The sequence below is a fragment of the Spea bombifrons genome, chromosome 7 (assembly GCF_027358695.1).
Source record: "Spea bombifrons isolate aSpeBom1 chromosome 7, aSpeBom1.2.pri, whole genome shotgun sequence".
Taxonomy (NCBI): Eukaryota; Metazoa; Chordata; class Amphibia; order Anura; family Pelobatidae; genus Spea; species Spea bombifrons.
The window spans coordinates 38,983,763-39,192,789 of NC_071093.1; the positions used below are offsets into that span (position 1 = coordinate 38,983,763).

At 39.0% G+C, this 209,027-nt stretch overlaps 3 protein-coding genes across 7 annotated transcripts; 1 reads left to right on the top strand and 2 right to left on the bottom strand.

The window, feature by feature from the left end:
* Positions 1-73,273: 73,273 nt before the first annotated feature.
* PDGFA (platelet derived growth factor subunit A) lies at positions 73,274-96,758 on the bottom strand. Of its 3 annotated transcripts, XM_053470449.1 has the most exons (7): positions 96,091-96,758; positions 92,910-93,006; positions 85,805-85,915; positions 84,717-84,904; positions 78,662-78,785; positions 77,378-77,496; positions 73,274-75,030 (listed from the first exon to the last, which is right to left on the bottom strand). In XM_053470449.1, exons 1-6 carry the CDS (start codon positions 96,151-96,153, stop codon positions 77,408-77,410), a joined length of 672 nt encoding a protein of 223 aa, XP_053326424.1. In that variant the 5' UTR covers positions 96,154-96,758; the 3' UTR covers positions 73,274-75,030; positions 77,378-77,407. The 3 variants fall into 3 exon arrangements, with proteins under 3 accessions (XP_053326424.1, XP_053326426.1, XP_053326425.1); XM_053470451.1 differs by lacking the exon at positions 77,378-77,496 and having other exon boundaries at positions 73,274-74,895; positions 78,658-78,785; XM_053470450.1 differs by lacking the exon at positions 77,378-77,496 and having other exon boundaries at positions 96,091-96,753.
* Positions 96,759-115,601: 18,843 nt separating this feature from the next.
* Positions 115,602-179,630, bottom strand: PRKAR1B (protein kinase cAMP-dependent type I regulatory subunit beta). Of its 3 annotated transcripts, none has more exons than XM_053470921.1 (11): positions 179,405-179,626; positions 175,957-176,159; positions 171,127-171,297; positions 168,947-169,038; positions 146,870-146,931; positions 144,851-144,897; positions 135,266-135,424; positions 131,154-131,214; positions 127,490-127,611; positions 116,999-117,080; positions 115,602-116,664 (listed from the first exon to the last, which is right to left on the bottom strand). In XM_053470921.1, the coding sequence occupies exons 2-11, from the start codon at positions 176,128-176,130 to the stop codon at positions 116,492-116,494; spliced, it is 1,143 nt and encodes a 380-aa protein (XP_053326896.1). In that variant the 5' UTR covers positions 176,131-176,159; positions 179,405-179,626; the 3' UTR covers positions 115,602-116,491. The 3 variants fall into 3 exon arrangements, with proteins under 3 accessions (XP_053326896.1, XP_053326895.1, XP_053326897.1); XM_053470920.1 differs by having other exon boundaries at positions 179,334-179,626; XM_053470922.1 differs by lacking the exons at positions 115,602-116,664; positions 116,999-117,080 and adding an exon at positions 122,926-123,246 and having other exon boundaries at positions 179,334-179,630.
* A 1,429-nt stretch (positions 179,631-181,059) lies between these two features.
* DNAAF5 (dynein axonemal assembly factor 5) lies at positions 181,060-196,630 on the top strand. The gene is made up of 13 exons (XM_053471190.1): positions 181,060-182,034; positions 182,437-182,621; positions 184,843-184,967; positions 185,699-185,817; positions 185,939-186,171; positions 187,087-187,299; positions 189,622-189,765; positions 190,015-190,183; positions 193,050-193,197; positions 194,643-194,793; positions 195,441-195,597; positions 196,056-196,247; positions 196,420-196,630. Exons 1-13 carry the CDS (start codon positions 181,338-181,340, stop codon positions 196,569-196,571), a joined length of 2,685 nt encoding a protein of 894 aa, XP_053327165.1. The 5' UTR covers positions 181,060-181,337; the 3' UTR covers positions 196,572-196,630.
* Positions 196,631-209,027: the final 12,397 nt, after the last annotated feature.

Genomic DNA, 209,027 nt, shown 5'->3' on the forward strand with positions numbered 1-209,027 from the left:
AAAAGGGGTTATTAGTGAATCCCTTGGAGATTTCACGATGACATGATCATAGGTTCCCTCTAGTTTTGAGAAATCCCTGGGGTCTTATGACTTCAAAAACAAAAAAAAAGTTTTAAATAGGTAGAAATTACAAAAAAAAAGGAAAACTAAATGGTGCAATTGGTTCTTGACCATATTCAAGACCATGGCGCAAAAGCAGTGAGGGTACTAATTAATAAATTTAGTTATTTGAAACTATTTCTTGGGAATTTTTCCACTTAGTTCCTCATTGTGAAACTAGACAATATACTTAAAAAAACACACAGAGAGATTTTGCCAGCTTTGTTCACTTCCGATCTACAATAAATGTCCTCTGTGAAGGCCGGGTTGTAGAATGTATTGTGGCGATAAGAACATTCTTTAGTATCTTGAGGACATTACTCCTCAAGGGACTTTATTGTTATGCAAATCTTAAAAGCCACAATAAAACCACGCTTTAATTTACGCTCTCTGTTGTACAGTAAACATGTTTAGGGTATTTACCGTGCCAGATTTTAATATTGCGTAGCAACAAGAGCATTTCATCAAACGACCACCGAATCATAAATTATGAGTATGTGCATGTAAAAAAGAATTATGAGTTTAATATTTATAAGGGCAGGACAGATGTGATTAACAGAACATAATCATCACTAGGCCAGGTGGCAGCGTTGGATATCTGCCAACAATATCTGGTGCATTATTGAAAACGTGGAACCTTGGGTATATGAGATCTCCAGCCGGTGACATTGTTCCGCTACATTAAAGGAGCAATGTTTATTTCTCCCACTTGCATAAATGTCCATGTAATGACCAATCGAATTTGGCAGATAAACCCTCATCTGTTCTTCTAGTCCATCGATCATGGAAAAATGGAGGTCATGCTGGAAGTCTTCCTGTTGTGCCAGGCAACAAAAGAAAGTCTGATAGATACCCTGTAAGCTTCGATCATGCGTCTGCGGGATATGTCTCTAAAAAGACTACAAGCATTCCATGTTTCAGAATGTAGAAGCACAGACAATCTTTTGTTGACATTAAGTCAACCGTCTAGTGGCCCATATAGCACTCCAACGGAGAATGTAAGCACTTAAACCCTAAAAAATAATAAAATCACTTACTTTAGCTTAAGGAGAAGCTGCAACTCCAGCCCTTTTTGGTTTTACATCTTGGCCAGTCTTGGTTGTATCATGCAGAGTGTCTCATAAGACTCTTTGGAGCTCTTGCCCGAACCAGCGCTGAAGCTGGCCGGCAGTGACCATAGTATGAATGCTCAGTGGCAACGAAATGTGGTCTGATGAGCCCATCTTTTGCAAGGCATTGAGCGGGGGGTGGGGGTTAAAAAGGCAAATGTATAGGGGGGAATTTTGTTGAATCCCTTCTTCCAGGGGAATAAATGATCATTTAAAAAGGGGGCACGGCTACCACAAGCATTAACATGCATATGAAAAAAATAATAATAATAAAAAATAATAATAAAATATATATATATATATATATATATATATAGATATATATATATATATCTATATATATATATATATATATATATATATATATATATATATATATATATATAGATAGATATATAGAGATATATAAGACATGAGCAAATGGACCAAAAGTGGTTTGGACAAATATTTTGGTTCGTTTTTGGCTCATTAGTTTTACAATAATGTTTTGGAATATCAGGACTGTCCCAATAACCTTTGGGGGCTATCCAATGAATGTTGTACCAGCTGACTTTTTTTTTTAATTAGACATATTGTCCTTTCTGGCTTAAAAAAATCAACTTAAGTGCAACAGGGGGTTAGAGAACAGAATAGTACAGTTTAGTTAACGTGGACCAAAAGTTATAGTATATAAGCCTGACATCAACAAATGGGAAACGTAGAAAATGCCATTATTTATTATTCTCCTCCATACCACACATCTGTTTTGTTCAACTAGTCCAACTCACAATGCACAAATTGAAAAAGAAAACTAACTCAACCCTAAAAGAAGTGAAATCACAAAAAGCGAACATCTCCATACGTCCAAAAGACACTTTCTTTGATTACATCTGCTTTTAGGTTGATCTTTTAATTCCATGCATTATTTCAATTGCACATTGAGTTTTACTTTAAAAGTGCTCTAAATATGTACAGTTTTATAAAAAGACAAATTTTCAAAGAAAACCGAGTCCGAAGCATTGTTCTTTCAGACAGCGCGGCTTTAGCTGTGGATTTTGTGATGCTTTATAAATTAATTGATAAGCTTTTAAAGGCTCAGTGTCAGATTAAATGTTTAAAACCAGTTTTTTCCCCCAAGATTGAAACTAAACTCTGTGTCTTGTTATGAAGGCCTGAGGCTTAGACTTTTCCTGGATTACTCAAGATTTAGATAACATTTTCTGATTGACTTACTTCTTTTCTGCAAACCGCAGCACTAAGGAACCAGATTTTGTCTGAAAAGGACATCTCTGCAGCTTAATCTTATAAGAGGAATTTCATTTTATACAGCAGCCAAAGAGCAAGGTTTCATGATACATGGACCCGCTATTCGGTACATGCAGAGCCGGCCTTGGGCGTTGTGGCGCCCTGTGCGGACTACTCCTCTGGCGTAGAAGACGTTGATGACCTATATATATATGCGTTTATGTGATAATATAAATCAAAATAACCAAATTTTAACATTGTCCCTGCAGAATTAAACGTTAGTGGGATCGAGTCCAGTGCCTATGCTTCTCCTTGCCCTATTTCTTGCTTGAGCGGAGGGCTTTTGTCGCTTTTTTGCCCACCGTAAGTATATCATGTGCTGCTTTGAGAAGTGTCAAAGTTTAAAGCCAGGACAGCGAGACAATATTACCCCATGCTGCTTCGGATTAAAGCTTGCTTAGAACTCTGTGCTCCTATGGGTCTATATATATATACCATACGACAAATGGGCTCCCCACATATAGAAAGCAAAGCAACTATTGCCCAGACAAAATCATGGGACCCTAACCTAAGGAGATTCTCTGAAGGAGCGTTTGCAAGCGAGCCTTATGTCATCATCATTATACAGCCAAGAAAACCTAGGGCTAAAAAATATGTTATTCTTATAACCCGTATTAATGCATGGCTTTTTAAATTATAGATATGTATTTAACCGCTCCAAGAAATATAATCTGGCAGCTAACGAAAGAAACTAATAATATTTCTACTGGATTTTTCGTTTGAAGAGGGGAACATTTATGGTCAAGGTTGAAAGGGTGATGGATCTATACCAAACTTGGCATGAAAACACTGCAGATAAAAACAGAACAAGATAGATTGTTCTATTGACTAAATTATTAATATTTTGGTTCTGAAATCGCCTTTAGAGCCACCATCTGCATTTCTTCGACTCATTGATCCAGCGTGGCACGGTGCGTCTCTTGCTGATTGAAAGGGGCCGTGTGTGTCGTTCAGCGCACAAAATAAATAGTCGTACCTCGGGCTAGGGATGTACTTAACAAAAAAAAGGCAGATTCGAGAAGCCAAGTGGGAACCGTCTAGAATGCATTAACCCATTACAAGGTCCCTGGAAACACGTGCTCTAGAACCGTTTATTTGAAACAAAAAAGTGAAGTATTCACCATTTCAACCCTGTTGGTCCAGCTGTGAACAATTTGCGCAACGTAATGAATTAGAGTAACAACACACAAAAGCTTCATATACTAGAATGTGCCGATTGCCTAAACAGTGCATGTTCCTTGTTTAATTTATTTTGATGTGTTAAGATCCCTCAAACGTATCTTAGAGGAAATAACATGATAATATAAGAATAGGTCTTATCTGGAATATAATAGATTGTTTCCTTGGCGTATGTGGTCATCTCAGTCCAAGAGGACAAAAATGTCACACAAAAACCACACAGAAATTTGTAAGAGGCAATATATTAGTAATTTCTATGGGAACAGCCTATCCGTGCCTGCCTTTGTGTCACATGACAATTAAGTGGCCCAGGCACAATTTGTGTTTCATGTACTAGGATTGATGTTTCTGATGGTACAGTTAGTTACAAAAGGGTTAAATTCCACCTAGGGTACCTCATACATTAAGACCAAATAAGTGCTGTATCATGTAAGGTAAAAGAAGTCCGTCTGTCATTTTATTTTTTCTTCAATGCGCCCTGTCACTTAAAATGTGTGTAAAAAGGTTTATTGAGATACGCGGGGTGCTTAGAAACCGAGTCCTGTCATTCTTCCAAAGCCCTCGTCTGTGTATTACATCACAGCAGTCTGACGGCCTACAGCCTCTCCCAGCCCCGTTTAAAGTTGAAGACGTTCAAGCAAATGCCCTTTTCTATGATGTCAGAAATTGGCAGCCAGAGCAGAGGGAACAACGAAGAGGCCCCCTTTTTGAACAAAAAAACTACAAAAACCATCTTAAAACAGTAGTATATTTTTTTTACATGTATACGAGAGCAGTATATAATAATTTAATTATTTAGGAAAGTTTGGGGGAAAACAGTATCTTTCAAAGTCCAAAACCAAGTGATTTCTCTATGAGGACTACACCAGGACTATTCGTTACTTGTAAGAACCAGATTTGAGTAAATGGGCGTTTTTTTAACGAATATGAAAACTCCAGGATATAAACCATGCCTCGTCTTATTAAATAAAAGAAGTAACTTTCATATGTGATTGTAGACAAAACATTTAAAACACCCCGAACTTGATTTAAGACTCCCCTCTGTCATTCCTCCTGACATATTTGAAGGAAACCTACAGTTACATAGGTTTTTACAGTAATTTCTACCTCCCAACATGTCAAGGGAAATAAAAGATTTCATATTAAATCTTTGAAGGCGTTGGACCAAACGAGCAGGAGAGGAAATATAAAACTCAAATAATTTTCTCGAAAAGTCTTGACTGACAAGAAAAGGCAATTCAAGTTGTGATAATGTTAGTGGTTTGAAAGGCAGAGGTTGGGTGGACATGCTGGAACAAGCAGGTTCCTTAGCAGATCTTTAAGTTCTTCAACACTAGGGAAAACCCAGCAATTTATTTTCAGGCTTATCATTCCTCACATCAGATTTATGTATTATTTCATCCCCTGCACAAAGAGACGTCTTGTCTTCTTCTGTACGTCTTACAGGAAACATTTATTTAATCCTTACAAATGTTTTATTAGGTGTGTGAATGTTTCTTGAAGACAAATATATTCATTTTGCAGATGACCATTATTGGCAAAAAAAAGGTTTCTTCTTACTAAATAAACAGTTCTATCTCAGAAGAAGCAAGTTGGGGGGATATTGTAATAGGAGGTAATGTTTCAAATGTTCCATAATGTCATTTTTCCAGGGTCATAGAATTGAAAACATTCATGATTACCAAATAACTGTGGGGGGATTTCAAATAGCTGCAGTCTCATGCTTTCATCCGTAAAATGAAGTGCAAGGTAATTAGGGCTTTGGAATATTCAGTGTCACTGATCCGTGTGAATCAGGAAGGGGCAGTAAAAATAATATGGGGGCCCTCGGACAACAAATCCCGTGAGTACCTGGCTTGAATACAATACAACTATACCCCCGCTGGTAAGCAACTACTGACATTTTACACCGTAGACCCTGCCGGGACCTACAGTTGGTGGCCTGTAGATGGACTAGAGCCTTTCTAACCATCTGGTCCAGATCCGAGAGGCTGGCTGAATGTATCTAAAGTCATAAGGTCTTTAGTCATGCCCAATATAATGGCACTATATGAATCAATAATAATAATAATAATAATAATAGTCTAGAGGATGTTATTCTCACCAAAGTGTCATTCTTCCTGTTGATAATTCTGCATCACACAAGACCACGTCCAACCCTACCACTATTTTTATTCAGCCATAGGAAAAAATATATCTAATGTACAATATACTTTCAGGTTCTGTCCCGCTGTTTCGGGTATCTGCCCTACTGTCCTGCTTTTGTGGGCCCTGGGAATCAAGAGTCACTTGAGGATATCCCATCATCCACATGGCTAGCCCAGGGAGGTCTGTGCTATTGCACCCACATGGCCCCCTCGAAGCCCTTTGCACAATATGGCTCCTTAGATAAGGTGGATGGGTGGCCACGTTTCTGTCCACTCCTGCCTACAGCTCTACTCGCTCCCCTAGCTATACCCCAAAATACGTGTCCCAGTTTGGACACCTAAAATGTTAGGGGTCATGTTATTATGTATGGATTCAATTTTTCTTCTTCTTCTTTTTATTGGAAAATTGGTTGAATTATACTTAACAGCAGCTTATATTACACGGGTGAAAGCGCAGAAACCTTTTTATCTACCTATGGATTCAAACGTGTCAATATCAGAGTCTACAATGTTTTATTCTGCGAGATTTGTCCATGCTGTTTCAGGAATTATTATCTTTGCAATGTGATGAGACTGCATTGGCAATACATCCCATTGTGACCATGGCTAACAAAACATTCTTCTTATTTGGGGATGATCTCATTCAAACTCAACTAAGAAAATGCTTTGATACACATCGTAGTCTCATTCGCAGTTGAAGTTTCATTTCACCAAATCCAGAAAAGATGCTTTACATGAAACACTAATCATCGCCATAAAGATCCAAGGCATGCCAAGAATTATATATACGCACCCTATTAAATTATATGTATCATTGAACTGGAGTGCAATTAGCAGGACTCTTTGAGCCATCGTGTTTATTGTAACATGAGTACTGAGTGTTGGAAAGAGATTAAAAGAAAATGTATTAAGGACAAGCTAGCTTTGTGTGTCCATTGCCAAGATCCAACAAGACTAAGGGATATACCCATCCACCTTTGTGAACCATTGACAGCACTTACAAAAACAACTTAGTGAACCACTTGGAGATGTCAAGACTAAAAAGTCCAAAAATTCCAGATATTTTTCAGTTCAAGGCACAGGAGCATGAAGGAAATCCTGGTTTTGTCCCGCACAAAGCTTTTATGGCTTAGTTTAATCTGTCTGGTAGTGATTAACACCTTCGAGACTGATATTTTTACTACATTTTTGTTTTCGCTGTTAAAGTGAACATGTAATCCGAAATGAAACCTTTAGATGAATCAATGAGGCATAAATAGCTGTCTATATTTTGTGTTAATATTTATGAATGGTGAACAGTCGTTAAGACCTTTTAACGAATCATTTGTTTTAAGTTGTCTTCCATCTCATTGGTTGCCAATATTGTATATTTTTATATCTTCATATCATGAAAACTGATGCTGGAATCAGGAGAATTAAGTTAAAAAGGAATTTATGATCGGTTAAAAACTAATGAGACCCAGCCCCCCCCAGTGGGCTGCCCCTCCAGTCTAATAATGTCTGAGTATGAGGGGGCAGAAGTTTGTACATCATAGATCTCTCCGCTAACACTTATTTTTTTGGGATGTTTTCATGCCACTTTCTGAGCATCCTGCGGTGGGGGTGTTCTCATTAGGCCCCCGAAAATATCACATTAGCCAGCACCAGAGCACTGGGATAGGGGTAAGGGGAAGCTCAGGATAGGGTCTGTGCCTCCTGGACATGACATCGGACCCGGCATTCCCCAAAGGCTGATCATTTGATGCTGGCAGTCATGGCATCTGCCGTTAATGAACGTCAGAATTATTTATACCAGACATGTGTTTGTTTCCATATATCTGAGTTCTGATCTCAAACATGTGGATTGACTGATTGAGAGATGCAGGCGCTCAGATCCACAATCTGACAAATACAAGGAGAAGGAAGCCCCTCAACACTGTTTTCAAGGGGGCTCAACATTTTGTGTCTCACCTCTGGTTCCTCCCATAGGGTAGTTAATTCTAAATTAACCCCTTAAGTGGGTGAGGGGTTATAGTTGGAGCCTACACTCCCCAGGGCTCATTTTATTACCTTCTGCCCCTCTATATATATGGGATGGAGAAAAAGAGGGCGACTATAACCCCTCTTTATATAGAAAAATGTGCTTTCCTTTTTTAAAAAAATAAAATATATATATATATATATATATATATATATATATATATGTACCACCTCACCTGACTATTATGACTGACAAGGCTTTTATATATAGGATATACAGAAATCACCTCTTAAAGTAAATATTTCTTTACAATGTTGTATTTGGTACATGTGCACTGATTTCCAAATATTTCATTGCAAGTGTTAAAATAAGTTAATAGTTAAGGGATAAAAATGTCAGAATTGGATATGCCCAGTTCAGCGGTATCTACTATTGGACCTTAAGAACAAAGAAAGGGCAACCTTCGACTTGGAACACATTGTACACTAAACTCCATGCGGTCTCATCTGAGCTTCGCTGTGATGTGACTTCAAACAAAATCTTCCTTGATTATAACTGAATTTTTGTTACTAAACACGAGTACCTGTTCTTGTTCAAGGACCCATTGTACCTAGTTTTTGTAAACACTAAATTCTAATATATGGAATATCTGAGTGTTCTAAGAAGAACCATCACATCTGAGACAGAAATATCACTGAATCCAGTGCTAAAAATCAACTACTGTTCTTTTTGTGAATTTTTTCCAGCTCTGACGTCATATCTGCCTCCTCTGAAGGTAATGCCAAGGTATTTCATGCAAATGTTCTGCCATTTCCCATGATGCCTCTGTAAACATTGCAAATGTTCTAGGACCTATCTGCTCAGATGGTGCATGAGGCTAAAGCGGTTTGTTGAGATTATTTACTCACATGCTGTCATTATCACAAGTATTTCAGGGCAAGGCAGCAATCTTGAGAACCGAGATAAAATATAGAATGAGAAAAAAATATAATAATAATAATGATAATAATGATAATATATAGTATATAATAATATATATATATATATATATATATATATATAAATATAATAATAATAATGTATTGTTATATTTAATTGAAAAGAATAAAGCAATATGATTTATATATATATATATATATATATATATATATATATATATATATGCAAGAATTGGGACTGACAATACTCTGGAATATGATTATTCTCTGTTAATATTTACTTAACACTTTGTAACTGCACCAACAATTCATACAATGGATGCCCAATACTTAGTTCTTATCATGAAGTTAGGCTTGATCCTTATGTTGGATTGCCATTTCTTTAAACCAGACACCCTACCTAATATGATTGTGAGCTCTTTAGGCACACTGCATGTCACTGAGCTCACTTTATAAATGCTGGGCTTGCATTTGGGCACACAATTATGCCCAGTCAGTCCACTTCTATATTTAACATGCGGCTTCCGGTTCCAAACTAAAAAAAGGTTATAAATGTGTCATCCCTTCTCTCGTTTCATCCCCTGGCCAAACCTGGTCCTTCTCGCGCTTATGTCAGCTTCTAACATCACAGAGCCTACCAGTGTCATATCTACGTGATAAATTGCTTCAAAAATGATGCTATCAACAGGACGTATCCAGGAGCTTATTCGGTTTAATTACAGGAAGGAAGGAAAGTGTGTTCGCTGCATGCTGATATCAAGAGACCCATCAAGCAGAAACAAATCTGGAATTATACCGATGACTTCCGAACTTCTGGAGACAGTATTTAAAAATATTAGCACAAGAACACCTACCTTACCTGCTGCATCTTGTCAGACGAGAGACAGATAAGAACGAACGCTGTATAGACACCAAAAAAAAAAAAACTTTGTCATGTTTATGTAAATAAAATCAAAGTCAGTTCTGCGCCGGTGAAAACCCCTTTCCTTTTGTGGTTAACTGGGAGATTAGCGTTAATGTAAACGGTAAAAGAGCCTTACAATGAAGAGTAATAACCAAAGCTTTCAGAAGTTACTGCTCAGTAAAAAAAGTGATTTCCAACAGGGGTTTCAGGTTTTTACGTGTTGCGAGGGGAATTCCATGTATCAGGATTCAAGTTTAAATGCACAGTCAACGATAACATTACAGCAATCTGGATTTTGCACGACCTGGGGCTCTCAAGTTATACATTATAGTTTGTGGGGTGTCCGTCACTTCACGACAGCCAATCAGGTGCCTCTGTTACAGTTTTAAAGGGACACTTCAGCCATAATATGCACTCTATTGGATATAGCTGAGAGGTTCTTTTACATTTTGGTGGTGTGGATTCTGTAGAATCCCCCCAATACAGGTCCAGATTAGCCATCTGGAATACTAGGGCAAACGCCCCGTGGGCCGCTGGCCAACAGCTCCCTATACTCACCCGATCTGCCACTCCAGCAGATTACACCATTTGAAAGCTGCTGGCCTTAATGCCATATGTTTCTTCTCAGTGAATTCTATCCAGAATTCTGAATGATGTCATATTTACCCTCTGTCACCTGATGAGGCACTTCCTACTTGGAAACTGTGCCAAGAGCCAACCTACCAAACTATAAGACACAGTTCACCAGTTCAACCAACTTTTTAGCAATAGGTGTGTTACAAAACTTAATGAATTTTCCAAAACATGACATTTGATGTCGTGTAATTAGAGAGGAACCAGTTTAAGTGTTCCCTAGCATTTCCTGTAATTGTGATATAAAATAGCGAGTTCAGCAATGCTTTCCTTCTCATTACTCCGCTGGACAACCGGTAGGGTTTCTGGTTGCTTATTCATGTTATGGAATGGCACGGAGTCAATAGGGTCCAACCAAGTATTTTAAGGAGATTATACCTCAATCTCTTTTAGCATACCTTAGTATTCAGTAAATGAAAGGGATCTTTCCAAACAGAGTGTCAAGGTGAGGAAATATGCCACAGGAATTTCTCCCAGGATTCCTCATGAATGGAAACAGCCCTTAGTGGTGGTATTTAGACATTGAACGATGTCAGAACATTTCATCAGCCTCTTGTCCTTTGAAGCCGCGCTGCTGCTTACCAAGAACCTCTAAGTTGACCACAAAGTACATCCTTCTATTCCGATAATATACACCTAGAAAAAACATCCTCGCAGACATTTCTGTGAACCCTCCACTTTAAGAGCACTTGTTTTCTCCTTAAAATCTTCCCGTGATGTTCCCAAACGTAATGGTCTGGAGGAATCCCCAGGCTTGTAATGGAAACATGAATTTTACGGAATAGTATTTCCTAGAAAAAGAGCTACTTTTTGGACACCAAGAAAGAGTAAAACTCCGGCATGGGTGAATAGATACCACTAGTGTATGTAGTTGGGGGAATTATATATATATATATATATATATATATATATATATATACAGGTATATATACTCCCATTCAAAATTTGGGCCGTTAAAATAACATGAAATGGATCAGAAATCCAGCGCAGATGGGGTTAATGCTGTAAATGACTATTGTAGCTGGAAACGGCTGATTTTAATGGAATATCTTCATAGGTGTACAGAGAACTTTTAGCACTCCCATCACCCCTGTGTTCTAATGGCATATTGTGTTCACTAATCTAAGTTTAAGTTTAAAAGGCTAATTCGAAGACCTTTTAGCAAATATGTAAATTAAAAATTACAAATGTCCTTGCTTTCATCTGTTTACATATCTACAATATATAAACCTTTTCTTATCATGTTAATTGGCTTGTTTCTAGTTTCAGTCAAGGTGTTACATACAAAAACAAGATGACTGCTCCTAGGGACCTTTCTTAATTAATTTATGTATAGAAATAGACCATACTTAAAAATCAAAAAGGTAATACTTTTCTTTAATAAACGCATTTTTGGCTACCTCTTGACGATGTGAATTTAATTTCCATAACTACTGAAGGGTTCCATTTTGCCTGTGAACGGTCAAAGTGCAATTTCACAATAGCTGAGCGTGCAGACATCATCATATCTGAAATGTGGATATACAGCCAAAATCCACATTAATACACAAATATAAAGGGTTTATAAAGTCGGCCTCCCTCAAACAATTAACAATGCTCATATTCTTATTGCAAAAAAATGTTCTATCCCCCCATTGATTTACTATTGAATTAATACTTGCCTTGGCTAATGGCCTTTCAAGATGTCTGCAGGAGGAAGCTGGCATAAATGCATTTTCCATACGGCGGGCTTTCTCACATAACTCACATATCACAGGTTTAATATATTTGTGATCAAGTATGATGTCATGCAAGGAAATGAAACAGATATGTAAGCTCATGCTGTTAACATGTTCCCCCAGATCCATAATACATCTGTCCAGAGTAGTGAATAGACATTACAGCGCAATCCTACGCAAAGAAATAACCTATTCTGTGTGAACGGGCTTTTCAATGAAATCACGATGTAATGAAAGAGTGATGACTGCTTTCCGTTCAATACTGAAAAAAATCTACAAGCTAAATATGCTATCGTATTTTTTTTAAGCCTTTGCTGAAATTTGCCACTTTAGTTTTTTTTTTTTAAATGTTTGCACAAGTTTGTCTGTAAAGTCATAAAAAGATCTTGGGGCCCCCGAGGATAAACCATTTTAAAAGGCACACCCCAGTCCTATTATAATGCTGAATGTTTATAGGAGTCAATTTTGTATGAACTTCAGTGCGTTTTACTGCATCCAAATCTATGCAGGCATTCTGTAGATATTGACTTCTGAAAATTAGACTTTTGTCTCATTTAGCTCCTCCCCCAGCTGCCTTTAATGAAAGCAGGGAGCATACATCAGTACACTTTGTTCATACTCAGCCAATCAAACGTATCCTATACTATACGGGGACGGGGATCTTAGAGACGCACCCCGTAGGGCTTACTTGGGCTAAAAAGAAGGCTATGAAAGTCTCATCCGACCCATCCTGGTATCTAGCTTTGGTCTGACTACGATTCAGTTTGATCTCATGTAAGAAAACAAGGTAGCTCTGTCCCTAAAGTTCCACAGCTACGTATCCCATTTGATTGAAGAAGCGTCCCAGTTATGTGAGGAACTACCCTCTCTTTATTTTGAAGAAAGGAGCTTTACGACACTTATTCTGCTGTTCTAATCATTAGCGTGAAGACCTGCTCATTTTGTGAATGCAAACAGTTCTTCCTAAGTTGTCATCTCAGGTATCTTGCACATTCCAACACTCTTGGCTGCTGTCAATTATTAGTAACAAGCCAGTGGCGAAACAATTAGCAGAAGATCCCAGGATTACCTAATTGCCTTCATTTCTAAAGAAAATCTTTTTTTGGGGGGGGGTTTAAAAAACTGCAAAAAAAGGTTAAATTGTTCACTAGCCTTTGCCATTGTGGTGAAAACCACATCTTCTATCCAATAAGTGTTGTGATCCAGAACTTAAATTAAAATGTTTTAAGTTAATGTCTTAAAGTAAATGTTTTAAGGAATTGTCATGTCTTTTTTGAATTGACTCTAATATTTTAATATTGAAAATGCATGTAGGCTAAATAATGGTAGGAAAAGCACTTTTTTGGCTCAGAAAACCCCTTTTTTTAGTATGTGAAAAGGGATTACATATGTATATTCTTTATGTTACTGAGAGGGTGATACATAAGTCAAACAGCCTCCCAGCAGAACATGTATGGGATAGGTATATCCTGAATCTAAGATGAGATCCAGGACTGATTAAGGTCTTTTAAGTCTTTACATCAGGAACAATGGACTGACTAGATGGGCCGAATAGTTCTGCTGTCAAAATCTGTGTTTCTAGTTTCTCTGTTACCATTTATTTCTAATATAAATACTGTTTTGAATCCACTTTTGATCCTGATCTTGATTTGCCAAAAGTCTCTGATTAGAATCAGAACCACCAACAGTTAATAAGTTCAGCCAGGATTCATATGGGATTTCCAAGAAAAAAAAAGCCTCCTTCTCGAACCGGGTTTGTTTAACTTATTAACAGAAATGTAATATAATGGTCTTGGCTAACAATTTTGTGTCACCTCCCATACAACGCAGACATAACAGCGTAAATTTGTAGACGTTGCTATAGTTTTGTTCCACTTAATAAGCATTAATTGGGCAAATGCCACTGACGGACCACTGGCCATACTTACCCAATCTTCCACTCCACCAGTGTGCAGCCACCAGATGGATGGACGTAATGTGAGGCCACGCCTATCCAGCCGGCTGCCGCACGTCCAATATTTGGCGGCCGCTGGCCTTAAAGTGCCAGGGACCCCTAGGCTTCTTTAGCTCTGCTTTCTTTAACATGTTAAGGAATTAAACATAAGCAGAAGCTTTTGCTGTTCATGACAACAATGTATCACTGCCGAATTGTGTGTCTCATGACAATGAAATATTTCATGCATTATGAACGAGGCAAATCTTAATATGATATTAACCCCTTAATGACAAAGCCCGTACATGTACGGGCTCAAAATGCATTGTTTTCAATGGTTTAGGGACCACCCATTGTCCTTAAGGGGTTAAAACCGAGGGCATTTGGCATTCGGTAGTAATAAGGATGACAGTTCGAATGCTACATTTGCTTACAAAAGGGTTAAATTCAGCAGAGCACACAGAACAGTGCCTTTAACCCGATCATTACTGGAACACTCATAGATTACTGGTATTAGAAATGAAGTAACTATTAGCAGAAAAAAACATGCGCATTTTCAGGCATAGGCAATTTCTGGCCCAAAAAAAAGAGGGGCAGTAGAAGGCCTCATTGCCTGGCATACTCTGGGTTTTATATCCAATTACAACTGTGAAATTCTTTTCCGAAAGATTACACAGATACTACTTTGCCAAACCAAAATATGAAACTGTTCTTTAAAATGTGTTGAAAAATAGAACTGCGTCATTGTTTTTTTTTGTTGGTTTTTTTCTTTTGAAAGTTCCAGTAATCTCAGTTTAGCTCATAATGATGCAATCACCAATTTTCTTTAGAACTTACTGCATATTTATTTAATTGTTGGGTGCAAGTTTAACATGAAGCTGAAGACATCAAAACACAAATAACATGAGGAGTGAATTGCAAGACTCACCATGCTTTATCTTAATAATGACTGTTACCAAACAGCCATATTCAATTAAAGTATTATCTATTTGCATATAAGGTTGCATTCATATGTCCTTTAAAAGTTTTCTTTTGTTTTGTGTTCCTTTATCGATATATGTGTTACTGGTTTTAAAAGTATTGGATTTGTATATACAGTGGCAAGAAAAAGTAAAGGAACCCCTTGGAATTACCTGTTTTTCTGAATGTATTGTTTATAAAATGTGATCAGATCCACATCTAAGTCACAAGGATAGCCAAACACAATGTGTTTAAGCTAATAACACACAAAGAATGATAATTTTTCATGTCTCTATTTAACATTCACAGTGCTGGTGGAAAAAGTAAGTGAACCCTTGGTGTGTGTAAGCATGGATGTTTATGTGTGTGTACGTGAGCATGAATGTGTATGTGTGTGTATGTTTATGTGTGTAAGTGTGGATTTATATGTGTGTTTGAGCATGAATGTGCATGGGTGTGGGTTTGAACATGGATGTGTATGTGAGCATGGATGTGTAAGTGTTTGTGTGTGAGTATGAATGTGTATGTGTGAGCATGGATGTTTATGTGTAAGTGTGTGTGAGAGGCAGTATCTGTGTTACCGTGAGTGTGTATAAAAGTGTGCCAGTGTGTAAGAGGCCAGGTTCACGGAGAAGAAGACAAAAAAAGAAGACACAGGGAGAAGCGGACAAAGAAAGAAGACGGAAGAAGACAAACAGTTGTGTTATTTAGAGAACGTTGGCTGTAAAATGTATTTGCAAATATGTTGACAATGAACCTGTAGGAATTTAATTCCACAAATATTACTTTATAAAACATAGAACATGATGTGACAAAGAACTCATATAAAAAGCTGTTGTATGTCACTGTTAAAGCCATTTGTATGTCTATTTAACGGCGCAAAGTATTGGCAGCTAAGTCCTCTTAATACTCTCACTGCAGTGCAGTGGCCCGCTCAATGGCATTAGAAAAGTTCAAACAATCACGGAAAAATTTAGTGGGTTTGGTCCTTTAAGTAAAGTCTATCTTTACTACACTTGTATTCACAAAGCCTTATTTCCAGTTACGCATTTCCCTTTAACATAAACCTATGTAAAATGATATCCACAGCGTCTTTCCCATTATTTAATCGCTTTGGAATCCCTTGAAATAATGTATAATGCACAATGTGGCTACAGTGTGAGTAACATTGTGCCAGATATATACAGTAGCTGCAGACAGGAAAGAATTTCAGATCTATGAAGTCTTAACAACACGTATGAAAGACTTACATGCAGCTCCAAGAAAAGTGAATTATATCTCTAAAACAGTGCAAAATAACATTAGGGTTGCCAAGACTGGTTCCAGGTGTCAAGGTGACCGATGTAAAACTTGATGACCTCATAACACGCATGTACAATGGGAATAAAGATGAGGTCAAGCATGAAATCAATTCTTCAAAGTGTTAACTTAAAGGTACACTTAATAGGGGTGGTTAACTTGAAGCTCTCAGTCTGTTCTTGGGCTGAAAGTTCATCTTGTGCTATATATTTTTTAGGTAAGAAGATGATCAGAGAGTCAAGATATTCAGATACTTAACAAAGCTCTAATACCTGTTGCATTTTAATCATTGACCTTGACATGGTGTATTTTTCACACAAAAAAACACAGGTTGGCACACCCTACCCAAGAATTAGAGTTCATTGAACAGGGAAAAGTGGTCGTAGCTCCTGCTGGTTCAAAAACAAATGGGTAAGCAGGCTGGCACTACCAATTTATGCCACTTTTGTGAAATATCCTTGGTGCTCTGATGTCACAAAATATCACAATGTTTTGTTCAGCCATGGAAACGTGTTTTTTCCTACTGTTTTTTTCCATGGATATCTGTGAATCTTCTCACCTCGGTCTACCAAAAATCCTTTGCTCGGGGGTATAGCATAGGACCAGCATTTTTGTTTGGCGATATAACTGTTTGTTTGGCAATATGCATTTGTGGTTACGTTTATTACATTACAAGCTATTTTCTATAAGAAAATTTGAAAAACTGCGTCCAAGAAACAGGAATTAGAGAAGGCAATTGCCAAGCCTGCTTTTCATTTAATACAGAATAAAGCCTGGGGTTTAAAAGTCTGTTAAGCACATTAAATACATGTTGAAGTTAGGACTATAGGGTGTTATACCGCTAATTGTTGCCACTTCATTGAGGTCTTTTTAAGTGTTAGATAAGTGCATTGACTCAAATGTTTTTAAGGAAATGCTACTGTTGTTTGTGATCTAAGAGTCTCACTTGACAAACCCCCCCCCCCAACAAAATACCCATGCATATGACATGTTTAATAGACTCTTTTGTTGTTATAAAAAATGAACATATGTTGTGTAGAACAATACCTTTGATGTTTGATATGTATAGAAATAATAACCTTGAAAATGTATTGGCCCTGTGAATCTCAAGCTGTGTTAGTGTTCCAAAGCCTGGCATTAGTAGCCCAGCGTCCATCCAAAATTAAATGCCTCGAGCCAAAACCAGAGTTAAGCCAGAACCCAGCCCGGTTTGTGGAGCCCTGAAATGAAACAAATCCCAAGAAGTGGTCATGAGAACAGATGTTTTAAGCTAGATCCGACACTCTATTACCCCTATAGCCGAGCTTTTCTCATGCAAGCGATGGAAGGCGGCTTGCAAAACTAACCACATCTTCTTCTGGAATCCTGTATGACTGACCTTTGTTCTAGCCTTAATCCTTCTCTAATCTGACAAACCCAGTCTGTGGATCCCTGAACCATAAGAAGTCCAAGCAAGTGACTAAAAGGATGCTATGAGGAGGAGGAAGGCATGTTTTAAGCTAGATCTGGCTCACTGTACTACCCCTATTGCCAAGCTGGTCTCAGACAGGTAAATAACTTGCCCTCCTATTCATACACGCGGTGGAAGGAGGCTTCTAAAACCAACCACTTCTGAATATCCTTCCGGAATCCTGTACAACTGACCCTTGTTTTAGCCTTAATCCTTCTCTACTGACTATATAAATGACTTATTCCCACTGTAATTATGTGCCTCTGTTCTCATAATCAACAAATTTGATATTCTCAATAATTATACTCAACATTGCGCTCCTGGCGGCCATGTTGGCATTTATTCTTCCATGTGAACTGAAATTCTGGAGTTTGTCCGAAAAAAGAACATACTGCAAAGTAGCGGGGCGTTTTTTTTTTTTGCTATGTCTTTTAAGTAGCTGGAGAACATCTTTCCCAAATTTAGAAGCCCCGAAGGATCACACTGGGCTCTGTACAATGCCGACAATCCTTTGGCTGACATTAAGCTACTGAAAAATCCTGCATTCTCCTCTCAACCAAAGCAGCTGCACCATATGGGTCTCAAATACTGAAGAATATGTCTGAGAAGAGGTGCAAAGAATTCCTTGGCTCAATAATCACAGATATCTGATTAAAAACAATTTAGAGTGTACTTTTCATGAACCGGCAGGGAAATCTCGCTCCAGTCAGATGAGACGCTAGGTAACTGCTAATATATGTGGTCTGTTGATGCGCATTTGCCAAATCTCATTAATTTCATTTACCAGTCCCCTTAATCAGCCCGCAAGAATACAAGCCTTTTGGAAATTACCTTTGTACGGCCCTCTCATAATCCCACAGTAAAAACCTGCCAGGACCAATATCAGAGAAACCATTCTGTGAAATATTTCTTAAATGGCTCATTAAAATAGTTTCAAATTATTGCATTTTTTCTGGATTACGTTATGATTTGGCGTTACCAATGGCTACAAGAGCACTATATATATATACACCCAAGACCCCCAAAAGTATTGTATAGACAGGAAGGCGTGGGTCACACTTTCTGCCTCCCATTGATCCCTAATAATACTATAAAGATCAATATGTTAATGTTTCACCATAAAAATATTCAGTATATTGGTCGTTATTAATATTTTCCAACTGTGACAACCAGAGGCAGGGGTATGGGAAGGTCAGTAATTAATTAGCCACATGATAATTAATGTAATCTTCGTCATGATGACGTTCTACTAACTTTATAGCGTCATGGGGTGCTTTATGGGGTGCTGCTGATGCGTTGTAGCGTGTGAACACATGAATTCCGTCATCAACAAGTGTTTATGAATGACGCTTATCATTCATAAACATACACATCGTTAGGTACCTGCTATCGGCATCTCCAGAAGCAGAACGGTCAGAGGAATACTCGGAAGGCAGTTATCTGTCTTTCCTCTAATTAGAGCAATGTGTCGTTCCAATTCACAGTTTAACATTCTGGGAACATTAGAAGTCTCAGAATAAATTAAATTAACAGGTGTAACACATATTTGGCATGCAGAGATGCTCTATATGGTAAATCAGTTCTACGGGATATTTGAGACATTCTTTTTTCTGCCCCAGACTGCTGAGTCTTCACATTGTGTTCGTGTGTACACAGATGTCAATGGATTTTAGGAAAAGTAAAAATACAAATCACTGTCATGGAAAAAACGTAGCCTGAAACTGTGCTACCCCACCTATAGAAAGAATAACTGAATGTTTTAGACTTTAAAGAAAAGAAGTTAATATTTAAGGAAATTTCCCTGCTGCTATGGCAATAAAGCATGTCAGCCTACCAGTGCTTTTTTCCTTGTGTCATACAAATATACACTAGAACAAGCCTGGACAGGACATCTCACTTATCTTTACTGCTCATGCGTCAGATTTGGTCTTACTGAACATACATGGCCACACACTGCAAGAGTGGAACAGCATGGGATGTGGCCATGTGCAGTGGCGTATTCAGGCCTAGAGCAACTAGGCTCAGGCCTAGGGTGCCGAGACAGCACAGCCTACATACATTCCTTTAAAAGGCACTTTGTGCCTCTAAGTCACAGAAGTGTAGAATATGACCCAAGACGATGGCAGCCATTGGTGGCGCCTGGGGGATTCTGCTCTGGGTCAGGCCTAGGACAGTGCCGGGGTAAATACATCACATGGTGATATCAGGGAATTCGAATCATGTAAGAAGGGCTAAGCTGTTCCGGTATAATCCATTGTTTAATCAGGATATTTTCTCTCCCACATGATAATGCAGAGCTTCTTACAAACCAACCTCACTGGGCTTTGTCCTTGATAATTAAAAGTGATATTATGTTATTGACATGTTCAATTTACCTTAAAACCACATCTTTAGTGAATATGTCAAAACAAACGTAAACAAATGTAAGCTATGCAAGTGGCTAGCATGATGTATGCATCAGCTTTGCTTTCTGAATTGTTACCACCCTCACTATCTTTGCATTTAAAGTTAACTTCATGAAGGTGTAACTAGTACCACTGGAATGTACAAAAAGTGGATGACAATTCAACATAGACGCATTCCACGGAAGATAAGGACCATCGGCCCACCAAGTCTGCCTATTTTTCCTAATGTAGACACTCAAACCTTGATGAGTGCTTGGTCTTATGTATGAAGAGAACTCCAACAAGAGAACCAGTAGGCAGATATTGCTGAAACTATGAAAAGATGAGTAAGGAGTTGGGGCCAGTTATAAGCCTTTCCTCTACTATTTTTTCTGTATTTTAATATTATTGAAGCCAGCTCAGACTCCTCCATTTTTTTTGGGTCATACACTCCATAGGACTTCCCATATGTAGCTGGAAAATCATAACCAACATATGGCCATATGAGGTCACCTAGTATGTATGGCACTGGTGGGTTCCTTAACCTCTAGGTGCAAACGCTGGACCTGGGAATGGTAAACGTCAGGGTTAATCCTCTAATAGTACAAAGGAAATACATTGTTCAAATCCCGAGAAACATTATAAGTATGTTTCACCTTTAAGTGGCTAATGAGCCGTACAACCTCATAAAGCAGTGATATCAGTTGAGACTAATGCATTATTAGTGGGCTGTATGTAATTAAACCACCATGAAGCTAGTACTATTGCGTTTTAATTAAGTTTGGATGTGATGTATTCAGCAGCTTCTCAACATCAGCCCGTACAGAATCATTCTCCAAAGAGTTTCAAATGTTCGAGAATGCCAAAAAATACAGTAGTGATTCCCTGGAGTTTTCAGTAAATATAAAACATATTTCAGAAGTTTCAGGAATCAAAAGTATAATTAACCGGTACAAGTTTTTATACTGATCCCTGGCGCCTTTCAAAAAGAAGGCATCTGATTTTCCGGACCCCCATGATGCATGGCCAGGCAAGGGGCCTTTCTTTAAAGGGATAACAAAGTTTTATTAAATAACTGAATAAGCATACTTGGGAACTCTTGATGAGTTTTAAGGTTGTCACCCTATACGTAGAGTCTTGCAGTAAATAGACATGTTCCCAGGGTACCGGTCTGGGGCTGCTTCTTTAATATTCTACTAGGCATCCCAGTTGGTGCTTTTTGCCCTTCTTGTATCACCATCAAAGTCCCTTCTTCAATAAGGTGACCATATGTTCCCAAAATTTCCGTCCTTCCAAATCATCCCCTAAAATGTTCATTAGTCTAAAGGTAAATTATATTTCAAAGCCAATCATTTTTTATTTTAATGATGTTAAAGGCGTTTACCACATTAGTTATGTCTAACTCTCAGACAAAACACATTTAATTTTGTTATAGTTCCTTATTTTTTTAATTATTTTTTTTTTAATACTCCATTGCCTATAATGTCTTAAAGTCATATAAATAAATCATTGAAAATTTCACTGGAGTTCATTTTAAAAAATTAATTAATTTAGAATAGCTTTACCTCCTGACAAGTAATGATTTTCTTAAGAACCGCTATTAGAATAATTTAGTTTCCACCATTAGAGAATTTCTACAATAGAAACAGAGTTATGGTTTCTTAAAGGGTTAATTTTCGAGAAATCTCATGGTTAACTTGTTTCTAATGGTCCCGGGTATGGGAATAGAGTACAAAATTATCTGATAATTAAATATAATGCTATCTAGTGCTTATAAATCAAGGAAATGCTATAAATTCATTCTATTCATTTAATAATATACAAGCTGTTAAAGCTGCAAACGAGGGACCAACTACATATCTATGTATTCAGAATGCGATGTCATAAAAGTTTCTGTTGGTGTAATGGTCAGGTGTCCCAATACTTTTGTCCATATAAAGTTCTTTGGCATGCTGGGGGAAGTTATTTTGTGTTACACTCACGTGAGCAACCAGAAACCTTACAAGGCTGCCTTCTTCTGCTTAAAAACAGCTTACACAATTTCAAGTTTCTCAACGTCTTTCAAGGTACGGGAACTGCTGTGTATGTATTTATTATGAATATTGCAAAATGTTCTATCACGATGGACCAACACTGCTTACCTAAAGACCTGCTTTAAAATCTGAAACAAATCACCTTGTTGCCTTATACAGTAATAGGAATTAATAAAAAAGGATATTCCATTACAAAGTCATTTAAGGCAATATGAAATGTTCCAGTGCTAGTTAAACATTATCCACCTGCATATAAGCATTTTCTCATTATAAATGTCAAAGAATCCAAACAAAAAAGCTAAATCAAAATATTTTTTTATGTTTAAACATTTTTTATAGTTCACAAATTATAGAAAATACTGAAAATTACAAGAAGAGAAGTTCCGTTCAGCTCGATACATTGCACAAGGAACATTTCACATCATTCATAATTAAGGAAATATATGTCATCCATGCAGTGAGCTCCAAAGAGTTGAGCAATATTCGTACTGTCCAGCAGTGAGCGGATCAGAGCCATCCGTAAAGACAAACAAGCGGAAAAAATAAAAAAAATACTTCATTAAACTTGACGTCAATTTCGAATGGAAGGTCAAGATTGGCTCCCGTTCTCAAAAGAGCTATTTTTACATATAAATGAGTGTAATTCAATTAGAACATATTTCATATAATGGTTATCACCAATGGTATGGCTAATATCCAGCTTTCTTCTACATAGAAGCGTAGGAATTTAGAACAATACACCAGTTCGGAATCCCATCAGAAGGTGTAAGGTGGAGTTAGCACTTTGTATCTTGGGAAACCAAATAATTTTATCATTATGGACTTTTGTAGGCTGTTTGGAGAGTTTACACTCCAGTGCAGTCTGCTCCTTAATAGACAACATGCTTTAAGGCATTCTCCTTGAAACTAGAGATAACTAAATAAGTAGTCAAGTCCACCCAACACCCAAGTGAAAATCCCAGTAAGTCATTCCCAGCCTTAAGAAAGCAATCAGCGTCCGAGAATTCAAAGAAAACGCATTGGAATTATAAGCTTTAGAGTTCCTCGGTACAGAAACTGGTGAATGTACTTTTCAGCAGTTGCTTGAGTGGGACAAAGACTAACCTACACTCCAATCGCTCCGAGGAATTTAGCTTGAACTTTGACAAGGTTTGAGAATGGAAAGAGTGAAGGTTGGAGCTGTTAAGAGACATTGACTAGACATTCAAAAACTTTAGCTTGCGCCAACGCTGCTGGTCACAAAGAGATTGTGTCTTTAAGGGACGTACCGGTTTTGTTAATGCCATTGTTTTGTACTCTTCCATTGTAAGTAATAAAAAAAAAAACACTGTCGAAATAGTAGCTCCGAAGTAGTAGTCAACCTGAAATCTAACACATTTGTTAAGCCCAGCCACTGCCCTGTAGGTTAAGTTTGTGAAGGTTCAAAGCAAATGTTTTATGGCTTTTAATGCCAACAAAACATTAAGCTCCAGCTCAAAACCCCCACAGTAAATAAATCCGATTGATATTTAAGTAGGTACTCGTTTGGCCTTTATGGGTCTACAATAAATGTCTACTCCAAAGAACATCTTGAGAATGTGATTTGATCTGTGGATTTAGCATGAAAACAGGTGGTGAATATTCTTCCCTTATTATGCTATCTGAAACTATGTTATATGAATGCTTCCCTTGCTGAGATGGAGGATGCGGAAACCTGAGACGGGATCGGAAAGGTAGGGAAAGTGTTAACAGTCCGAGGAGTCAGGAAATATTACTTACAACGTCCTTCTCATTTACAAAGTGATCTGATATCCGAAGCGGAGGGGTGGTACGTGTTCTCGAAACAAAAAAGTAGATTTATACAATTAAAATCATCAAAAGTAAAATTCGGCTGCAAATAGCAAGTATCCGGCCCGTCTAGTCTGCCCATTTTTCCTGATATAAAGACTCAGCCCTTAATCAGTCATTGGTCGTGTCTTAGATTCAGGATAGGCATATGTCCATCTTATGCATGTCTGAATTCCCTCACTGTGTTAACCTCTACCCCTTCTGCTGGGAGACCGTTCCACTTATCTACCACTCTCTCAGTAAAGTAAAACATTCTACATCGAAACTCCGGACCCTTTTAAAAAGTCTAGTCTATGTACAGTAGGAACCAAATAAAAATTTGCTTTGATGAGCTACGTTCATGTCTAAATTACAGCAATTCTGCTTTTTTGTTCATATTAATTAATAGGTTCATTCTTCTCCAGCCGGACGTGCGCATGTATTCACCTCTGGAATTAGCGAAAGGATTTTTCTGGACATATTCCCAACTTTTTTGTTGTTTTTTTTTGTTTTTTTTTGCCCCTGTGGTTACCATGTCAAATAATATCACAAACCCACGGGCTGTGGGTTGAGGCCAGCTCCATCCAAGCATCATATCTCTCGAGAAGACTGAGATCATCTGGCATCATGGCGCGTATAGGTGTTATAGTTAGATTAACGGTTATTATCAACGCTCAGCGTGAAATAGACTGCTAGGCTACAAAATATTACACTGTTGCTATGGAACTAAGATTCCTAAAATGGCTGTTAATATCATGATACCCGGAAAAATTGGTATTTCCCACTTAACATCATCCTCTCCCAGGGACCCAACACAACAGATGTATATCCAACATAACTCGATGCAAATGGCTGTTTAATACGCTAATCATTCAAAACTGTGTCCTGCTTAGATGTGGGGGTCACAGTTGCTTTTAGTTATTTTTTTTTCCAAGAATCTCTGATTAGAGCCTACAAACCAGCTTGAAGATTTAATTTTCTTTGTTGTTAATTCTATTTCTTATTAGTTTGCCAGGCTTGTATACGTTTTCAAAATGCCACATACATAATGTAAGGGATCTAACAAAAACAAAAAGCATTATTTCTGTTTTTTTTCACCAGTTGCTGGATTCTGTTTTGTTGAAAACCCGGGACTAGATTGAATCAGCGCATTAAGGCTGTTAATAAAATAATTAGAAGGCATCTGTGTCTTTAAGCAGCAAAGTTGGACTCTTCGGAATCCGGTGTTGAAAAGTAAGTCACCTATTGTCACATCATCATTAATATTAGAATATTTCCAAAATATTAGAATATTTTCACCTTATAGTTTGGGGAAGCATGGCCTTGGCCAGTCCGGCCCTGGGTATAGGGTGTAAAAATGATTGTGATCAGAGAAATCAGTAACTCACACCATGATTCTGTTGATAAGGCAGTGTGCTGCCAGATCATGTTGTGTGCAGGAAAGAGAGGGCCCATGTTGTATCTATGGAGGAGAGAGGCCTCCTCTATGGAGTAGTGTGCAGGAGGGGCTGCCGTTTAGTGTCGTGTGCAGGGAAGAGAGGGACTCCCCAATTGTGTGGAGGGAGGAGAGGGGCTCCCTGATGGTGTTAATTGTGAGAGAGGCTGCTGCATACTGTAGCAGGGAAAGTCACCTAAAATATCTCATGAATGACAACACTGGCAGCCTTTAGGTCTGCAAAGAAAGGAAGTTTATCAAACAAAATTAGACAAAACTAGGTTTTTTGTCCATGCAAAACTACAATATACAGCACCGTGTGGAAAAAATATTTTCCATGGGACTTTCTCTTTAACGGACAATATTTTATATAACCTTGAAAAAAAATGTATGCTTTTGCTACTTTATTAGTTTACTGCTGACTTGGTTGGCAGCGAGCAGGTGAAGATTAAAAGTCAATTTGTGGGCATTTCATGTTGTCTGCCTGACAACATCCAGCAGAGCAGAGCTCGCTTTATCAGCATGATGCAGGGAAGAGGTCTAATTCATGTTACATTGCACTTGGGAGCCCAGCATGTTCTGAGCTTTGCAGAGATTAAAATCCCTTCACTGTGCTAACATGACTACAAAAACATTTTATGAAACATACGACGTATAGGATTTTAAAAAAAAAACTCCATATGTAGCAGAAGAAAAAGGTTAAACTGTACATGGGCATCCACAGTAAGGGGCAATAAGAGGCACTTGCCCCTACCCCCCCACCCCTGTAAATTCCCTGACAATGCCATCCCTTTTTGTCGATGTCCCATGTCTTGGATGGGCTAACATTTTGACCCCGCCAACGAGGGAACTAAATCCCATGAACCTATACTTTGGGATTTTGATGCTAAATGGTGTTTGAACCAATCAGCAACTTAACGATACGGGAGACATATTTACTTTATTATTTAATTTCAAGGCTAGAATGTCTCGCTTCATCTTATTATGTGTAATACAGACTTTCCATAGAGTACACATTACAGCGTTAATTCCTGAGCATACCTGGGAACTTCCCAAAGGAAGCTGCCGGAGCTCTTCTTCTGGGGGGAGTGGCTTATTGAGAGGGCCGGGGTTAACTGGTCACGTGAGGCTAGCACTGCATGGGGCAAGACTTGTTCCAACCAGAATTTAGTAGGAGGAAAAGTGGGTGGGGAGAGTAGTCATGGCTCAACACCTTTCCCTACACTGAGAGAAAGTGACCCAGAGACCCAGGGAAGCAGCGCCTCACCTGGAGACTCCAGTTCAAACCCAAAGATATCCCATGTCTGTTCCTGGGGTTCTGGACGGTGGTAGTTTTAAAACAAAATATGAGGTTTCCAAAGCCCATTGTGTCTACTACAGACATAATGATGCATATTACACAAAACAAAAAAAAATCCCCAAATGCTTAATGAATTTTGTTAAAGGAAAGATATGCTCAATTCACAAGAGCACGGAGAAAGAGTCTGTATTAATTTGCCAGACAGCTTTGAGATAAGAAAGGTAATACTTCAAACAGAAAAGATGGAGAAATAAACTAAACAACTTTCATGGTTGAGAACAAAGATGAACTGGAGCAATACCAAAAAAAAAAAGAAGAACAGGCCAAAAATATGGAGAGTTTATTCTCCGTGGAAATTAAACGGGATGGTTCATTTAAGTAATAAAGTCTCAAAGATTAAAACCACAGACAACGTGCTTCCTCTGTTCTGCAGTTTTAATAAAAGGGTGACATAAAGAAAGTGATTTTTTTTCCTGAGCAAAGGCATGAAACTGTCACATATGAAAAATACTATCTCTCTCCTTCTGCTTCTGTACGAGCATGATCTTGTTGTCCGTAGATCAATTAAATCTTTGGGCGCCAGAGGATGCACTGTTGCACGGGCTTCTAGCACTCAGAGGATTAAGAAAATAATATTGTTTCTTAAAGGCCGAAATCTTCCTCTTTAACCCCTTTTTTATTTCAATCCTTGTTTATAGAACTTTGTACATCAAAGGGAGTTGTGTAGCATCCACACGTTCTGAACTCTAGAAATGAGATTGAAGTGGTGCCATCGTTTCACAGATACAGTCTGCTGCCTTGCTCTTAATAATAAAATGGGAGTTACACACAATCATTATATTGTTGATTATACTAAAAAAACTTACTGCTAAATTCAGCCTTGGCAATAATATAATATTCATAGACTGGTGAAATATTAGGGAAGCCATGATGAAGATTCCTGAATGAGATGACACCAAGAACCCTAGAATGCTGGAACTGGTCACTTAATTATTATTTAATAATATAATTATTATATACATTTTTGGCAATAACTTTTTTGGGGGATTTTGGCTCATAGATTTTTCTTGTCTTGATGATCATGAAATTGCTAGTCTTCATTTTTTTTGTGTGCAGAATTTCCTTTGCGATAACCAATTGCCTTAGCCGATGCAATAGTTGCTGGGGGGCCCCATTGAAATGGACAAATTACCTTTTCAAGAAGCAAGAAACTTGATTCCCATATGATTCCCATAAAACTTATCCTACTTCTGAGATCAAGTCATTAAGAGACCAAGAGCAGTTTTGTATTGCCACTTATCTTTTCATGTAAAATAATTTTTTTAACATTTTTTTTATATTTTCACCAGAAATGATTAATCAAATTATGTCAATCTTGTTCCATTAATATATTATTATTATTATTTATTAATTAAACATTTAAATGGAACACAAAGTTATAATTTACATTTAAGTGCATATGGCAGTTAAACTCTGCAACTGCTTTACTGCAAAAGGCTGGTTGCAAGAAATGTTTAGGCTCCATATATCAACACATTCCATCCAGAATTTTACTTACAAATGAAAGCTTTCCATTGAAACATTAACTTCCATTTCTTCGGCGTGAATTACAGACGGAGACAAAGTATAAACCCACTGCAGCCATTTTTCAACGCCCGTAGGCATCAGTTCTAATAAATATGCCATTGGGTTTCTTATTCATTTCATGGTAGGATATGTATCGTGTGTAGCCACAGTGCCCCAAGCGAGGTCTAACGTACCACAGACTAATAATTCTGATGGACATAAAGGGGAACTCGAACCAACCGCTTTCATTACTAATGTCAGATAAACACAACCATTCAAAAGTTTGGGGTCACTTACAAATTGCCTTGTTTTTGGAAAAAAATTTATTTTTTTTTGTCCACTAAAATAACATGAAATGGATGAGAAATCCAGTGCAGACGGTGATAATGTTGTAATTGACTATTGTAATTGGAAACGGCTGATTTTTTATAGAATATCTCCATAGGCATACAGAGGCCCTTTATCACTCCCATCACTCCTGTGTTCCAATGTTGTGTTCGCTAATCCAAGTTTAAGATTAAAAGGATAGTTAGAAAACCCTTTTGCAATTATGTTACAGCTAGAAACATCATTGTTTTCAATGAAAACAGCTAAATATTGAGTGCTGAAAAACGTGCCATTTTCGTGTTTAAAATAGTACTAGTTTTTACGTAATACAATCCTTTCAGGCAGCTGCATATTAGATGATGTATGTATTGTAGTTATGTTATCTTGGCCTAGTCTACTAGACAAACATTGGCTCTTTACGATATTTTTCCATTGGAATTCCCTGTTAACAAAACGGTCGCACTTGTAACACTTGTATGAAAACGTTCAAGCAGCAGATTCATGCGATGTTGAGACTATTATTATTATTTATTGTTTTATATAGCACCATCATATTGCAAAGCCCTGTGTGGTTTTGTGAATATATGATCGCTGTCGGTGCTCCATGCCTTAAATCTTTTGGTGCATATTTTTTATACTTGGACCAATAAATTTGCGCGTTATTGTATTTATTGTGGAAACGCCTCGAGCAGAATTTTTATTTTACGGCTACCATTTCGCCACACATACTTGTCACTTGGGACTTCCTTCTAAAATGATCAATCGAAGTGTAAAAAAATACTTTTAACATCTTATTGTCAAACATTTTGGCCTGGGCTTGTTCTTCTATGATGCTCACTGGATGCCTGAATAATGGGGCGTTATTCTACAGGCATTGCAAGGGGCAAGTGGGCTTTGGTGAATAGTAAGCTGTTGGCCCCCTATTAATTTGGGAGCGAGGGGGCAGTGTCTGCAGTGTTTATATCATACGTGAGCTATAACCATTCCTGGGAACTCTTGGGGTTTAGCCCGGATACTCTGGGTGAAGAGATGCTTCTCAGGGTCACGGGAGCGTTGTTGCAGCATCTCCCAAAACCCATCTATAAGTGTGAAAGGCACAATGCATGAACATTTCAAGAGTCCAAATTGAGACACCAGTGTTGGGGTTGTGATAAGATGTGGGGTGCGGAGGGTTAGATTCATGGTCACCCACCTGCCTTACCCTAATAGCCACCTAACGATACTAGATCAGAGGATTTCCCCAACAAGCAGATTTTCCCGATTGCGTGTAAAACCAGTGGGGAAGCTATCAGGAACCGCAGGACGGCGCCCAAAAATTATGACTGTCCTGCAAAAAACAGAACTGTTGGGAAGTATTATATTATATATTAAATATAAATGTGACAGATTAACCAGTGATCATTATCACTGCTGACTACCCTACTTTCTTTTGTAAATTAACTCAAACACATGTAAAGAGTATTGTTCAATGACATGACCATAACTCACATCTAGAACAAGCTCTTCTATAGAGCCAGCTTTTTAGATCCTTTGCGGCTTTATATGTTTTACTTGTGGTCCATTTTGTCAGATTAAATCATTCTTAGTTTTTTTCTTACTTTGTTGAAATCTTTCAATTTCATTTTCACATTAGTATCATATTCCAGATTCATTTAAATAACGCAAAAGGTAGCAGAGGCAAACCAGCCCGTATACCGGTCCTATGGAATACCTTGGAAATGTATACAGCCCCCAAAGCTTTCACTTTTTTATATGGAAGCCTTTCAGGGCGGAATGGGAAGTTTGGTCATGAAATGAGCTGCATTGGAAGCAAAACCGGTAAAACGAGGTGGGGAGAAGGTGAGCCTGAACATGACTCCCCATGTCCATATGTCAAAGGTTTACTCCACAGCTACCATACCCAATTAACTAACACCAAACACTAACACACACACACAATCACACTAACTCCATACACTAACACACACTCTAACTAAATACATTAACACACACACAGACACTCTAACATACACCCATGACTCACAGTAAGCCTACCCTCAGAGCAGCTTGTACTTGCATTACGTGACCCTGTAAGGCACCTTTTTATCGGGGTTTGTAAGAAAATATATATAGGGCCAATACAAACTTCAAGTAATTGGATCACATATAAATGTATGTGCGTCAAAAATAGGCAGAGTCACTTAGATGCAAACAAAGGTAAAACATTTAATACGAACAAAAATAAAAGAAGAATATAAAAAGAAGATAACAAAAATAATACGAAACAAGTCTTACAAAACCTTGGAAAGGAATTTAGTTGATGACATCTGTCCTATGCATTCCTGAGGATGGAGGGAGGGAGTGTTGGGACAAGAAGAGTCTGTGGATGGCAAGTACATCTCTCCTCTACCTCTCCTCCCATGCCTCTCTTACACCAAGCTTATATACCATTTGAAAATGATGTCAGTCTATTGGTCTTCACCTAATTAGGTGTTCAAACATGTTCACTTAGGTCTTACACGCCCAAACCCTATTTTAGGTGGTCGCTGTACGTATATTGTAATGCCCTTTTAGAGTTACAACTATACCATGCATTAGCAAGCTACTATCCTATCTATAGACTGCATGTTCAGCAAATCCTTCACTCCATATTTAAGGTCAAGGAAACCTTGAAACATATTAATATATCTTAATTATCATTTATTTATGCCCAATAATTACATATCTTGCCTATACTAATAATTATATATCTTTGACTATTGCCTATACTAATAATTATATATGGTCCATTTCTTAATTGAGGTTAGAAAATGTATTAGAATATTTTACAGGGTTCAAGGAAGCCATGCACATGGCCCTGCTCAACATATTTCATTTATTTAGCTTTTTTGTCTAGCTATCAGACACTCACTGAACTTTCTTCCCAGAATCCTTTACCACACAGGCTTCACTTCCAAACTATTCTGCGTGTGTCAGTTCAATAATGTTGTAATGTATTGCCTACCTCGGGGGTCCATATTTTTAATTGCGGTTCAGAGGATCACCAGCTGTTTCTGCCGCATGGAGAATGAATTTGCCCATAAGATATTAGTATGTTCTGTCACTTTTAATCATATCTGTTCCCCGAGCGTCGGGTGAACGCCTAGCAATATGTTTATCACACATCCCAAGACGATGGAATTAGTGAGTTTTGACGAGCTAGAAAGCATAGACACTGACATTGAAGTCTACCCACCGGGCACAGTGTTATGGAGGTCTTACAAACAACAAAGACAAGTTTTGAAGGCAATCTGTTTGCTTCTGTTCTCATGTGACTTCATTCATGTCTTTTCCTTAGCTGACCTCCCCTACTTCTTTATTTAAACATATTTAATCAGATTTTTTATAGTAAAGATGAAACTTATCAAAAGAGTTTTTAAAATAGTGTCCTCTGCTGTCTTCTAAACAATCATTTATGTTGGGATTCAACACCAAGCCCTGGTGGTCCACCTTAAGACTGGCTAAGAATACCTCTACATCATAAATCGGGTGTAAAACGGTGGCCAGGAGGTTTAAACGAATGTTAAGATGGGAAACTTCATTGCAGACCTTACAGAACTGTTATAATGTAACACTGGTCTGCTTGTGTGTCTGTCTCTACTTCACATCAGAGAGATAAAGCCAGTGGCTATTTTCTATCCAGGGCCACTCCTAGACCAAATGGCACCCCAGGCAAGAATATTCTTTGGTTCCCCATTTTATGTTTTTACACAATTATTGTGCATTTACACAATTTACTTAACACTTTTCTGCTTTGTCTTGCTGCTTTATCGAGACATTATTGTAATGTTGAACGCTGTGATAAACTCAGGAGATACCCAGGAGACATTCTGACCTCTGAGAATGTAGGGCCATCAGTGGAGGACAGAGAGACAGATACAGGAATCTTGGTCTCAGTAGAGTGTTTCGCGGACCGCTACCAATTCAGACCTATCTTCCAAGGAAGAATACACCACTGCCCTGTGTCCCCATGATTCAGGTACCCCAGACAGCTGGCCCTTGTCATAACGTCCCTGATCACTGTGATAACCAACTATATTAATCTACCACCCACCAAGCCGAAACAAGGGTTTTATTGTTGGTGTCACACACAAAATAATAAGATAGTATACTATTTTCTCATTAATAATTATCCAGATTCTATATATCTTGCATTAACACCCATGACTACTACATGTTAGTAGACATGTGAATTGACATGCTAATTTAATGTAACACATAACCAAGGGCAATATTCACAAATGAGACAGTAATTTTGGATCACCACCAGGATACTAGATTGGGACGACTGCCGGTTATGTACTGTAAATTAAAATAATCATCAATACATATTAATTAGTCTGTCAATAGAATCATTAAGGCAAAGGTTCCTTCATAAGATTTAAAGTACTTTATCACACGCCTATTTTCAGCTATTTTGTTTAATTTAGTAGATTGTTTCTTTACGGTCCAAAATACTTCCAGAAGATGAATGAATCAAATAACATCCGCTTTAATATTTTTACCATGCACTAAATAGAATTTCTGGCACTTTTGACCACCTTTCTTAAAGCCAAAACATTTGTGTCGAATGTAACATGTGGGTGATGAATTTGAAACATCGCTAGTAGCCAAACCTTTGAGACCTCTTTGATTGAAAGGGCAGCCAAAATTCAAATAAAAGCTACTCCTCGCAATGCTTTTTGTCGTTAAAGGGAGACATAGTTGAAATAATGTCAAGGAACCTGCGCATGGCTGATTAAAACAACAACAAAAAAACCTCTGTATTGAGAAAGTTCTATTTCTTCAATGTGTTTTCCTATCTGTTCCATTTCCTTTTATTCTTTGAGAGAAATGGTTATATAGAGAATTATCCTGCTTTATCTGTCAGAAGAATTTAGATTAAAAAAACATATTATATATTATAACATATTATAACATAGTGTTCATAGAAATATATTGCAAAGAATGTATTAAAAAATATAAAATGACAGGCTATAAAACTGAATAGGCTCAATTCTTAATATGAATTAAGGATCTGATACACAATGTCCAAGTCATACAGAAATGATGATGTTTAAACACCTGATGTAAGGTAGGATGAGTTTCAATAATATGGAATATGACTATACATAGTTAATTTATTAATATCACACATTATAAAAGACAATGCACTGCACCTTCGGGTTTTAATCTGTTCCAGTGACATCACTATGACATCACATATACCTCCCTATAATAACTTCCTGTGATTGGTTGATTATGCAGATCATGATTAAAGATTGTTATCTGAGATGACCTTAGCACCAACAGCCAACTCATGAACATAAGTATATGAAGCTTATTTCCTCCCATTGTAGAGCTTGGATCATTTTGACCACTTAAGTCCGTCATTTGTCAGAACCTGTAATAAAGCTTAACTATGTCTTTAATGATTGCAGGTTATAGGCAATTGGTCCATCTTTCCTGTCAGTTAGCCACCTAAGAAGTACAGCATCGATGTCTCACTTTGTTGACCCTTCCCATTGTATTTGCACCAATAAGCTTTTAAAATGGATCCGTACACTAAGAGGTTTTTGTTTCCATTTGTTGTCACCAAATAGAACAGAGTATTAGAAACAGAAGAAGCAAAGCCCCAGTTAATAATGGAGACTTCTAAATGACTCAGTCGCTAGTGACCTTGTGTGTCACCTTGTAATTATCTCAGGGGTCCCATCATTTACAGTTGCTGTTTAATCATGAAAGTGGGACTTTGCCATTAATGAATGTCATTGACAGTCAACATAATGTGTTTTTCTGGTCATTACTCAGAGGAGAAGCTGCAGCTCCCACTAAATCACTGTAAGTGAAGCATTTAGGTTTTAATTTAAATGCAATAACACAACATAGATCATCACAAATATGGTATACATATGCCTTAATTCTATATGCAGCTAATGGAACAGTTTTGCTGTTTTTTTTGTTTTTTTTTATCTTTAAACAGAAGAGTCCATGCTTAAAAACAATATTGGGAAAAGGCACACAAACATTTTAGCACACAATAGCACATTAGGAAAATAATCTTTTTATTTGCTGGCGATGCCAATGTCAATATCCATATGAATGTTCCATACTGTAAAATAGTTTTACATAATAATACACAGTAAATATATAGCTCTACCTGGATTTTTTTAATTAAACAGTCAGTTATAGGTGGGTTGCAGGTAGATTAAAAATCATTTAACAAATGTAGGCTAACATTATTCTATATCTATACATTCAATGCCATACTACAATGAAGGATTTTTTTCCGATCTAAACCAAAAGTTGGCTGCAGTAAACTTGTTATGGAATTGAAGTAGGCACCCATTATTTGGATGAACAAACTCAAGCTGTACTCTCAGGATGTACCTAAGTTTTTCCCAGGGCCGTACCTAGAGTATTTGGCACCATGGTGGGTACTAAATTTGGCACCCCTCCCCCACTTGAAAATGTGAAAATACAACGTTTGCGAGAATGGATTCACCTGCTTTATTCCAGCATATCTCTTCCCTTTCTGCACTCCTAGGACTCGTTTACTTGTTCTCTGGTGTAATTAATGAATGTAATTAAAAAAAAACCTTTCCGTCTATCACCATTAATGAGACATTACCTAAAACATAGACTTGGTAAAGGGTTCATAGCACTTTCATAACCACTTCACACCAGTGACAGATCTGTTAACTTTATGTAAGTCCACAGGTGATAAATCTGGTTTTAGCTGGCATTCCAGGCAAAGGCTTGGTGGGCCGGTGGGCCGGTGGCCCATAGCACCCCATACTTGCCCTTACTGTTGCTTCTGAGGCAGATCAGGAACTGCCGGCTAAATGCATGCGGCTGAGCGCTGCCAGGGTATAAAGCATATAGCACATAACCAGCCAGCGGCCAGACGTACATCTTTTAGCGACAGCTGGCCATAAAGTCATCCCCAGTCTGGCCATCCTTATGACTTCATCAAGAATGATAGCAGCAAGTCTATGTGTTGTACAAACATAATCAGTACATTTGGTGATCTAATGTTCGAAAGAAAAGGCACATTAGCGTTGGCTTGGTGTCAGCCTTCAGCTGCTAAATATATAAGAAAATTAGGTCAATGGTTTCAAAGACTGGGTAAGAGGAGATGGGAAGGGCATGTTACCTGCTATATTGTTTACATATTTTCTCCATAATGAGATCACTGACATACTGACTTATTTTTTTTTTTGCGCCTGTCTAATATCCTTGGGGTTATTTGTTCAGTGAGGTTGTCAGATCACATCCACTCGCCTTCGTGCAGCTGGAAATTCATATCTTTTAATAGGTTATTAACACCTGCCTCCTTTCTCTAAGCTAATCCACGTCTATTAAACAAAGGAAGTGAAGCTTCGGAGGTTCTCATAATATTAGTCCATTTACTGTGAAAATCTAGCTCGCCCATGAAATAGCAGTGGGGTTCCGTCATAGAACTTCACTGGAAGAGATTAAACACGGACAGGCAACTTCAGACACGGCAGCTGCTGTAGACTACAAGTCACATCATACTCAACCAACCTTGGCTTTCATATAAAGATGCCAAAAGACGACTGTGAAACATTTCATTCTTATCTTAAAGAAAAAGGGTTTTTGGTGAGGATGAGAACTCCTTTGTGACCTGGGGCAACTGTCCTTTTTGGCCTTGTTTCATAGCTGCTATGGTCTTAATTGGTGATGCTGACTGTAGGTTTCCACTATACCTGGGTATGGCAGGTGACCTCCAACAGACCTCCAACAGATAAGTATAATAGGAATTGGATAACTGTGTATATTAAAAGGCTTTGAATCATTCCTTACAATGCATTCTTCGCCATATACCCGGTAATGGTTAAAAGCACCTAGCAACCTTAAATCTTCAGATTCATCTGTGAGAACCTCAAAGAAGAGAAAAAGCACTTCTTTCAAAGCGAGGCAGTAGATTTACCTTTCATGGCTGAAGGATGAATGTGTTTTCCGGATCAGTCTTACAGGACTAGGATCTTAATTCAGGAAGGATGTATCACTAATGTACGAGTGTTCAGGCAGGTCAAGAGCAGATATAAATTACGACTGTGCTTTTATTATTTCAGACCTGCCGCTAAAGAATATATTTACATTGATTTTTCAAGTTGATTCTATTGAGCCTTCTAAAAATAAACCAACGCGAAGTAAAAAAAACCCTTAGCACTTAATGCTCACCATTTTTCAACTACCAATCATTGACCTCTGTCTTAAATTTTGAAGAAGCTAACCCATAAAATGAGATTAAGTTGTAAGCCTTGTCAAGAGCGGTCACATTGCAGGTGTTAGAGATACAATGTTAACGTAAAGTTTCCTTTACAAGAATAAACTGATGCAACCCACAACTGATTTAAATACATTACCAAGCATTTTTTAATGTATTTATCTTTCATATATAGTCTAGCATGGGTTCTAAGAAGGGTGACATTTTGCATACAGGACACTATCATTAGGAATGTGGTAGAGGTGGCCAGGTGTGTAGTTAAAGGACATGGTGGGATGACCATACATTTATCTTACTCCCTCACATCACATTGAAGCGGAATGGCGAGATATGGTGTCATGTACTGGCGAGCAGTTTCATTATGTCAAGAGGAGGTCATGTAGGAGGTGTGAACCCATTTTATAGCTCAGATGGCTGGTCAGAGGAGATCTTCTGATCTACCTAGTCAGCCATGATTCACAGGCACCACAGTGGGACAGTGGCCAAAAATCTGGACTATCCTGGGTAAATTAGGATGGTTGGCAGGTATGAATTTTGTTTGGTTAAATTATAATTCAGTTGGATTATGTTATCCATTGTTAATATTTGATGGTTTACACAAAAAAACCCGTCTGCTTCTGCTGATCTGTAACAATTACGATAGTTTTAGTAGGCTGCAACCTACTAAAAACAGACAAGACAATTGAATAAGGCGACAGAATCTATACCAAAATTCTGGGCCCCATAAATGTCTTTAAAAAAGTAATATGACAACCAGGGGTCTTATCTCACATAGATGTGTGGACAGATGTGGCTTAAGAAGAGAAGTTCCACAGTATGTAAAAAATATAAACATTCTTTTTCAGAAGTGTTGAATATTATTACACCGAGCTGCTAGTTATAATATTTCATAATAACGCAATATACATCCCGAGGCAATAAAATAACTCCCTGCTTTATGTAACAGGCAACACCAGCTGTTTTTTATTATTGAAAATCTTATGCTTAAAAAAATGCCTTAGTAAGCTGTACACATACAGCAATAAAACTTGGTGCCTTTAAAATGTATTTCATTTCTGTTTTATTTAAATAATTGTTTCCCTTTAACACATCGATTATGATGTCATCGTCCTCTTGGAGACAGCTGCCAATCTCATTACAGTTTTCTATTTCACATACTCGACACTGTAGACAGTACCTTTTTGTTACATTCGTAAATCCCTACCGTGTACTTGAAGCGAAGGCCACAGGGAAGATGTACAAAGAGTTGAAACATTGCAGAGAAAACCAGAGCAAAAGCTCAACTCAAGAGATCAACTCAAGAGATCAACTCAAGAGATCAACTCAAGAGTCCAAGTTGGGCTTTGATTTTCCTCCATGTTGAGCTACCCGGTGGAGTTTTGAAAGCATCTTGTGGCGACCTTGGTATAGAACCTGTTACTGGGGAATCCCACCGAGTTAATTTGGGGCTGATATTATTTCACCCACATTCAGGAGTTTTTGAGTAAAATAAAGGGAGCCATAAAACGCACTTTAATGTGTATTTCCCTTTCATTTTTTTGTGGTGTCCCCCTGTCAAATGTATGGGGGGGAATCTGTAGAATATGTCCATTTTTTAATTTGCCGCTTTCCCAAAACCCTAGCTTTTTACCATGCAGGAGACATGCTCAGCCAATAGTGCTCCAGTACTGGCTTGGGAAGTGGGGTCTAACTAGAGCCCCGCATGAAAACATGGAAATCACTCACATTTATTTCAATGGAAGCACTTTCCTGCCACTGATTGGCTGCTTCAAGTGAGAATCATCAGAGGGGGGGTAGCAGCTGCAGTTGTGGATCTGCAGCTTCTCCTTAAGGTAAGTAAATTATTTTAACTTTTAAAGAATGCAGGTTAACATACTTATAAAATCCTTTAATATTAATTCATAAATTAGCCAAGTCGGGGGCAGTCAATCTACTTTGCAGGATAAGGGCAAACGTTACAAGTAAACAAGAAATTCATGGTGCCATACAAAATGGCCACAGAAGGCTTGCAATCTAGATGAAGTGTTTTGTTGCATCAGCCAGCTTCGAGTTTTAGAAGCAGTGCGCCAAACATATTTCAACAAGCACCAAAAATGTTAAATATGTTTGCATACAATTTAAAATTATTATTTCATGAAAATACATTGGTTGTATGTGATCACAACAGAAATCGAGTGATCAAGACCGTATTTACTTACACAAAATACCTCAAATATTTCCCTCTGTGACGCCAACATTCGTCAGATATTATTTACACAACATTTTTATGTTATATCTAAATCAAATACTCATATTGAAAAATAAGAAGAAGAGGAAGGTTTCAGTAAAAGCATGGTCGGCTAACGCGGTTCATGGTTTGCTTCCCTTCTACTGCCCACGCACATACTGTAACCTGTGAACTGCGTTACCACAGCAACCCAAGCACCTTGTCAACATCCCAATTGAAGAATGGTGATTTATTTAGAATTCTGAAAAATAAAAGCATAGGTGGCTGTAGCACGCCATCGGCTTAAAGCTGAAGACAATAATAATAATAATAAAAGTCACGTTTCAGTTATAAAATCAAGGTCAAATGCAAAATGTTTTTTTTTTCTGATTTGGCCACTATTCGAACTACTGCCCAATTAATGAGAAATTAGAAATGTAAGAACAAGAGGTTATAACCCAAAACTAGAGCGTGCTAAACTCCAGCCGAATTGGTAGAGGCTAAACGGCAAGGGGATTTAAGCATGCGTGGGACAGGCATAGGACTCCAAAATCTAAGAGGACACCAAGGACTGATTAAGGTCGGAGTCTTTATATGGGGAAAAATGGGCAGACTAGACGGGTCGAATGGTTCTTATCTCCTGTCAAATTCTATGATTCTATGTTTAATAGACTTTCATCAATGTGGGTGGTTCATTACATGTAGCATGCGCAGGGTGACAAGCAATATAGCTGACATGACACCCACAGAGATCATAAACAGTAGCCCAGAATGACCTGTGGTCGATGCCCTTGCGGAAGCAGAATAATCATTATTGGTGTGCCGTAGAAGCCGTGCTTTCTCAGTGCTGTCACTAACACGTAACTGTCTGCACAAATGATGAACGAGGCTACAGCGATATCTTAATATAAAGAAAATGTAGTATATACAAGCTTGACAAGGATCACTTACAGAAATGCATCATCACTCACTTCCAGCCTCTCTTCAGTCATTCTCACTTACTCATTCTGTAGCTGAAGTCAGAATTAGTCAATTAAGCTGTCAGTTAAAGTACCACAACGCCCCAAATCTCACACTTCTAGTCATGATTTATTTTTCGAAAATGTAGGGAGCTTTTGCCTACAATAAATGAACTAAAAAAACAAAAAATGTCATTCTATTAATGTGTGCTTGTGCTGTACACATTGCCCAGTGGGCTTCTCTCAGACCATTCGATAATATAGCATTACTTTGTAGAAGATTTTACATTCAGTTACACTCACTTTAGATCAATGGCCTGATTAGAAGGCATTTGCAGTCATGGGAGTCAGCAGGATTTTTTCCAGCGGAGAGCAACATATCCTCCCCTCCTTTCCTCTTTCCCTTTTTTACCCCTATTTCCATAGTTTTACTTACTAGCACCACTTGTTTGCTTTCCCAGAAGTTGCTACCTGTCTTCGGCCAGATCTTTTGCAGGGTGCACAGCCATTTGAAGCTTGTATTCCCAAGCTACGTATCCATTCCTTGTAGGACTGAACCCAGTTAAGTACCCTGTGTGCCAGAAATGGCTACCATGCCAAATGACGAATAGGGGCCGAAGCCAAATGACTCTGCATAGTTCATGGTAGAGGCAAGGACATTATTTTTTTGAACTGGTTATCTCAGCATCCAGACAGACTTGATCTGTGGGGGCAGTGGCATTTTTAATTCGACCTAGGGAGGCAGTTCCAGGGGGGTCAGTTTAGCTAACAAGTTCATTGTAGAGCCAATACTCAATGGGAAAGTTAGAAGGCAGATCACTGATATCCCCATCCAGCCCATTAACACTATGGGGGACTGTGCTAAATTGGCACAGCCTCCATACCTTACTCTGGCCTGGCGCCACACCAGGCCTAGAGCCCTACCAATAATATAGTACTAATGTAGTGTAAGGGGTGTCTCAGCGGAATCCCTTCCACAGGTATACACTCCCTTGGTTCTCTTTCGTCTGTGTGCCCCCGTGTATGGCTAGTCCTTGCCCCCCCCCCCATTATAAAGCAGGAGGGGAATATAATTTAGTAAACTAAATTGAAACATTTTTAAATATGCTTATTGGGAAAATATCCCAGAGATATCAGCACCTATTTCTAACCCTTTATGGCATTAATTAATCTTCCCATTAGTACTTAAGGTGGTACATGCTTCAAATGAAGAACTCTTAACTCTTTTTGTACCACTAAGTTTAGCATGTTCCTTAGGCCCTAGACTTTATACCAGTTTATCCATCAAAATGCAGTGTTGGACGACTGCCATGATCCCTTAGTTCCAGTTGCCTTATTTCAAGAGTTGAGCTTAAAAGAGAGTGTGACTGATTACATTTCCCACATGCTGCGGTGCATATTTTGGTGAGGTATGAAGTTTCAAGAGTGAGCGGCTTTGCCGAGATTAAAGTTTAGAGCAAACGGACTCCGTCCATTGAAAATAACTCTATTCGCTGTGTCAATTTGAAGGTCTGTGGGAAAATGACTTTCCTGGAAAAGAGGAATGGTGATGACAACCAAACTCACATCGTATAGGAAATCTGGAACACTCTCCGTGTATAATCGGTATTCAGCTGGTATTAGCGCCAGTTATGGATATAGGGCACGCGTTTGTCACAGCTGTCCTCCAGGCATTTCAGATATCAGTGTGCAACATGTGCATGGTCCAAGATTTTAGGAGGAATTTCCAAAGAGCTGGCGACTAACAAAACCATGAAATAAGAGTGTATACCGGTCGTATACTTTTATTGCAGTGTGATGGATTTCAAAAAGATACATTTACAATGTCTTCAGTTAGATTGTAAAGTATGTATCCCCGAAGTTCCCTTATATATGTATGTTATGTTTCAAGAGATATTCCAAAGAGAAGCCTGTTTCATAAGGTCTTTATGATTAATCTTCAATTCTATAGCAAGTTATATATTAGTTATATGCAGATATGGTTCACTGTTACCGAAGTATGTATTATACTCCAAAGCCTTGCTATAATCTGTTCCCCGGTGGACCTTTAAGAGCATGTGCAGAAGAATAGGTTGAAGCTACATACCAGAGCAAAAGAGTTCATTCACAAATAAGTCTATATGCAAAGGAGACATAGTTTGCCCTAGATAGCTAGAAACCCTAAGACTGGCACTGGTTGGGATTTCAGAGAGGCATACTGGTTATCAGTGGTTCCTCCTATTTGTGGTTTGAAGGGGATTTAGGGTTTATGATCCATCCACCAATGTAAATATTTATTTGGTCTGAAATATGATGTTCAAGATTAAACATAACTTTACACCCATACATGTGCCAGCCAAAGTTACCCTCTAAAAAAGTGAAACATTGTTATTTTAAGATCTATTAACATATGTGGAAACTGCCAAGATTTGCCCCAAGTCTTGGTATTTTCTATACCAGTCTAAGGGTCTCAGAGTGAATGTGTAGAGTATTAGGGTCACACAGTCTGGGGCTAACTCCTTTACGTTCTTTACTGACTTTATGATATCTGATTATTACAGCTGGTTTGTTTCTCATAAGTCATTGTTTTCATAACCATTATTAGAACTATTTGGCTGCCAATAGTATCTAGATTGACAAGAACCTCTCAGACTTGGTTATTCACTTTTTAGGAATGATTAAGGTCCACAAAGTAAAAAAAATGGCCCTTAATATGATCACAACACCTGATTATTGGCAGACTGTTAATATTATAATCAGACTATTTTAAAAGAAACATTTAACAAAGTGTTTTTTATCCTGCTAACTGTTTAATAAAAGTTGATCTTAGATAATAGGCTTATTTTAATGCTTCTCTGTCCCCCACTAACTTTATGAGGTTGTTAGTATAACTAATGTCTTGGAAATTTTCCCTTACTTTTGGAAGTTTTTGGAACAACTCATTAATTTGTAATTCCACAAATCAATTTAAGGATTTACGTAAATGTGGATTTTTCCTCCGTGACATTTTGTTTCACTTAGATTTACAATCCTTCCCTAGATTAATGTCACAAAGGTGGAAAGTTCCAAGACTAATCTTGTTATCGAAAACAAAGACAGTTATTTATTTTTTACTGAGATACATATATAAAAAGAGTAGAGTGTTGCAGCTAATTTAGGGGTTTGAAAACTCCAGGGAATTATTTATTAAACTGGTATTCATAGCTTTTCCAGGTCACCCGCTGACTCCTGTCTTTTGGGGCGTCTGGAAGTACCCTAAAAAATCGCAGTACCAGTTTGTTATTGTGCGTGACTTTGAATTATTCCAACGATTGTAACAGCGCTACAAAATTTGCCAACCACCCATAAGTTTAAACCAACATCTACAACATAAGGGTGCCTAGACATTCCAAATACAATACATTTTAATAAAGAAAAGTAGAATGTAAGTTCACCAATGTCACCAACAGCCTGTTCTAACACAATCATCACCCAATGTGAGCAGACTGTTAGACACTGTGTTTAAATATTAGGACATTCACAAAAAAGATTTATCATTGTAAGCAATCCAAGACCATAAAACTACTATGAAAGTCATGTAAAAACACCAAAAACTGTTGGTACATACATGAATTATATAGATGGACAGAAAGACTATACTACTTATAATAATAATTTTCTGCTGTTAAAAATCACATTTTCGAATACCTTGAATTTGTTTTATATGTTTAATATTGTTTTATATGTTGACTAATACCTTGAATTTGTTTTATATGTTTAATATTGTTTTATATGTTGACTAATACCTTGAATTTGTTTTATATGTTTAATATTGTTTTATATGTTGACTAATACCTTGAATTTGTTTTATATGTTTCTCTAGACTCACAATACTTTTTATATCTTAGTTATCATTACCCTTTGAAGACATAATATTTTCCAAGCTGAGCCACGAGTATAAATTATTTCATTAAAGCTTACATCTAAACATCTGCACAGTATAATAAATGTGTTATTTTTCCATTAAAGTAACAAGCAAGACATTTATGCCTTCTCTTGAATATTTGTATGAAGGTCACACAGCCCAAAATAGCAACCTACCATCAATTCACCACACTTGACCCAAAGTAAACCCAGTTGTATATTGATCAACAACAACTCCTTAGCCCCTGTGCTGTGCATTACTCTGCAGGTTTCCTGGCAGAATTTCAGAGAGCTGTGCCCTTTCCTCTTTTCATTTCTACTAATCAGATCATTGCCAGGAAACCCAATTATACCTCCTGGAGAGAGACAGCGCAAGAGAACCTTTTGAAAATAAGACTTGCTAAAGATGTTATAAGGTTTGTACGTCTGTGATGTGTATCAGCAGTGCACCGAAATGTCCTTTTAACGTGTCCCCATGTATGAGAATCACATTTTTCATTGCACTTAATAAAGTCACATGGTCTTTCTAGTTTCCTGCTTTATAAAATGTGTTAAGAACAGTTCGGACCATCTATCGTCCACTCATTTTTCCTGCTGTAAAGACCCTACACCTTATTTGGCCCGTAGTCTCGTCTTAAATTTAGTATGGCCGTATTCTGCGGCATTTCTGCACTTCTTTTCCTCCAAGAATCCATCTTGAATATTCTGGCCTCTTGAAGTACTTCCACAAAAGGGCGTGTACCACTGATACAGCCTCTCCCCTGTTTCTCCAATCGGGGGAGAGGGTGTGCGCAGAGGCTCCGCCCTTTTGAGGAAGTGTATAGTGTTAGAGTGAATGTGTGTTTTAGGATGGTGTTAGAGTAAATGGGAGTCTAAAGGTTTGGGACACAATCATCACAACCAAACTCTCTGGGTTTGACTCAGAGCCTCTGGGTGAAGTGCTGCTTTCCCTAAATCTCCGGGTCACCTCTCTCTTTCCCCTGGCAGGGAAGCAACATTTAGCCACACCTACTCCCCACCTACTATCCCTCCTACTCAACAAATACTTAAATAGCCCTGCCCCCTCCACAAAGCCACTTCTCCTGAAGATGGAAAGCAGTGAGGAAGCTCCCAGATATGATAATCACACGCATATGTATGCTATATTGTCAGTAGAGCTGTATCAGTACCAATGTGGAGAGTGCTCAGCTTTCACGATTTTAACTTTTTTGAGGGGGGGTTCACATGGATATGTATAACGTAAGCTCTGACAAGTTTAAATAATTTATTTTTCCAAATATATCACCTAATATTTTGCACCTAGTGAGCTGACCCTGCATTAGATATAGCATGTTTACCTTAAACCACAAACTAATGTTTAAATATGGGATATTTGCGTGGTCAGCCAGACGCTGGGGCAGAGAAGTTGGAAAAATGATAAAGTTGGCAGATACTCACCTATGGGCGGACCTTGCAGAGATCTAAAATAGCCACACTGTTAAACGACATGATTATATGCCTTCCAAATGAACGCCTTTAATTTTCTCTCCAATAAATTACTGCAAGAGAACATCTCGGGTGAAATATGGTATAGGAAAGAAAAATTTTAAGAAGAAACCCTGCTGAAGAAGGGGAAAAAGAATTAGGCGTTTACTCAATGAAAGTGAAATAGAAAACCTCTGTTAAGCTCTGTGGCTAGATTCCCAAGGAATGAACATTAGGTACAAAACAAGGAACAATACATAGTTTAACCAGGAGTCTGCTCTGTTAGAATTTCCAGCTTAACAGCTTCCAATTCTAGTAAGTACACAAAGAATGAAAGAGTTGCCATGCTTGCCAGCACTGTGCACTTCACAAATCTTATACCAGTTCCACCGTTCCAGTGTTCTGCATAATATACTACTATTAAACCTACTCTATCAAATATTTTAATGATATCCAGGAAAATAAGTTGCACAGATCAAATGGGGTGCATGGTCCCTCAATGGGCAACACGTGCCTCTTTTACCCACCGTCAGTTACTGGGTGATAAACAGAAGAGGGATATTTTCTTGGTTAACTTAAAAAGTTTGTATGATGTAACTAAGGAAATAATTTGGAGTTTGCCATCAGTTTTATAGTCTATGGGCCTACTCAGAAGAGCTTATGGAGGAGACAGAAGTTCTGTCCAGGAAGTCTGATTCAGCTATAACTAATATAATGTAAACACCACAAGGTCCATTGTCTACATTGAATAAGTATTTAATACAGTTTCATTGTGGAATATACTGTAGATGAGAACTAATGTTATAGGATCCCACATTGATGGAATACGGTCAACAATGGGAAGGTCTGGTGAGAGCTACCTATAGGAGCCTCACCGCTTGCTTCCCACATTGGATCTTAAAAAATGGAATCACTGCTGTGTTCCAATGGCACATAGTGTTCTCTCATCCAAGTTTAAGTTTCAAAAGCTAATTGATCGAAAAATCTAATTGATCCTTAGAAAAAACATTTTGCAATTTTGTTAGCACGGCTAGAAATGTCCTTGATTACCATTAAAAAAAAAACAGCTAAGTGACCCCAAACTTTTGAATGGTAGTGTATAGTGAGATGGACATTAAAATGGCAGATATTGGTAAATGAAGCTTTTAATGATAATGAGTTTTTCTTATATTCAGTTCTTTGTACTGGGAAACAGGCAGAATAGATGGGCGAATGGGTCTTATCTGCCATCAAATCACAGGGTGTCTTACAATATATCATATTATTACTACAACATTCATCAAAATCACATGGAAAGGAAAATCATTATAAATCATATTTCACCGTATAATTTAACTTCGGTTTTCTTGGGACACTCCTCCCTAGGTATTGTATAGCAAAGCACTTTAAAAAGTAAAATGTCTTTTTAAATGCAGGTCACACACAGTTCAGGTCTGTAATCTATTATTGCAAAAAAGGTGCAGCATTTCAATGAACGTCTTGCCGAAAAACTTGACACAGTACACTGTGCACCGAAGGTCTTCTTAAGAGCCCTCATGAGGGTCCATAAGTAGAATTTGAATCTGTGCGTCTTGTAGGATAGTTAATCATTGGTGAGTTTCTCTTTTTAGACAAAGAATGCAAGGCAGTATTTCACCGTGTTTTGTTCTTCCCATGATATCTGTCATTAGGAACATGAAATCAGATACTTTTTGTTAAATGTTCAGCTCAATTTGTGGTTCATTCTGAATTATCTGACGTTGACAGCAGAGAGTATACTTTGAGAGTTTATCTTGATTGGATTTTTTTTTAAATCTAAATGAATCTCAGTGCAATAATCAGGTGTTATGATGGCGCCAATATTTTATATTATTTTGTGCACAATTCAATTTTTTCTTAGTCTAGTGATTTCATGACATAATGTCTTGGCATGTCCTTTTCAAAATACCAAGACATTTTGGACAATGCTCTGCTTCCAACTTTGTGGGAACAGTTTGTGGAAAGGCACTTTTGTCTCCCAGCATTACTGCGCCCCAGCTTACAAAGTAAGGTCCATAAAGATTGGATGAGTTTGGTGTGGAAGAACTTGACCGACTGACCTCAACCCCATCGCACACCTTTGGGAAGAACTAGAACAGATGCGAAGCCATCAAAGTCCCTGTTGGTATAATGGTCAGGTGTCCCAATACTCTTGTCAATATATCAATAAAATCTCGCAAATATCCAACAATTCCAGTCCATTCCATCACTGCAATGATTCCAAAGATATATTGTATAACGATGGTTTATATGTCTAACTAGTATTTTAATAGGTATTGCTTATTTGTAAATAAAACATTGAATATCATTTCTATTATACTGTTTTATGACCAAGCTCACCATTTTGCAGGTGTTGATATTAGGAAGACCACACTGGTCATTTTTATTTTCCCAGGGCATACATAAAAAAAAAAGTGTAATAGAAATCAATTACTACTTTACAAATCCCACGTATTGAAGGGTAGCACTTTCCACGTACCTGTCAACCTGTAGATTGTTAGCTCATTTGAGCAGGACCCACCTGTCTCATATAGAAGCCCTAGATAGTATCATTTCCAGGTAGGCATAGGCTAGGTACCACTGGTATCATACTAAACCCAGCCACAAACAGTTAAATATGCATAGCGCACACTTTTGGCTATCCCAAATATAAGACAAGAGACTGTCTTTACAGCAGAAATAATAGTCTGACTAGTTCTTACGTCCGATCAGATTCTATGTTTCTATGGATGCATAATTCCATCGCCTGTACATGCACCTGTGATTTCAGGTTAATCCAGAGCTCCTGCAACGCTTAGTTAAAGAGGCAGCTTCGACGCAAGTAATCGATGTTTCTCGCTGAAACTCGGTTTCTACAGGAAAGTGAAGCAAACTGAGCGTGCTGCACTAATACCTGGAAACAATGCGAGCTTTATTGTCCTTTAAACACAAAATACCTATAAACGCTAATGAAAAGTGTTAACGTGATATCAAAAAAGCAATTTTATAGGACAGTAATACTGTTAAAAAGATTACAGAAATGTGGATACATCACATCGCAGAACAATAAGTAACCTACATGGATTCACTTGTGTATGGAATAATCTCCATATTGTAAATTCTCCTAAATATTCCCCTGGTGCCGTCTCCCTACAAAAAAAAAAAAACCGAGATGCTGTTGCTGAGAATTTGTAATCTTGCAACTAAATAGTATGTTGCCATGGTAATGTTTGAGCTGCCATAAATAAAGGTATCACAATGTTACAAGGTCTACCAGAGAACTGGAACATAGTTGAGCGAGGTTAAAATGTCAGGCTGCTGTGAAGTTAGTGGAAAATAACCTTTTTTTTTTATCTTTTTAACAGCCATAAACATTGTAACATTCTTGGTACTTTTTTTTCAAATCCTGATGATGGAAAAAACAAATTCAATATAGGTACCAAAGGTTTGTATTTGACTGTATTTTAGAGATATTTAGTATGTCCTTATTCATCTAATTTAATTAATAATAATTAAAGCATGTTAGGACATCTCCTGTGTTATTTTGTTCTCCAAACAGATTATGTTTTAGATACGCATTTTGCGTTTGTTAAAAACCCTACAATTCTGATTTCTGGCTGTACTCCTGTGAGACCTTGCAAGATGACACCCATTATACACAAGATATCTATATCTACCAGGGGTACCTGCTCTATAAAAAATAAATAAAGGGGCTGGCATACAGCCTTAAAACATTTTAATCTGGTTTGCGCGATGGTAGGAATGGTAAAATCCTTTCAAATGTACTGGATTATGCCATTTAAAAAAAAATTATATATATATATATATATAACCAACTCATTGCAACCCCTTTAATGTATAAAACAACATTCTGAGGTTTTCTGGGCTTTTTCTTAGGAAATTGAGCCACTTTTTTCTAACTGAGCACTTACTTTGCCACTTAATTGTGACATAATCAGTATCTGTGGCATCATCAGTGACATCATCCCTATAAAGCTGCAGGTCACTCCCCTCTCTACTCAGTGGGCGCTCAATGCTTTGAAGTTGTTAACTCACATCAGCCTTGAAGTATTGTTACCTGTTACATAAACTACTTTGGTGAATGAGAAGAAAACCCCACCAAGCACTATGGAGGGGTTTTGTCTCTTTGCGGGACTAAGGTGCTGTGTAAGGAAATGCTGCCCCACAAAAGTACATAACTTTTTCCAAAGGGTAAAAATATTTTCTTAAATGCTGTTAGATTGAGAAGTACAGATGAAAATAGGGAGGATTTGGCTAATACAGTCTTAGCAGAAAAGAGAACAAAGGAGAGGAGCAGTACAGAGGAAGAGAGAGTGGAAGAGTGCAAGAGAAGAAGACTAACTGCTAATGAGAGGCTGCAGCGGTCAAAATCATCCATTCTTCCAGAAAATCAAAACACCACCTGAAAAATCTCCAAGTCCTGGCTAAATCTCTCTAGAAAGAGTAACCAATAAAAATATGAAAACATAATAAATAATTGTGCTTGGTAATTATTTCCTCCATGTTGTATAACTATAGATGTTCATTTCACAGGGACAAGGTAAGTGACTATGACCTCACAATACCGCTTCTGCTTTGTAAAATTCTATACATATACAGCCAAAAAAGACAGAAAAAAAATATAAAATAAATATACTCTCCTATAAATGTGAACAAAATGGAAAATGTCACCATCCACTAAATCACACGATATGGACAAGGTGTCTTCTCCCAGACTCAGGTATACATGTGAGGGGTGAAAGTATAGCATAACTCTATGTAATACCCAATCTAAATTTATTAAACTAAACTAATAAAATGTCCAGAGAGAATCAGCTGAAGGGAAATAAACGTTTCGGATGTATGTTACCAGTTGCCGGAGATGTTCCACACCTACAGTGGGCCATCATCCTCCAGGTTAGTACAACAGATGGTTCTCAGTGCACGTTTATTTTAATACACTTTGAAAATTCATATTCAAAGGTAACTTCTTACCAAAAATGTATTTTTAGAGCTCAGAGTGGGTTTCTAAAGATATTAACGGATTTCCTTTCTGTATGAACGTTCCTCCCTTGGCCTCCCGAAAATATCAGCGAAATTCTTCAGAGATCACCCACATTGCTCTCACAATAAATCTCTGTGCCTACTGAGGGTCAACCAGACTATTCCTAACAATGACAAGATCCTGCCAATAGCCTCCAAGGAAGTATCGAGGCTCTGCAGTATATCATGTTAATGAACTGGGAAAATATGCAAGGTCAAAGTTCTATGTCAAATAATTGATTGTAAGGTGTTTTTACGAGCTTATGGTGCAAGCAAAACCTTTCTGTTGTATATCATGAGCTTAGGTAATTTTGTAACATCGTGTATATCTCGAAAGATTCCAGAAGACTTGGGCTGTGAGAGATATTTGGTTTTATTTTCTGATGTTACTAAATTTTAAATGTTTAAAAAAAAATACTCTGTCTGACAATGAAACACACAACTATTTGAAGGCAATGCTGGTTCTACTTTTCTGAAATTTTAAGAAAAATAAAAAACTAAAATATGTACCTTGTAGAAGTATTCAACCCATGTGTTCTATAATCCCACCGTTTATCCACATGAAAGAAATTGCACTAATGAGAATAAAATTACCTTACTGCTGACCTGCACCTGTAAAACATTAACGTTAATGTCAGATCTCCGGGATAAAAAACCTACACTGTTGGAGGATCATTGCTCAGGCTGTGGATCTGAAGGCAAACAAAGACCAGCAAGGATTTCACTGAGGTTAGCTACACAAAAATATAGGAAAGGTAAATAGGTAAGTAGCTTTCGTCAGGACCATCATGCCTCAAGCTCAAGGTTTAAGAAGAATTGGAGTGGCTGAAGAACAAAAAGGCGAATGCACTAGAGTGGCCGCGTCAAGGCCCTGATTTCCAAATGTGAAACCATCAGGAGAAAATCTACAAAGAATAATGTGTGCAAAGCTGCTACATTATTACTTAAAAAAACTGTTATGGCAGTGAAAGTTGTCTTTACCAACTACTAATGAGTGGTGGCTAAATACGTGGAAGTCATATATTTCAGATTCTATTTTTAATAACGTTTTTACCAAAATAAAATCAATGTCACCATACAGTCGGAGGTCTACTCTATGGCCTTTTCATGATGGCTTCCAAATAGTGGATAGTGAATCTCCATGACTTGAAAGTAAATAAAATAGTGACCTCACTGTACACTATTAAAAAGCTTTGCTATATTATCAATGGCAAACTTGAAGGACCAATCATCTTAGTTTACTGATAACATTGCTTGTGAAGGAATGTATCAACAGGGTCATCAATTATTTCTCTTAGATAAGTGTTTACACAGAGCTTAACAAACAACATTATCACAAGAAGGGAACAATTGGTTTATTCTAACATATGATAGTAGTGTTCAAACTACCTCCATACCTTCCAAATGTCCCTCTTTAACAGACCCCATCTCCAGAAGGATATTGACATTTTGGAGAGAGTTCAGAGGAAGGCTACTCAAATGCTAAATGGTCTGCAGGATAAAAATTATCAGGAAAGGCTTAATGATCTCGTTAGGTTTAGCTCGGAGAAAAGAAGAGAGAGGAGATGCAACAGAAACATTTAAATAGTTGAAGAGATTTAACAAGGTACATGAGGGGCATTTATTTCAAAGGAGGAGAAGTGTTAGAACAAGTGACCGTAATCTAAAACTAGAAGGTCGGAGGATTAGATGTAATGTAAGGGAGTTTTAATTCACTGAGAGGGTGGAAGATAAATCAAACAGCCTTCCAGCAGGAGTGGTAGAGGCTAATATAGTTGAGGGTATTGGAACAGGCAAATGGCTATTCTGAAGCTAAGATGAGACCAATGACTGATTAAGGACTGATGAGGAGTCTCTACATGAGGAAAATAGACTAGATGGATCGAATGGTTCTTATCTGCCATTATAGTCTATGTTTGCATTTTCATCTTAGAATGTTTGTTGGGTTTGAGTGTTCTATGGTACGAGCGGCATCAAAGGCACAGTGAGACTTTGTGGGGCAAGTGAATTGTTGTGTGTGTGTGTGTGTATGTCTGTTAGTGTATGTAAGTGTGTGTTTGCCTTTATTTTAGTGTCTGTCTGGACATGTATGCTAGTGTCCGTCTGTCTGGGTATGCATGTTAGTGTGTGTGTATGTCTGGATATGTATGTTAGTGTCTGCCTGGGTATGCTAGTGTGTATTTGGGTATTTTAGTATGTGAACATGTGTCTTTGGGCATGTAAGTATAGGTGTCTGTGTATGTTAGCATGTGTACCTCGGTATGTTAGTTTAAGTGTGCGTATGTTAGTGTGTAAACGTGTCCTTCTGTGTGTTAGTGAAAGTGTGTCTGGGTATGTTAGTGTGTGTAGGTATTTTACTTTGTGAACATGTGTCTTTGAGTATGGTAGCTTATGTATCTGACTATGTTAGGGAAAATGTGTGTTTGGGTATCTGATCCCACCACAGGACCACAGCAAGGTAAGAGGAGATAGTAAGAACATGGAGAGATGAAGAGGAAGATATAGGGGAGAAATATTGGGGAGAAATGGGAGATATAGTAAGAAGGGGGAATGATGAGAAAGAAGAGGTAACAAAGGGAAGAGATAAAGAGGAAGAAGAGGTATTGATATAGAGGCAAGGTAGAGAAACACGATAGATATAGAGAGAGAGAGAGAGGAGAGATGTGATGAGGAGAAGAGAAGAGTTAATGAGAAACGGGGGGAAATTAAAAAGAAAGTGGGGTAGAGAGAAAAGGGAGAACAAGAGTAAAAGAGATAAAGAGAACCAGCAGGAGTGATAAACAGAAAGAAGGGGAGAGATAAACCGAAAGGGGAGACATAGGGAAAAAGTGTGATGTAGAAAGAAGGAGGAGGAAAAATAAAGATAAAGGAGGGAAGAGAAAAATGAGGAGACAAAGGGTGGGGGTAAAGAGAGATAAAAAGGGGAGATACTGAGAAGGGTGATCAAAGGGAAGGGTGAGAAATAAAGAGAAAGAGGAGAGAGGGAGAAAAGGGAGAGATACAAAGAAAGAAGAGATAACACCCAAGGGGAGATAAATAGGAATAAAGGGATGGTGAGAAAAGTGAGAGAAGGAAGTAGAGTGGGGTAAAGTGTATGTGTGTATTTTGACAGTGTTTTCATTGTTGCTATTGTCTTGGGTGTAAAGGGTATAGAATGAATAAAGGGTTCACCTGAGCCAGTCTGAGAGGGGCCCTGACTGAGAGGAGACCCGAGACTCTGAGAGGAGGCCACTGTGGGTGCAATCTGGGTGCTGGGCCAATCCTGTCGATGCAATCTGGGTAAATCCTGTGTGTAATCTAGGTGGTGGGGCAAATTCTGTTTATTCAATCTGTGCAAGTTCTGTGTTATGTGTGCAATCTGGGTGCTGGGCAACACATTTGGCGGCAACCTGGGTGCGAGATTTGGAGCAAGCTCGGAATTTTCATGGCAATTGCTGCTAATGTAAGCCTCAGAACTGCTCCAGACTTACCTTGATGGCTACGCTCCATTGAACGCTACAACTATGCAAATAGAATAATGCCTTTATTATTCCTTTATTATTAGCTTCCTGGGGTTATTGGAACATCTGGAAACCCCAAATAATGATTTAACTCCACCTGGTAGTGAAAGCATTTAGCTACATAATGTTTATATAATATTTTTTAGATGTTTCTGAAGGTGCGTGAACGCGTATGACATTCCAAAGCCATGAAACGTAGCAGGAGCTGCCAGGCATGCAGAATATGGCAGGTTACAATGAGCGAAATATAACAGCTGTATTGTGCAGCTCCACAACAGATCCTAAACATCAGTGGGGACGGCTTCCCAGGGATCTCCCAGAGGTCAGAGGTTAACCAGACTGTTATCAGTTAAGATACAATACAAAAACAGGCAATGTGTGAGGTACAGAATGAGCTTACAAGCGTTTTTTTCTTCCAAAAAAAAAAATCACTTTATAACACATTGTCTCTCAGATATTAGCCAAATATTTACAAGCATAAGAAATATGACACCATTAAACACAGCTCACATTTACACAAAACTTACTGGATTTTCAGTCTAAAACAGATTTAAATTCTCTAACGCAGCATTAAGGGAAAAATACAAAAAAATCTAAAATGTAAATTGGCATCTATCTATCAATCTATCTGTCTATATATATATATTTTATTTTCTATTTTTTTTTATTATTATTATTATTTTTAATTTGATTTTTTTATTTTTATTCTCAAAGTTAACTATGCTATATTTTCAGAAATATAAATTCCCCCTATACTCTTTATAGCCCTTATTAAATGCTAATAAAAATTCCGAATGAACTACTAAATATTATACTTGTAATTAAATAATGCATTTATTATGTAATTATTAAACTTTATTATAATGTATGCATTAATTTAACTTATTGTTTTCATTAATAAAAATGTAAATGATAATTGGTAAAAAGTATTAACGATAATCAGGCAAGGGCTAGGCTGGGCCACTGGCTGAAGGCACTAAGCGCCTATCATTTAATGTAAAATGTTTTTATTATTATAAATTAATATTAATAATATTAGTCTTTAAAAACTAACTTTTCTTGGGGTTTGTAGCCCGCACATATCAGTTCTGGATTATGACTTTGCTGCAGTAGAGATTTAAGAAAACAAAATTTCCATTTGCTAAGACGGGTACCACCAATGCCTTTAAAAACCGAATTAACAAAAAAGGATAAAGTAGGTGACACATCGAGAATCCAGTGGATATGCTTTAAAGTAGTATTTTCCAAATCTTAAATATTTGGAAAGTTGATATTTAAAGAGCACGTGTCACCTTTTTCCTATTCTACAATTCTGTACGTTAAATAAACACACATAATGGCGTGTTTACAGAGTAAATTAAGCAATATATGTGTATAACATTACATACAGATTGCATGCTTTAATCTGTAAACATAGTTACATGGGTTTATTTAGTGTGTTGAGCTGGAAAAAAATAGAAATTTAGGAAAAGTGGTACATCCATTTCATGTTACCACAAAGTTTAGATACTTAGCTCTATGGGTTTAGTAAATGGCCATTAGGAAGGTATAGTATCCTCCAGAAGCATAAAAGAAGACTTCAGACTCTAGAGTCATGTAATCCATGAATTCTAGATTGCATTGAGTAGAATGTGACATTACCAATGCAATGGAAGCCGATGGTGATGATGGGGGGCGGCTTGACCTTAAGAAACAAAGGTACGTAGGGAGTTTTAAACAAAAATAAACTAGCCACTGATTAGCTAAATCGTGGCGGTGTCATTTTCAGACTCTGGCTACCATGCAAATGAAGCCTTGGGAGAAAGAAATAAGACATCTGTATTCACTCTTTCAAACAGTGGCTATAAGAAAAAAAAACAACACTTTTAAATACCCCTCCACCCTCTAATCACTCTATCCACCCTGGGAATAAAAAGAAAACTTCAATATTTTCCACGGAGTTGTCTGCGTTTATGTGAAAAGACCTATTGCTCTGCTTTTCCCTCCAGTATATTGAAATACTTTTAGTGTGCGCAGATATTTCCAGAGTTCCAAAAATGAGCGAGAAGTCGCAGGCACAAAGGACGCGTCTGAAGAAATATATGAGATTTCCACAGCTCCATAAGTAAAAATAATTTTGAAAGAAGGGTTTCCACAGAGCATGTAGTCTTCTTTCAAACATATGTCTCAATCTGACTGGAGTGTAACTGGCCTCTTCTGAGAAGACTTATGAGGGCAAGACCTTAGCACACATAGATCTAAGCTATACTATTTTGGAGGTAAATAGAATATTCTTTATGGGTATAAAATAGTAGAGTATATTCACTAAGCCTTTGAGGAGCTTAATGATAAAAACAGATCACACTAAGTCCTACTGTGGGGAGTCCTGGCTTCTGGAGGACTTTAGTTTTCTACTAAACCTGGTAGGATCTTAGCAAGAAGTTGGCCAGATCCAAGTTCTGATCAAGTTCACTCTTCATCGTTCCAAAGACTTAACATTGAACTTGGGATGCTTTGATTCAAGAATCTCTGTGTGTTGTGTGTATGGTCCGTTACTGTCACGAAATATCAAAGTGTGATATTTTCGGGACTGCTAAACAAAAAAGGGGGCTTTATTAAAGATCAAGGCCCATGGGAAAAATATTCTCCATGAGCATTAGTCACTAGGTTAGTATTGACAAAAAAAACTGTTTTTGTCTCATTTTGCTCCAATATACTTTATCTGCAGACCTGGAGGCCGCCATTGTTGTCATTCTTGTGATATTTGGAGTGACGTTCCATACTGAAATACCACACTGAGCTGATTCTTTATGGCAATGCTAATAAGTCCATTCCTACATAGTCTTTCATTAGTCAGAGTGTCCGGCTGGGTGATTATGATTGAGCCATTCTGTTGTTTATCCCAGGCTATATGATCAGGAGTCAGGGTGTTTGTCTAGTAACAGAGCGATAACACATACAAATTATGCAACAACAGTTTGAAACAAAGAAAACAACACAATATGGTTTTTTATCCCTATTTTTAATCTGACATTAGTAATAGCGGGAGTTCCCATTTAAGAATACATAACTGTAAAATATAGATTTACCTGAAAAAAGCTCTACTTTAAATATTTTACAAACTAAAATATTGATTGATTAATACATATTTTTGACATTTAAATGTGACTGGTTACTTATAAAAATGTCCCTACTTTAGATTTATTGTTTATAAGAATGTTTTCAAAAACTTACAATAAATTATCTATTTTTCATCAATTTATCAATAATGTTTTCTTCGCATATTTTCTTTCTGCGGCTTCATATCACGTAACTAGGTAATATTTAAGGTTTCGTTGAAGACTTAAGAGACGTCACTGGAAACTTTCAACTTTCTGCCATCGGGGGTAAACTTTTGAATACCTTGTGAAGGGTGGATCTTTTTGTTTGAAGTTACCTGATAAACAAAATGGAATGTACTTGGAATGTAGATAACTAGGAAATTATTAATCCGCCAGGAAAGTTCGTTTCCTTATACTCTGCAGAACGGCCACCAAGGAGGAGAAGTTTGCCGGCTCGACAAAAAAGCACAGAAGGACAGGGAGCATTTTGTGTCGTATTTTTTATAGGGCAACGTGGTACAAAGTTCTAAATGTGGAGTAATCACCATGGAAACTAACAAAATCTTTGTGCAGATTGCCTCATACATAGCGCTTTGCACTAAAAGTGCTCCAAAGAAATATAACTTTTTTTTGTTGTTTTAATGAATAGAAAGTATAGATCTGAGATGAGCTGTTAAGTCTGCTCTTTCTGATGTACGGCTTTTTGAAGTCTCCTTTGTCACTCCCTAATGTTATGGTGCGTTCCGTTGTTCTGGTCACCCTCTTTAAATGTGTTTAATCCCTAAAGAGTTTTATGGCAGATAAGATCTAATTGGCCTATTTTGACTGCCCAATCCCTAAGTGAAACAGCACAACGGTTTCAAACCTGCATTAACAAACCTGAACAGCTGTGTGGCTATTCCTGAAAAACCTACACATTATTAACCCCCCCCCAAGCCACCTATGCTGGGAGGCTATGCCACTCATTAACAACTCCTCTTTCTAAATGAGTGTGAGGATACAGTAACCTTTCCGAAATCCTGCCTGGGGTACAGAATTTCATCTGGCCACAGTATTAAACATTATACAATTTATACTAGGGGCAAAACTTTTTTTTGTGACTTTGTGGGCTATTGATGTAATGGAATATAGGATTTAGTAGAAAAATATGATTCTAGAATTATTTCTGGGATGGATTGGGGTATTCATCAGGACTAAGAATGTTGTTTCCAAGGCCGTCGTTAGTTACAAAAGAGTTAAATTTAGAAGAGTGGGAGGAACTGCGCCTTTAGTATAATATAATTTAACCAAAAAATTGTCAATAGAGTACAGTAAATACCGTCCGATCCGGTATTTTCCAGACCACCGATTGATTTTTTTTTTCTTCTAACAAATTTTGATTTTAACCAGATAGTCAAACCATTTGCTGTTGGCTATGTGAAGAATCTACTGTCACGTAGAACTCATTTTTCAGTAGGAACATGGGGAAGCGGCGTGGAATGTGGAAGACTAAATTCACGAATCGCGAGCAGGTTCCGACAGGCTAAGCTAAACAACGTTCGAAGCTAAGGCCTGTTGGGCACTGATTGTATTCATCCAAGTCACTAATGCAAACAGCAGATCTGCCAACATTTCAGAAGGCAACACAGAATGGGCATACATCACAGTCATCTCCTCGGATATCTTTATTTGGTTGATGCAAACTCGTGAGTATGTTCAGACCTGTCCAAAAAAGAGAATTAGACACCTTTTTGCACGTGTCTTCACAAAAGCAACACTACTTTTGTTTGCATAGATGTGAACGAGAGCATTTGGTGTATGTGATAACTGTAATACTACATGTTATGGATACTAAAATACATCCTGATTAAGGTATTATAAGTACAATTAACAAAATAAAAATATTGCTGCGGAGTTTCCATGTCACTACGGCCGGTAACTGATAATTTTGAGATTTTCAGAATATGGGAAGGACATCGCAATTTGTATGTATATTCATTTATAGGATCCTGAGGATCCTGGTGCTTTTGGTCAACTGCCATGTGATGCCACTTTTAGTCTGGACAACTATTATTGGACATTGATTATTAATTTCATAGTTATCAAAATAGTTGATCCAAAAAAACATTTAAATATTATTGAGGATATTAACCTATAGCGGACTTTTTAAAGTGGAAGTCTAGGATTAAATCAGTTTATTTAATGTATTTTCTTATGGTTCCTCGGCGTAACCTATAATGTAACATCAGTAAAGGAACATGAGAGAGTATCTTCAGATGTGCATAATGGAAACAGATTACACATTCTCACTCAAATTTCCATGTATTCCGGCTACAGGTTTGCCTTAAAAAACCACATTTGTCTTAAAGGGAATGTCATAATGAAAGAGTAACAATGGGACAGCGTATGACGTCATCAAGATCAAAGTTCTTGTCAAATTAGTCTGCATTTTATATTCCTTAGCACAGGCCCTGAAGAATGTAGACAGACATAAAAATAGAATTAAAATTACAGATTAGCTGATGTGACAATGTCTAGATGTGTTATATCACAAGTTAAGTTGGCAGACTCAGAAGAAACAAGCCTTTTGAGGATTATCATCTTAAAAACTCTCTTGAACAAAGGGTAAAAGAAAAGAAAAAAAGAAGCAAAAAACATGCCCTGTGGAAAAAAAAAAAAGGATTTCGTCAGTTATGATACCAGAGGGTCAGGGAAGTGTAAAATGTTCCTTAGTAGTAAGAGATTACAACTTTCCTTCTTTTAAAGTTGCTACTTGTAACAGATGGGAATTGAAGTGTTTCGGGTAGATATACAAGCTGCTGCAGGTCTCTGAGCATAAAAATGCAGGCCCGTGTAAATAAGTGGACACCACTGCCTATTATGAGAACATTATTCTGCTACTTTGTAAGTAAAATCTTAAACTCATTTTTAAAATAGGATTAATTTAAGAATATGCTTTACTTTACTCAGTGGGTGGTAGATAAATAGAACAGCCTCCACTCAGAAGTGGTAGGGGCTAATACAGTGAGGGAATTTAAACATGCATCGGATAGGAAGACCAAGGACCGATAAAGGTCTGAATCTCTACATCAGGAAAACGGGAAGATTAGACGGGCCGAATGGTTGCCGTGACTGGACCACCTAACTGTGAAGAGCGCTGTAAACTAGGAACATCTAACTAGGAAGATCTTCTTGCTAAATGTAGGATTTCTTACCCCAGTATTATCAACATTAATCTTCCTCTTTAATATTTGTGTGGAACATCAGTCTTGCCTGATGGATACCATATCTGCCGAACGGTGGCTTCCACAACTTGGGCGAGAACTTGAGGGAAGGTGGGTTCAAACCCGTCAGATCTTTTTATTGTAAGTAATTTAATGTATTTAAACTATCTGGAGGTTGTGTAGCTTTTCCATTTGTCAATCTGTTTTTGTTTGGAAGATACAAAAAGTCCCTGAATTACATGGATCTTTCCGCAACTCTACGCCTAAACCTTTCATTGCCATTTTGTTTTGTAAATGCTGTACATTTTTGTGCATGTTGGAAATATGTTATGTACGTCCAGATCTACGTATGTAGGAGCATTTAGTTTACCTTTTTATGTCATGGAAGCGGGAGACCAGCTGCAGTTAGTGGCAGGATCAGCCTTATTTAATAAATCTCCTGTCCTGATGTTCTCTCTTTTCTTTTCATCTCGTCTTTACAAAGGTTGCCTAAATCAATCAACAATTACCAAGGTAACAAAGCTGAGATAAACCTACTAATCCAAAGATAAAAAAGGTACCAAAGGATATCAACTTCAAAAAATAACACACTAACATTCAAGATAATCATTCTTCTTGAAAATTCTAATGACAGTTCCTTGAGTCAAGATGGAAAATATAAGCAATTAGGTTCTGCCTAGCCACGGACGGTTATGAGACTAGCTCCAAAAAATTCATAAGACCTATCTGCCGGCTGAGGATTTGGGGTTAATTGCACGCAAAACAAGTATAGGAACAGCTGCATTAAGCACAGACAGCAAATGAACAGGCTGCGCTATGCTGGATATAAAATGCAACCCACTGACGAGGCTCCCGATGCTATGCCATGCAATGCACCATTTTTCGTATGCTCCCTGTACCTAAAATGACCTAGCCTATGGCTGGTGGGTGGAGGAGAAGTTTAAAGACACCAGCCATGTGGTTTGGGGTTAATTTTCTGACACTGGGTTTCAGTCTCTGCAGAATGCCGCGGTGGAACCAGGTCCTTGGGGATTTGTTTTTTTGTGACATCCCTCCTTGAAGACTTCAGTGGGTCCCCCCTCCTGGTCTAGGAGGGAAGGAAGGCACTTCACATCCCCTTGTGTGTGGGTCCCAGAAAGTGAAGATTGCTGACCTGGTACTCACTGTGTACCCTACACCTTGGAGCACTAAGGTCACAATTTCCATCAATGAAGTGAAAACACAAGGCACCTTGAGAAAACAAAAAGTGTCCTGAGTTACCTTTTTGGATAAGATCAAGTGAGTACTCGCGAGGGAGGGAGAGCCTGGTCCTCTAGCCTTAAGGCCTGGTATGCACAAAATCTGTGGTGTCTACATGGAGCCCCCAGGTTAGGTTCACCTGTCACCTTCTTCACGAGGCAAAGAAAGCACAGCACCTCAGGCTTTGAAGACTAAATATCGTGTGTCTGGGGTTGCTGCTTTCCTTATGTAGAATAAATATGACTTGTGTTTTGGTTCTGGGTTCCGCTTGCGGGCAGCATCAAACCGATATGTCAATGGTGATTTTTCCTTTTTAATGGTGCAAGTGAGCTAGAACCTAATATGCACCAGAACAGGGTTGCACCATAAGGCAGGCTATTAGGTTGGTATTTGTTCTCAGTTGAGTTGTTCCCAAATCTTTTTGTATGCAGATAGGGCTAATTACCCTTAAGCATAACTTTGCATGAGGTTGTGGTTTCATCAAAAAGCCTTCATTATGTATTTAAAAGGGGCAGTCCTTATGGTACCTAGGGAGCTACCATACCGTCATATATTTTTGTTATCGCCATATGGTTGTAAGGAATATTTATGTGATATTAGGTTGAAAGAAGTTACAAACCTTCTACTGTTTAAGAAGCTGACTCTCAGAACCTGGAACACTCTTGGAGCTTGGAACACAGTGCAACCCTGACAGACCCTTCCCCACCCTGGACCGGGCATACTTCTGTGCCAGAGAGCCTCGATCCCTCACTCCCTGCATGCTGAGGGCCGGCAAGCGATGTCATTTCAGACATAGACAGTGCATGAGGGCCATAAGGGAGCCAAAAGAGCTCTCACCGGCTGGTGGTCAACAAAGGTTGGCGTAGGGGGTTGTTGGGTGTGTGTGCACGTAGGTATGTTACTGTGTGTATAGATATGTTAGTGTGTTTGTGTGTGACAGAGGAGCTTGGGGGCCACAAACACAAGTCTTGCATTTTTGTTTATGCCACAGATTAAATTACATGCATTAACACTATTAATTTGAAATTAAACAGGTTCAAAAGTACCCCCAGTACCAAACAGAAATACCAACAGGAGCACATTTTACACAGGTTGGGAAATGATGCCCAGATGTTCCATAACTCCATGTCCTGTCTGGATCTGCAGGCCATGATGACGCTTTTGCTGGAAGTCTCAATTATTCACATATGTGAATGCTGACTACCAATCCTATATGAATAAAACTATACCAGACCACTCTCTTCTCCAAGCAGAAAGCTTCATAGACATATTGTCATCTACTGGCACACTAAATAAAAAAAGGTCTGCATCCAACCCTATAAACAAATGAACCGTCGCATGTCTCCAGGGACCCGCCGTACCTGCTTCTTACAGGCCTCTCAACTCAGCAAAAACATGATTTCATTCTCAAAGTGTTCATTATACTCTTAACTCTTATCAGGTCTGGCTCTGTACTTCCCAAGAGTTTCTGGTGCGATATCAGCATAGCCATCCTGTCCCTCCCTGATCTTTGGCTTGCTTCCACAAGCCCTCCTATACCTAATTAGCAGGATAATTGAAGCTGGCAGGTAACCATAGCGAGTCTGCGATATCTCAGATATTGGCACACGTCCCATTTATACTTCTCTGAAACCCGCATTCAGCTCTTAATGGCTGATTCGAGTCAAAGAGCAACAGGAAGTGGACAGCTTTGATATGTGTTTGCATAATGGTGAAGCAGTATGAATTTCAGCCAAAAGATACATTGTATTGTGTGATTTTTGTCGTGAGGCCGCAGCGTGGTGATATGTGAGCCTGACGTAACTAAAATCTGAACAGGAAAAATACTCTCGCAATGTTTTCGTTTGAAGACGTTGTTCCACTTACTAGCTTTCTAATATATCAAGCAAATAAACTCTCAAGCAGATCTGTTTCATTCTTTCATCCGAAGGCCTAATCGTATTAACAACACAGATGTTTAGGAAACGTTTTTGGTTTCCATGAGCAACCTATCATTGTCTGCTTTTATGTCACATGACAATTACTCATTCCCAAAACAAATTATGAACGAGGCAAACATTTACTTGTTTAAAGATTCTGGGAAGGATCGGAGCGTTCAACAGCACCAGGAATGGTATTTCTAATGCTAACAATAGTATTCAGAGGAAGAAAGAAAGGGAAAGTAAGCACGTTGTGCAAGGGTGAGGGCAATTAGGATAAATGCTAAAGAGGGGGTAAAAAAAAGGCGGTATAGAAGGAAATATATAAGCGGGCCACCCTGTTTCCTTTTTGGTCGACGTTTTAAATGGCCAAGGTTAGACCCTATTGATTGAAAGTGTGTGGTCAAATACATGACTAAGGGACGGGCTTTTACACATGTTATTACTTAGGTAATTAGATGAATCATAATAAGAAATTATTTTATATTATATTTATTTACTATTTTACGCAAAATACTTTTAGCTCCAAGAAAAGTGGAACATCAAGGGAGGAAAAGATAGAGGGATTTGGGTCTTTCTCTAGGGCAAGTTAAGATTTTTTATAAATAATGTCATAGCCAAATAGTGTGGTGTGTAGAATAAACTGGCTATACTTCATTTAAGAATGCGCAGAATAGAATATAATTGGGAATATAATAAGTGATTCTGGTGGAAAGTTTTAAAGTCTACTGACTGGTCCATTCTATAGGCTGCAAAGCTGTTAAAGAGATTTTATCAACTTGGACCCGAATTCATTTCTGTACATAACCTTCAATGTTTGGAATCCACAAAGTTATCAAAACAATTGTATTCAGCGCTGCAAGAAGCAGCGAAAGTTAAGTGCGAAGACGCATAGTGAAGTCAGCATACCTGGGAACCCTCTGGCTCCAGGTCAGGGAGACTGTTCCTACTCCTCGCCCACTTCTCCTCCTACTCTCCGCCCACATTTGGGGCTAGACACGCCCCACATCTGGCTAACCACACCTCCACACACAGCTAGCCCAACTCGTCATGGCGCAGCTCCACCAGAAGAGGGCGATCAACCTTGGGAAGTCAGCAAATGTTCAACTCCCCTGCAAATTGAGGTGAATACACCTCAATAATATCATTCTTCATTAGGCATATGGGAAAAATGTAAACTTCTATAGGTTTTTTTTTAGTATCACTCACCTGCCATGGTATAAATGCGCCAACTGTCGTTATAGTCAGGGTAGCGTTTCCCTAGCCATGAATAAACTTCAATACTAAAAGGCACCCATCCGTATCTGGAACTTATCCTCTCAATCAGTCAATACAGCCTCCTTTAGTACTAAATTACACATTTTTATTGACTTCACTGTACAAAAACAAAAAAAAAGTTTTCCTTTGCTGACAATGAAACATCCTTTTGTTTAACCTCAAGTGGTGACCTTGTATTTTCTGTACAGTCTGCATGTGGGATGAAACTTTCCCCTGAGAAATCTTCGCAGTGGCATTGAAAATATTTGTATAAAGTAATCAACCTTAAACACGTTGTATTAGTTGTCTAATGTTTCCTTCAAGCTCGACTGTTAAAAACGAGCCTGTATATTTTAGGTTACCCTTAACGAACTTGCTAAAATGCAGACTAGGATCATGGTGGGTCATTGTTTTATAATTTAGAATCTGTATCCTTTTATGTTTTATAAGTTATTTTTTTTGTACTGCAATAAAAAAAAACATGTGGCATGTTGTGTCTGTGAACTACCATTTGCACTGGGGTGCCACTGCCAGTAAGTAGCCCCTATACCTTTCATATTGCCCCTAATGACTAGCATGAGTAGGCATGGCCAAAGGCCATACTTACTGGTAATGCGACCAAGGTGGGGAGCCACGGCAATGAACCGTGTACTGTACTATCTTAAAAACAGATATCATGTCCTCCTACTCAAACACCAGATATTCGGTTCAAGGGGGTGCAGAGCTGTCTTGCCCCTAGGCATTTAGGGCCATATAAAAGCTACCTTCCCCTGGATGACCCCAATTACTTACATAGAAAATGCTGAGATCAAGAATTTCCGATTAAACAGCAATTATGTCTCTGAAATGACTATCTCCTCTACTGCAGAGCACATTGATCTTCTCAACCAGTAAACTCAATAAAGTGTAAATAGTATATTTGTCTTTCTCACGCGCAGAGACTATGGACCGCAGAGGCTAGTCGTGGTGGTCATTTTTAATCCAGTAAATGCCTTTGAAGTCGTATGTTTATGTACGTGAAATTTGAGCCAGGACTCAATTTCCTAACCGCAACCAATCTCGAGGCACATTCATGACCAGTGAGCACGTTTCCAGAACACGGAACACCCTTCTAATTTTCAAGAAAGTATTTCCCGCGCTTGTGATGAACTTACACAGGAAGCATCTCCCAAATACAAGGGCATGACGCCTGTAACAACACATTTAATATCCATCCTATAAACCGAAGATAGATTTTTTGGTCACTGTTCTTTATACTCAAGCAGATGTGGGCCACGGATCACATCACGCCGTGCAAAATTCTTGGCCACCATTCTTATTGAGAAGTTCCAACTCTTGTTAGCACAATGAAGAACATAGCTGCTAACAGCCCTGACAGCCAGGCATTTGCCACCACTAACTATTGTGTGGCTTTGGATTATTTATGTCCACCAGTAAAATCAGTATCTCTAGGATTAGCTACACATTAGCTTTACCCCAATTTCTTTGGTTTCATGGACTCTGAACCAACTAAACTTTGTATTTCCTATCAAAAGCTCCATGGATATAGGACTTCTAAACAGTTAACCAAACGTGTTATACATAAAAGGGCTTGGAAAGGCAAGAGGACCTTTTTCTATATAATTTTTTTCTACTTTTTATATTTTTTCTTCTTGTTAGTGGAAAGCCTCAATGTTGTGTTGGACACACAATTTCCCTAACATAATATTACAGAGCATTACGGATGAATCACAAATGATAATATTCATTATCCAAACCTATAGTTACATTCTACTTGAGAAAAGAATAAACCCCTTTAATAATAGTCCAGATTTGCAGCCAATGGTTTAGACATTTTCTTGGAAGGAAAACCAAATAAAGCCTTGAGGGGGAAAAAAGAGTGGAATAGTAAAATGGATTTGAGTGAACGTAAATAGATCATTAACAATTTAATCAAATTTTTATATACATATACAGGAGGATTCAAAAAGTAAAGCAGTGACACTGATTCAACTCAATAGTATGCAATATAGAAATGTTGGGATTAGAAAGAACTTGCCAAGATTAGGGTATTTTGATATTCACAGCTATGTTTAAACTGAGCTCATTTATCTAGATGTGTAGAAAACTCTAATTTATCTATATCTATAATAATTTATGTAAAAAAATAGAATATTTATTATGTAATTTCTCTATAAATATTCTATATCCAATTCTGCAGACTGTCATTTAATGCAACTGGAAAGCTTAGATTTTGAGTACTAGTGGACATTAAATACTATTTACTATTCAATATTATATGTCCTCACCTTTATGTTGCACCAAATAATAAATTAAATCAATTAAACAAAACATCTCCAAATCTGACCTTATTATAGTATTATTGGGTCATCTATACTTGGGCAACAAAGTGTCTTTTTTAGGCAAAAGTCCTCTAAATGAGACTTCTGTCTATTCTCACTATGCAATTTATTTCGTTGAAAATCACCTTTAAATAATATATCAACAATATACAATTTGATCATTATTGTATAGTTGCCAGCTGTCCTAATTGTCCTAATGTGATCAGAGCATGACACAAAGTATCAATATTTATTACTGATATCATTGCGGAAAACATCCTTCAGATTTCCTTAAAACGCCTGGTCATCCTAATTGGCAGTCGCAATGCCCAATATTATTGTGAATGAAGAAGAAGGATGCAAGAAACAGGATGGCTCCATTGGAACCTTAAACCAGCCCTTGGATAAATCAGTGTTTTGTTAGACACCACTCCTTGGGGCCAAATACAAGCCAGGATTTCTGATATCTCTGCATAAATGTAGATTCCTTAATCATGGATTATTCAATGACTTTCTCATTGATCCACCTGTGCTGATGGCAGAGATATCCCTAATGCTTGTCCTGTTCTGTGCCCTGGGGAGTGGAGACAGGGCTACAACCTAAAGCATAAATAAATATTTGAGAACCTAGAAATTAAATCAAGACTAAACAAAATCTATATGGACAACTTTGGTGGTTTATGTAATCTTTTTAATTCTATATATATATATATATATATATATCATGGAGGTCCATACTATCAAAACATTGTATCAAACATTCTACATAATTATTAGAGATGTATCCAATCAGAGCAAAGGATTTATTTGAGACAAGTTTCATCCTCCTAGTGATTTATAATTTATTGAAACTAAATAACGAGATCTCGTCAGTCTTCATTATATGACACTTTTTTGATGACCTATTTGTTAGCTTGACAACATGTCCCTGTATTGGGGGGATAATAGTCTGAAGGACCTCTCTCTGATTACTGGACCCTTAAAACATCTCCCTCTCAAGTATGGAGTGGAGGACCATGTAGATAACATTAATCATCATGGAATGACAAATGTAGTCTGTAAAATGCCCACAGGGAATTTATATTTATAACCATCTTTCAACAATTCCAATGATTTTGGATGTAGGTAAGCTAGAAATATATTGTTATGCTATTTACTGAAATTTTTTTCATATATCGTCTCATAGAAACATGATTGGTGTCAGCTCATTGAGGCCAAAACCAAAATACTGTATTTACCAAAACTAATGACATGGCCAGGTTTAGTGTACTAGTGAACTAGAGGGTTCCAAAGATGAACCTCTGGATCTTTTTGCTTAGGGGTTATATAAGCCTAGAACTGGACCTTGCCGTACATAAATGCATTTGAGTTTGTAATCTAAATGCACACCAGGCCATAGGAGACGAGTAAAGGTGGAATATCTGTGTTAAAGAAGGACTGCTGTTTGAAAGCAGAGAAGTATGTAAACCTTGATGATTGCAGTCTAATTGAAGTCTTAAATATAATCTGAGCTAATTTTTTTCCAGATCAAGTGTAAAGGACTTCTGTTCCTCAAACTTCATAATCCAACCAGAGTTATAGGATTTCTCTAATTATTCTGTAATCATCTAGTTAATATTTACAGTGTGGGTGGGGGGAGTCTGCTGAAGTCTAGCACCCTTGCCATAATACTTTCCTCAATAAATGGTTCTTTGATGGATATTTTCATTAATCAAAGGGAATTTCGTCTTAGGAAGGCCACTGTTTACCGTGTTTTGACTGACAGAGATAAAATTATTGGTAAATAAATTGAGAATTCAGATGAACTGCGGTTAGTGAAAGTAACACTGTTTTTAGGCCGAAAAAAATAACCTGCAATAAATACATATCTATGTATGTTGGTATTTTCTTTTAATAGGCTGCCATTTCTAGGAATCATGTACAGGGCATGCCTAATTGAAATAAAACAGGGCCTTAGTTTTTTTTTTTTTTACAAACGCTGCATTGCTTGCTACGTCCACGCTGAAATATGTGTTTATTTCAGAGGATTTGTACATGCTTACAATGGGGTATTGTTAGACTGAGTAGATGGACAGCAACTTCAAGATAACTGCATCTCAAGAAATAGGATGTGCCGTCGCCAGCGTGGAATGTTACAATAAACCTGTTCTGACCTAAATTATCCTGGATACATTCTCATGGGAAAATGTCCTTTTTTTTTCATGCTTGGTAACCATGAGTGATTCCAGCCAAGGACAGGTGACTCCGGACATCACGCAGATGTTTTATTTGAAGATTAAATTTTCTAAACCATTTAAAAATTATTAAGGTATCCAAGCATGACAGCCCAAAGAGCACGCTTGTCTGGGAAAAAAAGAGAGAGAGAGAAACTAGATAGTTTTACGTACACACAAGAAAGTTCTGATGAGGAGACCAGGAGAAATCTGCATTACTATTAACCCGTTCAATCATGGCAGCTAATCATCGAGCTCGTAAAATTAATGCTCTCCAGATGTGCGTGGCTTTCACCTGGAACTTTGTAGCAAGCGTGGTTTATTTATGAAGGCATGAGTTTCTTTGATCACCCACTGACTTATCACTTGCACGTTGTACATCAGTGATATTTCCGATACATCAGACACACCGGTCAAATTTATTATGTATTGTACATTTTCACTAGGAGGGGGCTGATAGCCACATAACAAGCGTTAATTCAGCTACTTTGTGCTCCTCTTAATCCCTTCAAAAGCCCAGATGACCCGCAAGACTGTGTATCCGAAACTCACAAAGAACTAAAGCGGTTCAGTTAAAAATTAGGGATTAAACAAAGGGGAAAGCATAAAATCAGCCTCTTCATGTGGCCTTCAAGAAAAATACCATTAAATTTCCGCGGGAAGGATGTGCTCCCAAAAGATGGCCTTTACTTATGCCTCAATGTCACATCTCTGTCCAAAATCTAGGGGAAAAATGTAATTTTGGTCATGGGATCTGTAATGGGACTTCCAAAGGGAGCAGAAATAAGTAAATCTTTAGTCTGAAGTTGACTCATTCTTGGCTCGCATAGTCAAACCAAATCCCCCAGCTCCTGCTTGTTTGTGTCTCTGTCTGAGACACTACTGGATTTCTCACTTTGAAAAGAGCCCTTTCAATCGACCATTCTCATTTTTCGTTTGAAGCCGTATTAAATCCATATGATGCATTCTGTTGCTTACATATTTTGCCTATTTCATCAACCCGTCTTAAGCGGGAGAACAGTACCTTACATGACCCGCTGACTTTACTATCAGGAATTCTGCCAACGCTGCTATCAGATGATTAGGAGATAGGACTGGTCACAGAGATCAGAGCCATGCGCTTATAGTGGATCGGTAGATCTACCATCAGACCCTGCCCCATTTGTCTTTGTGTAGCCACTAAAAACCTGAAGATGGGATTTACCCACTAAACCATATGTTTGCAGGTGAGATGATGGCGTCTTTAGTCGAAATTGATACCTATTATTGAGCCAACTTGGAAAACAGATGTAAAGTCACATAAGCTTTCGGGACCTCAGAGGTCTCTTCCTCAAGTGGTCTCTTCTTTGGATAGAGGAGACCTCCTGAAAAGTTTATGTGGCTTGACATCTTTTGTACTCCAACATCTCTTGGGCTAACACAACAATATTCCTTCGATATTCGACTTCAATATGCGTTACGAAGGTGCAACCCTTACAAGTTTCTCATTGGAGAAGAGCAGACTTAAGTCATGGTAACTTATCAATGAGATTCCTTAGGTATAATCTTATATAATTAACTATGCATTAGGTGGAGGCAGCTTGCAGAAGTGGCTCTGTAGGGGTTGGGTTTGCTTTTCACGATAACAAAAAATAAAAACTGTCTGAGCTTCTCACCCTAATAAAGTGGGCAACGAATATATGAACATAATATAAATGAGAGGTTTTGGTTGTATGAATTGGTCAAAGCATAATTAAGCTCACCCGCCATGTCAAGGCACACTCTCAATAGGGTGAGAACCAACTCTCACCTCCTACATAGTGGGCACACAAAGCAGTTTATTCTGCTACCAAAACCTTATTGATTTGTATTATTTGACATTTTTCTTTGGTTTTTCACGATAAAATGTTTCAACTTAATGCAACCCACCTAAAAATGTACTATAGCGAACCGTGGAATACATTGATGTTTTGGTACAGTGTACTAACGCAAGACCATAGATCTAACTACACAAAGAGTAAGAGGGTTTGAATTGTTCAAAATGCTGCAGTCACAAAATACTTCTATAATCATTTTAATGGGTATACAAAGCCTTTTTTCATAATATATCTTTTAGGCATTAAACAAACTGAGCAACATAACGGGCATCCCACCGAAACATAAATATATAAATTACACCTTTATACATTTATTTTGTTGTTGTAGTTTTTTCTTTTTTTTTTTTGTTTTTACGCAGACACGGACATTCATATGCATATCATTATGAATTGTACACTTAACTGCAGAAGAGCACACACGATTTAATACACACACTTCCAGTTCTGGAGCAGAATATAAGTTAGGAGAGAAAATTGTGATGTATGGGCTCACAGAATTTAACAAATTGCATGGGTTTTTCTGACTAGGGTAGGGTGGGGGGAGGGGGAATACATCCATAATATATCAACAGGATTATGGAGATGTACGAAAAAGGTTTTTCATAAGAAAAAAAAATTAGTGTTTTATTATATTAACTGTCCCATTATACAGCCCTGTGTAATATGACGGTGCTAATATATCAATAAATGGTAAGAATAATGATGCTGTGGCCTACCTGCAATATTGGCAAAAAAATCATAACCTAGAAACGTGTCAACTTGAGACTTTGAGAGCCAAAACTAGCATTTTTTCCTAATTACATGGCATAAGGTATCAGTGCTGTTCCAATTAGACATAACAGTAACTGCGCTTTCTACACAATCTTTTAAGAAGTTTTTTTTCAGTTTCCATGGCAACAGCCTATTGGTACCTGCCTTTGTGTCACATGACAATTAAGCGTTTTCCAAAAAATATTATGAACATGACTATTTTGCATGTTTGAATAATCATTTTCTGGGAAGGGTGTGGGGCTTAAATGGTGCTGCAAATGAGGCGTTTAATGTGGCATTTGGTTACAAAAAGCAATAAATTAGGTAAAGTGGGTGGAAGAGCACATTTAAGTGCACGACTAAATGGCAACCAGAAATCCAGAGTGTTTGAGGCCTTCAAGGCCTTCAAGTTCCCGAAACATAAAAGGTTTCTGACAGAATCTCTGCACATGAGCCAATCTAAATATTATTAACTCAAGTGGATCTATTTCGATCAAAAACTCCTGATAACTGGTATCTTCGATTAATATGATCAGATTTTGGGTATATCCCAAGGGCCGGGTTAGAAAGTAGAAGCTCTCACGGAGACACCTTCAGCTTTACATTTCAGATACGTTTGATTTTATACATATATATCAGACATTCCGCTAATTAGTTAATTTCATATTTTAAGATGAATTAAGTGGCTACACATTGATATTGAGGTGCACAAATTAGGAAACTCCGTCCTTCTGAAAGCCAAAGCTCGCCATATCACTACATTGGCGTAAACGTGACAGACATTGGCCTTTTTAACTAAACTCAAAAGATAGCTCGGCTCTAATAACTTTAGCGCCTTGGAAAAAAATTATAAATAAAGGGCAGCTATTGAGTACAGTTCTCTCATCTGAATGATGTAAACATCCCTCGCTCAAAGTCAAATCTTGCTACCCTTAAAAAATTAAGACGCATTACCTCACCCCAAAAAAATGGGGGAACTTCAGTAGTGCCTTAAAAGGAGAATATAAATTGTGGTATTTTAACTTGAATTCATTCTCCAATGTAAATACTGATAAAAAGAAGTAGCAGTTTTTTCCGACAATTATTTAATTAACTTCTAACTTGAGTTTGATGCATATGTTTAGATAATTATGGAAGAAAAATAACAGCTAATACCCACAGATGCTAGGAGAGAGATCCTACTATGGGATATAACAAAAGAGATGGTTATAATTAATAAATATTGGCTATTATGGGGGTTTACAACAAGAGTCGGGGAGGGGAGATGCCAAATAGGCAAGGTAGAACCTGTTTTTTTTGCCTTTTTAAATTATTTATAACTAATTCCCATATCGGCTGTTTTTTTTTTTCAATCTGCACAGTGAATCTGGAAAGCTCAAAATAGTTTTGAATCTATGCCATGCTCAATGGCGTTTAAAGGACGTCTATTTTGTGAAGAATTGCGTAAGGGCGACTTTGGTTTTATATTTATACCTTATCAGGGGGAATACATTTTGGGAAAGACATTAGTGAAACTTATAACAGTAAGACATAGGATATCAGACAGCTTGTGCTCATTTATGCATCTTAACAGCTATAGCAAAAAATATTTGTATGTTTTGGACATGGTGCTACAAAAATATGACCACAGAATGTATTTTTTTTTTGGTTCAAGAAAACATAGCAGGCCTTCTTACTTATATAAAAATGTTAATTTTAGATAAAAATACAAACTTCAACTTTACAAAAAAAAGAACACATTTCTGTTGAATACACATAAGCATACTTTTTTTTTTTTTATACCAAAAATAAAGAATTTAGAATTTGTTGAAATACACGTAGCAAATATTCTCCTTGCTACAGTGTTACTGTACAATGCAATTACAAGAATAGAATGTCCATTTCACACTTTCTGGCAATGTGAAAAAAGTTGTGTATGATAAAATAATAAAATTGCAAGAAAAAAAAATATTAGCACTATTAGGCAAGTGGCACAAGTTTGACGTCGTACAGATATCCCATGATTTATTAATATACAATATTTTATTTAAAATTATTTAAATTATGCAGACACATTTGAAATGAAAGTTGAGGAAATATGGACTTGATATACCTTTGTTTCTTTTTATTTGAATACAGTTCATTAGCTTGCATCCCTACAAGAGGAAATTCTATAGAGTTATAGCGTTTTTTGTATATGCATTCTCTGCAATAAATCTCTACTGGATGATAAAAAAATCAGTTAATATCTGAGGCAGGGCTATCCATAGTGAATTCACTCTTGCATTCATGTAAAATTACTCTTCATATATCATCCTCAATGTATAATCAGATTTTTAAAGTATATATAGATTTTTGTTTAATATTTTACTATTATTAACATTAAAGAGATATGCATTCTTGGTGGCATTTTCAACCTTCTCTTCATCATAGGATTTTAAAAAATAAAATCTCGGGGCCACATTCATCGGAGAATATTTTTCATTAAGCAGCCTTTACTTTTGCATGTTTGACATACAGTTCACGGGAGTATAATTTTCAGGTTCCCCAAATGGAAAAATGTTAACGAGTAGAATGTCTACTTTTCTTACAAAAAATATTTGGAGGAAAAAAAATAAAAAAAAAATTATGTCACTAGCAAGAGTGAATGCACCTAAAATAAAAATGTTAAAAAAAAAAACAAACAAAACAAAAATCAAACACCATGAAGGTCTCTGCTGAAAAATGAGTCTGTTCACGCTCAGCATCTACTGACTCATTTTGAAGCAGTTGTCTTCCAAGTGCTAACAGAATATAGCCATATTTAAATTACCCCCACAACTTAATTATTTAATGGAGTAAAAATGAAAAATAAAATAAAATAGAGTCCTCCTTAAGGCTTCCCAGGTTTTTTTTGTTTTGTTTTATTTTTTGAAGACTTTAAACACCACTGAGCAAGGATGTATTGTTTTTCGGTAGCTTCTGCGTAGACACTTGTTAATTTGATACATTCCTGTTTTTTGTGCCATGTGTCTACCAATGACCGTCCATCTTCATCAGTAAAAGCAGGCACATCTCTTGACATAAAGCACCATTGCCTTGACATTAGTCATCAATTCACTTGCTACGTTTGCAGTACTTTTTTTTTTTTTAAATATATCCTTTTTTTTCCATTCGCCATCTTGCTGTACTTTTCTGACAAGGGAAGCGTCTCTTCTCTGTAAGAGTGCTACAATACTTGCTTTGATGTCACATTAAACAAATGTACATTGTCCCTTTGTTCTCACAGAGTGTCCTTTGAACCGCTTTATTTTATTTTTTTTCTTTTTCAGTCTTTCCGCACAAGAGAACAAAAAACATAACTTAGTTCAATCAATAAAGCACCATACGTAGAAGATTCAGGAATGTAACAAAATTGTGTACATCCGAGTCCCAGATGAAACAGTCTAGCTTATTTTCACCTCACATCTGCAAAAGAAATTGAAGGAAAGCAAAATAATTAGTAAAACGAAACAAAAACAAAAAAAAATTTCAAAAAGAAAACGAAAAAATATGGAAATGGCAAAAGGTAAACATATAACTTAATCGGTCCACAAAGTAAAGATTTTTTACAATAATTAAAATAGAGACAATATTTTTGTAGTGTTTGGGGGACCACAAAAATTCTATTCAGATTTCGGTAGAAAAATGTTGATTATAATCCATATCTAGAAGAGGTTTTATTACAGATAAACCACGTAAAATAATGGGAAAAAAATAATCTTTGATTTGTGTGGCCAAATGTAAATAGTCAATGAAATTGTTGATGAAATTGTTCTTGCAACGCTAGATGGCCCATCGCATTTCGCTACTTACTGAATGTTTGAGTGATTAGTTCAGTGAGACAACACATAGTTTCTGAGTTTATGTTTGACTGACCCAAATACTTGTTTCATACTAAATCCCATCATTTTTCACGATTAAAGTGCAAAATTCTCACACTGCCCGTCATATGACTTCTAAAGTAAATCCATATTTAATTTGGGCTTTGTCACAACTTCAGGCCTCATTAGCTTCGAGATCAAGGGATTTGTTAAAGAAAAAAAAGGTTTTTATAGCACACACACACATATTCCTCCTTGCGCTTGACTAGAGGCCTTTCTTTCCTTCTTGCTCTAAAACAAATATTTGATCGTCTCGTAACAAAAGCCTTGCACTGCAAAACTCGGATCATTTTGTGTTTTTCAATGACCAGTTCCGCTTCTGCTCAAGAAATACAAAAAGAAAGACTCAAAGACCAATCGAACGTAAATAAATTTACCGAAGTGTAGTGGTTTTTTTTTTATATTTTTTCAACAAATGCAAGTGTAAACTTTCCGCTGATACAGGAAGTTGTATGAAACAAAGTTCAAGTGTTTTCTATGCAGTTAAATAAGGGTTATTAAAATCTGGAACTACAGATGCCAGAAGATTACAATACCCGTTAACCTCTGCAGTCCAACAGCTGGAGGTCCATGCTGGAATCACCCTACGATCAAGTGGTCTATTCACTAAAGACGGTAAAAGCTCCCCAACATGTAACTGTTCCATCACGTGGTCTGATTCTCAGACATAATCTCATCTGTTCCTTTGGCCTTTCTTGAATTCAATCCATCAACAATAAAAAATACCCTCATTTTAGAGAGTGTTTTTTTCTCTTTTCTAGTCTCAAGCCACAGACCTTCACAATTACTGTCATCTTGAACAAATTCCTTGAACGAATAGAAGCCGGGTACTCTATAAATTATAGAATCCCTGAGGTTTGAACACTACAGCTGGTGTATTCATGGTTGAGATAACCCAATTAGTTAAAGCTCACATCTCATCTAGTAAACCATTGAACTCATTCACCACACATTAAAAGAAACCAAGACCTTCCTCTTCAATTTGCAAATCTGAGTTGAACATACAAAGCACACACAAATGTACAACTAAAATATTCCCAATAATCAGCACCTTAAACTTTTTTGAACATCCAAGAGCATTAAGTCAAGCTTATTCCAAAAATTCTAAACCTCTTCTTGCTTCTTCTTCCTCTCTAATATATATATATATATATATATTCTAATAAATATTTTTTGGAAATTTGGATTTATTTATTTAGATAATTTATATAGGTATTATTCCATGGCATTCTGTCAACTAATGTCCTCCACTATTTAAAGATGAAAATGTATCTAACGTTATTTAATGGTAAAGGTTTCTAAACAGTAGCAAATACGGTAGATTTTTCTATAAAGAAAATATTTTTTCAGCAGTTCAACTGTTATTTTTTTTTTTTACGTAGAGAAGTGAAAAAGTGGGATGATAACGAATATGAAAAACAGAAAAAAATAAATATTTCATGGACAGATTAAGTTGAAAATTGTTCCAAGACCTTTTTCCAGTTCCCGCCTATAAATCCTGGAACCTTTCGCACACAACAAAAATATATTAAAGGTTTGAGATCCAATCATGCACGGTGACCCCACAAATCAGCCGCAATGACAAATTATATGGAAAATTCCAGATTAGAACAAAAATGCAGAAGCGAAAGAAAAGTGAGTTAGAAGACAAAAAAAAAAAAAGCAGCCGTGGAATGCAAACTGCTTACGGGTGCCGTGTAGCTCACAGAAAAATGCCAGCAGGTAGAATTATCAAAGCCAATCATATCTAATCTGTTTGCAGCCCAAGGTAACAAAAAGTGTCAGGATTAAGTGATTGTGCCTTTGTGATACGCAGTTGATTAAGACGTTTTATATTTTATTTTTTTGCCTCATTGTCCGGTGCGGTTATTTACCGTTTTCAGGGTTCCTACCTGCCGAGCAAATTAATTTCCATCTGGTAATTAGGTCGGCTTTAATTTTTTTCTCTTCCGTTTTTTACCTGTTTCCCTAGTCCTTCCTGTTAACACAAGGGCTGGGCTGCTGAAAAGGCCTAAGAAAATGTATTTGTGGTTCAGTAACAAGATGAGAAAAAAAAAAACTCTTAAAGGATCTATGCTTAAACGTATCAAGCTAATGGGTAAGCAATCATTCTTGGTAAGACGCCTACCAAAGAAACATTCATAACACGCAAGCAGGAGTCCCTTGAGGAAATCATTTGAAGATCATATTTATCACTCGCAAGAAATTGAATAAAATGTAATATATTTAGAAGCGTTTTGTATTTACAAACAGAGACGGTAACCGTGTTACTTGGCCTAATATTCCTTAGCCGGAGGCTGAATGGGCTTCGTAATCAGTGCTGTGTTAACAGGAACAACCTTGAAGTTATGAATCAGATGTGTGCTCTAGATGTCTCGTGTTTTTTGTGATTATCGGTATGTAAACAGTTCGTTCATATTTCCGAAAGAACACTACAGCTTTAAAAATAAGATTAGTCCATTCATAAAAAAAAAAAATGACCCATGGCTTCGCCGTGCCTGGGATGGGGAGGTTTAGAAGAAATTAGTTAATGAGTAAGGAAAAAGGATACAGGATTATCAATCGGTATAAAACCAGTTGGGAGGAAGGCAGTAAAGTCACGTAAAGTTTAGGAAGGAGGTGGTTCTGACATATTCTAATTGCGTCCATAAACAGGATGCAGTTTCCTCAACTTCCTGTCTGTTTTGCGGTTAACAGTATGGGAACTCTTCAATTCAGCTTTAAAAGCTTTAAAAGTCAGACACACTTCTTTTTATACGAAACGGGCCTGGGGGTCAACCAAATCTGGGGTGGGAGAGGCTTTCAATAAGGTTCGTAACGAGGAAGACGCAACTGTACAGGAATAGCTGTTGGTTGATAAGAGATTTATAAGAAGGAAGGCGGCCGAGTACAGTTACGAGGGATGGGGTGGTCTCTTATTTTATATGCGTGTCTGTAAACAGGATGTTCTTTCCTCTGCTTCCTGTCTGCCTTCCCATGTGGTCACAATTGTGGATTTTCCAATGCTTGTAAAACAGTTCCTCTGAGATGCAGCTGTTTTGGGATGATAACGGAAGTGTCCACCAAGGTGTCCCCACACCTGACAAATTTAGGATCTGGTGCTTATTTTGGCCATGTGCAACGTTATCTACCAATCTCACTGATAAGTCAATATGACATCATAAAGACACACTCACCAGTTTCCTCTTCTCGGTAATCTGAATTAGAATTTGCTGTACAAGTGCATTCCAGATGCTCCTCTAACCTCACCAGAACTTCTTTTAATTTGGGCTTTTTCCTTACATATTCTACTTTCGCCACCTGTGATCAAATAAAAAAAAATATATATATTAAAAAATATAAAATGCATTACTAGATTACAAATTGTTGTATGTATATTTCTTATCATAGCGTGAATTCAAAACATCACATGTAAGGATGAATGAGAACTTGTACCTTTAGTAAAGAAATCTGTATTTGTATCAGGACAACCCTGTAAGTATCTAGTTCTGAACGATATAAAGAGATATACAGTATGCGTAATCTGTGCTAAATATGCTATATGGCAGAATTTTTAACCCTTTCTTCTACTAGACACCAGTAAAAAAAAAAAAAAACATTATATATATATATATATATATATATATATATATATACTTTCTTAAAAAAATAAATAATAATCTAAATCCAAATTCTCATTTGGTAGGAGACATATATTCCACTCCTGTGTCCTGAGGTTAATGAAAAAAAAAGAATTGGTTTCAGTCACTGCCCTTTTTGTCAACAGGACATGGAGCCTGCTTTAACTAGTCTTGCAAACAAAAGTACTATAGTCAGACAGTAGCAAAATAGAAAAAAAAGGCCCAACTTCAGGACATTTTCCAAGCCTGTCAGATTTCCATTCAATAAGTCAAAGCTGTCTGTGACAGGCAAGAATGCTTTGAGAGAAGGGTCAACTTTGGGTCGAAGTAATATGTATTATTTTTTCTTTCTTTAAGTTTTCCCTGTTAATGCTTTTCAAGACTTTGGATAAATTTGACTCATCTGGCATGAAAGAACGGACCATGCTTAAGACTCCCGAAAAAAAAGAAAAAAAAAGATCAAAATGGTGATTAAGACTTATAGCTACAGATACAGTCTTCTCCAGCAGATCTGTTATTACAAGTCTGATCTTTGAAGCCAGTCAGCTGAATTATGAAGATGTGGAAAGTCCCTTTCCAGCATGGGGAAAGCAGATTCTATGCTTGTTACATTTAAATTAGATAAAATTAAAAAAAAGGGAGGAAAAGTGGAAATTCACACTGCACAGGAAGCATCACTCTTAGTAAATCTGAGACCTGTCTTAAATTTTTCCTTCCATATTTACCATGAACCTCTTTTTTGTTTTTTTGTTGTTTTTTTTTTTAACATACCACTTGTGGTTAGGAGCCAAGTCCAAACCAGTCACCATAAAAGGTGCTTTCAAGAAAAAAAGACCATAAATAATTTATTGAATTTGATATGAAATATATTTTCCTTTTCTATCTACATTTTGTCCGATTTTATTCCCTCTGCCTACCCCTCCCCCTTTTCAAAAATATATGAGTAAATAGGGGAGGGACATTCCCAACTATAGTAAAAAGTGTGTGTTGACTAGAGAAAAGTCCAACAATATGGCTAGTTCAATCAATATACACAACTACGAATACACTCTGCCCTCTTCTGATGCCCTTTAACCCCTTCCAAATACCAACAGATAAAGACCTTTTGTGGAAGACTAGTGTGCCCTTGGTAACGTCTGTGATAAAAAGGGCAGCAGGCTGGGTACAACAATGAGAACACTAGAGAAGGGCCTTTGCTCTCTTTCTCTTGAGTTCTTTAAAACAAAATATATGGTGTTATGATGTTTGGTGTCTCCAAAGCAGATCATGCTAGTTTCAAATTCTGCTAAAGGAATATGGTATTATAATACAACACATTGGCTTCTACAAAAATCAGGAAATGTACACCTGATTGCAAGCCACATGGGCACTAATTATTTGGCTATATTTAGTTATTGGGCTGCAAAACACAAAGAAGTGTTCTCACAGAGAAGGAACATGGGGCAATGCAAGAAGGGAGAATAAAAGCCTAGAACATAGGTAGGGAGTCATGTTAAAATACCTACTTACATACAAATCAGCTACAATACAGAGGAACATAGCAGGTACGTGACCGGGCACGTGGACATCTTTGGCAAATCTAGACACTATATTTAAAGGTCCACGTTAAAGACCAGTAATGGACGAGAGTCTGTGTCTGTTCCGCTATTCTAAAGTAGTGTTATGGTTATCTGACTTTGGAGAGTTGTCCAATCTCATGTATACGCACATACATGTATGGAGTTAGGGTCCCTTCTGTAGACTTACTGTGAAACAGCCTTGTAAAGCTGGCTGGTAAATAAAAGCAGCTTCTAAAAGCATGAGCCACTTTCTCAGAAGTCTGAGAAAAAAAAAGCATACACACATTTGTATTGATTTTTAGACCTGAACTCATTAATCATGAGACAATTTTGGACCAGGAACTAATGCAGTAGGCCACATAACCCATGAGAAAATATAGTCGAAGCATGCATGGTTTTGCAATATGCTATATCCACACCCCTCAGGCACTTAAGGGTTAACACTAAAGTTTTGAGAGAACCTTCAAAAATCCAGAGGGAATGGTGCAAAGTTCATTCTTACTCTTACAACATTAAAGCCACATTATCTTGCTCAGAAGTGGTCTTCCCCGAGTAAAAAAAACCTTTGGTGGGAATGCAGCCAAATCATGCAGCTCAGGAGAAACTGTAACAGAGGACGCGATCTGCACGAAATTAGAACAGAACTTTAGGGGCCCGGAATTAAAACAGCTTTTAATAGAAATAACTTTTTATGCTGCTTTGATTGAGTTGGCCTAGTGAATATTCATTCGAAAGAGTTATATGTTACATGTATCATTCTTTCCATACAAAATTTTCCTAATGCTGCTGCTGCTGCAAAAAAAAAATTAGGGTTAAAAGAAATATCTTGGGGACGGGGTATTAAGTTAAAGACTGTATCCATTATTATTTTTATTCCTGAGATTGCTTAGTGTATGACTAGGAGGTAAGAGCAAGGTCTCTGGGGTGTTGTCCTATACTGTAGACTGTTGATTATGTTATTCTACTTAACCTACCCAGTTCCCAGGCTTGACTCTATACACGTGGTCGGAATCTCGTTGACCACATTTTGTTCATACAGTCAAAGTAAATAGAAAAGGTTCAAGGAATTATATTTGTATGACCTTGATACAAAATCTAGAATACTCCATCAAAAGAAATATAAAAATTACTTTAAGACTGCTCAACATAATGCTACATTCCGAGATGACTTCATATGGGCACTCTTAGTGTCTCTCACGGTGATTTTTTTACTGAATAGTTCCAAAAGCTGCTGGAACCAGGGTTAAGGTTCTGGTAATCTCTATAATAGAGTTAGGCCTTACCCCGGGGGCATTAGGTGCAAGATGATCTATATGGTTTGAGATTAGGGATATCATATCACACTCAAGCTGCTGAAGACAACGTTGACTTTACTGATACCCAAATTGTTGAGCTTACTAATTAACATATATATATATATATATATATATATATATATATATATATATATATATGAAAAATACTATAATATACTGTACTAAAATACTCATTCATCGTAAACTAACTTCAAAATGAAAAAAGCCTCTGTTCCTTGAATGGAGCAAGTTAAGCATATCTTCCTTCAATTAGAGGGTAGTATGAATAGGCCTAGCATTTGAATCATGAATCATCTTCCTACAAGATTTGGAATGTCTGAGAACATGAAGAATGAGGCAGAAATTCGCAAGATTAGAGTCTGGAAATGTCAATTAGCACAGAATTGTTAGCGTTATTTACCAGGCAGCAAAAAAAAAAGGGGGGGTTCCCTTTAAATAATCTTGCTGGGGTGAGGTTATTAGTGTTAAAATATGGAGCAGAGGAACGCCATCGGAAAGTGGATTATCTGTTACTGTACTCATGCCTTTGGAATATTCTGAAAACTGAGCGGTTGAAGCCAACATGTTGCGATTCATATTCCTGCCAACATAATTTTAATTTCTATACAAGTTTTTACACTGCCTGTACATGCGTGCGACAGCTTTTATGTTACCCAAAGAATGCACTGCTTACATAAATACACAAACATGATTTACACTTCCACATACATTTCAAGAGAATGCGTCATACAGGAACGACATCGTAATGCAGAACAAGGTATTTGGCCTGTGTGTCAGATCAAATTTATTTAGTCCAGTTCGGGTCCAAAGTGACTAATGTAGAACAGTCAGAGGGAAAAGACTATTTGTTTCCATGGTAACTACATTGCATTTACAATTGTGCACCTGAACCGTAGAACACATTGCGTTGGGGAAAATGCAAACAGAATAGATCAAAAGTATTTTATTTACTAATGGCAGGCAGGCTAAGGCCACCGTAGGAGTTTAGAACCTTATCAGAATTGCACGGAACATTTTAACACATATAGTTCCAAATTTTATATTTACACCCAATTATATCTACATTGGCAGTTCAGAACTCATAGCTGCAACCACAACTTCTGGCCAGCCTTCGGCCAACCAAAGCACAATACTTCCTAGAATTCAATGGGATCTTTGCCATTGATACATTCACGAAGACTTGGTTCTGACTTGACATGTATGTTCTCATTCAGCTACAACAGTACATCACACCCTAGGCGGCATGTTCAAGAGGTGCATTGTACAGGCAACTATTATCCTGGAAGGATGGAAAAGTCACAGATGATTTCACTGGAACCTATCCCAGTATTTCCTAGTGTCAAAAATCTGGAAGGAGCCACATAAATCCAGCAGCCGTGGCAACAGCAGTTTCATTCTGCAAGGTAACTTGCTAATTTTGGACATTTTCCCTTAGTTTTCAATTTGGTTTATTATGTCTCTAAATGCTTCTGGCTGCTCAAATTAGCTGAACGGTCGGAGACCAGATTCGTCATCCCACAAGGCTACACAGTTTAGAAAGGACAACGCTCAAATTTGCATCCTATTATTATTTTCGGTACTACAACGATGCTAAAATACTAGCAGGTATATTTAGAATGCAGAGGAATATAACGATGTATGTATGTAATGCAAAACTGGAGTAATTCTAAATTGTGTACTAAATGTGGAGCAACCAGCAGAAACCATCCATGTGTTTCTATGGTAATTTCTCAAAATATAGTATCTTGCTTTTGAATTCTCGTTGATAAAAACAACATGTTCCATTTACAATTGTGCTAGGTAAGTGTGCTTGTCACGTTAGCAATATTATTCCATACATACGTATGTTTGATCAGCTTCCTAGTTCATTTCTAAGCTATGAGCTCAGCACCTTGTCTCGCTAAAGAAGTTTAAAAAAAAAAAATAAAAGCCTCAATTTGATGAAAAAGAAGCCTTCATAAAACTAGACAGCATGCAAACAGAAGCAAGCATTCCAGAAATACTTTAAACGCAGGCCACCACTGTCTAACTCTTTCCACCACATCCTGCGTGACCCACCCGTACAATTTGCTAAATGACGGCACACAAAGGAAGCCAAGTACCAAATCCAGAAATAGTCAACTGAGTCAAGCCTCCACAAAAGAGGACGGCCTTGAGTGTAATCACACACACTGAACTTCATTGTTTAACTAAGAGGTGATGGGTGTAATATTCCAGCGTCGGTTAATGTCCTTCTCCTAACATCAACTTTGACCTTCTGACCCTTTACGGAATAAGGATTTGACCTGCTCTCGCATTGTATAATGTTCATTCCATAGAGGCAGGTTCTCAGTTCCCCGCTAGAATGTTTAACAAATACCAGACAAAAACTTATTCAGAATTCTTTTTCTTTCTAAATCAAACATTTTTATGAAACATCTACAGAGCTAACCATCAAAAACAACTCACAAAACTCCTGTGTAATCAATAGAGATATGGAAAGGCCAAGGTTCTAGAGATATATGTAAGGTCATTATGTGAGAAGATCCTGGTGGATATCCACACTACTGTATAAGAGAACAATAGGGTAAAGGCATACCCCACATCCAAAAATCCACTCATACGAACACATCAAGATCCAATCCAAAGTTTACTGGCTTGTAGAACCCCACAGCACTTGATGAGTCAAGTCAGGCCGGATTCCATCTCTAAGTATACAGAAACTTTGTGGCTTCACGGCGTGACGGTGCTCCTTACCTTGACGCTCCTGTGGTGTATCCGCGATGGTTGGCATTTGACGCTGCTTGTGTTGCAGCATCCTGTGCATCTTTTTACTTCCACGCATGGGGGCCATATCAGAAAGTTTGCAGACGTTGGATCAATTTGGCTACGAGGTATCTCGTATATAACAGTCCTTGTTTTGCAAATAGCAGGGACGGCTTCCTCTGGAGAAGGAGAAGGTAGGATTGAGAAATAACACAGACCCCAAAGGGAATATATGTTCACCAACAGTGTCTTTCTATACATTTAATTTGAACTTCTACTGTAATCACTGAAAGGGTCTAAGTTATCATGATTTTTGTTACCTGTTACATATGACATAAAAAAACATTTCCTTTGTCGCAAATAGAACTTCTCTATAAAAAGAGGGTTGTAAAAAGTTTATTGCATTGTTTTTGCATTTCGCGCCTGCATCACTTCTTGATTAAGGATTGCGTTCCCAGCCTGCACTTGATAGATTTTTTGAACAGAAGTGCGAAATTGGGCAAAGCAAACGATTAAAATACATTTTATCCTGACCTATCCGGGTCTTTACCTTTAAACTTGAGTTGTTCAACTCTAAGCCTAGCACACCAACAGCTCGACAAATTTTCGACAACTGTTCTGCGGAATGCGTAGGCCCTTTATAAATTGACAGAAATAAATTGGCCATTTGTCTTTTTTTTTTTTTGGAAATTCTACATATTTAGTATATTCATTTTAAAAAATGTTTTGTTGGATGAGAAAACTGGTCCAACCTGATGTGAGTGCAATATGAGAGCCGAAATTTCCTGGAGCTAGAAATGTACATTTTTTTACCCGCAGTAGCAATATGCGGCACGCTGCATACCCTGTTTGTGCTTGTTTTAAAATAGTTGCAGAGTCTACAATCTGATCCTCATATCCACTGAAAAAATAAACTAATAATTGCAGCTGCAATGGGCTGCGTGCTTATGAAATAATAATATATAAAATAACATGAAATAACGTATAAATACCTAAATTAGTTATACTACATATAAATATATTTTATGTATTAGTGCATTATTTTTTACATGGTCATTAATAGGGTTATATACACTTACCAATGCTGCGCCTTCTGCGGCTTGGAGCAGACCGTTTCTCTTGCACATGCTTACTGTGATGGAAACTGTGTGCTTGTGTTCTTACACTTGTTCCTGAAGCGTCCTCATTTCCTAGGGGGGTAAAGTGATGTCAACAAGTGAGACTCAGACAATGAATATGACATTCAAATGTGATACATATATATATAATATCACTGCAAATCATGATCCGTTCATAAAGCACCATAGCCATAATGTTGCCTTCAAATGTTGCCAAGATCAAAGGTTTGGCTACTAACTTAGGGAGCTAGAACTAAGTCCAGCTTCGACACAACCAGGCTCAAATTTAATAGAAACAGGAAAACGTCAAGTTCAGATGAACATTTAAGCTCTCCACAGACCCAGCTCTATGACAAAACAAAGAGTTCATAAGACCAATTTATAATAACATGTCTAAAAATCACTACTACTGTACATACAGACAGTTTTTATGCTGTATGGATCCAATATAACTTTTGATCTGTACAATAAGTGATCAGATAGTTGCTGATGATCACTGTAGAGATATATTGGCTTCTTGCTTGGTTGAAAACAATATACTCTTATGAGTATTATAGCCAAGTCATGGGAGTCCACCTGGTGATGACGTCTAATGCTGTCATTTCAAATAGGATGATGTATTTTTTTTGCATCAGGGTCTCTAATTCTGCATTCTATACCCACCTCAAAATCCATTAAAAAAAGGCCATTTATAACACCAAAAAATGACTGTCTAGGTTTCATTAGAACAATGGGTATTGACTAAGCATTCAACAGGTACTGAAAACCGCAAAATGCATTTTGATAAAAAGGACGTCTATTAATGGTTTCAATGTTGGGCTTAACAAGAAAACTTCAACCTCTGCTTACAACTGCGGCTTGTTGATAATGAATGTTCAGGCTATGTTCATGCTCTCAAAGCCCTGACAATGCACTACACTCGGGCTTGGAAGCCATCCAGTATAAGAAGCATTGACCATCGTTCAACGCTTCTTTCTGGGTACCTTGTTCCTTTGAAAGCTGGTTTATTTCTGGGGGGGGGTGATGTTACCAGCAGTTCATTTAAAATGCTTCGATGGCACACAACCAAATAGTTTCCCTTTAATTTTTTATGCACTGATGTACTGACAAGGTTTAGAGAATGGATAAAATATAACGACAATTAGTTCTGGCTTGTTCCGTAATGTATCTGAAAATGCAACTTGATCATTACCAACAAAATGGCAAAATGGAGGCTTGCCAAGTACAGTAAATAAGCGACCATATGTGCAATGCTTCTTCGATTGGATTCCTTTTTAACAAGTGCCAGAAAATTCAATTACATCTTCAGAAGATTAGGAGGAAGACTCGTCGAATTGATCTATGGGTCTAGATAGACGCATCATGATTGAATTCATAATAATTCACGTACACCAACAAAAAGGGGATAAATTGAAAACGCTCATTATTTTCATGTTGATCTAATCAGAAGCCAGACCTATACATGCTTTTTCTTCTTCTTAGGCCTATTCTGTTTGTAATAAATATCCAGTGGATGTATTTTTTTTTTTGGTTACCATTACAGAAAAAGGAAAATAAAGAACATGCATAAGTTGAAAGTGTTCCAAGAGGGTATTCTCCAAAGTAAGAGGCCCAGAAATTGAGGGGAATTGATAAGAGGAACCATATTGGGTGTAGACCATAGCCACTAAAAGCTCATAAAAATCTAAAATATCTCATTTTAGATACCTTGATACTTTTAATGATCTCTAGGTTCTATGGAAATGTTTACGCTAGAAAATGGTTCTGTAATGTAAGGTGACCTTCCATCCCAACGTTCTCTAATTATATGGAATGTTTGAAAACCACCCAAGGTTTTTGGTCACTCTCATTATAAACAATTATGGCAGATTGGTTAAAGTAAAATCACACGTTTCGGTATCACCGAGTATTTCTAAGGAGGCTAGAGGGTCCTTTAAAAAGATACATATTCACAGAGAGAACTATTTTTTTCCCGTGACTTGTTATAGTAGCCCGTTCCTGGTAGACTTGACATGAAGTATAATAAAGAATGATAATTGTACATTCTAGACAAGAAATGGGTCAATGGGTTCAAGTACAACCAAAATTTGGGTTGTTGTGCATGGAAGTCACAATGGTCTCATATTTTAACATTGATACACACATAGGAAACAGATAAAAAAAGTCAGTTTTTCTTTCTATTACACACTGGGAGCCAAACCACACAAGAGCCAGTAGTCCGGATTTGCTAAAAACAGCTATACAAACTTTTCCGAAAGGGCTCTACAATGTCTCAAGTGCACCTGCCTTTTAAAAATGCAAACGAAAAATGATATTCTTAGGCAGACCTCTCTCTTGTGTAATTATGGTCCACATTTAGCACACTGAGAACCTTTTTCTGTCCTCTTGTCTTTATTTTTGAAAATTATATAAATTGCCCTTGTGTTCTCATTTCCTAGGAATTCTATGAAGCAGATCTATTTTGTGCGGTCATGTTTCAAAACTATATTATGGCTTATGACATAACTATAGATCAAGAGTCTCAAAACGTTGTCCCCGAAAGCTTACCTCCCAAACTTCATGATCTTTTTATTAAAATCCAACCTTTGTAGTTATTCACAAATTATTTTAGAGGGCCATTGCCCATTCTTGTCATCCGTTAGCAGCTTCTGGATACCCATAATAACACCATGTGTGGTTCCAACTCATACTGGCCAAGAGCTTCCAAGCTAATGGTTTCTTCACCAAGCACTCCAACTCTCGGCTGAACTCAAACTGTGTTGCTGAGTGAAGTCTCTGGATGAAAGGTGTATTTGTCCAGGACTCCACTCTGCATTTATCTCAAGTAACTCATAACACCAATCTAGTCTGTAACAGTGTTGAGTAGGAGATGCACATAGGAAGGGCAGGGAAGGATGGTTACATACAAAACAAGCTAATAACAGGTTATACAGCTAGGGACCTGTGTATAGCCAATGGGAGTATCCATACCGGGTCTTACACTTTGTTTTTTACTGAAAATTGTGGGAAAAGTTATATACATTTCCGCTACTATTATTATCATTGTATAACACCATCAAATTCCATAGTGATATAGAATATTACATGTACAGGCATTAACATAGATGAACACCTGGATTACTGGTGCATTCTACAAAGCTAGCTATCACTCATCTCATAGCCGGAGATAATGGGCAACCTTCCGCATCGCTGTCAGTATGTCCCCAGTAAAGGTTTTCAGCATATCCTGGCCTGACAACAGGTGGATCAATCAGTATACTAGACCTCACGGCAGATCTGCTTCCACCGAATAAAGAACGTCTTGTATTAATGCAGATAGATCAGTCATCAGGACTCATTCATGGTTTGATCCACCTGCGCACATGTCAGGATATACCGAGACGTTACTAGATGCTCTAAAGACTTCTATTTGTTAGTAACAATTGTTCAGTATACTACCTATACTACCTAAAATTATTTTGTCTCTCGGCATAAACCCCAGTGCTGTATACAGTAATGTAAGTCGGCATTGAGCTGCAGACCTGGAGGCCGCCATTGTTGTAAGTCAACTTCCCCTACTTAAGCATCACCCTGAGCAGATTCTTTATGACAATGCTAATGAAGTCTGTTCCTCAATAGACTTGTATTAGTCAGAGTGTCAGGCTGGGTGATTAAGACTAAGCCACAGGCAGTGTGATAAGTAGTCTCTAGTAGATTGGGCTAAGATAACAGGGCTAAGATAAATCACATACAAATGGCTGATATACAGCTGCCTGAAAACAAATCATACAAAAGCTAGAACTGTTTTAAAAAAAGAGCAAACACACCATATTTATTTTAAAACCTTGGTGGGAGTTCCCCTCTAAATCATTTGATTTAGATTTACCGATTTGAATTCTGTTACAGAAGCGGAAATTCAAGCGGCCTTCAGAATGAAGAAAAAGCAGACCAAAGAAAAGTAGCGTTTATCCCTAAAAACAATGTATTACGCATACTTTACATATCTCTCTTCGTATACGTTCTGGAAATTGATGTTTTTCATTCCAACTATATAAACCAAGCAGTCGTAATCTCTGGCCTAAAGACTGCAATATATACATCAAGCTAATAGATGTAGAAATACCCCGATTAGCTTGGTGAGCGGCAAACACCCCGGTGACTGACAAACTACGATTCCCAGAAACCTGCAGGATTGTTAGAGCTGCTCTCTTGCAGGGGTATTTATAGTCCAATGACAGCTGATTTAAAGGAGCATGCCAGACACCCATCGGAGCCCACTTTGCATGGAGTCCAGGGCATGGAGTGCAAGATACTGGAGACATGTTACATTTTCCTACTCACCGTGACAGCATACTTAAGTATGCTCCCTCTGTAAGCACTGCAGCACTCCTACTAAAATCAATGGGAACCGTACCAATCTAACATAGTACTCGGCTAGCATTGATGTGATTAGCTGCCACTACCTCTACATGTAAAATGCATTGTAGAGCATGCAGATTTGACTCCGATTATCCAATAAAGCTATGACTTTAATGGATCTTCCTTATCGAAGGTGGCAATGGGATTGGATTAAACACTAGCCTATGTGGCAGAGATGACTTATATCATTGCTATATAGTCCTTATATACATAATAGTGTGATTGCTTATAAATGTTACCTAGCCGGTGTTTTACTAGCAGGGTAACAAAGCAGCCTGTTGCCAGTGATAAGCCTCTGGAAACATTCACATGGTTGTTACCCCCCCTCAAAAAAAGACATGACGACCCTACTTGAAATACAAATATCACAGGCATGTACGCACGCATTTTTGTGTATAATACACCAATTAAGTAAACCAAGAAGACACAATTCACTCTAACTGCATCACGAACCCGGCTTAGACCTTGAAATAAAAGACAACTCTTTGGTTTTTTGTAAAGATAAAAAGCGTCTTTTATCTTAAATGTGCACAATCAGCTCGGTCTGTAACAGTGCTGCTTCATTTCCTACTCAAAGCCGGCAGAAGGGAGTTTCTGAAGCTGAAAAGACACACTATGCAAACGCGAAACGAGACCGGTGCATTATTTGTGTTGCTCAACATCGCTAAACAATCGCATGGAAGGAAATTAGCCTTGCATTCTTGTTACAGCAGGCTAGCTGATCCTGTACAATTGATTAGTCTTAATACCCTACAACTACAAATAATTACTTTTTATTATCTACGCTTATGGCTGAATTAAGGAGGTCCCAACACGACTTCAAAAGGACTGCAAAGAAAAATTGCTGGAGGCATGTATCCGAGACAAGGTGTCACCAAAAACTTGAAAAACCATCTCCCGTTCATTAAAGCCAAGATCATAACGCTACTGACATTGTCAACCCTTTTCACCAACACGCATAATCTTTTCCCCTTGTTTACAGCTCTGGAAAAATATCCCTGTCAACAGGTAGAAAACTATAAAATACTTGGTGCCTCGTAATCCCAGATAATTGGAATAATTATTCCAGTTTTCAAAAGGCTTTAGAAGGGATATGTTGCAATTATATAAGAAAAACAGTGGGGTGTTTTCAAATTGTAGCAGATTCTAACAAAAACAATTTTTGCAACGCTTAGATTCGTATACTGAATAGCAGGTGACTGCATCTCGATACATACTCAACGGTAGAACTATATACGTACCCAACGGTAGTACTATATACGTACCCAACACTAGTACTATATACATACCCAACGGTAGAACTATATACGTATCCAACGGCAGAACTATATACGTACCCAGCGGTAGTACTATATACGTACCCAGCGGTAGAACTATATACGTACCCAACGGTAGAACTATATACGTACCCTACGGCAGAACTATATACGTACCCAACGGCAGAACTATATACGTACCCAACGGTAGAACTATATACGTACCCTACGGCAGAACTATATACGTACCCAACGGCAGAACTATATACGTACCCAACGGTAGAACTATATACGTACCCAACGTTAGTACTATATACGTACCCAGCCGTAGAACTATATACGTACCCTACGGCAGAACTATATACGTACCCAACGGCAGAACTATATACTTACCCAGCGGTAGAACTATATACGTACCCAGCGGTAGAACTATATACGTACCCAACGGCAGAACTATATACGTACCCAACGGTAGAACTATATACGTACCCAACGGCAGAACTATATACGTACCCAACGGCAGAACTATATACGTACCCAACGGCAGAACTATATACGTACCCAACGGTAGAACTATATACGTATCCAACGGTAGAACTATATACGTACCCAACGGTAGAACTATATACGTACCCAACGGTAGTACTATATACGTACCCAACATGTAGATGTCATATATTAAAATCAGGCATGAGGTGGGCCCAAGGTTATACAATATTATGGAAGTTTAATTCCCAGATGATAAAAAAGGTTAATAAAAAGTGAATCAGGGTATACGTTGACAAGGCAACTAGCAGCCAACCATAATAACAAATATCCAACCAAAACAAGAGATAGAAATATACACCAAGGCACCAAGGAAGGTCAACTTCTTCCAACCACCAACTCAACACCAGCCTTTATCAGAGGCAGAGCTAGACCCAATACTCCTAGGTGGGACGCCACGTTTGTGATCTTTCGATCTAAAGGCCTTTGAGGAACCTTTAGATCCTGCAGCTAGTACCTGCAGCCAAATGTTTCCATTGTTAATGATCACAATCAGTTCTATTTCATCGTAGGGGTCTTATGAGATTCAAGGCTGTCTCTCCAGCAGAAGACAGTTCCTCCGCTTCTCACACTAAGTAATGAACCTGAACACGGGTGACCTTTTATATCGTCTTGCAATGTTTGGGCTTCCCCTCCCGAGAGAGTAAAAACCACACCTACTCGTTATAAGCCCTGTTGGTTTATCAATTGCTTGACTCAGCTCAGCTGCTGTTTATGGCTTTGGAATATGACCTTTCCACTGAAGCATTCAATGTGTGGAATCCAAATCGATCACAAGCAGCTTTATCATAGGTGAAAGGGGTTTCGCCCCAATTGCCAGGGGTTTGGAAGGAGAAGTTAAAAAAAAAAAAGGAAATTGAATTTACCTACGGAATCAATCTCCAGAAGGCGCTGTAAGTCGCTGATGCTGCGGATTTCGCTGTGGGCCAGTTTCTCGATCAGCTCCTGGGGAATCTCTGCTTCCTTCAACGCCGCCAGGGAATAAACATATTTAAAAATACTATTCACAGACACATCCTTATCACAGTCTACTATGTACATCTGAAATGCAGAATCCTCCTACCCTTACTATGATTAAGCATGCTTCAACAATCTGGCTGCTTATAGGACAATGTTACAATTAGAAAGAAGGGGGGGAAAGGATACATAGACATGTCATTAAAGCATAACATTTAAGTTAAGAAAGCGTTTTTCAGTAAAACCAGTCACTGGTTAATTATTATTTCTTAGCAGATCCCCAACTACCATTAAAATGAAAGAATGTCATTTTAGAGAACCACAAAAACATAAATGGGTTAATGATAGCTGACATCAATGTAACTCGTTTCACCATTGGTGATCTCTTTTTGCACTACCACCCTACAGAACTGAAAGGGTTAAGCATTGACAGCGGTGCTGTACAGCGTGGTACGGTAAGGGTTAAGATACAGGCTACAATTGCAGGTTCTCTTAAGGAAAAAAAAAATCGCAAAATCGGTCAACACTGACGAATTGACTTTTATTTTATTTTTTTCTCCTTTTCTCCTTACTTTACCTTTGTTCCAAAGGAATTATATTTTTGTTTATTCTAATAAAATGTATTTAATTTCCTGTACAGCCAGCAGCCATAAACCCCTTCCCAGCCTGCCAGTTGGTTAACAGAGGCAGACAAATCAATTCAATGTCACTTAAGTCTATAAAGCAGAGAAAAATATGCCAGTGACTGTAAATGAATTGACTTAAGGTGGGAACGCAGGGAAAAAAAAAAAAAAAAAGCACGCTGTATGTTAGATTATCTGGCGCACAAACGGAAGGACAGCAAAATAGGATATAATCTACGCCCCAACCTCAAACACTGGAAAAAAAACCCACAGGGAAAATGCCACTTGAAGCTATTTCGAGGTATAAACGCTGCAATAGCATAATAAGTTATATTCTAATAAACGTGTTTTTTTTTATTTGTAAAAGTTTAACCATGTGTGTGCCAAACAGGTTGTCACTAAAAGGCTAAGTTAAGTGTATTGTGTGTTTTTTTTTTTGTTAATGTGTTATTAATTAGTAACAGTAGAGTAAATATTTATAGATTAGACTTTGTCTCGCTTTCATTACCTGAAGTCTTTAAGAATTCAGTAAGTAAGTCGGTGCATATGGTCAAGGAAGATATTTCATTTTATTTTTTTTTTTTATTTTTGGGTTTTCTTTTGAGTTGTCTCGCAATAACCCATCTGAGATGGCTAAAGGCTGCGTCCTTCTGATATGCAGTAGACGAGAGCCTTTCTGTCTGCAGGCTTCCAGAAACACCACATTTAGCAGTTTGCAAATCAAAACTCCTGGAAACCCCACAGACAGATAACACTCTAATTTACCCGTGAAATCAACATCAAGGGGAAATGTTCAGGTTCAGAAGCAGCGAAGCCAAATAAGCTCACACTTTGCTATGTTTCACGCCAATTTGGTGTCTGCCTTTTCTCTTTTTTTTCTTTCTCTCTTTGGATCTATAGATACGAACTTCAAATATCTAGCAGAAACATAGAATTAGGCTCCTAATGACTCTGAAGATAATAATCAGCTAAGGCATCTGCTCGACTCCTTTAAGGAACCTGAGGGTATGGAATATACCTGTCTACAAACACAACCTTGAAACTTTATCAGCCCTTCTCTGCTTCTCACACATGTATTGGTCATGGCTCCTTCTGCACCCACTTCTCCGATTCTTAACCCTGTCAGTCCTGGAGGAGGTATATTTATATATGTAAGAAATGCAGCATTTTAATTGTACCCCCCAAAAAAACTGCTTTTTTAAATTCTCCTATATGTGTTCTTTCAATGATTTGGTTATTTTTAAGTGCGGGGGAGCAATCACCAAAATATAAAAATATAGGTTTTCCTGTTATAGGTTGACACCTCCTGGATGTTGGAAATATCTGCATTTTTTATGATTTTTTTTTTCTGCTAGGCTTGCTTTGTGGCCTATACATATAATATTTTCTAAAAAAAAAAAAAAAATTTAAAAAAAATCTCCATATTCCTAAATGTCTTTTTTTTTAATGAAATTCCTTTTCTAATTCTAGAAAAAAATTGTTTTTAAAAGTCTTGCCATAAAAATCAATGTCTGTAGGGGATTTATAGATCTCCCTAACCATTAATTAATTTCCTGGTGCAAGTAGACAAAGGGAAAATAAATATAATTCATTAAAAAAACAGCCAATTGGTTTGATCACCTCTTATTTTTCTATTTAGAAGGTGGGGAGGAGGGTAGGTAGGCTGCTATATTTTACATCTTATAATAAATCTTGCTACACAGACTGCACTTAAGGACTCTCCCTTATGGAGAAACTCATTATCAATTTTTTTTTTCAAACCATAAAACTGCAGTGCGTTTTTTTGCTTGGCATTTTTCAGCAGGTTTAAAGATCAAACAAATCCACATTAATTATAGCTTCCAACTTTTTTTTTTCTTTTTTTTTTTCCTACAAGAAGACAGATGTGTTCTGCGAGTCTAAGGATAGACCACATTTAGCACATGTCTAGGAGAACTTGACATGGTAAATTTTTTTTCAAAAAATAGTTAGCCCTGCAATGTGTAGGAACATGTCCTAACCTTGTCTATGCATGGCCTGGGAGAATGAGGAGCTGAGCTATGGTGTATTATAAATAGTGACAATGCATTTGCTATTTAATGATTTGGGTCCACCATGGGAGGTCACCAAGCATGTCTACACATAGGACCTCTGGTGAAGCTAAAAACTGTCAATCATTAAGGCTTCATGAAGTCTTGGGGTGAAGCCTTGGTCTCCAGCTGTTGTAGGACCTTTTTCTAAATAGAATCTATGGTATTGTGTGCTATTTGAAGGCAATGTGTAATAGTGCAGGGTTGGATGTTCTACATCAGCTAAGGTCCTTCAAAAGCTACCAAGGTTTTGTGGACGTTAAAGCTCCTACCAGTATGTGCATGTGCTTGACAGAAGAGTAACGATACAATATTTAAATACGGTAACAATGTAACCAGAAAAGAAACAAAATACATATTATTGATAGCATATGTTGATGGCCACAGCCCAGACCTACCTCGCAAAATGTAGGAGACAGGTAGCAGATGCTTAATAGCAAAATCCAAACCCGGCACCTCATTGCTTCCTGATAGACTTTCTGATCAATGACAATGCAATGTCTTGATGTAGGAGCTCCAGAACTGCTCCTGTATCTGGGAGAATCAGTACCATCCCTTAGGGGACCAACAGCACCCCTCAAAATTGGTGGAACCGCTGCACAAGTGGGAGCCTCCTTTCTTTCTTTCTTTCTTTCTCCTGGGCAATGCTGGTCTTTAGGAGCAGATAAGGAGCAGTATGTGCATGATACAGATCAGACCAAGACACAAACCCAAAGGAGGCAGCACCACATCTCCTCTGAGATGCCCATCACCTGTCTGCTAAAGATCTTCTGCACCCTCTCCCCTCCCAACCATGCAACATTACAAAAAAAAAGAGAGAGAGAATGCACAAAGGCAGAAAAGCACGTCTGTGCAGGGAGAAGGGGAGGAAAAAAAAAACAACTTTCCCAACACTGCAAGGTTTGTAGGTCTTCCTCGTAAGAAATAAATAAAGGAGGGAGGTTTCTGGAGTTCCACTTGGATGGAAAAAAAAAGAATGCTTTAAATCCCAGGGCTTGGTAAGGACGCAGGAAAGGCAGCAGCAGCAGCAGCAGGGTGAGAGTAAACTCCTGGGGATGTCAGCTGCTCCCAGCTCTGCTGTAGGGAGAGTGAAATAATGTGGAGCAGCAGATTATAGATAGATTGCCAGCCTCCCATGCACCGCCCCCTCTCTTCCCTGTACTAAGCAACACAGCCACAAACAGCCAGGCAGTGGGCAGGATCTGCTGCACAGAGCAATGGGGAGGATCAGGGGGCTCAGACCTGCCATTTGGAAGGGCAGAGGGGTACAGTGCAGTATCAGCTGGGGTATTAACGGGGGGGGGGGTAATCTTTCCATAGGCTGATCATTAAACTGCTGTACAATCCAAGACTCTAGGATAAAGCTATATGTGGATAGATCAATGCAGAATACAAATCCCAGCACCCTCAGCCACATGCCAATAGATAGCAAAGCTAGATCTGTCTGACAAGCTATTGGATCTGCTGCAACTCAATCTCACTCTACTTGTGTGGGTTTTCCTTTGTAAATCACTTTTCTTCCTTTGTTGGACTACAGCTTCCACCACCCTCAGCCGGATAAATATCTCTGCAAATGCATGTGGCAGACTGATATAAGAAGAGGAGGTTTCAGAAGTAGCCCAGGCTTTGCAATAGGTCCCTGTCTCCCATTGGCTGTATGTGGGGTTCTAATTTAGAACCTTGACATGGTAATGGGGAGAGTTCTAGGTTTATCAACAACAGACATATGCCTGTATTAATTAAGTGGGATACCTCTGTAGTTCATTTGTATTGTTTGACTTAAAAAAACCAAGGTCCACCCCATTGCGTCTAAAGCATCAGAAAAAAATTCAGTTGTGAATTTTCTGTAATCGTGATGCCTGTTGTGTTAATTATATTACAATTCCCTGATACGATTTGTACTGTAAATTGTGACAATGGCCAGGGAAATCGATCCCCCCGTCTCAGGAAAAGGCCGTTAGGTCATACTTAGCACGGCTAAAGGGAGCCAGTTCTTATCTGAATGGGATTTTGTCCAAATGATATTAAAGTTCACATTGTTTGGAATGGGATTCTATTTCTAGCTAAACACATGTAAACATATACCCAGAACGTCAAAGAAAGCCAGGGCCTCAAACCGAACATTAAAAGAGAAAAATAAAAGGGACAAAAAAAAAAAGCTTATCAGTATATCACAAGCCGCTACTGTTCCAAAGAATTGTGAATCCCGCTGTAATCATTTCTGCTTGTGGAAAATTCAGCAATAAAATACAGGATACAATAACTACACTTCAATCCCCCCCGGCACCTACAGTGTTTTATTCAGTATTATAGCCATGTTTTCTGATGGCGCTGGGCTGCCATAAAGACACCCAGATGACAAAAATTTTTATTTCATAGATTCTATGGTTGAAAAACAACAACAAATTCATAATTTGTAGGCTTATACTGGTCTCTTTATTGATCCAGATGAATACAAGCCTCCGCTATAGCTAAAAGCCACTGTACCTATAAATTGTTAGGAGTCCACAGATCCACCTCTTCCTAGAATTTCAAATTCAGGTCCCTTGCGTGCCCTTGAGTTTGAGAAAATGTATTTCACCATTAAATCGACGTTCCTAACGTCTTCCCAACCCATCCATCCAATGACCTCCGGTTTCATGTAAAGCTACGTTGTAAATGATTCTTCAAGTGAAAAGCAAGCTTAAGAAATAAACCAGACTTAAAGTGACAATGGACTGGTAGACATTGGAGAAGAGAGGGCGAGTGACCCTTTGAGTGTCACAGGGGTTAGCTATGTGTACAGCCAATGCGTGCAATGGAATATCTTTGGAAACAGGACCCTATTTAAATCTTTTTTTGTGTGACGGGTTTTGATATGTCTTCTAAAATCATCTTTGACTCATGCCTGCTTCAAATCATCACATTGCAATGTTTTTGCAATCATGTTTCTGGTTAGTTCAGATATAAGCAGGTTGTTCAATAAAAAAAATAACTTATTTATAGTAAAATCTGTGGACAGGGACAATGTTGACAACTAGAAAGGACTCCAAAACCAGGATACAGACGGTACTTTTTTATTCATATAGTGAGTATGCCTAGAGGCCCTTTATTCGTGGTTGGGGACAGGGCTTTATCAAGGCATTTTATGAGACTTCGTGACCTGTTGATATTTTTTGATGTAATTAAGGAATTTCTGAATTTCTAACTTCAAGTAGATTTTTGGTCTGGTCCTGGAGAGCTCAGATTCCCAACCCTTCAGAAGGACTATGTCCTCTTTTTGGTTCTTCTTTGTACCTGGTGCTTAATGGGTCCTATTGACTATGTTGATTCAGGCATCCTATTCTAGAACATTTGCCAGGTGAATTGAACCAGGAAGTCCAAATGCTTTGATATTCCTTCCATTGTATTTTGGACATCAATGCACTTTTCTTATTTCATTACCAGTGTTAATGCTTACAGGGAAGAGGTAGAGTTGTATTTCACTTTTTTTATCCTTTAGGTTCAATGCTAACCATCAACTGAGATAGGTGACACAGGAACATTTTATTAAATAGCAAGAATGACATTGACTGTTTTCCTTTTCCTCTCCAACTGAGTACTAAATAAAATCCTGCTTGGCTACCAAGTGTTGCACTAGTTCTAATTCAAAACCTTAGCATGCAGATATAAACCATTAGCTTTATATATAAACCCATTAAAACACCCAGTCATCTTTTGGGTTTACTGGTGTGTATTTGGCTCATACAGAATTTGCTGAAAGTAAGATTGAGCACACTTGTATGATTGGTATAGCAGTATTGTGAATACAACAGAATACATATAATATGTAATATATCCCCTGTTAGTTGCTGTAAACACACACAACCGTTATTTAAAGGATGTTTGGTTGCTGTAGGTATAGAGGTTAATAAATGTGGGATGATCTCTAATATCTGCTTAAATACATATGGATTATATATTGTCTTTATGTGTAATCATTTCATTTAATAGGAGCGTATATGGTGGAAACCCACAGATTAGGATAGTTTGATGTATCTACACACATTGTCAGGTGCATTCTACTCCTTATTAATGAAATAACCCAGATTGGTGCCCTGTGTGTTTTGTGTACTTGCACTCCCTCTACTGGTAGAAAGAGGAAATGCATAATTTAACAGTAAGTTTGGTCTTCAAAAAGTTTTACTTTCATTTATGGGAGATTTTTGATGCATAATTAACCATTCTCAAGTGATATAACTATTACTTGTATTAGTATGTGTTCTCTGTGTCCCACGTCTTATTGTTAGTCCACTGGGCTATATGACCTTGAAACTCAAGCCTGACTAGGCTTAGCTCCATGGCAGGAGTGCGGGAGCATGATCCAAGGTTAAGCAAAAGCCTGAACTAGCTATAAGCATGCCTTAAGTATCCAGTGCCTGCACAAGTGGAGTGGTCACCGCCACCAGTTTAGGTCCATTTTAGCTCCTGCAGCGTTCCTCTTGACTTGCCTAAAAACATTTTCAGCTGGGGGCACAAACCCAACTAAAAAGACCCATGGATACATCCGCTAAAAACACAGTTATCCCTGTATCCAAGAACTTTAGAGTGCAATCACTGTACCTGTTGGCTGCCAATGGAGGAAAGTGTGTAAAGGCCATTAAACTGAACACATAAAGGATCTAACAAGGGGAGCAAGGTTGCTTTATTCTAGATCCTCGTGGTCATATCTGCAGAAACATAGAATCTGATGGCAAATGAGGATTTAGGAGCCATATGCCTATCCCAATTGCCTTACTGTGTTTGCCTGGTTGCAATACAGGGGCCAGACTACCAATTATGTTACGTTGTTTACAGTCAACATATTACGCCCCCTATGGTTTTACTGGATATTACAACCCAAACAGACAAAATAAGCCTGTCCAAGATAAAATCCCTGGAATATTAAATTGCAACCTATCACTATAGTGAGATGTAGATAAAACAGAGACAAAAGAAAGGAAAAAATTAACCATTCCTTATCTAGGATATTACACAAATTGAATTCAATTCACCCAAATGGAGCTATTTTCTTACATATTCAAATGCAATAAGAGACATATTGATTCCCAAATAAGATAGACCCTCCCTGGAGGCATAAGGGGGGCGTTTTAACTTTTAATGGCCACTGGTCGTAGAATTAGCAACCTGTCAAGTAATTGAACTCTTTGTGATTTAAAATAAAGTAGCTGTTTATCATGTGATCATCTACACAAAGGACTGCAATCACACGAGAGCCGAATTTAGCTCAGATGCAAAATCCAATAGCATTTAAGTGGATTAAGTAGAAAACATGACTCAGAAGTGACAACTATCACCCGGGAAGACAATAGCCTGTAAATGCACTGCTACAAAACCCTGTTCTTTCATCTTAGTTTCCTCTTCGGTTCTGGAGGTGCTTTTCAATTATGCTTTCTGGGAGCCCTGGAGGGGTCGTATGCAGCTGGCTGGGGCATGCTCGGAAGAGAGGAACCAGTGCTTTTAAAGTGCACTTCACTGCTATGTACAAGTTCCCACAAATACAGAACAGAGGCTTTTAACAGTGTGTGATGTCACTTAGGCTTGCAGGGTGGTCCTGTTGAGAAAAAAGAAGAAGAAGAAGAAGAGATTTTGGAAAGGCATAAAAGGAAGTTTGAGATGGGAACCAGTCATCCAGCCCGAAAGCATAACCAAATGTTAAATGATAAAGCTGTATTAGGAGTTCCTCTAGGATGATGACATAGTCCCACCAGCAGAGTACTCCGTTCAGAGATAATCCAAGGACATCTTATTAGAAGCAGTCACTTAGCCACAGGTCTGAATTGCGTTCGCTCTCGAGAGAATTAAGCCAGGCTTTGTTGTGCATGATGGACAGATTGTGGACAGAATCGTTCAAACCAGGAACAGCAATAATACACCTATGCAATAAAGTCTGAGGGTGCCAGGATCAGCCCAAAGCCATCGCTGCCCTGGTATGATTGATATATAAAGATAATAGTAGGCAGCAGCACATCAGTAATCCCGAAAAAAGAAAAATAACACACGATACCATGTACCACTGGTAATGGGATCGACCCCTTCCGACATTATATATATATATATATATATATATATATAAATTATAATAAATGTATGCTGTGCACACTATTAAACCACCATAAGGTTTATTACGCCAACATTTTTGGCCCATATTGACCTTCTTCAGCAAAGAAGAAAAGTATTTTCCCTGACGAAGACCATTTTGGCTGAAATGTTGGCTTAATAAATCTTATTCTGACTGATTGAAGTGTCCGCGCTACACTTTTATGATATGTTACTCAACTAAACCTTATTTCAAGATTTTTGTTCTTCGAAAACTATTGTTTTATGCCTACTTATAAAGTAAAGAAATACCAATTACCATGGAGATTGGAAGGGAACTCTGGATTACCTCCACAAACTCCTAATCACAGAGCTTGCCTAAAGTCGCTCTAACGTTGCAGGCTCCGAGATTTAAGGGGTTAAGAACAGTCAGTAATGTTAAGTGTATCTTTCCGCTCCGATTCCAGAAACTTAACTGCATGCAATTACTTGTAAGTAATTATAAGTGGTAATTTAGGGTGGCTGATTAGTGCTGTGATTAGTATATTTGCATAATGTAAATAGCGAGTAATTTGTTGCAATCTGGCGACAATTCTTTCTTCGGGCAGACAAAGCGATTGGAAAAGGTTTTAACTTGCAACAGAATTATTCCGAAATCGGGCCTGCTTAGGTCTATTCACTAATCTGGTATTATCTGTTGCCTGAGGTTCTATCGGGTGTGAAAAGATGTATTTTTTTTTACAGCCAAAAAGAGGGTGAAAATCTGTAGAATTCGTAGAGGTTTTGCACAACGCCCGGCTGAAGTCTGAATATTATTTTAACGTTTCACTTGGAATCGTATAGAATGGCCGAGCAGCCCTTAAAGAAGAAAGTATTCAAACAGAAAAAAACTTTATAGACACAGAACATTATAACATTCCTTTAAAAAGTTTCTTTCTGTGCGGGAAACGTTTTTTTGTTTTTATTTATTATGTTTGGCTTTCAATAAAAATGTGAATTTCTAACTTTTTTTATGATCTGGATTTCCTAAGTTAATTTTACTTTGTAACATCTTTTATGAAGACCCAGGCATGCTTACTTGTAATTTGATCCATGTGATGTTGACTTACATAAGGAAGTGTTTTCATAGTGTAAACGCACAATTGTTTAGGTTCAGGTACTTGTAGAAATATTTTACAGGGAAGAAACTCACTCCTAGATTCAGTAGCCGTATGCCATATGTCATTAGCCTCAACCACTTCTGCTGAAAGGCTATTCCACTTATCTACCACCCTATAAGTGTAACTCATTGCCACAAGGCTGGTAGTGGTTTAAACATACATGAATTTGTATTTAAATGAAAGAAAAGCCACCTCAAAAGACCTTGAGGACATTGTTGAATATTAATGTATATAGCAAGAAAAACATATTTTCTTTGTGAAAAGATAAAATATTGGTAAAAAGTATATTAAAAAATATATTTATGTATCATATGTGATCATCACACACATTATGCATTTTTAATATAAGAAAAAAGCTACAACAATACGATGAATTATAACAAAATGGCTGCAGTTTAATTTTTTATTTTTTTATTATAAAATACATTTTTGGTGAAATCCTAGCTCGTGATATTTGGCCGTTGGTCTCGAAAAAATCCAATAACGTTGACTAAAAAATATCAACATTGAAATTGTCAGGCATTCCAGATGCATTGCTGACAAATAACATTGGTCATTTGCCCAAAATAGTGTAGAAACACTGAAACTAAATACGTAACAACATCAAGGCTGGCAGCTTTCCCAGACTGTCGCTATGGCGATGACAACCAGACTAAAGTACAGACTATTTGGTTTCAGGAAAAGGTGATATAAGTTGAATTCATTTAAAGCCGAGTCTGATTTTTACCTAGAAACAAATTACATGAATGGGTTTACGTTCCTGACCTAGTCTGACGGATTCATGTGAAGGTAAAAAGCAAAAGTGCCGCTAGCATGTAAGGAAAAAAGTGGCTGAACCCTGCTAACACGCAGGGATCGATGATTTTCATGTCAAAAGCGCTCACACTCTAAAGCACCCTTCCCATAAAAAAATAGATAAAAAGTACAGTTAAAAAACCTAAATCGTGGGATTAAAACAAAATTTGTATGCTGGTTCTGCTTTAAATTTCCCAGTTCAGTATTTTCTGAGTCTTATTCCGCTATAACTCCCAGAAGTCCTTGCCAACCACACAAGCCAACCGACTTGGCAGATGTCAATGGGAGTTGTAGTAACAGTCAGAAGAACAATCGCCGATCACTGGCTCTGAATAGCCAGCGTGAGCTATTGTTCCCCGCAGCTGTAAACGCATAGCGATAATATTTATGGAGAGCGCTTTAATGCAATTTGAGACGAAGAAATCAACAGCTGTATGCAAATTGGCACCTATATAAAAGCGACTGTTACGCGGCATTATCCCAGGCTGTGTTTGAATGTGAATATACAGCGTTTTGATGACAGATTTCCTTTATGTGGGGCTGGAATGCCGCCGGTTCCAGGATTTAACACCCATGTCCTTGGAATCACATGCTAAATGCTATTGTTTGCCCGATTTTGCTTCACGCTTCTTCCTATCTTTTTGTCTTATTTTACCTTCTTCATATTTATTTAATTTCATAGAATTTAGTATCGGTACAAGATGTGTTGTTTTTTTTAGAGGTCTGTACAGTTCATGGTTTTTCTATGGCTTTTTATACATTATTTTTAGAGGACAATAGAAATTGTTGTATTTATTTTACTAAATAATATTTGTGACAATTATTTAAGATAGGTGCACTGATCCTCATGTTTAGCAGAGAACTATTGGGCAATCAGGCTCCCCAGCATGACCACACTTTTTGGGCCAGTGATCTCCCTTATAACCGGCCGATATACACTATGGAGGACTAGCTGGCACAGGCTTCACCGTGACCTTACTCTACACCGCACGTTATAAAAATAACTATTTTTCACTACATGTATCTAGGTACGTATCCCAAAACGAAGATCCTAGACATCAGAGGAATCTGACAATTTAACGCTCATTAATGAAATGATAAATATGTGATTCTGCTTCCAAGAAGATAAAAGTTTAATCTCCAGATAGTATTAGGTGGGTGGAAAGATTAGATAAGAATCTCTGGATCCACACATTCACAATTTTAAGGAAAACACAGGTTGCTTAATCCTAAATACTGAAGCAATTGCTAATTGGGCAGACTAGGAGAGCCGAATGGTTCTTATCTGCCGGCGCATTCTATGTTTCTAATTCACTTGTTTTTGAGATAGGATATCTTTAAAATGATTTAAAAAAAAACCTTGAAAACATTTACGCAACATGCAATAAATATACTAGTGGGTTTTATAAAAATGTATATATTTCTTATTTTTTTTTACTAAGGGCAATCAGCTGGATGTTGGCTTAGCCAAACAGTGGCTCAGTTAAGTTTTAGGGTGACACAGGATGGAATGGAGCCATTGAATGGAGCCATTGAAACACGAACCTAAGAGTCAGACTTCTGCAAATGGTCCATAAGGTGTTCTGATCAGACTCCGGCTCGCCATCCGGCACAACTTGCAAATGCTCAGTGTTCTGCTGGACAACAGCACCCCATACTCACAGTATCTGCCCCTACAATGGCATATTGGGTCCTGCAGTATGGGACCACCGGCTTTATATGCCCTGTGGCTGCATACCGGTCCAGCCCTGATTCAAATAGACGACTAAGAGGGACTTAGCTTGATCCATGCCATACTTTCGCTATCTTGCTCTCCCCTTTTTCTGCTGATCATAATGTTCTTATTTTGTTACAAATGTGCAATATGTTGCTACCTTAACATCAAGAGCAGGCATGCTGTACAGAATGATAGAAATCAGTAACTAAGCTTTTTTAGTTTTTTTGCTGATGACACCATTATGCAATCGTAGCACACAACACCTTATGTGTAACATGAGGTCTATTTGGGATTGGGTTTTGTTGTCACTGATATGTTCTGTATGTTCAATGTATGTTCTCTACATCAAGAGCTAGTAATACCTTCCTTGAGACCTTCATTAGCATTTGAACTCAACTGATCAATGAAAGATTACAAAACCATTCACCTCATAAGTAGAAGGTATACGGCAGGAGCCCTCATCCTGACCAGTGGACAGTGATAGTATCTAACAAAAAAGAATCTCAGATCTTTTCATTTAAACACTGAAAATGGACTTCTTACCAAACCTGACTTAAAGCATGTTGCGCTTCATCTTTTTTGAGAAGCACATTTTCTTTAGAACTTTTGTTCCTAGCAGTCCAGCCAAGAGCGACGTGGACATCTCACAGCCTTACCACCTCTGGATAACGAGATGGAATATCATTGCTTCTTTACTAGCCAGGTCCATCTTTTGCAGCACACATATCTGTTTTTCTGCGGTTGAGCCCTTTGTTAGTGTCAATCTCTTGTCTTCGGTGTCTCAGACCCTTCAAAGCTTAACAGACCCCTGCCGTTCTGAAGAAGTCACAAGGCTGATGACTCAGTGTTCCTGATTGTGATATGGAATTGTAGTGGTTCTCAGAAGAATTTCAATGAGGGTGGATGTTCCTGAAGAATGTGCAAGCCTGCATATATTTCCGCATGTGAAAGAGAGAAGAAAACATTTTCTGATTCATCTCTCCTTTCATTAATATAGCAAACCTAGAGGCTATCATTACCAACCTCCAGCACGGATCCACAAGACGTAGATTATCTTCTGAGCATATTATAGATGCTATGAATTATTTAACTCCTTCCCTGCAGGACATGTCAGTTGAATATATTTTCCAAGATGTCCTGTTGAGTGACCAGCATTGGAAGAGTAATGCTTTAGTCACACATTATTATTGTTAAAAATAATTGTATCCCTCTCGGCATTCATATCCACAGACAAATACATTTCCTTTGAATCTTTCAATAATTCTAGATATCTGTGGATGTTTTTGTTTCCTTCAGAATGCATTGAATACAATGTGCCTGCTTCATTTCAGTATTAAGTCACCTATTTGACTTTGGTGATCACCCAGAAAAATTCTGTGTAGAAAATGTTTTAAGTCAACAGTATAAAGTTACACACAAATACATACATGTATATCTCCATATGTTTGTTCCATTACCATCTCCATTGATGGTTTACATCAAACATTGTAGATGCACCTTTCCAGACACACGTAATGCGACCTACAAGACGGGGCTTGAAAATCCTAAACTCAAACACATGACCTTTGGGCATGCCTAATCCACTAGCAATTAGAAAAAATACTATTTCTTTCTAATAGGGGTTTCTAAAGGCAGGGATTCAGTCTATCAAAATGGAGAGGCTTTTTTGATTTGTAATTTTGGAAGGAAGGAAGAAAGAAAGATGGCGAAGAAAGAAAGAAAGAAAGAGAAAGAAAGAAAGAAAGAAAGAAAGAAAGAAAGAAAGAAAGAAAGAAAAAAGGAAAAATTATTTTTTAACTTGATGAATTTGTATCTTTTTGTTAATTGAAGAAGGAAAGGAAGGAATGAAGAAAGATATAAATACATATTGGGAATCCTACATGGTTCAGTACATCCAGCTTGCTATTGCTTGGATATTTCTGTAACTGTCTGAGGTCCCTGTGTCTTATTTCACTCATCGCAAAATTTGTGCTTTCCTGGAAGGCCGGAGAAAGGGATCATGTCACATCTCATACAAACCACTCATCCAAATGATAGACACTTTCTTAGCTGTAGAATGACAAGTGCATTTTTACAGCGCAGTCGGTGTGGATACCATTTAGAAGGAATTAAGGAGGTGTCAAGCCTGTCTCTGCTTGCCATTTCCTATGTATTCAGAAATGCATCAAGAAGACCACCCCAAGCAAGATTAGCCACTCACCTACATACCTTAAGGCAAGGATCCCAGTGAAATGTTTCCTATTCAGCTTTCCTTTGGGATGTATTAAAGTGATGTGTTAGGGGGTAATTTTTTGTAATCCCTTGCATATTATTTTTTTATTATTTTTTTAAGTTGAAGTTACTGCAGGTAATGTTCTTCTTTCAAAATGTCAAGCAATAGAAGCAAATTAACATTTTAGGCACCTGAGTGGGACCTGCAGTGGATGTTTCTGTGGATGCACACACACATGTACTGATTACAAAAATGTTATCAGTCCGTAAAAAATGATCAGTGTGTAATTTACGAGAGATGCATGGGGTTCTTGGTAGTTTTCTCCCTGAAATTTGGAAGCACTGTGAAGACTATTTCACTTATGAAAAGGTTGTTTACCCTTTTCCCCTTAGATGAATTGTTTCCTACTACACAAAGAACATGGAAATCTTATCCTAATCCTTAAAAAAATAATACACTGCTGAAATAAATGTCTATTTCCCAGAAGACTGAAATTAATCGGGCATGTACTTCATGACATCATAGATTAGTCTGCTCAATAGAACAATATTGTAAACAAAGAGTAATACCTCAAAGATGCTAATCCTCCAATAAATTAACAGCGTTATCCAACCGTTCCAGATACTCTAAGCTTTAGGAAAGAATATGTTTTATTCTTATTCAGACCTTTCCAGCACTTAAGGTATCAAGAAGATTGTGTAAACTGTATTTGGTTGTGTACGTGTGTGTATGTTGTAGTATCAGATTAAAAAAAACATTTTAAAAAATATAATGTTTTTCAGACAGCTGCATAATAGCCATTTTTATGTGTTATAGCTCTGTTAGCCCAGCCTACTAGACTATCATACTACATGTGGTAAATAATAGAATTGCTCAGTCTTAATCAGCCAGCTAGACACACAAACTAATTAAAGTATGTGGACAAACAGACTTCATTAGCATTCCAAGAAAAAATCAGCCCAGTGTGGTGTTTAAGCAAGTCAGCCCAAGCTTTATGATTGACAACAATTGCAACCTCTAGATCTGCAGCTAAAGGATCTTTATTGGGGTTAAATAAGATAAAATAGGATTTTTGCCCAGAAAAAGAAGGAAACGAATAAGTAGATCCCTCTTATCATTTACCTTGTGCTGAATTGAAGGGGTCTCAGCATTCTAGAGGTTAATATAGTTGCAGTTATTTTAGGAAATTGGTGCTTTAAGATTATTAAGCATTACTAAACCAATGAATTTGTTTATCACGATAGAATATTATAGAATGTTTATCATCTCCTACTGGTCTGCATTTCTCTTAAAAGTCTTTCCTGACAATGTGGTATAGATTGCCAGACCTCAAGACCACAAACCAACTGCAGTGATAAACTGAATCATTCTGACATACTTCTTCCACCTACACGACACTCTCATGTTTTGAAGAGCGAACCCTTGAAACTATTCCAGATTTCTCAGGATTTCCGATAAAAGTACAATCATACACAAAGAGGGCTCAATACCTGGAATAAACTTCCAGCAGATGTAGCAGAGGGAGCCATGGTTATGAAATTTTACATCCAGTCCTCTGCATCTCAGGGCAAATAGTAATGGTGATATGGGCCACCTTGCCCAGTGCTGTTATTGATGTATTTACTATTAAATATTTATAATTAAAGTAAAATGTTCATAGGAACAAGAACCTAAAATACTTTCATGCATCTAGAGATAAGAAAATGTCATGTCTTGTATAATGTGCCCATCCAAAATCTAGCAGTGACATCAAAAAAACCTGATATAATGGTTGGGATGTCTACATGAACAAACGTAATCTCGTGCCTTTCATTCTTTCGCTAACTTTGGATGTAAAATCCCTGTGTATATTATGAAAAAAAGTGATTTCATCGACTTTGTCGATGGACAGTTAAAGGTCTTGAGGGAGAGTTTGTGTCATAATACTACATCCACGCAACATTCCATGCTCATTCATGTCTACCATGCAGTTAGTAATCTTGACACTATAGTAACAGAAGGATGGATATTAAGTAAAGAATATTTAATTAAAGGTTAAAGAGAAACTGAAAAGTAAATATTTAGCTGACAGAAGCTGCCAACTGGCAGCCATAAAAAGACTTTGTCAACCACTGTTATTCTTCTTTGGATCTATTTTTATAAGATTGCACAAACCGTATGTGTTTTCATATCCGCAAAGATAGATCACATAAGCAGTTTAGGATGTCTGCATTGTGACTCAGATGAATTGAGTGCATCCTTTTTTCTATAAATCATTAGCTCTCTAGCAAGAATGTCATCTATCACTTTGTCAGACGATAAAGTCAGCAATGCGGTTAAAAACACACAAAACAAAACAGAAAGCAACTTTCGGGTGTGGCGAGCTTGCGTCTAGTTCAGGCTTCTCAAGTAAATATTGCTATTCTGTGTGATACGGTAAGCTTATTTACATCTTTTCCACTGATCACTTTCTGTCTGGGATTGAGAAATTGTGCCTGGTACATGAACCAAGCAAACTGACAAGCAATTTTGGGAGACAGACATAGATAAGGTATAAAGACTTTCAAGGCAAGGTCAACACTCTTTTAGCTAGTCCTTACCAACACCAGTGGAGTAACAATAAGATGTATTGGGAATTTTGTGATGGGAACCTTAGTAGCAGGGGGCACCGCTATACTGACACCCTTGCAACCCCTATACTTGGATAAGATTAGGATGATAATAGATTCAATGGTGCATGTTACTTTGAAGGTAAATGGGCATTTTTTAGCTCTTAAAAAGCTGTTAAAGCTGTTCTTAGCTCTTCTTAGCTCTTCTAAACAATGCAATGACATACCACGTTACTCACTTAGCTAGTTACCCAAGTCTGTCTTCATAGAGATGGATCATGAAGTCCTGGACATCAACTGGCTTAGATCCCCTTTCTCCTGTTTCCCACAAGGAGTGTCAGGTTATGATGTCATACCCCACGCTTTCTTTGTCTCTGCTCTAGGCTAGCAGGAGAGGAGATATGCGAGCCACCAGGGACAGACCACATTCTATGCTATCAAGGAAATGCAGACAAAAGCTGGAGACTTGGGGTATTTCAAGGCATGGCACCTTTTTCATATATGTTCCACCCGTGACCATGATCATGGAGAACTGCAAGGCATTTAAGGAAGAATAAATGTCTAAAACAAGTCTGCCATGTTCCAGATAACTTCTGGAACCGCAGTAAAAAAGTAGTGTTGGTTGCAATGATTCATTTACCTTGGGTGCTGCCCTAGGCCTAAGACCGGACAGCTCTGAAAAGAAGATGTCTTAGAGTGAGTGAGAAATATTTATTACAATATAAGTTGAACATTCACCTCATATGTATATTATGTACCAGGGTATGCCCGTGGAGCATTAGAAGTATTAGTTTGGATGTGTGGTGTCTAAGCATGAAGGTTGGTGTCCATGGAAAGACGTCCTGCTGAAGCTACAAATACATAAACGGTGTGAGAGGATTACTGAAAACGTCAGCTGTGATTTATAGAAAAAAGCCTCATAAACAGCACTTAGGTATATTTTCCGAGAACAAACAAAAGGCTCTTTCAAGGCCGCAATGTGGCATGCGGAAGGATACTGTTCACAAATAACACACACCCAAATAAAAATCTAAATCCAACCTCCCTATTCATTTTCAATGCCGTATCTGGTGTATAGCAACTCTAGCCCTGATACCTACAGAAAAGTCTTGCTGGTCGTGTAAACGTCATGACGTTCTTACTGATCCACAACTGATCACAGACAGGATACAACCGAAATGGTTCAAGAACTTACTGTTACCACTCAATGTTTTATTGAGCTATAGAATAAGATCTTCTCGATTACTTATTTTTACTCTCAACAGTATCTGTAAGAGCCGTTGAGGTTTTCGCTTTGGGTTTTTGCGTTTGTATAAAAAAAGATACAATATTGGTTCGAAAATAAGACCCTGGCACACCCCGGCTTTCTCAGTTCCAAGAGGATCTTTTACATGTTAGTCGGAATTCCCTGTTTATGGCGGATTCATAGAACCACGGAGGCAGCTGTTTTGCGTGGAGTGTCCCTTTAACAGCTATTAGATGGACAAATCTAATATTTGGAAGATAGACACGAAACACCTGTTAACAGAAAAAAAGATTTAGCCCCTTTTCCCAACATGGGAGATAAAACTTATAATAAAATTTGTGTACTACGTCTAAAACATTTATAACAGAAACTGTGTGCCAATATTTTTTAACTGCACAAAATAAAAGATAGCGGAAAATGTCTCTATAGCAACACTGTAAATAAGGAACAAATTCATGGGATTCAATGTTAATAATTCATTTGAGTTGCACCAGTTACAAGCGGCATTGTTGTCACGAGCTATTAAAATCACAGAGAAAGCCAAACCGTTGTCTTTTGATTTGAGTTTGTTAAAGGTTTTAAGTTGCGTTTAGAATGTAGGGTCATTAAAATACTTATCTGCATAATTTAGGATTTGGGATAATGTCAGGGAAGATTATAAACACAGAGAAAGATAGAAAAAGTTATAAAGAGTATAGAAGATAACAAAGGAGGATTTTAACAATACGATTTCTTTACGTTCGAAAGAGGAACATGGGGTGTGTTCACATCACAATGTATTTGAGGTCGATATAAAGTAACGGGGTGCTCTTCTCCCAACGGACGGAAAAGATAACCAACATGATACAATTAGAGTAGCACTTTTACACATAGGAAGGCGCACATTTTTTACATCCAAGGCAAAACATTTCCGGAATGTGGACACCATTAATAGTGACAAAGATTATATATATATATATATATATATATATATATATATATATATATATATATATATATATATATATGTATATATATATATATAATTTACAGATGTAAATAAAAAATATACTTATTAGAACCCCAGCTTACATGTAAGAATATGTTACCTTCCTGTCCTCAATTTTACAATGATTTTTCTTGCCTTTTATATATATATATATATATATATATATATATCGTTTATTGTTAAGTTGCTGATTGTTGTTGATTGGTTCAGGCAGCCTTTGTGGAAAGGGAAGGGAGAGAACTTCAGGACTGGAAGTGGATTAGATAATGTTACCTATGGCAAATCGAGACACAGACCTCAGCTTCCCCAAACGAAATATTTCAAAAACAATCACAATGGTTGAAAAACAAAAATCACAAGTTATGTGTAGTTTTGCTATATGACGTGACAGTTTCCCTTTAAACTTTATTCCTCTCCAACTCTCTGCGGCGGTGTTCCAGAAAGCACAGCTGCTGTCATGGTTCCAGCTCTTTCGCCTTGGGGAAGCACATCTATAATGTAAATGTATGGATTCACCAGAAGAATTGCTTTTTCTCCCAGGAAAAAAAAAAGGGGCTTCGTCTCAAGGATTTCATGACAGCATCCCCAGGTGTTGGCATCTGGGACTTGATGCTTTCGAAATGGTGTTTTGAAGTACGATGTTGACAACTTCCTTGGCTTTTGCATGCATAATGCTCATCGAGAAGGCCAGGAGGGATTCTCTCTACTTTCACAATACAGATCTTATTCTACATAGAAATTATTCTGATGTGCCGAATGCTGATTGACACCGATACCCATAACGATGACCTTGCATGGGTAATTGTAAAGGAGCATCCAAGCTATACATATACCCTCAATACTCATACCCTCAAACCTCCTAGGGCTGACCGTTTATTTTATTTACATAAATCTCCCTTATCAAAGAAATTTTATAGCAGCTGAGCCATGAGATTTGATGATCAAATATATACACAAAGAAGTTTCAAATATTCCCTTTTACCCTATATTATCGTGAACTATAATATAATAAAAGATACATTTCATAAAATATAAATAGTTATTTTTATGACATACTTAATTGCTCTTTAGCAACTTTATATCTGGATAAGGTATAACACACAGTGCCAAAACCAAAACCACTATTTTTTTCCTGGGGATAAATGAGGATTTCAAAACCGAGGATGTGATTTAACCCGCTGTAAGGCATCTGGCAGTGAAACGGTTACTGTGCTTCTTTGCGGTCTTGCGGTTACGGAGGATAAATAAAATAGGTGTGTAGCCTTTTAAGAAAAGTTAGCTGACGGGGATACAGTATTAGTGAGTAGCTGAGACCACCCAGATGAGGTCTGTGTCTGGAATAAGCCAGAGGACTTATCATATCATAAACAAAGCTCTGCGAAATACAGACTTACCAAAAATGCTAATTCCCCGTCGCTGTAAGCAAACGGCTGCTTACTTAAAAGCGATTCTTTAATAAACCCACATTCTTTGATATGCAACATTGGACGTGTTAAGTCATTACAGATCGAAAGAGCTCTTAAGAAAAAAAATTTATACAGTCCTCTAGAATATTCAAGGGGATTTAAATAATAATAAGAAAAGCAATACACATGTTAATGGTCAGAGAGGAAGTCAAACTGGGCCAGGCATTTAAAGGTGCCGTTACACAAAATATTAACGGCATTTTCATTTTATGCTTATTTCTCCGGAGACTATTAATGATATTTCTAATACTCGTTTAAATCTAAAAATGATTCATTCAGCATAGAAGGTGGAACGTATCTTCTAAGGTATACTGGTTCACGGGTTCAGTGAGCGTTGTTGAATAATAGTTTCTTGGTTGATCCTTTTTCCTAGGATGGCATGTTTTCTCTTTTAAGGGGGTCATTTCTAGAATTTAAAGGGGACGCAGTCCACCCTGTTCTTACCACTACACTGCTCTGTTCTAGAATATAGGCAGTGGCATATAATGGCCTAGGCCGACTAGGTCTATGCCTTGGAAAGTGGGTCCAGTGGGATGGGAGTCAGCACAGTCCTTCGTAGTTTTCTTCTGCCGGGCACCATGCGTGGATCGATGGGATATGATGTCATATCTCAGCAACCAGCAGTAAAGAGAGGGCCGTGGGTTCTCACCTGGGTTAGGCCTAGGGCGGCTCCAAAGATAAGTATGCCATTGAATATGGCTGTATATTATTATACATATTATCCATGATGACCTATAGCTAAAGGATGCATTGGCGTTGCAGCTGTCATGGAATGTAGCTTAAAAATAACAGACAGAAAATGACCATTTTACATTGCAGAGTAGACATTTATTGTGAAATATACAATCGCTAAAGCCAAAGGGAAAAAAGATTTCAAATATTGTATTGTGGTAAGTGTAGGAAAAAGATGTCCTTGCTTTGTGACTTACATGCTCACAGTGACGTGTACCCAGCAACCTTTACATAGTCAAGCCAATGAATGACATTCGAATATAATGATATAAAACTCACGCAAAAACAACACTCAAAAAGAATGTTCAGGGTGGACAGCCTAATTCATTATACACAGAACCATAATTTGAGGCCTTAAGTTATAAAGCTCTGTTCCGGGACTGTATATTAAAATAAACAAGACAAAATTGCTGGCACATATTTTTTGTAAAGTTGTCCTAAGTCCAGGTCTACACTGGCCAACCCAGGCAAATGGCTGGTGGGCCGGTGCCAGATGGCACGGGTTTCTGGCACCGGCCCACCAGCCAGTGGCCACAGATACGCCATTAAGAGACCACTGGCCTTAAAGTGCCAGGGTCACTTTCTTTCCCCTGTCCAGCTCTGCCTGAGTTCGAGTAAACCTTGAAATTTTCTATTCAGCAAAGTATTTTTTTCCCCTACTTCTTTTAACTTATTAATATTTGTCAAATTGTCCCAAATGTGACACTTGACCATTCCCTGCCGATGTTTCAAAATAAATGTATTCTCCACTCTTTAACTGTTCAGTATCTAAGTATTTTGTTTGATATTGCAACCAATAACTAGAAGATTTTCCAGCAAAAGTGCCCCCCTCCCGGTATTATAAATATGATTATATTCCAAAGAGTTACAAGAAGAATATATCATATGTGAAGAACGTGGTCCCTATCAATTCTGAAGCAAACTCCATAGCAAATACAATAAAAGTACTTCTTCTTTTGCTAGACAGTACAGAAATAAAATCATGGTCCCTAAAAGTAACTTAGAAATAAGAAAAATAAAAAATGAAATCATGAGTTAAGGTGTGACCGCTGCAATGTAGGGCGCGAGATGCAGGTTTTATCAAAGACTGAAAACACATTATGCATTTCAGCTGGATTTTTTCCCCTTAAATACACAAAATATTGTCATGCCTGAGAAGCCACGAGACTTTGACAAATCCTTTCCACAAACTTTCAGCAAAGAAAAAAAAATACATGGGTCATGTGGCACTTCAAGGCCTAATTTAATGGTGTCAGAAATAGGATAGCTGACTTACGTTAGAGTGAATGATAGTTTTGCTTTGTTAGAACTGCATTAAAATTAATCAGACGTCAAAGGGGATCTACGCTGTGATCACGGATGGTTTAAGCAATCCCATTAGTGTCATTCAGAAATGTATAAATTGTTTACCGGTCGTGATTAGATAGGAAAAATGAACTTGACATCCCATTGTAGCTGCATTCACTTTAAACACCTTTCATTAAACTCTTTGTCACAGTTTTGGCTTGTACAGTGCTTACAATCATCTTTAGGATGTATTTTTTGTGTGTGAATGTATGACTCGTGCGCTAAACCTTTAACAGAGACCAAAATTCTGAACTTTAAAAACCATAAACCCATATAAAAAATGTCTGCTGACAACGCATTCCCCATTCTGAGTGCCATATTTCGGTATAATTATACAAGCTAATTAAAAGTTAGCGCCTGCCTCGGCAGACACAATCATCAAAATTCACATTGAATGCACAATTTCCTCTTTTGCATAAAGCTATGGAACTGCGCGTGTCAAACTTGGAGAGCACAAGATACACATACATGACATTCCCAAAGGGAGCATCTTAAACAGTGAGGGAGATGAAGCTGTTGTATCTTTGAATGTTCCTCTTGAGGATCTCAGAACATGGTCCGAGAACTCGTTCAAAACGGGGGCGATCCAGCTTGACGCACTTAAGCGGGCCTCGTGCAACAACTGTTGCTGCTCTGGGGCGATTCAACAACAAGGCTATCTCACCTGTAAACAAAAAAATCCCAAAAAAACAGGTGTTAACACCGGAAAAAAGTGGACACGTAATGGATTAAGAGAACCTAAAAAAATAGTGCCGCAAAAAAGACCTGGTTATTCCAGAGTCACATATATCCTAATATTTTTTATGGCTTAAGAGAGATGCAACATAGGTGACTTAAAATAATAAATTCTTTTTTATTCCCATATATTTTATTAAAATGAAAATGGAGGGGGAGAGAAAGATTAACACCTAAACTTTGCGAACAAGTTTGCAGTCGACCCCAAGACCATACCGCTTCTTATTACACGACCATCTGGACCTCATGTAGATGATGCTTACCAAAGTAGTCTGATGGCCCCAATCGACCTACTTCAACATACTCCTCATTGTCAGATCTGCGTTGCAGGACAGAAGCTGTGCCCTACAAGAGTAAGAGATAATAGCACTTAATGAACGATCCAATAAGAATCCAGGCCAAATCTAGACTAAATAAGTTGCTAGGTGAGAAATAAAAAATACAGGTCTTTTATCCCAAAAAAGAATGATTAATATTTTTACTGAACAACAGTTCCCATTTTACATTCTGAGATGTATCGTGTACGTTCCAGTTGAACGTCTGTCATCTAAAGTCTCTTCTGTTTTAATAGCTTTACGGTCGGGGTGGATGTAACAATGGCCTCACCTCGGGATTCTCGAGCTGGTCACTGCTTCAAATTGTAAACTGCCCCCCCCCACTCAGCCTGTATCATTGTACTTGGCCTGGTCAGGGTTAATTCATAGCCCCTTCTTGCCCACCAACTAGAAATGGTAGAAACCCAATGGTAGACAACCTGATTGGCAGCCAAAATCAAACGTTTCATCCATTTAGGATTCTCCATTTCAAAACATGTCCTAGAATGGTTAATTCAATCACTACAACAAACATAGTTACAGTACACACTGACATTCAGACCACAATGTCTGCCTGTAGTTCCCGAGTGCTTTTCATATGAGGTAACATTTTGCAGAACCAAGGGGAAGCCCCATCGTGTTTATGAAGAATGTGTCATGTTTAACAAATGCATCTGCATGAATGATGAGAGGATTGGGTGATTCCTGGTACCTCCTGCCAAATCGTTCGTAAACTGTGTACACTTCTAGCAGACTGTTGAACTAAATGATAGAATTGAAGAGGTAGTAAATTATGGTGGTGCCCAAAATTTAACATCTGATGGGATTTTTAGCACAGAAGGAGCACGCATGCCTTCCCTTGAATAAATATGTAGCTGTGTAAATTCTTGAGATAACAAATCACAGCTGTAAAGATGTATGGCTTGTTTAACCGTATGATGGAGACATTATCATTCTTTTGGACCATGCCGTGTAAGTTTTGTTTAGAGAACGTAAACATAACCCAGAGTTTTCGGTAAGGTAATGGGTTAGGTAGCTAAAAGTTGGGTGCACAAAAGGAGAATTCTGTAACTACAAACACAGAGCCCTGCCTGGTAACTCTCCTAGTTCGACCTGTAGTCTCCAAGTGAAGCTCTAATTTCCCTGGGTCTCCAGTTCGGTTTCCACTTTCTCCTGGTAAAGGAGTGGGTTACAGCCATGCCCACTCCCCACCCATGTTCGGCCTTCTCTCTACCCACTTTCCTCTGCTCCCCACCCAGTTCCCTACCTTTAGAGGCTGTCTGGAGCTAGCCCCAACCCTACATACAGCTAGCCCAATGCTTACATGTGGTTAGTCCTACTCCCTTGCAATACCACCACCCCCAGAATAGGAAGAGCTTCAGGCAGACTACCCTGTGGAGGTACTGATATACGTCTTATATATGATATCATCCTGGGGGTGTAAAGTATAGGAATACACTTCTATGCTTAGAATACCCAAGGGTATCGGTCTCCATTAATTTGGAATGCATAGAAAGGGAATGGATACAATGTTCCTGGTCACTTATTAACTCATTAGTTAGGTGGAAGTAGTCTTTGACTGACAAGAACGGAGACATAGAATGTAGCCCTAATTCAGTCATAAATGAATGGGCTATAACAGCTGAGAGAGATGGTATTTATAATCTTACGGCATCCAAACCAAAGTTGCCCCAAAACGGAGCATTCAGAATTACACAATAGATAGTTCCCTTTTTTGGTCAATTTGAAATCATAAATTTGTCCTTAAAGGGAACCGTTTTCCCAACACCCATCTCCTTGTCTATCAATGAGAGAGTTCCAGGGAATTAGAAGTCTTCTGCGTGTGCAGAACACTCTCTAACCCATCATTAAATATATATTTAATGGCCGGATTCCTACAATGTTTACCGCCACTTTAAGATTAGTTATATTTCCCCCACACATATACAGCATATTGTGAAACCCAACGCTAGCATTTTGTGAATCTTGGCTGTTTGTGTTGCTGAACATCTTCCCAAAGCAAGAATATGAAACTCTATCTCCTCCATGCCAACCGTGAGAAGACAATACTTCATACAGGCTTTTATATCATGTGTATATTGTGTATTGTTTTCAACTTTGGCTCATTCTTTCTTGTATGTAACAAGACCCCAGAAACTCCCTTTTTAATAATCCTTCCCGGTCCTTCTGAAAATGAAAGGGTTACTTTGTATTGTGTGTTGTAATGTACATTCGGAAGGTGATCCCAGAGGGTGTGTGGCAGGTGCCCTATAATAATGAATAATCCGAGAGGTAGCTGCCGTTTGAGAAGGAACGGATGAAGGACTTGTGTGGGAAAACAACAAAATTAACACCGATTCTGAAGCCAGGTTTTACAGTCGGGGAGCGCCAACTTCGATGTGGAGTCGGGCCAACCCTGCCCTCGTATTCCTCCTTCAGACATAACCCTACACAAGCCAGGAAAGTCACAGAGCAAAAACAAAATAATGTTGCATTTTAAGGATTCCTTCCATAAACAAAGCCAGCCATTATCTCCTTTTTCTCGCCGGCCAAAAATGTCTTCTGAGTCCATATTAAAAGTGAATATAATGGATCATTATTCACGGAGCTTGCGATTATTGTGAAAAAAAAACCTTCTGAAAATAGTGTCATCAAGGGAATAATCGCTACTTGTAAGACTAAACACATTCCGCACTAACAGACCTTCTAAAAGATTAACTGCAAACCGTAAAAAAAAAAGGAAAAATAATTAGTGATTGGATAGACTAATTAGCTGACTTTCGAGAAATAGCTATGGGAAATTAGATGTTGCATAAAACTTGTGGTCGATTTTTAAAATGCTTGTCTCGTTAATGTTTTTTTTTTTTTCCCCTCCCAGTGATTTATTTTTTTACTACTACCAGTAAAATGCTCCAAAATGGTTTTGTTTTTGACTGAATGAGTCGCAGCCAAACGTTAGTTTAAGGAGATCTGCCTGATATCTGCTGGTTTAACCATCTCACAGCCGTCTCTATTACGGAGGAAACATCTCCATGGTTATATCAGCCTGATCCTGCCGCAAGGGCAGTCCAGAACCAACAACCCCTGATGTACGTTTCACCCTTCATACCCCTCATCTGTAGGGTCTGGTTAATCGCCCTCTTAGCACAAGAAACCAAAGAGGTCCACGTCTCGCCTGACCTTTTCGATTGGGGTGAGACGCAAGAGACCCCGAAGGGCAAAAACAAGCTTCAGGAGCAGTCCTTAGTGAGTTCCTCTCAAAATTATATATAAAATACATTAAGTAAAAATATAAAAATGATACATATATTTATATATATATATATATATAATATATTACATTTTCATTTTTGATGTTTGTATGCTTTAAGTGGTTGTGAGGTGTAGTTCGGCTGCTGATCCGGCATGTGCCTCGTGTGTTCCTTTGATCACCTGCCTGGAATATAGACGCAGAACAATAACAGGGCACAAGGTTAACTTCACCCTTGATTGTAACCTCAGCCTTCTGTATAAATACTAAAACCTCTGACAGCCTCTGACAGCGACTTAGCTGGGTGCTGCGGCTTTTAAAACAATGATTTAAGAGTCCTTTTTTCCAGAGGGACGGTTATCTCTCTAATTAATAATTAATCACTGTGTGTTTTTTAAAGAGATTATCAGTTTGATAGCCGAGTGTGCCTAAGGCCGTGCCTTCATTAATCAGCAGAGAAAATAGTCGCATTGTATACATCCTGGATGTGGGGGGCATACCAAGGGGTCCTCTCCAGGTTACAGAGTTAAAGTGAAAAATTACAGGAAGGAATCACATAAGTTCGGGGTTAAGAAAGTAATTCGTTTCTACGGGTTGGGTTTGTGCAAGGAGCTCATTAGCCAAGTTTATTTTCTTAACGAATGGGTTAATTGAGTAGATGCATTTTACAGGGCGTCCCTGCAAAGGATTCCTTACTAAAACAAGCAGAAAACAGAAGGTAAAACACTTATAATCAGCTAACTGCTGTTGGTCGCCAGACTGGAAACAAATGGCTTAGAATAACGCTAGACCCCCTAATTGTTAGTATTATTTGTATGCCACTGTTACTTATGGAGGTCATTACTCAGTACCTTGGGGTATGACAAACCCAGGAGACAAATGGCTTTACTCTGCATTATAAACATACCTGGGAACTCTCTGCGTTTGACCCGGAGTCTCCAGGTAAAGAGCTGCTTCCCCGGATCTCCGGGTTACTTGTCTCTTTCTCTGGGCAGGGCAGCAGCATTTAGCCACGCCCACTACAACCCACTTTTTCTGCTACTCAAGGCTGACACAAGGCTAGCCCCGCCTACATGGCTAATTAGCCCCACCATTCACAAAGCCACTCCCACCCCAGAAGAGGGAGAGCTCCGATGATAATGAATGGCCAACCTCTACGAACTTCCCTTGTATAAAGGGCCTAGCAATAGTCCTGGTACAGTGGTGGCTCTCGAGAAATCTTCCCAAAGTAACTGTGATATGCAAGGCCAGCTCGGTCATTCTTACAGGTGAAGTGTTCAAAATCAGAGTACAAATACAAACCAGAGACACAACCAATACATAAAGAGGATGTATTTCACAAACGTACAGAAGACGCGAGCAGACGTGTGCTGGCTAGACAGAGCATACCAAGCTAAATCATTTTTAAGCTAAGGAGGTGAGTCTTGAGGTTTTTAGCTGAATATGGAGAGGAAGGGAGAGAGCTGAATGTTCTGCAGTTACCTGTGGAATGTTTATTTAACTGAGCTAATTAATCAATATTCACTGTTTTATAATATATCTTTTTAATACATCCTATCATGTATGAGAGCCACGCAGTGGGAGAGTGGCACCAGCCGGTGTGCGTGGCAGCCAGCCAGACACGGTGCTGATACGCAGTGTGCCAGTCCATTCTGTTTATGTTCAGTGACCCATTTCCCAGCCAGTTTCTGCTATTTTTCTCTTGTCGAGAAAAGGAAAACAAGAATCAGGATCGGTAACGTATGGGAACATTTAGGCGGGCATACTTGTTAAGGCCATATCCCTTTTGTCATCTGTTATCCACTACTTGCACAATCATTTCAGTGCATGAAGTGATATAAAAAGGTGTCTTTTTAGAAGAATGTTGCATCTTCATCAGAGGAAATAAGTCAACAAGACACTCCGCTGTGGTTTATAAGCCATTAGCTTAGTGCAAGAGCATCTGCCATGGTGGCATCTGCAGAAGTGTCCATAAGATGGTGTGGGTTCTCCATTGGATCCTCATGAAACTTGGTTACAGGACTAGAGACTTTGAGTGGCAGTGTGGGCCTCAAACCAAAACCCTGGCCGCTAACCTTTTTCATACAAACCAGACTCAACTGTGGCTGACTTACAGTATATTACTAGTTTTTATTGTGCCTTTTATTAATTTATCAATCTCTACCATTAAGGCTACAGTCCCTTCTTATTCCAAACTGTCTGTATGGTGGAACCACAGTTCTTGTAGACCACCACTACCACCAGATGCTCAACTGGTGGCCTGGAGGACCAGATGCAGCCCTCAAGGGTTTTTGTATGGCCCCAGGTTATACTTCTAAATGGCCCTTTCCATTAAACTAATGGGCATCAATGCTATAGTTGTGAGCTGAACTGTTTTGTGTGTGAGAAAGTTATTGCACCTACGTAAATTATGCTTAGTGTCCTTGGAACACAATAATTCCCAACGTGCACCTGGCCCGCTACCCCTGATTGGCTGATATGCTCTATTTTTCAAAAATCATTGTTTTAAAAAAAAATCTTTGTAATGTTTTATGCCATGTGCAGAAACCGGCTGAGAAATTAAAACATTAGGTATATTGGAAAGAATTACTAAAATGATGTTATGAAAAAAAAAAGTGGTGACGCAACCGAGTGGCATTTTTGTCTTTTAATATACTTTTTTGGTGAAATCTAAAAATTGTTAATCCAAATATTTATGTTTTGAAACGCATGTGCTCAGTTGTAAAAAAAAAAAAGTGAAAAAAGCCCAAACAATAATGTTAGTGATAAAATGTTTCATTTATTTGTTGGGTGACTGTACATCTGTTGTGGCTAAGGCTTGCCAAGATCTAATTCTTTATGACAATAATCATTGCATGGTTCTTAAAGTTTTTCGTCCTTGTGCCAGGAAGCTCATATGGGATAATACCGTGACCCTGGACTCGGATACTTTCCACATCTGTCTGGTCTGGGAAAGAAGGAGCTGGTTATGCGAACTGTACTGTGAAACGCGACTTGGAATCGTGCGTAATTTACTTCTGCTCTGTCTAGTTTAAAACACGCAGTACTAAACAACGACGGAATGATCAGCATCGAGAAAGATTTATCTAACTATAGAATATAAAAATCGCTATATACGAAGGGTTTTCCTTCTCCACCCAGTGCATATAAATCACTAAAATCGCATAGTTCATCAAATTCACTGTATTTTTTCTTAATACATAATTTTTTTGGAGTTGTGGTTCCAAAATTCCATCAAATTACGCTAAAATACCAGGTGAATGATTATTTTTAAAAAATCTTTTTTTTTTTCTTTCTTAGTTTTTTGCTTGTAAAAGTTAATCTGAAAATTGTGGTATTCTGCTAAACATTTTACTCTCACTGTAATCTGTTTCAAATTGGCCTGATCCCTCTATGACTGGTGAGTGCCGCAGGTGCGATGGGGGGTTGGTAACATGCATGTTATTTGCGAAAAGAAGCCCCTTGCTACAAATTTAACACTTTAGCAATTTTTTTTTATAAGTTATGGTCCTGAATGTATCAGCGTTTGAACTGGGCAAAGATTATGATTATTATCTTTTATTTATATAGCGCCAGCAATTTATTCAGCTCTTCTTATAAAACATACATTTAAAGGGTCCAACAACACTACAACTGATAGACTAAGAACAGCCGATACATGAGGTAAAGTGGGCCATGTCACGATGGTTTGATTTGGCTAGAGTTTTCCTATGGTCACATTGCATAGCTGTGATTTTTGTCCCAAAAGATCTTTCAGCTAAATGGTGCTGTGCCTAATACGTGGTTTCCCCCCAAAAAAATACAAGAACCACAAAAACTTAAAAAGAATGGATTTTTGGGCATGGAGACGTGTATGGAGCAAAACCAAGAATGTTCAATGTATGGACAAATCTGAGACATTCAGGTATGGCCACTCTGTCCTCAACATTTTAAGAAAATGTGGCCTACTTGTAATGCTATGTGCAGAGATGTATTTACCTTCTGTGGATTACGAGGCATCGTCCCTCCACTTCTTTTAAGACATGGATATGATATTACATCATATCCGGGGGTTCTGTGTCTTAAAGACTCGCAGTGTCTTCTAATGGAGTCTATGGGCCGGTTGGAGAGTTCAAAGATCTCCCCTGGAATCAGCCCAACGAGCAGCGGGACAGTGGGGTCAGCCGATAAGGTCTCGGTTTTATAGCAAGGGCACTGCGGCCCCCCTGGACCTCACTGGCTAAGTGGCCTGCCTCTAAATAATACCCCCGCCATTCTATCTGCTTTATAGACTGTATACACAGTGACAAAGCTAGGGAACGCTTTCCATAACATTTCTGCACCATTTAAAGAAATCCAGAAGAATTGTTAGATGAGCAAAATCCTACTGGAATAGCTGGCCGTACTGTACATAAAAAACCCAGAAAAATAAAAATAAATGCTACGGTATGTTAATACACCCGAACCGTTTCCCGCGATCCTCTGTAAAATGATTTGTTCTCAGTATTCTTAATCTCCGTTCAAACACACGATTCTCTTGTTGCTAGAGCTTTGAGCCTCATGTCTCTTCTCGAGCGGCCCTAGAAGTCTGTGAGCGATTAGATTAAGAATACTCACAATAAAAGAATGTTCTTAACGTTCATATATCAAAATGGCTCTGCCCAAGCCCCAACGTGTTTCCCATTATAAATTCAACTCTTATGAGATCACTTTTATCAGGTACTTAGGTTTATTTCTCGGTCGAAATACGTTACGGAGTAAACGGCCGTTCAGGTCCCAATTCAGCAGAGGACATACGATTGTTTGGGGGTTTTGTTCCGTTCCTTAACACAGGCGCCTCGTAAAGAGATAAAGCGGCGTGGAAAATTGGCAAAATGCAGAAATGGTTACCAGCCTGATTTTTTTATTTTTGCAACAGCTGTTGAAAGTTGGATTCGGGCCACATCAGCATGTTGATGGTATATCCATGGAAATGGGGAGGATCACCACCATTTCCATAGTTTGTTGGAGAAACAGTATTTCCTACCATATACCACAATTCTCCAAAATACAGCACATTCGTTTTATATGCAATTTCATAATTGACTATGATTAAAATATTTCAGTAGCTGGAACAGGTTAACAGAAAAATGCTCCCCGAGGCTTGTAACAAACAGGTCCTAAAAATGTCTCTGTATTTATAACCACAAAAATGTTTCAGTGGCTGAATACACATATATTTATTCTGTACAAAGCTTCAGGTGAACTAGAAATATTTTGCAAAAGAAGAACATTGTTTAACAGACTTTGGGGATATATTTATATATATATATATATATATATATATATGTAAAAGTTGTTTTCAGCCTGCATTTTTCTTCAGGACCCTCTTTCTAAGAGCGTTTCATTAGCGCTTTGAGGGCGTTTCATTAGAGATTTTAGGGTGTCTCGTTAGAGATTGCAGGGCATTTGGTTCACACTCCCAGGGTGTGTCGTTTACACTTCCAGGGGGTCTTGTTGCTCACGTTTGTGCATTTCGCTGCACCTTGTCTCTCACCTCCCTAGGGGTCCCTCTCTGTGGCTCCTGACATTCTCACTCAGCATCCACCCCCTCCCTCCTCCGTCTTCAGGCTGGGTAAGCCCTTTATTTCCCTTTTATCTGCTCTTCTCAGCATGGGCAGCAGCTGTGCAGGGATGGGGGCTCATTTAGACAGAGCTGCTCAGCAGCTCTACTCGTTTCATGTGCAGGGAGGGAGTGGTTCTCATTTTCTTCTCGTTTTCATGTGCAGGGAGGAAAGGTGCCTCGTTTAGATATACTGATTTCATATGCAGGGAGGGAGGGGGCTTGTTTAGATATACTGATTTCATGTGCAGGGAGGGAAGGGGCTTGTTTAGACAGAGCTGCACAGCAGCTCTACTCGTTTCATGTGCAGGGGGTTTAATAAGAAAAATAACTTTCTCCTTACGTTCCGTTTTACCTTTTGCCACCTTCTGCCGCACTTAATCTCGAACTTTCCCTAACACTATCAAATTATACATAGCAGCATATAACATAAGTTTCCCTACCTCACCCGGATAGGCCTTCCCTTCCTAGCGCACATCCCAAACCCGAAACAGGAACTGAGAAGAACCTTTAAAGACCTTGCAAATTATATCCCAGTTAACACAGCCTTTATTAATAAATCCTACTCTACTCCTACATTCAGCATTGGTCTACAGTCTCTAAAATCATTTTATTTACATTATTCCATTATTTAGAATTAGCTCTAAACCAATGCATTTCACCCAAGAGTGCACTCAGGGGCAATACGTCACAATTTAATAAAGGCCCATCTTCTATGTGGGTTATCAATCCAAAACGCAAAGTAATTATTTATTTATCTTTAATGGGAGGCTGCCACTCAAACTTGAACCTTATAAAGGTTTGTAGATTCATCCTCATTAGTAAACGTCAATCAAATTGTAGTTTTTTTTTTCCCAAGCAATCATGATTTTACTAGAAGATTAAGCAGGTTCCTCTCTTTTACCCATTTTGACATTACCTTTGCTCTTCCTTCCTCAGTTCATTAGTTATCCACGCAGATAAGATGACCTCTTATCCCAGCCTTATCTTCACTTATATCATATTTAGTGGTATGGTTCATTACCTCTTGTTTGACCATTCCAGGTAAATGGTAAAAACTTGGCCAACAAAACGTATGGTCTGATTGCAATAGGGCAATGCTGTTTTACAATAATAGTGTTCTATTTAGATAACCATGGGGCTTAAAAAGTACTCAGCTGGAGACCAGACTTTGCACAGTTTTGAATTGTGTTGGCTGTATACTGTTTTGTGATTACATATGATGTGTCCCACGCCTTACTTTTACTAAGAGAATTGTGCTGAAATATTTAGCGTCGGAGCTTACTGTATAGGTAAAAAAAAAATAATTTGTGGCTAAAATATTTTATGATAAGTAGGAAAGCAAACTGAATTTGCATTTGAACTTTTGATGCAGCACTGACACTGAAAAGAGGACAAATACATATACTTGGAGTTGCAATGATGCATAAAGCTTATGTGTTTATGGACTGCATCTCTTTAAAATATACAAAGTGTGACAGGGAATTAAATGTAGGGGTTGGGTATGAATTTTGTTGACATTTCTTGACCCAACATATTTTTCTGAAACATACTAGCAAACTGCAAGTGTCACCTGACTGCTGATAACAGAAACTTGATGGAGGGTTACCTCTGTTATAATGAAGAAATCATCACCAGGCTCTCCTTGAACAACAATCTTCTCTCCATCCTCAAACTGAACAGGTTCCAGTGCATCTGCCACGGTCAGACGCTCCCACTTGTCCAGTGATTCTGCACAACAATTATTGTAAGGTTAATGTTTGTTGGGTATGGGCACAGACATGAGGTATGCCTAAGGGAGCACAAAGATTCAACTGAGGTATATCTAATGATAAATAAAACGCAGCCTGTGTATTGGGTAAACTCGACTGACCAGACTTGATTACAGATGTCTGCCTTTACACGCTTACATTAGCAATACAAGTCTCAGATATGCAAGTTGCTTGTGAGGCCATGCGAGTGAACTACAGATAAGGGCATGCAAGTTCAAAATGGGTTCAAAGTGGCCTCTGGCTGCGTGGTGAAACACTCGCATTTAAAGTCACTTGCACTTTAGTGAATAAATCTGTTTTTATACATATATAATAAAGAATTGTGGAATCTAGACTATGGCCATTAAAAAAGCTGCATAGATGTCAATTTAAAACAACATAAGCAAATTGAATGGGGTGCACAGAGCACTGTCAAGGGGATACATTTTACATGCGCATTCTACATAAAAATTACATCTAGACGAGTCTAAGCAAATTAACGTAAAACAAACACCCAGCGCGTGCGCAGAGAGGTGCAAAGGCACTATATCATGGACAATGCCATATTATAATCCATTATTAATCTGTATTATTATACTTTAATATTTGACAAGGATCTCAACACATTTTGCTTCTACAAATAGATCTCTGCACATATTTGTGGCTTTTTTTTCAATGAAGAGAATTTATTTTATGAATTACTCTGCTCTCATTGGATGAGAGGTCTGCTTTGATGTTAATTAGATTCATAGTTGAGACTTGGAATCAGCACGCGCTGTACTGTGATTATGAGATATGTTTGCATACGTGGCTTTTAACGGATTTTTGGATTTGTGCCCTGAGAGTTTTATTGCTCGCTGGTGGTGAGTATACGTTTAACGTGTGATCTGTTCTTCCCTTATAAGTCTGGATTTTAGACATCTCATTCAATCAAGCGCTGTATCTCTACAAAGAGATTGCTCTATAGACCCCGGCATAATGTCTAGCTCCTATTTTTTTTAAAAAAAATAAATAGTTCTCGTAAATCTGATTATCTATATAAGCTAAAATGAACTAAAATAGCATAAAATAAATACTCGGGAAAGAATTTCTTTAACTTCCCAACTTATAGAGCGAAATCCGAGTTCTCACAGTCTGTGTGTGAATAACGGATCCCACGGGGAAAACAAAAGATAGTTTTGGAACAATTTAACATAGTTTTGTGTTTTGTTTACAAACACTATGCATTCCAAGAAAAATATGTTTTAATTATGTTTTATGTTAGTTTACAGTTGCTGGTAATTTGTACAGTAGAATAATTACGGAAATCCACTGTTCTGAGTTCCTGTTCTGAAGTTTCACATGACCCTTTGCAGATCCCAACCATAGTAAAGGGAGTAGGTGCGCAAGACGTCTGAATACCCCATGTAGCAATGCATGATTAAAATCGTATTAGCCTCAAACACTTCTGATGGGAGCCTGTGCCATTTATCTACTACCCTCTCAGGGTCTAAACACAAGAATATCGAAAATGTAAGTACGTGGTCATCAGATGTTCTACAACAGAACACTCTGCAATCAAAGGGGGGATAAAGATTGTGATGTAAAGGAACCCAAGGATTAAGACACCTAAAACCCATTCTCTTTTACTGTGATGAATCGTTTGCCTGTCTCGGAATCTTTTGAGCCAATGGCACCTACTGGTCGTGGTAGGGTTCAATGCTGAACGGAGCCGCTATGAAAGAATGCATTGGGGGCTCATGAATATGCTTCCAGCCACCAGGGAAACAACTAGACGGCATTTCTAAGCTTGTTTTGTTGGAAGTTAGGGATTGCGATTTGCTTCACCGATCTCCTAAAAAACTGGGCGTTTCTGCCTCTTTAAGAGCATAATGAGCTGGAAAGGTCCATAGGTTCAGCTGCGGGGGCTGAGCCGTGCTATAAGGGTCTCAAGGGACTGTCAAAGATCACCCCAAGTTTCATCGAGCCATTTCGTTAAAGGCAAAACATCCTGAGCTAAATATAACAGTGGGTCAGACAACAACTGGCAGCTAGGGGCAAAGTCTCTTAAAAAAAACAAACCCTGAAAATGGCTGAGCCAGACCAACATGTGAGTTGAAGTCCAGAACAGATATTTCTACCCCAGCCTACAACTTGAATCCATTGTAAGCGGATACTTATTCAGTAAAGACAGGTGCAATACGTTAACAGCATGGAAAAAGACCCAGGCTCATGCTCCCTGCTCCTGTCCTCGTGTCATTATTTTGGTGGAGAAGGGGTTGCGTGGCTAAGCGATAGAATGATTTCTCACTAAGCGGACGTAACAATGATTTATTGGGTATGAGTCAAAACACGAAAAAAGAAAATCCTTTTGTGAAGTTCAAGAACGTATTCTCTGATTGATTCCGCTCAGCCACCATGACTGCATTTTGAGAAGAATGTTTGCTTCCTAAGCAGCGAATGTATTGATGTTTTGTTAAAACTGCTACGGTATTTCAATGCCGTGATGTATTTAGTAACATGGATCCTAATGTAATCACTAATGCTAACCCGTTTGTTGTGCAATTAGGGGCGTCTTGATAATGGCTGTTCCACGTATCAGACATTTGTCTGGCTAATAGTGATTGATTAGTAAGGATGGGCCTTTTTTAAACACGGGACAATCGGTGGCATGTCCAAATTTGCCGCCTATTCACATAAATGAAAAAGGCAATAACTTGTCGACAAGCGGGTCTGTCTGCCTAGAAGGAAAGCGAACAAAGTGTCTATCATTCCGCGGCACGGCTGCACAACCCCAGTCCTCGAGGGCTGAACGTAGGACACAATCTGTGGACGCCGCAGCTTAAGCACAGGCCTCTTAACCACAAATTCATGAAATTACCGGGTTTTACGGCAAAGATACAAGGAATTCCTGGCATCTTTGTGGCCCTTTAGGAGTTGAGCATCCCCTGTTCTAGTTCGAATTAGAGTTCGGATCTGAACTACTGATACGCTGTGCTTATAAGCTTCAGTTAAAAACGTACGTGTTTACTTAATAATCCCCAGTACGTTTTTCATACGTGTCCCACAACGTTTCCATGAAACTGTATATTTATGGCAAACATGATGAAAAAATTGATTTATTAAAAATTCAGCAACTTAATGGTAGATTTTCATTATTTTTTTAATAATTAAAAAATACATTAACTCCTAAATATCTGTGATGTGAAGTACTTTCTGTTGATGGAGAACAGTTATTTAAACATGGGAATATACACCATACATTCCTGCTTCCATCTCAAAGCAGCGGGGATTTAAACGTCCAGTCCGTGATATCCACACGTGTAAAATCATTTAGGTTTGGTCTATGAGATCAGATAGCAACTAGGAAAAGCCTCAGTAACAGATGCGAGGCTACACGTAGCAAATAAAACGGCTAGCATGCAGGACCCCCACGAAGGTTTATGTGGCTGCTGTGTGGTCCAAAGTAACTAAGCCTGTCTTGTTCCAGACTAAAAATGGTTCTCGCAATGTGTGACATCACCGACAGAGACGACAACTCACCCAGAATGGACACTTTGCTCAGGAATTCTTCATACATCTTCCGCTTTCTCAGGGTGCTGCCCTGTAGTTAGAAAAAGGAAGAAAAATAAATAAATAAATACAAAAAAGAAAATAAAAAAGAAAAAGGAAGAAAAAGAAAGATAAAACTAATAAAAGTAAGAACATTACAAAATATTTCTCAAGATTCCACACATTATTAGATGTTCTTTTTTCACAGAAGGTCACACCCAATGGCACCTGTAAGTCTAAGGATCTAATATTAACGCAGCCCCAAGGGCCTAACAAGAATATTAACGTCTATTTAACCTTCTGTGGGCAAAAAAAAGGGGTGAGTATCACTTTTAGCTTGTTGAGAATTAATGGCACATTGGAACGGTTTCATATATTACTCTCCTTATATCCCTGCAACACAATCATATTTTTTCAATTACTCCGATGATATTATACATATAAGCGGGGATAGTCTGTCCATTCCTGTCAAAATTCACAAGACGAGTGACCCCGCTAAGAATAGGCCAAGAATGCTTTTAGATTTTTAAGAGGCTTAGAACAACTGCGACGGTGGGGCCAACATTAGCTACCCGCGCTAAGCCTCTTAAAACTCCTTCGGGGCGGAAAACGCCGTGATATACAACTGTGCACGTTTTGGAGAATTAATTGGCCAGGCAGGTGATATTCCTAAACTGGAAAATATGCAAAGGGCCTATATAAAAATACAGCCGTACCCTTTGTGGTAAATGAAGTCCACTGTGATTTAATGACACTTAAGATGACGCCTCTGGGTTTTCTCGTACTGGTGTACGATATTTAATAAGCCTTCCATAAAAAAATGGAACCAAGTAACAAGATAGATTTAGTTATCGAGTCACTATGGAGACTCTCTCTGATAATAAAGGGTTTAGATTTCATCAGGCCAAAGCCTCTGCTGTGTTCAAAAGTAGAAGGTCTTCTGACAATGATGGAGGAGAGTGATACCGAGGTATTGTTGGCCCAGCAAGGGACAGGGGGGCAGATAAACCAAACAAAGGTCCTCCTTAGCGGGGTAAATGAAGGCAAGATGAGTATATGGAGGCAATGATATTCTAAATATGTTTGCAATACCTTTTAATGGACCAACAATCGGATAGTAAGATGTAGTCACATAAGCATTCAGAGGTTTCATCACATGGTGTGTCATTGGTAGAGTTTTGGAATGATTTCCTACATCAAGAAAAACTTTCCAAGTCACTTAAATAACCCGCACGCTGAGTTCTAATGAAGTGGTTCCCTGGCTGGGTTCTAATGAAGCAATTCTCAGGCTGAGTTCCTTTAGCCCAGCTACGGAATGCCAGAAGGGACAGTTGTGCCCTAACTGCTCCTTGGCTAGCGTGTCCCTACAACCGGACTGGAGCAACTCTGGTGAAAATCAGCACTGGAAATGTTTGGCGTCCCACATGTCTCCTAGGTTAGTTATTCCACTCTCCTCCTGAATTTGTCTTAATTTATCCCGGCTGCGCTATTCCCCCGGCTTCCTCAAATGCTTCTCCATTTTACCCCACTGCTTGGTGCCAGTGCCAGTTTTAAAGGTCACGCGTCACCGGGCTGTCAAGGGGAGTCCATTAAGATGTCTGCACCTTATTGACTTCTGTCACGTAGGATAAGATTACAAAAGCATGAGCGTTGTGCTCACTTGAGATGTAGAAATTCTAAGGTGGCACCCCAAAGCCAAGCACTACAACAAAACGAATACATCTTAATGGGGAAATGTCACTTTCCCAGCCTGTAGGGTAACTGAATTTGTTTATTAAAACTAACTTGTGTCTTTTGTTTTTAATCAATTCAATTGTTTTACAGATATTTTTACCGTATGGAAGCTGATATCTGTGGCAAAACTGGCATTTCAACTAACTCAATGTCCAGATGCTATAAGGGGAGAAATAACTTAATGGGGAATAAAAATCATAAATCATGTGGATAGGATTGGATGGCTTTAGATGTTACCAGGCTGCTGGAATTGCACACACATATCCACATTGTTAATTCTGTGGCATCTACTTCAAAAAGGGTAATAATAATGTATATTGTATGTCAGGAGCCAAGGGACCAATATGTGCCTGCTATGAGCCAAGCGATAGGAACCAATACCAAAAAAGTACAGGTTACATATATTGCCATTTTAAATATCTGAGTACATTAATACACTGCAGCGTGCCTCAAACAAGTACATCAAAGTGTTAAATACAGTAACTCTCACGGGATTCTCAGAGATATCTACTAAATATGGCTACGCCTGCAATCCAGAGGCCGAGGAGGACTCTTATGGCACAGTGTGAAGGCATCTGTAAGGCAGAAACCGCAAGGTTAGATTATCTTCAAAGCTCTGCGGTACTGAAACGGAATGAGGACTTTGCTGCCAAACTCAAATGCCTTCTGCGTATCCAACTTTCCCTGCCAAGATGTCATTGAAAAAGCGCGATACTAAGAGGGGAGGGCCCGGCAGCACAGAATGATTTAATTACACCGAATACGACAAAGATGATCACCCAGAGACATTTGTGCCCAAAAGCAAGATTTGTTTCCCAAGCACCTGATGAAGAAGATTGTATGTTGCCCTGAATTTTAGCCTGTAAAGACATCTACATGAATTCTCCTATTTATGCTCGGCTACTATGGCAGAGATATATGAAACTCATCTAAAAAGTATTGTATTAGATCAATACTGGGGTGAATATTCTACTACCTATTCAGGGAAAGGCTGGCATGGGGGCAGGAGAGAAATGCCGCTGAGGCTTGAAGATCCTGGCCCACTATGGTCACCAAAGTTGTCGTTATTTACTGCATTTACACTCTTGGTAGCTTCCTTCTGTGAATCGATATTAGACAGGACTCCATGATGTGCACAGATTATTGTCTCCCAAATGTTATTTTGGCTGCGTCATTACTCACCCCCTTGGTTGGATTTGCCACTCCAGACCAAAGGATGCCAACCCTCCCCTGTACCCATTAAAAACACTCACACACGTACCGTGGGACTCAAGTCCTGAATCAGGACGGTCCTTCCAACACCATGAAGTATGGAGTTTTTATCGAAAGGACCTTCATCAGTTATGGGGCCATTAGATGCGTCTGTTATATTACCGCCGATGATACCCAGTGATACACGGCTTTACCTTTAAAGGTCAGGGCATTAATAATAGAATGCACGGCGCAGCATTCTAGATGTTAGAAGTCACTCAGAGCTTGATGTGAGATGTGTCTGAAAATGTGTGCTAAGAGATAAGGCTGGCAGGAGTTCTGTCCCTTATGCGCGTTGAATAATTTCTACAGATGTTAACTCGCAGCAACCGTTCATATCCAGTTTCTGCTTCAGAAATGTTAAGTAACTAATGAATTAAGCATTAGAGTGACCACCCGATCGCTTTAGTGAGAAAACACGCAGTTATTTTTATTTCACGCCAACCTCGCCGCACCTGTGTAACCACAACGCGGATTTTGGGAGGCACAGAAAGGGGATCCAGAAATTTTCCAACGGAAGAGTGAATTAATGGTATCAAAACATTGCTAATCAGTGCTCGGTGAATCCCGGTACATACATTCTCTTCTGTTTGTACAGTTTTGTTACTGAGCGCGGAATAAGTCCAGCCATAAGGAGGACTTGGTTTCTGGTTACAGGTGATCCTGCGCAGTAGGTTGATGAATAGGGCCCTCTGTTCTGGTTCAAGACAAGGATAACAAAAGTGGCAGATGCCTCTGACAGCTTAAATATTCCCTTGTTTACTCTGAATTTGCTGTATCTCATGTCAAATTTTGCACCTCTCTGTCTAATAAGGCAAAAATAACACATCTAAGGTTCAAAAATGATGTCCTGCCTTTGGAGAATGTCTGTATTCTGACATAGAGTTCCCGGTGGGCTGAGAAACTCATGCGAGATAGAAAGCCACCATCGAACTCTTCTCTTCAGGAACATGGACTTGTTGCCCCATTTTCTGAAGCCCACATGTGCAGGTTCCTGGGAGCCTCACACCGTACAGCCATGGAGAGCTTCGGCAATTCATTTCTTATTAATTATTGAGTAATAGAGATATGTTTCTCTTTTCTGTTACAAATAAATAATTAACACCTCAACAACTCACCATAAGGATCCTTCTGTAGCTGTCCCTGTCTATGCCCCACAGTTTCAGATCAGTTTTGGCCTTGACAGTCGCAGCTCTAGGAGTTCCATAGATTAATGCAAGTTCTCCAAAGCTCCCTCCTTCGCCAATGTTGGTCACCCATTCTCCGTTTACATAGACCTGGACAAAGAAAAGACAGAAAAAAGGAGTTTATTAGCAGGAAATTGTTTGCTCTTAGTTTATGTCCCCTGTTATCTGAAAACCTATTAATAACCTTTTTTTTTCTTCTAATGAGTCGAAGGAGGAAGAATAGAAGTCCAAACAATAGACCATAGTAGTTTCCTCACTTGGTCACAGAAGTTTGACAACCAACTTTGAGGATAAAGTTACAATGACCTGTTGCTTTAACACAATGGATGCATTTACTCCTGGATATGTTCAGCTTCTGTAGTTTATCGGGTTCAGTTCATTTTTTTTTTCTTTACCTCTGGAGTCTAACACTCACAGAATCGACAAGCAGAACTGTCACAACTCTGATCTTTTGTTTCAACTGTCAAAGCTGAAAGGAAGAAGACGCGTTGATAACCATAATGAGGGTCGAAGGGGAACTGCAAACCTGTGAATGGAGGTGGGGAGGGAGGACACCTAGGTGGCCTTTCATGAATCTTGTTCTTTGTTCATGCCAGGCCATTTTCCTAAACCGATTAGCTCCCAAATAGTTTGCCTCCCAGCCAGTAGTTTTGTGAGCATCTCATGGGAAAATCACTCAAAGCACAAGGTGTCAGTGTGTTTGTTTGTAGGTAATACCCAAGGGCTCTGAGTTAAAGGCAAACTACTTGCTACGCACATTACGTAAGGTACATGATTATTGTTGGACAAGAATGCAAGTAGATATAAAGGTAGACACATTTTTTGTTCTGTAATCTGCTTCAATGTCATAGATTTATAATTTACATACATTTTAACTCGAAAATGGCCTCTTTTAAGGACCAAAGATAGCTTTGAAATTTTGACAAAGGGACCTTCTACTGCCCCAAACAGCCATGAATTAATATTAAAGTACTCAGAAGATACTTTAAGGTGTATTTTTGCCTTGCACATAATGATAAGAATACTTATGAAAATATATTCGCAGGTCCAGTTGCCCCTGGGGGGGATTTGGAGGAATCCCTCTATGATCTTACAATCAAAAATGGTCTCAGGATAAGTCTTTTAATGTGACTCTCTTATAATGTCCATCCTAATGACCAAAAGTATGAACAATAAATGTTATGTCATGCAGCCAAAGTAATGGTGCAGGTACAGGTGGGACGCTGCATTGGTTGCTATGGTGATAAACAACTTTTTTTTATACAGAACTCCCGATGTGTATAATGATTTCACTAAAAACTGTAGTGTGTATTGGCGTATGAGAGTTGGGGGTAATTTTTTGGTAATTAAGGTGTTAATCATTTTTTTTAATAGTTTACTACTATCCTGTTTGTTGTTTTAAAGAAACTCTGAGGGTCGCTCGTTAAACATCACTAGTGATGATTAAGACATAAGCTCCCCATGTTTCCTAAGATACCCTTCTAAGAGCTGCTGATAGATTGTAAGCAATGGAATCCTTACTGTCATTATCTCTTCTTAAAGAGATAATAAAACCTTACGACAAGTCAGCCTTCCATTTCCTATGAATGGACTAATTGCTGAAAATGATCCTTCGGGGACCCTCTATTCCAACTGAGACAAACGTGATTTCTTCTAAGTCTAGGTACGCTCACAAAAGGATTTTAATACCACAACAAACCAAAACAATTTTGGACCTCACAGGCACCCTGAATCTCAAGTCAAGCCGTATAGCCGCTCCTAACTGCTCTTTAAATAACGGAATTCAGAAAGACGGATCAATATGAACTGACGCTTAACTAATAATGTTCTCTTTTAAAAATGTTGTTTTTAAGTGATCCTAGCAATAAATAAACATACCAGGAGTGTGTCCCTTTAAGAAGAATTTTGCTACACACATCCTAGCCCTGCTGATAATATTAATCCTAGTTTTCCGGGTTTCATCACAAAATAGTCATCTGTATATGATCTGTATCTAAAAAGACAAGAAAGGCAATGATCGTTTTACTGAATGATAGTAGCGAGGCGATGATTTGTCACCCCTGTAGGAAGTTGTAACACGATGTGTACATTAAGAAGACATACACAACATCTTAATATTAGGTGACCTTGTGCTATACGTCCCCAATTTACAAGCCAAGTGTTCGTCCAGCACAAGTATATTTCTATAGAAACAAATAATATAGAAAATCCAATTTTACTGTAAAAACAAAAATGTGAAAAACCTTCAAGCATGGACCGAAAATCTCCAGCATAGCGTACAAAGCGAGTTTGGAACATGAGGAATGTTTCTGGTGTCATTTTTGAAGTTTTTGGCATTTTTTTTCAATAAAATTAGATTTTTATTTTATGAAGTTTCTACAAGAGGAGCAGCAACTTCTTTTATTTTCAAATTGCTGCTTCACTGTTTCTATGGCAACTGCTTATCAATGCCTGCTTTTGCATTACCGTGATAATTCAGTGTTTCCAGCCAAAATCATGAATGAAAAATTCTGAAGGTTACTTGATTCAAGATTTATCTCTGAACAGTACAAAAAAAAAAAAAAAGTTCCTAATGCCGCATTCAGTTGCAAAAATTTAAGATTTCGCAGAGTAAGTGGAACGGCGCCTTTAATAAATACCCAAACCGACTAATGTTCAGGCAGCTTCTTTACCCTAAATGACTTTTGTCTATGATACACAAAGATGCGTTGACAGGTTTCTTCCCAAACCCGTAACTTGAAAAAAAGAACACTGTTTTGATCAAAAAAATAACAAGGAAAAAAACATATCTTAAGGGCGATGTGTACTTCACAACACATTTTCTGTTAACAGATACTTGTGGCCTTTACTAAGTACAAACAAGGAGACGCAGAGCTATCAGAAGACAACCACTAAAGGCAATCACACCCTGAGAAACAAACAGAAAGAGGAGGGAAGTTGCCTCGGGCCTTGGCACATACCAGGAGTTCCAGCTGCTAGAAAGGATAAGAGAGAAAAATGAAATTTAGGAAATGAGAAAAACAGTTATTTTCGGGCGCTGGCGGAACCTTTGTGTCGTCGTCACATGAAACACAAAAGGCTCTCTAAGGTTTGTGTTGGCAGTTTTGTATTGAAGCTGGGAAGCGAAGCTCGTCACTCTCTGAAAAGTGCCGCGTGACGCGGCTTTTGGAAGTCGATCTAACGAGTCAGTGAATCTTTCCTTCCCTCGAGTCTCAAAGAACTTTGTGAAAATAAAATTCCCAAACTAACGCACAACTTTAAAGGACTCGATGAAAGGTGGACTGGTCTCCAGGGTCTGGACCTCGTGGAGTCTGTTACCCGACGTGACCACCGGCAGTTAGGAGCAAAAGCTCCCGCCTGAAGAGATAAGGGAGAAATCGTTTGCTATCTACTTGGTAAAGAGGACATCGATACTGTAACGTGCGAGTGCTGAAGGACACGCTCCACATTGCGTCTAGGAGCGCTGGTGGAGGTCAAGGCCCAAGGAAACCACGGGTGTAAATAAAAGAATTCTGGATAACCGTATACAAGCTTTAATTGGGCAATTAACGGGAACAAAAACAAAATTCCACTAAATCTCCATGGCTAACGTTACAAAAAAAATCAGCCAACAAAACACATTAAATTATTAGAAAACAGGTTAATCGTATAAAAAAATATGTTTTTTTTTTAAAACTTACTTTTGTTGGTCAATTCAGAAATTAGGTTAGTTTTACATTAAAAAAAAGTTAAAAGCTAAAATTATTTTTTTTATATTTAATATTTTTAACCCCCCCCCCAGGATGAGGCTTATGAGGAAGATGACTCATGATACATTTGGGTGTCTTCTCCAGCTACAGGATTATTATTTATTATGTATAAAGGGCCAGCTTTGGACAGAGGTCGATCTCGTTGTGAGCCAGACTGAGAGGGAGCCAACTTCCTGATCATGTTGCTAATTCGCAGCATGGAAGTTCAACAATGTTTGCCATGGTCTGAGTTAAAGTCCTGAGTTCAGACCCCGGCGGAATAAATTTAACAGGAACACGACTCCCCACAAATCTTTGGGATGTAATCACCAAACCCAGAAAGTTAGGGGGTAACAGTGACTGGAGGGAGTAAGAGGTTTTAGTGGAGTCGAGAGGGCCAGGTGGACACAGGGGAAGCCGAGTGACAGATTGCTAGGGGTTGTTTGGGGTTTGGGCTCCTGTGGCTGATGGGGTGTAGCATACAGTGGGTCTAGGTGCATGTGGAAATGGGGTTAGAGAGTTTGGATGGGCGAGCGAGAGGGGAGCTTTATTACAGGGTTAACAGCCATTGGGTGACAGTAGAAGGCTGATGGGGTAATGTGAGAAAATTATACTTTACAGAAAAGGAAGCAGAACAGACTTGCAATGGATGTAGTACAGACACACACACTATAAAGGAATTAAAGATGTGCATAACGCTACCCTAAAGAATGAGAAAGTTGGTATCCCCTAAGTACAGGCGAGCAAGGAGGGCCACATCTGGACTCACCTTTACACATGGGGTGAACCCAAAGAATAGAAACTGCATTCTCAATTATTATCTTATTTGTGCCATGACAGAGGAAAAATCTTCATCAACATGGAAAGCCAGAACTGAAATGCGAGGCGTTCTCAGTCGATTTCTTCTCAAACCTTTTTTGTATGCGATTTCTCTCCTTGGGAATTCTTTGGATTCACCCCAAGTGTAAAGGAGAGTCCAGACATGGACCTCCTTGCCCACGTGTGCCTAAAGGGATACCAACCCCACCAACAAGGCCTACACAGGACAACACCTAGGGCTATTGGTCTCCTTTTTTCCTCTGTAATGGGAAGCAATGGTGAGCAAAAACTTGAGATGCCCCTGTTTAGGGATGTACTACAGACCAAGCAATAAAGTTGCTGCCTGTTCTTGGTTGAGATGTTCTGTTGCCTTTTTTGTATTGTTTCTTAATAATTAACAAGTTACTAATTACTTATAGTTTTTTTTTCTCCTTACAGAGTAAGGCTGCGTATTTTTTTTTTTAGACAGGTTACCGTAGCAGAGCTTTGTCTTTGACATCTGTAACAAACCACACACATGCAGTTATGTCATTAAAATCACAGTTATCCATAATGAATAATTCATCTGATTAATGCTAATTCATAGGAGAAGAATTACTGCTCACAATTCCTCTTGTCTTAGAGTATCAGGCATGGTTACACACGAGTTAAGCTGAATATTCATCTCAACCGACAAGCTCCCGAACACAGAGACGAGAACGGTGTTTGAAGACGTTAATTGTCTTTTGTATTGAAACACACAATCCGTGGAAAGGGTGGGAAATGGGAGCAGCTCCGTTGTGTTGCCCTCTTTTTTTGTGGTAAGCCACATCAAGGGCTCAAAGGGCCCTTAAGAAGATAGACAGTGATGTCTCGGCCCCCTCTAAGATCTAATGTGCTTTGTTTCAAGACGGATATGACTTTGATGTGAGTCTTTATCTCGCCCTATCACCAAGACCTCTACCAACACCATACTGCCTGCATGTGTAACACACGCACGTCTCGACGCTGAACAGCAAACCAGCGACAGGGGAAGCGGACGGAAAGATGATCCTGTGACTGGTATCCACCCAGACGACTTTCGTACGTAGGCCTTTCATGTGGTCTGATCCATGCCTGAGGTCAGTAACTGAAAAGCCGAGGTGTTGTGAATTCACGCCGTGTTATATATATATAACTAGAACGCAGACCACAGAATCCCACGGAATTTCTGCACGTCTGCGACGTCACAAGCGCTTCTTTTAAGTGGCCGGCAAAAAAACGTTTATTCCTTCCGCTTTCACCTTAAGAGACCGACCCTTTCACAAAGACGTCAGTGACTTGGGCGTAAGGTCATCTTATAAAAACATGGCGCCTTTTGGAGGAAGCTTAAATATAAGGGCAGCTCATAAAACACAGTCCATCCAGACAAGAACTTAAATATAAGATCGGCTTATAAAAACAGGACATGTGCGTGATCGTCTGTACAAAGTATAGGAAACGTGTCTATTTTTACATTTAATGCTCCAGTGCAACCTCATTATTTGTAGCTCAAAGCCAGAGTGTTTTTTTAAATGGTTTTTTAATGGTGCGGTTCTCATTCAGTAATAAGTACATTTAGGGTCAATTGTTTCCCCGACTCTGAAGTTTGTATTACCTGGAAGCACAAAAACTGAATTTTGAATGCCTCCCAAGTATAGGACAGAGCGGCTCCTACGTCAGTCTTGTGGGAGGCCATCAGGTTTTGTGTTCCAATACCGTGGGCCTACTTTCACCTGTTCCCTCTATGGCCTGAACTGATAGAATTGGCTTTGGATTATGACATCACACCCTAGCATTATCCAATTTCAATAGATTAATTCCAGTTGAGGGCTGCCTGATGTCTTAGAGGACCCTTAAAACAGGGAGCTGCAAGGGATGCACAACTGCAAACCCCTTAGTAACCGAACCGAATCATTATCCCGTTTTACACCAAGCAGATTTACTGTACTGTCTCCTCCCTCATGGATCACCTGAAATGTCTGATATAGAAAGGCAAATAGTTCTGGCCCTTGGTTTGTATGAGTGGCCCCCAAATGCATAGCCATCTTACTTAAGAAATTCTGAAATTGACACTTAATATGTTAAAATGTTACCCAGCAAAATATATGCACATTTCGACATATTTTGCCTTCCTTGTCACCAGGCATCCAATTTTGGATTCCTGGCCAGGCTCAGCATCCTTTGTCTTCATGTGGAAGTCCAAGTAAAACCATCCTGAATAGCAACCACACCGGTTGGCAGTTACCCCTAAATAGACTCTCCTCGCCCGACAAATATATTAGGGGTATTTGATTTCGTGCATTGCCGACTTTCTCCTCCCTGGGAGCAAAAGAGTTAAAACAAGGAATATTTGCTGCTTTTACGTGGTATAAACCACGGGATTACGCTTGCAGCAGACACCTCATCGTAGGGACTAATCCAATTCTCCATTATCATCTGCCACATTCCAACGTCCCCATCACATTAATCAATGTTTTTTCACGATCACATAAATATGTTTTGCGTGTCGGTGCGTTCGCTGAGCTCTTCCGCAAGCTATTTGGTTTAAAAAAAAAAAAAAGGGCAGGTTTCAACATTTTTGCATCCACTCTGCTACGTGTTAATGTCAGATAAGGTCTACCGTTTGAAATGTGAAGCTGGCTCTTTTCCCAGTCAAAGCTATTTCCTAATGTATTAGCTGCCAATTACATAACAAACACTGACCCCGGAGATAATCGATATCTGCTAGGCATTTTCCGCTTCAGGGGCTTACATCTAACGTAAGGAAGCTTTACTTTACTGGGAGGGTGGTAGATAAGCAGAGCAGCCTCCCAGCAGAGGTGGTAGAGAGGAAACAATGAGATCATTTAAACAAGGATAGGCATAAAGCTATCTTGAATCTAAGACCAATAATTGATTAAGGTATGAGTCTATATAGCAGGGGAAATGGGCCAACTAGAAGGGCCGAATGGGTCTGATCTGCCATCAAATGCCATGTTTCATTGTTTTACCCATCCCTTTATTGCCGGCGTGTGCACTGTGTACATAGATCATTGTACATTTAATACTATACCATGTGAGCATATCACGTAACAACCTGTGACCCTCTCCCTGTTGCCAAAATGCAGCACTCATCACACTTATCCAGCCAGATATAGAAATAATAGTAGGCAGAAAGAAGCGAAAAAAAAGGTTTCTAAAGAAAAATCTGAAGTGCCATTACGGCCTAATAAACTTTCCCTTGTTTGAACAATGTGTTTTGCACGGTATCATTTTGTTATATAATTATCCACCCAGAAGCTGATTAAAATGCAGAAGAACGGCTGAGAGTGATGGGAGATTTTGTTAGACGTAGGTGTCTCCCATTCCTGTTTGTTTCGGCTTATGGTAGCCTACTGCTCCGAAAGACCTTAGAACGTCAGGGGTGCCTCTACATCTTTTTACATGCCCTAAGTAAAAAATACATGTAATATTCTGTCTGTAGGGGCATCATATACTAAATGGTGGGTTTATTTGCACAGGCACACTATACATAACTTCACTCGTTTATAGTGACGCAAGAACATACCCGCAGCGATGCAACCCCAATCCTATTCCCCTCTGCTACAATATAAACGTTTTATGCATTTATACATTTTTGGAAGGGGAAAACACATATTTTAGTTTCCCTTAAAAAACAAAACACGGCGATTGCAGGAAAATCTTTGCGGAAAGCATAATTATTTATGATGAGAGCTTCCCGGATAACAGTCCTGTAGGAAAACCACAATAGTGTTTTTTACGACATACATAAAAATATCACCGTTAAAAAACTCCATTACTCATCAAAGTGGCCCATTGTCTGCTCGCTGTAACTGGAAGGGGTCACTCGCAGAATATATTAGTAATTTCCTTACTAAGAGCACGGCTTAGGGCAAAAGCAACACAGAATCGGACAGCAGATCAGACCCATTCGGCCCGTCTAGCCTGTTTATTGTGCGTAAAGGACCTTAATCAGTCGTTGGTCTCGTCTTAGATTCAGGAGCCATATGCATGTTTACATTCCCTCGCTGTATTAGCCTATACCACCTCTGTGGGGAGGCTGTTCCCTGTATCTACCACCCTCTCAGTAAAGTAAAAATACGTTTCTAAAGAAGTCATACTTTGTCCTGAACCCCCTAAACGTTTCCTATGATCTGCTCACAATCCCTCGGGTGGATTCTACCACGGTGGCCTTGTCATTGGGAATGCAGATCCCTGAGGTGCTATCAGTTAACTGGAGGTAAACCGAGAACTTGTTTGTAATGGGGTTAATTCCAAAGGTAGGAGAGTCATAGATGGCGTTATTTGTAAAACAAGGGGCTTAGCACCTCTCGTGATTGTTTTAACAAAATGTTAGTGTTCCTTATATAATTAGGCAAAAGCCTTCTTTACGTTAACGTTCCTCTCTCCTTTCAATGTTCATCTCTGGACACAGATATTAGCTATTTCTCTTTAAAATATATATTATTGGCATTAACTGAGGAGCGGATTCTTTTATCTGTGGACATAACTGAATAATAATAATATATACAAGAAATTATATTTACTGTGTGCTGGACAATAGAAGAATAGAATAATAATAATAATAAACAAGAAATGATATTTACTGTGTGCTGGACAGTAGAATGGGATAATAATAATAATAATAATAACCTTATTTATATAACGCCAAAGATTTACACAGCGTTTCTTACAATATATATATTCAAGGGGTATGACGAGACTAGAATTGACAGACTGAGACAAACCGATACATTAGGTGGATACAATAATAATAATAATGATAATAATAATACACAAGAAATTATATTTACTGCGTGGTGGATAGTAGAATAAGAGGATAATAATAATAATAATAATGTGTAATAAGAACTTAATATTACTATAATTACTATGATGTGATTGTCTTAACAAAAAAAAATTATACTAGATGGAAAATGTAAATGTGTAAACAATATATAATGCTTACATCGGCTTCTCCTTGATCAATGACATAGAAGTTATCACCTTCATCACCTACAAAAAAAGTTTTAAAAGACTAATTAGGTTTAAATTGCAGATATTTATTTAGTTATGCTTATGGACAATATGGACGAGACAAATGCCAAGAACCACACAGCAGAGAACAGCAAGAGAAGACACCAGATCCTGACCTCTAGAATTCCTTATACCTGTTCATATGTTGGTTGGGATATTTCACAGAATAAGGGTTGGGTATGAGGTTCCTAAAGCTTCTTTACCTATAGGCACCAAACTTGTAGTCTTTTAAAGAAATGTTCAACTCCTCCTTTGGATGCCCATGTCGAGTGGTTATAAAAATGGCATCAAAAGTTTGTGGACTACATAATTATCAGGTCATCTTTAAAGCCATGGAAGCCCTAATCAGCCCCTCAGTGGGCAGACAGGACAGATGTGAGTCCCCTGAGGGTGTCTGGACACTGTCCACCTGCCCCCATTTACCTCTAGGCCCTGCATAGTATATCTAATCAACACTCAATGCCACATATCTAGGCTCCTGCTGCCACTGAACTCCGGTGGAACCTCAAGTCCTAGGAGACTTCTTGGTTCACATAGGCCCTCTGGAGCCGTTTCGAGACAGCCATCCAGATCCAAAGCCAGGTACATACATGGAGAACGTGCCCTATCATTACATGTTATACCAACTCATTACAGAGGAATGCTGCACACATTTAACACTGAAAGAACTGAGAACATTAAAGGGAATGTAACACTGTAATTACTTTTAAACTGTATCGTAATGTAACCTTGTCAATTAAATGACAAAAAAAAATAATTAAGAGAAATGCTTAAGAAACATTCAAGGTCTCAAAGATACCAGATTTGGCAATGTCACAAAAGAAAACACAGACCCCCAGAGTTTTAGATACATTGTTTCTGTTAAAGTCGAATTTCTGTGCCAAAGCCACATTATTTTATTTCTGCTCGGTTTCTGAGGGATTCCGCTAAATGAATGAATGTGAAGGCAGCGTGATTATCTAAGAAGCCAATCATTTCTGAAATGCAGACAGTTCAGACAGGTAACCTGAGCCTTTCCAAAGCCTGCTTCAGGATGAAACTTTAGACTCTGAAATGTGGTCTTCCTATGGTTATTGTAAATATGGAGTGTATGTACAAGTTTTTCCTGAATACTTGCATGTTTCACAATGCTTTTCCTTTTGCGTGGAGTCTTCACTTGACATAAGGAAGCATTCTTGAAATGTGAGATATGCATCGGTTCTGATCAAAGTCATGGATAGCTGCCAATGTCTACCATTGGTGACCTTACTCGATTTACACAAATATGTACTAATAAGGTCCAGCTAATTATAGACTTATACACAATGGAACAGAAGCCCTAGTAATGTTCTGCAAGCCATATTCTGTGGTTTTAGCCTACAAAGTTTTATGGGTATTGAAGTTCACTTAAAGTCGGAGGTCCATATTGGATGCCTTCTGAGTAGACGGTGTAAGGTGTGAGCTAAAACTTACCTGAGTTGTCCTCAGTGGATCTCATCGGACATACCAACACGCCTAGGGTGTCTAATTTAGAGGAAGGGGTATTTGAGCATCTTGCTTATTCTTAGCAATACCTGGTCACTCCAAACCAAGTACTCAGTGGGCTGATTGCCACAGGTTAAGGTGGCGTGAGGGCTCACAGATGAACATTTGCTCACAATGAGCAAACCCAAGCTGAATTTGTTGGCCCAAATTGGAGATTTAAATGTGGCCCTGGCCAACAACTGGTTGAAGACGAAGCTCTTAGACTTCTGCAGAAGGGGGCCGTGCATTAGCAGCAATAAGGATATGTAGGAGGCACTTTCACATACTGGCCTACCTGGCATTTACCTGATGGCTACTTCAGGCCTCTAACCTAGTGGATTAGGTAAAAATGAGCTTGTATTATTATCATTAATTAGATTGTGTCAGGAAATTCCCGCAGAGTGGTGTGTAGGGAACATATGCATTAAAACAATTGTATTAGCCTTACCTTGCTGTATGACCGTCTCCCCAGCAATGTGATTGACAGGAAACATAGCATCAAATATATCACTAGAAAAAGACAAAAAAAAGTAAAACAGACTTCTATCAGTGTTTTATTTACATACGGAATCAGGTCCCTGTCAACACATTATGAAAGCTAGGATCTAATTGACTTTAGCAGAAGCTGACATCTGAGACGTTGCTCTTCATACATTCCAACACAAAGAATGGGACCAATAAATCGAGGTCACTAACATGCAGTACAAGGAAAGCAACCTCTTGTGTTTCTTCTGTAATGGAGCAAATCACGTCACAATAGGTCTTAAAGCCACCTGTGATATTCTGCTGCCGTACTCGTCTTTCAATTTTCATGAGGTTACGGTGAATGGGCTAAGAGAAATTAGTTTTGTGGGCATAAGGCGTGCATTACATGCCAACACTAGGAAAGCCTGTAAAACAGGTGTTGGCTCTGGTGTCAGTAAGAGTGGTGGGGTAAGATAGAAGTTACTCTGCATGTGGGTCATCTTTAACACCTGAGCTTCTTCTCATCCCATCCCACCAGTGACTGCACCACTGCTACGTGGGTATAAAAGAAGCAGGGGGCACATCAGATGTTTCAGAATGGGCTTCTCATACTGATTTAAGGAGCTGAGGCTTGAAACCCCAACTGACCTGCTTCTTTTTATGAATATCCAGAGTTTATACATCAGGTGCAGCATGAGCTGCCGTGATTTCTGAATCAATATATTTTGTTGGGACATGTTATGCAGACTTATGGCTAAGTACTCCCGAAGGCTTCCTGTCTGCCGCGCTCCATGACACATCAGCAGCCTCCCCGACTAAAACATCATGACAGGTCACGGGCAGCCGTGCCTGACACATGCATCCTTCACCGACTTAGAACAAATTGTCGTCATTCCACACAGATATTAAATCAGCCTTCCTCCTTCAAAACTCATGGTATAATTATCTATTCAAAACAGCCTGCCTATAAAGGGAAATTTAAGGATATGGAGAAGGTAGGAGGGCCACATAATCTCTGAATACTTGTGTAATCTGTACAGAGAATGCAATCAATTAGGCAGCTCGCTGTGAAAAGTCTAGTACTTTAGCATGTATCGGCTGCATTGAAGGTAATGGGTTTCCAGTGCTTAGGCTTGAGATCTGCTTAAATCTTCAGTATTAAAAAAATAATATTGCATCAAGATCTATCTATCGATCTGTTTGTCTATCGATCTATCTACCTATCCATGTATCTCAATTCTTCCGCAACATTCTACTCTCCCTCCTTATTCTTTTAGTCATTTTTCTACTTGAAATGGACACGTCAACCACAAAGGTGTCGTGAAAAAATCACAAACATACAGGTTGCAGATGCAGATATCACCCTATCACTTACGGGCAGGATAGTGCTCCCAAAAAAATGGATGGGAACACTTTTTGTGTAGGCATGCAAGTTAGCATCCATGCATACACAACGTATTTGATGGAACACATTTCCTGCAAGTAGTGGGGACGAGAAAGAGCAAACGTATGGAGAGGGTTCTGATGAAGTTATCTACGCAAGAGGTGCTGCGATATGAGGCGACACTCAGCTATCATATGCCATATTGGATGGCTGAAGTGTACCTTTAATGGTCAAGACCCTGAGGCATTCCCTTTGTAACACAGTAACTGGAAACATACAGAAGTGTAGCTGGTTACAAACATGTCGGTGATGTCCCCGAGTGCAGGGGCGGTTGTTATTTTGGCCAACTCAGTTCCATGCAGGGATTAGTGAGATCTGAGAATAAAAGTAGCTGGCGTTCTGTTCCAGAGTTACATTACATTATACGCAAGTTAAAAGAAAAAGCAAAAGAAACTTCTACACCACCATAGATTCTCTTTAATCTTCAATGTGCCAAGGTAGGTGAGCTAGAAAATGTAGGTGAGCTAGAAAATGACAGGGCTTTTTTTCAGATGTTGTATCGGTTTAAGAATGAATATGATTTGGAAGCAAACTAAAACCATGAGAATGTTGGCAAGAAGAAATCATAAACCACTGATATTATTCAGGACATTTATCTCTGTAATGAGCATAATCAGCCGTTCTTAAGTAAACTGCAAAAACATGTTCTTTAATTCCTTGAATATTATAGATATATTCCAAAAAATGATAGCCAGAGGATTTTTTCCTGTGTAGAAAATGCAAACCCACCTGATGATGAGAAGATGTGATAATGGCTCCTCTCAGTGGTGAAAGCAGTGGTGTAACAGTAAGGGTTGAAAGAAGCCAACTGGGAAAATCCAGACAGCCCGGACAATCTAAACCCTACGTGACCGGATTACACGATGGCCTAGCGGGTAACTGGCTCCTCTGAACATAGGCTTAGGGCACCAGGATGTGATGTCATAACCCAGCGCCTGGGCAACTAGCAAAACGAGGACCAGTAGGGAGCACTAAAGACTCACCTACCATACCATGAGGAACATCTGCCCCAAAAACCACCCCCTTGGTTGCCATGGGTTCAACGATGGTTATGCATAGATCCACAGTTCTAACAACAATGATTTTATTGCTATTCATTTTAAATACCCTCGCAGATGTGCACAGGGGTAATTTTTTTAACTATAGGTCAAAACAGCAATCATTTCTCATACTGTATGTCATCTCATTAAATTTTCTTTTTTACCTGTCAAAATGAATTCCCATAGCCTTAGAAATATTGGCCACAGCCCTGCTGAATTGGCAACTTTTCATACAGCCAAAGGTCTAACAGAAGGTTACACTAACACTTAGAACAGTTAATACTACAGGGGGTAATTTACTAGGAAAAACATAAGAAAGGGAATCCTAGAAGTTATGTTCCATACCTTTCATTGGCCAGCTGATTTAACTCGTTTGTTAATGTTCCTGATGAACTTGGTCAACTAGTGAACTAATGGATCATTATTAAAATTATTCCTGAGAGATCCTTAGAAGCCAGATGTCTTAGCTTTGTGTATTCTATGTATATTATATATATATATATATATATATATATATATATATATATATATATATATATACCTATATATATATATATATACAACTTTCTGGGACCAGACCACACTGAACAGGTGTTAGGCTCTTATAGGTTTAGACATGAAAGTAAAAGCATCTTAATGTATCAATGTTACCTGTATCTCAAGGGCATATAAAACAGTTATGCTTTCCCCACCTAGCGAGTTCCAACTTGCAAAACTTTGCTTCTGTATACTAAAGAAAAATTGAAAGTGACTGAGGTCAGACCTTGTAATGAAAGAAAGGTTATCTTTTAATTGAGAGGAGTGAATAGGGGAGCAAATGGTTCTTGTAGACACTACATTCTTTTTTTCATCATTCACGGAACATATTTAATTAGTAATTTACCCAAACGCCTGCAGGGTACGAGGATGAGATGGAACTTTTCTGTTTCCTATTAAGTGCGGCTGAATGAAATCCACTGGTTTCTAATTCGTTCACACTGAGAAAACAAAATGTCTAAACTGTACCTTATTAATATATAATATATTATATTATATTATATTATTATTATTTATATATAATATAACAAAACTCTTCTGAACCAGGATTGCCCGGACTGGGGGCAATGAGGTGGCCCTTGTGCTTTAAGGCCACCGGTCACCTACAATGTAGATGCGGCCGAACACCGGATCTGCCGCTGAAGCATCTTCCCAGTGTGCCAGATGGCCACTACTGGCCCGTTTGTATGAAACCCCTTGGCTTCCTGCGCATCTCTTGTGGTTTTTTTATAATATGAATGCCCATCTATTCTGATCCTTTTAAACTGTGATTAGGCAGAAAAGCGCAAAACCCTCCACAAATTGATTTGATTTATCGTGATTTCTTTCAGATTGCAGAGCAGACATTCTGCGGTTGCAGAGGGACGTAGCCGTGTCATATATATTGGATTGCCCGGATGCTTTAAACATCTCCGCTGAAATCAAGACTAATCTGAAATCGTATCGGGGTCTACAGCTGTCACGTCAATACGGCTTTCTATCTGTCTGAAGAAAGGAACCGGGTTGGGGGTTAAACTGTCCAATAAGCCATGTCCTAAAATTGCAACATCTGGAAAAGGCAGATGTGGAGATTTATGTCGATGCCGATGGTCGCGTACTAAAAATCTTAGCTAATAGAGCGTGCCAGAGGTTAATTTTTCTTTGTCGCCTCTTAATTCATTATGCGTTCTTCCTGCGAAGGAATACTGGAGGGTACTTAAGGAGAAACTCTTCACCTATAAGAACCTTCATTTTTAATAAAAGCTTTTGGCATAACAGATGTGGAATTCATTACAAGAAGACAACACCCTGACTGCAAAAAAAAAAAAAAAGTCAGATATGTTCCAAGAGACACCAAATAAATACTGCAATTAAGAAGACGGGGCACATAGATGGTGGGAACTGACGCTTTAGCGTAAATCCATACCTCCCATCTGTCACCATTTCACAGGGCTAGTCCCTCTTTAAGACCCAATGCCCCCTGTCTCTCTTTTTCTATTGTATTTGTTTTATGGTAAGCTTTTATTATTTAAATATTTGATAGGACCTCCAAATATGAGCTCTTCCAAGTGTCCCCGTTGAGAAGAGACAGTCCCATCTCTGAAATGTACTGTAGATCTCTTATGAACATATCTCGAAGACCACTTAACCTTCTCATGCTGTTTCTTAATGACAGTTCTCTTTAGCGACCGATTCTGTGATTAATTGAAACTTTTTTTAACCTGAAATAAGCCATCCATTCTTTGGAAAATTATCTTGTCCCTCTGCGGCTGACACAGAAACCCGTTGGCTATAGAAAATAACCATACACAGCGACGACTTAAGAATCCACTTAGACGCTGTCCGTTTAAATGCTCCGATAACATGTACGTCTTATGACAGATATGCAGCAAGAATTCTTTTCACACCTTAAAAAAAAAAGACAAAAAAATGATCGGATCTGCATCTGTAGGCTGCAGACTTCTAGACCCTCGGGTTCAAATCGGGTGAAAAAATGTGAAAAAAAAACAATAGTTCTCAGAGTAAAATGTTCCAGGTATTTCATGTCGGAGCTTGTTTGAGTTGACGCATGAGAACTTGAGAAAAATGGTAGCACTGAAAAATGCTGCTCTGGGGAGTCTATACTCCTGCATTACCCTTCCTGGCTGTCAGCCATAAGACCTTTGACTAATCCTCTCTTTTCAAAGGTGATCACATTTCCCCTTTCTTCTTAATCTATTAAAAATCACTTAGATTCCAGAAAACATAACTTCCACATGTTCTATAAGAATGCGGGGAGATTTCCGACCAAAAGTCCACTGGACGCCGTGAGTCAGAGTAAATTTAAAGGGGAAGTATCGTCAGGTTTTGTTACAGCATTTTTGGGGGGAAATGAATCAATGAGCCATTTCTGTTCACTTTCCATTATATGAACAGGTAAAAAGCCCCCCCCCCCAAAGTCCACTGCAAACCACCATCTGAAGAGAGGCTCTTGCAAGGATCAAAAAGGTATTCAACCTCCTTTGGAGTTACTCCCTTAGATTGTAAGCTCTTGAGCGCGGCCCTAATAAGCCCACCATTCTTGCCAGGGACATTGTATAAAGTGCCATGAGGCTAGATGGCAGCTCACCGGCCAGGTTCTCTTCTCCTGATGTGTCTGTGTGTATTAATTTACCATATTGGCTCGATTATAGCCCCCTCCACTTACCAATGCACCCCCAGACTCCCTGGTGTCTAGCGGGGCCGGCCAGTGGACGTTTATGCGATGCACGCAGACAACCTCCGCTGCCGGCACTTCCGCCGGGGCTTCTATGGTGGAGCACCGGAAGGTTATGTGCTCTGGTGCTATGGCGCTCCACAGAATCCCTCAATACGCATTTGCCTTTCTCCCCATCACAGGCTCCTTAGCGCGCAGGAATTGTGTTCGGCCAACAATTTTGTTGGGCGACAATCCCTTGGGGTTTTATTCTTCCTACGGCCCCCGATCCACCAGTTTGACCCAGTATATGCCAGTATTTACGCATGAAATACATGTACTCGTTTCTCAATGTGCTTGTACGTGCGTAATGTGTACGTCAGTGCTCCCAAGTGCGTATTAACGCTCACAGACTATACACTCGCTCACAGCTGCACATTTGAATTAAAATATTTGAATTCATAGATAACTATTAACCAAAATGCATTTGACAGCATTTATAACTTTTTTTTTTTGGGGGGGGGTCGTAATAAAAGAAAAACTGCGATTCCATACGACAGACGCAGTATGCGTTTGTATATATTTTAACACTTCAAGTCTATGGGGAACGTTGCTGAAATGCAATTCAACGGTTTGATTATTTTCCATCTAAAGCTAACAGATTTTTTTTTCCCTTAAATGCTTCTGTCTGGCTCGTGCAAAGAAAGAAAAAAAATAAGATCAAAGGGATAATTAGGCTATTCTGAAATAATATTGGATAACAGCTGTGCCTCAAAGCTTCAAGCTATATGGTCACGTGAGCCTGCCCAATCCAGCCTTCATGTGCTATCAGAATATTTCACAGACAACTATGAATTATTCTCTCTGCTGGCAAAAAGAGTCAAAAAAATCCAAACATCAGACATTTGGAACTCAAACACACCTGTTTAACGTGGATCCTTAAAGTCTTTTGGCTAATAAACTCTTGTTGTTGTTCTGGAATTTGAGGATTGCAACCAGCAAAGATATAGATACACCTGGGAGTCCAGCTTAAAGGGGACTTTAATGCATGTGATGGTTAGGTGGCCCCTTTAAACTCACATGACGCCCTACTTGCAAATGTATAGGGGATTGTGCAGATGTGGTATTTTTTTAGTGGGCCAACATTAATTGATGTAGAGTATTCAATGCCCCAGAGGTCCCTTCTGAAGAAAGGTCCTTATGAAGTCTTGAAAGGGACCTCTGAAGACACCAGTGAGGTCTTTAAAGCTGGACCCTGAGTCCCAAGGAGCTTCCACCACCTCCCTGGATCTCCCAAGAGTATCAGAGTGGTCTCTGCCCCAAATGATACATCTCTTTTTCTCGGTTCCTCTCCCTGGCTGGTCTGTAGCAGCAATAAAAGCCTGGGCAATTATGTAATATTCGAGCATCCACGTCCCCATAACCCAATGAAGATATATAATGACAGTGGAATGGAAGCAGGCTACATGAAACCATGAAAATGTTCTTGCTCAGTTCCCGTCACAACACTCCATGTTCTATTAATGGAACGCCTAATATAGCCATAATCAATATTCTACCAGGCTGTCATCACACGCCAAGCCAGCTCATACAATAACCTGGAACTGTAGAGAGCATTACTGCGGCTATGAATAAACCATGACCTGATGATTCTGAAAGTTGAAGCGCACTGGTGGGAAATACCATCTCTACTCATCACTATGATCTACGGGAATTCCCTTGTGTCAGTACTTTAAAAATAGAAATGGGGGTAGGGAGATCTGCTCTGAACCGTCTGTAAGAGCTAAGCCCTAGACATCACATTTCCTACTCTCCAAACTGGGAAATGACCTGTCCCTTTGATACCCTTGATTAATTATTTCTTAGACAATGAAATAAATATAAAAGGGGAAGTGTCAGTTAATAATAATAATATTACAGCATATTCTCTAGAACTGGTGTTTCCTGCTGAATAATACGAGGATACACCCAATGCTTGAGATGCTTAATGAGTAATTAATAACACTTAAAGGGGAATTGTCCCCATAGCCAGCATAACTAAACTGATTTATTAAACCGACCTAAAGCTTTTGTTTTTTCTACACTTTGGAGATATTTAATTTAAAGGCAAGGGAATATTTTGGCCAAAGGTAGCAAAACCAGAATTTTAATTGATGTCCTTTCCTTCTTCTTTTCCATCCTTGCAAAGGCTGCCTGATCCAATTAACAACGATCAGCAACTTTACAATAGGAGGAGATAACTTAGCAGGAGGGATACTCATGCATATCCTGAGATCATTTAGGATTTGGGAAATGTGACAGATCTGTTTTAAACAAAGATTAGACTTTTCACTTTCCTTTAATTCGCCTTTATATTCCTCAAAAGTAGAGATCTAGAACCCTTTGAAAGTAGATACACTACATCCTAGCATCTAATCATTTCTGTGCGCCGTGTGAATTCTCCATAATTGTAGTGTAGTCCTTCCTACAGGTATGACCTCTGCTAGTTAGTGAATCTGTTTCAAAGTTACCTGCTTTGGAGATTTTCATGACTGCAGGGGCATAAACACGTACCCACTAACATATGCAGGCACACATTCCCAGACACATACACATAAACACACTCATACGCCTTCCTTTTCAAGCTTTAGCTTGGTTAGTCTGATTAATGCAAAACTATGGCTGTGCATGATAGGAGTTCAAGTACCCACCATGTAGACTGTCACAAATTGCTTACACGTGCTTACAAATAATTCGATTTCTTTAAGAAATATCAGCAATATGCACTGATCACTAGCATAAGTATCCAGACATCCCCTTCTACTATGCTAACACATTTCATATATATATATATTAAGCTTTAAGATGTTCTTGTTACAGGGAGAATACATAGCTGTTATATTGTATACAGGTTATAAAGATTTATTATACGCAGGGCAGCAATGATTTTAAAGAAGTCATGCAGAATACATTTTCTAAGGCTTACAGAAAGGGGACCCTGAACATAAGATGTCACAGCGCCTGGGTGTCTACATGCTCTCGGCTAATATATATATATATATATATATATATATATATATATATATATATATATATATATATATATATATATATTGCTAACTGGCACATAGCCCAAAATAACCTCAAATGAATTCCAGAAGGAAGGAGTTAAGCTAAACACAGTGAGCTGTGATAATGTGCAGTCATACCGCGTGTTTACAGGTCACTAATGTGCACAGCAGGGGTTACGTGGCTGATATATAACAACATACAATGGGATATAGAACATGTCCTAGTGGCTTATTACCGTGATTTAGGGCAGAGACCCCCCCACACACACACACGTGTTATTCGGCTTTCTCTTATGTGTAGCCAATTATGTAACAGATAAATGCAACAAAATTACACTATGTGTAAAAATATACAAAACGGGGGAGAAAAGAGAAACTTGTTGTTATAACCCATTTCAGGCTAGCAGATTCCGTAATTCTGGATTAAACACATGTATTTTTTTTTTAAAGTGTTAGAAGAACAGGCATTTAAGTGGAACAATACGGCGATGATCTGATAGTTCTATGGAATATGTCGGTGCACCTTTAAGATGTGCAGAATTATGAGGTCATGCTTTTTGAATGCGGTACACGCCAACCTTCCACCCAGCTGGGAAAACCCCCTCAATTTAGTGGATTTCGTTCAAATTGGCCTTTGGCAAAAGAGAAAGGAATTCTTTGTGTGTTAAGGAAGAAAAGTGTATGAATCAAACACTGACAACATGGAAGCTGCATGTCAATCTGACCGCAGGGTATGGGTCAAACCCAAACACACAATACTCTTGCGGTATGAGATAAAGAAAAATATATAGGGGGCTCATAACTACAGTTTATTCAGCCATATTCAGTAAATATTCAAAAAAATAGAAACAAAGGGTTTTCCTTAATGCTTCTAAGGCTGATCATAGATGGGCTCATTACTATTAAGGGCAAAATGCCTCTATTTTCAGAAATAAGTTTGTAATGTTAATGAAATGAAATATATATATATATATATATATATATATATAGACAGATAGCTTCAACGGAGGTTACAGTATTTATAAAAGTAATTTCAAAGTTTGAAAGGAGATCTTATCACCATGGCAACTAATAGAATGTTACTGCTAACTGGACAATGCCATTGGCTGCTATTTTGGTCTACCTTTTAACCTTGCACCATAATCGCTTTTTATATACATAATCTAATAACGGAATAACGTCTCTGCTGGTATTCAAAGAAGTAGTAATACCCTAAGGTGCATCCCCGCTCGTGCAGATGAAATTGACCTTGCATTTTAGTTCGGACTGTCCTCGTGGGCAGGATCTGATATGTTGATGGTCATTTTCCCTCTTAATGGCACGAGTCAAATAAAACTTAAGACACTCTCAAGCGGGGATGCACCACAAGCCAGGCTATTAAGTTGCTGTCCATTCTTGGTTGAGTTGTTCTCATACCACTTTGTATACAATTCTCCCTTCAGGGTTATCTTGGGGTTCACCCCAAATGTAAAGGTGAGTCCAGACATGGACTTCCTTGTTTACTTGTACTTAGATGAATACTCACGACACCCCACTGATGAAGCCTATGTAGGGTGAAACATATGTCAGGGGTTGTTGGATCCCCGCGCAGAGGAAATTTGCATTGCGCTTTTGTTCTGGACTGTCCCAATGGAAATGTATACTCTTAGATGACACAAGCTAAAACATGAGACTCTCCTGAGCGGGGCTACCATACTGCAGGCTATTAAGTTGCTGCCTGCTCTTGGTGGAATTGTTCTCATATCTCTTTGTATGCAATGGAGTCATTAAACTTTAACCCAGAGACAACATACGATCTTAGGCCCTTCAGGCCCTTCCCTTCTTCAGTAACAAAAGGCAGTATACGCTCTTGGTAAATAAACAAACCAGCTAAAAAAAAACAGATCTAGAACATCATTTGCAACGTACAGGTTGTTGAAAAAAATTGTTTGCAGATGAATGGTGTGGAGTTTCAGATAACACGGAAACGATTGTATTTAGCTAGACTCTAATGGGTAGAACGAGGACAGACGCATCTTTTGGGTCAAATGGACTTCTCAACTCTAACATTGTGAGAAGCCATGGGACAGAGGTCTCATTTAAGGCACGTAAAAAACTTGTTGTGTACTAAAAGGCACAACAATCTGCTAAAGACACCATCTTCTCCGAGACAATACAACAATAGCCTTTAATTAGATTACACCGGCCGCCTAGTAGCAGGACAAGTTCAGCATCCATAAGTGAAACAAGATGAGTTCAAACAAGGCACAGTAAATAGGGGGGTGATATATTTGTCCCATGGCCCAAGAAACATGGACTCCCATGTGGCTCCCATGGACTGCAATCTGCTAAGGTGCCACCATCTGCCCTGAACACATTGTAACCCTTAAAACATGGGACTTGCAGTGGGGGTTTGTCCATAGACCAACTGGACTACTCTCTGATATAAAACGAAAAAGAAAGCGACTTCAAAAAAACCCATGGCAAATTATTTTACAGTGAAAGGAAATGATAACATATCTCTGCTCGCTCTGTTGGCTGACTAAAAGGTACAAGATTGCACTTATGATAGTGAAGGGTAATGTACATACACAACAGAAATGTTTGGGGGGGGGACAAGGAAAACAAGCAAACATGTTTAGTAACGACTGTTTACGTGTTGACTTGTGGCCCCTTTACGTTTTCCCGGAGCAAAATACAGATGGTTTCAGCTGAGCAGAAGGGGTTAAAAGGCAGCAAGCACACTTTGCTCTGTCTGAAAGCAGAAAAACAAACAAGACTGCTGGGATAACTACAGGCAAGACAATGGACTAACCCACAACTGTCGCCCAAGTCCACAATACCAGGAGAATGCTAGACAAAGAGGAAACGAGAGATGGGAGCTTTGTCTTTGCAGGATGTGATTAGAGCAGAAGGAACTTAATGTGTCTAAGGGATGGAGATGTTCTATCTATTGTTGACTTTGCAGGTCAAGTGTTAAAACCGCCAACAAATCCTTCTTTTTGTAGGATACATAGCACCTCCACGCAATGACATTTCTTTCACACCACACCGATCTGCTGAAAAACACCTAAACCTTTCAAGGCACTCTCCATGAAAAATATCTCCATAAATCCCCATCAATACTAAGAAAATAAAACAGAAATAATGGGGGGGAAAACACAGGCGTTCTCAATATCCTTAATCGATTATACCTTTAACAATGAAAAATGTATCTAATAATAATGATAAAATAATTGATTAATAATTATTAAAAATACAAAGCCTAGAATATTGCTATCTTAAAATATATTACATTTGAAAATAATAATAATAATGTTATTTTGAAAAAATAATTGCAAAAAATCCTAAACCTTCGTCTTTCATTACTGCGTCATAAAATCTATGAAAATTATTAAGAACAGTTCTAAAAATAAAAATCTCCAGGAAAAAACTTTTTTTTTTTATACATATCTATAAATGTAGCCAAAGTTTATAGCACGCTCATTAAAAAAATAAAAAAAAATCGAATTTCTTCCTTTAATCTATTAAAGTGAGTAATAGAAATAATAACACATATGTTCCTGGTATCATATATAAAGTTTTGATGGCAGTCTGCATTAAGTGGTTCCTCTCCGTTTAACTATGAAGTATAATAACAGAAGCCTTTATAACCACATTAAGTATTTAAATGTTTTCTTAGGAGGCTCTATATGAATATTAATCTGAATTTGAGTGTGAAAATATGTAAATGGTATTAACCCAATAAGTACTGTACTGAGCCAAAGGAAATGCCTGTTACTGTTCTACGTATCTACCATCCACCTGGTTTCCCAGATGGCCTGCCTGTTATTTGGGTGAACCAAAACTATCCAAATTTCAATATTATACACAAGTCCATATTATACTCAGCACTTTGGCCCAAAATAGTACTATGTGGGCTTTCGGGCAATGAGTCCTTATCCTAAGATCCCTAATGCCTTCCTTGCCGGTCTTCACAAATATGTTACATTATTCTAGGCCGGTCGCCGAAGAAAAAAAGAAAAAAACCGGCGCACTCCATTGAAATGCTTTGTAGGAAGGATTCCGGTGGCTCAGATGTCTACCAACAACCTGCAATTATTCCACACAGTGCGTCCATTCCATCCTTAAGTATCTGGCTTCCTAAGGCAGGTGTTTCATTCAAACCTGGAGGCTATCGCTGACAAAAGATGGGGAAAAGTTGATTAGATATGGAAGTTCATCCTTCAAGTTCTGAGGCTTCTCAGAATTCCACAGCACCTAAGTCCTCTCCTTGAAGGAGCTATTCTACTTATTAATACATCTGAAGAACCTACCATGGAGTGGTCTACGCTAAACGCCATCCAACACATACTTAACCTTCATGATGACTCTTCCGCTTCCTCGATCTCATAGAGCTCATGCTGGTAAATATGAAACAATGTGCAAAACCAACGTAGTAGCTGCTTGATCGTTAACAGTTAGTATAACGTATACAGCTAACTTTTCTTAACTAAACGTTTAGCGAGGTATTTTCGATGGGTCCCCTTTAAATATGTCAGTTGCTAAGGGCTCACACAAGAAATTAATCTTAAATTTCAGTCGGCCAGAGTTATGGGAGTGGTAGTCCAGCAGCTGGAACTGCTTAATATCTGAAGGCAAACTGATAATAATATTGCTATGCTAGTTAAAATATGTACCCCCGCTACCGGAATGTTTAGGACACACCACCGTAAGGTAGATGATCCTAAGCAGGTTTACTTTTTAATGTAAAACTAGGTTAATTCTTCGGCAAAGTGCCAAATATGGAGCAGCTGAAAGAAAATATTCAATTTTTCAAACTCCCTGTTTTGCATCAGAATCTGATGACATATAAGAACCATTCGGCCTATTTTTTTTTAAAGATTCAGATCTTAATCAGTCCTTGGTCTCTTAGGATAGCTTTATGGCTACCCCATGCATGTTTAAATTCCCTCACTGTATTAGCCTCCACCACTTCTGCCAGGAGGCTGTTCCACTTTCCTACCACCCTCTCTCTACATCTTTTACATATATTAGTTGGATTTTTTTTATTTTTTAACCCAGTGAGTTCTGAATGGGGTATTGCCTCCCCCAGCTCTCTAAGAACCAAACCTAAAATAAACTGCCAGGATAAGGATCCGTTTTGAGCTGCGCTTTCGAGGTACGTGACTGAAAGCGGAATAAATATGTCTGTACGTTCTTGCCAAGGAACATTTAATAACTGGTTATTTGCATTCCTTGTCGAGTTTATCTGGTCAGATTCTGGTGCAAGCCCGTGCCTTATCATTTTGAACACAGTGACACCAGGTGGCCGGTACGGATAAGAGCAGCACGATAAGGCGGCCAGAGAAGCATTTGATAAGACAAATACTATTCTACTAATACTACAAATAAATGAGTGTTTATGTTTGTGCTGAACACAAAAAGCTAATTTTCTGCTTTACTGAAAAAGAGAGAAAAAAGTCAAATTCACCTATACAATAAACTGTAGGTTTAAGGGAAAGGTACGCGCATGGTTAATGCTCCTGTAAACCGGGCAGGAATTCCGGAAGCTCCCACCGCTTTATCATTAAATTCTGGGTTCAACAAAAGCCCCCCCCTGCAGCTTTATAAATGAACCCCCCACACACACACCAATAATTATCTGATGTAGTTATTGACTTGGCTGCAGCTCCCATGGCCAAGAGATGCTGGGTACCCCAGTGGGACCACTTTGGTTGGAAGGCTTACCCTGGTACCTACTATGCCTTCTGCAAAACATGCCTTGTATGAGGGGCAAAGTTGTGTTCCCTGCAACAAAAACTATTCTCACTCATTTTGGACACTTTTTAAAGGTGCTGTTCTACTTAGACAAAACATTCATCGCACGCTCCTGCTTGCCACGGAATGTGCACCAGCCAGCATAGGTTTGTGCAAGAGCTCCAGGGGGTCTAATGCGACCCCCACATGCATGCAGAGAAAGGACTCCCACTGCTGCAACGGGAGCGCCTTCCTGGCGCTGATTGGCTGCTCTGGAGCTGCAGCTTCTCCTAAAGGTAAGTGGCTTGATTTTGATTCCTTCTACAGGTAAAGAATACATTACTGCTTTGTGATTCCAGCGTCCAACGCTGTTTTATATGCATTCTTTGTTGGCGGGACTGCATGCGAAGTAAAACGTTCCCATTAATTCAAAGAAGAATACAATGAAAAAAAGAATCTGCTGGTGAAGAGATCCTAAAAAGAAATCTGTGGAACGGTGAGCATGACACCTATGTGATAGCAGACCGAACCCACACGGAGAAATGTATATGTTTGTATGGAGAATCACTTATACCCACACAGATACTAATGTATACAGAGACAGGGTGCACACACGCATGTTTTACTAACGCCGCTTGCCAACGGTTTTATTGAAGGAACTGAGCGCTGCACTCGCTTTACAATTTACATTTCTTCCTCGCTGTTTATATTAGACTTATCAACGGGTGAACGCCAATTGTTGATGGAGAGGATTTATCAATTAGCAAACTATTTTGGGCTGCCTTTTTTTATCACTTACCTTGTCGTATTTGGAAAGTTCAGTCATTATAGTATATCCAATACCTTGTATGTATATATTATATATATATATGTACATAGCAGCCATGAAGATGAGACATTAAGAACATGTGTGGCCCTGGAGCTCCGGGACCTATATAAAAGGCTGTCTAAATCTTTATGGTAACGGCGAATATAAAGATATGTTTAATGACATTATGAAGTAATGTACACATTTTTAAGTAGCACCCCTACTTCCCCTTACTGCTTCCTACTTCCTTTTTGCTAGACCAGTGTTATAAAAGGTTTAAGAAGATGGAACACTCTCAGCCAATCAGGAAAAGGAAGTAAAACGCATGGCGGGAAATATCACCTTCTCGGCCCAAAACCCAGGAAAATAAACAAAAGGCCTAAGCCCTTTAGATAATACCAGCACAATCCATTACAGTATATATTACAACAATTAGCCCCATTGTTACCCACCTCAGACATAACAATTTTTGCAGGCACTGTTTTTCTGCAGATGGGGGAAGGAATTATCTGTGCGCTTTCTACTTCCTGGTGGGAATAAGCAAGGGCTTTGAAAGTACTTTTGAGGGTAAATAGGAATAGTTGCCTTTGTAAAATGATATACTTTTTCAGATACCTCAGTGTTTGGTTCACTGCCGAAAAGTGAAAGTATTTTAAAGTAAAATGGTTTGCGACTGCATGGTGGCCTGCTGAAGCCACGCGTTTATCATAGGGTCACAGTGTGTGCCTCAGTAAATAGATTCCCCATAGGTGTCTTTACAACATGCTAGGCTAATGACGCCAGCCGCGAGGGGGTCCTGGATCTTGGCCTTGTGTTTCTGAGGGGGTCAGCCTTCATTTTAATATTAAATAAAGCCTTTTTTCCCCCAATTAGCCTACCAGATTAAAGGATGTATTATTCAATAATATTACTTGGTCTAGTGGCATCGCTGTTTCTAAAAATCATAATTGCGCACATAAAATACAGTTGCACCGAAATAAATAGCATTTTACAAGCATCGAGAAAATATACTGTGGTAACGGCGACATTCTCACATAGAGAAAACGTCGTTTCCAATAGTTTTCACCCATATTTTTCATTGTGGGTCACGCACGTAAAAACGGCGACCGCCTACAGGCGCCAAAGGGTTAAAGTGGTCTGTTCCTGGCAGTCCGGAGACATAAAACTAACAGCTGAACGCGCATGGTGTGAGAGAGACACTTACAGCTGTTGTGTTTGATTCAAAGCACATCTTTGTTACTTGTAATCTTAGCCACTCTTACTTCTTTCCAAGGACGACGAGAGGCCAGCTGGTACCTCACAAGATGGTTTTTAAGTCCAGGTCGACCCTGACTTGTAGAACGAGGCAAAAAAAATGACTGTTTGGGTTTTGCAAAAAAAAAAAAAAAAACATTTCTCCGCACTGAGTTCATCAAAACAATAGTCCTTCTTCTTTATTGTGTCTCAAATAATGTCCCCCGACTACTGCTCGACTTTCAAAATTAAGCTAGTCTATCAACATGAAAATAGATATTGTTTCCAGAATAATGTTACGACAACGTAGCAAAACGTTTAACAACATTGGCGAGGATTTCCAGATGGCCAGGAATATAAGTAACGCTTTATTTCTCAATATAATGATGTTCTCGGTAAACAAGTAAAAAATATATATTTTTCATTAAAAAGAGAACGTTTTCCTTGTTATTATTGAGGTTTAGGGAAAGTATGAATGAACGGTTTCTATGTTATGCTGCAGGTCAGAGGAGCAATGATATCATCCTCTAATGCTTTTGACATAATTTAACCCCGTGTGCAGATCATTCATAAAAAGGACATGGGGGTATGTCTTTGTGTTTATTGATCCAAAGGTTGCATGTGGTTATATAGCTATGAATGTATATTTATTAGGAGCATATTCAAAGCAAAAGCAGGTGCAGTTGGCTTGAAGGGCAGCCTTACTCTTTATATTAAAAAATATATATATATTTTTTTTTAATTACCATAACACTAGAATCGAAAATAGTTTATATTTATGATATTATATTTATTGCAGTTGTATACATTAAATACAGCTACATTAGGAGAAACGGCAAATTAAAGGGACACTCAAGCAATCATATGGACTTTAATGCATATGATAGCTGCGTGGTCCCTTTAAACTTTCTTGGCATCCCTTGCAAATTCATGGGGGGGATCCTCCAGAATTCCCCGATAAGCATTTGCCCCTTTCCCCAGCGCCCCGGGTAAATGCACTGCAGGGGATGCATGCGTCTGAACACATCTGCACGTGATAAACTTACTGCTATTAAAAAAGAGGTTTTTTTATGGCATATGCAGAGAAAAATAACACTAGGCTTATGAGAGGCCAAGACGCAAGGAATCAAATGTGTCACCGAAGCTCATCGTACCCGTCTCATAGGAAGGCCTGAAAGACCTGATAATGGAAATGTCTCAAAAAGGATACAAAAAAAAGATTTAGATGCCGCTGTGGACCTCCTAAGAAAAAACAGGAGACTGCCACTAGTTCTCTAATGCTTACGGCATTATATAGGGATTATATGTAGATCTCCTTATCCCTGTGCAACTGCTAATAGACATAATAAACCAAAATAATTAGGCATTTCATAAATATTAAAGTTATGTTGTAGCTCTTTATAGACAAGAACAACATCACTTCTGAGCTGACAGCCATAGATCTAATCAGTATCTATAGAAAAATAACGTAAAATGGCATATAGGCAATGCAAGTCATGTCTGTATATTTACATTTTTAATAATGTATATTTTAATATTCTTGTATCCTCCCCATTGCAGAGCTCTCTTTTACCATAAAACAGGAGCAGATTACCGGGGTTCCAGAATAGAGCCCTGCATAATGCATTTGAAAGAGGCAGAGGGACAGCGTTCTTTATAAACATTCATATTTCTCTAAAGGATGGGCTCGCTTGTTATAAAGCCAAAATCCAATTTGCCAAAAGACCTTAAAATGTTTCTTGCGTCTCCTTTTATCTGTTATCAGTGAGAAAGCACTCCACGCTACAAGATCCATCCCTCTCGTAGACACTCAATACCGCTTATCGCAAAATAAAAAGGGACTTGGAAGAACCTCGGCTTTCACTGCGGGGCTTTCTCAAAGTTTACGAGCTTTAAACCTGTGTCTGACGCAATAAAGCCTGGCTGGATTCCCGTATCAGGCGCTCGGGAAAGTCTAAATCGCTTAAGTCCCTATGAATGAGACTGCGATTGTTATAGGCCATGAGTATATTCGTGACAGCATTAGCTTTTAACAGAATGTTGTGGTTTTCTATTAATATCAAAGTAAAACTATATAGAATCGGTGAACGAAACACGATATCTGCTCTAAAACAGATTTTTGTTTTTAGTTGCAAGAATAACATTGAAGCTATGTTGACATCTCCTAGACTCTCAGTTTTGGGGAGTACTTTCTGCAATTAGGCTATATTACACCGCTGGTAACATTAAACGGGCCACAGACCCCAGTCCTCTAATTTTTTTCTGTTTTGCTGGTGAAGCTGTCCCTTTAAAGACGTAAAAAAAAAAAATGCTCTTAAAGGGAAATGTCACTTTTACAGCTTTTAGTATAACTAAACTCATTTATCGAAGCCAGCTATAGCTTGTGCCTTTTGTATTATTTTAAAGATATTTCGTTTATACACTTTTTTCTATTTACAATAGGGGTTTGCGGCAAAAGGTGGCCAAAGTAGCATAATTAACCAATTTTCGATCAGCAACAATCAGCATCTTAACAATAGGTTTATAGGGTTGAAGCACTTGTTAGTTTGTAAGTACAACAGTAATAACAGTACAACAATAAATAAATGTATTTATTGATTTATATGGTGTTTTCATTTCCCGTTATGTAGTTTGTGCCCAACCGCCAGAGCCAGAGCGTTTCCTTTCAAAAGGTCATACATTTTGTTTGAAATGTTAAGGCCAGTTTAATACTGTAGGGTCTTTTTGCAATGAACTGGACAATTGCACAGTGTTAGCATAAGAAAATAACAGAATAAAGTCTATACGAAACGGGTGGCCAAGCAAATGTGACTCATGGAAGTCAAAAGGTCATAACCACTAAAATGGAAAATCTTCTATTGTCTGAATACAAGAAACTATTATAGAGTTGTCTGAGGTCATCGAGTTCAGGATGTAATGTCACAGTACCCACAGCCCCATCATCTGTGAAATTTTCATTAAATATCGGTGCATCTGCTTTTTACTCAGCAAGTGGTGAGAGTGGAGATCGACCCTGACTTCAGACCTGGCTGATTCAGAGCTACAGTCATGCTCTGCTGGTAAAGGAAGGTTACTGTCTAATACGTTATAGACCGCGCACGTCTGATAATGAAAAGTGTTGTTTCACAACGATGGAATTTAGAAACATAAATCCTCAGAGATAATGTCTGAAACAATGGGGCTTTCCAGAGAGGTCTGTGGTGCCCTCACCTACCCTCAAATAGTTCCTCTATGAATCGGTCACTCATTACTTCATTGCAGGAATAAAGCTGTAGACGCAATGCAGTCCCACGGTTTTGTGAAGGTTATGAGGTCCCAAGACAGATTGAGCCCTAGGTACCATACTAATTTGAGCTCCCCCCCAAGATCTCGCAGCCACATATGTAATTGTGCCCCCCAAAACCTTGAGTCCTAGGAAGGCACCTAGGTTGTCAGGAGCTGTAAGGAGCTCAGAAATTCTGTAGAGGGTCTGTGCTTCGTGAAATGTGTCTCCACACAAGGCAAATTTCTTATCCATTAGAAAACCAACAACCACAGACAAACATTTCAGCCTTCATGGGCCTCGTCGATTAAGTTCGTATCCCTCTAGTGGCACGTAGGCAAGGAATCGTTCTCATACTTCTTTGTATGCAATCTCACCCATTGGAGGATCTCTTGGGGTTCACCTTAAGTGTAAAGGTGAGTCCAGACGTGGACCTCCTTGTTCACTTGTGCTTAGAGAGGTAGCAGCTGCACCCACTATTGGGACCCATGAGGGCTGATATGGATGCCTGGGGTTGTTGGTTCCCTCCTGTACAGGAAGGTTACCTCACATTTTGGTTCTGGAAAAGGATCAGTCTTATATGCTGTAATGGCACACGTGAGCTAAATCTTAACATACTCCTGAGTGGAGATCCACCATAAGACCAGAGTTGCTGTCTCTTCTTGCGTGAGTTGGTCACGTACCTCTTTGTACGTTTATATGTAAGTTTTTAAATACAATCACCTCTCAAATAAGCTGGGTCTGGTTGGAGTCCATGCTCTTACGTCCTGTGCAGTTTGGAATTTCAAATTAGATATGAAACTTAGTTTTAAAAAACTACAGTACACCACGTGTGCTTCATAATAAAGGTGGACAAGAAGGCCACATGTTGGTACTGGCTAAGTCATAGCTCTGGCGCAGCCCATCCTCTGGAGACACATGCCCGGACTTCTCAGTGGAAGGACTACGGACCATGAATGGAAAAGAGCTTTTCGATTTCTATTGTTATTCAAACTACTCTGCAATCATAAGCATTTTAATTCTGGTCAATGCATTCTTTATTCCATGGCTTCACTGGGAAATACAAAGGTTCCGTTTTTCTCCAGCTCTAGGGAAAATAGATTTCAACACCTTACCACAATTAGTCCACCACCCACAGACAAGAGTTAGACCGTCATAAGCAACGTTGCTACAGACAGCTTGCGAGACAGTCACAGAATGGACACAGATGTGCGAGATAGACCTAATGTCACAGACAGCTGAACTCTGTTTCCTTAGCTTCTTTATATTTGTGTCCTTGTTTGGTGTCTGAGTGTCACAATGATGCTGTCTCCATTGAATAACTCGCTCCCATGATACTTCCCGTCTGACCCCGTGGCCGTGACCCACTCTTGACATCTAGGGAAGTTTCCCTCCCTCAGTAATGTTTACTGAAAAGGGCAGATGTGCATCTGTTTGTACTGAATTACAGTAAAATAATTCATCAAGAGTTCTCAGCAGAAGCTAAAATAGACTTTTCCCAGAGATACAATGTTGAAATGTTACCATTACTACAGGTCTACGACACGTCACATTCTTTAAAGCTACAGGAACAATGTTATTACCCCCCATTAACACTGAATTAGTTGAAATGAGGTTATTTACATGGATGGGTAGATTTATGTAGAATATATGCGCCAGACAAAAAATTAGACGCCAACTTGATTTCTATGATTGCACAAAAAATGTGCACAAAAAATCATCTGGCAGTGAAGTTTAAGGAGCCTCCGGTGGTGGAGACCAGGTAGCTATCATTTTATAATGCCCTAGCATTATATCTGCCATATATTTCCATATTCTAGACAGGTGTATTCAGACACAGACTGGCCATCTGGCACACCTGGCAAATGCCCAGCCGCATGCTGTTGGAGGCGTCTGTTTTCGCGTCATTTGGGTGGCACCATTACAGGCAGCTGACATGGTGCCAGCATGCACTCACCTGACTTTTTTTTGTAAATATGGCTCATAGAAACAATTTGATGGCTCGTAAGACCCATTCAGCCCATCTAATCTGCCCATTTTCTTTGATGTAAAGACTCAGACCGTCAATTTTGAGACCAGAACTCAGTCCTTGGTCTCATCTTGAGGATAGCTTCGCCCCTATCCCATGCATGTTTAAATTCCATGACTCTGTTAACCTCTACCAAATGCAGTAAAGTAAAATGTCCTCACATATCCTACAGAAACACAGAAGAGTCTACATATATGGAGCCGGGCAAAGAACAGATCTTCTGCAATCAGCTAATGTTACATTTTTTTTTTGCCCTGAGCAGTAAAGATGGACCTCTGCACAATACCTTCTCTCATTGTCATCAAGATGGGCAAACAGAACATTTTTGGAGATTGCCTTTGCCAATGCAGTCATCGTCTTGTAGTCCTTTGGAATAACCTGTGGATAAACAGAGGAATATTATGTTCCTGAGTCTGGCTTGGGGAAACAGAGCGATTCCGTGAAGAATGCAGAACGTTTCCAAACTGACAAAAGGGCAGGACCTTTCATTTCGCACAAGGGTAAAATGAAGATTCATGAGATTACAGACAAGATTCCTTTTCGCTAATATGGCATTTACTTCTCCCAAGAAGACTATTATTTTATTGTTTGAAGCTGGCATATGAATATTACCTTGCTGCATGGCATAATTAAATGAAGTATCGCTATGTCTTTCTGGCCAGGTTCTCGGGGGGAAATGAACAACCTTCTACGGTTTTAATTTACTTCTCAAAGCATTGTGTGTGTGTCCATCCATGTTAGCTTCTAAGGTGTCATCTAGCAAGCTGCTATGATCATCACTGGAAATATGAAAATGGCCTGCATTTTTATACTGCTGGCCCGTGACCACTTGAGTGCTTCTATAACACGTGCGGAATCTGTACCCTCCGAGTGTTTAACTCGTTCCCTGCCAGAGGAACATCACACAGCTTCCTATTGTCCGCTAAAGGTCAAAGTCGTCCAAGGTAAATCCAGGGTGACAACCTAAGTATTACTGTATATTGTGAGTATTCAGGTGAACTCGCTAGCTAAATTCATCCACAGGAATCTAAGCTGTGACAGGGACTCAACACAAATGGACTATTTACACGATCACATATGCCATGACAGGGTCGTGCCGATTCAATTAAACCAGTGTTAAATGCACTTTACTACAAAGACCCGTGAGTGCCCATTTTTCTTTGGTTACATATATCTGGCTATTTTTGAAGCACCCGGGCAAATAAAAGCCTGTGTATACTAACAGTATTTCTGAGTGTGCAGCCACTCCCTTTGGTTTGTGTGTACACATATATATATATATACATACCGTATATATGAATAAAATATTATTAAAAAAATATATATTATAAAATAATATATTATTGTAATCTGTAGAACCACTACATAGGTTTATTTGGTACAAAATGCTGAATTATTACAATTATCTTATGTGTTGCTTACTTACATTTTCTAAACATTATATGACTTGTGTCAAGCGAGCACAAAGGTCTAATGCTGATACGTGTCCGGCGATCCCCTACTTGTGGGTACTTGAATATCTTAATCTCACACCTCTTCACCTGTTCTTTATTCGCCCTAAAGGAGGTGCGTTCTTTGCCAACACACAGGAAAACTATCCGACTTTCAAACGCTCTCACTGCCTGAGAAACTATGCATCTTTCCTTCCTAGACAAAGATAATATCCCCGGGTCAATAAGGGGATTGCTTTGCAGTGACAGAGGTTAAGGAGCTCTTAAAGGGGCATTGCCACGGGCCGTGGGGGAATCACATTCAAACAAGTTTTGAAATATGGCACCTGCTCCGCTCTTTTCATATAGCGCATGGTGTGGATTGTGAGGAATATTCATATACTATACAATAAAAATGTATAATAAACATTAACAAGTTATAAAATAATGATTAAACTCATTGTTAAGAGGAACATGAACACATTCTACTTGTTTTAATTATCTAAATAATGTCATCTTAATCAAAATTAAGGAAAATAAATAAATGTTTCTCTGCTTTGGAGGACCACAAGCGCCATAGATTCTGTGTTCCAGATGGTTCTCTTGATCTTTACATGTGCTTGCAGTTGTCCTTTATATTTGAAGATGTATGCATATTTTTACGCTCTGTATTCCGTGAGTTAAAAAAAGCTACTTTAGATTCACCTGAAAATGTATGGTTCATTGGGCAAATCAGTAATTCTGGGCACCTTTTAGGACTGCTTACGTTGAATCTAAAAGGGGGGTCAGAGCAAGCAATCCAGGGCCATACATACTAACAACGGCCTCGTTGTGATTTAAGGCTGGGAGCCTTCAGCTTGATACTCGATCTAAAGCCCCAAGAAAGCTTTTAAAGCAGCACTGCTAAGCCAGCGGTCTAGAAAAGAGTTCCTCAACTGTGTTAAAGGCTCAAGTGTCTTCTACAAGATAGAGAAGGCCACACAGATAACATGTCCATTAAAATGCATTATAGCCGCCACAATGTATTTTGGAGTACCTTTCTAACATACGAGACTGCATCCTCCTCCGTGTAGACCTCCGCGCTGACACCCCCTCTTCTTCTTCGCGCTTTAACCACCGGGTTAGGGGGTGGTGGGGAAATTTCATCATCGTGGGAGTCGGACTGTGAGTTTGACTTCTGCTGCGCCAAAATTTGTTTGCATTCTTCCTGCAAAGGAACAAGAAAAAGGGCCGCGGTCAAAGTGGGATTCTCAGAAAAGATGTTATTTCAAAAAAAGTCCAACTTCATTGATCTGCAGTCCCAGCAAAAAAAAATGAAACACCTACCTATCTATCATTAAATCATATCATTATCTCATTATATCTCAAATATGCACTATGGATAAAGGATCCCAAAGGAAGATACATAGTTACATAGTTATATAGGCTGAAAAAAGACATGCGTCCATCAAGTTCAGCCTTTCCTATATCTGTTAATTTGTTGCTGTTGGTCCAAAAGAAGGCAAAAAAACCCAGTTTCGCTCTTTCCAATTCTGCACTAACCAGGGAAAAAATTCCTTCTTGACCCCAAAATGGCAGTCAGATTTCTCCTTGGACCAATAACCATAATTAAAGATTATATATCTGAATATTGTGATTTTCCAAGTATCCATCCAGTTGCTGTTTAAACGTCTGTACAGACTCTGATAAAATCATGCACCTTTCTATATTTCTTTGCCTAGACAGCTCAGGACCGCATTAATAAGTGAGCAAAGTGCCCACCAGCAACAGGGGGGCAAACTCCGGGGGTAAGAATTGGATTCAAACCAGTACGTTCCGTGATAAGTAGCCCCTTATTGCGTACTGACCGGTACGTCCGGACTTTAATATTTTATATTGCAATTTATATAAAGTGAAATGGTGGCAACGCAGCCACTGCAATCGCTCTTGACATCGGTACATGCACAAGGTGCTTTTTAAATACAAATATGTTTTATTGCAAAAATCATAATCATTGGTATGTTAGGTATACTGATCTGTAACATATATATATATATATATATATATATATATATATATACATACAAACATACTATTATTATTATCATTATTTTTCAATGTTTCCCCCCACAAAGTCGTACGAGCTGTAAGAAATCAGAGACACACAGTGAAGCCGAACAAAAAAAAATCAGATTTGTTTCTGTAGACATTAGTCTTGGTTTTTTGTCACTGAACTGATACTTAGTAGCAAGGCACTGATGGGGTAAATTGGTTGGCTTCCCAGCCACAGACGTCTATCTCTGAAGTGAGCGAGCGTTGATCATCCAGTATGAGGATGCACTCAATGTCTGCTTCTATAAAGCACCAAAACTATGACAATTACCTATTTACTTCTAGTACACGAGACATTAGAGAAGGGATCTGGATCATTAGACACCAAATCTCCATCTTTCCGCTTCTAGGACTAAAATAGCCTTCTTCTTTACATGGACCTGGGCAATACTGGCTGAAAAATGGGAAATTCCCATTAAAACGCTATGCGCGGATTCTACGACCTTTTCCTAAATACTAGTATCAATGCATTTTATATCTCATACCGAAAAACACAGAGAGATCTGAAACAATATGAGCGGCACGACAATGATGCCATTATGTGACAAGCCAGAGCCATCATCGGTGATCTGATGCTTCGCGTGGTATCTGATGATTCCAAAGCTCCAATGGCATTCCTAACTCTAATAAACCCTCAAGGTAAAAATTAAATAAAAACTAGAAAAAAAAACAGAAAATGTATAGATCACATAGGACACGTTCAAGAGCCCAAGTTCTAGAATTACACGCACAGTTATTAAGAAGTTTACTTGCGAATTGCGTAGATACTCTGTAGCATCATATGAATAAATAGTTTAGCCGAAAAGTCTACAAAGGTTTTTCTAGCTACATCATACAACATTTGCAATTAATGTCATTTTTTAATTGAATGAAAACAGCAATATTTGATTAGTCTCTGTATTAGTCTCTAATATTTGATTAGTCTCTGTATTAGTCTCTAATATTTAATTAGTCTCTGTATTAGTCTCTAATATTTGATTAGTCTCTAATATTTGATTAGTCTCTGTATTAGTCTCTAATATAAAATTAATCTAATGTACAACTATCTAAAAAAATCAAAAAAATTCCTCGATTTTGTATTCAATGTTTGTAATTGAATTTATTTTTATTTTATTTTTCTAGCTTTTTGCATTTAAAATGTAAAAAAATAAAACGTGCCACGAACTTCTGAGCAATATCTCCTCGGCAAAGTATTTTTTCAGACACTTGTATTATAGACAAGAAAACCGAACACGCCAGAGGGACACCGAGACAGAAATAAAAGAGCCGGCCGGATTTACCATGTGATTCGCTCGCTACTGAAAGCTTAAGCCCTCCAAGTGAAACGCAGCCGAAAACGTGGCAGTTTCTGCAGCGGTCTCTGGTGCGATCTCCATCTCTGGAAGCCGCCGCAGGCTGGGTAATATCCACGGCCGGTTTCTTTAGGAGCCACGTTTGGGTCCCATGTGCCGAGTCGTCGGGCAGCGCCAGTGGGTTAAAAGGAGTTAAAAATAATAATAATGATAATAATCTTTGCCGAGATTAGTTCTTTGGATGTCTCCAAGCGTACTGTGGCTGCTATACCCTTGTGCAGAATTTTCATCCGGTAAACAGCTCGCTATTCTTACGTTGTCATGACAACAAGCTATTTCTCTCATACTCACTTGCTCCGTGGCACGGATAATTCAAAACGGCGACAAAATTCAGTCCACTTATACCTGGGGTGCAGCGCATTTAATGTTTGGCCGGAAAAAAAAAGTTGTGCGGCGGGGGGGGAGACTTGGAGTAGATGGAGAATAGAGGAAGCGCGATAGAACGCTTATTATTTATTTTCGTAAACTATATTGTTCATTCTACTTCAAAATTATTTAAAAAAACATTTCAAAATACATCATCCACACGTTGAAAAAGCATCATTAAAAAAAAATGTTACGCGTTAAGAACAACCGAAACTGCACTAAAGTCATTTTGGTGAAAGATTTTATAAAATATTTAATATCTATTTTATTATAGTCTGAAGACAAAAACCCTGATTGTAATCTGTATATATATATATATATATATATATATATATATATATATACATAAATATATATATATATAAAAATATATATATATATATATATTCTGGAGCAAAGTTTGAAAAGGGGCAACCAATGGAACATCACTTATTACACATAGAATTTGATGGCCCATCTAGTCGGCCCATTTTTCCCGATGTAAAGAATCAGATCTTAATCAATTCTTGATCTAGTCTTGAATTCGAGGTGGCTTTTTGCCTATCCCGTGCATGTTTAAATCCCCTTACTGTTTTACCTCTACCACTTCTGCTGGGAGGCTGTTCCATTTATCTACTACCCTCTCTGTAAAGTAAAACCTCCTTACATTACATCTAAACGTTTATTTTCCTACACTAAGTATCATTTTTCTTTTGCGTAGACATTTTTGAGAATGTACTTTGGGTAAACACAAGGCAGGAGGATTATTGTTTTCTAGCCGCTTAATAGTGTGGCAGCCGACATCATTAAAAAAAAAGTGAAAAAACACCATATGATTGATATATCATGGATTCCTAGCAAATACCGCCTACCATGTCACCAAATCATCTTGGCTGGAAAATATGATTAAATTATGTTATTTAAATAGAGAAATCCTGGGAATCTGATCAGCAGCAGTGGGTTTTCCAGCAAGCGGGTGGGGGCTGGTGTAGAATTGAGTGTTTTTTGCCAAGTTTTAATTATACTCTTTGATATTAGTGCATAAGGAGGTAGAGCGTCACTCTTACTGGCAGCGATACTGCACATGCGCATGGGACAGAGGTAGAGCTCGGTGGGATGGCGGGACATGGCAGTGCTGTATCATGACTCCAGTGCTGGCCAGCAGGTGGTTTTTTTGAACTACAACTCCCATGATGCTTTTCTAAAAGGAAAGTAATGTGCCAGCTGAAGGTTATGGGGGCTGTGGTTTGAGTTGGCCACCCCTGCTGTGAGTAGCAGACATGCGTATTTTCCAAAGCATATATCAGACAGGAGATTATGCTATTGGTACAGCCCAAGAAATATCGCCTTGTTTACCAGAACATATTGCAATGACTTCATAACTGACTTCATAACTGAACATGAAATTGGTCCCTCGGCCAACCGCGGTGACCGGACGATTACGACAACGGACTAGAAACAGATGATCTGACGGCAGGTAAAAGCCATGCTGACTACCCTTCTCCCAACCTGCAAGAAGATCTTAAATCTTACGTTGACTTGGGCTTGTCTTCTGTCTTAAGTCGCATTCACTCTGTTATCGACTTCCCAACTTCTACCCCCAGCCGCGATGTCCCTGGCAGCGTGCCCATCCACACGAGTTCTGGAGCCCAGAATTATGGTCCTAAACCCTGATGTCCAGCCGAGCTCTACCTCCGTCCGGAAAAGCTATTAACCTTCTGCTGGAAAGCCACCCCCCCCCCATTTAAGGACCATCATACATTACTACTAAAGCTCAGACCCCCAAACATCATCAGAACTGCTTCAACTTCAACCACGTATGTGAACCCAGCAGCCAACCGCGTATCTCATTCATGGCAGCATTTCAGGCTCCCCTTCTTAGAATTTCTCTAGTGTACCGGGCCCTGTCCTTGGCGGCCATTTTGGTTTTATCTTATGTTCCTTTATGTGTTATGGGGAACCTTTTTCCTGACCCCCACAGCATATACCTGCTCAGCCTCGCTGATATATATTATTAGCACATACTTATTATTGTTCCAGAGGAGCCGTAAAACGGGTGCCGTCTAGAAATCACTGACCTTCTCTAGCTTTTCAAAGTGATCCCTCAGGAACTTCATGGGGCGATCGGGTTTGGCGATGCACAGGTTAACGATACATTCCTTTAGGATCTGCTGGATGTTATATTTCTGAACATAGATTTCACAGCCTTTCAAACTTTCGTCTTCGATGTTGGATGAGGAAGAAGCGGCCATCTTTCTATCACTCGTGCAAACACCGAAACCTGAAACAATGTAAAGATTTAACAGCCAATGAATAATGATGTTTTACTGATTACATATAAATATTATTGTTAAAAAAACACATTTTGGTGGATTTTTACTATGTTTAACATGGAACTCTCAGTAATTTCAGATTCAGTAAAGTGGCCAATATTCAAAAAGTACAGCTAAATTCTAAGACGGTTACAAAGATCCATTCTTAATGGAGAGCAATCGCCGTAGCAACCAATTGAATGTTCTAGCTAACTGCACCACTTTGCACCAGAAGCGCTATCTATACAACCCCTTATGTTACTGAAATACACAAAAACGGTGGGAAAAAAACATTATCAAAATAGAAATATAAAATAACATATAGATTTCCTTTGAAAATAAGAAGCCTTCTGTTACTTGTGACGTTGGCAAAAATATATAGATACTGCAGATGAACGTCCCTTTAATGTGAAATCAGTAGAAAACACAACTAAAGAAGACACCAAGGTTGTGTTGAATTTGGCTTTTTATTCTACTTGTTAAGCTAGTAAACATGTTCTTGTCTCCTAAAAAAAGGTAGCCCAATTATTGGGATTTTTGTTTAATTAATTGGGTTTTAATTACATACTAGTAATTTCCTATTATTAGACAGATTAATACATTCTGGGGGGTTTTCCTATTAATCTGCATACAGTCATGAGTTGCCTGTCAATATCTTGAATTCTAAGAGTTGCGAATGTTTTGAAGACATGTAAATAATGAGTAGTTTCTGAGTTCGCCACCAGGGGGCAGACAATGGTTCCAACTGGAAAGCCTAAGAGATCTTGTTATAGATAGATAGATAGACAGACAGACAGATAGATGATAGATAGATAGATAAATAGATAGATAGATAGATAGATAGATAGATAGATAGATAGATAGATAGATAGACAGACAGACAGATAGATAGATAGATAGATGTCTTTCAGCAAAGAGGAGAAAGGGGAGATGTGATAGAAACACTTCAAAGAGATTTAACAAAGTACACTGAGAGGGTAGTAGATAACAGCCGCCCAGTGGAAGTGGTAGAGGTTAATACAGCGAGGGAACTAGATGGGCTGAATTGGTCTTTTCTCCCATCCCATTCTATGTTTCTGTGTTTTGATCACACCAAAGCCCAAACAATACAGAGAAACCTTTCATGGTTTTTTTCGTGACAGAGAGTCCATTGTCATGTCTGCTGTATAGTGAAAGCGCAAAGAAGAATACAATGGGGCTGGTGTATGTCTGTCCGTGTGCTTGAAATGTATTAAAAGAGGGAGAAGGAAGACAGAAACACAAAGAAAGAGTCGCCCCAATACAAACTCATTCACAAACACTGTTACCTCTATATACACCATCACGCCACTACACACTCTAACCCCTGAGCAGCCTCTCATGTGCAGCATAAGGATTTTTTGGAGTGATGTTTTTGTAGGACACGCTGAGGAGTATTTATTTACATGGAATGTTACCAAACTAGACAAAAAATCGTTTGGAATGAAAGGTACACGGCTGATGGCGGCTAAAGTCTCAGATTGACCATGCAGATGCGCATGCAGTCTACGACACGGGGGGGGGGGGGGAAGGTTTGACTTTACAGCAAAATATTATATTAGGAATGACTTATAAATCTCATTCTTCCAAAGACTGACTGACTACACAACCACCTAGGCCAAGCATGTACACACAAACATAACTGGCTGTGACAAGAAAGGGTTCAAGGCGGTTATTTTGGCCTATGCAGAACTGAGCTTCACCTAAACTGTGGTGCTGAGGGTGGTCCTGTTAGTAGCGAACATGCTGGCGGACCGGTTGCCCCCAGAGACACAGTTCACTTGGGGTTCCAGAAAATCTAGGGCTGGCCCTAACAAACGCTGGCATACTGGACCAGTTCACGAGGCTGCTATGGTGATAACAACCATATTCACTTTGCAATTATATATATAATTCCACTAAAATGTTTGGGGTGCATTAAGATACCCGAAATCCAGCACACACGGGGTTAATGATGTAACTGACTATTGTAGCTGGAAACGGATTATTTTTAATGGAATACAGAGGCCTTTATCACTCCCATCACTCCTGTGTTCCAATGGCCCTTTATCACTCCCATCACTCCTGTGTTCCAATGGTCGTTTATGACTCCCATCACTCCTGTGTTCCGATGGCACGTTGTGTTCCCTTACCCAAGTTTAGGCTTAAAAGGCTGATTGATTGTTAGAACCCTTTTGTAAATTATGTTACAGCCAGAAAAGTAAAAGGAATGATGTGACATAAGACGTGACCAAGTTCCGTGTACAGTCTAGGGTTCTACAGTAGGAAGTACATGGATGGAAACTGCAGTCAAGTTATTCGAGAGTTATATAAGGTCAACAATGGGGAAACACTGTGAATATCAATATATCTCCATAGCAACCAATGAAATATTAACTTTACTTGGTCACTTTGCGCCAGAAATGATGTCTTTATGCCCCCTTTATCCCTAAAATGGATTATTCGCGCTGTTGTTACACTATTTCACAGATCCTTAGCCAGGAAAGTCACTCCTGATCACTTGTATCCAACTGCACAACAACACAATACTCAAAACTATATCTGCAGGTAAATGTATGAATGCATGTGTGTGCATAACATGTTGTGTAGGTACACAGCCAGGCGATTGCGATTATGGATTTATGTGTAAGTGGATGTAATCACCTGCAGGGGCTATGACTGCATCTGTGTATATATGGGGTGTATGTAAATGTAACAGTTGTGCATATGTGTGTATGTGCAGAATAAGCTATGCTGCCAGGATGGTGTGGGGGGGGGTCTGTGTGTGAGCAGTGTTTGTGTGCTCTGTGTGTGTGGGGGTCTGTGTGTGTTTGTGGGTCTGTGTGTGTGTGTAAGTGTTTGTGCTGTGTTTGTGGCTCGGTGTGTGTGCTGTGTGTGGGTCTGTAAACAGCTGTATGTGTGTTGCTGGCTCCTTAGGCCATGACAGAAGCATCAGACAGAAGGATTATGATCCGGGCACAGGGTACCCCGCGGCGGGGTGGATCTGGGGAAGGAGCCCTTGCAGTGAAGCGCGCAGTGACCGGCGAGGCCCGGCAGGACGGCTGCTTGTTGTTGTTGTTGTTGTGATGGGTGTCGCACGGTGCTGCAGCCGAGCAGTGATGGAGCCGTGACACGGGGTCCCTCACCTTTAAACGCCTGGGGAGGGGTGCTGGGGCTGTGCCGGTCGGGGCTGCGGGGCCGGTGTGTGCTCACTTACCGTCGGCTGGTACGGTAGGTGTCGGTGAGCCGGGCCCGGGCTTCCTGCGTTGCTGCTGCCGCTGCTGATTCGGATGCTGACGTCACGCGACCTCGTTCTCGAGCATCTGCAGCTTTCGCGATGTGTGACTGTCGCTGATTGTCGCTGCGTGACCGTCACTATCTGGCACCGCCACAGACTGTCACTGTTACTACCTGTCACTGAGTGAATGCCATTATCACTGTGTGACTGCTGCCGACTGTCACTACCACAGACTGTCACTGTCACTACCTGTCACTAAGTGAATGCCATTGTCACTGTGTGACTGCTGCTGACTGTTACTGCCACAAACTGTCACTACCTGTCACTAAGTGAATGCCATTGTCACTGTGTGACTGCTGCCGACTGTCACTACCACAGACTGTCACTGTCACTACCTGTCACTGAGTGACTGTCATGATCTGTCACTTTGTCACAGTGTGACAGTCACCATGTGTCACTATCTGTTACTGAGTGACTGCCACTGACTGTAAGTGTGACATTGTCTAGCTGTCCCTGTGTCTCTAGCTGTCACTATGTGAGTGTGTGACTGTCGCTGAGTCTCTGTTACTCTGTGACTAGGCTGACCATCACTGGGGCAGTAGGTCTGAGGGGAGGCAGTCAGACTGCCCTACAGGGTGATAAGGGTCCTGGTCTGGGCCGGTTACCAAGGAGATGACTATTTACACGAAAGACCTGTGTCGGCTGTGCAGGTAGGTGAGGGGGCTGCTGCCTTGGGACAGGCCTATGACAGCGGTGGACATAAGCTGTGATTTTATTCCATTAATATTCCTGCCACTGAAGTAAGACTCACAGGCCTGCAGTTCCCAGAGTCATCCCTGCTAACCTTTCCTATCTGTTGTAGAGCATAATGTTTGAGCAGCAGCACCCAAGGAAGTTGTATGTCACTGTATATAGCCGTATGTCACTGTATATCGCTGTATGCCACTGTTTGTTACTGTATATCGCTGTATGTCACTGTTTGTTACTGTATGTCACTGTGTATCGCTGCATGTTACTGTATATCGCCATATGCCTATTGAATGTCGCTGTATGTCACTCTATGTCACTGTTTATTACTGTATGTCACTGTATGTCAGGTCCACTGTCTGTGTATTGTTATCACTCTCTGTCACTGTATTCTGCAGCTGCGCTTTATACACGGTCAGCAACTTGGAGTCTCCGGGCAAAACCCATAGAGTTCCCAGGTATGAGCAGCAGACGGGGCCACCTGCCCACCTTTTCCAAATGGTCACTTTACGACACTTTGTGTCAGGTGTGAAATAGTGGGAGCTGCAACAGCCGACATCACAACAATTCACATGCCTTGGCCAGTAAGGGTTCATCAGAGGATCCACCCAACTGGCCCATGACCCCACTCCCTGCAAAATTGAAATATATGGGAGTCCTGAAGAAAAACGAAGTCCTTACAGAGAGTCTGCGGGACTACTGCATGCTATGGGGTTTCATGTGATGTATAGGGTTGCCCTTGATTAAGGGGCAAGTGGGGTCCACTCTCCCTCATGCTTGTGGCCTCTGTATTGTGGAGAGATGGGGATCATCAGGATATGATGATGTAACTGATGAGTAGCTTCGCTCATTGATACAGAGATCAAAAGAGCAAGAGAGAAAGCGGTAAACAATGGCACTGCTACTGTGTGTAACATAATGTCACAACTCCGAACGCTGATGGGATCAGTGCCACGTTCTGCCACGATGGAGAGCAGGACACAGTATGTACAACTCTGTATATACTACTAAAGCCAATGATCCCGGAAATCTGGGACAAGTGTTAATACTATTTGGACAGAAAAACATAATCCATGAGTTGTTATTACACCAGGTATGTTTATTTTAATAAATAAATGAGATATTAGCTAAAACGCAGTTATTCAATGTCACTTCTGTGTTTCTAATGCGTACAACTGATGCTGATGAGCTTGGGTTGCTTAGCAACCGAAACACTCCCTTTAACGCTCTTGTCTCTGTGATCGTGTGTTCGCTAAATAAAGTTACATTTGTTTTGGATGTGGCGTTTCGTTGCGCGGCAGACGCTTTTTGGTTGCTAGGGGTGACAGACATGGCGGCTGAGGGTGAACAACGTGCGGCCTCTGAAGTCTTCCAGGCTTTGGTCCGGCATTTGAACTGTCTGAATGATGAAAATAAAAGTACGAGGAAAAGGGCCCTGGCTTCTATCCAGCGGGAGATCGAGGACAAGAGGCTGTCCAGCGGGGCCATGCAGGAGGTCTTTGGGGAACTCCTGAAACCCTTGCTGAAGTGTCTGTCAGACCCCATGGAGAAGTGCAGGGAGCTATCTATCCAGATCATCGCTCACTGTGTGAGGAATGTACCCAGGCCTGAGGAGGCTTTACCCTACCTGATACCGGCTGTCGCCCAGCGCTTGGGGAACCCCGAGATCGTGGAGCCCTCCGAGGAACTGAGGTTAGCCCTGACCGAGCTCCTCGCTCTCCTGGTGGAGGTGTGTGGGAAGAAGCTGGGCCCCTACTTGGACGAAATGATCAGGATCTTGCAGAGGACAATCACAGATCCCTTCCCAGATGTGAAGAAAGAAAGCTGCAAGTGTGCAGCAAACTATGCAAAGTGCATTCCAGGTACTTTATCATTACAGAGGCAGGTACAGACCGGGCGTAGGAGGGGGGGGCAGACTTATGCGGATAACTGTGTGACTCATTGAGCAATAAGCTAAATATTTCACTAAAATTCTGATGTGTTTGGACTCCGGGACCGAGCTGCGCCAGACGCGGATGCGCTTTAAATTAAAGCTGCTATGAAAACGTCCACAACTCAGGATAGTGATCAGTTTGTCGTCTGCCGGTCTACATTATCCTGTTGATTTCTGTTCAGCTTAGTTTGCTGACAGTCCGAGCGGGATTCCAGATGTTAAATAATGCAATCAACTTACAATATGCTGCTTTTTATGATTAAGACGCCGGTCTTTAACTGGTTGGTTTCCTGATGCTTTGCAATGAATACAAATACTTTTTTTCCCCCAGACCTCTTCCACATGCAGTCGGAATCTCTTATCAAGCCCCTCATGCAGACTATCTCACACCAGCACTCCAAAGTTCGCATAGCAGCGATTCAGGCAACGGGTGCAATAATCCAGTTTGGTAACGGGAAGTCTGTGGATGACGTCTTGTCCCATCTTGCGCAAAGACTTTTTGATGATGCCCCCCAGGTAATGTTATGTCGCTGGCGCATCTGGTGGACTAGAACATGAAGAGTCAGCTGTACCGGCGATCAAATACGCTTACAAGAAACCAAGCGAGTTACTTCCAGCCTTCTGTAATACTTTTTCTTCAAGTACCTTCTTAGAGACGCTTCACTGTCCATGTGACTGCTCTTTGACTTTGGGTAGAAGAGTTTGATACTTGTGCATGCGCAGCCATAGGGAGTTCACAGTTACCTAGCTACTAGTTTCAGGGCTAACATTTAAAAAAGTCATCTTATCACCATAGCTACCACTGCAATGGTCCAATCAGCAGGTACATTTCTCCAGTTGTTATGATGATAACGTGTGCCGTAGGGACCAGTCTCCCCTTCACGTGTCTGATTCTGAGCCGGCTTGTTGATAGGGAGGTTAGAGGGTCACAGGGAACCGCAGCATAGGGTATTAGTGCTACTTGCTCAGTTTGATAGCCCAGGCAAACCAGCTCGCTAGCCAATGCATCTGCTTGCAGTGCGTTCACAGGATGCATTAGTGTGCAGCGTTAAGGTTCTTTTTTTATGCTTACTATAATGTCTATAATCTAGTAATTACCCTATTCCTCCCCATATGGCATATGTTACCATAAACAACAACACAGCTGTCCTCGGCTCAGTCTGATCGAGATCACATAAGTGATGATTTTCTTAGATGCTCAGCGCCATGTAATGAAATAGATCCTGTTTTATTTTTTCTGAAGCAACCAATATGTTGAATAAGCCTCTTATATTTTTGTGTGGCACGAGCTGCAGGTTTAAAGGAAGGAGCCAGGGTATTTAAAGCATTCCACGTTATACCTGCCGTTCCTTCCCCCACGCGTTTTACAGACCACAAGGCTGTGATTAATGCCCTTCTTCGAATTGATGTGTTTTGCGTTAAGTGAGTGGGCTAAGCCAAGTCCTGCCAAAGAGGAAGCTTCGGTGGGTTGTTGGGTATCGCAAACCTCGCACGCCAGCCAATACCTCTGACTCGCATCCAGCACTTTCATCATTAGAAGAGTCTTCACTGAAAACAATCTGTTGTGTTTGTAACAGAAGCGCGTATGATTAATCGCGAGGTAACTTTCGGTTAACTGCGTGTATTTGTAGGATATTTTGAGATAATTAATACAGTGTTAAACTTCTAAAAATGGAATATAAATGGATACAATACAGCTTGCATTTTTGCTAGAATGTAAGACGTTATTGCATGTTATGGGGGCTTTTAGATGCACTTTCACAATAGCTGCCAAGATGGCGGGATCTGCATTAGGGGAAACTACAAGGGAAAAAATACACCGTACAGTTAAAGCATCGGCTCAAAGGACTATAGCAACGCTAGGCAGCAGCTGGCCCTCCACATCAGTCAATCCTTTGGCTAGTGGAGCATCTTGGGAGTTGTAGTGTTTAAACATCTGGAGAGCCACATGCTGGAGAGCCACCTTAAGGCGGCCTGAGAATCATGGGATATGTAGTCCACCAAGATTTGCCCCTATGTGGACAGCTTGTGATGAGGAGCATAGACTGATAGGCAGAACTGCGGGAGATCATGCTGCGCTATACAGATTGTTCCTTGGTGGCGGGTCCCATGAGCCCTGCGTAGCTCGTTGCCTGCGCCTTTGTGTGTCTGCGGTGGGAGTGCTATATTGGAGGATTGGGGGCACGGATCTCAGGTCTGAATAAAAGACGACCTTGATTATGAGTCATTTTTTCCAGTGTTTTTTTTTTCTGGACAAAATCTAGACGCAAATACAGTGTTTCTGTTAATGTGTCAGATACTCTCAATCTTTCTCATAAAAAAACATATTTTTTTTCCCCCGTTGGCCGTGCCAGTGCTATGTAATATCTGTCTCAGTGGATGTACTCGTCTGAAAGAGGTCTTCGGGAAAAGAACATTTTTATTACCCGCACCCATCTATACTGCCCATCTTCTGTCTCTTACTTTATTTGCCCCCCCCACGTAAAATCCACGTGTAATTACTTTCCAGGCTGATCAAAGGAAAATGAAACAGCAAAAATAGTAATGAATTGTGTTTCAGTAAAGTACGGTTGTTGCCTAGCAACTGGTTTAGCGAATGCTATAATTTCCCTTGTGGATCCGTACTGCAAAAGAAATTGTGATTTCTGATAATCGCATTATATGAAATGCACACTCTGTTAGAATCGCGCAAGTACAATGCTTTGCTGATGGAATATAATTATGCTTTCATTTGCAGGTTCGACAGGCGGTAACTATTGTAGTCGGTGAATGGCTTTTGAACCTCAGGGACAGATATTCCTACTTCCATAAACTAATACCTCTTCTGCTGAGCAGCAGTACTGATGAGATCCCAGAGATTAGGTAACTGTCCAAAAGGGTTCTAGATTTTGCTAATTATATATATATATATATATATATATAATATACTAAGTAAACTGTTGTATTGGGTTCACAAATTAAAATGATCCATATACACCACATTTCAAAAGTTTGGGGGCTGCTTTCATGGAGATTTCTAGCTGTAACATAATTGCAAAAGGTTTTTTTTTATAGATGAATTAGCCTTTTAAACTTGGATTAGCGAACACTAAGGGAGTGAAGTGATGGGAATGATAAAGGAGTGATGGGAGTGATAAAGGGCCTCTATATGCCTTTGCAGCTATTACATTAAAAATCAACCGTTCCAGTTACAAGAGTCATTTACAACATTAACCCTGTCTGAGCTGGATTTCTGATCCATTTAAGTTATTTTAATGAACAAAATTAGCATTTCTTGTAAAAACAAGGACATTTCTAACTAGTGTATATTTGTTAGAAAACCATCGTATGGTATATACTAATTGTTATGTCCTTTCTACCCTTTGTACAGCAATGCGGAATCTGGTGGCTTTCTATAAAATATTAGATAATAATCATCATCGATTTACTCTTTTGAATCAGGTTGATTTTAATCGGAATGTTCACATGTTTTTATTTATTCACCGTGCTAATTCTCTTCTTTCTTTTGAGATTACCTCTCCCTTTTTTGGATAATAATTTGATCGTTGCTGTTATTATTTGCGAAGTCATTATGTTGTTGTTTGTGTATGTAGACAACTGGCTGAGAAATACTGGGATAAAACTGGCTCGCAATGGGAAACGGAGAATGAAGAAGATCTGAAAGACAAACTTGACTTCAGTGCCCCGTCCCCATCGTGTTATCCGGCTGGAGGTGAGTGATTCTTTAATGATCGGGGCAATAATGCTTCATGGTAATGGTTACTTTTGCCAAAATTTAAATTTAACAAAAGTAAATTAAATTTTTTCCCTTTATTTTCTGATTTCTATTTCAGTACGGAGACCCGGATTGGGATGTCAAGAGTTAATATTCAGGAACCTGTCCAAAATCCTTCCTGCCATCAGTCACGACATTACCGACTGGGTCGTTGGGACGAGGATTAAATCTTCCCAGCTCCTTGCGGTTTTGCTGCTACACGCCGAGGATCACACCACTCAACATATGGAGCTCATACTGAGTACCCTGTACCATTCGTGCTTAGATGAGGAACAGAAAGTTGTGCAGAGCGTGGGTATAAAGTCTGCATGTGGGTTACGTTAACCTAAAAGCCCCATAAATTCCTATCCCGGAACACCATAAATCTTGGTTATGTTTATTACGTAGATAGGTTTTCAGGTAGGATAGTTAATGTGCTGAATGGTTTTGAAGACCTGATTAATGGCAACAAATAAAACATGATGGAATAATATCACCTTTTTTATGACACCTTTTAACCATTAATCAGCAAAGTCTTTCAAAATTAAAGTTCTCCTTTTCTTTTAGATAAGTTTTTAAAGAGGGGAATGTCAAATCTGACCTAAAACCCTAGTTTTTTTTTTTATTTATACATCCAGCCCGGGGAACACATCTTCCAGCACCAAGTAACTAGTCAGGGCAGCTTGTACAAGTTCCACTTTCCCACGATCCCTCAGTAAAGTCAAAGGGGATACCTTTTATTAAGTTGTAAAATAAAAATATGTAAAGCTTTTGGAACCTCAGAACGGCATTAAATCCATCTGATGAAGAGACCTCCAAGGTCCTGAAAGCTTATATGACTCTACATTCTCCATGGTGGCCCAATGAATGGTATCGCCTTTGACCAAAGAATTGACGTGACTGTGACCTATTGATATTTCCAAATTCAGAGAACTAACTAGGAATGGATTTAATCTTGTTCTTAGTAAAAGTTTTATTTGCCCAGCATTACATTAATTCTGGTGCCACAAAGAATTCCAGAATTCTTGAATTAAACTAGTCATTTTTTTCTGGCTTTTTGAGCCATTCCTCACACTTTCGGGGCAATGTGACAATCATGCATTTTTTATGCATGTGTTTTGGTTACAGCCTCTTTACACATAGAATGCGGTATAGGAAGACAATGCTTATGATATCACGTTTAGAACCGTTGTTTTAGCTTAAAACCAACATATTTTTTATTCACAGAGCGTGCAGTCGGCAGAGTTAATCGGAACGTTTGTGAACCCCGAGGTGTTCCTCAAGTTGATTTTGAACTCGCTTAAGAAGTCTCCTCTGGCTTCACATCTGATGGTGCTGGCGGCGTGTATCCGAGGAAGCTCGAGAGAACGGCTGAAGCCCCATTTAAACCAGATAAGCAGTGTCCTGTCCCACGCGGAGACCTGCCAGGGGTCCGAAAAGGTACAAGCATTTATCTGCAATCCAGTGTGATATTAAGATGGTATACAAATCGATTAAAGGAAAAATGTTTTTTTTTATGTTTTAATTATTTATCCCACTATTATAAAATGCTCCCGAAATCATAGTAGTGAAAAGTTAGCAAAGGACACTGTCCTGCTCAGCTGCCCCACAGTCCTGCTTTCTGCGGGCAGTAGGGATCATAAGATGGTTAGTAAGATCGGATGATCACCCCTGACCCGCCTGTGGCACAACAGACCTCGATCACAGCACCCATGGCCTATGTGGTGTATTGTAGCTACGTGTCGTATCCCGGCGTTCTGCCTCGGCGTGAGCAAGGCGCTAAGGTACGCCCGTAGTAAGCACTCGCCCTGCCAGATACACTACTCAACAACAGTGGTTGATTTGGGCATCTGAAATGTTGGAGGCTCAATACACAGGGATGTTTTGGAGTTATGGTATCTGCATGTCCTATCAAATATTTCAATAATTACGGCTTACCTTGTAATTAATAAAATGATCAAGCACTTGCCTCCTGGCAGCACCTGACATCAGTTCAATGAATTCTGATCAGGCTCACATTAGCTTTAGATGTTTTTTCAAAGGCTGCTGGCTTTATGATTCTGGCCTGTGCCCGGCATGCAATACACTATATAGAAATGTATCCATGTGCGGTTTATTGCCCCCCCTCCATTTAAATAATGGGTAGCTTTGATTATTATTTGTATTTTCCTGTTCGGTACGGCCACATGTGATCATACAACATTCCCACCGTGGAATTGTACCAGTGACCGCCGCTAACACATATATCCTGCTGGCTTTTCCCTTTGGGTTGTTTTTATTCCCCTCTGTGATTACTTAATAAAGTGATTTCGTATAACGTTGCAATAACTTTGTAATTCTTCTTCTTGTGTTGTCATCACCTGATAAATAGTGGGCATCTTTTTAAAGAAACCGCATCTGGATAATTACAATAAGGGGCTGTCATCTCCGTACAGCTGATTGATGTCTCTTCTGGCCAGAAGTAATTACAGCCATTTCCAAAGTGTTGATATATAAGAAATGCCATTGATAGCCTCCATAATTGCCACCAGCAGTTCCAATGTTCTGATGACTGACCGTCCATACGGTGATTTGATCTGTTCTGGCAACAGAACTTTGTGAAATGGAAGCAGTCATGCTGGGGAGTCAAAATTATCGGCTTAAAATGAAATAGTGTCAGCACCCCTTGGTTTCTTGAACGCTGATTGCACTTTAATGGCCGGCTGAGATAGATGTGTGTGGGGGGATGACTCTTTCCCAGGTGGGTAAAGCTGCGATATGCACCTGGCAATTTTTCCGCACTATATACATTTTTGGAAAACCGCTTGCTATTTTTGCCAGGTTGACAGAAGCTGTTGTCGTAGCATCAAAATTACATTTATCCTTCTAAATTGTAAACGTGTTTGAGGAGGGCCCTCATTAACTTTCTGCAAGTCTAAGTTATGTCCCATTTACCCATTGTACAGCCCTACAGAATATGGTGGTGCTATAAATCTATAAATTATAAAAATAGTTTTACTGTGCCCTGAGCCACACAAGGCTCCCCTTTCTGTAGAAAATACCGCTCTAAAACTTTCCTGTAATTCCAGTTTTGTTAGATAGCAACTTATAGGTTTGGCCTATAACTGGGGCAATATGGGGTGTGATATTATATACATACATACATAAAATACACACACTAGTGGTACCTGCTAGAATGTTCTGTGCCTCCCCACCAGGTTTCAGTGCATGTCTTCCATCAGGAATAATGGATAATATTTATCATATCAAATGTTCTGATTTGTACAGTTTCTCGTATTACGTGTTCTTTAGTATTCATCCAGGCAGAAATAGGCTCCGTCGCTGGTTGGTGGCCGCTGTCCCCCCATAAGCTGTATCGTTTGCTCCGCCGTTTGCATGCAGTCACTGTTCTTTTTAATGAGTTCATCGAGCTGCGGGGAGCCAACAGCTGTACTGTATAAAATGAACCCAGCGGTGCTACAAGGCTGAGGGATATATATAAATACCGTATATATATATAAATGTAATCCACGCCATGTAACCCGAGAACAGGTAGAGCAGATTTATGTCAGCTTCCAAGCCACAAGCGAATCTAACACAGGTAAAGCCAATGATGTCATGTAGCAAGTGGCAGGAATATAAAATAGTAAGTAGGGTCTGTGACTTCGAATATAATACAGTTGTGATCAAAGCATAAGCGCAGCATATAGTGCCGGAACCCGTGATTTACTGCATGATCTGAATTTTCATGTTTTTTTTCTATAAATATTCATTTTTTCTCAGGTTCTTTACCTGGAGCAGCTCCTGAACTGTGTAGACTCTTTGATAGGCGCCTGCCAGCAAGACTGTGAAGAGGTCAGCTTGTACTGTATGAAAACCCTGATCACTATACTGGCCAGCCCGGCGGCGGAAAATCTTTACCAAAAGGTAGTTTTCTAGGGCAAAATGTCTGTGCTACTGGTCAGTGGCTGCCGGCAACCAAACAGTCCTGCCCGGTTCTGAGAAAGCAAATTACAAATTATGTAAATGTATTTTTGACCGTAGATGTTTGAGTAACTAGAAGGATCCAGCTTTGCAGTCTATATACATAATCTTAGGTGCAGAAATGTTCATGTTCTTGTAATGTTTTTCTAGTCTCTATTTTCTCAAACTGAATAATCTTCCTTTTGGATGCAGGTCCAAGAAGTGTTGCTCTGCTTAGCCAAGGTACAAGGATTAGCCGGGGTCCATGATCTGTATAGACGGCACATTCAGCCATTATTGGAGTGGACGTGCAGTAATCACCAGCACTGGACCAGCTATTCAGTAGAACGAGTGCAGTTTGAAGTCATCGTCACGGAATCGGGTAAGATTTAAATATGTCTTTTTATGCACATCCGGCTGCGGTCACACGGACTGGCTCAGCATCATGGAGAGAGAATGAGAATTTTAATCAATTCCTTACATTTTAAATCCGTAGCCCGCATCGTTGAAGCAAACAAAGCCATAGGCGGGAAGTGAGTGCAGTCGGGGCCGCATGCTACCTGTAGGAGCTGAGTGGGAGAGCTTGGTTCTGAAACGCATGAGTCCCAAAGCCTTGTTGGCTGCTGATCCTTAACACAGAAATGACCGTTTTTCCCAAACTACATCCTTTCTGTGTTAATGTGTCTCCAATACCTGCCATTAATGGAACAATAAATCATTGAAGCTCCTCGCCCAGTGCCCCACCGAGTGTTTCTATGAGAAATACCGAGCTGAGCTCAGACCCCTTTAGTTAAAGAAAACACTCCGGCCCATGGCCCAGGCTGTACAGCGCTGGGTGCAATCCTTATCCCGGCTGCATGGAGGACATGTGCCAAGCTCTGAACTAACACACACACACATATATATATATATATATATACATATACACATATATATATACCGTATTTGCTCGATTATAAGACAAGGTTTTTTTCAGAGCAAATGCTCGGAAAAATACCCCTCGTCTTATAATCGGGGTCGTCTTCTAATCAGACCTCAAATAGAGGTCTGATTAGTAGACTAAGATCCAGATCCCCAGCACCGCTGCAGGGGACCTGGATCCTCCTGTCGTCGCCCCCCCCCCCTCCCCACACACTTACCGGTGCTTCCGGAGGTGAAGTTGGCAGCGGGGGTTTGTATGCGTCCGTCGCAAATACCTTCCCCGACTGTCAGAGATTAGAGTTCCAGAGTTCCTGATCTCTGACAGCCGGGGAAGGTATTTGCGACGGACGCATACAAACCCCCGCTGCCAACTCCACCTCCTTCCGGCTGCCGCGGAATGAGACGTCAACCCGCTGCCCCGGCAATGCAGCAGGAAATTGGAAGCACCGGTGTGTGTGTGTGTGTGTGTGTGTGTAATGCCTTACACCCCTATATGCCACTCTGGCACTTAGGGGGTTAAAAGGCATATTATGGGGCAGAGTGGCATATAGGGAGGTATAAGGCATTTCAGGAGGCAGAGTGGCGTTAAGGGGGCATTTAATAGTGCACTCTGCCTCCTGAAATGCCTTATACCTCCCTATATGCCACTCTGCCCCATAATATGCCTTTTAACCCCCTAAATGCCAGAGTGGCATATAGGGGTATAAGGCATTTCTGGAGGCAGAGTGCTCTATATAATGCCTTTTAACTCCCTTAACGCCACTCTGCCTCCTGGAATGCCTTATACCTCCCTATATGCCACTCTGCCCCATAATATGCATTTTAACCCCCTAAATGCCAGAATGGGATATAGGGGTATAAGGCATTTCTGGAGGCAGAGTGGCACATAGGGGGTCAAAAGGCATACCATGGGGCACAGTGGCATATAGAGGGTTAAAAGGCATATCATGGGCCACAGTGCCATATTGGTGCGGCAAGCCTGGGGGCAGATGTGCGTAACTGGGGGACAGGTTGGAAAATACAAGAAATAAAAACAAAAAAAAAAATATTTTTCTCAATCATAGCTTTTATTAAAAAAAATAGTTTACATGAATTAACATTTACTGGTAAAACTTTTTTCCTTTAGGGTCGTCTTATATTCAGGCTTTTTCTTTTTTTCCTAAGTTAATATTCAGATTTTGGGGGGTCGTCTTATAATCAGGGTCGTCTTATAATCGAGCAAATACGGTATATATATATATATATATATATATATATATATATATATATATAGACAGACATTCTATGAGGAACGGTATAGGCGCACACCCAGCTTAATGGAGTTTTAAATCTCTTGTGTGAAGTACTGGCGATTCTGTTACACGCCATGGCAATATATTAGCCTGACAGCACATCTAAGTACCCCAACTCTTAGAGGGTCCTATCCCATAAAGCAGCCCACCTTTTAACCTGCAAAGCTGCTCGTGGGCGAAGAATGGAAGGGGCAGCGAAGAATTTAGTTTGGTTTACTCGTCGTTGAGTATAAGTTACGGTAATTAATGAAGGTGGGGCTGCCCCCGTGATGTTTTATTTGAGAACTTCAAACGTTTCCTTTTAACCTTTTTTATTTCTATAAAGAGAATTAAAAGCGGTGTTTTACTTGGTCTGTGTTGTGAGAGTTCGTAACGTAGTCTCTGTGCCATATCCCATCCTAATATGTTGCTGTTTTCTCCGGAATGCTCGGTCTGTTTTGCCGGGGGCATCGCTCTGCCGTGTTATGCAATCATTATTTCCCTAAAGAGACACAAGGAAGATTTATTTAGCTAATTAAGGCATATTTCTGTGAGCCGGCCCGGTGTCCCGAATTCCATCTCTCCTTGTTCATTGTTTTGGTCTTTTAGTAAAATAAAGTGATAGCGCGGCCCTGTGTCAAGCATAGATGAAAGTCTCTCTGGTTTAACTATACATTATGCGGCTTTAACAACAATCTCTATTGTCGGCCCTTCATAAAAACCCAGTGAAGTCAATGATTTAATGTTCTGAAAACAGCCAGCTTAGTATACCTATCCCCTTCTCACGGGAGAACAGTTCATCTGCACCCGAGGGTGCTGCAGGGTTATGTTAAGTGCTGCGTAAATAATAGATGATAATAATGTTGGAGATTATAGCACTCCTTTCCTGGTTAGATATCCATACTTGCCCTTCTGTTGTGTGACCACTTACAATCATGCCGTTGTACAGCGCTGCGGAATGTGATGGCGCTATATAAAGCAGTAATAATAATAATAAAGGTACTTTTTGCCCCTTCTTGCGTGTCTTTTATTACATTACTTGCGTGTGTTCTTCAGGTCCTGTGATCGGGGAGAATCTTCACCTGTTGGTCCCGGTTTTGAATACTTGCCTTCAGCCAACTCAGGAACCGCAGATGCGTCTGAAGCTTTTTACGGCGCTGTCCAAACTGATGGGCAAAGCCGATGAAACCCTCAATTCTCAGGGGTATGTGACGTTTGCGGTGACTTCTTCTTCCTCACAGCGGGTGTTTTTAATTCTTGTATGTATTTTGGGGAACTGGAGCCTGTGTGTCTCTGTCTGTTCGAACGGGAGTGTTTCGAAGGTGTATTTCTAAACTAGGTTTTAACTAGAAAAAGGGTTTCATCTAAAAGCAGTAACGGTAAACGGGACACACCATGGCGAAAACTTAAATATTCTATTCTGTAAGCTGTCAGGCGGACAAAAATATCCTGCAGATGGTGCCTATTTTGAAACCGTACGAAGTGTTTTTGTAAGTATCCCCTTCGCCAACTGTTGGAATATTTAAAATTCCGGGTTTAAATATATTCTGATCTTTTCTTGGGCAATTCTGTTTTACTGATGTGCGTTTTAACTCTTTCAGTTATTCACTCAATCCCTAGTCTTTGCTAGTAGTCAGTGAAGCTGTAGGCGGTAAGGACCGATTGCTTAGATAATCAGAGGCATTTAGTTCGGTCTCGGGGGGTCTGGAGGCTCCAACATTCTCAGTTTTTAAATGTAATATGAGGAAGTTTTTCTTTACTAAGAGGGTGGTTTCTAAATGGAACAGCTTCCCAGCAGACATGGTTGAGGCTAATACAGAGCCGGGATTTAAACATGCATGTGATAAAGCTATCCCGAAGATGAGACCAAGGACTGATTAAGGTCTGAGTCTCTACATCAGGAAAAATGGGCCGACTAGACGGGCCGAATGGTTCTTGTCTGCCATAAAATGCTCTGTTTCAACTACAGTAACGCAGCAGCTTTTATTGTTGCTTGCATTTGCCTTTAGTTTGTTCTGAGTTTTTTATATATGAATACTTGATGTGATTCTTTGGATCTTCCTTCAGATCTGCGGCTCTTGCCCGCTTGTATGATGGAGTCGCTTGTGTGAGATCTTGGTACAGGGCACTCAAAAGCTGAACCGCACATCGCATGCCCGTAGAGTGTTTATTAAATCTCTGCTTAATCTTTTTATACAGAACTCGGTAAAATAGGATTTGGGATATTTTACTTACCTGCTGATGAGCTGGTCAGAGAGCTTGCGATTTATCCATGTTCTCTCCACGTAGTATGAAAACCTCAAAATGTGGATGAACAGTACTTTACATAAACCGGCTCGAGACTTCTTTTCTCTTTACATATAATATAGTTCTTTCCGTTAGCTATTCGGTTAGCAATTCTTGGTCTTGAAATGCCATCTACTGGAAGAACAGACTCCGGCATTGTGCATAATGAATATTATTCCCCATCGGGCTCTGGGTTACCCATGTACTAATTTCTCTTGTTTCCAGTATTAAGATGAGCGTGCAAACCACAAATCTGGTCTATACGGCTGATATCATGTTCCAACTCTTAAAACATATCACCTGGGTTATAAAACCTATGAATACTTTCCTAATTTATATCTTTTTTATTATTTATCTCTGCAGGCAGTTCCATAATCACTCTCAGGCCATCATAAAAGACATACTAGTTCCAAATTTGAAGTGGCATGCGGGTCGGACAGCCGCAGCCATTCGTACCATCGCAGTGTCCTGCCTTTGGGTCCTTCTCCAGAGCGAAGTCCTGTCTAAGCGAGAGGTACAGATATTCCAGAAGAGTTGTCCCCCAAGCAGCGTTTTTCCTTAATGGTTATATTTTAGAACACAGCAGAAAATCTGTCTGTCTGCACAAAATTGTTATGAGCAAATGCTCATTCTTTGATTCTTGCAAAAGAAAAACAACTTTTACATAACATATGGAAATGTTACGTAATGAAAACTTACTTATACTTAAGTAAAAAAAAGTTATATGTAAGATGGCAATAAATGATACACATAATAGTGAATAGAAAATGTATAGCACTTATAGATCTAGAAGTTCTGAAGATTGGATATCTGTTGGATAACCAAAACCAATCCGTCCCAAAGGGTGGAAGGGACTGTCTGTAGGTTGATGGAATCTGCAAATATCAGAAAGTCCACTAGGTGGCACTGTTGCCCCAAAATAAAGTCCTAGTTTCTTTTAAAATATTTTGTTTTATTAAAATGTTATTATTGTAAATGGAGGAAGAAAATATTCATAAAGAATCTCACAGTACAAATAAAATAAGAAATCTCTGCAGTACCTACGGCCTTCCAATTCCCTTTTCAGAGTGTTTTAGGATCAGACGTTCAGTGAAAGTGTTGAGATAAGAGACAGGTGCTGTAGACAGGTGTTCTCAATGTTTTCCATTCATTTCTTAAAAGATTCTTCAAGTGCAAGACGTGCTGATACCTCCAGTGATCACCACACTAGAAGAGGACTCCAAGATGAGCCGACTGGTGTCTTGTCGCATTATCCGGGCCCTTCTGAGCATCTGTGAACAACATGTGGACCCAGATAAACTGAACAAAATATACCCTGGTAACGTGTCTCGTTATTGTCTATCCTTTGTGGTACTTAAAGGGGCTTAACGGTTGTGTAACTAAACACAGCAGTAGAAACACTGCTTGTTGTGTTGAAAGCACAAAACCTTCCCAGAAAATAATTGTTTAGTCGTGTAGACTATTGCCGTAGCTTTTGGTGGGTACTCTTAATTGTCACATGACACAAAAGCAGGTTGTATAGCTGAAACTGAAGTACTTGTGGTATTTTATTTGATTAGTGGAAAAAATAAAAGGGATATACTAAAGTTTATTCCTTAACATGGTACAGAGTGCAGGCAAATAATTGTGTAAGTGGAACAGCACCTTTAACCAGTCCCACAATGATATATTATTCTAAGTAAACGCTCGGCCCGCAGCATACTCGGCCCATCTTTTTCCTCAGCTATTTTCTGTCTCCGATTCCCTGCTGACACGTCAGGATTTTGTGTTTTGCAGAGATATTGAAGCGCCTCGATGATGCATCCGATGAAGTCAGAGTGACGGCTGCCAAGACCCTGTCTGTCTGGTTTAAATGTATCCATGACGATTATGACAGGACAACATATAAGAGCCACTTAGAATTTTTATATAGAGGTCTTCTAGTGCATCTTGATGATCCAGATACCACCATCCAGGCTACAGTATTCGGTAAGATATATTCCAACATTCTGTGTTTTAACCCCTTAAAGGGGGTTACTTAAATAATATGGCACATATAGGATGCCTAACAAAATTATACCTATTTTCAAGTCTGTTATTCTCGGTGATGAAACAAACAAAAATATGATGTCTTTCTTTTTTGCTTTATCTTTTCTAACAGAAGTTTTAAAGGAAGGAAGTGTCATTTACCCATCTTTGCTAGCCCAAGAAATCGAAGCCGTCCGAGATAAACACAGAACAGCGACTTACTGCGACCGGCTTCTGCATCGTATCGAGGAACTGAACTGCAGCAAGCAGACGGAAGCCACGTAGCCGGCGCTTAACATTAATCCGGGGGAATATGTCATAAAGGGGGAAAATAGGAAAAGATTTTTCACAAAAAAAAAATGCAATAGTTTTTTTTAAATATATTCTTTAAAAGTATCAAAATTATTAAGTATTTAGAATAATTAAATATTTTATTTTAATGGCTGGAAGATGTAACTTATTACAGTCTACTATACTGCCTGTTTATCAGTATATTGTGAAAAATAGTTTGATTTGAGTAGTTCTTGTTCCCCAGTCATATACTTTGATCTGTAAGGCACGGTTATTGTTTCTGGAAGAACAGTTTGCTTCCTTGTCCCTGAGTATAAATAGGCATCACTATACCTTTATATGGTTTGGGAAGAATGCGTTTGGGCCGTGGAAACAAATCATGGCTGATTTAGATCTTACACTTACATATTTAAGTTTTAATTATTTATTAAGCCGTAACCATAGAGCTGATGCCGGAGGAAATGTGTCCCCCAAAACCTCAATACTGGATGCACCAAAAGCATCAAGTTCTGTAAAGATTGCAGAGTGACTGGAAACTAGGAGAATAGCAGCAAGGTGGAACCGTATGTTACTCCAAGGAATGTTGAACGAATTTATCACCACATATCATTAATTATATATAACAAAGCGGGAAAAAGTTATTTTTAGTTCATGATTAGGCAGCTGGTCGGAATGAATGTGTTTCTTTTGCCGCCAACTAATGCAGAACATAATTAACTTATTAAAATCTATTACTGTGCGGGGAAGACATTCAGGGTTATGTATAGAAGGTACTGGTAATTCTAATGCAAAGACGATCTTATCAAAAGGGCACCCGATGGAATGGTCCAATAAGCAACTTTTAAGGAGTTGCTATTCACTTTTTAGACGTGACTTAGGCTCCCAAGCATCATAAAGCCTACTTTATTCTGTAATCATGCCACACAATATGCACGGTATATCACAATATCCAAACAGCACCCTGGGATTCTCTGCTGGCTAATTTTAACATGTTCAGTAATGATGATGGGCAAGCTTTTCCTGCCTTTGTTTTATGCCTTTGTGGCCTCTACATTTTCTAACCTCTTCATGCAAAGTAAAAATTTCTTATCGGGTAGTTGTATTTTTTATAATAAGAAAAAAACTATCCCTTCTGTACTGAATGTAGAAGAATACCATTGGGACCGATGGAGCCGCAGCAGCTCCGAAACTAAAAACAGATTGTGGTGTCGGGGGATGAAGAACTGACATGCAATCTACACGTGACAGCCGACTAAATAACACACCTGACAATCCTATTACACGTCCAGGGCAGGAGGCCGCTGGATCTTCAGCCGCTATGTCTTAAAGCTGTGATAAACACAGGTAGTTCATAAAGTCTGGAGTGTCAACATGGTGTACAAGAAAAGCCTACGATGTAACCTTCCCTTTTTTCACTCATATTTTCTAAAGAATAAACAGATAAAATACAGTATTTTTTTTTACTCTCTGTTAAAAGTCCTTATCACATTACAAACCAAGCTTTAAATAAAAGAATGGTGCAGTAATTCTTAAGATGTGCCTTTTGATCTGTTCTTAAATTATACATTTTGAATATTTCGAGTTTTATTATTAAATTATTCAATTCTATCATCTTTTATTGTCTCGTGGTAACAGTCTATCATATCATCGGTCCAATTATTATTCTTTGTAGTCTGATCAAAACGGACATATTTTAGAATTCAGGAAATGCTTTAAGATATCTTCAAAAATATTACCACGAATCCAAGGCTTGTCACCTTTTAATGTCCCCAAACTATTGTACCATCCGTACAATGTCTCCATGTCGGTAACTTCTATCTCCAACAAAATATAAATTGTACATGAAGCAGATATGTCACTTTATTCTTTCCTCTGAAGCTTTAATAACATGGAAACACAAACATTTGTGATTTGTTTTTCCGGTTGCTATGGTAACAAGCTATTCTTGCCTGTTTTCATGTCTAATGACAATTGAGTGCACCCAGCAAAAAAAAAATGAATGAGGCAGAATCCTACTTCTTTAAAATATTATTTTTTGGGAAGGGTTGGACATTTAGCAGCGCTGATGATGTTTCAAATGCTGTGTTAGAGGTGCCGCTTCGCTTATCCCCGCTCAATCTAAGTGATTACATTTCTAAATGTGCCATCTTTTCTGCCCTGGGTTCTTTAGGTCCTCGTACCTTGTTTTGTTATTGTTATTAAGCTCTCCACGCTACTGTGCTATTGATACTTTTGCCTTGTTTATGGTCCACGTCTGAACAAAAAGTTTCAACTTGGGTTCATAGTTGTCATAGCTCTTCTTTCTTATATTCCAAGCCTTGGCTGGTATTTGAGGAAACTGCCTTGGAAATCCATATTTTCTCTGCATGCTTTTGAAGAAGCTCCTCTATTACACCATCTCTGAATTCAGGCTGCTGGACCTGATAAAAAATATCATTGGTTATTGGCAGAAAATGCACGGAGAAACCACTCATCCATATACAAAGAAAACATTAGGAGACAGATTATTACTTTCTAAACAAGTGATATCTGCCTCAGAGGCTGTTCCTTAAACCATAAGCACTAATAATAAATGAAACAGGTAACACCTTCCGACATAAACTTCATTCCTTTAGCTTGCTCATTACAATCAGTGTAATGGTTTGAAGTTATTTGTGACAGTACCATCAGCAAATGTAATAGAAATGGAATTATTAATTTGCCCATCAAACTTCACTTTATAATTTGTAATCATGTTTATACATTCAGTCATTTTTCAGAGCTTCAGCCCGTCATCGTGCGAGTCAAGGAACTGGTAACTGGTGTTGCTACGAGTAAAGCAAAAAAAGGAAAGAGACACCAAATATTGGAGAGAACCCCAGAAAACGTCCATGTTCATAGTGAAGAAAGGGGGTGTGCAAGTGCCTTATCACAGCATGCTCCACTCACATAATATTGCAAAGGGAGAACGGTACTTGATAAATTAACTAGACGTCTCTGGCAATCTGTGGTTGAATTATAATAGCAATAAGCTTCCTACTTGCAAAGTCAGCCAGAACCAGCCAAAGAAGGACCATAAGTAAAAAGATAATGTTCCTGTTATCTCTCTCTGTTCGTATGTTCCTGATTGTTGTTAATTGGATCTGGCAGGCTTTGTAAAGGGGGAGGAAAAAGGAGAGGATTGCAGGACAGGTAATTGATTATATGATGCTGTTTGCACTATGCAGTTTCAATGGGGTAAATTGTTATACTGAACATCTCCACAACAATTACAAGGGAAAAAAGGACATTATTTATTTGATATACCGTCTCAAACACAGTTGCTGCACAATATAAATGGACTGTGGTCAGTCAAAGCTGAAGATTGAAGGCATGTGTCCCAGTTCTAGAGTGCTAATCCTGTCACTTTCTGCCCTCCTGACAGATTGCAGCAGATTTCTGCTAATCATTTCAGACTGACTCCAGCAAGGGACTCCCATTCATCACCTCCAATACAAAAGGTTATTGCACAGACCCTCACGTCATTCCCGAATCAGCCTTTTCTGGTTCAGCAGCTCGATTATGCAAGTTTCCAGAAAAAGGCATTTTCCAAAATCCTCTATCTTTGGATGGACCGATTTCAACGGGTATTCCATCTCGATCGTTACTTGTTTAGTAGACATGTGGCTTAGTGTCTCAACCGACATGCAGCTCACCTTGGCGCAGAGGTGTATTATCAAATGATACGAACCTGAAGATGGTTTCTCTTTACCCCAGTGCATGCTGTTGAATATACGTAGCACAGGTTTGCCTCAAGTGAGCTTTCTTTCTCCTTTAGAAAAGCTTGTTCGAACTTCTTGCCATATAAACCTGTGGGAAGCACATCTGTTTATAAACTAGTTTAAAAGCATGTTACAGAGACAGACATGAAATGTAATCCTCGAGAGCGAGCAGAAGCTGATGAAGGCTCGAGGCAGCTATGCCGCTCAGTGATGTGAAGCCTGGCAAAGACCATCGTAATTATTACCCTGAATGATAGTAAAATACAAAAAGAAATTACAAAAATACAAATTTTTATCAAACCCGATGCCTATGCCAAGATATTTGCCCCATACCACCAACTTAATCAGGAAATCTGTGTATAACGTGTTGTTACCAGGGGAATTAACATTAGAGTTATGTAAATTCCTGAATGGTATGTATTGAAATACTTTCATGTAGAAAGATAAGGTGGATGCTGGGTATATTCATAAGCGTGGAGATATTTTATTTATCTCTTATGTTTTTACAGTGGGTTCATTGACAGGGTTAAAGTCTACATGCTAAATAATGTTATACGTTTATGGCTCTGGCAGATTATTCATATATAAAAAATAAACTAGGATTGTGGTTTATCTGACTAGTGCTAAGCAACACAACAATAAAAAGCCAAGAATTTAGAGCTCGGAGACATTTATGTAATTTCAACATGCAGACAATATGAAAATAACCGGCAGCAGCTCTGACTCTGACGTGTGGAGTGACCTCCAAGGCACATATATCTTTTATTCAGCTCTGGTCCGTGTATAAATGATTATATCACAGCCGAACACCTTTAGTTGGGTGAGACTTCTGTACTACCAAAGGCACATATCTCGCTGCTCCGCAGGGGTGGTGCTAGGTTTTTAGGAGTTCACATATACATCGGACCCTAGCTTCTCTTATAAGTCTTAAGGACTTTATAAGTCTTTGCTTACATGGTATTCGCTGTTCCCTCATTAACAGTAAAGTAAACATGGGGCCACCTAGATATACCATATGGTTTGGTAACACTAATGCTATCCACATAATGTAACGTAAAAATGTTACAACCTAGGAATAAGTAACCAACGGAGGAGAAGTAGGATATTGCTGAACAGTAATGAAGAAAACAAATTTAGCCACTTTCACTTACTCACGTTGTCCAACACTAAAAGGGTTCATGGTTAGGAATCCATTCAGATAAACAGTTGCTGGTAAATATTCTCGGCCTCTCTACAAAGGCGAAGACACTGTAACAAAGTTCACAGCCTAGTCTCCACCTATGCTCAATTAAACTGGACAACGCTCTTCATATACAGCATTCACAATTACATTATACAGAGTATATTAAATCTATGGCACAGGGATGAGCTTTCATTATGGCTAATGGGACCCTGTAGATGTTGCCGAGGGTCTGTTCATACATGTACTAGTGGGGGACAGTGCAAAACTAAAGAGCTTGCAACCATGTACAGGTAGACCAAAATACCATTCCCTCTGCACCTCTGTCTCTTTCATTTGCAAACTTCATGGAAAAGCCCCATCAGTAAGCATAGTTGGCAAAAGAGTCATCTATGGCTCAAAACAATGCTCGGACACCAGACAGGTGACAATTTTCTTGTATAGAAGTGAAGTTCGGCTTCTAATCAGATCCTGCCATGCATAATATACTTTGGCAGGCATAAAATAGATTCTAAATGTGAAGTCTACGGGAGAAGTGCTGCTTCCCTGGGACTAGGTGCCGGTTTCTTCAATCTCTGGGCAAAAGAGACTAGAGTCTGTGGTATTAGACACATCACCCTTAGTACTATTTACTGCCCAAAGCCTTCTCACTTAATTGTCATTCACATGACATATAAGCAGAGAAACGAAAAACACGTCCTAGAAGTTACTATGTTGTTTTTAATGAGATCTGCTAAGGCTTATAGACGGCACAACTCATGTTTGATCCAAGTGGAACAGCACCTTCAATGGCAGGTAATGGGTTTACAGTGAACATGCTTCCTGGTTGATATATGGCTGCCATCATTACATGCCTTCACTGCACTCACCTAGTAAATGTTTACAGGCAGTATTTGCCTTATCAGCTGCAAAACTCTGCTCCTCCAATGTGAGCGTCTCACAAGCCCTTCTCATATAGTCTTTGATCTTCGGCAGGCTCGGCTCAGATTGACCATTTAGTGTTTTTTTCATTTCTGAAACACAGGTGAGTCACGGCGGTAAAACACACGTTCACAAGTGTTGAAAAGCTGGTGTACGCGAGAAAAAGATAAATACGCACCTCGTACAGTCGCTAAGCAGGTTTCACAATATAATCCTGCCAAGAGAAAGAAAACCATAATTTATTTGTTATTGTATGCATTGTATTTGCCTGAAATGCCTCCAAACTGCCCCTTAAAGGGCAACTCAGACCTTAGCGGTAAAATTATATATTTAGAGTTCCTAATATAATTACGAGACACGGATCCAGGCAAATATTCCCACTGATCGCCCCATATCTGCACTAGAATCCACTAGAATCCATCGTAAATATAATCCTCTGTATCTCCACCCATGAAGCAAGAACATGTAATATTACCGGGGGTGCTATAGTCTTGTATCCCCGCGTAGCAATCTAGCACGTCTGCCATTTATTAGACATTACATCTCAGGTTGTGATGGCCTCACAGGGCCTAATCGTCATGGTTATGGGTTCACTTTCTAAACATAAATCTGTCAATTCAGGGTTGATATCCCCTTTAGCTATATTTTATAATTAGAAGGCCTCATATTTCACACAACGTTTCCTGAAATTATGTGCATAAACTATTAATTCTGTAAATCATTCTCAAGAAAATAATTTGTCTCTGCCTATTTGTTGTTATATGGTCCGCAGGAAACAATTTAAAATGCGCGGTCACGCCATGGCGCAGGATGTATTTTTTAACTCACTTTAGGTTGTGAAAATTCCAAAACAAATTCTGAAACACATTTTACTTTGAAAAAGTAAATCCCGGGATATTTGATAGAATACTGACCAGTGTTTGAACATCTCATGAGCACTGGTTAAGACGTTCATAGAAAATTATTACTTGGGTTTAAGGTAATAACAATAAAGTTAGAAGACATTAATATGATATTTGTTACTAAAATGTACTAGTGGTCGTATTTAATTTGTTAAGAAAAGTAAAGGATATTTGTTGAACCCATCTTTCATATTTTAGTTTCCATAGCTGTGGACAATGAGATCCAGAGCTTTCTACTAAGGAAAATTCTGAAAAAGAATGAGTGGCTGAGCCTCATACACCTTCAAGGCCAACATCCTTCCATTTGGGCTTTCGCAAAGACTGGTGAATTAAAAAAAAGAACTTACTGCGGCTGACACCGTGAGGAAGTTCAACTTCTGCCCACACTAAGAAGAAGAACATACTCCATGATCCAAGAGCTAACCCAATGCCCTTCATTCCTGTCTTCATTATCTGAAACCAGTGTGATGAATGCAGAATGAACCGGACGGTTCTGTATGTGAAGAGGTTGGGGTAATGAATGAAACTCGGAACACTCTTTAGACTGCCCATTGAAAATTCTCTCAGCCAGCGACGTATTGTTGCTAAAATAAAATCTCTATGGAAACAATGAGGTCAAATTTCAACAAAGGGGTGAATTCCGACAAACGTGTAAAGCAAGAAACCCATTTGGGATCTGGAACGAGGAAATTCTTGTTTTTAGCACTCCGAACCATTTTCCTTGAGTATACAGACACGCATTGCTATTCAACAAGATAGATATTTCATAAAGTACGGGAATATATACAATTTTTGTCTAGTGATGTCATGTTATGACATATTTTGCCATTTATCAAGTAGAACTAATTAAGTTCAGAATGTATCGATACCAAATCCGACCTGCCTTGGGACCTCTGTTGAGATGATTAGAACTTCTTTGCTAATCCTGTTGCTTTTAAATACAGCCTCCATAACTCTTTATGGGCATTATGGGAATAGTTGGCCACTAAACCTCCCATCATTTCATATGGGGAGTAAGACCTCTCCAGCAGGTTTTTTTTAGTTTAATTTCTTATCCATTTAATTTATAAACACAGCTGTGAGGTTTATACAGCCGAGCAGCCCAAGAAACAGTCTGGGTTCACATTAAAAACAGAGAAAGTTAAATAGTTTTTAAGATATTTTAATAAAAGTTTCCCATAACCCAAACATTTTACAGGGGCCACTTGTGACTCGTGGTGTGGCTAGCAGCATGGCTAGCAGGCAAGCATTAGCCAAGATTTTATTCAGATTTGTGACTGATATATTTTTATATATTTCCTTTGAATATTGCTGTGTTCTATTTGCAGGGTTGCATGTATACACATACTTTCTGATGTTTGTATATACACAGTGACATTTAGGGCTGCACCTTATTTACACAATTTTATTTACTGATGCATTTCCTGTTGTATTTATACACATTATTGGGCTGTAGATCATTTCAAGCCCCTGAAAAAGAGGGACATTAGAAATGTGAGCCATAAACAGGGACTCTTAATTAAGGAGACTTGTCAAGTATGACACTGAGGCAAAGCAAACTGTAAAGCAGCAAACCCCATTACCCCACATCGTTCGGCCTGCTGTGTGACTATGACTAGAGTCTTTCCCGCCCAGACAGGACTACTGCGTCGCTGACGTCATTACGCTCAGAACGCTTTCCATTTACGGAGCGGAGCTGCCCGTGCGGCTCATCACATCGGCTCCACACGCAACTGGCTTAGTGCGTAGAGCGGTTGGTGGTTATTATTTGGATTTTTTTTTCCCCGGTGCAGCGTTTTTACCGGAGTAAAGCTAGCAGGTAAAGAACAGACGCGGGTAAAATCTCCTCACAGGCAGGGCTAACCATGCAGTAGCCTGGAGAGCAAGTAGTTCGCACTGGGGCCTGTTGCAAACGTACAATAAGCCCTTAATAACATAAGCCCGTGATGGGCTTCGTGGCAAAACGTAAGGCAATTTGTGGTAGGGTTTCTTGCGATTTAGGATTAGTTTTGTTGGCGGTGTGACAGGCGCAGGTACGTGGCGGTGTGACGTATGTAGTCACCTTTATAGCGGACTCCTGTCACAAAGTCCATAGGTTCACTTAATCAATAACATTTTATGTCATGTTTAGTAATTAAACGTATATAATGTCAACATGGAACAGGTCGAATCTAGGCCGAAGATCCCTATTATGGCCTTGGGGGTCGGCTGTGAAATTTGAGGGCAGTGACCTGGATAGGCTATTATCTGTTAGGACTGCAGATGGCCATTGGTGGGCCAGCATGATCTGTAAGCTCCCGGATCAGTGCCCTTTTTCTTCATTGAGATGCGAAACAAATGCATTATTTAAGGGTTTAGTGAGTGACCGTCAGCAGAGTGACTGGCCATTCCGTGATCACTCTTGAATGAGTAAGTGGGAGTAGCAATGGGAAAGCAAGCAGAAGAGGCCACACAGGTGGAGTTGGTAACGAGGCTGATAGTTTACAAGGAAGTTGGTTATGTGTAGTAATTAAATGGTCTCTGACTGCTTCAGCGTTCTTTGGCTCAGTCTTTGTTCAGGCCCAAGTTTAGTGATCTGCTGAATTATGAGGGTACTACTTCTAATAAACTGCAAACAAATCTGTGTATCCTGCGCTGCGCCTCCTACTTACACATAACTTTCTGCTCAGGCACTGTGTGCTTGTTTATTGTTATATATATATATATATATATATATATAGTGCCGTCATATTCCACAGTGCTGTACAATGTGCATCTCTAGTTAAGTACAGTAGGACAGTGAGTTATAGTTGGCTACTTAAGATTCCCTCATCTTATCTTATACTTTAGATGTTAACAGAAACACCCATAATATGGGCAGAAGGTGGCAAAAATGAATGGAATGTGTGAAGGCCTGTATGTAAATTTTGTTTTTTAAAGAAATGTGTTCTTTATCTGATTCATGTTAGCTCGGCAATGATTAAAAATGCTACTCAGCTTAATTATTACAAACTTTGACACTGTCTGATTCCTTCATTAAAAGTAGCTTGATTATAGGATGGAATCTCTGTTCTTATGTTCCAATCCCTGCGATGCGCTGTGTATTTACCCATTGTACGGTGCTTCGGGACTATAATGCTATGTGAATCAATAAATAATAACGAATGTTTTTGTATCGAATCCGTTTTGCTGTAAGATGTTTGAAGTTTGACTATTGGTAGTGTCTATTGAATGCTACCCCCTCCTTTCCTTGCTACTTCCTAAGCCTGGCTGAGCAGTGTGTGAGTTGTAATTCTGCACCTGCTCCAAAATTCTAATTTACAATTGATGAGGTAATTGTTTAATGATAAATATATTCATATTTCTGTATTGGGCATCCTGTGATTAGGTTGAGCTGTCTGTACAATGAGTGTCATGTGTGTCCGATGAGCATCTACTGTGCTGTACAGAATAAGTGCAATTTTTGCGATAAGGTGCTTTCTGGCTATTTGTCAAAAGTGTAGTAATCCTTATGACCTGTTATATGATATAGAATTCTACTTTTACTATATAAATTAGCAATGGCTTTAGAAAGCTGCCACCTATGCTCCAGTGTTGGTGTGCAATCCCCCTCCATTCTGATGCACTTGTGTTGCCACTAGAGTATTTGGTGTAGAACTGAATCGTGTCATTGATCTGGACTGTGGCGACGGCTGCCAGACCTCCCTGAGCCAGCTGCTGTGAACATTGTTGGTTCACCGGGTGAGCGTTTAGTCAATGGGCAGAGTGTTCCTGCACAAGTGTCCATTCACAGCGCGATCACAGATGCTTCTTTTGTTTGGAAGCCACTGGCACTGCTTTTGGTAGTAATTGCTGATCTCCTGTGGCTCGAGTTCAGTATTGAAAGGTTATGGACTGACAGAGTGCTAAAGCAGTAAAATCTCAGTAATACGGGGTCCTCTACTTTTACCGCGTGCCAAGGAAGCTGATGTCTTTTAAATGGGGAAGATCTCTGCTTCGTGTCACTTATGTGTCATTTCCACCTTAATGCCTGCATATAATTCATAGAATTGCAATAATAAACAGAGAGGTGTAGCTGCCATCAGTCCATCTCTGCGCATATTGACCAACTACCGATTTAAATGATGCGTCTATTAATGTTTTACTCGCATCTTTCCTCGCCTACGTGCAGTATACAGATAAACCAGATTCTATTGAATGTACGTGATGCATTTCACATAAAGATTTTGTTTGCATCTTTTCTCAGCTGAGTAGTATTCTCCTTTTCTTATGCTGACCCCCCTTTCGTTTACATAGGGGGTGCTACAATTAAGAAAAAAAATAACTCAGCTACCCTACTTATGTTTTGGGATATAACTTGCAACCAGCTGCAGTTGTTTACTGATTGGATTCTGTAAAGTCGGTATTTGTGTTTTTGTTACAAAGTCCGGAACCGTGTATACTACTGACAATGTTATTTTATATACAGGTTTGGCTCTCATGGTGTGCAGCTTGTTATATTGCATATACATGAGTGTTGGGAGGCACTGGTTTGGAACCCAGTCTGTAGTATCTTGATTATCATTAATTTTTCTCTTACTTGATATTAACATTTTGTGTATTTAATGTATGCATACAATTTGAACAGATATCACAGGGATTGGTGTTATGATGTGATGCCCCCCCCTCCCCTGCAAAATAAGTTTCATATGGCCATTTGCTATAAACCTATATTTGTATCTGGCTTTATATTGTTCTGGTCTGGCACGAGACGTGGGCAGCTCAGTAGTAGGATGTGTAGCCAGCGGGTCCTTCGCTGCCTATTCCTGGATGGTACAGTCTGTCGGCAGTAAATGCCTGTCTGTGTAGGCGTGAATAGCCAGGATTAATGGAAGCGGAACTGCATGCCAAAGAAACACTTATAATGTATATTCATTTTATTTATCAGTATATTCTTATTGTGCTACTTCTTGTACATTCACATAGCCGGTTTCTCAGGGCTGAATAATAGCCTCCGCGTTTCTGTGTAGGGAAAGCATTCGCTCTGCCAGCCTCTTGTCCGTGGTACTCCTTCCCGCTTATGATTTCCCGGCAGAAAATAGTTCATATAATGCCGTTTATACCTGTTCACATTGTGCTGGGAATGTAATGTTTGGACTGTTTACCGTTTCTCATTAATCTGCCAGTAAATATCTGAAGTCTAAACCGGAATCCTTGAAGAAAAACAATTTTTTAATTTTTTTAACGTTTTTAGGGCTTCTAGCTGCGTAATTATTATGTGAACGTAGGCGAGAAGGAACTTGGCGCGGGGCAAGCCTGGACAGGGCATCTCTCGCCGTTAACCGCATGTTTAACCCTTTTTATGACGTCTTTACATTCCGGCACTCTGTTTTAAAACATTTTCTAAAGAACTGGCAGATTGATGCTTTCACCCTCTGGCACTCAAAATGTTAACCTTGCATTCCAAAACAGCCCTGCAAGCACCTGTACCAACTACAGCTTCGATTCTCGTCTCCGGCATCTCTGAAACTCCTCAGACGCCAATCCATGTGTTCAATTATGTTTCATATATTTGTACAATTGTATAAATTCCTGCTCTGCGAGATATTGGATTTTTTTTGTGATTAAATGGCATGTTTTTCGTGTATTTCTGCCCTTTCTCGCTTTCATGCTTTAAGGTTGAATCTATGCAATGCAGGGAGATCTCAAAATAAACCGCTGACCCTATTAGACAGGACAGCGAGACTAT

Bases quoted from the DNA above. Each gene is read 5' to 3' on its own strand.
- PDGFA (XM_053470449.1), bottom strand. From the start codon at position 96,153: ATGAGGTGCCGGGTTTGGATTTTGCTATTAAGCATCTGCTACCTGTCT. The intron at 85,916-92,909 runs GTAAATTCAATT...TTACCCCCCTAG, and splicing joins TCTGGAGATTGATTCCGTAG to GAAATGAGGACGCTTCAGGA. The intron at 78,786-84,716 runs GTAAGGAGCACC...ATTTGATCACAG, and splicing joins TACACCACAGGAGCGTCAAG to GTGGCGAAAGTAGAATATGT.
- PRKAR1B (XM_053470921.1), bottom strand. From the start codon at position 176,130: ATGGCCGCTTCTTCCTCATCCAACATCGAAGACGAAAGTTTGAAAGGC. The intron at 127,612-131,153 runs GTGAGTTGTCGT...ATTGTTGTGCAG, and splicing joins GAGCAAAGTGTCCATTCTGG to AATCACTGGACAAGTGGGAG. The intron at 116,665-116,998 runs GTAAGCATCATC...TTTTGTTTACAG, and splicing joins GGGGCCATCAGACTACTTTG to GTGAGATAGCCTTGTTGTTG.
- DNAAF5 (XM_053471190.1), top strand. From the start codon at position 181,338: ATGCGTACAACTGATGCTGATGAGCTTGGGTTGCTTAGCAACCGAAAC. The intron at 182,622-184,842 runs GTAATGTTATGT...TTTCATTTGCAG, and splicing joins TTTTTGATGATGCCCCCCAG to GTTCGACAGGCGGTAACTAT. The intron at 196,248-196,419 runs GTAAGATATATT...CTTTTCTAACAG, and splicing joins CATCCAGGCTACAGTATTCG to AAGTTTTAAAGGAAGGAAGT.